The sequence below is a fragment of the Dermacentor albipictus genome, unplaced genomic scaffold (assembly GCF_038994185.2).
Source record: "Dermacentor albipictus isolate Rhodes 1998 colony unplaced genomic scaffold, USDA_Dalb.pri_finalv2 scaffold_23, whole genome shotgun sequence".
In the NCBI taxonomy this organism is placed as follows: domain Eukaryota; kingdom Metazoa; phylum Arthropoda; class Arachnida; order Ixodida; family Ixodidae; genus Dermacentor; species Dermacentor albipictus.
Window position 1 is genome coordinate 2,794,795 of NW_027225577.1, and position 220,206 is coordinate 3,015,000.

General features: G+C 43.9%; 4 protein-coding genes across 4 annotated transcripts in view; 3 read left to right on the forward strand and 1 right to left on the reverse strand.

Moving 5' to 3' along the window:
• Window positions 1-11,754: 11,754 nt before the first annotated feature.
• On the reverse strand, window positions 11,755-80,858 carry LOC135898885 (lysophospholipid acyltransferase 6-like). The gene is made up of 13 exons (XM_065428079.2): window positions 80,326-80,858; window positions 76,574-76,719; window positions 61,667-61,744; window positions 58,448-58,540; window positions 56,958-57,071; window positions 38,348-38,486; window positions 34,275-34,316; window positions 27,984-28,074; window positions 26,844-26,945; window positions 22,909-23,012; window positions 21,656-21,853; window positions 20,504-20,655; window positions 11,755-18,058 (listed from the first exon to the last, which is right to left on the reverse strand). Exons 1-13 carry the CDS (start codon window positions 80,410-80,412, stop codon window positions 17,665-17,667), a joined length of 1,740 nt encoding a protein of 579 aa, XP_065284151.1. The 5' UTR covers window positions 80,413-80,858; the 3' UTR covers window positions 11,755-17,664.
• Window positions 80,859-81,113: 255 nt separating this feature from the next.
• On the forward strand, window positions 81,114-199,799 carry LOC135898946 (zinc finger protein 436-like). The gene is made up of 4 exons (XM_070529579.1): window positions 81,114-81,842; window positions 84,836-85,760; window positions 145,439-145,912; window positions 199,099-199,799. The coding sequence occupies exons 2-4, from the start codon at window positions 85,631-85,633 to the stop codon at window positions 199,659-199,661; spliced, it is 1,167 nt and encodes a 388-aa protein (XP_070385680.1). The 5' UTR covers window positions 81,114-81,842; window positions 84,836-85,630; the 3' UTR covers window positions 199,662-199,799.
• On the forward strand, window positions 93,479-126,666 carry LOC139052449 (zinc finger protein 271-like). The gene is made up of 5 exons (XM_070529552.1): window positions 93,479-93,551; window positions 97,256-97,477; window positions 100,821-100,858; window positions 104,766-104,832; window positions 125,930-126,666. The coding sequence occupies exons 1-5, from the start codon at window positions 93,479-93,481 to the stop codon at window positions 126,499-126,501; spliced, it is 972 nt and encodes a 323-aa protein (XP_070385653.1). The 3' UTR covers window positions 126,502-126,666.
• Window positions 199,800-208,832: 9,033 nt separating the features above from the next.
• Window positions 208,833-220,206, forward strand: part of LOC139052460 (zinc finger protein 678-like) — a 69,464-nt gene continuing 58,090 nt past the window's right edge. Inside the window, exons 1-4 of the mRNA XM_070529580.1 lie at window positions 208,833-209,253; window positions 213,145-213,228; window positions 216,065-216,169; window positions 219,163-219,381. Of these exons, the coding sequence (XP_070385681.1) occupies window positions 208,833-209,253; window positions 213,145-213,228; window positions 216,065-216,169; window positions 219,163-219,381 (829 nt within the window). The remainder of the gene's footprint in view (window positions 209,254-213,144; window positions 213,229-216,064; window positions 216,170-219,162; window positions 219,382-220,206) is intronic.

Genomic DNA, 220,206 nt, shown 5'->3' on the forward strand with positions numbered 1-220,206 from the left:
TACTTGTTGTAATGCGGCCTTTGAGTCCGTAAGGACAACCACATTCTGCGGAGGCAAAGTCTTTAGTTTGCACAGAGCAGAAGCTATTGCTACGCCTTCCACAACTGTCGACGAGGTTATACATTCCAAACGGCCAGACCACGTATATGTCAGAGAGGGAATATAGAATGCAGCTGCGCAGTGGTCTTCGTCTGCCTTGACAGAGCCATCTGCGTATACTTGTAAGTGTGTCGGGTAAGTCGTGTTCAGGTGTTCCGAGACTAATGACTTGGCTTCTGCAGATGGAATGCAGCTCTTTGATTGCAATCGTGGTACACTTAAGTTGTATGTGATGTCCTCGAATGTCCAGGGTGGTTCTATCCTTTCCCTCTGTCTCGAGCAGCGCAATCCTAACACGCGAAGCGTGTTCAATGTTGCATAAAAATGTGAGCGTGGCATGTTACCTATACGTCGTAAGAGGGCTATACCGGGCGTAGACCCCCGCAGGGGCGTCTGCGTGAGCAGGCGTTTGGTGTGTTGCGACACCACGTACCCGAGCACACGAGGGTTGGACCCTCCCGCGCGTAGCCATGCGCGGCTTAGCCGTATCCGGGGAAAAGGGGATCCTGGGGGTTGAGCCAATGCCGGGTGTTTGGACCTTTACGGCCCCCCGGCGGCGGCAACACACCTCTTTGGCCTCGGCTTCACGTAGACGGCACCCCCGGACTGACCCACCCGGGGGAAATCGGTAGTTGCCTTTTCCTGTCTCTCTTTCCCTACAACCTTCGTCTTTTCCTTACTTTCCACCTTTCCTGTCTCTTTCTCATTTCTTTATTACTTCCAACCTTCCTGGCAGCAAGGGTTAACCTTGTGTGAGTAACCAACCTTGGTTATGTCATATTGTGTTATAGTGGCAACGTACAGCTGGAGTTTGCAGGCGCTGTTTTTCAGGCCCTGCAGCGTCCCCTTGTTGGACTCCATGGCGGGTGGCTAGCGTTGCTGCCGAAAACTACACGTCCACACATGGCTACTTCCTTCCCTCCACTGCCTGATCGCCCTTAGAAAAGAGGGCGCACTGATGAAGTCTTCCAGTTTTTTGGCAGCCAAAAGGAATCCTTTCCGCGTTTCCATGTGATCCACTCTGCAAAACCAGATAAATCAGTACGAACAATCTCACCCTTACTTGTTTCCAAGTCATTGACTGAAGTCTTTGGTCTTGGTTATAAGGCGTCGAGGATGGCAAGCGGTGATCTGCTCTTGGAGCTCCGAAATCAAAAACAATATGAAAAATTGTCAAAACTAGTGTCATTTGGGGAAACCAAAATAATTATAACCCCGCACCGCACGATGAACACCACCCGTGGTGTTGTCTCTGACGATGACTTGATAGAGCTCACTGAGGCTGAACTCTTGGAGGGCTTCAGTGATCAGAATGTTATCAATGTTAAACGAATTAAGATGAGGCGAGATGGAAAAGAGAGCAAGACGAAACATCTGATACTAACCTTCGGCTCAAGTGTCCTTCCCTAGACCATCGAGGCCGGTTATATCAAACTTCGTGTTCGGCCATACGTTCCCAATCCTCTCAGATGCTTTAAGTGCCAACATTTCGGCCGCAGTTGACAGAACTGTCGAGGCCGGCTGACTTGTGCCAAGTGCGGTGACAATGAACATTCCTCCGAAACGTGCCAGAACACTCCACATTGTGTTAATTGTGATGGCGAGCATGCCGCATACTCGCGGTCGTGCCCGTCTTGGAAAAGAGGAAAGGAAATCGTAACGGTTAAAGTAAAGGAATATATAAGTTTCAAGGAGGCACGCAGGCGGGTATCCTACCTGCCAAAGAAAACCTTTGCCGATGTGGCGCGTCAGGGGGCAGCGTCACAACGGCCTCCAGCGGCTGTCCGACCCACAAGCAGTGAGTCGGCAGTTACGCCATCTGCCCCCGCGGCGGTTGCAGCTAGCGCTGCTCCGTCAACTGAGGAGAAGGGACTATCCACCCCGAAGGTGGGCGCAGCCGAGGCTGCCCCACCCTCCATGGCCCCTTCCAGCGCTGGCAACAGCCGGCGCAGCCAAATCCCTCAGGGAGGCCCATCGTCCTCCGGGCTGGTGGGCGCAGGGGTTTTGCCTTACGAGGCAGGACTCTCACGGAAAACTTCTCGCTCGCAAGAGCATGTGTCCGGCGCCTCACAAGAGGCAATGGACACTACACCTGTCCTCACGGCGCGCCAAGCGCCTAAGGAGCGGCGAGGGTCCCTCGAACGCTCCAGAAAGGGCAAGACCCCGATTACAGGGCCTCGAAAGAGCTCTGTAATCTAAGCACTTCGGTTTCCGTACACACAGCACCTATTTACCTTTAACATGGATACACAAATCATTCAATGGAATGTCAGAGGTCTTCTTAGGAACCTTGATGATGTGCAAGAGGTTATCCACAAACACAATCCAAAAGTGCTGTGTCTACAAGAAACACACCTAAAATCACAACACACTAACTTTCTCCGACAGCATGTTACTTTTCGCAAAGATCGCGATGATTCAATCGCATCATCGGGCGGTGTTGCAATTGTAATTCAAGAAAGCATAGCCTGTCAACGTTTACAGCTAAGAACGCCCCTTGAAGCAGTGGCGGTTCGAGTTGTTTTGCTAAACAAGCTTATCACTATTTGCTCGCTTTATATACCCCCACGCTACAAACTAAGCAAACATGAATTTCAGTCCTTCGTAGATGAATTGCCAGAACCTTATGTTGTACTTAGGGATTTCAATGCGCACAACGGCCTGTGGGGCGACTCTCGTATAGATGGGCGAGGTCGTCTTGTTGAACATTTCCTTTTCTCTTCTGGTGCGTGCCTGCTGAATAAGAAGGCACCCACATATTATTCTCTCGCAAACATAACATTTTCTTCGATTGACCTCATCCTAGTTTCCCCGTGTATACTGCCTGAACTCGAATGGGAAGTTATGAACAATCCTTACGGCAGCGACCACTTCCCCATACTGTTGAGAACATATAAAGAAAACAAATATCTACCACAGGCTCCTAGGTGGAAGATCGATACAGCCGACTGCGAGAAGTTCCGAACTCTCACTAGTATATCATGGAATGACATGTCTTATTTAGGAACTGATGCTGCTGTACAGTATTTTACAGCCTTCATAATAGATGCCGCATCTAAATGTATATCGGAATTAAATGGCTTGACGTGTAAACGGCGCGTCCCGTGGTAGAACGACGATTGTAGGATCGCTTGAAAGGAACAAAACAAAGTGTGGGGGTTGCTACGCGCCTCCCCACTGCGGAGAATCTTATCAACCTTAAAGAAGTAAAATCACAAGGCAGGCGAACCCGCCGACAGGCCAGAAGAGACAGTTGGCAGAAATTTTTATCGGGTAGCAACTCGCATACAGATGAGGCCAAAGTCTGGAACAGGGTAAATAGCACAAGAGGGCGACAAACGTACTTCCTCCCTTTGGTAAACAGACAAGGCGATACCCTGCAAGACCAGGCTGATGCTCTCGGTGAACACTACGAGTGCGTGTCTAGTTCCACTCACTATTCGGAGAACTTCCTTAAATATAAAGCAATAGAAGAACTCAAGCCTCTGAAAGCCTCTGAACCGGTAGGTTAGTCAGCATATGATTACTGATAAGGTCAGGTCCCACCGCACAGCGACGTTGGAGGCTGCTCATAGCTAGTTCCAGCTCTCTGAGTGTGAAAGGAGCATCCATTAGAGACGACGATAGCGGCGGAGGCGGGTTGGTTGCGCCGGCTGACCTGCCGGAAGAGTAAATTTCAGCGAAGGCATTCGCAAGACAAGCGAGTGTCTTGCCTAACTTCAATGCTAGGGCTTCCAATGGCTTGTTTGTTCGAAAGTTTCCAGCAAGGTTATTAATGACCCACCATATCCTTAGAACTGGCGTTCATAGCGCTGACACTTGAAGCACCGAGGTGGTGTCTCAACGTAGTCAATGGTTTCGTGTCTTGTGAAGCCCAAGTTGATCTTCTCTGGACGGTCTGTATTTGGAGCGAACGTAAGAACCACGGAGCTGGTTCGCCTGGACTCCCACTCGGATTCGGAAATTTGAACGCGTCGCGTGACTCTCCTTGCGTGGTAAACACCTTGTGGCTTTAGGTATACCAACAGTTCCTCGTCAGTGTACCACTTCGCTACTCCTCTAATAATGCACGTGTTTTGCAGGTACGAATTGGGCACTCGTGCGGAGATTGCAGTGCCTGAGATTGACTTGCAGCTGAGAAGGGAATTCACATGCTCTTCTGTCTGTACATCTAGAAGCAGGGCTCCCTGAGCAGTAAATCGGCTCTTAACTGGCGATGCGCCAAGAATTTTTTCAATTTCTGTAGACAGAACAATGGCATTAACTTTTTTCAGGTCGGCTCCTTCTGTGGCAGGGGTAATAATCACTGGGATTCCGACGGTCCTCTTCTTGCGGTGACGCACAAGCCTGAAGCCTTCATCGTCCAGATCTGTGATGTCAGCTATGTCACAATCGTCAGTAAGCGTAGACTCGTCGTCTGTTTCTGTAGCCTTGTATCGCTTAAAGTCACGGTTGCTCTCAGGGTCAGTCGGTGGCCTCTGACCCGATGTCAGGTCAGGCGTAGTCATGACGGAGCTCTCGCCGCTACCATATCGGGCTCTTCTGCAGGCTCCTATCAAAGCGACGGGAGTCGAACCCCCCCCCCCCCCGGCCTCCGGTAGGGAAGGTACCTTGGCGAGTCGTCCGACCTCTTCGACAAAGCTATTTGACAAAACGTCGAAAAATTGCAAAAGCACTAGGGAGCGAGACAGCAGTGCGACTGTTCGGCTAAGTGCACAGAACGTATATGTCCGATTTGGTTTCACGCTTCACGTTTACGGGCGCCTCGCGCCCGTGTGTGCCGCGCTTCCGTGCCTGGCGTTTGAACGGACGGCGCACGTGCATGCAGGCTCTCGACGAAAGACGTCATGGCAAGGCAATGGTGCATACACTCTAAAACAAAATTACACCCTTTGGGTTGTATCTTGCCACACAACGATAAACGTCATCTGTTTTGTCCGCATTTCCTTTCTTTAACGCTGCGAGCCCGGTACTTCCCAGTAACGAACGGCATGCGCGTTATCAGCATGACATAGCATTCCCGATAGGAAAGTAGCGGGCGCGGCGTTTTCAAGAAAGGAAACGCAAGCAAGGCAGATGACGATTATCGTTGCGTGGCAGATATACACCCCAAAGGGTGCACATACCTTTGTCTGAGAGTGTAGGAGTAGCAAGCAAAGGAGCCACCACTTTGTTGGTGTCAACGCCCGTCCTGACTAATGTTCCATTCTCCTTTAAGGTGAAATCGTTACACACATTGCAGAAACGGTCAGAACCTGCCAGCCGTGCCAAGAACTACGGCAGCACGGCAAACGAAGCAAAATGGAAGCGCCCTCCAGTGCACTGACCATCACGAGCGAAACAGCTGAGCGCCGCGTTTGAAGCTTATCAAGTGGGTAACTTGGCCACACGAGAGTGAGGGTGAAGTTTGTGGTCACTCGGTGCACCCTCAAAGCAGGCCCCCGATGTAAAGCCCCTCAATGAGGGACTTTAGCCCGATGGACATAGCAGCGCCGCGGTGTGGGTTCGCAGCCGCTCTTGCACCCGGAGCCGTGGGCCGCGTATTTTTATCGTCCATAATAAAAGCTAAGCTACAGATATTGCTGGAATAACAGCGAACGTGCAAGACAGAATGATGCGCCTGTTCTCGATGCAGGCAGCGCGCTTGCAGGCGTTTTGGGTGCGAGGAGATTTCTTCGATCACACCAGTTAGAAAATTAGTGCCGTATTTACAAATTGGTTCTTACATTAGGAGGAAGCTTTAGCTCGGGCCCAACTCCGAAGCCGCCAACTCAAATACATACAAAACGCAAAAACATTTTTCTGAGATAACCCCTGGGCCGATTATAATGAAATTTGCATTTGAGAAAGAAAGTTAAATTCTAGTGACTGTTGAAAGCGGGATTTCGATATAGCTCCTGAATTTGTTACAAGAAGTTTCATAAATTTGAAAGTTTTAAGAAAATAGAAGCACGAAGTTTACAAATTCATAGCTCTGCATCAAGAACAGATATCGCGGTTCTGTAAACGGCATCCATTAGACCATTGAAAGCGGACAAATTCAGTTTGACATTTTATATCTTACGTGAAGTTGTTACGTTGTTTACAGGGGTTCTGCAAAAGCTGCATTTCCATACTAATCATTTTTTTAGATTCATGTGTAACATATCAATTTTGTCCGCTTTAGATGTCCTATTAGATACAATATACAGAATCGTATTATCATTTTTCGTTGCCGAGTTAGAGTTGTTAACTTGATAGTTTCGTTCTTTGAAAATTTTCTATTTTTGCCAATCTTTAATAAAAATTTGACTACCTTACTCACAAATTTGAAACCAACAGTCACTAGATTTTAAGTTTTTCTTTGCAACAAACCTCCTAAAATTTGGTGCAGTGGTTGCCGATAAAAACGAATTCTCCTTTTAGATGTATTTAGATAGGAGCACCCGCGGGCTAAAGTTTCCTCTCAAGATGGTTTGTAACAGCAACGGATATAATAATTCCTTCAAATAAAAGACCCGAGTGCGGAGCAGTGGGAGAGGGTGCTCTCCAGCAGCGACCCGAAAGTCCAGCATGGACTAGTAAGGCACGCTCGCCGAGTAGCCACCCTCAGTGGTGCCCTGGAATAGGGGCGTCGACCCTGCGCAGATGGGGAAGAAGACCATGAAGATGGCCGACCACATCTGCCACCGCTAATTTCTACACCATTAGAGCAAATAAAGTTTTTCCTCCTCCTCCTTGTAACAGCAAACGCCAGTCAGTTGAGATGTCCGACATATTATTACCGAAGGTGTCTGGCCTATGACAAACGAAAAGCTTTGCGAATTTGGCCCTATAGTCTTCGAACCCATGGTATGCCCAGAGACCTCAGGGTCATTTGACACGCAGCTGTGGTGACCGATCAAGCAAAATTTTGTTCCTTGAAGTGCGCAAGACTCGCTTCGGCGGTGGCGTCCCCCGTCGCTTGATAGAAGGTGCTCAAAAGTGCAAATTCGGTTGGCATAGGTGCCGACTGGAAATTTCGTTTGGTGTATTTGACTGGGCCTTTCTATAAAGATTTTTTTCCTGTGTTGTGATTCTCAAATAAACATTTTTTTCTCTTTTTTTCTTTTCGTCTGTGTTATACTAACAGGTGGAGCAGCAGGTTTTTGTCTATGATACATCCGTAATGGGAACACTATACGCAACAGAGGGTGGTGCCTTGGCTGATGTATGCAGACGATTAGCGGGACTTAGAGGGGCGTTCGAAGACGCACAGCAGTGAAGCGACATGCCTAGCCTTATTCTAGAACAGAAAAAATCGAGAATTGGGGTTTTTAACAAAGAGACGAGTAATGACGTCAATTCAACGGCAAGTTATACCCATAGTCAAGCATAATAAATACCTGGGGTATACCTAAACGAAGGAAGGACGTACTCGACCATCCATCAAGATAATCTGACGATGAAGGGGAAGTGGAATGCGGCAATAATGAAGCAGAGCTCTTTGGGGCTAGAATAAGTATGAGGTGGTGCGAATAATTTAGAACGGAGTAATAGTGGCAGCGCTTAAGTTCGCAAATATAAAGGGACACTAAAGACAAATATTAAGTCAAGCTAAAGTGATAGACCAGTGCTTGGGAATCTGTAAGGCGTCCATATCATCGCGAACAGGGACTTAGTGATCGAGAAGCTGAGGTAAATGCAGGGCACGATGAGAGACTCCCGCGGGCCATTCATGCACTTGCCCGATGACGAAAGCACTCCTCAATTAAATTCTGTCAGCAGTTCTCAACCACTAGTTGCAAAAAACATCATTGTATTGTATTAGAACATGAAATAAAATGTTGTCTAGTTCCATTTCATCTTCAGAAAAAAGAACTAATTGAATTTACTCTTGACGGCGACGCATGCGTTCGAAAGGTGTCGATTTCGCTCGACTCTGCACCGCCCACGCTTTCGCGTTTCAGCAGTTTCGTCATCGCGTAGTGCTGCGCTGGTTTTGCTGGCTCGCGAAACTTGCACAAACTGTAAATAGCAGAGAATTCAACTTCCATGTTATGCCGCGGGATCCCTGAACGGTCTAGGCCCACTTGACCAAAAAGCAGCTGCAGCGGCAAATCCTACGCTATGACTTGGCTCGGTGCCGCCGTCTGTTGGGCGCCGTTTTACTCACTGATGGCAGCAAAGGGCGGTGATGGCGTATGCAAAGTCACCACTCCCCCCCCCCCCCCTTTTCCGGTTTGGTGGCGGGAGATTTGAATTTTGAATTGAATTGAGTTTATTCCGCAACAAGAAAATGTTACGAGGAGGACAGGTAAAAGCTGTAAAAACAGCTTGAGGAGCCCTGACCCCTATCACACGGGGAAGCATAAAAGCGTGCGGCTAATGGAATACAACCTACTAAGAGGAAAACACTTACAGGAGTTATAAAACGTCACTGTAAAGAGGATTATACAGTAGTCAAATAGAAAATGATCGTATCACATCATTATACAAACATTAAACGCAGTTGTTTTGGTGATGTACTAGATATGTCAATCTTATTTTCTTTTATTATGTGGTTTAGAAGTGTAGGCAATCGAAATTTTAACATTTGATTTCCGTAATTGGTTCTACATTTGGCGACGTACCACACTTCAGGATGGCGCACATTATAAGCAAAAGGTATTCGAGCCCTTCTGATGCAATTTTCTCGTAATCTAAGTTCTTCCTTTGCAGCACGAAACAAGCATTGCGAGGTTTCTGTAACGGGATTTAAACAGTCCCCGTCGACTTCTTATTTGCCTTTAGCGTCCCTTTAAGCCTGTGCTCAATATTGGAGATCTTGTCGCGGCTGGAAGCTAACCAAAGGTCGGTGGTCCGACTGGCATTGAAGGCCCACGGTAAAGCCACGAATGAGGCGGTGCAGGGTGACATGGGTTGGGCCTCTTTTGCGCGCTGTAGGATTCAAAGCGGATGGAATGATTCAAAATAAGCAAGAGACGTTTAGAGTAATCAAAGAAAAAAAACAAGGAAAAGATTGGTGGAACCGGAGTCCTTACAGGCATAGGTAACCGTACAATATAGAGGTAGAGTTTTTAATTAAGAGAGAGAAGACAAAGGAGAGATAAGCAAAGTGATAGGCAGCAATGAAAGTAGTCAAACCTCTTTAGCTCAAGCAGGCTAGGTGACTATATGTCGGCACTCCGCGTAAACGAGGATGCCAGCAAATGTTATCGTTACTGCACCCTCTGTACCAGTCCGCGTGCCCGGATTCTGAAACAAAGAAAGTAGGGAAACTCCGCAGCAGGCACATTTCAGCAACGTCCCACATGAAAAAAAAATAATGTGTAACGAAGGACTTCTGGGCTCGTTTTTTCGCTTTTCTGCTGTAATAAACGTTGTATGATTGTATGATAACTGTGATTGATAGTGAAACATGCACGTATGCTCACTAGCCTGCCAAAGTCATTAAACATTCTCAATTAGTGTGTCAAAACGTTCAAGCTTATCTCTCAAGACAAAATGCTTTGAAGCTTGCGGGGATTTGTGGGATTCGACGCGCCATTGCGCGGGCGCATTTCACCTGTTTCTGCAATCCCTAAGCCACACGGTCTCCTAGCTCTGAACCAGTTTTCAGCGGTGGCGCTCCACTCGCGATGGTTTGCGGTAAGGGCGGGGCTATGACGTCACGAAGCGGCCCCTGGTGGCTACTGTCGGGACGGTAGCGTCTCTCTTTCTCCTTGGGACTGCACCGGGTACCGCACATGTTTCCTCTCGTCCGCCGACACTACTGTGACTAGGACTGAGCTCACGCACGGTGCCTTTGCTGCTTGTTGATCCTGTCCGGACGCTAAGCTGAAAAACGGGTGCCTAGTGCTTGCGCGAGGTCGTACCACGCCCAGCCGCACTCATCGGAGGCCCAAGCCGAAGGAGATTGCCTGAGCTCTCGCCAGTTGGCACATTGGTTATCGTGAGAGCAAGTAGCATAGCCGCCGGAACTTTTCCTAGCGGCGCGTCCCAGCTTGAGCCTGTGCTCTCGCAGCGGCGTGCTACAGGCACCCCTGACTGTTTTTTCCGCCCTTGGTGCGGGACCCCTTTGGTTCCCCGCCGCCCCCGGACCGGGCGTTCGTGCAGTGTCGGGTGCCGCCGGATACAATAAATGGTTTCCGCTAACTTAGGGCAATACTGTATTCTTGCGTGCGTCGCTCGGTAGCCTCTTGTGGCCTGAGCTCGCGCGAAGCGGCGCTAGAGGCTGACGGCTGATGCGGCCTTGTAGCTCGCTAAGCTCGAATCCACGGTGGTCGGTACTCCTATGAGACCTGAAGACCCCACAAGCTGTGGTGCACAGTAGAATGACTCATTAGTGACTTAGCTTTTGCCTGCAGGCTTCAGCCCTCGGGGACTTCTCCACAAAGTGATAATAACGATGATGGGCTCGCAAGAATGAAATGTCTTAAGGTTGCTTTATGCAATCCTGTGAACTATGCAAGACCTGTGAGCGTGCGTGTTTGTTGAGAGACATGGTTTGAGGTGATGCTCAATATAGGTGTGCTTATATACGCGTATATATATGAATGTGTGTGTTCTTTATCGTTTTCTTTTGCGTGCTCTTTTTGCCCTCTAGCGGAGCTGTGCATATTTTACTATACTGGACCGGCCACTAGCCACTTTAGTCTATCGTTCCAAATAATCTTTGTATACGTATTATTTGGTATTCTTGAAAAATAAGGATTGATTGATTGATTGATTGATTGATTGATTGATTGATTGATTGATTGATTGATTGATTGATTGATTGATTGATTGATTGATTGATTGATCTCTAAATTCAGTACTAGCCTAACTCAGCCGAGTCAGTATGTGGCCCATAATATACGCGCTATTATAGCACTCATAATGGCATATAAATATTTTGTATGCCACTTCTGTATGGTGCAATGTCAAATTCTGGAAGTCCTCAATACTACAAGCGCATTTCATCAGTGCTTTTTTTTTTTCATGCGCAGATGTAATAAAGAACGGGTGAGAATTTTGGGCTAAAGTAATGCCAGTGGTACACAACATTCTTTCTGTTGCTACGGAAGCAGTAGTAAGTGTGGAACCACGAGAAACGTTTCCAAAGGAAACGGGAAATTTCCCGGGAAATTTCAATGTTAACAAACGTGAAAAAAAAAAGATAAAGCCTCTCATAAGTTAACGCGAGGCTTTAGCGAGGGCCTGCTTTTCGTGCCTACCCGTAACCTCGTTGATCACGCGCTCAGCTTTTGTGGTGAGAGTATCAGGCTCAGCTTTTGCGGCGTTCGTGTTGTCTTTCTCCCCTCGCCCTTGTTCAATTGTGCGCTGGAACTATGTTTCACAATGCTAATCATAACCAACTAGCACAGCTGTCCATACTTAGAGAGATATACTTTAATTGAAAGAAGGCAGAGAGGTCGGCCTGAGCTAAGGCGCTCTACTGGTGCTATGGGCCTCTTGCTGTGAGCAGCGCTGAGGCTGCCTATGCGTGCTGAACATAGTCAATGGAGAGTCGGCAACCCGATGAGATGGAAGACCACCGTAACGCTACCATCAATCGCGAGGCGAAGTTCACTGATTAAAAGGAACATTAGCCAATTGACGACCCGTTTCGAACTATGAACGGTTCGTTCCAATCGTAGGAATAGCTTGCCACATAAAGCGCAGGCGGGAGCTGAAGAACGCCACAGACACACGGCCGTTGTTATAACAAATTTACTCCCGCTCTTCCAACAAAAAATACAAACATTTCAATAGAAAAGAAAGAAAACGAACAAGTACCACAGCCAACAAGCTCAGTTTCCACGACCACAAACATGCGTGTGTATACATATAAACTCTTGTGTATATTTATGCATTGCATTTACCCCATACAGCAGCGCGCACTCTGTCCCCTCCAAGGTTACCTCAAAAACAAACACTTCGCAACAGTCACGACAAAACATGCTCTCTTTCGCCGAGCCGGAGCAGACGCATGGTGTCACCTCCCCGCGCAGCAATCGCCGACCTCCGACATTCAACTATCGCTCGCTTGCGTGCACAACACGTAACAACTGCGAAACACCACATCCATTAAACCACACGGAGTCTACTATAGATAGTCGTGAGAACGTGCCCACGAATCCGTCTGTTGCGACGTGCCCTGCAAAGCAGTGAATACGAACAAGCATCACTCGCATAAAGCCGTGCGATCAGCCATGCAGGCTGCGCGCTGCGCACAGTCCCATTAGGAGCTTCCCGTTTCGATTGGTCAACCTTCGATTTGACCACCAAAGCAAATGAGTGCGAACAAACATTGCTAAAGTAAGCCATTAGTACAGCTGTACACACTCTAAACGCAGTAGCTCTCACAAAGGTGCGCATTTTCACATTTCTGGAGGATACCGAAAATAACTGCCAAGAGTAATGGCAACGTGCGCCAAGTAATGGTAACATGCCCCAAGTAATGATAACATTCCCCAAATAATGCAGATATGAGGCTTAAAATTTAACTCAGTCTGAGTAAAATTGACAAAATTTACAGGAGCCAGTAAGGTGTGACGTTACAGAATGTATGACATGGTACGCGACCCTGAAGTGCATATTTACACCTGCCAAACTAATAACGTTCGCGGTAGCTACCTTCAGGTCTAGCATCCATGCGCGCGCAGCTCGTGCTGTTATTTATGGCTGAGAGCCCTGCTTACTTATCGAATGCGAAAATGCGTACTTTTGGAAAGGTAGCGGGTTTAGAGCGCAGGGAATGCATCCTACTGATTCAGTGGGTACAACGTGCCTCCATCTGGAGCCCACCGTTGTCCCTCGTTAACCTCCATGCATTTCCTCACTCATCGCCCTTTACCCCATGCATGTGTGGATAGGTTCTGCAAAAGTTAACTTTGACAGCCACCTTTGGACCCCTTTCGAGCCCCGCTTCTTGTACTCTTATCAGTAAGTTCGACACGCTCGCAAGTTCCTCCTCTTATACCAAACAAAATCTCCGCCTCGTTCCTCATCCCACAGAACAGACACAGCTGCTGAACACAACTCCATATATGTTTGCAGAAAAATATTTCTACATCTTTTCGGACCACTCTGCATGCAGTAAAACGAGGAAATCCAGTCCCTTGTCTCTCACCTCTCGAACACTCGGAATCTCAAGGCTGGCGAGCTGATTTGCATGCTCCAGAACAAAGCAGGCCAACTGAGACAAAGGCGCAGCAAAGATGGCACCGAAGGAACGCTGACTGGCAAACGTTCGCGCTAATCTGGTGCGCGCACCGTACTGCCCGAACCTCCTCGTACACAGCCAAAAATTTCCGATGTTACTGTATTACTCTTGCGAGAATAATAGAGAACTAATATGAAATCCATGCTAATTATGTTGAACCATACGGGACACGCATAAAAAAGCCAACAGAAGACTTGGAGTGCGTACAGACACGCTTCTGTATAAAATATGCATGTTAACTGCATATTGTGCGAAGACAAAGCATGTAATGAACTCCCAGTTCCGGCGAACATGATGTGCATTCGATGCTAAGAGCTTCAAATAAAGACTCAGTCAACCGGTGGCTTCCGACGGAAACGCTGTTTATGCTAGTCGCACGGGAATGGTGCAAAGTCTTCATGAAATCTTTAACAGTAGCACAAGAGTGCTATGGAACCCTTAAAGAAATTCTATCCCTGCGTATGGAAATTTTCAGTACAGGTACAGGCTCCAGTTCGTTCTTTTCTGCATCTTCGCCGGTTTTCGTGGTTTCACACCATGGCGGAAACAATGGTGTTAATTGTCAAAGCACCTACCGAAGTGCTGCTGGTACACGACGAAAACGCATAAGCAACATGGCAGCGTGATAACGCGCAACAAAAATCAGCTGACGTGACCACCAAGAAAACAATGCTCCCTTTTCACATATCTGGAATTATAATGAAGCGTTTAAGCGCACCGAAGCAAACATCCACCTCAAAAGCAATCTCAACAACCATAACAAAGAGCAACAACAGGCAATCCAGAACTACGACACTGAAGATAACTTCAGGATTATAAACTCTTATTGGCAATATCGTCAACACTTGTGGCAAATGTGCATACATAAAGTCACCATCCTAAAATATTCTCGCTATATATATATGCTCTTGCTTTTCAAACGTACACCAACTGCGTAAATCGTGAACCACAAAATCGTGCTATCCATCGAAATTCGCTATACTCGCGACGCGTCCCAAATGTGCGCTACGTTTGTTCGATTAGTTTTGAACATTTCACCGGGGTGTAGGCTGATTGTACCCTTTCGCTCGTGAAGCAAAACTATACTTTCTGGTCCGGCTCGAACGCAACCCGAGCGCCGCTAAGTGGCCAAGACGTCGTGGTCGATTCGCCGATTTCCCGTAAACAGGAACGCACTTCGATTTCAAACGTTAAAACTGCGCCCCCGGTACTCTTCCCACTATGCAACCTGCACATATTTCTCTCGTTTACTTTTCTTTTTTTTCTGCCGCTTTGCTGCTTTCTTCAATTTACATAACCTGTTCTCATCTGCGTAAACTTTATTTTTAAATCTTCCATGTCGCTCGCGCCTTCGTACGCTGTTGGTGTGTCAATTCACATTTTTAGCAGTTTCAGTGCAGAGATCACACTTCGTGTGGTGGTGACCGCCACCGTTGGGACAAGATGCCGCTCCGTCACACATTAGCTCTGAAAAAGCAAAGGAGCAGAGGTGCGAACTCATTCCCACGCTTTTTCTCTTTCTTTTTTTTTCTTCTCCCTCCAGACACCGTTCATCAGTGCTTCTCAACAAACGTACTCGCACAAGCGAAAGGAAATGCAAATAGTTTGAAGCCTGGGCCTCGTATTGGAAGGGCGAACAGAAGAGCGCGTGAATACTATGTGGGAAGAGCACATTGGGACTTTAATAGGTACGAGGCTACTGAACTAGCCCGATCTTTGTAGGTGGTCCTTTGGTCGCGTAAGTTCACAAGTCTGTATATCTGCATAGGCGTCGCAATTATTTCGTCGGCAGCGAACACGTGACACGGCTTCCTGTGCCGCGTGCATGTGTGAGAGCGGGAAGACCGGTTAGTAAATTGGAGGCCACGATTATTTCGCAGATGGAAAAAAACGATAACGGCGAACACATCTTCATCCAAATCACACACTGCCGCGCGTAAAGTCAAACGAACAGTGTATACGGTCTTTTTCAACAATCAAGGCACAAAACTGTGTAGAATCTAGCAAACTTAAAGCTGGTAGACTTCCTGTAGTTATTTTTAGCTCGCGTTATGTAGTGTCTTTATCGATAAGCTTACGAGCCAATCAGGCACAACCAAGACGTGCAACACAGAGCGGTGCATATGCCTGCTAAAACTGAATGGTCCATTTGTCCGCGCGTTTTATGTAATAGGTCGCTGCACATTTATTTCACAACGATAACACTATGGAATACATCAACTTCCTCACAAGATATGCAACTCACGTAGTGACTACACCCAGGATGCGAACAGCATCAACTGACAGACATTGAAGCACGACAGAGTAAAGTGACGAACGCAATGGATCTGGTGACACCGGACGCTTCGTTTGTGCTACTCAATAGAGAGCGCAAAGGAGTCCGAGTTCGTGCGCCAGAGCTTTCTACGGGCAATAACTGTGCTAACAAGGAAGCGAAACTGTACCAAGCCGAGGAAATGCACATGCCCTGGTGTCGTAAGTACTTCGCCGTTGACCACCGCAGACAAGCCAGTGGACGGCCAGTCCAGACGTCACTATGTACAGTTTGCCTCGAGTCGTTAAGTTAGGCCAGAGTGAACCAACGGCCTATATACGTAAGCCTTTCGGCGCTAGGCGAAGCGGACGTAAAGACGTCTCGCGACCTTTGCGGCCGATTCGAACCACAGCGCCCGTGTTAGATTGGTTACTAAGGCAAATTTACACACAGGGATCGATGCTGACTCTGCCTGGTCACGGCACGGTAGTTCTGCCGAATTAAGGATTGAGAATGCTGCGCTGCTATCTCAAGTAAAAAAAAAAGTTACAATAACAAAACCCATATAAGCCCCGCACACCACGAAATGTCTCAAACGAAGGAAGTGGAGAGAAAGAAAAGGAATAAAAAACCCTACACCACGATCTTGGCACAAAAAGTGCGAATCAGCGAAACGAAAGGCCAGCAGTGCAATGACTAACACAAATCCAGGCATGCCACACAGTATAGGACAACGCCAGAAGCACTGTTTTTATCAGTTCAATTCGCCAGGTCAAAAAGTGACGCCTTCATCATGCAAGCCTTAAATCACATACGTGTGCTGTATCGTGATGAGCCCACTGCGGTCCAGCTCACGTAGAGGTATGCACAGAGGTCTCCCGCAAATATCCAGAGTTGTTCAACCACCCAGCAGGCACCTTTTCTAAAGGCGTTCTCAAAAGTTTTCGTTCAGTTTTACGAAGCACAACGAGCAGCCAATCTATTTGTTCGATGCATGCCGTACAATCCAGTGCCGCAGAGAGGTTGCAACGGCCGACTTTTTTTTTTTTTTTATAAATACAACGAACGTGAGACCAAGGTTTGTAAGCGGAAGCCTGCAGTACGCATCCGGGAATGGTTACAATGAAACAACACGAGCCCGTGGACCAAGTTTTCAGCGGTCGGCTCTGACTGACGCAGATCACGCGGTTCGGTTCTTTACGTGAGAACGTGGTCGTCACGGGGGCAGGGTCTATATACACGGCGAAAGACTCAACGACGGAACAGCACAGACGTGACTCCGCAGCTGCTGATAAACGGCGCATGACCAGCCAACACCTGGAACATCAGCTATAACAAAGTGAAAGAGACAACATTCACAGACGCGTTGCATCCAATGAAACATGCATGCCACGTAGGCTAACAATACCGCAGGCGCTGTCACCTTTTACGAAGGCCTTGCAGGAAAGAAAACAGTACGGCACTCAATACGCTATACACGTGGCGAGATGTATTAATAAATTGACTGATTGCATTGCGCGTACCTGGACATGGTGCGGTACATAGGAACTTGGTGATGCAGCCGCTAGGCAATTAATGTTGAGAAGACGCTTCGGCCCACCAAAAGCCCGTAATGAAACGAGCTCTCGGAAAGCGGCTCGCGGACTCGGTAGTGTCTGAATATGACGGCCGAGTACCCTCGGCCAACTAGCGTTACCACCGCGGCTTCGTCATTAATTCTAATTTGCGTTAATTAATATAACTAATTGCTAAGATAATGCTGTTGCGTCTAATTTCCTTTTCTATTTATAGCATATATCATTCTGCGTGGTATTGCCGACTCTTCAACGGCGGCCACGACGTACGCGCCCGTTACTCGGCACAGTTCCGGCAACCGCGCACCGTATACGCATCAATATAGGCCCAGACGAACATCGACACAACATCTCGGAAGCGGTAGCATCTCGCCCATACACGGCTACGAAGCCCGCGTTTGCCCTTACTAAGCGAAAGGCGTAAAACACGACACACTCGAGAAAGCAACAACGCCGCGTACGCGGGTAACACATCGGATGCCGCACTGCTCTCTTGCCTCAGTCTCTTTTCATTTCTTCACAGGGCATTCCTGGGGAAAAAAATGTCTATACAAGACTGCTTTTTTTTTCTACTGTGTCTTCTTATCACCAGGCGGCTGCTTCTCGGACGGGTCGCGATTGGTGGTGGTCGGCGCGGCCGGGTCGTTCTCCGCGACTTGCGACAGCTGAGAGTTCGACTTCTTGACGTCGGCCTCGAGCGCGGAGTCCGCCGAGGTCGTGTCGCCCGACTCCGAGTTATGTGGCTGCGCAGTTTCGTCCTCGTCCTCGTCCTCGTCCTTCAGCTGCGTCTCCTGCTCGTTCTGCAGGCTTAGGTCGGCGTTGCCCCGAGATTCCTCGACGGCCTTGCGCCGTGACATGGGCGACGCACAACACCGGGACGGCGATCGCGGTGGCGGCGGCAGCACCCGGGGTAGAACGCACATGGCCAGCAGGCACATCACGTGGCCCACGAATCCGAAGTGACTGCGCGCAGAACGTCACCGGAAGTAAGAGGAAGGGGGAGGTCAGGGGGAGGGGGAAGAGGCAAACAATAACTTAGATACATTAGATAGACCATAAAATAGCCAAACTTACTCACATTAGACTCGTAAGTCACGCTTTCAAAACTCTGTCTTACAAAAAAGTAGTTGATTATTACAGTAAAAATGAAAGCCAATCTCCAACTTTTTTTCTTTTTTTTTTTTTTTTTAGTTTCACGACGAAATCTCAGCGCCGGTATACGTCAGCGCGACGTCACGGACTTCAGAGGATTTCTTTTCAGTGGGACCGTCCTATAGCGCATGCAAAGTTCTCGAAACTTGCGTGGTTTAGTATTTCGTTAATGCAAGTCTGCATAGTCGCCGTTTATCACGGTAAACAACTCACTAGGCCAGAGTACTCGCTATGCCGACGAACTGATGCGGAAATTTTTCGGAAAGAGACATGCCCGATGTCTTTCGTGTTCGCTTCTTTTCTCACTTACCAAGCCCCCTCTAGCGGTAAAATTGGCGGCTCTTCTATCGTATAAGCGTTAACTTGCTAATGCAATTTCATACTCCTTTTCCATCATCATCATCACCCTATTTATATGTCCACTGCCGGACGAAGGCCTTTCCAAGCGACCCTTGTCTGGTGCTAGCTGATTCCAACTAGTGCCTGCTAATTTCTATAATGTAATCACGTACCCCACCTAATTTTCTTCCGTCCTCGACTGCGCTTCCCTTTCCTTGGCACACATACTGTAACTCTAATGGTACACCGGTTATCTGCCTTGCGCATCACATGGCATGCCCATCTCTATTTCTTTTCACTTAATGTCAACTAGAATATCGGCTATACCGGTTTGCTCTCTGATCCACGTCGCTTTCAAAAAACGTTACGCGTAACATTTTTGTTCAATCGCTCTTTGCACGGTCCTTAACTTGTTCTCGAGCTTCTTTGTCAACCTCCATATTTCTACCCGATGTGGTAGCACCAGAAGAATGCACTGATTGAACACCTTTCTTTTCAACGATAGTGGTAAGTTTCCGGTCAGGATCTGGCAATGTCTCCGGTATGCCACTCCAACCCATCTTTATTCTTTAAATTTCATTCCCATTATCAGGGTCCCCTGTGTGTAACGGGCCTAGATAAACGTACTCCTGCATAGACTTAAAAAGCTAAATTGGCGACCATTAATTCTTTTTAGTGACCCTTTAACAATAAGCTGAACCTCGGCAACTCTTGTCTGTTGTGGGATCGACGAAATCGATTTGTTCGTCATACGATCAGGTTATTTTGATGGGGCTTGTTGCATTTCAAGGAGGGAGTTAAAATATGCCGACTCTTTGGAACAGATTCCTTCATTTAAACCTTAAACTGCTGCATTCGTTTAGATTTTAAAAAATGCTTGACGCAAAGATTACGATAATAAAGCATCAAATATTCTTTTCCTTAAATATGGAATCAAAACATACATCAGAGTGCTGTAACTGCATAATTATGACGTCCAAAGCGGCTAAAACTGTCACGTTATGCGCCGCTACACGCCCAACTACACGTGCGCTTGCCGGCGCGTGAAAGCTCGCGCCCACGCGCTCCGCGCATGCGCAGATGGTGCTGGACAGATCGTACGCGTCGAAGCGCGCTGCGAGTCCAGATATCTTCTCCAGACAAGTGTCCGTACACTGCAGCTGCCTCACGAAAATAAGGAACGGTGTCTAGCAAGGCGACAGTAGTGAACCAAGGCGACGCGCGCTGACGCTTGCCTTGTAGGTTCAAACCGCCATCAATCGCGAGGCGCTGCAAACGCAAGGCGCATGGACGCGAGCGTTCGCGCGTCGGAACGCGTACGCGTATAGTTCGGCCTTAAGAAGTGTGCTACAGTAGCAAGTGAGTAAGACTTCTGTAAATCCCGCGTAAACAACGTGAAAGTGTCGCGGAAGCTGTAACGTAATGCCCTTGTTTCTATTAATTCTATGGACGAAGACATATATTTCTGTTCCAGTGCGCGTTAGTGCTTCGGATCAGGTTGCAAGAGATGCAGTTGAAAGCCTGTAGCGCGCAGTTGAAGTCGGCAGGACTGCAAGGATTATCGGAAATTCTGTCACGCATGAACACAACCTTGAGCAAGATAAGCTACAATATTATAGTCAGAGCGCAATAAAGTCTTCTCTTTTTTTCGCTACAGTAAGGTAAAAAAAAAACTCGAACACTTTTCGAATAAAACGATTCTTGGTGAGTTTCGTGCCAATCGCATAAATGAAACTGAGGATAAACGAAACACGTCTTTCTGTCTCCACGTGTTACCAGGGTCCTTCAATACTTATCCGATTAAAAGTATTGAAGGACTCTGATGCTACGTTTAAGCGGAGTCTACTGTAGTTCATTCGTCTGAACAGATCGCTCAAATAAAGTCCGATCAATTAGTAGTTCATTAGTAGTGCTTACCAGTAAACCCTGAAGCTGGAGTGGAAGTCTAGCAGCAGGAACGGAAACACCATGTAGGCGACAGCTACGCGGGTCGCTAGGCAGGTGATAACGTCGTACAGCCTTTGTTTCCGGCGGCTTCCTTGGAACAGGGGCCGCACGCTACGACGCACCTGCGAATCCACCAAACGGCATAAACACGCGTCATGCGACGACCACCTCAAACCTAAGTTCTCTAAATAAAGTACAGAAGCGTTCCTCTTTGTGTACGTGGCTTTGAAGGGGTGGAAGCCCAACGCACAGGCGCACCTACAGTAGCCCCAAGAAGTTCTCTGAAACGTGTAATGGCTTCTAAACTTTTAAAGAGGCCTGTACGTCTCTATTACACGTCACGCGAAACAGTCGCGACGCCAATCATGCCCGGCGCGCCGATTTATCTATAAGGCTGTCTATTTCAATCAATTTTTATTGCCTCAATGGTTACGACACGCGCCTGAATTGCGCTCTGTCACTTGAATTGGGAAAAGCAAGGCGTCTCGATCAGAAAGTAACCTTTTCCCAGTATTCTATTTCTTGCGCGACACGACTTTAGCGTTACGAACGACGAATGATCATAAGTTTCCCACATAAGCATGCGGTAAGCTGATAACGTCTTACAAGCTTCCTGATAAGAGTATATATTATTATTATTATTATTATTATTATTATTATTATTATTATTATTATTATTATTATTATTATTAAATAATGATATGGTTAAATTATTAAATAATAATTATTATTATAATATGATTAATAGACATGCACCAAGTTGCCCAACAGCAAGTGCTATACTATAGAGTGTATTACAAGCTCGCAAGCTCATCATGCGCCTAACTAAAGTGTCGCGATGAGCAAACGGCGTAGTTTGGTGCCACGCTTCGCTCGTAACAACGCTCTTTACGAGACCAACGCGACTGCGAAAAACACCCCAAAATAAATAAGACGCGAACACGTATGTGCATACTCTGACACTGCCCACAACTCTGCCACAACCAGGCAGGCGCCGAGACGCTGTCGCGGAAGGTATCGTATAATGAGGGTTCTCGCATTATCCGGCGAGCGCGGAGCAAAAGCTGACCACTGGCCAAGCTCGAGCCAGAGAGCGCGAAACAGCATGCACAAGTCGCTCACCGCTCGGGCGCCCAGCGTAAAGAGCGTTCCGGTGCCGAAGGTGAGGTAGTATCCCGGGTAGAAGCCGTGCCACATGGCCGACAGGATGAACGTCAGCTGGGTGCGGTGGCGGTGCATCCGCTCGTACGACACGGTGCGCAGCCAGGTCTGGGTCGACTTGTTCCACGCTATTATCAGCTCGCGTAGACTCGTCGAAGTCTGCGCGTGGTACGGGCAGATTAATGCACGGCCGGTTCGGATTCCACTCCTTTAAAGTATTTTGCTCGCCTTCATCCGCTACGGCGAACGTGATGTGCACTTCTTTGGCGCAACGAAAGACGAGAGATTACCGCCGAACGCGACAGCATCGAACGCTGACAGTCCGCAAGAAAGACGAAGCTTTAAACAAGCAGTGCGTTTGAGAAGTGGAATATACACTAGGTAAGCGTAAGAGCATACACAATGCGAAATTTACAAGAAAGGTGTCAGGAAGCTTTGCAGGATGATGTTGCAAGAAGATGTTAAAACTCCTCTGCCATACGACAAGTATTGTGCACTTCTCGTAACCTTTAATATATTATGCTTTCGGACAAGCGTTTCCGCACTTTGAATCTAAAGGTGTAGCGTGCTGCAGTTTTAGGACGGACGTCGCAAAGTAACCGAAAGAGCCTCATTTGCGCCCTTCAATACATGCAGTGCTGTCTGCTAATTCAAGCCTGGACAAGGCGAACTTACACAAGATACAAGCCAGATTTGCACATGCAAGCTTTATCACATTTAATAAAAATATAATTACAGATGTAATAACACAAGACAACATTATGCCCCTTGATATATTCGATTATGACGGTTACGTGCAGATGTTTGGAGTCACGGCCATTATCATTTATAAAAAGAACTAGATATAGCACAACACTATAACATCTGCCACGCAAGCATGCTCAGCTCCGCTAAACGAGCAACACTTCGGGCAAAATCACAATGATAAATCAGGCGGCCTCCGCGATATGAAATAATGGTCAAACAGGAGCACTTGCAGAACACAACTGCCTTTCAGGGCCTCAGTGGTGTTCCGCACCACTGAAGCCCCGAAACGTAGTTGTGTTCTACGACAACATGCACCACCACTGTTCCTTTTTAAACTGTCAAGACTGTTAGGACTGATTCAAGAGAAAAGGGGCTAAAGTGCCTACTCCTGTTTTCTTGTTCCTCAAGTATAGCTGAAGAAATAATCTGTCGCGAAGTTGTTTAAAAACTATATCGTTCGCGTATACCTCAATGGTGACGATGTCCACGTTGCTGATGAGGTTCCATCGCGCTCTGTTGTCACTTGTGTAGCCGTTGAAACCAAAGCCAGCAGCATTACAAATTGCTTCACCTGCGCACGTTGAACAAGAGAGACCCTTCCTTAATTTGCATACACCAGTACGGTGCAATACGAATGAAATAAGGTGCAACAGCGACTTTCCGGTAGCCGTGACAACGCGTCGGCCCAGGCGCGCACTCCCGAAGAGTTGAGCTGGATACGCCACACGGGCATCGAGCGGTGTCGGGATAACAAAAAACAGTGGTCGACCACCACAGTCGATCATCCCGTATTGTTATTCAGAACATACAGAGACGGCCTTATATGGCACTTTCAGACAACACATCGCGTGCGAGGGAACCACAATGCATACTTTACTCCTCAATCAACGCTTTTCATACTGTTAAAAGACAGGCGAAGAAAGACACGTTATTGCGATATCAATCATGCGGACACACGAGGCGCGTCCGCGCCCCTGGCGCCATCGAGCTGCCACGACATCGACGAGCATGCGCGGCCAGCGCGTGGAGGGTTACAAGGTCTCCAGGGACGTACAGTGAGTTTTACTGCAAAAGCGACGAAGCCAAGTGGACGCGTCGCTATACGCTCCGCTCAATCGGCTCTGCCGGAGCGTGGGCAGTGCTGGCACGGGCGTTGTGCGCGCACAAGCGTGAGCGTTTCTGCTGAGCAGCTATGCACACGCCGCACCGCACCATGGTGTATGGGCAGACCACCCCTGGTCTGAGCAGAACGAACAGTACATGCCAAGTTCAATCTATCTGACCCTTTCTTTTGGCGCTGACAGAAGTCGACGGTTTTCCGACCGTCTCATCTCACACACCATGGAGGTGTGACACCGGTAACGGCGCCTGCCGGCGTTCCTCACAGCTCTATAGCGTTGTGATAGGCCTAGTATCTGGGCATTGTTCCTGCTGCGTATCTCGCGTGCTGCGTCCGTGGCCGTCGGCATCGCCGTGAGGTTCCGTATAAAGTCCAAGGGCCATAAAATTGTCGCCATGTCCCGTATGCTCTGTGCGAATGAAAACGTGCGAGGGTCAGCCTGTGATCGCGGCTCAATCTCGCGCACGCAAGCGAGGAAAGCGGGGAGGAGAAAGAATGGATGGGGCGCATTCTACTCCGGGCGGCCCTGGCGGCCGCCCTGCTCAGCCAATCGGATAGCTCGCCCCACTGACGTCATATGGGTGATTTCGGTCATATGGGTAGGGGCGGCTTAAAATTCCGCCGAGCAGTGCGCTGCGGTCGGCAGCGATGTGCATTTTTAAAACCTTATAATAAATTGCACGCTTTACGCAGAGCACTTAGATGTGTCAATTAATGATCAGAAGGACCTACTCTTGAAAGCCATCTGGGACAAGGACAGAGTCCGCTTGTGCGCTGTATTTTCGCGGCTTGGTTCACGTTGACGCGAGACGCAGCGCAAAGATCAAGTCACTCGCTGCTGCTGCCGGGCTTCCTCACTCGAGCGTTTCTACAGCGAGTTTCCGCGGTCATCGAGTGAGATGTGTCCATGTTTGCTTGTGCGCGTGTGACACCATAAGGGTTGACATCCGGGCCAGTTGGTACATACTTGAAGGAAAAACCAGTAAAAAAAACGTGATAAACAACAATAAACAACAAAAAACAACAAGCATGTGGCACCATGCTTGTTGATTTAGTTAGTATGCCTGCGTTTACAAGTTTATACGACAGATAAAACTACTATTCTTACTTCGTAAAGCTGTCCACTAATTTGCTATCGCAATCGATGCTTCGACTCTCGGGCGAACCTGTCACTTTGTTTTTGCTATTTTTGGTCGGCTTGCTTGGGAGTAAAATTTGCAAGTCGTCCTGAGGTGAGCGACAGTGAGTCGTGTTCGGCGGTCGTCGAGTCGAGGTGAGTCAATCCATTTGCACAAGATAGGTTGACTCAGTCCGATCCGCTTGGCAACGTGCAAGTAAACGCATTCGCATCGGGTCGGTGGTGCACAGGCCGACTCCTAAAACTGGAAGATGGGTCCGCACGTTCTGTTGTCTAGTCTCGCCTCGACGGTGTGCGCACCTGCGATCTACAATCGCTAACGATCATCATCATCATCATCATTTATTTTTCCTCACGGACCCCTGTCGGGGTATTGCATAAAGGGGGGGGGGGGGGGGGGGGGGTTACATTTGACCATAAAGATAAGCAAACGCTGTCGGGTCTGCCTTACTAAACCCAAATTCTGACTTTACCCACTCGCTTCGGGCACGCGTAAATGGCTAAATGGAACATGCTTAAAACACAAGTCACCTAGCGTAAAACATGCATCGCTTATCGTCAACATACAACGTTTATCGACCTCCGCTATTTTGTCTCAGGCTGTGCTGACTGTTATACCAGCGAAACAGTGCCGAAATAAGTCCGCCAACAAAAGCTACACATCTAAGCACGCAAACCCACAACCACACACACAAAAAAAATATCGCGAATTTTATTTTTGTCACATGGAGCAACAGCAACAACAATATAAAGCTGCTGGCCAGATACCTTCAAGCTGCTGACGCAGCTTTTTTCCTCAAGACCTGTCCATATTCAAATGTATGTTGTATATGGGAAAAATTAAGCACTTACTCACTTACTTACTTACTAGGTCGCGGGATCGAATCCCGGCCACAGCGGCCGCATTTCGATGGGGGCCAAATGCGAAAACACGCGTATATTTAGATTTACGTTAACGTTAAAGAACCCCAGATAGTCCACATTTCCGGAGTCCCCCACTACGGCGTGCCTCATAATCAGATCGTGGTTTTGGCATACAAAACCCCATAATTTAATTCAAATGGTCTACGATCTCTTCGGCTGGAGCCAGAGACCATGAACCATGTGCTTTTGGGCGAACGAGTAACTACAACAGATAATCGTAGTACAAAGCCTGATAGCCTAACAACTTCTCATGGCACATAATGTTCGAATATTTTTGCGACCTCTCGAGTTCACCTACGCATACGTCTACAGAGGTTCAGCGATAAGATATCGAAAAATGTGCGCGTTCTTACAGCACCATCTCTTATCTTTATCTATGGTGTAGCGTCCGTGCACTGAACTTTGTAAACGTAATTCTTTTACTAGTACCCAAAGTGTTTTATAAAAATGCTTCAGCGATTAACAACAGAGTAATGCGGGATTCCCTGGTAGAACTGCATAAAGATTTGCTGGGGCGACGGAGTAGGGAAATTTGAGGTTGCGGGTGTGTGTTCAGTTCACGCGGTAGACAGATAACAAGGAGGCAGAAGAAAAACCCAACGGAAGATCACTTTTTTTTTTTACTTCTCGTGTTTCGTTTTTGTCGCACTACTAACATGTATACCTGCATGCATCTGCGAGTCTGTCTTTGTTCTGTAGTGGAACTAATTAGGCTGGTGATAATGGCTGGACTTGTACGCGATAATGGCTGGTGGTGGTGATGGCTAGTGGTTCCTCACCGTTATTACTGTTGAACTCATCAAGCTCATCTTATCGGAGTGATGGTCGGAGCCGACTGCAAGCCTGAAATGGTTACTGAGCTGGCAAATCAGTTCTGCGGAAGCCCGCAAATTGGAGCAAGTTTCATGAAAGGAATAAGTTGCCGTCCACTTGGACTGTAGCACGAAGCTACAAGTTCTTCTGAGTTCTCCGGAAAGCGTGGGCGTCCTTTATTTTGCGCTGCTGTCCTTACACGTGCACGGAGCCACTTCAGATTTGCAACCGTCAAAAGAGCCCAGCGACTTTCGAGAGCACACGCAGGACACTGGTTTAAGAGAGCAAAGTTCTGTGGCCACGGACACTAGATCGTATCAACTCGGTTCAATCGCGGAATCTAATCGGCGCACGACTACGATACCAGAGGCGCGCAATGAGTCGCTCTTGGAGAATCACCTGTGTACCTAGAGTCCAGGCGTGGTAGTACCGATGCCGGTGTAACGAAGTGGCCCAGATGATGTACAGCATTTGCCACAACCTGCTCCTATTGTAAAGGAAGTCATCCTCTGCGAGAAAAGCGTGCAAAAGGTCGGTGATTATGCACGTAAGCGATCCGACAATGCAAATCAATGCGCGCGCACACACACACACACAAACACACACAACTATATACATACATATATATATATATATATATATATATATATATATATATATATATATATATATATATATATATATATATATATATATATATATATGTATATATATATGAGCTCCTGCAAGGCAGAAACAAGCAGACGACACCTTCCGGTGACGTGGCAGGCTTGTGACCCAACCGCTCTGGGAAATGTCACGCGCGGATTAGGAAATTTTAAAGCCATGGTCTGATATCTTAGACGGTTCGGAAAAAGCAATTGGTACAAGTTGCAGACCATCTCGCCTTAGTAAACTGCTGCGTAAGCTCTAACGAATGTTATATGTTTGCGTGTCACTATAGCACACCCCACACAATTACTGGACCGACGTTAGCGCGCGCGGCTTTGTCAGCATGTAAAAAGAATAAAAAGCTCCTCGTTTTCAGCGACCATAAAGATAAAAGAAATAAAGAGATGTTAACCCTAAATAAACACACTGTGGTGTCGAATAGGCAACCCAGGGAACCCACCAAGTCGCATAGGAGAGCTTTGCAAGTGAAATAGATTATAACATTAACAGTAACAAAATAACAGTAACAGTAAGTGCAGCAGTTTATTTTATCACTACAGCTCTCGCACGTACACTTACGTCTGCATACTTAAACAATGAAAAAAATACGGCGTTTTACGTGTCAAAACCACGATCTGGTTATGAGGCACGCCGTAGTGGGGGGCTCCGGAAATTTGAACCACCTGGGGTTCTTTAACGTGCACCTAAATCTAAGTACACGGGTGTTTTCATATTTCGCCCCATCGAAATGCAGCCACCGTACTTAAACAATACAATAGCTGTACGTGCCTATACACATAAGTATGCATAATAAGAAAAATATTTTACAGCCGTGTGTTAGCTAAATTTGTAGATAAAAATGCCGATAGCAGCATAATCTGCTATTGTGTACTTACGCTTAATGTATTCGATAGGGTAGGCAGAAAGCAGGTAGACGATGCTCGCGGCGCTCATGAAGCTAACGGACAGCTTCTGCAGAGTCGCCCACTGCAAATGAAAAACAAAAGAAAGCGCTAAGCAAAATACCAAAGGACATTGCGGACCAATGTAGCCAAACATCTTACATGTTGAATAAAGATTGATTTGGTTCATTTGCTTTGAACTTAAATACGACAGGGAACATTTAGTCAATCTCCGGAAGCCACTATCATCTTTTCCATTGAGTCTAACAATAAATGGGCGCTTCAACAATCTCGTTCTCCCTTTCGTGCGTTTCAGCAGCTCACAAGTCGCGGTGACCCGTGCTTGAGGAATAATTGCTGCCCGAATGACAACGGGAATGTTCTTTGTACGCGCGTATACTCTGAAGGCGCGCGCTTTGATAATCGTTGGTAGAACGGTAAATTGGCGTCATTTTTAATAATTCTAGTAAAACATACAATTTTTCTCTTCTAAAAATCGTTACGAGATGCGGGTGTCGCACAAATTTATGATTATATGACGTCATAGAATACACTGCGCAGGAAACTGCTGCGCCGTACAAGCAAACACTGACGTGACCCCGTGCAACAATTACCTATCTCTCGCTTACGCTGTCACCTTGACTGAACTTGCACACACCGATGTGAGCAGTCTGTAATGAAACTTTTTCTTACACATGTTATATATTCAACGTCGAAGATGCGAACCGTACAAGAGTAGTAGATACGGTATCTAAAAACCGACAGCGCACTCTCACCCCTTCCCATGAGCCCAAGATATCACCACGCGCCGACGGAGCGCGGGAAGACTATGCCTTCTCATATAAAATACAACTCCACTACCCAAGTGTACTTTACTGCACATCGTAGCCTTTGCACGTGACTTTGGGAGTGACTTCTGCCCCCGCGAAGCGCATCTCTACAGCGCCCATACAATGTATCTTTCGGCAGTGTGGTTCAAACCTCCTAGCCGGCCTAACCCGCCAGGACGACGCAATGTTGCGAAGGCTCTGCGAGGACGGGGCTCTTGCCCTAGTGGTCTCAAGTGATTATATTTTCATGGCCTGTTTAATAGCACGCGTTCATATTACTCAACAATGTACTACGCAGTGTCACCGTTCAACATCACTTGGATAACGTCTTCACGGTCCTCACCATAGTGTCCTGATGCTGTGTGTCACAGAAACTGGGAGGCATCAGTGTATTTAACTATGCACTGCGTATACTGCACATAACTGCATACTGAAAAACTAAAACAGTGTTAATTAATTGACGATAAGACGCTTACCGTTGTAATGTGGCGCTTTCGTTTACGCGCACACATTAATACTTCCGACATGGAGGCTATACATTGATCTCCACTATGTTTTGCTGGGTACCGCTTTCCCACTCGGCGATCTGAGCGCTGGTGAAACCAGCGGAAGTGCGGCGTGATGCGGCCGCTTGTCCCGGAAATAGGGCGTACGCTGCGCTTACTAGAGCGTGCAGTCTTCCTACGTAACAATATTGTAGCCGTAACAACCTTTTTATTACTGGTTTGCCGCGTTTTGGGGGGTGTTGTCTCTTTTTGTCTGGTAAGTGTTTTTACGATAATCTGAACCCACATGCGATGTTATTTTTTTCTTACATTAAGCGTTTTCTCAATCACGTGTGTTTCCCGCGCGCGCCGCTCATGTTAGCGAGGCTGTGTGGCGATGGCAAATTCTGAGCGTATTTCCAGAACACTTCTCCTGCCCGCTTTAGCAGTTTACTGCACAATAGGCAGGTAAGGTAGGGGAAGAAAATAAGTGCCGAACTCCCATGCACGCGAAGTGAAGTGAAGCACCGACTTCCGGTATAGCAGTTTGCTTCCGGCGGCTTCAGTCAGAGGCGCTCGATGCGCTATCCAGTCACCTATAGTACAGATCACTGAGGCTATACTACGGGTACCTGGAAAGTAAATTCTGAAGTTGGCTTCTTCGCACACGACATCCCATTGTGAGAAAGCCCACTTTAATTATAGCAATTCTCCTGGGAACACGCACGTACGTTAGCACGCACAGCCAGCTTTTGAGACGCGCCTCAAGAACCGTACGCAGTTAGACGAAAACAAAATTATAGCTTCTCTCTCTTTCTTTTTATGGCGAAAGCCTTGGGTCTCTATGATGGTGGTGACCTTGGCGAAACTGCGCCGTGACGAACAATGGCCGACACCGCAGAGTAAAAACACGACAATGAATGCTCGGATTGCCGTCGGACATCTCACGGAGGTTCTTGTAAACAATACAAATTAGCGGCTTTGAAAAGAAAATTTGGTGCACAACGGTCTGGGTGGGAACTGAACAAGGGCCTCCGAGGTGCGAGACGAGCGCGGCTGCTCCACGGTTCCGGCTTACTAAAGGTGCGCCAAGTGCGGGCCTGATTGCACACCTCACGTCGCAGCCATGTCGCCGACTAGGGTGTGCTTCACTGGGCGGCGCACGTGACGGTGGGGAGGAGGTGGCGCCAAATCATGAGCATATAAGATGAGTGCGTTGATGACGTTACGAGGTCTACAAACAGTATGCTTTCGCATTCCCACACGTAAGCAGTCTTAAGCGTCTGCCGAATTTTAAGTTTAGAAATTTCTGTCGCGCCAGGTGTTGCTGCACAGAAAAGCGGGCGCGCCCACTCTGCGCATTGACGTCACAGTCGGAGCGGCGGCGGAGGCGGTTGTCGGCGGCGAGCGGTGGAGGAACGTGCACGCTCTTGAGGGTCGCGAGGACGGCCGCGCAAGTACGCCACCGAGGACGAGGCGCGTGCCGCTGCGCCTTCGTGAAGAGGTCGCCTTAGTGCCACATGTGTTCCCCATTGTGGCTCTTTATGACTTGCAAGAAGTCTAGCCCTGATTGCTTAACTTAATGCGTTACCAATATGTCTTACAAAGACGCCTAACCCTGATTGTATGACTTCATGTATTACCAAATGTGCCGCAGACTTCCTTCTGTTTCACTTCGCCTTCTGGTGTTACAAGAGTGTAACACCTCCCAAACTTGCGGCGCAGATGCTTTGACATTCTACACACGGTGAAGGGGACTTGAAGGGCAACCACACGCGTGCATGTGCTCACCCGTTTCAAAAGCGGACGCGCCTCGGCGCTGTGTGAAAATTGCGTCCTGCTAGACATTATATAGTGTGCCGACTGGTTCCTTTTTCAGTGGCATGCAGAGAGGCACGTGCATATGTTTACCGCCTAAGGGCAGGGGAAGAGGCAGTGGGAACCGAGTGTTCGTAACAGTGTGTCGAGGCGGCTTAATCCCCGGCTCGATGCCGGCTGTCCTCACGCGATACTCGACGTGACAAATGGACCTGGTGAAACAAAACGTGCACGCTTTTGGGATGCGCTTAAGTGCGGCACTAGGCGAATCCGCTATAGGAACCATTCCACGTCTGGAGTGAATTCTGGCGTGTTACGTGCCAAAAGCACAATTTGATTATGAGGCACGCCGTAGTGGAGATGGAGGAGGGGGGGCTGGGGAACTCCGGCTTAATTTATACCACCAAGGGATCTTTAACGTGCCCCCAATGCACGAAGCATGGATGGTGTTATTTTCTTTTTCGTTTTCGTTTCCTTTTCACTTAGACCCCATCGAAATGCGGCCGCTGCGGCCGGGATCTAATCCCGCGACCTCGTGCTTAACAGCGCAACACCATAGCCGCTAAGCCACCGCGGCGGGTCGTTCCACGTTTCTGTGTACCCTCGATCGAAAGGCGCCTATATATCAGGCGGCTTCCCCGTATTAGCGCTCCTGTTGGTAAGAGCCTCCAGCTCGTTATTAGGTAAAGGAGTCTCTTACCGGGGAAGTTGGTGCGTATAGTATAACGGCGCTGAACGAGCGAAAAGACGCAAAGCAAAAAGAGGACGTAACGTATGGGAGACAAAGGAGCGCGTGTCCTGCGCACGACTTCACCGTAAGTTACGCCTTTTCCGCGATTCCAGAAAAGTTACACTGCGTTTATTTGGTGGTATGAGCATGCAGCCACACTGCTGGCGGTCGTGGGGTCTGGCCGACTCGCGCGCGGTAATCCCAAAGCATCGGTTTCCCCTTCAGAGAGCGCTGGAATGGCGGCGTATACAAACCGCACGCCGCAGCAACAGAAGCGCAAGAAATGGCGGCGGCTTAAATCGCCAGGCAGCGCGACGTAGCTGCATTAACTGCACGGACGTGACCATAGCTCCGCCGAAATTATAGGAGGCGTCTAATCCGCTCTGAGCCCTTCTTGCGTCGTGCCGAGCTTCCGCTGTCCATCGGCAAACCGGGCACGGAGATTGGGCGCGCACGCAATCAATGCCCCGGAAGAACTTCCGTTTGGCCTAGTTGATGTTTACTGTATATCATATTGACCGCAAATAAAGACGGGTACAGCGGAAGAAAACTCTTGTTTGACCCGCCGTAGTTGCTCAGTGGCTATGGTGTTGGGCTGCTGAGCACGAAGTCGCGGGATCGAATCCTGGCCACGGCGGCTGCATTTCGATTAGGGCGAAATGCGAAAACACCCGTGTACTTAGATTTAGGTGCACGTTAAAGAACTCCAGGTGGTCCAAATTTCCGGAGTCCTCCACTACGACGAGCCTCATAATCAGAAAGTGGTCTTGGCACGTAAAACCCCATAATTTAACTTTGGTTTGCGTTCTGCGCATGTTGTATTTGCCTATATATGCCCACGGGTTGCCGTGAATAAACCAGTTACTGCCCGTGTTGGTTTTGTGTTCTCTTCCGCTGTCCCCTTCTTTATTTGCGGTCAATGTGATATGCAATCAAGGCCGTTGCGATTACGCGGTATACGCGTTCCCGACGTCTTATTTTTGTCGCGGCATCGCAACCACTGTTACGCGCCGCGCCATTGTCACAAACTGAGCATCAACGAGATCCGTACCTAACTTACAATCTATACGTCCCGACGGCAGTAGTTCGATGACACGTTTCATTTGTCGCTGCTTAAGAAACGTCAGATGCAGGAAAGCTGCGCGTCGTTTCGAAACACCTCGCATCTACGGAGCGCCCGAGATTTCTGACTGTGACGTCACCTAGGGCCAGGCCAACGGAACACTGAACACCCTGGCTTCGTAAACAATACGCATACTGTATGTTGGTTGACGTTTGAATATACGTGTTGATTTTGTAATTAAGCATGCCAGCCGCATATGCTTGGCTATTTGCGCCGAAATTTCCGATCCGCCCCTACCCGCGTGACACTTGTACTCTATAAATCCCTGGCGATAACCAAGCTCGAACATGTCAGTTCTCTCTGGGATCCATCCACTGCTACCTCGACGCGTGCTCTCGAAAGTGTCCGAAACCGTGCCGCCCGTTTTTGTTGTATCCAACTGCTCACGCGAAGCCAGTGTGTCTATCATAAAACCAATGCTTTCTCTTCCTATAGTCTCGAATCGCGCCGCATGCTCCCTCGTCTGCGTTTGTTTCATGAGATCTATTTTACTGACCCCTTCCTCAAAGAAGAGCTTCTTCTGCCTCCCACCTACGTTTATTCTCGCAGTGACAACGAATTCAAAGTAGGTGTTCCCACATGCCGTACCAATCTTCTTTTTAATTCCTTTATACCACGCACATACAACGAACGGAATCAACTACCCCCTCCCATTGCTGCACTTATTAATGCTACCGGTATCAAGAAAGCCACGTTTGAATATTTTTGTGTATAAAGAAGGTTTACACTCCTCTATGTAAAACCTTCGGCCCTTTAGAGTACTGAAATAAATAAATAAATAAATAAATAAATAAATAGAATGATTGCGTTGGGCGTCCCTCCCCTTTGGTGTTGCTTCTCGGCGCCGCGTAAGAAGCGTGTACGTGCACGACGTTAATGCGGTCTCCCGGCGCTTCGAGTTGCCAATGGCCCCTTACCTACTCCCTGAGAAATGTTTCGATAAGCAAATATAACCGACCCGTACAGCGGAACAAAGTTTTCCATCCGTCCCTTCTTATCTATGCCCCTTAATGCGTAGCTTTCTCCAAAAATAACCTTTCCTCCGTTATCGCTATCAGTCCACATGGACCAGCTTCTCATTAGACAAGGCACATTCAGAGTGGTTGGCGCTTTGGTGGGCACACGTCCGATGCGCGCTCTAGTGCTTTTCCCCAGCACTTTACTGGGTGCAACTATAGGCCGTTAGGGCCAGTTAGTTATATAGAGAATATATACGTGCCTGAAATTACCGTGCACACAGAACGCGCACGGCGACTCGGCAGGTATAGTCCTGGAAAAGGCGGAGAAGAGGTCACTTACAGTTGGTGACGGCTCCACCACAGCCGTCGGGTGTCCCCGCAGCTGCATCGGCAAAAGAAGACAGCAGCGTCGAATCAGTCACAAGTGCGGGAAAACCTAAACGCGTAGCGCGAGAGGCTGAACCATCGGAAGCACTTCCAGATACGGGCCAACTGGCTGAGCGTATTCATTACTGTCATAAAAACGCACACTAATAATTATAATAATAATAATAATAATGATGATGATGGTGGTGGTGGTGGTGGTGGTGGTGGTGGTGGTGGTGGTGGTGGTGGTGGTGGTGGTGGTGGTGGTGGTGGTGGTGGTGGTGGTGGTGGTGGTGGTGATGCTGAACACGTAAATGCGCAGAGCGAGCATTTGTGTCGTGCACATATAACTGTGTTCATTTATGCGCGATGTATGTTTATTCATTTTTTTATTCCTAATGACAACCATTAGGAGAGGCTGAAATGTCACTCGACATGCGACTAAACACGCATTACTGCGCTGTCTCAAAAATAAGATGGCGCCACTAAGTCGACGTTTGTTGACAGTACGGTGATGCGTATTCACTCTGAGCATGACAACAGGCATCGACAAGCTGCCATGACAAAGGGCACCCATGACAAAGGGCACCGGCCAGTCCGGTTGCCGTTCCAGCTCACACAGACATCTTGCGCGCAAAAAAAAAATTTAAAAATAAAAAAATAAATAAACAAACACGTCTCACGCCAACTGGCCGAAAGCAACCGAATTATGATCGCGTGCGGTAGAGCTGCCATAAATTCAAACACCTACGAGTGAGAATGTCACGAAGTGCCAAACGTTTCAGCCATCATTAACGTAAGCATACGGCCATACTATTTATAAAATAAAAATAAACATACAGTTCAAATTCACGAAGCTTTGGCGTCGTGTCAGCCACGTATTTAAATTTTTTATTATGTTTAAAACATTTGTGTTTGGACGATTACGTATACGCTCACACTGCTTCCTCCGCCTGAAGAGTCGCGCGAGGGAAAGGGAGGTACGAGTTAAATGAAAATTTCATTAGAACTGCCTCGCGGCCCTGTCTCGAACAACAAATAACAGTCCACCAAGTGGCGGACAGCCATATATACGTGACAGTACAAAAAATAAAAATAAACTTGCAAGGAGAAGGACCCCGCCGGGCGACCGTATATGTACCACCGTATTTGCACGAATATAACGCAATTATCATCTCATTCGTTTTAGATTTCTGGCCTCAGAACGAACCTCGCGTTATATTCGGGTTCGTGAAACGAATATGATGCGTTTTTTTTTTTTTCGCCTGCTCGTCGTGCTCTCCCGTGTCTGCTGCCACTTTGCGCAAAAGCAGCGAGCTGGGAGTTATTACCACTGTGCACTTCAAGCAGTCTTTCTTCTCCCGACTTACAACGCAGTTGATGCGGCGTACTAATCGCAACCTTGAGCAAAGACGAACGGCGGCTCTCTTGTGCAGGCACGTCAGGCGAGCGGCCTTCGAAGTCGCGCGGTCGTTCACTGCCCTATCCGTGGAAGGCTGTGCCAAGTTCGATTGAGTCGCGGCCATTATTGAAATGCTGCTTGTCCAGTAATCTTGGTGGTTGTCACAGCGGACGACGCCGTTCTCGACGACAGTGACAAATACGTCAGCACTCTTTTGTTCACTTTATTTTTTTGGTCCTCACTTTCTTTTTCTTTTTTTTTTCATTACTGCGAAGGCCACTTCGCAGGAACGATCAACAAAGCCCTGCGAGCACTCGCTTTGATGCGTCGTTTCTTGTTTCCTTGCGGCATCACTTCGCGTTATAACCATAATATTCTGTTGCTCTTATTCTGTGGGGATGCGCGACCCTCGCGCCTCCCCTGATGTTTTCCCCGCATGGCGCGTCTCCTGTAGTGCGGCTTCGCCGCACACGCGGCGGTCCGAGTGGTACAGGCGCAGTCCGAGAGATGGCGCTAGTGTTGCGCGGCTGCGGGGTTACCCTCGGCGGGAGAGACGAGGCGCGCTCTCTTGGGTTCGAGGCAGGGACCGGGACGGGCGTGCCGCACGTGAAGCGCGGCTTTCCCGGCGGGTCGACGCACGCGGGGACGTCTCCCGCGTGCGCGCCACCCATGCTTCTGCGAGACCGCCTCGCGTGGCCGCCTTCGAACGCGCCACGATTCGCGTGACTATTGGCGGCGAGGAGTTACGGAGTCGCCATCTATCGGAAGCGCCTCGCTGGCGTAGTATGAGGGATCACGTGGCGCGCTCCTCATAGGTTTTGCTCTCAGCGCTCACTGAAAACACCACGCGCGAGCTCTCCCGGACATTTCTGCAAGTACTTTCGAAACAAGAGAAGTTTCTTACTGTCTAAATAATAATCTTGGGCAAACTGAAAGCACACAACCGTTTACAGACGCTATCTCTATACCGAATACGTACAGTGAACGCCACTGCGCGCGGTCGCCGCGATGGAGTCTCCCAAACCGGCTTCTTGCGTGAAAGGTAGGTAAACGCTGAGAGCAAACTATGTGAAATATGTTCTTATAGCGTTTGTATAACTAAATGGAGCGTAATAGAACGAAGCCTCAATTCAGCGATCGCACAGATTCGCAGCGACCGACTGCGCGTCTGCATGCTTGTCCGCGCACTGTTTCGCTTTCTCCGCGCGCGCGTTTTCGCACCGTGCCATGAGCTTTAGGCGGCAGAATTTGAGCATTTGACAGTATACAAACAACCATTGTTGCGTGGGCGCTATCAGAGCGGTTCAAAAATAATTTCATTGTAGAGGCTACGACGCCTACGGGAACTGTGATGTGCCGTCGCGACGATTCAATGTTTTTTTCTTCTAAAATTTTGGACATTTAAATATTACTTCTCGAGTTGCGTCGCACTGTACGTTTATCGGTGTCCTCAGCATGTAATTTCCCGCTGCTCCTTTTTTGTAATCCAGTGCACTAATTGATAGCACAAACATGACCATATGCCATGCTTTCTTTAAATGTGCTTCTTACCGCTGCCTTTCCACTCCACTGAACTTGCCAGTATCTATAGCATCGACAAGTTCATAGACCAAACCGTCATGACATTAGTCGGGCAGCGGACCCGGGCGAGCGTCTCAGTGCGCGTTTTCAGAACATCGCAGACCGGGCGCCGTAGCAGAATTCTTCCTCGCGTCTGTGCTTGCTGCATACCCGAGTTGTAGCCGATGACTGTTTGCCGGTTTTATGTTTCGCGAGCCAAGTTTCACGCAGCTTCTTGTCCTGCGGCTACGTGTGAATAAGGCTGACAGCGGCCTCCGTTACGTGCGTCCGGCCCTGCGGCACCGAGCAGTAGCCTACCATGTTGCGCGCCTTCAAAGGCAGCCACTACCTATTGTAGTGATTTCAAGCGTTGTAAAGGAGACACTCGAAGTGGGAAAATATCGCCACTAAATGAGGATCGCAGCGTACGAGGGAATTTAAACTCGTTTTCAGCTCGCTTCGGCGCTCCCGAAGCAGCCGACGCGGCCGCTATGTCCACGTGATCCCTCCTAGCACGTCACACCGACGGTGGCGCCAGCTTTTCCAGTGGTGGAGCTCGGGGCCAATACACGCGGGCGACCAGGCGTTGGGATCCAGCATGGGGCGAACATATTCGCTCGCTTCCGGTCGCGGTAAGTCGGACTTCTAGATTTGTCGCGCGCCCATCGGCATGTTTTGTGGATAGCAGCCCGGCTAGCAGGCATTGATGTATGAAAGGTGCAATAAATGCCCTTGTGACTGTTTGCACTACTGTGTTGTCGTTCCTTTGTCCCAAGAGTACGGGTGTGAGATATCCCACATCAGACCCCACAATTCTGAGCGAACGAAACTCCCCCGTCGCGTTATATTCGTGGCCGCGTTATTTAAGTGCAAATACGGTAGTTACCGCCACATTAAAGATTCGTTTGAGAATTCGTATTTAGCGTCGTTGAGTAACAACGCCTTGTGTATGCTATTATTCGAGGCCCCATCAGCATCAACCACCAACAGACCCATTTCTGCCGCAGTGGTTGGTTCTTTGTGCTCAAGCTCCTTGCCAACCTGAGGGCAGAGTTTCGTGCGTGCGTCGTGCGCATAATACGTACGCAGGTGCGGACGCTGTGCCTCAAGAACTGCTTTCCCTTGATGAAGTCCATGTAGTCGTTGAAGAACACCAGCGGCCCGCACATCAGCGTGTGGTAGTGCAGGACGTAGCTGTAGAACTCCAGCGGGCTCGGCATCCGGCTGCGATGCGGAGAACGAAGTCAGACGCGCGCGAACGGAACCGACCAAACAATGCAAAGCATTTCGCTATGCCTCAGTGGAGTCACTCGCATCCTATGTATAAGCCGCGCTCATGGGAACCCGCCGCATGCCACCCACTCACACGCTTACGTTGCCTCTGACAGTGCAACACACGCTGTTTCACAATAACTCGGCACAGCAAAGAACGGGCTACACGTTTGGCGTCTGCGAAACCCGAGCGTGATCACGCGAATACAGGCGTCTGTATACGGAGAACATCCCACCGCGTCGCACCGCTCTGCCTGCTGTATCGAGCGCGAAAGGACGGATGGCATTCACTCCGCTGCCACGTTACTGCGAAACGTGGCACAGTTTTGCTCAACAGGGATGTTCATTTTAAACGCACCGCTGTCGGTACGCAGCAGTGCACCAACGTGCACCTAATTATCGCGCATTAGGTTTATTATTGCGATAGCAGTTATACAGACACTCCGGGCGCATTTCTGCATTCGGCGTCGCTGTGAGGTTCCCTCTAAAGTCCAAGGGCGAGAAAATTGTCGCCGCGCGCCGTGTGCTGTATGTGCGAGTGCAAGAGTGAGCCGGCGATGGCGACCCAATCTCGCTTACGCAAGTGAGGAAAGCGGGGAGTGATCGCGCCGTCTTCCGTCGCGCGCGAGGCCCCGGGGGCACGGTAGAGGGAGAGGAGGGAGCGCGTTCAACTCCGGGCCGCTGTATCTTGAAAGCCATCTGCGACGGGGACAGAGTCCGCCACGCTGTGCTTTTGCAGCTTAGTTCGCGTTGATGCGAGACACAGCACGAAGGTCAATTCGCTCGCTGCTGCTTCCGCGCTTCCTCACTCCAGCGTTTTGACAGCGAGTTTCCGCGGTCATCGAGTTAGATGTGTTCACGTTTGCTTGTGCGCGCGTGATACCGTGCTCGGTAATTTCGTTAGTATGTCTAGGCTTATAAGTTTTTACGGACGATAAAACTACTATCCTTGCTCCCTATCGCTAGTTGTCCACAAATTTGCTAACGCAATCAATGCTTCGCCTTTCGGGCGAAACTGCGACTCTTTTATGTCGCCTTTCCGCTGGCAATCTGATCGGAAGCACCGCACGTTTGGCAGCGCGCTTTCAATGTGAAATATCGATTAAATCTGCATGCCCAGTGCCATTAAATGAGGCGAAGAAGGCGGTGTAATGAAGCCGCGGGCGCGAATAGCGTAGCAGTATATCTATGCCAAAGAGTACCACGTATACAATGAGAACATTAACAAATTCAAACGGTCTAAGCTGTATTAAGTGCCATGCCAGCTCTTGGGGGAGGGAGACGACTGATAAATACAAGCAGGCCAATAACAATCAAAGCAATCGCGACAAACGGCGAACAGTGGCAAAAGCAAGACCAAAATCGCAGTGATGACCAAGCCGCAACTTTATCCAACGATGACTACAGTGCGTGTCGGGCTTTAACGATTATGTGCATCGCTAAAAGCACGAAGGAGCACCTGCGACTTGCATGCTTCCATTGTCTTTACGGTTTCCCCCGTGCGTTTCCGTTCACGATCCTGCAGGGAAACTAGTTTCATCGAACTGCACTATCTAGCCAAGCGTCGAGCCTTTCTAGCAGAGCATACTTACGTGCAAAGTACAAGTATTGTTGCGATACTACTACGCCGAAGCGCAACGGCGCAGAAATTGAGTCACATGTTATCCGCCGCTGTCACACCAAATAGCTGTACATGATAAACCTAACTGCGTTTCGCGCACAGTTCGATGTACGCGAACGTTTTGTGCACACTAAGCTCATGTTACCTTGTTACGTTCTTGCTTTGGCGTTTGCGTGAAAAGAAAAAAAAGAAAGAAAAAGAAGCCTTAGCAAGTAGAAGGAAGAACAGCTAGGCTAAAGTTTCTTCACTCAATGTACTTTCAAAAGATTCGAATTTCGCCAAGAACAACACATTGTCAAGGACACCAATTACAGCACCCCCTCACAAGAACACCGAAAGTACCAGGCTTGTTTTCGCACAGAAAAACCTGGCACAAGCATTGCATTTTGCTAGGCTGAATTTTCATACATGTCGCGGATTACCACTGTATCCATTGGAGTGGTCGTTCTGAACCACCGACCGGCTTGGTAAACTCGGCCGAAAAGGTGATCTTGTGGGCAGGAATACCGAAAGTTTTTCAGTTTCTTTCCTTCTTTAACCTTGTCACATTCCTCCACTATTTTCATTTGAAGACATTGGTGTCATAGGTACGGGGACATTCCGTGCTTTACTTCCAAGCGCTTCAAATCTCTGAGGCCGTTCCAGCAAATGCTGCAAAAGCATTCGTAAAAAAATTAAAAAATTGTGCTAGTATCTGCACCCATTATTTTTATCGCTTTATTGGCACCCTAAAATTATTTTGCTCATTATCTTTGTTTTTCTCGAAATAAGTCTCCCTGCACAAACTTAATCTGCCATAAGAAACTTAAGAGGTAAAGGCCAGAGATGCGTTATCATTACGTTGCACCTCTCTAAGGCCCTGGATCCGTGATATATAAACCGCGTTCACCACATTGCAAAGTGTTGTTCAGGAGCGCCCTCGACGCACGCCCTGCCTTTTAAAGGAGCGAAGTGCAACTGGCGGTGGTTTGCACTACACGTACACGCACACACGCACACGCATAACTACGTACGTACACCCGTGAGCAAAAGTATACGGACCAGGGATTGCGCGATAAAACTCATTTTCTGCTCTGTCAGTTAACAAAACTTGAAATTGGTGACTGCAGTCCAAACTTGGCATTACACATTTTCTAGCGCACTCATCAGTTTGCGTTTATGCATGTTAATTACGAAGAAATTCTTTTTTTTTTTCGGCAACCCTCTGGTCCGTATACTTTTGCTCACGGGTGTACACACATACACACACTCTAGACCTCCACCACGTGATCGGCTTCCCACACTTCACACACATACACTTTTGTTTTCCGCTGACACTCTATATATAATGCTGACGCATTAAAATTGTGACCCTCGAAGGGTTAGAAAATAGCTATGTATTCGTTCAAAAGACAAGGGGTCAAGTTCACAAAGCGTTTTGTCCGTATACGTGCCGTTTACTATTGGTCGGTCGCCTTCGCCAGTGACACATGTCGCATATTACCATTAGCTCTTACGAACAGTTACAGTGTAAGAACATCTTTGGGAATACGAGCCAAGGAGTATTCAGCGTCATTTCAAGGCACCAACTACTTCTATCGCTGCAAATTTATACGTATACGGGGGGAATCTTAAGAAAAAACTCACCTGTGGTAGATAGCACAATTGCAGTCCACTGAGCTGAATTACTCGAAGCGGCGAGCATTACTTGCACGAGAAATCAGCATGTCATATTAACAAAATTTAACTAACTTTTTTAATAATTTACTGCGCATATTGTTGAAAGGTATACATATATGAAAACCCGTGTGATCTTTAGAAGTCGTTTTATGTGGATGTATGCCTTGCAACGATATGTGCAGTAAATAATTGAAAGGTTAGGAAGGTTAGTTAAATTTTATTAATATGCACGTTGATTTGTCGTGCAAGCATATATATATATATATATATATATATATATATATATATATATATATATATATATATATATATATATATATATATATATATATATATATATATATATATATATATAAAGTTGCGGTAAAATGCACTACTGTTCCACTTTTTAACAAACCGCCATTTTATGCATTGCAACAAGAACGTAACTGCAACGCCCATGTATTTCACCGCACTTTTCGGGAATAAGTATTTCGAAGGTGTTGTCATCCTGAAAATTCGTTTCACGTGGACACGCCTTGAAAAGTAATCGGCTGCAATTCATAAACTGCAATACGGTTTGTGCCATAAGCTCATCAATAAAGAAGTATGTTAGTGATTTCATTAATTAGTCTATTATGCATTTCCCTTTCTCGTGCACGTTCGCCTTCTGTAGTATAGCCCAGCTAATTAAATGACTGGAATTTGCGCTACCTGCCACACGAGACCTATTTCAATATACCGTACGATCGTTCTCAAACATTATTTGAATAAAAACGCACGGTGTACACCTAGATGTATTCCTGTCTATATCTTAATTTATTACCGCATCGGCAAACACGTTAGCGCGCGAGCAAACGAAATCGACGAAGTCACCACCAATTCTCGCGTAAATACAGTTAGGTCACGCCTTGCTTCGTTTATTTCCTGTTCGCCTAGCGTGCCGAAACGGTCTGGCGACGTTTTGGTCGGGCCCCCGTCTTTCCGTAAACAAAATCTAGGGCACCCGCTACAGCTATCGATTCACTCGAAATAACCGCGCAGCATGTTATCGTGGAGGATACTAAGCTACGCCTTTTAGTATATACGATAATGTGCTACCCGGTTATATATGTATGTATGTATGTATGTATGTATGTATGTGTGTGTGTATGTGTGTATGTGTGTATGTATGTATGTATGTATGTATGTATGTGTGTATGTGTGTATGTGTGTGTGTGTGTGTGTGTGTGTGTGTGTGTGTGTGTGTGTGTGTGTGTGTGTGTGTGTGTGTGTGTGTGTGTGTGTGTGTGTGTGTGTGTGTGTGTGTGTGTGTGTGTGTGTGTGTGTGTGTGTGTGTGTGTGTGTGTGTGTGTGTGTGTGTGTGTGTGTGTGTGTGTGTGTGTGTGTGTGTGTGTGTGTGTGTGTGTGTGTGTGTGTGTGTGTGTGTGTGTGTGTGTGTGTGTGTGTGTGTGTGTGTGTGTGTGTGTGTGTGTGTGTGTGTGTGTGTGTGTGTGTGAGACGAAAGCGTATAGGCGCCCGCAAGTTCTTTTTCTTTGTTATAAGCGCCCCGCGGGTTTCCATAAAGCAATCCAACTTTCGCAACAGTGCGCAATAACGTCCAGCTGTTGCCATAATATTCAAGCGCGTTTTATCATTAGCATTAAAAATGCGGAACGGTTCCGTTTGAAACAACTCTGGCTAGGCTCGAGTAATGAGCGAGACGAGTTTCGCGAGACGGATAAACGATTCGCCGAAAGGAAAAGTCGGCACCGATCGTTAACTAGCACGCAAGGCATGTCTCGGCGATGCGAGCTTCTTCCGCTGACGCCCATTCGTAATCCAGCGTTCCCATCTTCGCGGCAAAATAAAATAGAATAAAATAAAATAAAATGCAATAAATGAAACACATCAGCGGACCGAAATACTGAGTGGCGCAAGTCTCTCCCGAAGGCGACGTTAGAGCGCGAACACTTGCCCGAGTCGCAGCTCCGAGCACGCGATCCCCCGAATTAATGAGGAGCACGTGCGGTGGCCAAGAACGGAGCGGAATATCCCGCGGGCGCGCAAAACACGCACTATCTCGCTCGATGCGTACTCTTAACTATAGTGTACTAGAATAATACTCTTAACCGTTCGAAAGAAGTAAAATAGCAATCAGCGGTCTGTGTTCCCGGGCGGCTTTCCCTCTCTATGTCTAACGGAGACCGGCGCAGAATCAATTTGGCAGTCTGACCAGAACTAGCGTTCTCAGCACGACATAGTTAATAGAGAAAAAATAGAAAGAAAAAGGAAAGGTTGTTTTATTAGGTGCAGCGCCTGGCAACACTTGTCCGAAACTCGGAGGCGATGCGTTTCGAGCTACGCCGTCGGCTGCGCACAGGAGCCGCCAGCCAGTTCAACACGCCTTCCTTCCTTGCACAACCACGCTTGTTCCTTACTTATCCGAGTTCGATCTGGAGCAGTCGTACTGTCTGAGCATGCGCTGCCGGAGGGTATACGCTGCGGCCGTCGCCCCGCCCCTTGCTGTGAGACGGAGTAGGTTAGTTACTATACGGTGGCGATAAGAAATACCCAACCTTAGCAGCCGGCTGATCGCTTGAACCACGTGGCCGGAAATATCTGCTTCGGGCGCCAATTATCTCTGTAGATTGAAGATGGAGCGTCGCCGCGCATCTTGCAGCACCTCACGAAAAGTGCATGCAGTTGCAGAATGGATTGAGAATCTTTTTTTTTTCAATTCTTTAGTGAGTTTTGTCAAGTCACAGAATGCAGACACCATGCGAGAAGCCTCCGCAAGAACGTCAAATATGAGATAGTCGACCCTTTCGTGTCCAGTGTATTGGGAAAGCACCTACACGGCCCATTGAAAAATATTCCCGACGTAAGACGCTGTGACAAACAATGAAAGAAGTTAATCCGCTACACGACACAGTGACACTGAAAGCAAACTGTAGGGGTTGAGGGACGGACGTCGGGTTGAAAACCCAAAACTTGGGAGTATTTATTTTACATTATGTACAGGCAGGTGAGCGACAAGTAACATTCGTACAGTCATTACGGGCCGGCAGCAACTCGGACGCTGCGGCCCGCGGCAAGAAGTTCGAGAGAGGTGAATCAGGGAATCAGGGAATGTCCCAGAATCTCTGGAAGGCTTCTTATAAGCCCTTCGAGCACTGTAAGTCACGTCATGTTTGACCAATGGGAGAGTCCACTCCGATGACGCCACTTTCAGCCAATGGTAGGCGCCCGTGTCGCGGTGTCACACCTGGCGGCTCTCTGCGGTCTTGCCTCGCAGACTGGCAATGCACTTCTAACGAGGAGAAGGGGAGGGCTGCTCATGCTCCATTGTCCGAGGCCCACCTGCTAATCCCGGCGGCGCACGAACTTGTTGGCACGTGAACTTGTTGCCTTAAACTTGTTTGCTCGGCCGCTCCTCTGGAATGTGCTTTCCTGCTTCGGCATTCCTCAATTAGCTGTGCTGCGACTCGAAGTGGTTTGGGGAACTCGAAGTAATCGCAGGAAACAGCTCCATATCTAACAGCTCGTCCTCGCCCCGGTTGTTCTGAATGGCCGGTGAACTCAATTCACTGGCCATGAGGAACGCTGAAAGAAGCTGCAGGGTACTGGGGTCGAGCCTCGTTTGACAACCCTCGGGATCCTGGGCCCTGGAGAACATACGTCAAACAAACCAAACAACACAGCGCTGCACCACGCGTAAGCGCAGGCTCTTCACCCCTGACTCGCCAGGCTATTACTGAGTCAAAATCAACCCTGATCATTTAGTTCCCCAATTTTGACAAAACAGTTGTAACCACCCTTCCAAACAGCCATCCATTTCTCCTCGAATGCCGACAAGACCAGAGTACTATTGTTGTTGCAAAACAAAAAGGTCGCCGACGATGCAAACAACAAATGAAAACAGCCGAACATAACTTAAGTGGCCTAACTACACGAACAGCATGTTTCCAATCTATCGCAGTGGCTTACTTATCGCACGTAATGGTGCCACTGAAGAATCTGGTCAACCTCACAAGTGCGTAATCACAAGCGCGCTAGCCTTGTGGTCACTATCCAGAACGCATACTTGTGTCGTAGGCAAACTCTTCATTATGCTTACTCACGTTTCTTCCTTTAGTCCCTCTAGGACACGTGACTTAAACGAACAATTAAACTCGCGGGACTTACACACTCCGCAGAACCCTTAAAATAATGCGTCTTTTAATAACTCGTCCCACGCATACTTATCAGAGAAGTCAGAATACGGCTGCCCTCCACACACACTAGCAACCCAGTCATAAAGTCTGCTTCCTTCCGTCCACACAGGACACGCGCTAATGGAACTAAGAACGCTTCTCCGTGCAAATCATGCACTCACTGAAAATCTACGCGCTTAACCTTAGAAAATTCAACACTTAAAAAGAAAGAAGGTTAAATAAAACACACGCGCGTTACGATAGGCCTCTCAACAATAACCTTGACCATCAGGTTACTCACACACACAAAAAAAAACCTATCTACTTATTAATGAGCATCTCGCGAGACTACACGTTTACTTAAAACGCATCTTTCAAATCTCGAGCTTCTCAAACGAAAACACAAACAAAGCTCATACCTTTACATATTGAAAGAAAACCTAGTCTCAAATCGCGAAATTTTCCGATGCTCAAAAATAAAAACAAAACAACACGTTTTCTTTGCTACGGAAGCTCTCTTGGCTTTCCGTTCCAAACGCTTATGTCTGACTCATACTCTGAGCCGTCCTCGGGGTGGGCGCGGCTTGAAAGCTACTCTGGCTGCCGAGAAACAACAAAAGGGCTGATTTACTATCAGCTCCCCCAAGACGTTACGGTCTCCTGGCAATTTGCGTCCTGGCGCCCCGCTTTCAACACAAACTCGATTGACCGCGTCGCTACTCCCCACCTGGTCTCGTCCTGCCACCTTGCGTTTCTTCGAACTGCACGCTGAGCTATGAAAAGAACTACGGAACGACGAGGAGTTTAACAGCCTCGTGCCCTTTGTCCGCGTCCGTGTAGAACATTCTTCGGGGTCCCCCTTTGACCGGTGGCTTGACCATTCTGGATGCGTCAACATCGTCCTTGACGACCGCACCTTTTTCCTCGCGCCCTGCCCTTTTGGGTTTCTGGCCATCTTTGGCGGCGCTACATTAATTACCGACTTTCGGTCTTTACCGCGCTTCTTTTTTACGGCGCTTTCTCTTTGCACTCGCCTTCATGTCGCCTTCTCGTACCTCGTGCTGGCCGGTACACATTTCGTCGGCCCGGATCGGTCTCTTACCCGCACAGTCTGAGTGATTCTCACTTAAATCAACACTCTCTCTGCCTTGACTGGCGGACAGCTCAACCGACTCTGGCACAATGCAGCAGGCTTTACTCGAGTTAGACAACTCGCACTCTTGCGAACTGCCCTCTGCTACATTGCCCAGCTCACGCTGTGCATCGGCACACAGCCCGTCGGTATCGATCGCTGTCTCACGCGCACAGTCCGAATGATTAATAACGGAATCATCCCTATCTAGGCTATCTAGACTGGCGGAGAGCCGCACCGATCCCTGAACAATGCAGTTGTTCTCTCGTGAGCTACGGAGCTCGCCCCCCCGAGAGCTATTCTCAACCGCATCGTCCAGCTCGCACTTCACTTCTGCACGCAGATCTGGCTCTACATGGGTGCTCGCGTCTGTCGCGTCAACAGTACCCTTTTCCTCGCTAGCAACCTCGCTAACCTTACCAGCGACGCACACACGCGGTAACTGTGCCAATTTGTTCGCAGCTGGCCTAGCTGTCTCCACAGTCATCTGTTGGCACAGCACCTCGTCGCTCTCACTCTGGCCTTTAACGGCCTCTGTTGCCACTAAGGCATCGTTAGCGGCTAGCCTTTTCCCTTCACTTATAAATCGGCAGCCAATCTCACAGGCACTATTCTTTTCGTCGGCTTCTGGCGAAAATCTGCTGGATGCTTCCTCATTCTTTCGCTCTGTACTACCTGCAGAATTCTCAGACAGCCGTTGTCTCTGTGCCAATAACTGATCACAATACTGTATCTCTTTGATCAGTGCTGCCTTCTTTCTCTCATACTTTTGCTCACGCTCATGCTTACGTTGATTCTCACGTTCGCGTTCATTCTCACGTCCGTGACGCTCACACCTAAGAGTAAGTTCTTGAAGCTTATGCTTCCGTTCATTCTCGCGTTCTTCACGCTGACGTTCACTCCTAAGCTCACGACGCTCTCGCAAACGTACACGACGCACACGCTCCCGTGGCTCCTGTATCACCTCCCAAGCAAGCTCAATGCTTTTGCCATCATTGCCACTATCGTTAATCGCCTTTATGATAGCTGGCGTCTCCATCCGTTCGTCCGCCTCAACTCCCAAATCGTCGCACACCAACAACAAGTCTAACCTCGTCAACCTTCTAAGATCCATGGCAGCTGCCCCGACAGGTGGTTAAAACTGTTTTCCTTAATTAATTTGTGCAAACACACAATGCACCAAACTCCCGATTCCCAGAACTATCAAAATGAACACACAACATTTGAGTCTGGCGAATAATAAGGAAAAAAACCACGCGCTCACTTACGGTTGCAGCACCCTGCCATCCGGTTCATTCGTCCGCTGTTCCCAGTTCCTCCGGACTCCCTGGGTCGAAGGCTCGCTCCTTCTTCGCTACTCCCAGTTTCTTCGGACCTCTTTCGACGAAGGCTCTCTCTTCTTCGCTCTTCCCGGTTCCTTAGGATCTCTCTCGACGAAGGTTGATCCGTAGCGCTGCCACCAGCTGATGCATTCGGAGGCGATCCCACCGCTGCCAACCAGATGTAGGGGTTGAAGGACGGACTCCGGGGATGAAAACCACAAACTTGGGAGGATTTATTCTACATTATATACAGGAAGGTGAGCGACAAGTACCAGTCGTACTGTCATTACGGGCCGGCAGCAACTCGGACGCTGCGGCCCGCGGCAAGAAGTTCGAGAGAGGTGAATCAGGGAATCAGGGAATGTCCCAGAATCTCTGGAAGGCTTCTTATAAGCCCTTCGAGCACTGTAAGTCACGTCATGTTTGACCAATGGGAGAGTCCACTCCGATGACGCCACTTTCAGCCAATGGTAGGCGCCCGTGTCGCGGTGTCACACCTGGCGGCTCTCTGCGGTCTTGCCTCGCAGACTGGCAATGCACTTCTAACGAGGAGAAGGGGAGGGCTGCTCATGCTCCATTGTCCGAGGCCCACCTGCTAATCCCGGCGGCGCACGAACTTGTTGGCACGTGAACTTGTTGCCTTAAACTTGTTTGCTCGGCCGCTCCTCTGGAATGTGCTTTCCTGCTTCGGCATTCCTCAATTAGCTGTGCTGCGAATTGAAGTGGTTTGGGGAACTCGAAGTAATCGCAGGAAACAGCTCCATATCTAACAAAACATAGAGTCGCCTATCTGCCAGTTCGCTTTGCGAAAACGCCTTAAGCATAATATTTATTAGTCAAACTTTCAGCACAGGTCCAGTCAGAAGTGTTTCAAATATGTATGCGACACGTTTTAAATATTGCTGTTTTCACCAGCAGTCTTGCTCTCCACGGCGACAGCGTTTCGATCGGGGTGAAATGTGGGAACCTCCGTGTACCATGCATTGGGTGCGCGTTAAGGAACCCCGGATGACCAAAGTAATCCCGAGTACCCCACTACGACGTGTCTCATAATCATATTGCTGTTCTGACATGTAAAACCCTACTTTTCTTTTTTTCAAGGGCTATCTTGCATGGCGTTTACAAGTGAGCGAGCAGCGCTTCAAGGGGTATGTAGAATCGCTTAGAACATAGGAGCAAACTTCAGTCATCCTTCACTCATCCGATAATTAAATTTTTGAAGGGGGGGGGGGGAGGTTCAGGTTCCAAGGCCACGATATGACTTATGAGGTGGGACTGAAAACTAATTTTGACCAACGGAAGCTGTTTAACGTGCACCGCAATATACATACACGAGCGCTTTCTTTTTTCTGCATTTCGCCTCCATAGAAATGCTGCCGCCGCGGCCTGAATAGAACACGTGACCATGTGCTTATCAGGGCAAAGCTACCGCGGCGGGTTGTCTGCACGCTCGACCATCTGTGGAGAACATGATTATCTATAAATTACGACGCTTTCTCGAGCCCAACAACAAAACGAAATCTAGGCACTGACGGTTAGCAAATCCAAATAAACGGTGTTTCCATTAAGCACCTTCCCTCTCCCACCTTTTCGTTATCAGCCAATTAGCCATTTTCGAGCCGTCTTTATAGCGGCCGACGAGATTCGTTTCGCCGCCTACGTGTGGCGCGTCAGTCGTAAGCAGCACTCTTCGGTCGGTTCGCGTTCGCCTCGAATTCCGTTCGCAGCCACAACGGCTAAAAAAATAAAAAAATAAAAAACGAGAGCTCGTTCAACGCACTGCTATAGATCCGCTGTCAGTGTACAAGCCAACGGCGGCGCCAGAGCACGTGAACTGCAGACCAGACGAAAACAGCAAATTATGAACGCGCGCTATTTACGGCACAAGGAAAGAGAGAGAGATAGAGAGACGCCACAAGCATGCGCGGCTGGGCCGTAAACATTTCAGGAACACGGCGGTCCGTCGAGCCTGCAATAGAAGTGCGTTTATCCCTCACACGGCACGCCCTATAGCTTAACCCAGACGTTCAGGAATCGGCTGGTAAAAATTATTATTATTATTATTATTATTATTATTATTATTATTATTATTATTATTATTATTATTATTATTATTATTATTATTATTTTGAGACCTCGGCAAAGCTTTTCACGTCGTCAGCCACTCACTGCTTCTGGTTAAGCTTACACACTTTGGTGCCTATTCTTCTGTCGTCCACCTCTTGCACGGCTATGTTCTTGATGTCATGTCATGGTAATGCCAAATGGCTAAACGTCATTTTTGTACAAGGCAATTAGCGGCGTCCCTCAAGGGTCAGTATTGAGACCACTCCTTCTCAGTATTTTTTTGTTTGCGACGTTTCTTCCGCCATTCTGCATTCCTCTTCCCTTCAATATGCCGACATCAAGATTTTTAAGGAAATCCACACTGTTGACGACTGTGGCAATCCTGAAGTCCGACCTGTCTCTCTTCTTTTTTTCTTTTTTCTGAATGGTTCAAAATAATGACCTCACCTTGAACGCCTTGAAAAGTGATGGCTTTCACTCACCAAAACAAGTATTCCGTTTTCTTATTCTGTGAATTCCATTTTGTTAAGTAAGGCCTTTGAGATCCGTGATCCTGGCGTACTCTTCAATGCAACTTTACACTTTTCTGCTCATACTAAACGTGTTGCAATGCGGGGTCTGCGTTCTTTCGGATTTGTTTGCAGACTTTCGAGAGAATTCAGTTCTCCTACACATTTCTTCGAGTTGTGCGTAGCAATATGTCTTTCTCATTTTAAATACGTACCGGCGGTCTGGAATGGCACTTCTGAATTCAACGGCAACATCGTACAACGGGTCCAAAAAAGAAAAAAAACAAAGGTTTCTAAGCATATATAGCCGCTTCCCTAATAATGGCACTGGGTCTTGTTCGAGACACTGTTGGATTAACGTCCCTGTCATCGCTTCGCTGCCGACGTAATCGTGCTGACCTGCTGTTCCTGTTCAAACTCCTTCATGGTATCTTCATTTGCCCTGAGCTCCTCAGTTGTATTTTATTTAGAATTACGGGACCATAGAATTTTGTACGTTCTCGATTGCCACATTCAACACTCAACTGTCCAAGGAATACAGTTTCCTTATAACAATTGTTTTGTTGATCTCTGACATTGCTCTTTCATTTCTTCTTCAACTTGGCATTGTTGCTTCACAGTAATTTTCACACACTGTTCAAGTCCTTTCCCCCCTTTTCTTTATTGAACTTACTTTTTTTGTTTTTGCAAGTTTTCTCCAATAACGCCCAGTTTCTGTCATTTTTTGTTTATCGTTTCCCTCTTTTTGTACTTGCATTATCTTGTAGTTCATTCCTTTTTACTGTATGCATGCGCCAGCACTCAGGCCTTAGGGCTGACCTTGGGAACGTTGATTGATTGATTGATTGATTGATTGATTGATTGATTGATTGATTGATTGATTGATTGATTGATTGATTGATTGATTGATTGATTGATTGATTGACATTGGCATGTTTCAAGTTCGCATCACCCGCCGTTGTTGCTTAGTGATTACGGTGTTGGGCTGCTAAGCACGATGTCGCGGCATCGAATCCCGGCCACGGCGGCCGCATTTCGATAAAGGCGAAATGCGAAAACGCCCGCATACTTAGATTTAGGTGCACGTTAAAGAACCCCAGGCGGTCCAAATTTACAGTCTCCCACTACAGCGTGCCTCATAATCAAATCGTGGTTTTGGCACGTAAAACCCCAGAATTAAATTTTAAAAATTAAAAGAACCCCAGGTGGTCCAATTTATTCCGGAAACCCCTACTACGGCGTGCCTCGTAACCAGATCGTGCTTGTGGCATGTAAAACCTCATAAGTTAATATTTAGGTACGTATCACAAAGTTCCATCGCGGGAACAATTAAAGAAAAACGTGCTCGTTTCCTTTGTGAATTCCCATGAAACAGCGAACAAAATCGTCAGCCTCCACTTGTCACGCAACAAACACAGCGGTAGCCGCTCGGTCACAAATACAGTGGGACAAAGTAACTCTGGGCACATACCGCACGCTTACAGCGCCGCCTAACGTTGCACCGCGCATGGGTCTAAAGGGGACCTTAATTTTTTTTTTAAAAAGTAAGACAAATTATACAGCATCCAAAATTAGGTACAGTTGAGAAACGCTACTGCACCAACTCCCATTGGTGGTCACCATGCATAGCCGTGATCGCTATTTTCCTCTGCGCAACAGAATACGTAACTGCCGCCATCGCCTTCCTTTCACTGCGCATCCAATAATATTTGGGGTTTTACGTGCCAAAACCACTTTCTGATTATGAGGCACGCCGTAGTGGAGGACTCCAGAAATTTTGACCACCTGGGGTTCTTTAACGTGCACCTAAATCTAAGCACACGGGTGTTTTCGCATTTCGCCCCCATCGAAATGCGGCTGCCGTGGCCGGGATTCGATCCCGCGACCTCGTGCTCAGCAGCCCAACACCATAGCCACTGAGCAACCACGGCGGGTCACTGCGCATCCAAAGCGGATATACTTCTTCCTCCTCCAGTCTATCGTGATAGCCGTATTACTGGCTACTACCGTGTCTAGCGGCAGGTTAATCGCCATCTCGCGCTAGCACTTCCGGAACGTCTCGTCGGGACATGTCCAACACGCGTCACACGTTTCGATGGCTGCAGATGTCTATCGAGGTGCATCTCAGCACCTAGATTATTCTAGTCGGTAAACGAGAAAAGATATTTCGTGCCATCGTCGATCAACTGTGGTCAGTGGCTGCGTGTCGATACCTTAGAACAGTGCTTTAGAGGCAGGAGAATTCGCGCTTTCTTTTGGGCGTCCAGCAAAGCGTGCGTAAAAAAAAGAGAGCGAAATGACGCGTCTGTCGGTACCACTCCTCACTTTTATAAAGCCGGGAAGAACCTGCGCATAACGGGGCGCTGGGTTTTACTGCACCTAACACAATTTGACACTGCCGTGTGACAACCATGTTGGAAGTCCACGGCTCACAAATCTCGCAATATTTGTTTATTATTTTCATTTTTTCGTGCGAATGAGTGTGTGTATGCGCCGCAGAAGCAGCCACCATGCTGGACGCACTAGTTAGATGCACGTGTTTGTCTTGCGGAGTATTGTGTTCATGCACGCGCAGAAAACTAACTTGTTCGGCGATTTAGTGCATATTCATGAATATGGAAAGTCGAGCCCGAAGTAGTTGGAAAACCGCATATACGACAGGGAGAGTTCTCGAGCACTCGTCCTGTCACCTATGTTCTTTTTTTTTCTGTATACTATATCGTGCTCGTCTTTTCGTTTAAAAGCAAAACTTTTATCTTCAGTTCTTTTGTTTGTTTTTTCATGCATCAAAGGAAGGCCTTGCAGCCTTGTGCAACGCTGCAAAATTACGACCCGAATTCCAGCTATGCAAAGTTCGAGAAACGCGGTTCCTGTGAAACCTTTCTTTTTTCTTTCGCAGTCATCGTGTACTCTTCTTCACCGCCTTCGAGCTTCAAGCTGAGTCACTGCTGCTGCGTCGCTATCGTTGAACGCAAGGCCACTTAGAGTTAACGCTCTAGGATTAACGCTACTGAACTTATAAAAGAATACTGAACTTAGAAAAAAGTATTTTCATGAAACAATCCTTAAGCGGAGAGTGCTTGTCGTATAGATGTCGAAGTTTCAAGCAGTAAGGTCGAGCCGTTTACTTAGAGCAACTATTCTAAAGTTTCGTTTGCAGCTCGAACGAGCCTTTTGAAAGCTCCGGCAGCACATCAAAAAGTTTCTACAGCACCATTACCGTACCTAAATATTTTGTTTAAGTTCTCTAGCATATGTCTCTAAACGCACAACTTATTCCTACGCATATCGGTGCCTATAGTGTATATATTCTTAGCAAACTAGTAGCCCCGCAATCTAGTAGTCCTTCAGCAAGCGTCAAGAAGATCAGCAGTTAGTCCTAAGCACTAATTAACTGTGGCGCTTTCAAACACCTTAAGATTTCTCCACCGTGTTCCTCCTAAAACACATTATATTCCTGCCAAGTTTAATCGTGGTCGCCCGACAGCTCTGAAACCACGCCCTCCTGAACACCCCATAGAATTACACAGCGCACATAATTATTACCCCATATTTTTTTTAATCTTGCCCACACATCACCTTTTCTAACAAACGGCGCCAAACTCAGTACCGAAAGAACGAGAAGATACAAGATTCGGCGCTGTTCTCATTATTTCTGAGTTCACCGTTTTTATGTTCTGAATAACGTATAACCTATAGTTGATACATAACTATAGGAACATATAGCTAACATCTAAGGTTGCGCTATTCCACACATCACTTTTAACCTGCCTTACAACTCGTTAAATTTTTATTGCGCTAGCTCCACTGGTTCTCTCAATAAATTTTCGCCGGCATTTGGAGTGGATGTTCGCAGCGACGTATTGGAGAGGACATTCTTCACCTCATTTGGTCGCAATACTGTTGCCGACAAATAAATAAAATAATAATGATCATGGTCATGATGATGTAACCAAGTTAGTTTCGCCAGACTTTGCGAGGTTTGTAATACCGGACACGACGACTGATATCGGCGAAGCTGAATTCAGCTTCACGACCGGAAAGGCTCAGCAATACCCTTGCTGAAGTTTAAATAGCGTCGCCCACAGTATCAATATCAAGGGACAGATACAAAGAGCAGCTCCCCTACTTGCCCATAACTGGCAGACAGGGTGAATTGGACATATGGCACAGGCTAAGTGACGACGGATATTAAGCTTCCAAAGAAACGAGAGGCGCCGTTGTGGAGGAATTCCAATTACTTTCGAACATATGCGTTTTTCTTTTTCATTTTCTTTTTTTACGCACACGTAATGATCTAAGCGTGCGAGCGCATCTGCAATCTGTACTCATCTCTATGCGGTCGCGGCAGCAGGAAAAAGATCCCGCAAGCTTGTATTCAGCAGTATAGCAGCAGCAGCACTTGCAATGCGAACCAGCATGCACGAAAGACGAAACCCGGATTCGTAGTGTCGTTAACCATAGCAGTATACTTCTTTTTTTCCTTAACACAACTGGTTTAAAGACATGACGAAATAACCTGGCGGTACTGCTACAGCATGCTGTCTGCTCTTTCCTTTCATCGTTCGAGTTCGCGCAATCGATATTTATTTCTTTTTTTTGCGCAGTCTTTTGCAACAAACGCAGAGATCCGGAGTGGTTGGCGGGTTTCAACGATCAAACGGCCGACCGCAACACCTGGGCTAAGTTAAACGCCGTAGTGAACGCCCATATGGATTAGATCTGGCCCATTGCATGACATTACCTGTAGCCACCATTTAGATATATAATTTCGCGGTCACTTTCATTTCGCGGCTCCATTAGAGCGCAGCAGCCGCGGCAGCGACTGTGCTATAATATAACCCGCGACCTTTGTACTATAGACCACTGAACCGCGGCTACACCTGGGAACGACCACATTGTCAAAAAAGGTGCGCCGTCACAACATTTCGCGTTGCACGCGCTCAAGCGCATCTTAAATATAAACTTATGTTTACATTCAGTGGTTAAAACAGCGTTAGTTAAACTTAGTTCTCACTTGTCTAAGATGTGAAGAACAAAAAAAAAAAACGAAAGTGATCGACTCCACACGGAACTTTGTCGTGCGCAGACTCCGTTACTTCACTATTAACAAAATATACGAATAAATTCATGGAGTGCTCGATCGAAGTGTCAGGTGTTCGTGGGTCACCGCTCGACTTTCTCCACGTCGATCTCGTGCATTCAACATGAGATTAAGGGTCGATAGCACTTGACTTGAGGCGACCGCTTAACGACACCGATTTAGCTCAAACACCGCGGGAGGCATCGATATGCTTTCCCTAGTTTTTAGGCCTGTACATAAACGCATGTCTGTCAACCTGCGAACATTAAAATTCCCTAAAGATCCTATGGACACAAAGGAAAGAGGGGAGGGTGATATCACGAGTTTTTCTTTCTTCTTTTTTTTTCCCCTGAGCACACAACTTTTATAGAGTACATACGCATTTTATTAACCATTATTTACCTCTTCATGCAGCACATAAGCAGCTGAAACAAATTCGTAACAGCAGTGACCGACAATGTGCGCGATGTTTTTAGATCACGCGATGACTTTATCAACGAGCGCAATGCAGCCGATTTGGCGGGCTTCAGGAACTTGGTCAGAATAAGCTTGTTCGAAGCACGTAGCCCTCTTAGCCCTCTAGTGCATATAATTTGGCACCTTGCGCTGCCAAGAGGGGGCCGGACGGCCGAGGATGCAATGCAATTGCTTTCTTGCACGTATTACCTTACCACCTTGCGCCAAGCCGTCTTCCAATCCCTTTAAAGTTTTTTTTTTTCTTTTGCCAAAAAACAAAACATGTTTCGTAAATCTTGACTCAACATTCGCGAGATCGTAGAACGATCCAAAATTCGTAAACTTTATTAAAAATTCGGGAGAGTTGGCAGATGTGCAAATTGATATGGGTTGCCCTGCATGCGTATATGCCAACCTCACCTTATAGTCTGCCTTCTCTGCTCGGGGTGCAGGAGGATGTCCTTTTTCTCTGTAAGACCGTCGTGCAGGTTGAAAGCTATGCTGGTCACCTTCTGCGTGGCCACCATAAGCGGACTGTGGGAGGGAAATTGCATGCCAAGAATACAAATGCAAATGAAGTCAATAATGCTGCGCTTTTAATGAAATCACACACACACACACACACACACACACACACACACACACACACACACACACACACACACACACACACACACACACACAAACACACAAACACACAAACACACTGTCTCTCTCTTTCTTTCTCTCTTTCTGTCAGGCCGAATGGCCTTTAGCTCTTGTTTCCTCTTTTTTCCTGTAATGAAGAAAGGAAATAAACTTCAAACTTCAAACTCTCTCTCTCGGTGCCGCGTTAGCTCACTTCACTATACTAACGAATTCTAACGACGCACGACTAATGCAACGTCTGTCTAGCTTTTATGTGTTTGCTAAGTGCGCTTATATACGTGCAAGTATCACCTTTAACGCATACACCGAACACATAGCTGAAGTAGATATGACTGTGACAATGGCAACCGTGCTGGTGGTCGGAAATACATAACGTACCCGTACCCAAATACCTTGCCGTCAGTGTCGCTTTTCATTTTTTTTTTCCCTTGCGTCTTTACTCTCATTTTTTTTTTTCGCTCACCTTTGTTGCCAAGCAACTTCTAAGTTCTCGTTCTCGTTACGTTAACAATACTAATCAAAAGATAAAGAAAAGAAATGAACGGTTAAGGAAAACATATACATCCGTCTCCGTCTGCAGCGCCCGTGACACGCCATAGTAAGCAAGACGCGCGCTCAATAACCGGAAGTACAAATAAAACACTAGCCCATCGATGTCTGGGATGTATTACTGCGCGCTTTATGGCGCTGCAAAAATTCATTCATTCATTCATTCATTCATTCATTCATTCATTCATTCATTCATTCATTCATTCATTATGACATCGACGCGGTATAGCAAGGACCGCGATTACGGGTAGTAGATGTAACGTGTCCCACGTAACTTGTGCCGAATTTTTAAAATACGCAAGTTCCACGTGACTGGACTGAACCGAGGTGCAAAAAGTCGTCGCGCCGAACTTTTTCATGTTTAGCGGGCTTTCTTTCAGGCTTGGGAAAGGAACCTTCATGTAGCAAGTATAGCGCAACAGACAGCTGGATCGGAAAATTTTCATGATGGTCTACAATTTTCTCCGACACTTTTGGTTTGACTATAATATTTGAGCAGCTGATTTAGTAATAATCATGTATTTATTAATCCTGCAGTTAGGCCAAACACAAGCAATCAGGCTGACTTACTCCGAGCGTCGGCAAATATCGTTACCTTGGTTCCATACAGACACGTGGCACTTGCACTTTTTTTTTGCATTTTGGGACAAGTTGCGCAGAACACGTAGCATATAACGGGGCTAAAGCGGAAGGCAAATAGTGTGCACGGTTACCCGGTCACGTCCAGGTGGTAGCCCCCGTAGTCGTAGATCTGCCGCATTATGTGGATAGCCGACAAGTAGCCCATGCCGACCGCCAGCGCAATCCTGGAAAACGAGGTCAAAGTGCGCGGAAGGGGATGGGAACGAGCTAGAACGGAGAAAGTTATGGCGAAGGCAACGAAACGAAGCAGCCCACACGCAAAGACAACTCGAACGCAAAGAAGTCTCTCTGAGCAAACAACAGAAAGAGACAGAAAAAAAAAACATGTTTCTCGCACGTCTCGTGCGGCTTATTTGGGTAAGTACACGCTAATCGGATATCCGAGCAATAGTTACACCGAAAATTAAGTGTTCGGCGATCACTTTCCGACACCAGCTGCAGCTTATATGTGGATGCTCCTTTCCTGTCCACAAAGGGAAAGTAAATGATCGATTGAATTGATAACCGAGATTTGCTATTGTTTACTCGAATGATTCTTTCTATTGATTTTTCCCAAAATTAGTCAAGGAAGAAAAAGCACTCTGTCTCACATCTCATAAAAGAAGAAAGAAGAAGGTATGCTTTCCTTAACTACAATCTCTTTTTGTAAATTTCCGTGGCTGTCACATTCACAAGCGTCATTCGCAACCATATTTTGCGAAATGCTACCTGTGAGCCTAATTTTAGGTTGTATTACGATGATATATGGATGGCAGTGCAAGAGCGCGGCACCCATGATAATTATGCGCACGGCCACATATAGAATCACGCCAGAAATTGCTTACAAAACAAATTCACATAAAGCATATACAGTAACTCTACGATCCGTAAAGTGTTGCGCGCGTCACGGCTGTGCGGCTTAGATCCTAGTCATCCAATGACGTCATGTATGGCACAGTAGATTCTCGTTAATTCGATCGTCTGGGAACCTCAATAGTTGGTCGAATTATCCAAAGAATCGAATGAGCAAACGGCGACAAAATTTACGAAGTGAAATCTATTTAGCCACAGCGGCCGCATTTCGATGGGGGCGAAATGCGAAAACACCCGTCTAATTAGATTTAGGTACACGTTAAAGAACCCCGGGTGGTCGAAATTTCCGGAGTCCTCCACTACGGCGGGCCTCATAATCAGAAAGTGGTTTTGGCACGTAGAACCCCATAATTTATTTTTTTTGAAATCTATTGTTTGAAGTAGTCTGTCGCTATCAACAGACCAGCTTCAACTCTGTATTACAATAGCTATGCACGTCATCGTCGGTCAGTGGCCCACGGAGATCAACACTGCTATCGGCGCAAACCAAATCCTGAAAAGAGACGTTGCCCAGGGCATAGGGCGAGTTCTAATGACCACTGCCACGTTACTGCCGTCATCATCGTTGCCTAAAAAACAAGTAGCGCCGTCAGCTAAATTTCTTGTGCTTCCGAACTTTTAGTAACCGCTGCGTATTCGAGGGGGCGCCGGTGGTAGTCGGATTAAGCAAATTGGCGTGCTTTCGCGTTCGAATTAAACCATCTTTTCGTCCATTGGTCGCCGGAGCCTTCAAGCACGTATGAATTAAGCGAAAAGTCGTATTAACCGAGATCGCATTAACGAAGGTCGACTGTACTCCCAATAAAATTACCCGACTCAGAGCCGTCTGTAACTATACAATAGGTTGGATTCGACATTTACTGTGCCTTGTCCCATTACCTGTTGTGGGCAAACTGCGGATTGAGCGTGACGTCACTACTGTTCGGCAGTCAGTGTCAGTGCAAGCTTTTCCGGCAAAAGAAATTGCTATCTCTCTTCAGTGACGTGTACAGACGAGGGTATACGTGCGGCGCAGCTAACGTGATCCCAAAAAGCTCCATATGCACAAGTCTTGTCAGAATGGCGAGATCAATACCCGTAATCTGGCTTTCAGAGCACCAATCAGCGAAGAAGAAAGCGGGCAATCAGCGAACATGCGCCTCCGGTTTCTGACTGCGGCCTAAATTAACGTTTACATTGCGATGGCAATTAAACGGACACATCCAGCCGCGTTCGCGGCGTCGGGGTCATGTTCCGGCTTCGGGTAGCGAAAGGAAGGGAATAGAAAAACAAAAACTCTCACGACGTGCCGCGAGACCTACACCTCCCATCACAGTTTCTCTACCCCGTGTTCTCACCCCCCAAAGCCTGTCTACAGCTTCCTTGAACACTGAACCCTAGCGCAAACGCCACAGAGGACAGTTGAAGCGTCGGAACGATAGCTGTCCTATATTTACTGTGTATGGGAGCCACACAGAGTAACTCTAAGCTGCCCGTGCAGTCAACGCCACAGCTCAACATCGACGGTGTCAAGAGGTGGCACTGCGAGCACATGAGGCAAAAAAAGAGAAAGGAAGCCAGTTTTCGATCGTGTACTATTCTACTACCTTGCCAGATTCTGGGGTTTTACGTGCTAAAACCACGATCTGGTTATGAGGCACGCCCTGATGGCGGACTTCGGATTAATTTTGACCGCCTAGCGTTCTTTAACGTCCGCCGAATGCGCGATACGCGAAATGGCTCGCTACAACAGTCAACGCTTCGGCCTCCGGGAAAAATCACGATATCTCGCAGTATATTTCATACGTAGCTTTATGAAAACAATATTTGAAAACACGAGGCGTTCTACAACGCGTAGTGTTTAAAAAACGACTCGACAGAGTTGTGGAAAATGGAGAGAGAAAGAGAATAAGACTGACGAGAATATTTTTTTTTTCTTTGATTCTTCACTACCCGCTGCTTCGGACAATAATCGCTATAGGAAAGCGCCTGAACATGTTATCGAGCTATGCATTATTATTATTATTATTATTATTATTATTATTATTATTATTATTATTATTTCGAGAATATTCACGCCACTATAGAGCTAGTCTAAATTATACGAATTATGGCAATAAACACATGCGCGCTCTTAACGAGAGAACACGGTTTCGTTTGCATACACCAAACCAATCCTGACTACAGCGCCGCCGAGTTTTCATGACGTCACGCTGTGCACCTCTCCAAGAATTCAATCGATGACGAACCGTTATACGTGCGACCGGCCCTGCGAATCCGTTAAACGATACATCGTGTGTAAACATAACTACATCTACACAAGAAATATCGCTAAAACGCTGCGGCAAACCCAAGTACTGCGGCTGTAGGATTTTAGAGACACAATACAACATCCCTCTTTGCTCTTCACGCGTAAGGCATGCCCGTCGTCTAATAAAGAACGAGAGTATTGTACTTACTTGTGCATACTTTCGGGACTCGCATAATTGATGATCATGTAAACAAGGGTGGCCTGTGCAACAAGGTGAAGAATTTGGCTGAAAATAGTAAAAGACACGCAGTGTATAAGACACGCGTATTCGAGAGTTGGTTCTTGCGCACGCTGCCACGTGAAGTATACTAGCGCTGCCAAAAAGAAAAGAAGGGAAAAAGGAAAGAGAAACAGACCGGGCGCGCTCACTTGCATTGCACGTACATACATACATACATACATACATACATACATACATACATACATACATACATACATACATACATACATACATACATACATACATACATACATACATACATACATAATACATACATACATACATACATACATACATACATACATACATACATACATACATACATACATACATACATACATACATGGCACTTCGTGTGTGCAATTATGTAAAACATGCAGTGCATAGGAGGAAGTGTTCACGACAGGCGTTGAAACAAGGCTCGCTCTCGCACAAACACTTTGCAATATATAAAGACACTTACAAAAAACGTAAATTTCTTAACAAAATTAAGCATGTATTCAAATGATTTTACCTGCGCATTACTAAGCATTCGTGCGTGTTTTATACATATATATATATATATATATATATATATATATATATATATATATATGGCTATGGTGTTAGGCTGCTGCGCACAAGGTCGCGGGATCGAATCCCGGCCACGGCGGCCGCATTTCGATGGGGGCGCAATGCGAAAACACCTGTGTCCTTAGATTTAGGTGCACGTTAAAGAACCCCAGGTGGTCGAAATTTCCGGAGTCCTCCACTACGGCATGCCTCATAATCAGAAAGTGGTTTTGGCACGTAAAACCCCATAATTTAATTTTTAATACCAACTTTCGCAGCAAGAAGTTCTTCATATATATATATATATATATATATATATATATATATATATATATATATATATATATATATATATATATATATATATATATATATGCCGCCATAGACAAGGGCAGGTTCATTGATGTCAGGAAACCACCATAAAGTTTATTTTTCATCACAAAAGACTCCTTTAAGAAAACGAAAAAGAAACGACGAGGACAACACAATAAGAACAGGCAGCATACCCCCACCACCTTTAAGAAAACAAAGAAGACGATAACGCTTTGACTATTAAATCGACTGCTTTCTTTGGCTCTTCTCCCCCACTTTGCGGTTTGTCAGTTAGCTTATGGTCGTTTATGGCCAGCTTGAGACAATATAGATGTCGCTATAGTTTCCACTAGAAATACAATAAAAAGAAGTCGCAGTTTCTCCCGAAAGGCGAAGCACCGATTGCGATAGCAAATTAGTGGACAGCTGCGAGAAGTAAGGATAGTAGTTTGAGCGGCCGTGTAAACAATGATAGAATATGTAAGCGTGACTGAACAAGGACGTAGAAAGAAACAGACACACAGAGACAGCGCTGTCTTTGCGTGTCTGCTTCTTTCTACGACCTTGTTCAGTTGCGCCTACACATTCTATCATGGATTCAAACCAACTAGCCCGTCAACGTGTTGTAATTCAATTAACAAGCACTGTGTCACGCGCGCACAGGTAAACATGAACACATCTCGCTCGATGAGCGCGGAAACTCGCTGTCAAAATGCTGGAGTAAGGAATCACAGCAGCAGAAAGGCGAATTCACCTTCGTGCATCTCTCGCTTCAACGTGAACGAAGCGTCGAAAGGACAGAGCATACGACGCTACCGGCACTACGCGCACTCTGCAAACATCGCGGATCGCTTTGAAGATGAGACCCGTGCGGGCGCGCACTTTGGCCACGTCGCCGGTCGCTTCCAAGCAACACGAGCGTCAACACGGAGGAAGGAAACTAAGGAGAGGCCCTACCCCCTCCGCGCGCTAGGAGAAAAGTGTGGCGGAAATGACGTAGTAGGTTCTCATTTTTTTGCTGCTTCTTATTTTTTTTTTTTTTGCTGAATGGTCACGCCTTTTGGGTTACAATGGCGGCATTGTTATGGTTTTGAGCGCTCACACGTGTTGCTCTGGTAGGCTTCGTGCCGTGGCAAAGGCGCTGTGTGGGCGGGTTTGCGTCAGTCACCGTGTCTTGTTGCGCTGTGTTACCTGCACCGTGCTCTACCGGATGTTGCGCGAGCGCGCGCGCTCCGCGCGCGATACCACGCGCAGCGCGGCGTGGTTTCGCGAAAGATGTAAACAAGAGAGGAGGGTGGCCCAAAAGGCGGAGCATCGCCATGAGCAACGCCAACTTCCGGCTTCACTTTTGCTTCACAAAGAGTGACGTCAGGGCCTCTCCTTAGTTTCCTTCCTCCGTGAGCGTCGACAACGCGTCCCTACGGCGTCCGCCATTCGCGCGCCCAATGCCGTAGTAGACACCGCGGTTGTCACCACTCTGCAGTATGGTGTGGCGAGCGAGAAGGACCCTAGCAGCCGCCGGAGAAGAACGCCCCGCCTTCCGGTCGGCGTTCCTCGCTCGCGCACGCGAGATTGAACCGCGTTCGCCGACTCGCCTTCGCACGCTTTCACTCGCACATGCAGCATACGGCGCGCGGCTGTATGGCCCGGAACAGGGCCGGAATGAAGAGGTATCAAAGGAAAACCACACGGAAGAAAGAAAAGAAGGTAGGGACATTTAATTATACCTATTGTGAAAAACAATAAAGATACACACATATAAGTGCGTAATACGTATACCGTGTTCTCTCTCTCTTTCTCTCTTTAACCATACGGATTTTTTTAAACGCCTGTAGACACTACTTTAGAAATATTCATTCTCAAAGTGCGCGACAAAATGCATGGGCGTTCGATTTATTTTTGTACTTCATTGCATAAAATGTTATAAAAGTGGAACAGTAGTGTACATTTACTGCTAGTTTCATGAAGCATATCCCAAAACTCGTACGATCCATATAATTCGTTCTAATTGGATATGTCTTGAAAACTGACCGGCTACAATTCGCAAATTGCATTATGTGCCGTGAAGTAAATAATTAAGTGTATTAGTTCAATGCTGTTAATTAGTCGATTGTGCATTTAGATTTATCGTGCGACTAATGTCCGCCGCTTCCAGTAATGCAGCTCGAGGACAACAATTACGCTATGTGCCACAATGATTTTTTTTTTATTCTCTATGGTCTAAAAGTATTTTTTAAAGAAAAACACCCCGCTTATACGTGCGTGCGTGTGCGTCACTGCATAACTTGATATGCTGAGGGTCCTTCACAAAGCTATCGCTTACAAAGATATCAACCCAAGGTTAGTTCTACACGGGCATTTTTCTAGGAATCGAGAACTTATCAAATGGTTCGTCAAACGTATCGGCAAGCTGCACGTGATCACGCTATCCGCCGCGTGGACGACACACCCGAAAGGGGGGAAGAGAAAATGCTCGCCCGACCATCTGCGACACAATGCACGCTAGGTACGCACGTACACATCGTCCTGCAAAAGGGCACGTGCGCCGTCCACCGAGGGCGAGCGCACCTGCGCGAATTCGATGACCCGTGAAACAAAGTAAAAAAGCTCCAGCTGCTCAAACTTTGAACCCCCGCTGCAGCTGCGGGAAAGCACTCTCCGTCGAGCGCTGCGGGCGAGATGGCCGCCGCTCCGACGAACGGATATAACGGGACTGAACGCGCAGTTAAACAAAAAAAATTAAATTATGGGGTTTTACGTGACAAGACCAACTTCTGATTATGAGGCCCGCCGCAATGGGGGATTCCGGAAATTTGGAGCAACAGAGGTTCCTTTAACGTGCACCTAAATTTAAGTACCACGGGTGTTTTCGCATTTCAGCCCCCATCGAAATACGGCCGCCGACGCCGAGATTCGATCCCGCGACCTCGTGCTTAGCAGCCCAACACCATAGCCACTAAGCAACCACGGCGGGTTCAACGCGCAGTTGTCGGGGTATAACGTTGGCTGTTGTTATTAGGGGCGCGCGAATATTCGAAACTGTCGAATAAATAACGAATCGAATACTCCGCTGGTCGATTCGGTCCTCGAATCGAATAGTCGCTATTCGAGAAACCCGAATATATATATATTTTTTTTCGTATGGTTTGCGAATGTCGTCGACTGCGCATAATCAAACGTGAAATTAAAGCACGAACACGATAGCACTTATCCCCTGCGCATCGGAGATACTGTACCAGAGCATACTTTCGCTCACGGAGCTGGGCTTTTTCCGCTAAAACCACAATCAATCAAATAAATTTTGTTTAGACATGGCATCAGGTAGTGGGTATGATTTGGATACTATATACATGTATAGTTGCAGCACATGTGTTCTCCCGTCGTATTCAATATGAAGGCGTTTCATTGCGACATACTCGATACAATAACATCATCTGCCGCGACTTTTTTCACGTGCCGCGACCGCCGCACGTGACCCGCATTCTTGTTTGAGCGCGAAGGCATACACCTTTATTTATGTATTGTCATACTCTCAAGGCCCAGGGGCATTACACAAATGTTATTTGGGCCGGAAGGCTCCGTTTCTGAGCTTATTGTAATAACGCATGACCTCGTATGCACGGAAGAGCACTGACAAACTTTTACAGCAAAGTTTTATGTGGCTAGCCGATTCGTCCGTCCGTCAATCCGTCTGTCGCCTGTACGCCGAAAACTCCTCCGGCGCGACCCCATGCGCATGCGCGAAAAAAGGAAGAGAAAGAGGGGCGCGCGACTGGCTGCGTCAGTAGTGACGTCGTTGCCTTCCGTCGCAGCCGAGCGCGCGCGCGCGCGCGCAGCAGTTTTTCTGCAGTTGCGAAATGGGTAGGCCACGTGTCATACGTACTGGCCCGAACCAAAGCCCCCCGCCTATTCAACCCGGGTTGAGGGGGGGGGGGAACCGGGGTCAATGTATCGAATGATGCTGGGTTGATGAGTACACGAAAGCTCATGGACGGGGCGCCTTCAAAGGTGCAAAGTCCTCTTCCTATCTGACAACGGTTCCTGAGGAGCAGGCAGCTTTCGATCAGCAACGTCGCGAGCAGAACCGGTAATGAACTTGTATACATACGCCATGCCAATGCTGCAGCCCGAGCACAAGAGCAGGATCGTGCAGCCTAGCGCAAGCAACAACCGCGTGCCGAGGATAAGGCAGCCATCGTTTATGAACCGTCGGGATTAACCCAGTGATAAACACCGGGGCCGCACGTTTCAGCTTCGCTGGTTAACCGTATGTGCGCAGTGCTTGGGAGGCGATTATTTTCCTGTACAAATATCTAAACATTCTCCCAGCCCATTTACTTTCTTCCGTATTCCTCGTTCTTCATAATTAATTTTGTGATGTGTGCCTTAAGTTAGACCATCGCTTAGCACTGATAGGGAATTTAACATACGATACATCATATCAGCTTCGGCCGTACTATATTTCACACAAATAAATGTTCCTACTAGAAAACACTAAACGCCATTCACCACAGCTATCCCCCTTTCCGCCAGTTCCGCTCTTCGGGACCGCGGTGTAAGTGGTGGCGTGCATCACAGGCAGGATAAAGCGTGGTAAATATGGGGCCAATAAACTAAAGTCACGTGATTAACGTTTCAGTTATTCCTAACGCTCCCTATGTGCTTTTAAAATACAACATGCTTTTTAACGTGCAGTGTAATGACAGTAAAGTACTAGTGTCGTGTCAATACCACGACGTGAAAATTGGTTGACGTTGCTGCTGAGAAGGCTGTATATTATTCGCAAACTATTAGAAAAATATTCGATGTTCGATTCGAATCGCTTCTGGCACCATTCTATTCGAATTCGATTTGGTCTAAAAAAGATACGTCCCACACACCCCTAGTCCTTGTTATTGCTGTCCGTTGCCCGACAGAAACGGCACGTACCCACGAGGGGAGACTGGCCAGAAACAAGTGTTGTTGTTGTTGTTTAGAGACTATCTTTTCTGTCGCCAATTTTTTTGTCTCTGCACCTGTTCATTTTTGCTATATATATATATATATATATATATATATATATATATATATATATATATATATATATATATATATATATATATATATATATATATATATATATGTGTGTGTGTGTGTGTGTGTGTGTGTGTGTGTGTGTGTGTTCCATCTGTCGAAAACACAATGGGTCGCATGTGCGAAATTATGTTAGTAGGCAGCGGAAAAGAGCGATAGTTTATATATATATATATATATATATATATATATATATATATATATATATATATATATATATATATATATATATATATATATATATATATATATATATATATATATATATATATATATAAACTACCGTTATTTTTCGCTGCCTACTAACATAATTTCGCACATGTGACCCATTGTGTTAGATTATATATATATATATAATCTAACACAATAGTAGGCAGCACACAGTAGGCAGCGGAAAAGAGCGGTAGTATTATATATATATATATATAATCTAACACAGTGGGTCACATGTGCGAAATTATGTTAGTAGGCAGCGGAAAAGAGCGGTAGTTTATATATATATATAAACTACCGCTCTTTTCCGCTGCCTACTGTGTGCTGCCTACTATTGTGTTAGATTATATATATATATATATATATATATATATATATATATATATATATATAATCTAACACAATGGGTCACATGTGCGAAATTATGTTAGTAGGCAGCGGAAAAGAGCGGTAGTTTATATGTATATATAAACTACCGCTCTTTTCCGCTGCCTACTGTGTGCTGCCTACTATTGTGTTAGATTATACATATATATAATCTAACACAATGGGTCACATGTGCGAAATTATGTTAGTAGGCAGCGGAAAAGAGCGGTAGTTTATATATATATATAAACTACCGCTCTTTTCCGCTGCCTACTGTGTGCTGCCTACCATTGTGTTAGATTATATATATATATATATATATATATATATATATATATATATATATATATATATATATATATATATATATATATATATATATAATCTAACACAATGGGTCACATGTGCGAAATTATGTTAGTAGGCAGCGGAAAAGAGCGGTAGTTTATATGTATATATAAACTACCGCTCTTTTCCGCTGCCTACTGTGTGCTGCCTACTATTGTGTTAGATTATACATATATATAATCTAACACAATGGGTCACATGTGCGAAATTATGTTAGTAGGCAGCGGAAAAGAGCGGTGGTTCATATATATATATAAACTACCGCTCTTTTCCGCTGCCTAATACAGCGGAAAATCTGGAGCGGTAGTTTATATATATATATATATAAACTACCGCTCTTTTCCGCTGCCTACTAACATAATTTCGCACATGTGACCCATTGTGTTAGATTATATATATATATATATATATATATATATATATATATATATATATATATATATATATATATATATATATATATATATATATATATATATATATATAATCTAACACAATAGTAGGCAGCACACAGTAGGCATCGGAAAAGAGCGGTACATGTGACCCAGTAGGCAGCGGAAAAGAGCGGTAGTTTATATATATATATAATCTACCGCTCCAGATTTTCCGCTGCCTACTAACATAATTTCGCACATGCGACCCATTGTGTTTTCGACAGATGGCATACTATTCATAATTGGAAAAAAAATGTACTTCTTCTGGTGTAGACAAAATAAACTCAAAGATTCTAATGAATACTAAGCATATATCCACGGCACGTTTCACTCTATTATTCTCGTAGTCATTGTCTACAGGTGCCTTACCATGTGATTAGAAAGCGGGAAAGGTCGTTCCAGTCTTCGAAGCAGGTAACAAAGACTACCCCTGAAACTACCGGCCCATTTCGTTAACTAGTGTCCCTTTCAGAATCGTGGAACATGTCATATCCCCGCATATCATGGACTTTTTAGACTCAGTAAAATTCTTTCATTCTTTTCAATTGAAACACAACCAGCTGTTTCTTCCTTCATGACCTGCACGTTAACCTTGATAAGAACGTTCAAACTGATAGCATCTTCTTAGACTACTCTAAAGCTTTTGATACAGTGCCTCACAGCGGCTTAATAATAAAAATTATCCCGATCGAACTTAGATCCTCACGTAGTGCAATGGACAAATTAATTCCTAACTAATCGTTCCTGGTTCATCCTTGTCGACCACTCGTCCAAACCCCTCCCTGTCACTTCAGGCGTCCCTCGAAGCTCAGTCTTGGGACCGCTTTTTTTCCCAGTATACATTAACGATATTCATCCGCATGTATCTAGTCTTATTCGCATGTTGGCTGACGATTGTGCGATTTATCGTACTGTGACTAACATCTCTGACCAAGCATCTCTCCAGAATGACCTCAACGTGCTAAGCTGGTGCAGCTGCTGGCAAATGGCCTTGAAACCTAACAAGTGCAAATTTATTTCAATTTCTCGCCACAGTAATCCCTATCTCTCTACTTACACATTTGCAAACGTCCCAGTGGAATCAGTTCTAGCGTATAAGTACCTATTCATAACCCTGTCCCACGACCTTTCCAGTAATGCGCATGCGACTAACGTAAATTCGTCAGCGAACAAGACCTGAGGGTTCATTAAGCGTCACCTTCGCCATGCTTCGCAGCAGGTCAAACTACTCGCGTACAAATCATTTGTCAGACCACAACTGGAATGTGCCGCCGCCATCTGGAACCCTCACGAAACATATATAGTCAATGCACTCGAATCAGTTCAGAATCGTGCGACTGTAGGTTCATCCATTCTTAATATTCATATAACATCAGCTTTCGCTCTTAAAGGCAGAATCTAGCCTGACGTATCTTGCTCTTCGTCGTCGTATCGCCACGCACGCTCTCTCTCTTTGTCACAAATTCTTTGACGGCTCACTAAGCCGCCCACCTTACATCCTGCCATCATATTCGCGCATGTCACAGCGCACCAGCCATCAACTATCAACTGCAAGCTGCTCGTCCTCGCACACGAACTGTCACATTGCAAGCCTCACTGTTTCCTCGGGCTGGAACAACCTACCTGCCATATCACACGTCAGTCAGAATTTATGGGAGCTGTTCAAACTTGTGTTTCACCGTAGCACCTGCCGTTTCTTGTGTTTATACAGTCGACCGATTCCACAACAGTACCGCGCGAGCGTCGACTGGCCAACCGGCCAGCGCCTTCTATAACGGCGCGAAGCGACGAGATCAGCAAAAGTAGCGCATGCGCACCAAGTTCACTCGAAGCGCAAGCGCTAGGCTCTTCGTATACCAGCGCGACGCAACCCCTGGCACGATTAATTCGGCGCAAGCTTCCCGTCTTATTGGAGATAGCAGGATCATGTGCCTCTGGCTTGCGTGTTTTTCATTTCCCGTGTGCTGCTCTAGTGATTTAAAAGGATATGAATGCGAGCTAGTTGGCAGAAATCCATGGCTGAAACACAGCGCAAAATAAACATGGACAAGGGAGGAACACAGTACGAGCGCGCATGCACATAAAAATTATGAACAAAAATTGGAGGTCGCTTAAGCTTCGCCTTCAAGAGTGGAACGCGACAGCGTTCCCGTCGACCCGTCAAGGGGTGTAAGACAATGGGCTACGGCGCAGCGACTACGCGCCCCGCATCGGACGCGGTGAGCGTCGAGCAACGCAGCGTTCGGCGCGGCAACGAAATGTGCGCCTGAGCAAGCGACGCACGCCTGAGCCTTAGAAACAGCTCGTTTCTAACGCAACACCGAATTCACTAGAGGCGCTTTTGTACCGCTTTGAAGCATCGACTTGTTTCATCAGCAAGTTGTATCACGTTTCATATTGATAAGGGACGAAAGAGACCCGTGTCTGTGTTGTTTTAACGCGACAGCGTTAAGGACCTCGTGTCGCAGAAAAGCCGGTGTCGTCGGCGTCGGTGGCATTGGCCGTGAGCGATAAATCCTAGCAGGCACTTCATGAATAAAAAACAACTTGCAAGATGGGCTGGGTGGGAATCGAACCAGGGTCTCCGGAGTGTGAGACGGAGACTCTACCACTCAGCCACGAGTTTTTTTTTTTTTTTTTATTGCACTCAGCCACGAGTTCGACGCTTCAAAGCGGTACAAAAGCGCCTCTAGTGAATGCGGTGTTGCCTTACAAACGAGCTGTTTCTAAGGCTCAGGCGTGCGTCGCTTGCTCAGGCGCACATTTCGTTGCCGCGCCGAACGCGGCGTTGCTCGACGCTCACCGCGTCCAATGCGGGGCGCGTAGTCGCTGCGCCGTAGCCCATTGTCTTACACCCCTTGGCGGGTCGACGGGAACGCTGTCGCGTTCCGCTCTTGAAGGCGAAGCTTAAGCGTCCTCCAATTTTTTTTCAAACCATGTTAACAGTTTCTATGCCTGATTTTTTTGTTTCTTCAGCCACTGGCCCTCACTACACAATTTCAAGGTTCTTGCGTGAAGTTGTAACGTCCTATCGTTTCCTTAGGGCGAGATTTTCCCTTGAGTACCTCTCCAATGTAAAAAGAAAGCGTCTTATGAAGGATCTCATTGAAAGTGTGTTCCCTGCTCCATTATATCGGTTAATTTTTCAACAATCGCCTGGGCAAGACGTACTTAAAGGGTTAAAAATTTGTGTATACCGGCGAACGTTAAAACATTCTTCAAGCTTCACACGGGAACCTTGCCTGTTAAAACGTGGCTAGAGGAAAGAGGGATTTATGTGCCATGGGGAAGCAGATGCTTTCTGTGCAACAAAGCTGAAACGATTGAACATGTTTTCATCGATTGTAATAATGCCATATTCTTTTGGGATATATTACAGAGAACGTTAAAGATAGGCCTACCCCTCAATCCACATGGCATTCGTTTTTTACCCCCTGAACGCGATTTTGAACAAATGGATGTTATCTTTTTACTTGGACTGCACGCAGTATGGCGTAGTCTGTTGGCATATAGACATTGCGATGTGAAAGGCCGAACTGTGCATGAATATTTTGTGGAAATGGTTGTGAAGGTGCGTGACGTGTACAAGATGAATGACTGCGATGAAGCTGTGGTGTCAATGCTTGATACTTTGACACATATAAAACGAGTGTGATCTATGATCACAAACACTTTTGAGGCTTCTAGCCAAGCTGGAAATAAAGAAAAAGAACTCGTGGCTCAGTGGTAGCGTCTCCGTCTCGCACTCCGGAGACCCTGGTTCGATTCCCACCCAGCCCATCTTGCAAGGTGTTTTTTATTCATGAAGTGCCTGCTGGGACTTATCGCTCACGGCCAACGCCGCCGACTTTTCTGCGACACGAGCTCGTTAACGCTGTCGCGTTAAAACAAGCAAAGCTGTTATGCAGCCGTATCATATCTTTTCTTTGCGCGCTTTGTTCTTTGTCTTACGGTGCATGCGGACTACAGCGTCATATGTTGTAAATAAAAGACGCGTTCGGTTTCACGCGCACTTGCTGTCTCCGATAAGCAGGGAAAGCTTCCACTGAGTTAATCGCGACAGGGGCGGTGACATGCATGCTGAAAGAGCCTAGCAAACGAAACCGGCGCTTCGAGTGAACTTTGAGTGCATGCGCTACTCCTGCTGATCGAGTCGCTTCGCGGCGTTAGAAGGCGCTGACTGGCCGGTGTTAAGAACGGCCAGCTGCAGTGCAAGTTTGCCAGCCATTTACGCCAGTGGTGGCAACCTCATCTTGGAATTCCGCCGCCAACCTTTAGCCACGGCGTGACTAAGTCGACTTTGTGTCATGAACAATACGCGCATCCTCCACTCTCCGTCCCTTCAGCTAGGATGCGTTCGACGAAGCAGCCTCGTCGCCGTTGTGACTGAAGGAGTTCGACGAAGCAGGCTTTGTGCGCAACAGCACAACGCCGACCTGATGTGCTACGGGTGGAGGAGTTGACGCGGGAACGCCGACGCAGGCTCCTTCCCACAGACCGACCAAGACGGAAGACAACGCGCTAGCCGGAACGGCTCCGAGTTCTACGAAGCCCCTCTGACGTCGGCTCCGGACCATCGCACCTGTGTGTATGCGTGTGTGTGTGTAACCCGTCCCGGTGAGAGGCGGCCTGTTTAAAATGACTGAACGAACGTTCGCGTCACCTTGTATCGGGAGAGGACCGAGTATTTAAAAAACCGCTGTTGTGCGGCTGCTCAGGGCACTCTCTCTCAAGCAGTCATGTTATACTGATGTACTTTCTCAAACAGTCATGTTAGACTGTTATAAATACTGTAAATAAACCTTTATTCCCCGTTCTCGATGAGAAGCAGTCCTTCCCTTCATCAACGTCCTCAGCGTGGATAAGTTGGACGACGGCATGGACCAGCTACCTTCTAATTCATGCCCGACAGCAGTGTCCATCAGCTTAACGAAGGCGAAACAGAAAGTTCACATCTTGCTTTGATTGAAAACAATTCTCACATCAACGGAAGGTTTACCCTTCCAGTGAAACATGTTCCCATATAAGATCCCATAAAAGCAGCGAAACGTTAGCTTTCCAGATGAAAATAAAGAAAGCATAATCGAACATCTGCAAAACAAAAGAACGCAAAAACGCTGAACCCTATAAAGCACCCGTGGGATGAACGAGCGACCCTATAGCCGCCGAGGCTGAAGGGTGGGCGCAAGCGCCGGGGAAATGAGATTGCATTCGGCGGCGTCTCGTTACCGCAGTGGTGGTGCACGGATCCGTGTTTCCCAGGACCGGCTGTGATGGCTGTCTACATAGCCGCCTGGAAAACTGACGCAGCCGCTTTCTCTACGAAAACAATGCGTAGCACGGCGCAGACAGCGGGTTTGGCAGTGACGCGGATACTGAATGAAGCAATGCAGGGGACACTGTAAAATGACGTATAGGGAATCTTAAGACCAACATTAGATAACGCTATATCGTGATTCAACGTCGGCCTTCAGTTTCCCTACATCATATTCCGGGCGCTCCTGTATTGCTTTACCCAGAATAAAGCACAACAGGACCCCCCGAAATATGATGTCGAGAAACTAAAGGCCAACGTACGTTAAATCAGGCTATAGCGAGATTTAACGCAGAGAGGGTAAAATTAATGTAAGGTGGTAAATTAGTTATCCCAAGAGGGTAATTCAAGTAACGTAGAGCTAAAAGAAAGGTGCATAGGTATAACGTAAGAGGATATGTAGCATATACCACGGTAGCGAAGTATTAGAGAACATTACGACCTACTTCGACAAAAGCAACAATCTTTCGAATAAAATTTTATACAGGGTGTTTCACGTAACTTGTGCCAATGATTTAAACAAAAAGTGGTTAACGGCGGCTGAATGAAGCCAACGGCATACGGTTTGCTGTCATGTGGCGCTCCTTAGAGTATTTTTTTTACATATTCCGCTGAATAACTAAGATGAATTATGCAAAACTTTAAATATTCACTTTAAGGCCAAGTGCGTTTCGTCGTGTTGTAGAGGGGGTTCAGAAACGAGCGATCCAATTTTTTGTGCCAACGTACATGCTACATGGCGGTCTTTTTCGGCGTTTCAAGAAAGTTGCACTTTCAAGAAATATTGCACTTTATGTTTCACAGCCGTTTTTTTTTTTTTTTTTTAACTGCTGGGCAAAACCAGCTTCAGCCTCAATAATTGAGTGAATATGGCCCGGGAAAAAGACCTGCATGTTACAATGAGCTAGGACATACCGATCTTGGGAAGAGGGAGGCGGGGTCCTTTTTTTTTTTTCAACTATAGCAGCTTGCATCACATTTTTTCCGACTGTGTGGCTCTCTATTTGCCTCCCTCTATGTGACGCCATAGGCGTATTGTAGTATAGCGGGATTGCATCATGGAAACTTGGTGCTCGGTGTTCATTGCCGTCGGGGATACTATAGGCGACGCGTACTTTGAGGCATCGCTACCGGTCTTGCTTTCTTTCGGTTTATCAGCAAGTTATTCCTTCTTGCAAAAAAGACATTGCCTCACTCGCTGTATCACAGGCACGCAAGTTCTGGCGAGTAGGATCTACTCCACCTCGTCTGAACTGCTATTCGCGAAAAATAACGTTTCTCCACCTGCTTGTTCCCCGTAGCCGTAAGAGGGCGCGGGCTATTCGCGTAAAATGCGGAAGGTAAAAATTGGATAAATTCAATGGGAAAGAAGCATAGTGTAGAACTATATCGATACTGGAAACAGCAGATCAGGAAGGAAGCGTTTTATGATAACTCAAGAGGCGGTGCCCTACTCTCTGAAGCTAGATCAGGATGCCTTAGAACGCGGAGCTATAAAAAGAAATTTAACGAAGAAGAAGACACATGTACTGTGTGTGGTAAATATGTAGAAACAATGGAACACCTCATACTAAAATGTGATGGTATCAATCCCGATGTCGATGCGGCCACAGTCACCCTTCCTGAGGCCCTATGGTTCAGAGATAATGATAGTCATGTAAATTAATGTGCGGTGGAAATTAGCAAAAGTTGATTGGAGGATTGGTGGCTCAGAAGCAGAGAGGTGACATAAGGTTAAAAGGGTAGGAAGACGTATTTAAAGAAAATCGAGAAATTCAATAACACACAACACAGATAAAAATAAAAGGCAAAATAAAAATCTGAGCATGGTGGCAACTGCCATCGCGCCGTTTCAAAGGGGACGCTCCTACCTTCCATCCATCCATCCAACCGAAATATATCTTCCCTAGGAATTTTAGAAAAAATGTTGTATTTTTGATCCGTGCACAATTTTTTTTAACAATTCTCGCGTGTAGCTTTTGCTTAGCTCTGCGGCACCTTCGAACACGAAAGTTCGGCGCCGACACCCGTCGACGCCTGCCTTCACCGCAGGCGGAATGGGTGCCAAGCCTGCCGACCACCGCCCACGCGTCTCTATAGCGCTTGCCACGCGCTCTTTCCGGCAGATACGTGGGCGCGCGCCGACGCTTTCAGGCGCGTGACTTGCGCGTGCATGCGGTCCCGCCGAGTGGCTGGCAGCCGACGACGTCACTGCATACTCACTATCCGAAGCAGAAATAACCGAAGGCGAGTCCAACGGTGAGGGCCACGATGTGCCTCGCCGTCGGAGACACCCGCGACGGATGCAGCAGCACGCGGTACGGGAACGAGAACAGCAGGAACGCAATTTGGCAGAACAGGAAGTTGAACTGCGAACACAAGGCGTACCACCACGTTTAAGTTTATGCGCTGTAGTATACGTTTAGCGTGGGAAAAAAAAAAAGGATAGCGTTTCTCTTTAGCAGCAAGGCTATAGGATACAGCACGTTGCACTAGAAAGGAAGGAAACAAACTACAAACTTGTATTTGCTTAGTAAACCGTATTGTAAGCCAGTACCACTGATAATTCGGCGCCGCAGCAGCACGTGACCATCAGGATAAATCTTCTAACGTTACTCATCCACTTATGCGAGCGTTAGCCTTAGGCTCCTGCATGGACAAACCTTAACGTATCGTCTGTATGGTATCGAACGAATTCAACGAGGTACACGTGCGGCTTGTGACAACAGCCAGGCTTGCGACGAAGTACTATGCAGGCACAGTTAGCACATTTCAAGGTTCACTTAGGCTGAAGGAATTGGGAACCATGACAGAAACTAGAGACAAATTAATAATTATTCGCCTCATTCAAGTAAGCTTCTCTGCAAGCGTACAATACTTGCAGTGAAGAAAGCTTCTAGTCACTGAGTCGTTGCGCTTGACAACCCAAAATTATGAACGAAATGTATGAACGGTCAGGCGCAGACGACGCCTTACCGCAGTCGAACTCGCTGCTACACCCTAGAATTAAATTAACCGCAGCCTATGCGGGCCGCAGTAAACCAGACTACCGCTTTTAAGTTCAAATTCTGTACAAAGCAGGACCCACGTAATGTCACGGAAAACAAAGCGCCTTCCGTGACACGCACTTTCCTGAAAAGAGAGAGATAAATAAAACGATGCATATGCGAATTCGAAGAACACTCAAAACAGACACCCTCATTATGCAAGCAGCTGTTTGCACAGAAACACTCCCGTGTCACACTGCACCGGAACTCGCAGGCAACTCGCAAACACAAGGTGTCGCGCGTGTTCTTTTGCATCAGCGCCGACAATTGGAGCGCTCCGTCTGTCTATACAATGAAGCTTCATTCGTCCAACACAGCAACTTGCAGAATTTATTCCCTTAATTACCAGTATGAAGCTGAAGATAGCCTGGCAGTCTGCACGAAAGTGGACAGAGGATAAGGTCGCGTTATTCATCTTTTCCCCTCATCCACGACCTTCGGTATGTAGCTTACCCCAATAAAATGTTCAATTTCAGTTTATACATTATTTTCTAACAATAGCTTACGATATTTGCGCGCTATTTAGAGGGCAACGTGCACTGACGCCCACATAGATGTAACTACACAATTACATGGTGTGCCCGTGTGAAACGAATGAATAAAGGAATTTCGTGGCAACCGCCTGTAAAAACCGGATTGACGCACTGCCACCGTTTAAAATAGGCACAATGAACGCTTGACTGTTATCTAACGTATGATTAAGTTGTTCTACGCACTATTACGCTGCTTGTCTATACGGTCAATATTTTGTGTTTTGTTTTCGTTCATTACCATAAACGGCGGTGCGCTGTGCATGAGAGCTTTCCCGAATGAAGATGCGGGCACATTCAGCCACGCAACACACAAAAACAATACCGTTGCTAAAAGAAAAGAAAACGAAAAAAAAAGCGTGCAATCTCAGTTTCGAGTGACTTGTTCCGGTAGACTTTTTCGCGGCGTGCAATTTAAGAACGCTTTACTTGTGCTAACTGAGTTTCATTGCTTACGACAACAGTTCTCATCTCGCATCTATAAACAGATAACCGCATTCAAGTAAAGGCACCGAGTGCTCAAGAACCCTCTGCACGATGGAGGTGGCGCACGTGGGAAATAAATTATAGGCGCTTCCCTTATCAGTTCGCTACTTGTATTCCTTTATAGCCTAATTTCTTTCTCTCGGGCAATACTCTGAGCGGTTGCTAGTCAGCACAGGTATCCGATTCTTACTCCTGTCCTGTCGCCAATCGAGTTTTTCTCTCTTTCTTCTTTTTTTTTTTTATTCCTCGCCTGAAACTTTAGCGAGCAACAAGTAGGGACAATACGGTAGCAATGGCGCTCAGGGAGGAAAATCCCTGATATTAGGACTTCTGTACGGTAATGTTTGTAACAGAGAAGAATATGTTTCCCTCGGCGTTAGTATAAATTTCATACAGGCCCGACGCAATAGTTTAGGTGGCATATGTACAACGACTTTTGAAAACTGTTACTCGGCAGCTGCACTACAAAAGCAGAAGAAGGTGGTGAACCAAACTTCGCAGAAGTTACAGTATAGCCTCGAATCTTGCTTCCTTTATTTATTTTCGAGTTCAGAAAACAAGACGTACTGCGATGGCGGGCAGCTACAGCGCGACACATCGGAACAACTTGAAGAAGCGGCGTACTACATTAAAACGCCGCTTGTAGAATCTTGGCCATACGACGTTCATTTCCAACTCCTTTAGACGACTTTTGGGAACAAGAGGTTGACGCATGGAAACATCTGTGAAACGCTCATATGAAGCACGACATTTTCGCCAGCTGCGTTTTATAGCCCTGTAGATGTACATGCTGATAGATGACCTCCAGACAATCGACACGTCTAAGCAGTACAAGTGCAGGAAAAAATGCTGTGCCGAGAAAACGTGCTAGCTAATTGCTTGTTTTCTAAAGATGGTCAGGTAGTTTGATAAAACTTCTGGCCTGTGTAAATGTTGGCAGCGTACACTGCATAAAGCTCCCGTCTCTCTCAAAATTCCATGCATTTACCTGCTGCGCTATGATTTAAGTGTTTAATCATAAAGCTGACCTTCAGTAGCCATGCTTTAAACAGTCGTCTGAACTCCACCCTATAGCACGAGATGGGCGCCATTTACACACCCATCTCAGCGATGTCGGCTTGAAGAAAACAATGGGAGGAAAGCAGCGCCGAGTCCGAGATGGCATCCATTATTCATGTCACGCATTATACAGGCAGTGAGGCTTTTCACGGAGGGCCGAACTACGGAATTGGCGCGCCACCGGGGACACTCGTGGTACTGATTCGTATTCCTTTTTAGATGTATAGTAATCGCGCAGAAACTAAACAAAATGCGCAAACTAAACTAGGGAAACATCACTATGATAATTGAGACGTGCCATACTTTATTTGGATGTAGTACCACTGTAAAGCTAAGAAAATTGCGCCGCAGTCCAGACTACAGGGCGTGAACTTTACGTCAAGCTTAGGTAAACTGTCGCGTGCTTTTTCTTCTTTTGTTAAAGCGCACATACGGAGAACCACATAGGTGCAGCTGTGGTGGGCGTGCGCCCGCGCACGATGACGGGCGCGCACGCGTTCATTACGCAAGTTGTTTTCCGTCACGTACGCGCGCCAAGGCTGGGTGCGGCTATATATTTGTACACACAAGTTCGAGCTTGCATAGACCATTCAATCGGGAGGGTGTGCGTGTATACAGGCAGCGTAACAAACGAACACGCGTGCAACACGATGCGCGTCTACAGTCGCACGTTTATCGTTTCGCGCACCTCGGAAGTAGTGACTTGAACACGGCACCGAACTATTCAAGACGACTAGCTCATAGCGACACCGAGACGCTGCTCCCCCCCAGCCGCGGTAACCAAGCGTGAACGAGGCCCGGTATCGCAAGGCTATAACGAATAAAAGAGACTCGTCGTTCACAGTTCGCCTACCTTGTCGATACTGAGTCCAAAGTATGCAGCGACGGGCGCGAGCGCCCGGCAGCCACCGTAAAAGTCCGACTCCGACTTAAGATCCATCGCCGCGGGTCAGGCAGCCGGCTTTCCGGGCGCATGGAGAGTTCAAAAATAGCCTTTAGGGCGCCTCTCCTCGGCCTGCGCTGCTGACGAGCGCATTGGCGACGCCGCTGCGATGATCCGTCGCCTCGGGAGGCGGCAACACATGGTTGCAGCCCCGCGCACAGCCGCGTTGTTGACAGCGGCGAGCAGTAGAGCTAGACAGCGCACCACTACAACCACAGGGTCACAAGCACGACGAGACACAGGGGCCGGGCACCGTCGTGTCGCCTCGTCGGCGCGCCAGCGTGGCCTCGGCGACGTCGTCGATCCTCTGCTGTCTCCGTCACCTCCTGCTTCCTGCGGCCACTGACGGCGGCACGCTCGAGCGCAATACTGGTTCCCAGCGGCACTTCGCGACGCGCTTCGGCGACGCCATTCTTGGCTACGATCTTGCTTGCACACCGCGCATCGGGCGCTCGCACACGCGCGACAGGAGTGCGCAAAATGTTTCGGTTTCGGTATTTACAAATGAGGCGTCTAAAATTATTTGTGGTTAAACAACTACTTTTTATAAGTGTTAAGCACTTTATTACAACAATTTTAATTGTACATAGCAGCGTCTATAACGAATAATTACGCTTGCGAGAATAGAAAATTAAAATTGACTGCATCGCATCGCAATCGACGCAATGATCACGTTGCAGAATGGCTGCCCGCACGAAGTTCGCGTTAACGTTTCAAAGCATGCTAGGGGTTCCGTGTCTCGTTTGATAAGATAAACCTTTATTGATAAGTAATGCCCTTAACATTAACGCACCTACCGCTCAGACGTTTGCGCGATGATCATTGCCTATTTGTACCTTTTTTTGTTTTGTTTTGTGAAATGGCGCACGAGTCGGGATAAAAGCCGTTTACCTTCGTCTTCTACCCACGGTTGAAAAGTGATGGAAATGTTCTACATTTTGCTCAGTTCTTGTAACAAGCGCCTATTTCTAATATTTTTCACTGCTACTGTTCTCGGGTGCCTAGGACATCACGTTGTCTTGTGTTTTGCTTCACCGCTGTGAAACGCGATGTGTTGTCCACATACGTGGACGATTTCATTTCTAAAACGTTGAATGTTTTCTCACGTGCTTTTTCATTTTCAGGTCGGGCCCTGGAAGTTGCTTGAAAGTTTAATGACACATGGCTTAGGTGTCACTCTTTCAGCTTACACCCTACCCAGGCACGCTAACCGCAGTTGAGACGCACTTCAATTCTGACGTTCATTTATATTCAACGTCACTATATGATAATATGCACGATTTGCTGGCGTTGTTACGTATACGTCATAATTGGTTGTACTATGTGTATTAAATTGTTGAAGTAGCACGGTTTTCATGGTCTATATACGCGGTTGCAGACAGTGGTGACGGAAGTGTGCGCATACTTTGAGTGTGCATGGTTGTGGGGTGAGTGGATTGGGGCGTGAGCTGGGAGAGTACGATGGAAAACAGACTACAAGATAAGTTTCACTGCAAGACAGCTGACTAGCATGATGGGACCCCCCCCCCCTCCCCCACTTTGCAACTTTACGCCAAGCTTTATTGCTAGTCTTGACATCCCGCATTGCTGGCCATGTTGCAGGTGAACTCCCGCCATTCTTCTTTAAAAAAAAAAAAATTATTTTTACTCGTACCAAGTATATATAAAATATGCACGAACACATTTTTATGCTTATAAGACCTAACTAACCTTGCTAAACATGCTAAAAAAAAAAAAATGGTATGGTGCCCCATATGGATAACGGGAAACGTGCAACGTAACATATTGGCTGTACAAAAGGCAGAAATCAGTCATGCAGTGCCCTGTGTAAATTGCCGACGGTACCGTGTGCGAGTAAACCTGCATATCAAGTGATAGGTGCTTTCTGGACCTTAATAATTTGAATATGCTTTCAAGATAAGGCAGTACTTTTCCCTAACAAAGTCTGTGCTCATGGGAACAATATATTCCACCAGTACTTGTGCATCATGCACTCACTATCATGTACTAGTATGTGCAAATGGCAGCAATACCGTTTCATTGAATGTTACATTGTTTGGGGAGACAGGTAAGGGCACTCTACCCAGCTAGACTGCTGATAGGCTTGAGCTCGAATAACCTCTCCAGAGGTAAAGCCAAGGTAGCATCAAGGGAGGAGGGTAGTTTCATTGCATGCTCTTTTGTCAGTGCAAAAGTAGTGGCATGAGAGGGATTGACGCTTCACTTGGCCTGGTAGTGAGGCAGAAATGGCATTTTGTTGTCGGTTTATGCTACATTTGGGCACAATACTAGCCTATTATTCAAGCATTAATCACAATTTTGCGATGCCTGTGATTGTGCCAGAGCTTTGCCCCTCTAGCATCAAATAGCAACCCCATTCCTTACACTGAAAAAAAGAAATTGCATTTTTGATCCAGTATTGCAGCACGGGGTGTACATGTCTAGTTGGTGCTGGACAAAATGGGCAAGTACTGCATGCACAGGCTGTGGTGGTTCATTGGTCGTGGCATTGTGCTGCTGAGCACGAGGTCACATGTTCAATTCCTGTCCGTGTCTGTGCATTTGACTTTTTCCAAAATGAACTTGGGTTTGGCTGTTATGAACCTGGAGTTCCCCGCTGTGGTGCCCCTCATAGCCTGTGTATTTCTTTGGGATGTAAAACCCACTGACTTAAATTATTTAATACAGGGTGTTAAAACCAACTGCTACATGCCGCCTGTGTGCATAGTTTAGGCGCAAACAAGCCAGTGGGCAAATCAAAGAAGCAGCATTACCTGTATCCCTGAGTAACATGACGTTTGGCATGTTGGCGATACTTTGCACTATAAACATTACTCTGACACAATGAATGCCTCTCATCTCACCTGTGTTTTCTTACACCATATGAAAAAGAAGTGGTGTGTCATTCTTGTAGCTTCTAAATGAGAATACAAATGTGTTTAAAATTGTGCCATCGTGCAGATGCTTTCAAGGATGCTGTCTTGTATATATGTTCTGTGACCAATGCACTAGTGAATATGGTAAGTGAAATGTGCAATCAATTGCACCATCTGTCTAGTAGTTCAGCCTTTGCAGATCAAGTTTTGCTCCACACATTGCGTACAAAATGCATGCATTTCAAGAAGAATGCTTGTTTTGTTTTATGTCACCCATGCATTAATACCTACAGTGTTCCATCGTTTAATATTGATTCATGTCAGCTGTGTTTAAACAACAGAGGATGTGCATCTCTTTTTATTATTACTATATGGTGTTTAGGAGATGTCGCCTTTAATTGGCACCAGCTACTTTTCATATAAGGATTTAAAAAAGAACGAATAATTCGTAACAAAAATAGTGAAATCATAACACTAATTCTGGCAACATAAATACACTAATGTCACACTATAACTGAAGGACAACTCCAAATCGTAAAAACACAAAGTCCAGTCACGTAAGTAGGTTAACGCTTCACTGGAACAAAAGGATTTGCATCTTGTTTTGTTCATATTCGACATAAACTACAATCTGTTGTGGGAAAATGGAGTGCCTGAAGTAGAGTTTGTGTATGTAATGTTTATTTTTATCTTACATTCTTTAAATGACTGCAGGATGGTCACATGTTTATTAAGTAGTAGTAAACCTACAGAAACAACTCAGACATTTCATTTTATGTTGCCAACTGAATTGAGTAGCAATTTAAATACTGCAAGGAGTACCAGAATTCTTTGTAATCATTTTTTGTAGCTTACACTGTGTCTTGTGTGCCATAACACCACTAGCATTCTCAGTGTCAAGCACTCTTCAGACACACTCTTATAATTGTTTTGCTGGTGACAGTCTTGCTCTGTGCTGTACCATGACCTACTTTTTCCTTTGTGCTCTTACTGTACAGGGATTATTCATGTGATGCACTGTACGCCATTTTGCTGTCCTATTCATTACTGCACTGCTGGAGGTGGACCAAGATAAAGTGAATTTTTCCACTGTGCTGTCAGTGAAACAATATAGTTACCTCTATGACATTGTTGCATACTCCATACATGCTTTGCACTATAACCACTATGTGGGGTCTTTTTCATATAAATATGTTCAGTTGGAATGTTGCCACTTCTGTAAAGCAAATTCTAACTTAAACTTCTGCAACAGAATACAGCACTGAAACTGTGTGCCACCATAGCATGTTGTAATATTTATATCGGTTTACTTGGTCCAGCACTATTCATAGCTTGCTTGTGTTTGGGCATTGCATTTCCTTGCTGTGTTTCATTCTGACAAGCTTAAAATTTGTTTTGTCTACCCATATGACTTTGTTATGCAAAGGCATTTTAAGTGAAGAAATATGCTTGACATTCTCTCTCATTCTTTCGTCTTTATGTAGATGCAGTCTTGCTTTGTAATTGGCGCTACTCTAGTGACCTTCCTCACATTTGTCATGCAGGACGACGTGGCCGGCCGGCAACTGTCAAGTATCGGGCATCGCTTCAGGGGCGCCTCTACCACTGCCACCAATGTGATTATGCAACCCACAAACCATCGAACCTTGTAGCACACAATCGCATTCACACAGGCGAGCGGCCATTTCACTGCCACTTATGCCCCCAGAGCTTCGCACACAAATGCCAGCTCACGGTACACGTGCGCCTGCACAAAGGTGAGCGACCGTACCAGTGCCCCATCTGCCCCTTGGCCTTTCTGCAGGCCAGTCAAATGAAATGTCACTTGAGGAGTCGTCACCCTGATGCTACATAGTGAGACAGTGCGTGTGTTATCGCTAGTTGGTGCTCCATGACTACGAGTGGCACAGTGCGATTTCGGACACAGCCGGAAGAAAGTACACGCACAAGGACCCTTCGAATGAAATTCGATAATGACGTAAGTGGAGTTTATGTACAAATTGGCACAAGGAAAGCCAATACCCAAACTTGTGTGAGCCCTTGGTAGTTGCAGTTCATGTGCAGCAATAGCTGGGGGACGCAGGTGCCTTTTCGAGATATTTAAAAGACATTAGCACTTTTAGCAGTGGTGTGTAGATCTTACAGAGATCCACCCAACGTGATGTGTGTTCCTGGTTTGAAAAGGTATTGAGATCTGGGTTTACTGGATTGCCTGACCAAACAAGATGCCGTGACCAGTTTCGCAAAGGTGCCCATGTTTCTCTCTGAAGATAAGATTCAGTATTCCAGAGGATATTCAAATCATCACCGATGCTCTACTGTTGTGTTGTGTGGTGAGCATGTGTTGTGTGGTAAGCATGTGTTATGTGATGAGCAGTTGTTTGGACCCTTGTGTGCTTCCCTGGAGAGGCACCACCCTGCATCAAGATTCACTGACACCACCTCGCCCCATGGGGTCATGCCACCAGAGTGAGTACATTCCTTGCATCTTATGCACTAGCATGGCTGTTCTGTGCCACGGTGCCATTTCTCTTACTTGCATTCCTTCCTGCTACATAACATAGTATGTTGCTATGTATATTGCACTGCACTTGAAATACTTGCTGATCCGAAGTGTGATATTACGCAGGCACGATCTTCACAAACTAGCTTGGAAGAACCGTAGTATAAAGCTGTCATCAATCTCGAACCACATAGCAGTAAAAGTATTGACTTCCAGCACACATCTTTTGCACTAAGAAAGAAAGTATTATACTTGGCAATTGTAGCAGTGTCTATTGTACTAGTCTATTATGTGCCCTTTTTCTCACTTTTAACCGAGTTCATACTGGGTCGCGGCCATACAGTGAAGTAGTCTGTAGACCACCGAGTGGTACATGTGGAAAGAACTGAAGATGAGCTTTAGATGCCAAAAGCAAAAGGTTAGATATGTTCAGCTTCAGCAAGAAGCTAAAATATAATTAAAACCTGCCTATGCTAGTCTGTTCACATGAAAGCTAAACGGAAAAATCTACATTGCGGAACATGTTCACAAACCAAAGCCATAGTCAATGAACACGCAGTTTTTGTTGATAATAACCGCACATTCTTCTAATGTTGTCTATTTTGTATACCTGACTCATTGAGCTTCTTTTCATTCTGTAATCTAAAATGCTTGCCAAAAATGTTATGACTTCACCCTCCTAAATATGCAATAATATTATATTACAAGGAACTCTGCCCATTATTTCTGTAAATATGGTAATGCTATGCTGAAGTGAATTTGTATGAGCTCATCCTTGTGGGTTTGACCAAAGATAATTAATTTGAATAATTTATTGTAACAAAGCAGCACAATAAAGTTCTTTTTGCTCTCTGATCGTATTTTGCAAAGTGGTTGCATGTTCAAAAGAAAGAAAAACGCGGACATGTAGGAGCTACTCAAAGAACGGATCTAAGATAAGGTGTAAAACACCGAGCAAAATGTTTACATACTGGAGTACTTAGTAAGCAAATTTCTAGGAGATTTGGATACAGTACAAGGTGCTAAGTACGTAGTCTCTTACTTTCAACATACTTTCAAGATGCAGGACATTGCATGAACAAAACAAAAGTCTGGGTCTTTGAAACGGACACTTAGTCTCCTCTATCGGTGGTGGAACAGGTGTGCTAATTGTGCCAAATTGCACCAAGAGCAGTCTTTTGTGCTATCCTGCCCCAAAACGGCACTTTAGCAAAAAAAAAAATGCACTGAGCCTCGGCCAAAGGAAGCGTAAAAAAGTCCATAAAACTTAGTTTTGTAATATTTATCCTGACTGCATTAAAAATGTGCATAAAGTTGTTCCAATAAATTTATTATAATTTCAGATAAAATTTAGACAATCTGGTATATAGATGTAAGTTCAACACTGCAGCAAAAGTACTTGTCGCTGCAGCAACTTAGCTTTTTGCTTGCGACAAGATCTACACCAAATGATGAAATGGCATTTCTACTACTGCCTTTCTCTTATTGCTGGTAATGGAGGTCTTTTGATTCTGTAGACTTCAAAAATGTATGAGCATGGCTGAATGAGTGCGAGTGTTGGCAGTTGTGTGCATTTGCAAAATGGCATTTTGTATCACGCACGTCTAAGGCACCTGCTTTTAAAGCCATAAGTTGAAAAGGTAAGGGTCAGCCTCTCATCTGGTACAGCCTCTTGATTCGAAACACTAGTTTTTAAGCAAGCAAAGAGCATTAATTACATTTTCTGTTTTAATTTGCCACACTCGTGAAGTTTTCAGCTACCAGGCATTCACATTGGAGGTTGATGTATAATTGTTTTGTCTTTGAATGATCTTTTTGTGCTAGTCATCACTGGACCAAGCTGTTGTCTTTCTTGTTTTATGTTTGATTGTTTCATATGATATAAGAAGAGTAGTACCATGTTGAATTAGGCTGGTTGGTTCATGTTGTAACTTGAAGGTAACGGTGCTAAAAACAGGACAAAGATAACAGTAGACATAGTGTAAACACAGTGCAGCATTTTCTATTCTCTGTTTTTAGTATTGTTAGCTTCAAGTTCTAATAAATGTAGCATATGGTGTCTTCTAATATGTTGTTGGACGTTTAGCAGACGCAGTCTATACCTATTTCAGAAATAGCCAAACTGTAGCTTGCAAACCACATGCACCTATTTTTATGTTTACTTGTAGCTTGCAGTTGGCTAATCATCCTGGAAATCCTGAAATTTCAGTCTTAGTGTATGTGCAAGATTGTGCTAACTTTTGGTTGAAGAGGGAACTTAAACTTGTGCCTCTGCTGTTTTCTGAAGCTGGATAAGTGTTTCTGAATCCAAACCAAGTAGTTAAAGGGCAGCCAATGGCGTTAAGATTTGAAATTTTCATGTTTCAATAAAGATCTTAAACAAAATTGGGTACTCTTTGAATGTCTTTCTGACCACCCCCGGTGTTCTCCAACTATCGTGCCAGCTATAAACATCCCCTCTTTTCAATCAGGCTTGGCACATTCATGGTTCCCAGCAGTTTAGTGCCTCATTCTTTCCAACAAGTATCAGTTGATGTTGGCAATTGCCATCTTGCTGTACATAACTATACCATACACTACATTTTTCACTAATCCTTTGCACAGCCAAATAATGTTGAATGTTCACAACTATAAGTTTGCCCACACTTGTGTGATTTCTGCTGCAAAGTGTGATTTCTACTGCAAAAGTAATTGTAGCCACTAATTACAAATTCTTGCTTCCCTTTATGACAGTCTTTGTCAGCAGTATGTAGGCTAGGTTGCTTGTGACCATCATATTGACTACAAGCTGTTTAAGAGTGTGTGTTAGGTGTGCTTTGAGTTCTAACAGCCACAGGAATGAAAAGAATTCCCGTACTTGCCTTCCAAATGTCTATATTGTCAGGAGTGCCCTGAAAAATATATATGGTGAAGCCACAGCGTAACCTTCATATTTTTGCAAAAGGCTGAACACTGGAGGTAATTAGTACTTCTTGTACTTGCAGCTTCATTTGACCTGAATCATAGGTTGTAGTCTGTTAACACTTCACATCTCTATGTTTCTTTAGAGCACCTGATTTTTTTTTAGAAAACTGATCTCATTTGTTGTAGCAGTTCATTTCATCAAATAAATTATTTTGTTTAGGTCTGTGTGTTTTGCTGAAATGATTTGAAAACAATTAAGTTATGTCTTGATAGTTTAGAATTGCTAGTTTTGAATCATGGTGATAATTCTACTGTGTAGAAAAACAAGGGAAAAGTTTTTGGCCATGAAATAGCAATACTGTGTCACCCTTTTATCAGACTTCAATCTCTTCTTTGTCTTATCAAGAATTATAATGGACCTTTAATACTTCATTACTCAGCAGACTCACGTGACAGCTACACTTACTGAATATTTGCACTTCTATATTGTTGTTGCAAGAGTCACAAAAAGTGGATTTGTTGATTTTTTCTGCATAATAGCCACATCCTTTATCCTGTGTGATTAAAAGAACTATCTTTTTATTAGTTTTTTAAGGAAGCAACAATTACAGCATGTAAAGTCTAGCAGTAGTCATAGTCATATGCCAGCTTGCTTTTTACCTTGCCAGTGTGTTAGCCATCTCAGCATTCTGTGCAGTAATTTCTAGTATAGTCGGTACAGGGTATTTATTATCTGAAATCAAATCAAACAGGTGCTTTGGTGGCAGCAAATCTTAAGAAAACTAGTGCAACTATGGCTTAGTCAATATGGTAGCTTCCTGAAGGTTACAACAAGAATCCCAAAAAAGATGTACAATGCTCAGCAACCTAAATGTGACGCTCGAGATTATGGTGGCTAGCACTTGTTGCGCCACCAGTGAGCACTCGAGGGCCAAACGCAGTCACCATGCATCACATCATGTATATCACAATGCATCAGCACGGTTTGCCTAGTGCCCACTGATTGTGCAACAAGTGCCGGCAGCCATGCATTCCAAATGTCGTGTTTGAATTGTGTGCACTGTACATCTCACCATGTTCATCCTGATTGAACTGCCACATGGGGAACTTCACTGCAGGTAACACCACATTCCTGCAAAGCATGTTTTTACTGTGTATGCACTCATTGAAGTGCTCAGTGACAGTTGCATTACTTCTTTTGGATTTATGGGCTTTAAACAATATATCTTCATTTGCTTCTCTTTCAGTTCTCGAAGATCTTCTTTCTGCATCCTACGTGTGATGGTTTGGCAATATCAATGACTCAGAGTTTGAATTAAAAATGAAACACATGTCTTTATATTAGCAGACCCAAAGACTTTACAGCAGCTTATTCATTTATTCACTTACCATGGCTATCGTCATGCCCCCACTAAATCCAATGGCCATTTCAGATGCTATTGCAAAGAATGGCAGATAACCCTCTTCAGTGCAATTTACATTATTATGTGCAGTGGGATGTGCCTTTCTCTTATTTAACAGCAATATTACATTCTATTCACATTCAGTGTTCAGTCAACTATGTACCAAGAGAATCTTAGAAATTGTCACTGACGTGAACAGAATAGTCGCTGACAAGAATGAACTTTAGAAGAGTTTGCTGTTGCACTAGTCTTTAGCATGCGAAGAATGCAGCCGCAGAAACACTTGGAGGGTGTGTGTGTACATGTGCCTGACAGTTGTCACTCACTAGTCCTCTTGTTGCACGTGTGCATGTGTGTTTGCATCCACCGATTACTTACAACCGAATGGCGGATCATTGCCGCTGCATAATGTATGTGTGTGTGTGTGTGCACCTTCACAACTACGTGCTATCTTACTTTAAAACTTTATACAAGCAGTATACATCACACTGCTGGATGAGGACCTCACCACTTTCAAAATGTTGTTTCCCCTACTGTGTTCTGCCAATGTGTTTTTGCATTTGTGTGGAACACTCGGTATTGAGCGCCTTCACTTTCCTGGCAGCATGTTTCTATTTACATTTCCTAGCTGATTCTATGTGGTGTTGCTGCAGTTTTGTTAGTTTCTATGCTGCCTGCTACAGCTCTTTTTAGCTGTTCATTGCCGACTGTTGTGGGATGGTTGTGCACTGGTGGGGAAGGCAATAGCTTCTCTCCATTTCTCTGTAAGGCCTGGGATAACTTTTTTTTATGAGTGCTGAAGGAAAGAGAGCGCACACAGGCACACCTTTGTGGGAGGAGCTTCTCTTGCCTTACTTTACTGTCACCAACTCTGTAATGCTTGCATTCATGTAAAAGCACTCGTCTTCAAATATAATAAAAGGTGCTAGTGGTATTTTTGTGCAGCCTTATGGAAATGAGGCAGCATCGTAAAAGATTACGAGATGGTGAGCTTGTCAGCAGAACACTGCAAGACATGGCATAGCAAACTGTCAGCTTGTAACTTGAAGCTGGTTGCAAAAGTGTTTTTCACAGCCTTTCAGTGTACCTTTCACTGATACAGAAGTGCCATGAGTTTGTTCTAATAGCAAGCAGAGGTTGGGGATCATGGACAAGATCCCTTGTTAGTTGCAGGGAAGAGAGCTGTATGCTTTGTCTCAGTAGTTCTGTGCAGCAGGGCCTAAGCTGTGTGGCCTGCAAATGCAGCTGCTTATCTGGAAAAAAATGTAGTTTGAATGTTAATGGCTATTTTCCTGGCTAAATTGATATTATAAGTAGCTCTGCTTTTGCAAGTTTGTGTAGAAGCCTTTCGTTCAACTTACAGATACACTTATACTTTTCAGTGAATTTTTCAACAATGTGCTACGATACACAAAATTTAGCTCCTCTATGAATCTAGCACAAGTGTGCAAATAACAAAAAGGATTGATTCAAAAATTTATGAATGTGCGTTGGTCAGGAGAACTCATAATATTGTTCTTAGAACCACCAAATTTATATATATATGGCCACATCACTACCAAGGGCAACTTTATGGGCAGCACTTCTCCTTTCATAAACATGGTGTCCACCAAGTTCGCTGTGCAATATGTATTGCCAGAAAGTGGTGGGTCACACGAAGTGGCTGAAGCCGCTGGCATTAGGCATGCTTGGTGCGATGCATAGAGAGTGTCGTAGCACTGCGAGCACAAACATTGTGGTCGAAAGGACTGCTGCACTCGCTACTATCACCACTATATAACCTTATACAAGTGGATGTCACAGCAAAAAAAATATGGCAAGGTGCTTTCTCCTAAGAATATGATAAAGTGCAGATGGATACCTTTAGGTGTGTTTGCCCTCCTGATTAATCGAAGTGCCCTAGCTTCCACAGTCCTGCATGGAACTGCTGAGATGGAGCATAGATTCAATGTTGCAGAGTTTTAGAAAAAGTTGGCAAAAATAATACACACACACACGCAAAAGCACACAAGGAGCGGTTAAGTGCAGCATTCGTAATGCAAAGACGTGGGATCGTTCCCCAACTACGGCAAGTTGTTTTTTCATACACTTTAATTGCCATTAATTTATAATTCCTTTAATTTAATAAGTACGAGTAATTTCCCCTCTGTTGTCCTTTTGTGTTGTTGGCTTCTTATGATATTATTAATAAAAATCAGGCCCCTCAGTTAACCCCTTTCTTCTCGTTCATTACATTGCTAGGGTCTTGAATCCGGCAACATTGACACCTTCAGGTAGCATGTGTAGGTTGATTGACCAGTTGCCTTCACCCAATGAGCTCACATACTCGTCATGCCTGTGGCAGAAAGGATGTTCCACATCCACCGCCAAGAATTGTGAGTGGTGGCATTGGCTAACACACCCAAGGTTAGTTCTAGTAGTAAAACATAAATACCCAAGAAGGTGGAGGGGAAACTGGCACCATGGTAGCTCAGTTGGTTAGAGCATCGCACACATAATGCAAAGACATGGAATCGTTCCCCATCTGTGGCAAGTTGTTTTTTTCATCCACTTTTATTGCCATAAATTTATAATTTCTTTAATTCAATTATTAAGTATGAGTAATTTCTCCTGTGTTGTTCATGGTGTCATTTTTTTATTTATTTATTTAGTTATACATACTGCAACCCTAAAAGGGTTATCGCAAGAGTGGGGGTACAAAATATAAGGGTACCACACACACAGCAAAAGGAGGTACACAAATCAAAGGTACAAAGCACACAGCAAAGCACTAGTGAACAAAATATGAAAAAAAAAATTGTCTCAATACATACATATATGCATATAAACATGGTATATAATACATGGTCCTAGCAATCATGGGCATGAACCAGTGATTGCCTTAACAAAATTATCAGGTGTCAGTTTACGTAGTTAGGGGGAAGCTGGTTCCACAATTCAATGGATCGGGGAAAAAAGCTATATTTGAATTTCTCAGTGCAGGTGTTCAAGGGTGTTATATTTAGAGGGTGAAAATTCTGAGGGTTAGGCGCTTTAGCAAGCTTAATGTATTCCAAGGATGAGCAATGTTGAGAGTTAACAGGGGTGTAAAACAGTTTAAGACTTTCTACATTACGCCTCTTTACTAGCGAAGAGTTCAAGTATGGAAGGTTAGAAGAGGGGGAGGAGTCCTTGTGATAATTTTATTTATTTATTTATTTATTTATTTATTTATTTATATTGCAGCGCAATTTGCGCTATAGCAGGAGTGGGTTAAGAAAAGGTACAGAAAATACATTGGAGTATACAGCGGTAGACACAAGTGAACACCTTTAAAGAGCACTGATGAAAGAAAATGAAAGAAAAATACACAAGAAGTTATACAAATTCTGCCAGACATGGGTGAGCACGATTATGCATCTGGGATAGCGGTTGCAAAAATTTGGGATGAGCATGAGCGAATGGACCCAGGTAATGAATTCCAGTCTTCGATTGAGCGGGGGGAAAAGCTGAATTTGAACATGTTAGTATGTGCGTAGTAGGGTATCAAGTTTAGGTCATGATGTCTTCTTGTTGATGATCCCGGCGCGAAGTTAATGTAATTATCATTTGAGAGCCTAACTATAAATTGACAATGCAATGCAAGAATTTTAATGATTCGACATGGCGACGAGAAGAGAGCGTGTTTAGGTTCAAGGAAGAAAGTGTGGAAGAAAGGAAGAAAGTCGCGATCGTAACGATGACATATAAATAGGTTGTTTGCCAGTATATAAATGGAATAGCTTCTTTTTTTTTTTTTCGACGGATTCGAGTTTTCTTATGTCGGATTTCAGGTATGGATTCCAAATGTCACACCCGTAATCCAAGATGAGCGGCACTAGGGTTTTATATGTGAGCAATTTTGTTTCTTTGTGGGCTCAGCGCAGAGAACACTTTAGGTAACCTAGACATGATAGAGGTTTAAAACAGGTTCCTTCAATATGTTCAGACCAGGATAAATGGTGTGGGAATAAAATGCCAAGATACTTATATTCAGAAACGTTTTCTAGAGGAATACCATAGAAACAATAAGGAAGGCGCAGTTGTGTGGTACGTGTCGAGAAGGACATAGAGACAATTTTGCAAAAATTTATGTTCATCTGCCACGTGTTACACCAAGTATAAAAGTTGGAAAAGGCTCTATTCAAAATGGCATGATCTTCATGACTGGTAATTGTGTGATAGATAACTCGGTCATTGGCGTAAAGACTGATTTTAGTTGGTAGCATGTTCTTTGGCTTTGGTAGCACATTGTTGGCTTCTTGTTAAACATATATACACAGAACACACAAGGAGAGGTTAAAGGGCCCCTCACCAGGCCCCATAGCAAATTTTGATTCTATGCTGGAAGTTGTTAGATGCCTTCTAGGGAGCATTCTACCGCAAAATTTTAAAAATCAGCTCATTAATAGCAGAGATATAAATATTTCAGTGTCATGAATCCATGATTTCAGAAGGTGAGCTTCGCCGCAGGCATAGACGCTCCCTCCACTTGCCCCGTCTAGCCTCCACAAGCGAAATTCCTTCCCTACGTTCTCCCATACCGGAGATCGAGGATCGCGTGACATATACGTCATGGGTCCCCCCTTCGTTTTTTTTTCTCCTTGCTTCTTTGTGGCGTGGTGCACTTCTGCTGATGGCGTCGCGCGCGAGCTCTTGTGATTGTATCGTGCAACGCACAATTTTGCGGGCTGTGCACGAGGACACTTGACTAGCGGTATAAGTCAGTGCTACACAAATACTGAGGCGAACACAAGCGGATCACAGAGCATGATCCCGTGATGGAACACGGTAGAAAATGACATAGTTTCAGTGTCTGTGCACACAACTGCACGATGTGGAAACAAGCAGACAAAACGGAAGTGCATATCTCTTTCTGCAGTGCGAAGTAAAACAAAAACATGCTGACATCCGGTTTGTGTGTTTTATTATTTATCAAAGCTTTAATTCCTCTATTCTAGCAACATATTACACAAATAACAGATGTTGGCTTGAATAATTTTTGAAGTCGCGTGTCACCACGAGCGATGTCACAGCGCGAACACGTGTATGTAGGCGCACTAGCACGTGTACATCATCCTTTGGCTTGGAGCACGGCGGCTGCAAGGAGAAAGGAAAACGACGTTCAGCTTGAAATTTCAGATCTTTCTGCAGCACGTAGCGATGTAATACTTTGCAGGCACGATCGTTATCACGCATTGTAAACTCTGCGCTTGTCAGCTCAAAATGGCCAGACCTGGTGAGGTGCCCTTTTAAGTGCAGCATGACATGTCAGAAGAGCACTGCTCTCACAGTGTATAATTTCAGATTCATCTGCTCTAGGAAAAGCGCAGAAAGGAGTTTCAGGGGCAGATTTTTTGTTGCTCGCTTATTTTCTTTTTCTTTCTTTTTTCATGTCATCAAAGTTCTTGCCATTGATGTTCACAAAAACTTCTTGTAGAAGTACATTTCCTTGCACTCAAAGTAACTTTTATTGGTCAGGTTTATTGACGTCCATCAAATGAAATACACTGAATCAATTTCAATACATCATCATCAGCATCAGCCTGCTTACGCCCACTGCAGGGCAAAGGCCTCTCCCATATTTCTCCAACAACCCCGGTCATGTACTAATTGTGGCCATGCCGTCCCTGCAAACTTCTTAATCTCATCCGCCCACCTAACTTTCTGCCGCCCCCTGCTACGCTTCCCTTCCCTTGGAATCCAGTCCGTAACCCTTAATGACCATCGGTTATCTTCCCTCCTCATTACATGTCCTGCCCATGCCCATTTCTTTTTCTTGATTTCAATTAAGATGTCATTAACTCGCGTTTGTTCCCTCACCCAATCTGCTCTTTTCTTATCTCTTAACGTTACACCTATCATTCTTCTTTCCATAGCTCGTTGCGTCATCCTCAATTTGAGTAGAACCCCTTTCGTAAGCCTCCAGGTTTCTGCCCCATAGGTGAGTACTGGTAAGACACAGCTATTATACACTTTTCTCTTGAGGGATAATGGCAACCTGCTGTTCATGATCTGAGAATGCCGGCCAAACGCACCCCAGCCCATTCTTATTCTCAATATTTCCGTCTCATGATCCGGATCCGCAGTGACTACCTGTCCTAAGTAGATGTATTCCCTTACGACTTCCAGTGCCTCGCTGCCTATCGTAAATTGCTGTTCTCTTCCGAGACTGTTAAACATTACTTTAGTTTTCTGTAGATTAATTTTTAGACCCAATCTTCTGCTTTGCCTCTCCAGGTCAGTGAGCATGCATTGCAGTTGGTCCCCTGAGTTACTAAGCAAGGCAATATCATCAGCGAATCGCAAGTTACTAAGGTATTCTCCATTAACATTTGTCCCCATTTCTTCCCAATCCAGGTCTCTGAATACCTCCTGTAAACACGCTGTGAATAGTATTGGAGAGATCGTATCTCCGTGCCTGACGCCTTTCTTTATTGGGATTTTGTTGCTTTCTTTATGGAGGACTACGGTGGCTGTGGAGCCGCTATAGATATCTTTCAGTATTTTTACATACGGCTCGTCTATACCAATTTCAATACAGAAAGCAACAAAAATGATGCTTTGGCAATGTCTCACCATGGTACACAGTTGTGCAGAGTCATGAATTATTGTCTAATGAATATGATGCATGTGATGTAGTGCTGCTTATTTTGACTATTTGGAAGTAAATTATTTTTGCCAGTGTCATGATTGTGCACTTTTTCTCTTTTTCTTGTTTAGTGAGGTTATGAATATATTACAGACTCTCTGAAAGAAGTTATAATGTAGCAGAACTAATAATTCCACTAAATATAACTATACAGCAACACCATGATTAAGGCTGTAGTGTGCAGTCATATGAAAGCAGGTTACTTCGCCTTGGCTTTATGCATGGTATTCTTTACTTCACCACGGTTAATTAGGAAAGGACCTGTATGACTGCAATGACCTTAACTTTGGTGCACATACACCTGGTGAGCTGAATTATGATTTCATACATGTCGTAGCAAGTTATTCGAAGAGTTTTTCAGTTTAAAGGAAAAGGGATAATGGCAAACAGGCTCGCCATAAAAAATGCTTCTCTTTATTCAGGGACCTACCTTTTCTCATTCAGGTGATGCCACAGTGATCCATGTCAATCTCTTCTTGTGCAGCAGGAAAAAGGACTCGGGACCGCACAATGCAAAAAAGGCATCAGCCATCACCTCCAGGGCCCCCCTACTACTGCCACCATTGTGATTATGTAGCTGACAGACCATCATCTCTAGTCAGGCACCGGGTCATCCACACAGGCGAACGACCATTCCAGTGCCACATCTGCACTCGGAGCTTCTCTCAGAAGGCCCACCTCAAGTCACACATGCGCACGCACACAGGCGAGCGACCTCTCCGCTGCTCTATGTGTTCCATGTCCTTCGTGCACTTTGTTCAACGGAGCAGACACATGAGAAAGCATCATCGTCAACAGGATACTGCACAGTGAAGTAGGCCATCGCCGTTTTTCAAGTGGATCTCAAAAAGGAACTTAATGACAGGCCTAAGTGTGCGTGAAAAGGTCAAGACTTCATCGTACACCAAGTAGGTGAAGTACCACCGCATGCTGTCTTTCATCATAATGCGAAGGCACCTCTCTGGACAATGAATTGATCAAGGTGTTTGGTCATGTTGAGATGTAGCATTTCTGCTACCAACAGATTTTGGGTATATTGGAGTATGATGGATGTTGTGTTTAAAAACATATTGACATCTGTAAGTCCAAGTCAGGTTGTATGCAAGTGAATACAGTGTCAGTATTCAGTAGAATGAGCCACATCCACTAATCACATTTATTTTCAAGCTGTCCTTGCAAGTTCATTGTTGTTAATAATCTTGGCCATCTTTATTTTGCAACAAGTGCCACTTGTAGTTGTTAAATCTTGTTTTATTTATCCGTACCATGCAGTGTTCCTTTAAGCCTTTGTGCAGCTAGGGTATATTGAGTGGTTGTCAGCATAAATTTGCCCACGCTTGTGTGATTGCTACTGTCAGAGCTGCTGTTGCCATGAATGACAAGGGACTCTTCTTTGCTTGAGACATCCCTTTAAGTTGAAGATTGTCCTTGCAACTTCCCCTCTTATTTTCCATAGTTTTCATATGGTTACTGCTTCACATGTTGGTGGTGTTTTTGCAGCAGCCTATCTTGTAAACGCAGACACTAGTTCCATTTCTCATGGCAATGCAATTCATTATATAACTATGTTTTGTACAGTACACTACCGGTAATTTGACTTCGGTTAATTATTTTTCGTTTTATTCAATCCTGACCAAAGCTTCATGCCGTTGCCTGTACATTTCTACGGGCCAAGACTGTCATTTCAACCACAAGATCAACCCTTACCAAATATTTAGACGAGCATGCTGACCCCAGTGGGGATTCCAGCTGTGATTTAAATGGCGTGAGCATGTGACTTTGCAGCTCTAGAGGAAGTGCATACGTCAAACACAAATTATCTTACAAAGAAAACACATATTTTTGGCCTGCCCTCAGCATATTTTCAAGTGAAATTGAGAGATAACAATTAATGGTTATGGTATTTATCCAATTCTAATGTGTACCTTTTTCCCAAGAAAATAGGTTTGAATGGGGCCCGTGTGTTACTTCGATATAAACATTAAACCGTGTTTGTGGCATTGACATTACCTTCCTGTCGGTGCCATTGTCATCCCCATGACATCACAAGATGATGATGGAGCAAGTTTTTGTGCACTTTGGCAACGATGACATGCTGCTTTCATTACAAAAGCTCATTCAAAAGAGAAGTTATTGTGCATGCTAACCTAATGGCAACAGAGCATGCTCTCGGCATGTCAGAGCCTTGCCTGTGTCAAAGGGTGAAGCTTTAAAATTTTTATTCGAGGTGGTAGCCAACTTCCCATTCATCATGGTTGCAATGACTATAAAGAAATGCAGAATATCAGATGCAGTGGGTGGCACGGAAGATGATGTCGGGGCCCATAGCAGTGTTAAAAGCTAGCTGTCTAAGAGTGACAGTGATGGACATTGTGGGTAAATAAATTTCCATTGTCTGAAGAAAAGTTTTGCAGGTTCCATCTTTTTCTGCTTGCCATAATTGCAGGCATGCCACATTTCTTATTGTGATAGCGATTATGTGGACACTCCAGGCAAATTTTCGCCGTCACCATCGCCATTGTGACACCTCCTCACGTGCATCTCCCCCTCTAGCCTTGCCGCACACTGCCGTGCCCTCTCTTGGAGATAATTTCTGGCAGGGCCAAAAGTTGGTGGCTGCATGTACGCTGTCTTTGCGTGCACCTAATGCTGGAGGTTATGTAATCTCAAGTTTTGGAGACAGTGAAGGGAGAGGCAGCAGAAGTATTCGCTCCCCTCAGTTCGCGTTCATCACGATAGCGTTATGATGGTGTGTGCGTGCAGTCATCGAATGAGATCAGTTCATGTTTGCTTGTATTTACATGACACTATGCTTGCTAATTTAATTAGTAAGTGAACCTTTACTGCAATTATATGGCTGATAAAACTATGGTGCTTACATTTTGCAGTTGTGTAATAGGCATTGTTATTGCAATGAATGCGTCACCCTTCAGGCAAAGTGCAGCATTTCTTGTTTTAAAATGGGCTGATTGTTGGATTTGGGTGCACATTGTGTTCCTTACATTGAAACCATAAAAATTTAATGCGTGCTAGGTTTGGGGGAGCAGTAGAATTGGGTAAATACTGCCAATAAAGTTGTGTTATGTTTTGATCTTATTTTTCTGCCTGTTTTAATTCAACCTGCCGGATATGATGAATGCTGTCAGTCACGTCGAGGTTAAATTAATGGAAGTTAACTGTATATCTGTAGCTGAAACCATGTAACATTTTAGCCATAATTATTTGTGGCTATTATGTTTTGAACTCAGATAATTACCCCTGTTGGACGCTAAGAAACATTGTAAAAGGGTAACATGCTAAGGTAATTGCGGCCATTTAATGAGCTTGCGATACCAAAGTAGCGACTAGAAGGGTGATAACAACTTGGTATAACAAACTTCAGTATAGCAAAATTCTCAATATAACGAAGTATTTAACTTTTCATTACTTCTTGTCTATAGAACAGCATGTATTTTGAACTCCTATATAGCAAAGTGTGTTTATACACAATTTCAACATTTACTGAGGCAGACGAGACGAAACATTCGCTCCCCAATGTCGTCGTTTTTCATGACAGTCTCCTTCCGCTTCGGATGACACTATCAGCCGTGGAGGTGGAAGGGATGCGAAAGCATGGCTTTGCTTCGTACCGCTGCTGTGAAGATATTGTCAACACAGCGTGAAACCATATCTTTCGTTGGCAACTCTCAAATGTAACAAAATTATTTTTTTCTCATTTGAATTTGCTTTTTTTCTATTACCCAATAATTCTACAAATTCTGCAGCTCCTTTCATCTAAGAAAAATATTCTGGTGACTGTACTTGTTTGCATGAAAAGTTGAACTTCAAGATAATGAAATTTTTATATAACAACGCAAATTGCTGATTTTACCGACTAGTTATGTCGAGGTTGCATAAATCTGCAGAGTCATGCTTGTGCTGGTTGAACTACATTTCCACATTTGCAACTGCACAGCATTTAGTTCAAGTTTTCCTTGTAACAACTGTTGTAAACTTGGGGTGAGATCGTGCAAGCCTCTCACTTTTCAGACGTTTGCTTGTGCTCTCAGGATTCGCCGGCACCACGTTTTCGTCAGTGGTCACCAGGGCAACGACGCGGGACTGTAAATTGAACACCGCCTACTCACTGACTTAGCAAGCGAACATTTGAAAAGCAAGATGCTTGCATGATCTCCCCTTTGGTTAGATGTTCATGAAGCCATGCAATACTATTTGCTCTTTTTTGTATTGATTCACTTTGTGCTAGCAGCAAGATGTGCGCCTCATTTCATTTTTTTTGCTTTCACTTTTTAGCATATTTTTCAATTCTACATGGGCTAATTCGCGGTGTAAAGGGGTCCACATTGTGAATTGAACACACATTCCTTGTGTTCAAAGCACGTGTGTTCAGTTCACAAGGTGGACCCCTTGACACTGCCATTCACAATACTTAGATTATACTTTCGCAAATTGCGCCCACATGAAGGAACATGCACCTGTCATTGCCATGCACTGGCTGTTCAGGTATTGCTAGGAAAAACTAAAGAACTTGCCTTATCATTGTTTAATTTTATTCTCACTGTGGCATATCTCATCCATCTCTTGTGTTGCGCAGCTATTCTAATGGCATGTTGAATATTACTTGTGTGTTAGGAGCAAGCTATGGACACCTTACCTTTCTGGAGTGAGCATTACCTTTTGTAATGTAAGCATTATCATATTTCTTAGTTAATAAGTTTGTGCTTAAAATAATTTAAATAAATAAAGTAATTTCATTTAGTGCTAAGGCACTAAATGAAATTTAACGTAGCAGAACAGCTTCAAGATAGAAAGCCACATAATAATGCTGAGGTACCATCACAGTGCTCATCATAGTTCAGCCTATCATCATCAATTATGTTTATCGAATTTAATTCACATGGTGAATCATCATTCCCCGTTTTGGCTCCCTGAGTTCACTATTAGCTTTGCCGCTATCATGATTTCGCACTCTCCATTCCTGAAGTTTCTGTATTTGTTATAAGCAATTTGGAGCACATTATTACCTGCAGTCAGCTTACAATGAAGCAAACTTAAATAATTGAGATCTTTGGTTAATTCAAAGAAATCTCAACATTTTAATTGACTTGCCAAAGGTTTAATGAATTTTCAAGCCACTTAATTCAAAACAAGTTCTGCAAAGATTTTGGTTGAATAAAACCTCTGGGCTTCTCAAGGCTGAGAGAGAGAGAGAGAGACAACTTCATGTAGTCGCCTGCAGAACGACACCACGACTAAATGGCGCCGTGACGCGGGCCCTGACGTCTTCTCAGCGGGTGGTCTCTACTCAACTCCAGCGCGTGTTACTCCCGCGGTTGGTCGCCCTGGGGGGCAACGTTTTCATGACATTTTCATGACAGAAATACAAGTTCAATATCTGAACATACAAGCAGAACAGACACCTTTATGCACCCTGTACGGCCATATACTAAACTAGGCATGGACATAGAGCCGATGGGTATTTGCGAAAGAGCGGAGAGGAAAGACAGAACCTCCTCACCAAATTTCCTCAATGCGCATACAGGATATCAGAACTGCAAGCATATGGCTAAATCGATGACGACTCAACGTACAAGGCAACCTGAATATCAAACATGATCAAGTTTTGACTGCTTGTATCTCATAAACTTCTAGTTGCTAGCTGTTTTTGACTGCTTCTCAAGGCTGAGAGAAGCAGTCAAAAACAGCTAGCAACTAGAAGTTTATGAGATACAAGCAGTCAAAACTTGATCATGTTTGATATTCAGGTTGCCTTGTACGTTGAGTCGTCATCGATTTAGCCATATGCTTGCAGTTCTGATATCCTGTATGCGCATTGAGGAAATTTGGTGAGGAGGTTCTGTCTTTCCTCTCCGCTCTTTCGCAAATACCCATCGGCTCTATGTCCATGCCTAGTTTAGTATATGGCCGTACAGGGTGCATAAAGGTGTCTGTTCTGCTTGTATGTTCAGATATTGAACTTGTATTTCTGTCATGAAAATCATTGAACTTCTGGCAATTCAAACTTTTAATAATTAATGTGATAAACTGCAAGTCCCTAGGAATTAATGTTAAGGCAAGCCAACTGTCATAGAAGAAATTGTGTTTGCAGCAGAAAGCGACAAAAATGTTAACACTAATAGCATCTCACTGTGATATGTTGCCATGCTGAAAGCAGCTTAGTTTATCTTGGCTTTCATAATTCACCTGTGTGACTGAGGAGAGAAGTTGTACAGCTACAGCATGCGTTTCTTTCAACTAACAGTGTGCAAATACAAAGAAGACCGAAGTTCGCAAGAAGATGGAAGCTTCATGTGACAAACAATGGTAGAAAACTGAATGCCACTTCTGCTTACTTAAATGAGCTACATCTGCAGAAAAATGTTGCTAAAGAAAGGAGCTGTTGGCTTGACAAAGACCAGTCCCCTTGTCAGAATGTTGGCTCCTGCATCACTCCTTGTTTACTGCTGTTTATCACTAACGGTGTGCAAGCATATTAAAATTCAAATTGTTCTTATTGCTCTATCTGTATCCGACGTCGGCAAACCTTGAAAGCTTACTTTAGGATATATGTGGTACTAGTGTTCATGTGTGTTTGTTTCTACAGTGGCATTTCAACCAGCTTGGGAATGATTGCAAGTAGAAGTACTGGCTTCCTTTGAATGGTGACTGGGCAATGGTGGCTGAGCACATGACATGGCCACGGCTACATAATTACTCTTTCTGGCAAAAAACTGCCAAAGCACAATACGAAAGCATTGGGTATTGTAGTTTCTCTCCCAAAATTTATCATATACATGTACATTCTGGGAAGCACTGCAGAGCGGCTGGGTAGTGAGCGCTTTTTAGTAAACACTTATCACGTGCACACAGAAGAAGGGCTTCTACTGACAGCAATGCAGCTATAAGAAGATGGGAAGTCAAGTGAGCAGAGGGGACTAAAGCTGATGGAACCAAGGAACTGTATGAATTGAATCCACAGTGTACAAGAACAAGTTCCAATCCAGAGCCTGCACTTTCCATCATTTCTGTAGTGGGCAAACATCCTTGTCACCAATTTTCTCTCAAATGAGTGTATGGAATTCTCTGTTTAGTTTGATATAAAAGATGTCGAAGTGTTTGTTGAGACTGAAGATGCAATTGAACTGCTGTTGTTGTAGCCTACAGGGAGAAAGAACTGTACAGATGGTAGGTTTTATACAGCTGTGAGAAATGTCTATGTTTTAACTCTTTCCCTACCATGAGGAAAATAGGTGTTTTTGCTACCTTTGGTACCTTCATTACATTCCAGACTGTTAAATGCTTGTGTGCTACCTGCTTTTTGTTTCATTCTGAATCACTGTTTTTTTGTGTGCGTGTCATCTAAGTGCACATCAGCCAGCCCACATGTGTAGTTTGTTGGTGTTGCCTGCATTCAGAAATATATAAATAACCTCTGTTTACCATACAGCATTTCTCTAACTCTTTTTCTTAAAGCAAGATACACTTAGCTCTATTTTGTATTCAAAGCCAGATTTTTTTCTTGTATCCTTATGCAATTCAATTACAAAATTTCAGCATTTAGGCACCCCTGTTTACCAACACTATCTTCTTTTGGCTAGCTACAGTTTAATCTGTGTTTTATAACATGTCTCAGTAAAGAGGAAGTTGCCACTTATCCAGCTCCTGCACCCCCTCCCCCTTCTTTATTTAATATTCTAGAGTAAACTTTTCTTTTTCTTTTGACACTCAAGCTAATTCGCCTATGCACATTCTCATGCAGAAGCAGGGAGTTTGGACTTCAGAATCAGCAAAGTACCAACAATCATTCCCAGGGCCCCACTTATTGTAGCTACTGATGTTATTACATGATCCACAAACCAGTGACTTGAGAGAGACGTAGCATCATCCCATCATGCAAACAGCTGCTTCAATGCCACTTCTACACTCGGTAAATGTCGCAGAAGAGTGACCGCTACATGCATTTGGTCACCCATACAGGCAAATGACCATTTCAGTCCAGGCTGTGTCCCCAGAGCTTCACCGTAAAGTGGAACTTCAAGTTGCATCTGTACATACACATAGGTAAGTGACCTATCCCCTGCACCATCTGTTGAATGTCCTTTGTACATCTCAATCAAATGAACAGACAACCGAGTTCTGTTGCACTGAAGTGCCACCCAGTAGTATGGATAGCCCTGTTGTGCAAATGGAGCTGTCACTTTTTTTAGGAGGCAATTGACAGGCATAGGTGTGCAAGTGGGCTCGGTATGTTTATGAGTAGACATATGGCAGACATACGTGTGTGAGGAAATGTCTAGCTCATGTGCACCAGAAGACCTGACACATAATATGCTATTATTCACCTCGCTGCAAAGGCACTTCATGGGATAATTAATCTTAATTTGGCAAGTTGTTCCATTGTGCTAAGGCTTACTCGTGTAAGGAGCGTGACAGAAAATTTCTCTTTGGTTACATTGCAGCTGATTAAAGAAATGATATGCCTGCATATTAGGATGCAACAGACATGGAAGCCAAAGCGTATAAGTGATGATACATTGCGAATGCAGGAATGCGCGAACATGCACACAATCGTGTACTTTTCACAGAGCAGCTGCTGAATGAGAGCAAACAATGAAACGGATGGGAAAGGGAAAAGTTTCTCGTGGTATAGCGAGGTAATAGAACAATAAGACAAAACACTGACGGCATGTAAACACAGATGACACGAATGCTCAGTATAAAGCAAATCATAGTAGAAATTGGCCTCCTTTTGCAGAAACAAGTTTTCAAAAATTCTTAAATGAGAAAAACAATGCCATGAGTGCTGCAGGGATGTCCATACTAGAATAAGTGTGATAAACTCATTTAATGAAAGTAAACAAGTAATGACAATGGTAATCCATCCAGAGATCAACAGTGCTGGAAAAAGGCAGAATAACTGAAGAGAGCTGCAGTGCAATATCAGTGACGCGACTGATCAATATTGTGGTGAACATAGATGCAAATTTATCTCCACCTTTAGAAATCTTCCTAACAGCATCTCATTTGAGTGTGGTATAGGTGGGTGAGTACTGCGAGGAAGCTGCTGCGGCGTGCGCCTACTGCCTCAATCACGGGTGCCTCGCGCCTTCTCTTGTTCACGTGGGATCTAGCGGCCACAGAACATATACAATCACAGTTCGTACTGAATGTTGGTGCCAAAAGATTGTGTTTCCAGGAACGTATCAACAGGTAAAAAAAAAAGCGTAACTGTATAGAGAACTTTTGTGTTCGCAGTCAAGAACATTAGTGCCGGGGAATCGTACGAAATGGTATCATATCAACAAGGTTCTACTGTAATTTTGTAGTAACTCGAACGGTAAACTCGTGACAGGAGGTGAAGAGCATAAAGGCTGCCGATAGTCTGGGCTGGTAGTACGTGCCAGCCCGTATTACCTGATCATCTGAGCTGGCAGCAACCATTGCCTCTCCACTCATAGCCATGTCATTGCTTGAATAAATGTGGTGGCAGTTGCCTCACCAGCAGTGCAGAGTTCTGCAGTGTGTTCGTTGTTCGCTTATGTAAAGACGTAGCTAGCTCAAATGAAGGTTGCCTTGAGGTTTGTTGCACAGAATTAGCAGTGTGTGTAGTACAGTGAAAATGTGCATGTGATGTTCCTTCATATGTACAGTTCTCGCACATCTATGGTTAATTGTCAGCCATAATGTATTACTCTCTTGCTGTTGCACATTTGAACATAGGATTGAGCTAAGGAATGTAATGTGTGTGCAAGAAGGGCTGATTACATGTAGGTTTCCTAAGGTAATAATTAGAGGCCAGAACTTTAGGCAAAATGCATATTTTTTCCTTACATCCTTATCGTGCCTGTTTAACATATAAGCATTAACTATGGGTCTCAAAACTTTTTAGTGGCACCTTTACTGTGCCTACAAATGCCTACTTCGTTGTTGCTGCCTAAAGTATAGGGTTTTCAGGGCCTTTAAAATGCCCTTTTCCATGTTTTTCGAAGCCTCATCTTGTTTATAATGTTTACAACTCACTGAGGAACTTGGCTGAAGGCAGTCAATTATTCTCAAACATTTTGTAGGTATAAAGCTGTTTTTATCATCTTTGTGGCAGACTAGATCATTCCTGTGAGAAGGGTTCAAACTTCTCTTTGTGATGCTACACTTGAAAGCAAGTTGGTGTACTTGTGCACTCACTTCATCTTTTTGGCCAACATCATCTAAAAACTTGAATGCTAGAGTGCAACTCTAACACTGAGTATTGGGCTCATTTTGGACGCTCAGGAAATGTTCGTCTCAACGTTTTTATAGGTACCCAAGGTTTTATAGATCCCCAATGGATCTATAAGTTGAGTTCTAAATTTCAGTCTGTCTCATTCAAAAAAAAATTCCTGAGTTTCTGGTATTGAATGAGCTGTCTAAAGGTTCTGATTGGCAAACCTTCTGCAATCTTGTAAGATATTAGATTATTTCGCGTCCGGAAGTGCAAGTATGTGCCGCTAACTACAGTGGATGTTGAGCATTCCTTTCCTCCTTACAAATACTCCGTGAAAAAAGGCACAACATAAAATCTGGAAACTTTGAGATTGTGCTTGTTTGTCACTGCTTTCACAACTTTTCCTGTGATGTCTAGTCACACTAGATTTCAGATAAATCTTTTAACCTGTGCTATCTGACTCATTCCAGTTTATTGAGAAATTTCACAAAACATGGAGTTCAATGGGCTATGCCCTTTCGAAAATCATAATTTATCCTCAGATGCACAGCTTAAGTGCTGATTAATTGAGCCTATACATGCTTAAAGGACAGTAATTGACACCTATATGTACCTCAGATGGCAGATTTAGAGCCTGTCAAAGTGCATAAAACAGCAATTTTTAATGCCTAAACATCCGTTCTCTTGTAATAATTACCAGAGTTTTGGGAGTGTTCTTTATGCAGACATATGGTAGCAATGTGGATAGCTGATTGTGTTGTGGCTATAAAATGTTTCCAAGCTGTCAAAAACAAGGAAGATAGATGCCTTCATACAACAAGCTAGTTCATTGTCTTACGCACAGCTTTCCCTTCTGCCTTGACCATCCTTTTGCTGCACTGTAATTTGGAATTTAGAACTGGCTCCATTTAGGTTTGAAAATGCATAGTAACATCCAGGGTTACTGTAGTGTTGTCGAACACTAAAAAATTTCAGTCCAAGGGGTGACAAGGGATGCATTAAAACATAATTGTAAGTGCAACCTAAGATTGACTGGCTCTCTAAAAAAATCTCAGTGAACTGGATTGTTTGATGCGGAAGTAAGTTAGAATTTTTGGCTCGTATTCACAAAGGCCTCGCATGCTACAATTGGTCATGTGAGAAAATTCTAGCCAATTTTGATGCTGGACACATTATTAGCGAAGACTTGTGACTGTAATGTGCTCATGCATTCAGCGTCTGCGTGCGATTGACGTGAAGACGATGAAGATGATAACGATGCCGAGAAAGTGCACGAGATTTCTGTGCTAACAAAACAACTAAACGAAGAGCCAATCAGGCAAGATCACGCTAAACTTCTAAAAAAGGTTCTCTCTCTCGGCTCTCTATCTCTCGTCCATAAAACATGATAAGGTAGCCAGCAACTGAGCCAGATCAATGCTGTTAGTTCAGTTAACAATAACAAACAAAGCAAACTCCTATCATGGACACAATCTATCAATCATCTTTGCGCTTTTTCATTAGGCTCATGCATCTGTTGCCGCTTTGTTGTACTCTTTTCCTGTTTGGAAATTCTTTTATTATTATATTGTATATGCCTCTTCATTGTCCTCTTGCACATAAGCATTCCTCTACAAGAATTGAGTACTTAATGTTGCTTATGAAATCAGTTCACACTGTGTGTCCAGAGCACTAAATAAATGACTGTGTTTAGTGAATGTGCATTGTTAATTATTGTCAATATTTATCGCTTGTACTAAAAAGCGTGTAATCTTAATTCTGTATCATTACTTTTTGTTGTGCTGAATGCTTTAGGAAAAGTTGTATGGTGGCACTTAGACCATTTATTGTTGTCATTGAATGCATTTGTTATGACAGGTATTCTTCAGCAATTTAAAATTTGGGCAGTGTTTTAATCTCTACTTGCTTATTGCATTCCTGTATTGGTTGAACTACTTTGTCGGCACGTCTGGATTCTAGTGGGACACATTTCTCTTGTAATATTTGTATTTAAATATAGATTTTGACTGAAGCCTGTCGTAGCATCTGTATTGTACAAAATGTTATTGTACAAGCAGTGAGAGAAGAGGCCAGTTTTGTATTTTGACAGTTTTAGTAAATGCTTATTGCTCCCCATTCCGCTTGCGTACACCCAATCCGTCCCAGTGGCTGAATGTAAGAAGAATCGCTTTTAGCTGATCGTTTGGTGCTTGTGGTGGCCGTGCAGTCGCTTACTGTCCTACTTGGTCGTAAAAGACATGACCACAGCAAAAAGTTTATAGCATATCAAGTTTGCTTAAATGATATTGCGCGACATAAAAAACGACACGGACGTGAAACAAGGCGACACACCAAGCGCAAACTTTCAACTAAGTTTATTGTGCCACTGCGTCATTTTATACATGGCATGCACGTAGATCGCGCATGCGCTTACACGGAAATGAAGTGCGAAATCATGTAACATGGTTACGTGTCGTGTGATGCCGCGTCCAAGTAACGTAGATGCGGGCCGAAGTCTCTCGGGCAGAAGTTTGCCATCCAAACCAAAAGGCCCCCCACAGAACTTCTGTCCTATGTTCGAGATGTCTCAAGGCTCGTCCCAGACCACGAGGTAGGCCGTATCGTATCGGAAGGTGTGGATGTACTACAAAGACACAAGCAACCGAAGGCGAGGATTTCGGTGAATCGGGTGGCCTCTTCTCTCGTGGACAGTGCGCTGTGTGTAATTCCTGCCGACAAAGAAGGCGGTTTTGCTGTGTTACCTGCTGAAGACTTTAACGCCAAAGCTCTAGAAGCCATCAGTGCCACGTTTAACTGTCATAGGGAGGTGTCGCTGGCCAAGGTAAAGGCTGTGGCAAAGCGCATGTGCAACAGACTTAACCTGCAAAAATTAACCAAGGCCTTTGAAAACAGCAAGCGAGATCACCTACAAGTTTTCTTCAGTGCCAAAACGCATAAACCCGGTGTTCCGTTACGGGTTATTGTGTCAGAAATTGATACTTGGCAAAAGCCGTTGGCAGTGTTTTTACAACAAAAGTTGGGCCTTCTGCCTGTCAGCGACCCTTTCCTCGTTAAGAGCTCAGAAACTGTGATTGAATTTTTGAAGTCACATTCTGACCGTGGTCTTCAGGCGTTTTCCATTGATGTAAAGGATCTTTATTATTCCTTGCCGCATAGAAGCGTACTGTCCTGTGTTGAGCAATGTATAGATAAGTATGGTGCTGTTTCCTTCCAGAATGAGGCCGGCATGTCTTGCAGTCAATTTTTAGAACTTTTACAGATTTATCTTAATTCCACCTTTATCACTTGGGATAACCAATGTTTTTTGCAGAAGAGCGGAGTTTGTATTGGCTCTTGCATTGCTCCCATTCTTAGTGACTTGTTTTTATCCTGTTTAGACCATGACATTTCTTTACAAGTGCAAGGCACTGCAGTTTTTAAAACATTTAGATACGTTGATGACTTTTTAATTTTCATTGACTGCTCTTCTGATGCCTTCATTCTGGAAGTTAAGAAAGCGTTAGAAACGTTTCAGAAGTGCTTAGCCCCCCTTCAAACTACTCATGAGATGCCGGCAGATAGGTCTCTTTGTTTTCTTGATCTTCGCCTGAATTTTCAGGACTGCCACACGTGTTGGTCGTACGAGCCGCGAGCCAACAAACCACTTCTGCCGTATACGTCCGCACATTCTAAGCTTGTTAAGCGGGCCATTGTCAGTTTGTGCTTCAAGAATGCCCTTAGCAAGTCTTGCTGCCATGTTGTGGACGTAAGCTTAGAAGCACAAACTTTACGGTTGTCCTTGGCTGGATATCCTAGGGTGGTGCTAGTGTCTGTCGCGGAACGCATCTTAAGAGAAGCGCGATCCAATACGCAAAAGTCAGTTGCCGATGCCCCTCCTGGCACACGCCCTAAAGTTAGTGTCATACCTTACATGCACGGGATTTCCCACAACTTGAAAAAGATTGCCCAAAGAGCGAATGTAAGAGTTGTTTTTTCTGCTCCCGACAAGCTCGGCAGGCTTTGCAGGCTGACGGATCCAAATGCCGTCCCTTCCGATAAGTGCAGAAAGCATCACCGAAAAAAGTTTGTCCAGTGTGTACACCGGGTGGTGTACAGCCTTCCGCTTTCATGTGGCAAGAAATATATAGGACAAACTGGGCGTTACCTCAATTATCGGCTCCGTGAGCACAGCAACAATGTTAAAAACGGCTCTGGCGGTTTCTTGGCGATCCACTGTTGCGATCATGGGTGCAAACCTCTTGAGGATCAATGTACGATTGTTTCCCGTGGCAGCACGCAGCTCATCCGTGAGATATCTGAAGCACAGATGATCGCAAAATAGGGTGATGCGTGTGTCAGCTACCCGTCTCTAGCTCTCACAGAAAAAGAATTACGTTACTTGGACGCGGCATCACACGACACGTAACCATGTTACATGATTTCGCACTTCATTTCCGTGTAAGCGCATGCGCGATCTACGTGCATGCCATGTATAAAATGACGCAGTGGCACAATAAACTTAGTTGAAAGTTTGCTCTTGGTGTGTCGTCTTCTTTCACGTCCGTGTCGTTTTTTTATGTCGCGCAATATCATTTAAGCAATGGATTACCAACTTGCCCGGAATGCTGCTCTCATATCAAGTTTATCACTGCCAGGCACTGAGTGTATTTGTTTCATTGTTGCAATTTTTTTAACAATTGACCTCGAAAATGACACTTTTTTTGTTGCTTCTAAACACGGTTGTGTTGTGACATGAAGCTGCGAGGCTGGCTATAGCTGATTTGAAGGTGCTTGACATGCCATTTGTGCACTCGTCAACAAATTGTTCCATTCACAACTGCACTTTTGGTGTCAAGTTTTTACCCTGATCTTGTTTCTTTAAGCACTGTATCAAGGATGCAAAGCATCTCCCGAGCAGATCAGTAGACCTATAGCAGCAGTGGCAGCACTTGCTCTTGGTCTCACTTGCCATAGCTTGCTGTGCTCGCACGCTGCACTCTGCGAGCTCTCTAGCAGAAAGGGGGTGCTCATACACTCACACGTGATGCATGCGAACTTGCGCACCCGCTTGCTCGCCGGCTGATTGAAGCAGGCCGCAGGGAACATTCTCCTTAAATTGTCTATTTTAGCTCTGAAAAAGATTTTTCATAAAATACCCTTAGAGAAGTGCCATGAACCACTTATATTAATGCACATTATTATGACATGTCCACATACTGAATCACGGAGATGGAAGCTTTTACAGAATCTCGATAACTTAAACATACCTTTACACTCCGCCCCAATACTGGCAGATGATCCGCTAGTGCCTTTCACTGACTTGTTGAACTTCTAGATGAAGCCGTCTTTTTGCACAGACTTTAAAGTAACGCAGCTTTTGCTGCTTTAACATATTATTTCTTAATATCTTGCGGCTGGCGCAGCATGGCCTTAGTCACTTTTGTGCCATTAAATTTGAATGAGCTAACTAACAAAATGCCCTCGTACCGCTCTTGGATAGGATAAACTCCTAAATAAGCTGAACTTTGCTCACTATGTTTATATCGAGCAGTGTAACCTGTTTTTATTAAATTAAACATTTGAGTAGGTTATCGCCCAGAAGCGCAGTGGCCCATTTGGTTACTTTAAAGAGCACTAGACAAAAATCTCACACGTGATATTTTTTTATGCCGGGCACTGCCTGATGTATTATAGGAGCGTTACTGTGGCACGAGCTTTCTCCATAATGGACTGAATGCACTGCTTGTATTGAGTTCAGATTAGATCTTGCGCTGCTAGCTAGACAACAAATTTGTTTTAGACGTTCCTCAAATTCAACATTGTATATCCCCTTCAGTTTATTTTATATATATATATATGCATTTATTACGGTTATCAACATATTTTATGCTTAGCAAAACAAATAGTAATTGACTGAAGGAGCACGCACAATGACAATAAAGAACAGTGCTGTAGCAACGTCTGTTAAAATTATTAGAATATTGTCTAAATATTTGAAATGACTTAAAACCTAATTAAGAAAAAACTCATCATTAGCATTAGCATCTATCTTATTTCATTGGCATTTCATAATTGTAGTTTGTCCTGCAAAAGAAAAGTGATGCTTTGGTGGCCTGTCTTATTTTTTTTGTGCTGACATAAGGCATTCTAGCTGTCCAGCAGCGGCCAAAAGTTCAAAGTAGAAGCAGGGACGCCTCTTTCACTGTTACTTCTACAGGTATGAGACTGCAAGGCTGTCTGATTTGAAAGTACATAACAGGGTTCACACAGGTGAACAACAGTTTGCATGTCACTTGTGCCCTCTGAGCGTCTCAGAGTTCCACGCTGAAGAAACAACTGCACATCCACTATGGCGGGTGACCATTTCTGTGCCCTTCATGCCCCTAGAGGTTCTCTGTGAAATCTACCCTCAAGGTTCACCTGTGCATCCATACTGGTGAACAATTCTTTCAGTGCCCTCATGCTCTCTAAACTTCTTGGTAAAATGCAGCCTAACGAATCACCTGCGCATACACACAGGCGAGCAACCGTACTGGTGAACTATCTGCTCCAAGTCCTTTGTTCAGGGCTCCCACTTGAGCAAACACAGGAAATCACGCCACCATGACTTCACTGACCAGTTCACCAACCACATAGGGGTACATTATGAATTAAGCTGTGTTTGTATTATGAATCTCCATATGTGTGCAGTATGCTGCATGGAAAGCACAAGTGTCACGATGTGGTCTTGTATCTTGAACTGACACGTGATTTCAGCGGATTTTCTATCATAATCTAATATGTTGCAGAAAAATTTTTCTGTGTGTGTGTGTGACAACATTCCATTGCATTGCCATGTTCTTGTTTATGTGATATTCCTTCGTGTAAAGGCATAACAAAGAAATGCTAATTTGTCAGCTGAGTCTTTAAAGGAGTTGCATGTGCCATGAAATGATCATGATAAATTCTAAATGTTGGTTCTCTCACTAGGACATGTTCTTCAAATATGTTCTGCTGCCTATTTAAGTGCTCCTCTGAGTTCGTGTATGTTTAACTGTGTAAAAAGAAAGCTAATCGCAAGCTGCATTTTTAGGGCGTCGATGCACTGTGTCGCAAGAAAGTTCCTTATGCTGAGGTATCAGAAGGCAAATAGGAACTCAAGCGCTTAGTTATTTTGGAATTCTTGATGCAGGAAAGCTGTCAAGAGTTATGTCTGGTCTTCACATTTCTGTCTGGCACTTTGAGCGATGCCAACACATCTCACATTCAGGTGCCATTTGTCATTCGGGCGCCATTGGTTACACAATGACTTTTTTTTTTTTAAGGTGATGCATTTTATATCACACCTTAATGCTTGCCTGAGCAATTCATTGTTGATAACACATTTGTTTTCTTTTTTTTTTCTACCCACATCTATGTCACTCACAGATGGAGAATGATATATTTTCATTCCTACTACATAGCATTTTTAGAATGTGCAATGTCAGCTTTTGTTTGTGACAGCATCTTTGTGAATTTTCCTGCATTTGTTTGACTGGTGCCTTTGTTACTTTCTTTCTTTTCCGTGCCATGAGATGCAATCTTTTTCTCTTCATCTCACATTTCTGTATCCTGTAGGATCTAGTACATATACTCCTTCTTGGAGTTTTCTTAAAATTAATATAACTAGCCTATTTCATTGTCTTCTTGCATATAAGCATTCTTTTACAGCAGTTGAAGTTTAATCTTCATTAGGAATTCAAATCACATTGTCTCCATTGTCTCCTTAAGAACTGTGTCTGGTGAATGTATTGTTTATCATTGTTTTATATTTCTTTGCTGGTGCCTATTGCACTAACTGTCTTTGTAATTGTTCTTAAATAAAGTTTATTATTGTGACAGCCGTTGATGATGATTGTCAATGCAAGCAAATTGTTAAATGCTTTTAGAAAACTGTTTGCTTTATTAAAGGAACAATACTCTTGATGGCACATATTTCTTTATTTTGAGCACACTTATTTGGCGCTTGTTTTATTATGTAATCCCTTAAAAAGCAGTTGTTAACCCGTACAACTGTAGCACTAGAATAAATGGCTTTACATACAAGCCAATTTGTCATCTGCATGTTGTCTCCACTCGTGCTGCTGTGGAAGGCGACTACCATCCACCTCTCCCACCATAGACCTTTCATGCAGGTACCATCACTGGAGAGTGTGGCGGGAGGAAAGGAGGGCTGTTATTGAGCTCTGCATTGCAGTGTCTAAACCTTCAGACACCATAAAGCTCACGTGCAACAGCAGGTGTGTCTCAAAAAGTTGGTTAACATTCAGCAACAAACGTGCCTCACAACTCAATTGCGCGACAGCAGGCTCCCTTTGCGTCGTTGCCTTTCCAGTGGCGGTGCAATTTCATCCACCGACTACCAGCCTCTGGCCACCAACCACTGACCACCACGAAAATGGCCAAAAGAGGCAAAGAAAGCCACTCGCTTAAAACAGAGGTTTTGTCTTGTATTGCCAATGCAGAGGGATGTTACATGTGTATATGTTTGTCGTGCGGATAACTGTGTGATTCACGATCCTATGCTTGTGCATCACAGTCTGTATTTTGGCATTCCACTTGGAGCACTTAAGGCTGTATATTTCCGCTGTTTTGATGATGGTACCTTCATTTACATTGCTATTGTTACTGGTGCATAGACTGTGGTTAATGGCACGAAACTGAATGAGAGTGTTGATGTTACTGCAGTGGGTAACTTGTAATGATGGCACTCAAATGTCTGTTTGAAGCTTGAAGTTTATTCTGGTAAAATGCATCTACAAAGGTCGCAAAACATGGAGAAGGCAGGAGATGGTAAATTCAGGACGACGAGCAAAACGAGAACAAGGTAAAAGTTGGAGCCAACGCTTCGACAAGTGGACTTCTCCTTTTCAAGGCGACATATGACAGTAAGACATATGAGAAAGATAAGTCCACTTGTAGAAACGTTGGCTCCCGCCTTTACCTTGTTCTCGTTTTGCTCATCTACAAAGGTCGGTATGATATCGTGCAGGATAAGGTTGCATATTAAAAACACAATTAAATCAGGTGAATAATAAATAATAGATTGTAACAATAGTTTGGGCTGCAATGTATTGCCTGTATAAATTTTATATTACAATTTCAATGATTATGTTGAAACTTTGCTGAATATATGGGCTGTGAAACTTTCCTGCAGTGGCAGTGCATGCAAAGGCCATGTTGCATTTTCTCTCTTACTATTTCTGATTTTTTGTTAAATTCACATAAATTTGTATCACAAATTATGCACAGATTTCATATAACCAGTTATTAAGCAGCAAGAAGAAAGGGGGTTAACCGAGGGGCCCGATTTTTATCAGTCATATCATAAGAAGCCAACAAACACTTGACACCAAGGACTACATAGGGGAAATTACTTGTGCTTAATAAATGAAATGAAGAACAGGCACATGTAAATATTAGAAGTGTGTGAATAGTTGAAACTTTTGAATAATGAATCGGACAGTCATCATTTACAAATGAGAATATTTTTAAAGGCTTTTTGAATATTTCAAGAGGTCAACTGTGGCCAATTAAACATATAATTGGAGCAAACGAGCAGTAAATTTTCGCCCCCCCGGCATAGTATAATGCATAAAACATGATAACTTGTCTTGTGGAGCTGGCTAACTTAGCGAAACCGCAGCCATACTTTACAGGCTATAGAGTGATTATTCGCACTCTCTGAAGAGTCTTGTGTATGCAAAAGAACTACTTGTTTGCTCCTTATGCTCCATTCGTGCTTTTAATAGACGCTTCATAATATGCTATGTAGTGACAGAAACTTGTTAGTATTAAGAATACTAGGATGTGAATGTTGTTTTATATTAATTCTGATAGTGGTTGTTTATTATTTGAAAACTATTCGAATAGTATTCAATGTTTCATTCGCTTCAATTTGCTTCTGGCACTATTCAATACTATAAGAACAAACACTATAAGAACATATTTCTCATAGTTTGCTCGCAGCGTTTACCTACCTTTCACGCAAGAAGCGGGTTTGGAAGACTCCATCGCGGCGACCGTGCGCAGTGGCGTTCACTGTACGTATTCGGTAAAGATATAGCATCTGTAAACGATTCTATGCTTTCAGTTTGCCCAAGATTATTATTTAGACAGTAAAAAACTTCTCTCGTTTCGAAAGTACTTACAGAAATGTATGGGAGAGCTCGCGCGTGGTGTTTTCAGTGAGCGCTGACAGCAAAACCTATGAGCGCGCCGCGTGATCCCTCATACTACGCAAGTGAGGTGCTTCCGATAGATGGCGACTCCGTAACTCCTCGCTGGCAATATTGTATTGCATGCATAGCAGGCAACCTTACAAATGGTTGCCTGCTATGTGAGAGACTTCTCTCACTGTTTGCATCTTCGACCACATAATATGTTACATATCAAAGGAAGATATAGACGCAGATCATGTATTTCTATGTAAAATTAAATCTCTTACATTTATGTCACAAAATGTGACATAGTCATGCATAGAAGGTGTTGGGGATCTGAACCTATTGACAAGCATAGTGATATGACTCTATATGATATGATGGTGATATGATGTACACACAGTGTTCCTCTAGCAGGCCCAACTCGGGCTCGGTCATAGAGGTTGGGACAGGCCTGGTCATGCAACAGCTACACTCTTAAGCAAAATTAATCCCTTTGGGTCGTATCTTGCCACACAACAATAATGATCATCTGTCTTGTCTGCATTTCCTTTCTTTAACGCTGCGAGCCCGGTACTACCAAGTCATGAATGGTATGCACATTATCAGCACGACAAAGCATTCTCGACAGGAAAGTAGCAAGCACAGCGTTTTCAAGAAAGGAAACGCAAGCACGACAGATGACGATTATTGTTGTGCGGCAAGATACGACCCAAAGAGTGTACATTTGTTTAATAAGAGAGTAGCTCAGGCGTAGCTTGTGCTTGAAGCGAAATGCCCGGGCTGAGCTGAGGTTTGAGATGGAGGGCCCGAGCCATGCCTAGGCTGCAAAATCGGGTTGAGCAGTGTTTTAGTACCCATGTTCATGTGCTGGAGCACTAGTATTCTTGTGCTGTTCTGTTCTTTAAGCGATGACAGTGGAGCAGGAGGCTGATATAACTTCTCATATTCAGTTGCCATGGTTAACACCGTGATTTTGTTTCTTTTGATAATAGTTATTTATATAGTCAGATGCCTTGATGTGACCTGAGAAGTTAATTTTTGACAGCACTTTTGTTCTCTTCTTCTTTACCTACATGTGCGTCACCAGTATATGAAGATTGTTACGATTTTATCCGTACTATGAAGCATTTTAGAATGTTTTGATGTTTTACCTTTTGTTAATGGCTGTACTTTGTTAATTTTTATGTATGTTGCTTGTGCCTCAAGTATCTTTCTCTTCAGGTGCAATACGGTGGGATCTTTCTTCTGTTTATCCCACATTTTTGTTACGTTTAGCATATCTGCCAACTTTCCAGGATATTTCTCCAAGTTTACGAAATTCTGCTCACTTGGTGATGTTACAAATGTTGATTTATCTTGTTTTCAGAAATGTCTTAAAGATGTAGGACTGGTTGGCACATGATTGCAAAAGATGCGTACACGAAAGAAATTAGGATAATATGTAACTTCTGTAGCAGTGCAAGACACTGTATACCAGGGCGTACTTGCTTCGAGCAAGTTTATTCAGAAATGTTCCTGAAGCCGGTGAAATCTACGACAAAAAAAAATGGTTGAGAAAGTCGTGAACTAAAAATTAGGTGTTGCTTATAAGTTTCTGCTGTTCCAATATTGCTGCTGCCGATGTGTTGCATCTAAAAGAAAATAATTGTTAATAAACTACACATGCATCCTACAAAAGCTGTATGCACAAGGCAAAATTTTTAAAAAATGCCATCCATCTCTTAAAGCATGCACCCGCATGAAGTACTTGAATGCATAAAATAGTAAATACTAGAACTGCAGCACCCTGTAGCATTCATAGCATGAAATAATTAATGGCAGTTTGTCATAAAGCATGAAGCGATCACGCATACAGTTGAATGAGTTCAGTTACCGGGCTCAATAAGCTCAGTAAATTCATGTATATGTGCTCTACTTTGCTTTTTCCAGCGCTGTACTCAACGACCTAGCATTTAGTTCACTTCACTGTAGGTTGACAGCTGTAAATTCAATATGTTTTTTATATTAAGACTTACAAAATGAAGATGACAGGGTCAAAGTGTAGTTTGGTGTAAGCAGACAAAGTCCAACAATTCTGTTTTGCCCTTTGCAACCAAACAGCAAGAGCATCTGTGGAGGGCAGCGGTCAACAAAACCAACAGGAGGTCAAAATAGTGATCTTTAAGTAATATTGCCACTCTTTTCAATTCTATGTTTTCGGTCTTGAGGAATGCAAGCAAAAAGAAGGTAATTGGCAATTAATACATAAAGAGCGCCATCAGCAAAGCAAACTAGACAAAAAGACTTTGATACAGCAACTGCAGGATATGTGAAAGCCTGGGATTATAGGAAAGCTTCTTTCCTGGCACTTGAGACTCTAAATAATGCAGTAGGTCCTTTTGCAATGCCTTTGAGGCTCACAGTGTCTAGCATCCATGTGTGACTTTTTTTCTCTCACTTGATCATTGACTACTCTTTCTTCTTTTTTTTCTTTTTTTCGACTGTTTAGTGTACAAACCATATCTGCTTTCCCAGAATACCGCACACTTGTCCCACTTTGTAAAGGCATTGAATTTTCAGGCACTGTGCCTGAATACGTAGTCCCCTGTTCCACCAAGGCTGATAGTTATGTTACTGGCTCACGAACAAACCGCATGGCACAGTTACCATTTGTGAACGTTGCGAATGGTACAGGCAGTTCTCCTGCCATTGACGTGACACTTTTCTTTAGCATAGAGTCCTTGCAGTTACTTAAAAACCCTTACAAAAATTGTGTTTTCAACACCTTGAAAGTCCTTTAATTTTAATGTTTACAAAAACAATCCTAAATTTTCATTTCTCGGGTACAGTTGCCAGTCTGAGCAAAACATTCTCTAAAAAAAATAAGTGGCTACCTTCATTCTTCATGTAACCAGAAAAACTTGCCAGTGCGTTGCTGTGCGCATCTACGCTTATGCATGACCAGTTAGCATTTTGGTGCCATCATCGAATCCGCATTAAAAGCGTTAGCAGAGGCAGCAGTTCATACTCCCAGTTCACACTTACAGCTCTCAACCACTTGACGAACTGCCTCTGTTTAGCCTGAGCAGCGAAAATTTGTAAAAGCAGGTGATAATAAAAAAACTGCCTGTGACCATTTACAATTTACAAATGCTTTTATAATATTTACGCAGGATAATTTCTATTTCAAAAAAAGGTTTTGCTTGTTGGTCTCGAAATGTTCAGAAGTCTTCTGATGGTTAAAGGACCCAGGGAAGGTAGTTGCTTCGACCAAGTTATACAGACACACACCTGAAGTAGGTGAAATTACCAACAGCATAGCATTTGATAAAAGTCACTGATGTCTAAAGAAAAGGCTATCAGCTTGTGTTGTTATAAATTTACTGGTGTTTGCATGCATTGTGTCTAATGGTAAACCATCATCAATAAAGTGTTTATATATCCCTTAAATTATGTGTGCTCAGGGCAAGTTTTAAAAACAATGTGTGCTATCACATCCCCCCCCCCCCATTCTCTTTTCTTTCAACGCTGTGTCTACAAGGTTTTACAAATTTTAATGTTTGCAAATGTGATGGGGATGGCAGCAGGTTCTGGGTGATGTTTGGTCAACACTTTGGCAGTCTTTAGAAAATTAAATTCTGTGTATAAAGCTACAGTTACAGTCTTGGTATAAAATTACTTAGCATTCAAAGCCAATGTTAGGAACCTTGTACAATCGTTGCCTGATGCCCTGAAAGAACCTAATGTTCCACATAGTTTACATTTTAAGAGAACAGGTGGCATCTTAAGGGGCATGTGCAGGTAAAGCTTCAGGAAAGTCAGTTAATTGCAGGTTTGCAAAATTTCCATAATCAATTGCTTGGAATCAATTGTCATTATACGCAATCTTTATGATTGTACTTGGAAGACTGTGCAGGCTCGTCTACTCCTCCCGACGGAACGCCTTATGTAACCTCCTACACAACTTACAAAGTGCATTTGGGTTACTTTCAATAAATATTCTTTCTCTTTCTTTGGGGGAAAATATGCAAGCATGCAGTGATACTCTGCAGCATGGTGCATGCAGCTGCTAAAAAAACTACTTTGCACAGATCCATTGAGAGCCTTAGGCGGGTCCTACCGCATGTTATCTGCTAGTTTGCCGGCACACACAACTAGCATGATGCTGTCACCACAGCTTTGCTTGCATTGTGGTGCATGAATGCCATTCATTTGTATCACCCTTCATAACTTGCTAAGAATTTTGCGGCACCTGGCAGTACTAACTGCTAAAATTTACTAACAAGTAGTCCAGTAATGTCCATTTTATTGATGGAGGTGTTGCTTGCTTAAATATCTCTCGGCATCCTGTAAGCTTGTTGTGTGCTTATGGGCCGCTCGTCCCAATTTACCTAATTAACTTGCAAAAATTGTCAGCACTGCTCAGTCCCAACTTTCCTGTCTGTAGTGCCCTGTATACAGTGAGAAGAAGCGACAGGGTTGATGACAGTTTTTATTTGTATAGTTGACAGCATGTGTATTCCATGTTAATGTCCACTGTGTCTGCACATTTCATCGTTTTGCCGTTGAACACAAATTCACTGGTCGTACATTAGAGTGGGGTGTTTGCATTTATATATCGGTGCACCATTGTGCATTTACTGTTTGTGATTGCACATAAAAGAGGCTCACTGAGTAGATATAACAGAGAAGACTGAGCGTTATCGGGCATTCAAGGAGTCACACAACACATTGTGTGAGAGGTTCATGCTGTATTTTGCGCCTCAGCTCCTCTGATTTTTTTAAGTGTCATAAACACGGTCACGAAAATTATGAGGAGTGCCTCATAAACACTGCCACATGTAAGAGATGCACGTATTCTCAGAACAGTTCTTTACCCTTTTGTCTATCTAGTTTCTCCTGGGACGGACATTAACTCCCATTGCTTTATGCACGATGGTATGAAAGGCCAATGTTCATTCATGGTACATCATGATGCAAGCAAAATTATGGTGCAGCGTCAGGCAAGGCTTTGTGAGTGCTGGCAGAGTAGTAGACAACGTGCTGCAGCTCCGATATTAGTTCTCACTGCACCTGCACAAAGTAATTCCCCGGCAGCTGCACATTCGCATGTTTTCTCTAAGAGTGGACATTTTGTTTGAATTCAGGGGCATAGTAGTGGTAGTGTGTGGTGAAGGGTTAAAGTTCAGCTCCTATTTATAAACATTGCAAATAATTGCTCAATTGTCGTTTTCTCTCTGTTTACAGGTATGATACAAAGACAATAAAATGTATCATTGCTGTCTTTGAAGAAACAAGAGTGGCACCAACCTAATATTCAATGTCAATGGGGGGCACGTTACATCTGTGCATGCAAAGTTTGCTGTCTGCATGTGTGTTTCTAGTACAACATTTTGCTAGCAATAAATCCATGTTTTCTAGGTCTGAGAGAAAATGACATTGAGTTTAAATTTGCCCAATATAGGTTCCCTATGATGACTCGTATGTGAGTAACATTTTAGAGTGTGTGGTTTAGAAATTATTAATGCAACTGCTCAAAAGAAACAGCATAACTGGAAATTGGGCTGCAATTATGCAAGGTTGCACAAGCCTGCTGTGTTTTTATTTTATTGCATTGGATGGACGCTAGTAGCACTGGCACCTTAATTGGGCCAGATTGTGCAGAATCGCAGAAGTATGGCATCTACAGTCTTTGTCAAAAGAAATGAGGCCAGTAGGAGCATGAGTGCTGCTGTGTTTAAAGTAATTCTAATTTTTTTGGAAACTTCAAGAAAGAATGACTGCTGCTCATATTTCTTTTACATATTTCTTTTACTTTTTAAATTTGTAACAGCAGAATATGCACAAAAGTGTCCCATAACTGCCTCATTTTAATGCATCAAAAATTACTACAAAGGACCCTGGGCTTGCAGAATGCATAGAGCTGCGTCGAAAATGCAAGTTTGAGGTGATATTATTTGAAAGCAGTTCAGACAACTTGGACCAATGTTTCTGTTACCTCTTGAAGAACAACACGTAACAACTGAGCTTTCATTGGTTCTTAATCATGAGCAGGCAAGTGTGAAAGGAGCATTCATTGCTACTCTATTTACTCGTGTAAGGCCGTACCCTCACTTCAGAGTTCAAAAATTTGGAGAAAAAGTTTCGCTAGCTGTCACATGCATGCTCGTGAGCTGGTTAACCTCTGCAAGCTGCTACCAGAAAGCTCTAGTTGTCCTTTCAACGATAGCATTATGATCATCACATCTCACATTCAGCACCAAACTGCAACTTCGATGGTTACCAACTCCAATGTTAGGCCTAGCGGGCAGATGTGACTGGCAAGCCATTGCAGCAAGTACACTCTTAAAATATTTGTACCATTTGACCAGATTGGCAATTCTACTTGAGCTTGCATGCATGGGCTAGACATGCAGCCACATGGATGAGGTTGGAGTTTGGGAAAATCAAGTCTGTGGGTGATCAGCTAGTAACTACTGTGAGCACCTACAGAAAGTGTGGGTGCTTGCTGGACAGAAAGCTCATGTGTCCTTATAAAGGCCATGAAATTACAAGCTGATTTTGCACATCACAACCTAAATTGACGTGATGTTAAGGTTGTGTGCATGGCATCTTCGAGTCATGAAAACCTGCAAAGCACATCATGTGTGTGGTAGGTGAATGTGAAATGTGCCCCCAAGCTCTGCCATCATGAAATTTTAAGTGAATTTATTTTAATAAAGCACAACACTGAAGAACTCTGTAAACAACTTTTACTCTGTGCTGGAATTCTAAGAAAAAATCAAATCTAACATCACAGTTAGATTTTTTGGACTGCCCCATTATTCTTACATTTTCATGGCATATTGTCCATGTCTGAAAAAACTACAAAAAATGTAAATGTGTGCATAATCAGCCGCCACTGGTGGCCTTATTCTGCACAGCAGTCTGAGTGCAGTTCAAGGCTTCAATGAGTAAACATACCTCCTTTAAGGCTCGCACCCTGTATAAAATCCGAAAAACATAGAAGTGCCAGTCTTACATGAGTTAGTATGCTGGGACATGTACTGCGGTCACGAAAGTTATTCATCAGTAACATAGCATGATGGTGCTATTTTTGGAACAAACTTAAGCAGGGTGTTTTGCAGAATAATGCTAATGATAGTAAAGTGAGATTAGTATTTAAGGCTAGTATTCACTCAGTTTGGCTATAGTAGGTATAAAGGGTCAAGTGGGCAGCATTATATAAACAACTGCAACAGAAGTAGCAAGATAGCAAGATTACGTTGACATGAATCCCTAATTGTTGACGCATATTTGTTGGTGTGTTACAAAGTAGCAATTCTTAAGTTGAAGAAGCAGAAGAAAAATGGAGATGCAAGTCACCTGGCATTAACACTGTTAATCACAACATTAGGGTGAACAGCCCAAGTTATTTGTAATACAGCTACCAATATATTTGTAATAGTTTACACATTCTAAGGTCCTGTTATTTATATAATATACGGCACTAAGAGACACGTGCACTTTGCATGTGTTCTATATTTGTCAGCCATACTTTTTAGAGTTTGAAATATTAGTGAGATCAATCTGCCAGTTTAGTTTATTATATTTTAATTCTTGAAAGATTGCACAGTCATCAACAATCATGTGAAGGTCATTAATGTATATGTGAAATAGTAGGGGACCTAGCACAGAACCTTGCAGTGCGTCTGCTGACATCGTGAGCTTCTCGAGGGCAGTTATGGCCATTAGCATTACCAAACAGAGCTATTACTCAAAAAACACTGAGTAGGTTTTAAGAGGTTAGGGTCAGTGTTAAGTCGGATTAGTTTGTTTTGCTAAATTTCTTTAATTATAGCCTGTGGTGAAGGTCGTGAAACTGTATCAAAGCATTGACGCTGTCGTAATGCATAGCACTTGTTAAGATGGCTTACAAAAATCTATTGTATGCAGTTTTCTACAGAAGTTCTAGCACTACTGTTTGTAGGAGCTCCAAGTAAGATGTTTCAACCAGCTTGGGAATGGTGAACAGTACATAGATTTACCTAAACTTCATCCTTCTGGGTTCAAATAATTTACGACCCTTCACATTGAACAGTTTCAAGAAAATATTGCTTCATATATACAGTAACTCTCAACGATTATACATATGTACTGAGACTTATTGCTGTGTGATGTTTAGAAAACATATTGCTGGAAAATTTAGATGTAGCATAAAGCATAGGTAATACAACAAAAACTTGTGAAGCCACAAGCCCAAACGTTAGACAAATCCGTGTTCTACTTGTAGTTCCCTTAGTATCTAATGACCGCAGTGCCGAAGTTCCCTCTAGTAAATATTGTAGGAAACTCTATGGTAGTTGGACCTAGTTTGATGTAAAATTAATAATCGGGCTGACAGTAACACAGATGTTTGTCTTGCAGTCTATGACATCTGTAGTTCTCAGATGAAATATATTGAGGACCTCGTCAAAACATTACTAATGGTATAGCTATCAGACTTGGCTCTAGTGGCAGCAAGAGATAGCACAACACTTCACTTCCTCTGACTTTAATTCTTACACAATTACATGTTTTTTATGTGAGAAAAATATGAGAATTTCCTAAACCCTGTCATTGTACGTGCATTTATGAAAATAACTGAATTAAAAACATCGGATCACCCTTGTATTACTCAATAGTATATGGAGTCACCATCAAAACCTATGTGAATGTAGAAAGCCCTCATCATTAGCACTATCATCTGCATTCTTTCATTTCATTGGTACTTCATGATGAGCATTGTTTTAAAATTAAAGATTACATTCGGGTAAACCGTTTTGTTTTCTGTGTGCAGCATTGAGGCATTCCACCTGTCCAGCAACTCTCGAGGGTGAAAAGTCGGCGCAGGGACGCCTCCACTGCTGCCAGTTCTGCGACTACGAGACTGAAAGACTGTCTGATCTGAAAGTACACAACATGGTCCACACAGGCGAGCGACCTTTTCAATGCCAGTTATGCTCTCAGAGCTTCTCGCGAAGCTTCCAGCTTAAAGAACATCAGCGTATCCACACAGGCGAGCGGCCATATCAATGCCCATCGTGCCATTACAGCTTCTCGCACAAGTCCACTCTGTCCAAACACCTGCGCACCCACACAGGGGAGAAGCCGTTTCAATGCCCCTCGTGCCCTCAGAGCTTCTCACGGACTACGAACCTACAGACACACCTGCGTGTACACACAGGCGAGCGGCCATTTCAGTGTCCCTCATGCTTTCAGAGCTTTTCCCAAATGGCCAACCTAAATGCTCACCTGCGCACTCATACAGGCGAGCGACCATACCACTGCACTGTTTGCTGCAAGTCATTTGGACGAAACCCCGACTTGACGAGACACATGAAAACACACCAGCGGGATTCCACAGATTAGGTTACCGTTTACTTTCAGTAGGAATTTGCATGATAAATTTTAGACTGCTGTATATGTAAATGTGTTCAGTGAATATATTGTTAGTTCTTGTATATATTTGGGTGCTTTCACTTGTAGCATGGGATCTTTGTAATTTTGTGTTAATAAACTTGATCTCTATCATTCCTTTTGTTGATGTTATTGGCATTGTATTCTTGCAAGACATGTTCAGTAATGCACTTGGAAGTTTCTTTGTTGTTGCCATTCGGTGGATTTCTTGTGATATTTATTCATTGGCAATATAAATTTTGGCCAAGGGTTAAGCTCCATTTGCTTATTTCACTACTACATTGGCTTAGCTGCAACTCTGGCAGTACTGCGGGCATTGGTGGGCTGTTTATCTCTCTCTAAAATATGTACACAATTTCATTTGGAGTAAAGCCTGCAATTATATCTGCACTGCAGAAAATTTTATTGCACAAGCAGCTAGGGAATCTGGTAATCTGGTTTTTCAGTTGTCAAAATAGTTATCGAATCGTACTTGTACCATTCTCCAATAGCAAACTTCCTGAAAAGCAAAATTAACCCTTTGTGGTCATGCACAATTACCCAATTTGTGGCTGTTCAAGTCGCAAGCCTTTTTGCACATTTACATGCTATACAGGAAAAGTGCTCAGGTAATGAACTGATGTACGTTAAGTGATTTATTTATGAAAATTTACTTTTCCTCGAGGCTCTCAACAGTACTTTAGCACTGCATGGTAGTGCTCGAACCACTGTCCTGGGTGGAGGCCAAGGTATGTAGGGTCCTCATAGTCAGCGTCTTCTAAAGTGCTCTCATTGAAGGACATTTGCTGGCCATCTGAAGGTGAAATAGATTCATAACAGCTCTACAATTATCTGATGATTCACTGAACTTATGTGAATTTCATCCATAAAATGCATGCACAGTAAGCACTATAATTCTGTCGGCGCTTCACACCATGAATCGTGCGAAATCCGTTCAAACATCAAGGAAAGGAAAAGCTTCCTGCCTTCGTCTTGAGACATTGTGAAGTGTACTTATTACTTGAATAAGTTATCGAAAGCTGGTCTTACCAACCCAAATAATCAAAGAATGCAAGCAAGCGAGTCGGGCGCTACCCGACATTTGACTGGAACGGATGTTTTCGCATTCCTGGTGGGACTTGGCACGTGACATGCCGACTCGTGTTTTGTGTTCGTAACCTCCAGGAACTAGATGTAGATTGCTCACTATCCTTGCGCCAGGGCAGTAATAAAGAAGTTTGTACAAAGTTGAACATCTAAACACTTGGAACACCGTTATCCCAGTGACTCATTTCAACATTGTAAAGGGAACTAAAATAGCATTTAGAACAGTGATGAATTGAGTTAGTTAGTGAGCATTCATTTTCCTAGTGCTATGTACTAGAGGATGCCAACAGGGACGAAACGAACGCTGGTTGCAAAGAGGAGTAACATAGGGGAGCACAAAACTACAGTTTGTGCTCTCCACAGCCAGTGTTCGTTTTGTCCCTGTTAGCATCTTCCAGTACATAGCACTAGGAAAATGAACTAAAATAACTTGCGAGTGATTTACTTTATGGTGTGCAATGTCATTCATTTCAATCTTTTCTATGGTAATAGGATTACTGCATTACGATGTTGCTTGCTTCTTTTCGTTAAGGGCTGAGTGCACTGCTTCTATACACAGTTAAGCCTCAATATAACAAAGTGGTAAAGTTTGGAATTTGCTTCGTTATGTCGAAATCTCATTGTATTTAAATTAGACCTTTTATGCAAATAAGTACAATTGCTGATTGATTTTTCTTACACAAGAAGGAGCCGCAGAATTTAACGAATTGTCGAGTAATCGAAAAAAAGCAAATTTGAATGAGAAAACAATTAATTTTGTTGAATTTGGGAGTCGGCCACGAATGATTCGGTTTCATGCCATGCCGATGGTATCTTCACATAGGCGGTACAAATTAAGTGAAGCCAGCCATGCTTTTGCGTGCACTCCGCCCCCGCGGCTGATAGCATCGCCCGCACTGGGACGACACTATCATGAAAAGTGCTGGCAGCAGGAAGCAAATGCTTCGTCTGCCTCTCGCTTCAACGGCTCACTGAAACTCGAGATTATGCAACCTTCAATACTAAACGCGTGGGAAGACAGCTTACATGATGCTACGCCGCCTCGGCACGCCCACTGTTCGCACGTACAGCCATGTGCAGCCACAGCCGAGGCGCGCGCCAGGAATCACAACGTACGTCAACTAACCCCCCTCCATTCCTCGCACACGCTTGACTGCTTGCTTGCTTTCCCACACCCTCTTTCCCTTTGCTCACTCAGGGAGGCGGCACTCATGCCTAAAGCCACCATCTTTCTTTCTCACCCTCGCGCATTTTCACTCGCACCTAAAGCACAAAGTGCTATGGGCGCGATAGGATCTTATCGATCTTATCGCACTTTGACTTTATACAGAACATGATGCAGCTGCACTTCGGCAGTGAGCGATTTGAGAGGTGCTTGTGATTGTAATTGTGAGCCGCTTGTGATTCAATCATTTGACCATCTGTGTCCATAGAAGTTTCCATTTATTGTCTCGGCATTCCTTAGCTGCGGAAGCGAAATGTCGTTATATTCAAATTGCGTGCAAACAAACTTCATTATATTGAGGTTCCAATTACACGGTGTTCTATGGACAAGAGGTTATGAAAAGTTAGATGCTTCGTTATATCAAGCATTTCGTTATATTAAAGCTTGCTATATCGAGTTTTAACTGTACTTAAACTAGCTCTGACACTGCAGGGCATCATATCTGAGCTAACTGCTTTGTGATGTAAGCATCACCTTTTTATTCATTGTGCACCATTCACCTAAGTATTGGTTCAGTTTTTCTACTTTGTTCATGCATACTGACATTTTGTGACTCAGTAAAACAGCTCAAAGGATGAAAGTGAGAACAGTGCTGTAGCGACAGTTGACCGCAGTTACTGGCCATGGAGAATTGCTTGGTGTTCTAGGTGCTATGCGCAAATGTCTATCATAAACTGTACAACCAACTTACTGACAGTGAGTTTGTAACAAGCTCAATCAGGGCTTGTATCTTGGCTGTGGTGGCGCTTTCTTTAACGTAGACCTCTTGTAACTCATACCTCACCTTTATCAAACATCCCATACAACATTTGGTCTCATGGTCAATTTTCAGTAGACTTCCATTAATTTGAGTCTGGTTAACGCAATCCTCGAAAGTCCCGGACAGTGCCCATGCATCTCTATGGGCCCCAAGTTTCATTACATCGATCCTAAATTGGCCTTCGCCAGATAATTCAGGTCTTGACCAGTCAGCACACATGCACCTGATCCCTATGGTGACCCCTTTACTGGTAGTGCCTGTTTTGGCAGAGCTCAGGGGACAGTGAATGCGTTGGACGCGCGTCACCTTGCTTTGAAAACGCCAATTGCCGGCCTGCTGTAGGAAGATTTTCAACCAATAACAGTAGCTCACAATGTCCGATTACAGTATTTACAAGATTCTGACGCGAGCAATTTTTTTTACCCCGAAAAAAAGCTGTGTGCGGTTTGTACTTTGTTTAGGAACATTAATGTTACCTCCACTTTAGTTTACACATTTGGACACATGAGAAGCAGGCATGTATTAATGTGGCGCCGCGTTATAATCTGAAAAATACTGACAAATTCATCCGGTGTGTTTAATGTTTTTTCTGCATTTTGTTTCATTTGACCCACCGCATAATTCGATCAATTTTGTTGGCCCCATCGGGGTTGAATTAATGGAAGTCGGCTGTACAATGTATTTACTTGTATTGGCCTCAAGCTCCACCACTGGAAAAGCTGGCACCACCGTCGGCGTGACGTGCTAGGAGGGATCACGTGGACACAGCAGCCGCGCCGGCTGCTTCGGGAGCGCCGAAGTGAGCTGAAAACGAGTTTAAATTCCCTCGTACGCTGCGGTCCTCATTTAGTGGCGAAATTTTCCCGTTTCGAATGTCTCCTTTACAAAGCTTGAAAGCACTACAATAGGTAGTGGCTGCCTTTGAAGGCGCGCAACATGGTAGGCTACTGCTCGGTGCCGCAGGGCCGGATGCACGTAACGGAGGCCGGTGTCAGCCTTATTCACACGTAGCCGCAGGACAAGAAGCTGCGTGAAGCTTGGCTCGCGAAACATAAAACCGGCAAACTGTCGTCGTCTACAACTCGGGTATGCAGCAAGCACAGACGCAAGGAAGATTTCTGCTACGGCGCCCGGTCTGCGATGTTCTGAAAACCCGCACTGAGACGCTCGCCCGAGTCTGCTGCCCGACTAAAGTCATGACTGTTTGGTCAATGAACTTGTCGATGCTATAGATACTGGCAAGTTCAGTGGAGTGGAAAGGCAGCGGTAAGAAGCACATTAAAAAAAAGGATGACATATGTTCATGTTTGTGTTATGAATTAATGCACTGGATTACAAAAAAGGAGCAGCGGGAAATTGCCCGCTGAGAACACCGATAAACATACAGTGCGACCCAACTCGAGAAATAATATTGAAAAGTCAAAGAATTTAAAAGAAAAAAAGATTGAGTCGTCGCAACGGCAAATCACAGTCCCTGTAGGCGTCGATGTCTCTACAATGAAATTATTTTTGAACAGCTCTGATAGCGCCCACGCAACAATGGTTGCTTGTATACTGTCAAATGGTCATATTCTGCGGCCTAAAGCTCATGGCATGGTGCGAAAACGTGCGCGCGGAGAAAGCGAAACAGTGCGTGGACAAGTATGCAGACGCGCAGTCGGTCTCTACGAATCTGCGCGATCGCTGCATTGAGGCTTCGTTCTATTACACTCCATTTAGTTATACAAGCACTATAAGAACATATTTCACATAGTTTGCTCGCAGCGTTTACCTACCTTTCACACAAGAAGCCAGTTCGGGAGACTCCATCGCGGCGACCGCGCGCAGTGGCGTTCACTGTACGTATTCGGTAAAGAGATAGCATCTGTAAACGATTGTGTGCTTTCAGTTTGCCCAAGATTATTATTTAGATAGTAAAAAGCTTCTCTCGTTTCGAAAGTACTTACAGAAATGTCCGGGAGAGCTCGCGCTTGGTGTTTTCAGTGAGCGCTGACAGCAAAACCTATGAGGAGCGCACCGCGTGATCCCTCATACTATGCCAGCGAGGCGCTTCCGATAGGTGGCGACTCCGTAACTCCTCGCCGCCAATAAGGCCTGCACTCCCACTTTCGAAGGCAAACATTTGGAAAAGAAAAGTTTCACTAATTGTCACGTACATATCCGCATGCTTTCTCATTTCTACAAGCCACTACTAGATGGGCCTAGTTATCCTGCTGACAATGGCATCATCACTGTATCTCACACTCGGCACCAAACCACAACTTTGGTTGCCGGCTCTGATGAAGTGGCTCTGGTTAGCTTATCCAGCGGTCAGCAAGCCATTGTAGAAAGATTGCCCTTGAAATGTTTGTGCTACCAATAGACCACACCGAGGACCGGGCATGTGATCATGTGCATGGGCTGGACTGACATGCACGCGCATGAAGCGGAGTTTGGGTCTGCGGGCAGTCAGCCGGCAACCTCGAACACCTAACAAGTTCATGTGTGCACATACTGGACAGAATGGCATATACTCGCATTTGGGCTTAACCGCTTTTGTTCCTTGGACTAGCAGGGTTCATCTGTACATTTCTGATAAAAATGGCCAGGAAAGCGCTCAGCTCATCAGCGGTACTTTGCATTTTCTAGCAATGCCATCGACAAGTCTAGTTTTTTGTCAGGGCTTAGTTGTTCCTTTGGTAGGTGGCAGCACATAATACATGGAACAGAACAAGCATAAGCAAATTTATTGTTTCCGAGCGCATAAAACTTATTGGCAACTGTGGTCTTCAAAGATAGCTTGGCCGGTTTCGGTTGGAACTTGGGTTAATAGCTACCATAAAAAAATCGAGACTGATTTCTTGCAGCACAGCCTAATCTGACCGTGGTGAGAAGCAAGATCATGTTTGCAGTATCTGCATTTTGTGACAACCTGCGACACACATCAGGCTGCGTGATGGGTGAACACAACAGGCACCTGCAACTTCAGCCATCACAAAATTTCAGGTGAAGTTTATTTTAGCGAAGCATAACATTGAGCAAAAGCCTGTAAACGAATTTTCTGCTGAACTGACAAAAAAAAGATAATAAAATCAATTTTACTGCCACAATTCAATTTTCAGACTGCCCGATTAATTCAAATGTTTTTGTGGCATTGTCCATGTCCAAAACATCAGTCGGTGACTGTTAATGTGTTCAAATGGGCCGCCAGTGGTTGCATTATCTTGTATAGTAGTCCGAGCTCAGTTCGAGGCTTCAGTGGCTTAGCAACAAAATCTTATGGATGGAAATTATATACATCATCAACTTAAAAGAAACTCGTGTTTCTCTTAACAGTGTCACAGCTAGCAGTCATGTTTGTGTTGCAGTGCGGCACAGTTTTCTCTTATTCATCATTGAGTGGTCCTTAACCCATTCCCTACTGAGGATGAGCCACGCTAGTCATTCAAATACGTACTGCTCCTTCCAAGGACAAGCTGGGCTCATCCATACTAAAACCTACCAACACAAGTTTGGTTTCACCACTCATAAGTTAGTTCGGGCATAAGTTATACAGGCATTTATCATAGCAATAGCACCATTCTATTTTATTGCAAAGAACATGCCTTCTCAGCGAGCCTTAGGGTTTTGAAGCTTAGAGTTTTGAATACTGGGGTTAAACGAACTCGCAGTTTGTTATTTCCTTTAGTAAGTTTTTTAAATCCATGTTCTGAAATAAAGATACTCAATCGTATTTCTTTTGCTCTTTCTTTGCATATACATTTGGTCAAACCAATAATAACACTCGGTATATTTGGGTCGTTCTTGCAGAAAGAGTTCAGTAGCAAAAGGCTTAGCACCGATATGGAATGGCTGTGGCTCATACGAACCCACAAGTTTGAATGTGCAAGAGTTCAGCAAAATGCAGAGTGAAAGTACAGCTCGCAAGGACATGACACTTGGTATTAGGCATCCTAAACTATATAAGTATGCTATCCCTAAAATAGTTTTTTGCACTTTTTTATTTATTGTCTTTGTATTCCTTCACAGCTGCAGTGAAATTTCATTATGCATTTAAACCTCAATATAACGAAGTTGGTAAAATCAGTACTTTAGTTTGTTATATAGAAAATTGACTTTTTGTGCAAATAGGCACAGTCGCTGATGTAATTTTCTTAAATGGAGAGGCCATAAAATTTTCAGAGTCATCATACAATCAGAAAAAATCAATTTTAATGAGAAAAATTATCATTTTGCTTAATTTGAGAGTCTGCAACCAAAGATACGGTTTTATTTAGTGTCGCTTATATGTTCACATCGACCGTAAGAAGCAAAGCCTACGACACTTTCACGTCTGCTTCATGTGTCACCGCTGTGGGATGCGCTCTCATGAAGAGTGCAGGCAAAAAGGAGTGAACACTTCATCTGCCTCTTGCTTCAACACATGTCTGAAACTTAAGGTTAAGCTACCTCCAGGACTAAATGCTTGAGAAGACAGAGCACATGAAGCCATGGCTATCTAGGCTCACCTAAGCTTTGCACCCACTGCAAATTACCTCCAAATTAGAATGGATGGGTCGCATGTGTACTGACACCCATGCACAGTGACGCCCAGGCTAGAGGGCACCTGCCTGTGGCAGAACTTTTTGCGGTCTTGATTCCTGTGCTTGATGATTCACCGGTAGGTCACTTTTCATAATTATCTGGTGCATTGTGACCCAGCAGTGAGTGTTCAGGGAGTTGTGCTCCTTTGAAACATCCTCAAGGTGCAGAGAGGTGGTGCCATGACACATCATATTGGAAGCAACAACAATTCTTTCTCTGCGTTAACTTCTAGCAAAGTTGTCACTTGCATGCTGCAGGAATGCCCTGCACAGCCACACAGGGAGAATAACTGCCATGACCCACCCTTGACCCACGCCACAGCGAATATGTTAACACGTTCAATGCAGCGAATGCATTTATGCGAGTGCAAAACAAAAGTATTCATCCATCTACCATGCCTGCAACAGACTTGTGTGCGCTGTGAAATTCTGGGTCATAATAAATTCTGACCATCAGATGTCTCACTAGGGCATGTTGGTATTTTTCAAATACACTGTTTCCTATTTGAACATTCTCACAGTTAAGAAAAGTGTAGGCGTTCACAATTAAAGCTGATGGCACATTGCTTTTCTAGCCTGTGAATGCCCTGAAAAGCAGAAAAGTTGTGTTTGTTAACTTACAGTGGGCATGGGGATGCCCTGTTGCGTTTGAGCTAGAGTATTTTAAACCCATTCACTACTGCCTGCCGCACATACGTGCGTGCGCTTTCCATATCACAAATCCTTTAACCAAAAGCAACAGTGTGCTACATATGCACTTTTTGTTCCTCCTTGAGTGCCTAGAACAAGCAGTTACTAGGAAAATTATGAAACATACTTTTATTTACTTTCTAAAATTTTTCAGATATCCCTCTACAGTTTTTCAAGCCATGAGCTCTTTGTGCAAAAAAAGAAGTTTTGGCGTTCCAGCATGTGTAGAGCCGCACCACACTTTCTTCAATTCCCATCAGCTCTTGCTCTCCTTCTTTTTAATTTTGCACACTTGGCATTGTCTTGAGGAGTTGCATTTCAAAAGATTTGGAGGCATCTGGTGGATTCCTTCACAGGAAACGAGCCCATTCTGCCAGCTCAAGGCACATTGGTGATGAACCAAAGTTGTGCGTACCTCATCTTTGGCACCCCAGAAATGCTGTCTCTTCAATTATTCCTTCTGCATTTGGGGCTTCCAGAGGTGAGCTCTTCACAGCTGGGACTGCACTAATTTATCTTTTCAATCCCAGCGACCCAGGAAATGAATTTCTGCTCACTTTTTCAGTAGCATCACCTGCATTCCATGTCCATTTATCCGTCTTCATTCTCTTTGGCGTGGGAACTCATGGGTCATCCTCTGGTGATTCTAAGTCAGAGCTGCCATCAGGTTCACTTTCGTCTTCAGATGAAGTCTCCAAGAAACTGCGGTTATACTACTGTCATCATGACACTTCTCATTGCTGTCGCTATGGAAGAAAATAGAGAGTTTTAGTTTAGGGGACGCAAGCGGCTTGCATACTCAAGAACTAGGGGCAACAGTACTGCGCAAACCCAGACGCAGGGGTCTGCGCATGCCCAGTACTGTGGCCCCTAGTCTTGCGTACGCAAGCTGCTTGCGTCCCCTAAACTAAAACTCTGTAGTGTCAAATATCTCATGCTCGGAAAGGCAGTGCTGGTCACTGGACGTGGCCATTTTTTCAACTAATCGCAACCTTCAAAAAACAAACAGTAAAAACATACAAAAGTCAGTTCAAGCAAGACATGTCATTATTTCCATATATCATTAACATATCTAGCCATACTGAAATGAACTGACAAGTGCTGCCATGTATGGATAGCTTTGCAAAGTGCAAAAAAAAACGGCTGCCTGGTAATGAAAAACAGCTGCCCGGCAGCTTCAGCAATATTACCACTGCAGATGCACCCGGTGATTCACCGTCTTTGGCACTGAATGAGTTAACTAGTCATGAACATGAATGGGGTAGGCTCATTCACTTTTATGAATGTCAGGCATGAGATTAACTTTTTACGTCTTAAGATGTGACTGTTTCTGCACTTGGTTCTGTTGCTTCTTTAAGTGCCTCTGTTCTTTAGAACGAGTGTACCCTAATTCATTTAGCTATTCTATCCTACTGTCTTCTTCTCTATTTTCTTTCTTGTGGTAAAACAGGTCAGAGCATAGTGGTAGCACGTAGAACTTTACTGGATTAAAGTATGCACAATTAGGTACAGTGCGCATGGCATTAGTTGAAAGGAACAAGGCCAGCAATAGCACACTCCGCAGGGGCGTCTGCAGTCTGCGGGCGTTTGGTGCATTGCGACACCACGTACCCGAGCACTTACAATCAAACCTTTCCATGCCTATATGTGCGTGGCTGAGCATTGTCCAAGGTAAAGGAATACTAATGGTTGAGTCAAAGCCTGTAGTCTTATTGTAGTTTTTTTTTTGTTGTTGTTAAGCGTATTAGTGTGGCAAATTGTTACTTCTTTTGCCACAATGATCTCATTGCTCTACTTGTATTGAGTTAGGCTACCTTTTATGCTCTGAGACGACACATCTGGAACGGATAGAAGCTGCACCACTTAGGCCAATCTGTGCAATTCTGTTAAAGTAGCTGCATCTATGCTACAAATTGCGTAATCTGTGCCCGTCAATGTCAAATGTGTGGTACCTACCAGCCTGTGCAAAGGAAGCTGTCTTTGCACCTTTTGCCATTCATAAGCTATAGAATCCCAAGTGAAATGTTTTTTAATGCACATCTGTCCACCCCGCTTTGTATTCGGTTGTTTATTTGTTACTGCAGTGATTATGGGGTCATATCATTTGTTGTTTATTATGCCTGCATCAGAATTTGCAGTTTTTTACTACTGCAGCTACCAACTGATCCTTAGAACATCCTATTTTTTGGACCTGAGAGATTGTTTAGTGCAACAGTGATATAAATTTCTAATGCTATAGGGTGTTTCACTGAAGATTTAGGACATAATTCGTACTTGTGACATTGCAAAAATGGCATTCGTGAACAAAGTTTGCACTATCCTTACCATCATTCTGGTGCAGCAATTTCTCATCCTTTCACATGCCATTTAGGTGCTGCAAATAGGTATTTATCAACTCAGCAACAAACCTTTTTTTTTTCACAGACTTCCCACGAGACAGCAGTGCTTAGGCATAGCAAAATGGGGGCCATCACAAAAATATACTGTCGGACATTGTGGTGCCAAGCGGCAAGGATTCGTGGGAAGCTGGTTGCTAATATATTTGCGCTAGCTGTTATTGACGGTGATTGGGGTTTAGATCAAGTTCACTGATGACAGCTTTCAGATCCAAGACTTGACCAGTCAGTAACCAGTCTGCCTTTGGACTTACTGGACAGAACAGCAAAAAGTTGTAAGCTATCCAGAAAGCTTCAAATTGAATTCGTGCACTTCTGGCAGGCTAAACTGCTAGATTCACACAGGTAATGCTAAATATGAGACCTCTGCATTCGCAACAATGTGTTGTGTACAACAGGCTGCCACCTAATGAGTGCAGCTACTCATATGGCTTACCTGCAGTCATCACACACACACGTCACAAGCACAAATGCACACAATGTATTTTCAACATGGTGCTAGATCACGGGCTACTGTCAAAATACATTGCATAACATCAATTCCCAAATGCACAGGATTTGCATAACTTTTTTTTCCAAACTGCCCGATTATTAGGACATTTTCACAGTGGCCATATGTGTCATAAATTATGCATGTCAGTTTTTTTATTCTGCATTTGTCTGCCTTTATCTTGATTTCCTTGCTTCCCCTAAAATAAGTGTATTCATGTACTTTCAGTCACAGTGTTGAAGAAGTTGGAGTTTTTGCGTTGGAGCATTTTTATTCTGATTTCTGTTCTGTTCTGTTCAGCGTTACATGTAATTTGGTATTGTGCTTGTTTTATCAGACTTTTATTGTTTTTAACAGTTGCTATGACGGCAAAATATTGTTCGATAACCAATTTACTTTTTGTATTACCTTTCGAGTGCTCAAGTTGCAATTGTGAGTTCTCGGCATGTGCTGGTGCAAGAGATGGTCAATGTGGCAAAATTTTTCTAATCTTATTTTGTTGTTGTTCTGTGTTTTTTTTTTGTGGTGATTTCATTTACTCTATGGTGGTTTGCTGCTCATCAAGAAGCATTTGGTACCTTCCCATTTTCACTTTAACATATCTCAGATATTAATCTAGCATTTATTCATTCTGGGCAGCATCTAATGTTTGTTTTTTATTATGCAGGTTGTTAAGGTTGCCCTATTAGTGGCAATTTAAAAGGTTGAAATTTGTAATTATGGTAGAATAGATGGCTCTTACTTCATAATCTTTTTTCGACCACCTGCTACAAAAGAGGAAGCAGCTGCTACAAATTGCCAGTTTTTCCGCTACAATATATGCTCTAAGACGCTTTTGGTCAGATCCACTATTCTATCTAGCTTGGCCCCTTCTCAAAGTTGCTGCTGTCTCTTTCTTCAGAGTGCACTATTTATCTATGTATTTGTTATACTTATCAACTTCTCTTATGCATGGCAAAAGAAATAATGATGCATGAAAACGGTTTAGAGGTAGATCTGCAATAATGCTGCAGTAGCATCTGACCACGGTGCATAGACACACTGACCATTCAACATTGCTGTGTTTTCTAGATTTGATGCTCAAATGTGTACCATCTACTGTAGTACATCAGGGTGCAAATAAAGCCCACTAAAGTTTTGCTTCACGGACTGTTATGCAGTAAATACCTGTGACCATAAATAAGCATCATAACGGCACAAAATATGTATTAATGTAGCATGCTCGATCAAAATTAGGCAGCCTCACTTCAAAACTGCATAATAGTACAAGCATGCTTCCTGTCACCTCGCATGTTGTAGGAGAAAAGGATTCATTCTTGTATGGTCCACGCAGAAGGGAGAGCTCATGTTTGTATGTCTATGGTACCAACGACTTTGTGATTAAGGGGCTTGAGCTTGTGCTCCAGAGTGCTTGTATTGATATTGTACTGGGAACACCACATATTTTGTGCCGATACTATTTAGATAATGTAAGCTGCACTTGTGTATTTTCATCACTGCTGGATAGGCTTCGCTGAAGGGCATGAAACTTAATGAAACTGTCAACAGGGTCAGAGTGGGTAACACTTTTTATAACGAGATACAAACGTTTGCTGTGCCAAATATTACAATGAAAAAAATCCTATTGAACTGACAGCAATATAACTTTTTTTCACTATGTTATATGTTTCTTCAAAATATTGAAGACTTCATAAAAACATTATTTGTTTGCAACATATACAAATGCTACAGTCAACATTCTCTCACTTTTGGATTTTTCTCAAATCAAAATTTTTGTCTTTGTGAAAGCATGTGTCAGTTTTACAAACTTTATCATTGAGCACTCATAGACGCCCCGCAACATGGGTTCTGAAAAGGGCCATTTGCAACACAACTGCTGACATTGCAGCCATATTACACAAGCAAGGCCAAACTGACATGATCTTTTTAGACTTTGAAAAAAGTTTTGACCACGTGTCCTATTCAAAACATTTAATTAAACATAATCCTACACTAAAAAACACTTTACTCAGGTAGATTAAAGCTTACATTTCCTTTCTAAAACAAAGGTTACTGTTGATGGTACTAGCTCTGATTCACAGTAAGTGAAGTCAGGCATCTCACAGGGATCAGTGACAGCGCCACTTTTTTTCGTAATTTTCATTAAGGACATTGCACTAAGCATTCCAGGAAACACAGGTCATTTACAGACAACTGCATCTTGCAGGTATATCGCAAATTTTATAGTCACTGTAACAAGGGCCTCTTAAATTTGGCATTATTAAAAATATGTCCCTGGTGCACAACAATGCGAATGAAAGTAAATTATGAAAAATCAATGGGCTTTGACTATAATGCGGAAATGGCTTCCCCTTCAATCTGTCTACGCATGACCATAAACTCTCTTTTATAATGTCTTTTAAGTATTTGGGTGCCATATTCAGCTCAGATTTTAAATAGAACAAACATGTCTCCTACGTTGAAAAGAAGGCCTTACTGCAATTGGGCTTCTTAAGAAGGTCTCTGAGAAGGTCCACACCAGAAATAGGGTTACCTTTATACAAAACATTTATTTACCACATCCTCGAATTACTTCAGTGGTTTGAGATTCCCATAGTCGAAGTAACGTTAGAAAACTTGAAAGCATCCAAAGAAAGGCAATTATGTTCGTGTACAATTTGCGTAGCTGTCACACTTTACTGAGCACTTATTTAAAACAGGCAAATATCGAGTTATTACAAACACGACGACGTAATGACAGAGTCAAATACATGTTTTTTATTTACCATGGGAAGCTAGGCATTGACAAAGGCACTTTTCATCAATCACACAGCGCTCCACATGCTCCCAGCATTCAAAGGAACTGAGGGAATACGCTAGTAAAAAGAATGCATTCAAAAACTCATTCTTCCCGGGCACTGTTACAGAATGGAATTGTCTGCCCGCAAAAACAATTGCGTGTATAGACGTGCAGTCATTCATATCCACACTTAGGGGGCAATCTTAACAGTGCTCATTTTCTTTTTTTGTACTATTATCTCGTTTCAGGCATTGGCCACTATTTTCAGCCAATACTGATAGACATTTTTCTTGCAGTTCACTGTTATTGCTCAAATGTACACACAGTTATTTTTATTATTACTTTTTTTAATTGTGTGTTTTTCCATTGTTTCAGATGTATAGGATCCACTGTTTTCTGTCCACTTGATGCACTCTTTCATGCCTTACTTTATATTAAGTGTATTGTTTTACATTATTTTTGTTTTCTCACTGTAATGTGTTTGGCGCTCTTTGGCCAGAGGTGGACCTTGCACCATAAAAACCCATTAATCAATCTCCTGCTTATGGCCCCATCGGGGCTAGCAGTACTTCTGAAATAAATGAATAAATAAATAAGTAGATAAATAAGTAAATAAATAAATAAACAAATAAATCAGATTATTGACCAAATGATAAAAGTAGGCCAGCCATGCTTTTATTTATTATCTTACCTGAAATCTTCCTCAAGACCACTTGAAAAAAAAATAAAGAAATAATCATTGGCATTATTATTTATGTTCCCTTATTTCTTTTGCATTTTGTCATTGTAGTTTGGTTTTTATTGTTTCATTGTGCAGGACCAAGTCATTATTCCTCTCCAACAACTGCCGAGGATGAGTAGTCACAGGAAGGACACCTCCACCACCGTGACTTCTTTGACTACGAAACTGAAAAATTGTTATGTCTGAAAGCACACAAAAGAGTCCCGACAGGCGAGAATCCATTTAAGTGTCATTTGTACCCTCAGAGCTTCTCACGAAGGTCTAAGCTCAAAGAACAGCTACACATTAAAAAAAAAAGAAAAAGCTAAGGAAGGTGGGGGGGGGGGGTTACGAGGCAAAACCATGATCTAATTATGAGGCACATCATAGCAGAGGACTCGGATTAATTTTAGCCATCTGGAGTTCTTTAACGTGCACCTAAATCTAAGTGCATGTGCATTCTTGCATTTCTCCCCCATCAAAATGCAGCCGAGGTGGCCCTGATTTGATCCCATGACCTCGTGCTTAGCAACACAACACCATAGCCACTAAGAAACCACAGCAGGCCACATCAACACAAGCGAGAACACATTTCAGGGCCCTTCATGCTTTCTGAGCTTCTTGCAAGAGTCTATCTTAAAATTCAAGATAATCTGGCTAAGATTACACCATCCCATAGAATATGAACTAGTGAAGCTGGACTGATATGAAACAATCATTGAATTTCTGGCCCTCAGTATGTTCCATGGTGCATGATATCTTTGATATCACCATGATGCACCATGATATCCATGGTGCAGTTATGATCTTTTTCTTGTAGGCTCATGTTTTCGTTGCATCTTGGTTTTTCTTTACTATATATTCTGTTTGAGGAATTTAATTGTTTTCTTACACATAGGTGTTTTGCAGCAGTTGAGTATTTAACTTTGACTAAGAATTCGAATGAGTTCTGCGGTTTTGCATGCAAAAACCACAATTTGATTATGAGGTGCACCATAGTGGGGTACTCCGGAATAATTTTGACCACAGGGGATCTTTAACGTGCCCCCAATGGACGGGACACAAGCATTTTTGCATTTTGCCCCTTGACTAAGAATTACATTCACACTGTGTTTCAGACAGCTAAATAAATTACCATCTGAAATAAAAATTTGATGGAATCTCGTCTGGTCGGGAAGTAATCGCATAATAGGCTTCCTTGTGGAACAGGGCTTCCTGAAGAAGGCTTCCGTGTGGAAGCCAAAGCGTTAAAAATTTTTTGGCAACCCCATTTTGGTTGGCGTTCTGTATTTTTTCCTATTATGAAATTACCGTGTTTACTGAACGTGCATTGTTAATTCTTCTTGATATGTTAATTCTCACTAACAGCATGTAATCATATTTTCATATCATTTCTGTTTGTTTTATTTTTATTTTATTTTTATTTTTTTACATTTTGTTGTGTTGGATGTTCCATGAGAGGTTAAGTAATGGCACTTGGAAGTACATTTATTTTTGCCATTGAATGCACTTGTTATTAGATATTCATCAGCAGACTTTTTGTGGAGTGTTACAATTCATGTTCTTATTTCATTTCTTCATTGGTTCAATTACACTCATGCTGTCACCAGCGTGGAACATTTCTCCACTTATATCTGCATGCGGTTGTATTTTGACTGAGCTATGCGGTGACATATACACTGTACACATTGCTATTGTACAAGAGGCAAGAGTATGTGCCAGTCTTTGATAGGAGTGTTTCTGAACACTAAAATCACTTCTCTTCATGTGTCTATACATTTACAAACTCCAAATATTAGCTGTGCCTTGCTCACTGTGGTTACGCAGTGCCAGTAATGTGCCATCTTAAATAAAATTAAACATATGAGCACATGAGCGCTATAATCTCAGTGGCCCATTTCAATATTGCATGGAGTAGTAGACGATGCCTCATACAATTTATTTTATGCTTTTCAATGGCTATTGTGTTGTATTCCTTTGTCTGGTAACAACAATGGTGTACTATGGCACATTGTTTTATTCTTAAGGCTGGATCTGGCCTAGGATTGCATTTATGGTGGGCATTGCATGTTCTGAGTTATGCTAGCTCTTGCACAGCGAGACAACATACTTGGCTTACCTTTTTGTGACATGTGCGTCATATTATTCTTCACTGTTCATTATTAACATATGTAGCGTTTTTTTTTTCCCCTTCCTGCTTAGCATTAAAAGGACTCAAATGATGGAAGTGAATGAACAATGCTGTAGCAGCATCTGGCGACACCATGCATGCATGCAGTCGAACCCATTTATAACATTTATAACAATATTCAAGCGCCAAGAAAATGGCATTGTTATAACTGATAATTGTTATAACCCGGTTGCACAAAAAAAAAAAGCAGAAGGGACAAACATCGACTTTTGTTAGGAAGAAGTACAGTCGAACCCACTTATAGCATTACAGGTTTTAACAATACTAAGATGTAACAATGAGAAGTGTTGGCACTGTGAACTTTGGTGTGTTCTATGGTATAACAAGCCACTTACTAGAATGTTCCCATGCTGCATTATGGGCTATAACAATAAAATCTGGTTACTGGGTGTCTCCATCAAAAAGAAAATGAATGTGAAATCCACGAAAAGAACAAAGAAGAGAAAAGCGAGCTGCTGTGTTTGCATGCTCCACACCTGCCTTTGTGCCGCACTACCCGCATGGCACGCCTGCATCAAGTTGCCAGCCTCGAGCATCTCTCACCTGTTTCTCCTCCGCCTTTCCAATGCACAAGTCGACATTGGAGGGCTGGAAAGGAGACAGGAGAGCAATGCAATGAAGGCGTGCCATGCGGGGTGTGCAGCACAGAGGTGGGTGTGGTGAAGCTGTGGGGCATTCCAGCAAATCTGGCGGCTTGCATCTTCTTTGTTTAAGGATATGGCATTTTTTTTTCTTTCAGTGTACACACCTAGTAGGCAGACTTAATTGTTATGACCGATAATGTGGCATGGGGGCATTGTAGTGAGCAGTTTATTCACCATAGGACACATACAAAAGCAGGGGGTACCACGACTGCTCAATGTTATAGTTGATATATTGATAAAACTGGTATTGTTATAAGCAGGTTTTACTGTACTGATTATTCATCATTGCTGTGTTCTAGATGTGAAGCACAGATTCCTGCATCTACTTTAAAACCCATTTGCAAAATATTAGTTTAGACCAAGTATTAATTACATCTGGAGCACATGTGTTGTGCAGAAAAAGTTATTTCACTGACTGTTTGCTGTAAATAGCCCAGATGATGAATCAGGCTGAAACCACAAAATGCTTGTAAGAATGAAGCATGCTTGACCAAGAGCATCCAGTCTCCATTCATGACCTAATTGTGCAAGTGTGCTTTTTGTTGCCTCAGGAACAGGATAGTGGTTCATCCCATAGAAAAAAGGGGGATTTCTTTTGTATGGTCAGTGTAAAAGGGAGACCTCACATTTATAAGTTTGCGTTGCTATCAACGTTGTGATTGAGGTGGTAGTGCTTGTCCAAGAAAGTGATTATTTTGGCATTCCAGTGGGAACACCAGATGCTAAGCACTTGTATTATTTTGATAGTGGCACATTCACTTATATAGCTTTCATTATATAAGCATTGGCTGTGTCTTAGGGCACAAAATTAAATGAGAAAGTTCACATTACAACAGTGGGTAACACATACTAATATTGTGTACGGTTGTGTGTGTATCAAGCTTGAAATTTGTGAAGTTGGAAAGAATGTATCCTAAATAGCTGAAAGTGACTTTAGTATTTTTTCCGCACTGTGGTATGCATATTGCTTTTATGCTAATGTTATTAAGCATATCACAAAAGCTTTTGCTGCACCATGACAGCTTAGCATGAAAACATTGTTGTTGTATTTGGCTGAAGAAGTGGCAGCACATGCTAGTGCCACAGTCCACCTCTCCCACTTTAATCAATATTGCAATACAAAACCTTTTTTTTTCTCTGAAAGTATGTTTAGATTTCACAAATGTGGTCATTACGTCATCACATAAATATTGAGCAAATGAGGAAAGTCAACAAGCTGTGCTTGTTTGATCTTTCTTGGGATCATCGTCAAGACCTATTGGACAAACAAAAGCTCATGATTAGCACTAGCATCCGTGCGTTTGGATTTCGGCATTTTGTGAGTGGTTTTCTTTTCATTGTGCAGGATCAAGTCATTCTTCCTCTCCAACAACTGCCGAGGATGACAAGTCGCAGCAAGGACGCTTCCACCACTGTGATTTCTGTGACTATGAAACTAAAAGACTGTTTGATCTGAAAAAACATAACAGGGTCCACACAGGGGAGCATCCCTTTAAATGCCATTTGTGCCCTCAGAGCTTCACACTGAATGCCAATCTGAAGACACACCTACGCACCCATACAGGCGAGAGGCCATATCACTGCCCTTCATGCCTTCGGAGCTTCTCGCGAAAAGACACCCTCAATTACCACCTGCGCATCCACACAGGTGAGAGGCCACATCACTGCCCTTCATGCCTTCGGAGCTTCTCGCGAAAAGACGCCCTCAATGACCACCTGCGCATCCACACAGGCGAGCAGCCATATCAGTGCCCTTCATGCTCTAAGACTTTTGTGAATAGCAGTGCGCTCAAGAAGCACACGCGGCGCACTCACACGGGCAAGCGACCATAACGCTTCACCGACTGTTTCAAGTTCTTTCTGCCTTTGACTTGAACAGATTAAAACACTCCACGATAACACCAGTGAGTAGGCTGCCAGCCTTGTAAGTGTGCACAGCATGTTAGCTACATTCTAAAAACAGTTACACCGTTTGGGGTGTATATGTGCCACACAACAATAATCGTCATCTGTGTTGCCCACATTTCCTTTATTTAGGGCTGCAAGCCCGGTACCTCCAAGTCACGAACGACATGCACATTATCAGCATGACAGAGCATTCTTGACAGGAAAGTAGCAAGCGCAGTGTTTTCAAGAAAGGAAATGCAAGCAAGACAGATGACGATTGTTGTTGTCTGGCAAATATACACCCCAAACAGTGCAACTGTCTTTAGAGTGTAGAGCCTGAATTATAAAACTATATATCTGCGCATTATGGCATTCTGGTGCCGTATTTCTCATGTGTTGCTATACATTCTTATATGTTGTCTTATATGTTGAACTGCCAAGTTACTACGCAGGATGTTTCAGCATAACCTAACAAATTACAAAGACATTTGTTGTAGCAACATTGCTATACATCGCATTAACCACGTTCATGTGGTATTCCTTCATGTGAAGGCACAAGAAAGCTTGAAGTGAGCAGCCAACATCAATGCCTTCAAAACATGTGTGTACAGTAAAATAGTCATAATAAATTCTGAATGTTAGCTTACTCATTGGGACTTGTTGGTGCTCTCCAAGTATACTGCTGCCTAATTGAACATTCTTGTGAGTTAAACTGCCCCTCAACAGGTTTGGGCATTACCAACAGACAAAGCAAGGTGCATAGGTCATGCGATGAAAATTATGTAAACAAAATATGGAATCATTCCACGGTGTGAAAACAGCTAAAGTTTGATATGAAAATCCATGCACCTTTCCTCTCGAGGGAGCCCCGCTTCTTGCCAGAAAATGAAGGTCACATGCCTCTATGTACAACACACCCTCCGCAGCATCCCCAATTATGACATATGACTTCAGTAAAGCATCTAATGCAGAATGCATTGCACCACCGCTGGAAGTGTGTCATTGTGTGAAAAATTAAGAAGAATAAGAAGGAGGGGAAGAAAAGAAGGCGGGGTTTCTGATGTATACATGACACAGTTTCTCTGCTTGGGTATCAAAGAAACCAGGGAAGGAACGTCACTTCAGGGTGCTAGTCGAGGTAAAGGGGATGTTTATGTTGGCAGTGACGCTCTCCTCCTGGCAGCATGGTAATACGACAATTTAATTCCTCCTATCTGCTTTAAATAATAATGAACCAATATGAAAAACTTTTGCAGTAAGATGCTCCCTAGGTGGCACTTGTGTATAGCCAAAATTTCTGATGAGGCCTCATGAGAGGTCCTTCAAGATGTTTACATACGCACCAGAAAAGCTAACTGCATACTGCTTTTCTGTTAATGCCCTCAGTTATAGGAAAGGCCTGTGGACTGAGGTTCAACTAGTACTATGTGTGTGCCCTGTTCTGGAGCCAAACGGTGTTTCCGTGTTGTCAAGAACTTAAGAAGTATAGCGGCAAGTAGAAGAACCTGTTTAATCGTCTTGTCGCAGCACTTTATTCTGCATTCACTCTTTCTTTGCTGCACACAATAATTTGAAAGTGAGAAGGAAACCACTAATCCTGTCTCATGTTTACATCAGTTCATGATTTATGAAACTTCTCAGTAAAAGCGCTCGTTCGTCGCTTCAGCTTGGCTATATTTGTGTTTTTTATTGGTCTGTTTCACCATGCCATAGGATTTAACCTAGTGAAGATGAACTGATATGAAAACATCGACTGAAATTGTGGTTCTCTGCATATGTACCACATGGCACTTTGTTTATTGCAATGCTTATTGCACACTTCTGTTTCGAATATCACCCATAGAATTGCTTCCATCCAATATTTATCGATACTATTGTAATTTCTTGAAACTCGAAAGGCCTTTTGTAGGCACCTATTTGCCGCCCTGCTTTTGGGCTAAGGTGAACTTCTTTACTGTATCACCTTCGCCATAAAGTTTCATACCGTAATTACTAAAGGAAACTCTTGTGCACGGTCGTTCAGCCATCATGGAAATGATGGGAAGTACATGGATTTGTCTAATCTTCGTGCTTGCAGATTCAGACGTTCTTGTGGCTTTATTTATTATGTTTTATCTGTCTTCTTTGTCCTAAATTTCAAAGTGATCTATAATTTTCAAAGTTTAGAAGACGCTGCAAACACGCACAAGCACTACTAATTGCAATGGTCCAGCTTGTCGAGGTGGACAAATCAAAACGCGCCAAGCGTCTCAAGGCACTGGCTTGCCCACAATAAATCCATAAGGGCATTATGTGTCACTTGTCAAGGCATTGGTTCATGGTGTAATGGTTTCAATATCGGGCTTGTCTGCTAGAGGCTCTGTGCTCAAATCCTGCCATCTGACAATTTTAATAATGTTTGTTTAATTATTCGTTACGGAGTACCTTGTTGAATATGACAAATTTACAAAGTTGCAGAGTCGTTTGAAGCCGGAAAGACGAAGTTTGGGCAAATCCATGTACTTCCCATAATTCCCATGCTGGCTGAACCACCCCTATTGCAGCTCCCATGAACACTAACGTCAGCATTTCCTCTAGTAATTACTGTAATAAACTCTATGGCTTTACTGCAGGTGCTTCTTTAAAATACACTGTTCTTCAGCTTGAGGATACATTAACCCATTTAGATATACTGTCATGCTATCTTGTGATTTTGTTTTATTAAGTATGAAATGCTTTTAGCTCCCATTGTTGGCGACCTTCAAGAGACCTTGAGCCAAAAGCCAGAGCTGTTATCCAGGCACTGAAGATGAGGACGGAGCGAGAATGAAACGAGAACACCCGGGCATCGTTGCAAGAACAAAACATGATCATCCGGGTAACCACTCAAAACTTAAGAAAATGCAGTCTTGTGCAGGACCACATTGTATACGCTAGTTACTGCCCAAACAAGTTACAAAAAAAAAATATTGCTTCCAATTTCTTCCTAATGTTTGTTCACAATATCACTCAAGCTGTAACTTCTATTACGCTGAAGTTTAATTTGTCATTTCTAATATCGACGTTAAAAAGGCAGATACGTGGCACCATACTCTTGATTGTGATCTTTTGGTGCTGAGACAAAGTTGCCTGTGCTCTTTTCAGCATCAGCGGTCCGTGAGTTTTGCAGCGCTGGTTTGGTGCTGTCTTGAAAGATGGCGCCATGCTGTGTGACCAAGCCAGCAGTGTTCGGCGCGTCATGGATAGTTGTTTGGCCGAGGCGCGACTTGCAATGAGGTTCAGTTCAAAACAGGTTCATTTTGGCTCAGTAAGCTCTCAGGCCTGCGTCGCATCATGGCTGCATTTGCTTCTCCATCATTCTTCATATCAATGAGGTTGCTGTCACAAATGCTTGCAGCAATGCAGCACAATGCAAGAAAAGTTAGTAAGCGTTTTTTTGGAAACCAATCGCTTAGCGAGTTGTACACCAGAGCAGAAGACTGCTCGACTGTGCTGACAATGCCAGGATTATGCAGCCGTTCATCATCACGCACCGCGGCCACCTACCTAAGGCTGCACATTTTCAGCCAACTACTTCGACGTGACAAGAAGAAAAAGTAGCGACAAGCGTTGAGTGCGTTGCACTGTTGGAAGAAGAAAAACGGTTAGAACGAGGCTGTTTGCTGTCACTTGCTGTGACGGGAAACAGTTGCATCCTTATGGACCACATGACAGGAAACAATTGCATCATATGAACCGAGTGACAGTAAACAATTGCATCCATATGGACCAGTGCAAAGTGTGATGTGGAGTGGTGTGGTGTGGTGGGGTGTGCCGTTGCGAACATGTACTACACCTATTTTTTAAGATTGTGGCTAGTATCATCTCCAACCAATCTGCTTTGCCGGTAGCCATTTCATGCTTACATTTACTCTCGATTATGGGAGAGCCAGCAATTCTTGCTGTGGAATATAGAAAGACATTGTGGTATCATGTATACCTCTATTGAGTCATGCTGTGCAAAGTTTCGTAAGGTATCTTATGTACAACCTTTGGTGAAAGAAGTGAAGCTAATAGGAGCACCAATGATGCTTTGTCATTGAAGAGCTCTCTATGCTGGAAAGCCGTGAAGCTCTGAAGAGTCAGTACTGGGGTTCATGTACCTCTCTGATGCTTTGAGTGACGCCAGTGCGGCAGGGGACAAACAAGACATTTTTTATTCACTTTCCGTCAATAACATAGCAACTCTGCTTCTTTTGACAACGGCTGTGCATTTAGTATTTTAGTGACCTGCGTGAAACAATTTACAAGGGTAAAGTCTTCTTTCACTGTTTTTATTCTTTATGTGACAAAAGTTCTTGTAAATAATTCAAAAAATAAATACCAAACTTTCTCTACTTAATTCCTCGTCGAAACCTCAGTTTCCGTGCATGTCACCTCACAACTAAAAAATTTTTAATCTCAGGTTTGATCCATTTTGGCTTTATATAAGTTGTCAAAACTTGCTGTTAGATTGAGCCTTTTGTTCCTTCGAAGTCTCCTCCTCCTGGTAAAAAAAGGATTTTTTGCCATTCATGATGCATAATTATTGTGCTAACAAAGCTTAGTCTAACTTTTTTTTTTGTACCTGTAAGAACAAAATTATCTGCTTAATGTAAAATCTATTTAATGAAGTTATGTGTCGCAACAAACATTTTTTTTTTATTTAGAAGTAGAAAACGTCATCAACGTCTTGCTCTAGAGCTGTGTGAATTCAAGTAGTGCAGTCAGACGGCCCACTATGGGAAGATGACTTTATCAAGGCTTACATTAAAATTGGAAGCCGAGCCAAACAGGGACCTTTTGTAGGCACTTTCGTTGTTAGAATGAGAATACAACCAAGCCAAGCCATTCCTTTGCGTACCGTTCCATGCGCAAATACATTTCAACACCCTTCTTGAGGGATCCCCACCTCCTGCCAGAGAATCAAGGTCACATGCATAAACGCCTCTGCATAAAACAAGCTCGATATAGCATGACGAGTTATGGCATTTACTCGAGTAAGCCATCAAATGCGGAATGCACTAAACCTATTTCTAGCATCAGAAGCTCACGACACAGGCTTGCACTTTATTTATTCTTTAAATTTTTAGGTAGTTCTCTGCTACAGGACCACCATGGGTCATGGTCATGTGGCTTCCACTCGCACCGCAATAATGTGAATAGACAATTCACTGCTGTTGTAAAAAAGAGAAAAGTTAAAGAAGTACTTTAAAACTGCAATCAGTTTGTTCAAAACTCTTCCAACAGCCATTACCACTATTGCTCGTGCGTATCCAAGGAGCATGATTGTGCGACCGATGACTCCGGTCAGGAGGTGTTCATGTTCATTTAGCAGTTTTACTTCACATTTCATTGGGGTAACACTCTCTAAGCACAAAGTTGCCATTTATCGTTGTTACAACAGCCACCTTAGCAGTACATGCATGCTCCCCTGCATCGTCAATGCCATCCCCACATTAGGCCAACGTCAAAGAGCCATAACAGTGAGAGTCTGCAGCCACGTCAGCCCGGGTAGCCAGTCCGTGACACCCTCGGCACTCCTTTTGTGCCAAGAATGAAGTAAAACATTCACTTAGGCGGCATCGAGCATGAGGGGCTCAATGGTGCACACAATGTGTGGTATTGCACGAGTCTCTACACTAGGTATTCGATTTGCGAATCGAATTATTCAAACGTCCACTATTCGATTCAATTCTGTGATATTCGATATTCTCACTCCCCTAATGTTGAGCGCTGGCAACGATGCATGACGTATATATGATAGTGCTGTTGGCAGATGTGGCAAAATTAGAGCAGTAAAAATTGTACCATTGTCACCATTTGCCCTGCCCATCCTACATGTTGTGACCCTTGTGACGAACAGCAATGGCTGTAAATGAATGCTCGCGCCTTTGGGCTAACTCTAATTGCTGTCGCTCTTGGACGACTCCGCTAACTTCTGCTGCGTGTTAACTAAGGTGGACGGCGTCGGCCGTGCACGCAGGAGCCTCGAGGGAAGGAACTTCACTCGTTGGGATCCGTTTCGAGACTGGTTTATTTACAAAAGATATTGAAGAAAGGAGAAGGGAAAGGGAGAAGAAACACAAAGTTCACGTTCTCTTTTGGCCGCGCCGAGGCCTTCGTCCTTGTCGGGGGGGCCCGCGCCTCGCACTGAGTGGGCGGTTCGCCGAAAAGGCGGTGGAACGGATCAGGTTGTTGGTAGCTGCGCCGGCTGGCACGTGCTGCAGTGGGGCGCCTCTCGTCCGTTCGCCGGCTCCCTCTTTCTCTTGTGTCGTCGGTCCCCCAACCACGGGTGCAACAATGTTTGCTGCTCGTTTGCGACTTTCAACATCCTCCCCCGCAATGAGCGCCGGCTCATTCCCGGCCACCATTGTTAGTACAGGCTGGCGCCTCACTGAGCTCGAGTAGGTACAAGGCTTGTACGGGTCGTCGCAGTTCGCTTTGGTTCGGGAGAAGGATCTTGCAAGCACGTATTCGGCCATCTCTTCCTGGAAAAGTCTGCAAAACACGACACATTTTCCACATCTGGCGTGGAAGGGAGGCGGAAGGGAGGCAAGCTCGTTAGCCTGCGACCGACTAGGAAATGTGCTGGAGTCAAGGGCATAAGCTCCCCCGCGTCCGAAGAGACGAAAGTCAACGGACGAGAATTTACGGTAGCCTCGACTTGGGTTAGAACCGTGGAGAGGCTGTCATGGTCAAGGCAGCTCCTTCCGAGCACTCTGCGAAGGGTGGCCTTCACGGTTCTCACCATTCGCTCCCAAAAGCCACCCCACCACGCCGCTCTCTCAACAATAAATTTCCAACTGATATTTTGTGCACTAAAAAAGGACTGGACCTCGCTTCCCTTTATGGCGTGGAACATCTGGTTCAGATCTTTAGATGCCCGTTTAAATGTCAATGCGTTGTCGAACAGAACCGTCTTGCAGATTCCCCTCCTTGACACAAATCTCTTAAACGCCATCAGAAATGACTTCGCCGAGAGGTCTCTAACAAGCTCCAGGTGAACGGCTCGTGTTGTCGCACAAGTAAACAAAGCAACATAAGCTTTGTGTTCGGACCCGCTATCATTGTAGAATATGGGCCCCGCAAAGTCTATACCCGTCGTCTCAAATGGCTCAGCCTGGGTCACTCTGTAGGGGGGAAGCGGGGCAGTGGGCTCTTGTGCAGCTCGGCAACTCTGCGTTGGTGTACTTTGATACCACAAAAAGCGGACAGCATCGCGTTCACTCTCTGCAAGCTCGATTTGAAGGAAAGCCTTTTCTATATCGGACATTATGGCCACATTATGAACTCGGAATCGAATCAGAATGTCCGCTAGGTTTGGATTTAGGTTAGGTCCTGCGAAGAGGACGTCGTTCAGTGACAGCTTTCTCACCGCTTTGGAGGAGGCATCGAATACGACTCTCAACTTAGTAGTTTCGCTACCAGGCCGGACAACACCTCGGTGTGGCATGTAGTAAATGGGCCCCAGCGGGGACTCACCCAGTTCGTTCGCTTCCTCGGCATGTCCAGCTTGCAGGTAGTTCCTGATTGCCTGATCGTAGTCTATAATGGTTTCTTCATGTCGCAGCAGCTTCGCCGTTAAGGAGTGAAGTCTGTGCGATGCTATGCTCTTGTTGTCTGTTAAGTCTGACGCGTTTTCTTTCCATGGGAGAGCTACTTGGTATCTACCATTCTTCTGGGTGATGGTTTCTTCAAAGGCCCGAAGAACGCTGTCGTCTTTGGTGGTCAGCTGTGCATCGTCGACGATCCCAAGGTGCTCCAGATCCCAGAATGACTTCAGTTGACGAGAAATTTCGTCGGGTGCTGTGGTCACACCTACCCGCATCACGTCCGGGTCACCACGGTGAGAAGCAGCGCGCCGTAGGTGCTCGACGACACTCCCAGCGCCTCTAGACTTCGGACTCCGGAGCGGATTTCGTCGTAGAGGGTCCTCAGCCTTTCGATGTCCCGCAGATCGTGCACTGGGCGGACGTCAAGCAAGCGCGACATGTGGTCCTCAATTATTACGTCCTCCTTCCCAAATCTCTCAATGAGGGTCTTCACTGCGATGTCATAATTTCTATCGCTGATCGGCAACCCCTCTATGGCAGCGGCGGCTTTTCCAGTTAAGTAACTTGTTAGGTACTGGAACTTGGCTATTGCAGGCAGGGTGCTGTTCTTGTGTATAGTCGATTCAAATTGGTTCCAAAATTTCTGCCACGAGCGCAGGTCCCCGCTGAATTTTGCAATTTCCAACTTGGGTAATTTGGTGGTTGCTGATAGTGGCTGGGATGTCGCAGGTGGGACGGAACCAATGTGGTATACTTCCTGCTCTGATGCGTCGCCTGTCACTGACGGAGTTGTTGACCGGCTCTCGTTGGCTGTCTGACTCCTGAGAGCTCTCTTGATCTTTGTTTTTATGGAGCAGATCTTCTCCGTGTATGCAGCGCAAGCTTCTAATTCTGCATCTAATTCTTGAAGATCTATCTTCTTTTCGATGCTCTCGTTAACAGATTTCAATTCATCTGCTTGTTCAAGGAGAAGGTCGAGGCGTTCCTCAAGCTCACCGACTTTGATGGTTGGCGATTGCAGTAGGTCGCTGGCCCCTGCGATGTTTTTCTCTATTGCTTGTCGCAGGGCAGCTTGCTTCTTCTGTAGTCGTTCCATAGCGCTTTCGATGTCAGCAGGTGAAGTATCCCCGGGTTTCGGCACCAAAAAAATGTAAATGAATGCTCGCGCCTTTGGGCTAACTCTAATTGCTGTCGCTCTTGGACGACTCCGCTAACTTCTGCTGCGTGTTAACTAAGGTGGACGGCGTCGGCCGTGCACGCAGGAGCCTCGAAGGAAGGAACTTCACTCGTTGGGATCCGTTTCGAGACTGGTTTATTTACAAAAGATATTGAAGAAAGGAGAAGGGAAAGGGAGAAGAAACACAAAGTTCACGTTCTCTTTTGGCCGCGCCGAGGCCTTCGTCCTTGTCGGGGGGGCCCGCGCCTCGCACTGAGTGGGCGGTTCGCCGAAAAGGCGGTGGAACGGATCAGGTTGTTGGTAGCTGCGCCGGCTGGCACGTGCTGCAGTGGGGCGCCTCTCGTCCGTTCGCCGGCTCCCTCTTTCTCTTGTGTCGTCGGTCCCCCAACCACGGGTGCAACAATGTTTGCTGCTCGTTTGCGACTTTCAACAATGGCTGTGAAATATGGACACTGTAGTTTCACTAGCGACATGCTTTTTTGTATAATACTTCAATAATGACCTGCTCATTCGGACAGAAATTGAGACAGAAGTTGTCCATTGAGTAAGTCACAATTTTTTTATTTGGTTCTCGAAATAAAATCTCTCATAAAAAGCCTGTGCACTTGAGAAGTCTTGTCGCAGGGACTGACAAGCAGAGAGCTGTCGTGTCGGTGCATGGAAATCCAAGCTGCGTCTCTATGCAGACATTTACTGCATCTCTGTGTGGGCAGTGGCTCAATTGAGGCTCAACAAAATTGTGAAAATGCACCTAGTGTTACACTGCTGCTTGCATCATGCCTCACTGCATAGCAGTTGTTGAAACTACTACAGCCATGTTCGTGGCAAACTAATTTAGGGGAGACGCAGCAGCAACAAGCTCTTGACAAAGCATAAACTCCACTTTAGTGATAAAATGTGGAACGATCTGGAGTGTGCAAGACATAGTGGAGGATATTCAGCACTGTGTACGAATCACACACCTCCGCGTTTTTTTTTTTTTTTTTTTTGATGATGTCACTATACTATTGACCAATTAGAGCCCATTAAGCAACCTGTGGTGTCTCTTGCAGCCACTGCTGCTGCTCGTCTTTGTTAGAAAAAGTGACTTGCAGTGACCTGTGGCCAGTTAAACAGGGATTTTTGTATTTAGGGGTTGAGAAACTAATAATTTGCTAAAACCTCACATTTTTCAAAAGGAGTTTGTTTCCTTTTAAGCCATATGGCTGCATTCACGGAACAGCCTATTTCAACATCTTGTTGGGACCTTTTTCTCTGCACTCACCATTCCTTTGCTGCATACAATAATTTGAAAGTGAAAGATAACCAGCAGTCCTGTCTCATGTTTAAGTAATTTTGCCATTTACATATTGTCTCAACAAAAGACACCTTGAAACACTCAGTTATCACTTCTGGCTTAACTGCGTACTTTTCTTTCTTCCCCTCTTGAAACACAGGGTAATCTATAAGATTGCGCCATGCCATAGTGTTCAACTTAGTGGCAATGGACTGATATGAAAGCAATTGAAATTGTGGTACTCGGCACCAGTACCATTTGGCTCCTTGTCCATAGCAATGCTTATTACATACTTAATTCCAGATAACACCTGTACTGTGGCTTCCACCCAATATTTATCTGTAGAATTTTATTGGCTTCTAACTCTGAAAGCTTATTGTGGGTACATATTCTCTGCATTACCTAGGGCTAAGGTGAACTTCTTTACTGTGTCACTTTTTCTGCAGGTGCTTCTATGAATCTGCTGTTCAGCTTGAGGGTACATTTATCCATTTAGATATACCATCATGCTACCTTGTCCTGTCACTTTTTTTTTTTTGCTGCTGATTCTATCAGTACATTGTGGTAGCATGTGGAACCTTATTGGGTCATATGAGTGGTGCTATGCAAAGTTTTATGAGGTATTGTATGTACAGCCTTGTCAAAAGAAGTGAAGCCAATAGGAGCACAAGCACTCCTTTGTCTTTGAGGAATTATTAGTTTTTTAAAGCTGTGATCAAAGGAAGTGAAGCCAATAGGAACACAAAGGTTCCTTCATCTTTGAGGAATTCTTAGTGCTGTAAAACTGTGAGGAGTAAGTACTCTCTGATGCTTTTACTGATGCCAACACAGCACGAGGCCAACAAGACATTTCGTATTCCACTGCCATCAATAACATGTTGATTCTGTTCCTTTCAGCAAAGGCTGTGTGCATAAGGCATTTTGCCTTGTGGCTGGCATGAGGAGTTCATTCTTGGCCATGCTGTTGTAGTCCACTTTCTCTACCCGCATGTGTATCACCAGTAGGTTAACAATGCTAAATTCACACTCCCACTATGTAGCAGTATTTAGAATGTGCGATGGCCTTTGTTCGTGGCTGTGTCTTTGTGAATTTTCCTTCATCACTGACTGTGGTTTCAGTACTTTTTCTGGGCATTTGATAATATGTGATCTTTTATTTTATTGCCCGTTACCTTTAAGATGTGTACTCTTTCTTGGTGCTTTGTTTCTTATTACTCTGTCTGAACCATGTCACATTATTCTTGGATGTAAGCATTTCTTTACAGTAATTGAATAATTTGTGTTTAATTAGAATTCATCTCACAGTCTTTTTTGGAGCATTACAAAATCAGTGTGCTTTGTGAATGCATTGTTAAACATTGTTTATATGTTATTTTTTTGCTTGCACCTATGGAAGTGATCTTTGCAATTGTCTGTTTATACACTTAATTTTTCGCTTTCTTACTTCCACTATCCTTAGCATTTTATGCTGTTGGATGCGCCAAGAGAATTTCAGTGCCGACACTAGGACGTTTAATTTGTTATTGCAATTAAAAACACTTGCTATGAGAGATGTATATCAGAAACTCAAATTGTATGCCATTTCTTAAGACCCGTCTGCTTTTTTGGTTCCTACATGTTCATGTAAGACATCGACAATTCTGAAGGCACTGGTGTTACATTTTTCTTTAGTGCAGAGTTCATACAGATCCTCAAAAGGCTCGAAGATTCTTTAAATTTAAAATCACATTTTCAATGCCTTCAATGGGCTGAAATATTTATGGGTCCTTAAAAAATTATTAAATTTTATTTTAACAGTTACAGTTGTTGAATAATGATGAGACTTGCAGAGGGTAACCAAAATTTCAAGAATCAGAAGTCCAAAAAACAATTAGATACTTTTATTTGGCAAGTTGGTAGAAAAAATATTCAGTGCATTATCATATGCACCTGCCCTAATGCGTGACACATCAGAATGTATTTTGCCCTATGTCAAGATAAAAATGCTTGCAGTTCCTAGCAGCAAATTCATAGTCAATGGCAGCATTTTAAGTGGCATGGCATGCTCACAGCTTGCATGTGATAGCTCTCAAACACTTTGTGGACAGTCTCCTCGTTGCCAGAGTGGAAAAATTTACAACCGCCGATGATACTCGGCAATCATTCATGACACTCTCACTATCCAACGCATTAAATGTGATCATCAAAGGAACCCTTGGAATAATGAATATGCAGAGTTCTTTTGAAAGTGCAAGTTCAAGGTGGAGTTGTTTGAAAAGACTTCAGTCAGCGTGGACTTTTGAAGAACAACACATCATGAACTGAGCTTCTTTTTTTATCCTTAGTAAAGAGCAAACATGCATGAGAGAACTGTTCAATGTCGAGCTCATATTGCTATAGAGAACTTGAAAAAGTGTGCTGTGTCTGCCACAGTCGAATATTTTGCCCAAATGCTAGCCTGAGAGGTTCATTGTTGATAACACCTTATTTATTTATTTTCATAATATTGTTGACATATGTCCAAGCAAGAAAGGTACAACATTGCCAACTCTCCCAAATCTTCAAATCTTTCGTAAACTTTATGAATTTGGGGTCATTTTAAGAATGTTGCGCCAATTTTTACAAAAATTGCTGTTTGCGAAAAAGTTTCTCTTGTCAGTTTCTGAATCTCTGGTTGGGAACTTTTCTATAATAAAAAAGTGCAAGATGGGTGCATGCTTCAATCAAGTACAGTAAAACCTTGTTGATATGATCCCATTAGTACGATTTGCCAGCACCAACGTTCACGATTAAGAACTCAAAAATGACCGAATACAGTTACCGTTATTATTTACCGTTTCATATGTTCCTGGAAAACACAATTTTGTGGCACCAACGTTCAGTAGATCGCCAAACTGCAATTGTATGATACGTCTTCCGGCTGCTAGATCCCATGTAAACAGGAAAAGTCGCAAGGCGCGTGTGATCGGGAATACTAAGTCACCCACTGCAGCAGCTTCTCTACTATACTTGCCCGCCCGTCTCATGTGAAAACGCTGGTGGGCACTAACCCCTGTATTCAAAAATACATCTTAACTTGAAGCCCATGCTCGACTTGATCTAAATGAAGCCTGTCGAGAACCAGGAAGGAAACGCAGTAAGCATGAAATACATCTTAGCTTGAAGCCTATGCTTGACTTAATTTAAATGACACCTGGTGTGGACATGCCCAAGACGCTCACCGAGTTTTTTTCTGGGTTCACGACAGGTGTCATTTAGATAAAGTCGAGCATGATCTTTAAGTTAGGATGCATTTCTGATTACGGTGGTAATTTTCTTATTACGCTATGAGCAAATCTCCTCCTGGGTCATCGCACACCACATTCACAGCTATCGCACCCAATCCTATTGCAATAAACATGTTCACTTATATGTCTCGCGGCACATAGGCCGTAGTGCCATCTGAAGCGTACTTTACACTTCTAGCAAGTAATACAGTGAAAGCTCGTTAATCCGAACTTCAATAATTTGAATTTATGGATAATTCGAACAGTGCGATTTGGTCCGGCCAAGCTCCACAGAAGTCTATGTATAAAAAAAGCCAGTTAATTTGAATGCGAGAAGGTTCCACCACGGATAATTCGAACTATGCGCCACTGTGCCGGCGGCTTGGCACCTGGCACATGGCCAGAGATACACGCCTACTGCCTACACACAAGGCTGCGTCGCCTCCGGAACAGAGAGAACAGCGAGAGAAGGCAAAATCGGGAAAAATCTAACCAGCGCGGGATCGGCCAGAAGGCAGCTGTGGCTGCCTCCTGTCCGTTCTATGTGACCTCCAAGACTTCTTGCCCATAGCGAATCTCGGAGCTGCTAATGTTGTGCGGCAGATGGCGCGGCAACCGCCAAAACACAGTGAATCAAGTGCGTCACAGGTGCGCTTGCAATCAAGAACCGATAAATCGGGGCCTTAGCCACCTTCACATGTTCAGCGTTTTTGTCTCGGCAGTCTTCATTGGTTGTGCATGTCTGTTTTCAGCTTAGGAGGTACCAGCCGTCGCGATTCTTTTTGATGGTGTTAAGCCTCGGCTAACGTTCGTTTTGGTAGACATCGGTGGTGTGGCACAGTCGGACCCAGAGCTGCGACTTGATGATGGCGTGTGCCCGCGGCACACGCTACAACTTTCTGACATGCCAAATTTCTGACATGCCCTACTGCTTCCAAATCGCAGCGTACTGTTGTTCTCCTTCACTTTCGTTGGTTTAAACTTTTGTTAAATCGAACTGCAGCGGCTTCCTCTTATGGTTTGAATTAACGAGCTTTTACTGTAATCCAAATACGCTGTGATTTCGGGCTGCATGTAGCACAAAGGGAGCATCACGTATCGCTCCGGCAGCATCATAGGCATCGTATTTCAATGTTGCCCACCAGCTCGATTTTGTTTACACTTCCAGTTGCACTCTCAAAACACTACGCTATAGGAAAACAACAGTGTGTGTCTCGGGTCGCTAGGTCCTACCAACTTGATGCCTGTCTGCATCTTGTGCCACAACGATTCACGCTGAGTGGGCAGGTTAAAACTTTCCACCAAAATGTCCTGCTCGAAGAAGCTGCTGATCCAGGATAAATTCGAGGAGTACATACTTAAGCTCACCAAAACCGCTTTAAAGAATTCACGTTTCGGGGCCACTCGAGCCCCACCAGTCTGGATTGCAATTTCGTCTGGTGTGCAACAATTCGTACAATGCTTCGCATTATGTAGATGTCAACTACAGTTGAGTCTGCCAATTTTTTAGTGACTTCCGGTTGTACGTTTCCACGATTAGTAAGTTGTTTTCTCACTTTTTTTTCTAAAATGTAAGAATGAGGTTCTGCTGTATATACAGACAAGTTTCTGAACCAGGCAATATCTGCAACAGCAAAGTTCCTGAAAGACTCACTGTCACAAAAAGACAATGTATGTCTTGTCACTTTCAGCTGTTCCAAGATTGCTGCCACTGCTGGTGGTGGTGGTGGAGGCAGGAAGTGGTTGCTCTTGGCCATTGTCTCTTATTTGGTTTCTCCATGTTCATCTGAGTGGCCTAGTCGATCTTTAAGGATTGCTGTGCAATCGAGGTATGCTTTCGGTTTCTTGTGACACTAGATCTTATCAATTTTAGCTATTATTTCTTGATGTACTTTTAAAATGTTCTTGGAATTTTTCTGTTACTGCACATCAAAGGGTGTGAAGACCTGCCACCAGTTATGGCACACTGCGTTCTAGCGCACTGATTTGTCTGTCCTGCCTTTTGAATCTCTGTGCGAGCATCTTCACTCCACATATCCTCCTCCAAGTTAGCGTCGCTGGTTGGCAACGGGTTTTGGCATGCTCCAGGAGTTCACACTACCATCGCTTGCATCGCATGTTGGTTCACTACTTGAGAGAGTGTTACTGTCGGTTGCGCATCTGTCCGGGACGACTGACTTTTTGCAAAACATTCTCTAAGCTCTCCATTTTCTGCTGCGAGCTGCTGTATTAAGGCTTATTTCATCTGTTTCTGAAATTGTTAGCTGCATTTGCTGTTTTCCTTGCAGTGGTGATTGCTGCTCGGGGTTGATATTCTGGTAGTGTGCATGGCAGGTGGTTGTTGAAAAGCTTTGCTGCCCAGCTCACCTGAGGTGTTCTCGTTCATGAGGCCTTCTGACTGTTCACTGGTAATGGTGGCCAGGAGTCCTGACTTGGGCCCATTTTGGGTGTTGATCATGACCACGATCTTGATGATAATCTGGATCTCAATCGCTTCCTTCCCGGGTTGGGTGTCCACCACACCCAGGATCTAGATCTCGAGTAGGCATGCTGTCCACGAATTCAGCTCCTTTTCCTGGATCTATGAGCCAATGCAGCCACACTCCTTGCTTACCATCAAGTGCGGACCACACAGCTGCCACATGGGTGTACAGGTGTGCTCTGATCTTGGGCCCCATTTGCCGTAGGCTTGGCGCACTGATTAGTCCAGGTTGGGAAAGATGTCCACGCAGTGCCCCATTTGGCCCCAAAGTATTAGATTTGTGCAAAGTGTCTGTAGGGCTTGCATCACATCTCTCCTGCTAGTATCCCGATGTGAAAATATATTTTTTTGCCTTCAAAAGTAGCAATTTCCGATTAAGACTTTCCCATGGTCCTCGCGTGTGGCCATCCAATGCTAAGATGCTCATGAGTCTTTTTCTCAGGGATGCCAGAGGGAACCTTGTGAACAACTCCTTTGACTGAGTTAGAGAGTGCCGAAAAGTACATGGTGACCTCGTATCTTCCCGCACCGAGTTGCAGGGATCTTTCGAAACTGCAGGGCTAAGTCTTCTTTTGTTGTGCTAGCGATGATGATGTTCTGTGACCGTTAGGAGCAGGTAATGACTGTTTTTCCAATGACTTCTCCCTTGAGGTTGCATGCTGCTGCAAGCTCTTGCACAATTTGCATGAAATATTATTTTCGAAATGCTCTCAGGAAGAGGTGGGGTCAGCACTTGAGTGGTTCGAGGTTTGACCTGGGTGGCAGCTTTGTTGAGTGCCAGCTTGGCAGCCTTACGGCATCTGTGGCATTGTGTTATGAGCCATTCATTCAGACAATCACTCTCGGACAATGAAAGATCTGATGGGTAGCCACATTCCATGCTTCCTTCTTTGTAGGTTCTATGGCTAGAAGGTGCCCATTCAAGCTGCCCAGCCCCTCGGGGAAGCCAACTGCCACCACACCTCAGCATGGATTAAGTACGACCAAAAATGACACAGGCCATCCTCCTGGTTGGCCTAGCTGGGCAGCCGCAGCTTTGCAACTTTCAGAATGAATAACTACGTGAAAGAAACACTCACGGACTGGCGGGTGGTCTCTTTAGCTGCGACGAATGATGTAAATTCTGTGGGATATTGAAGTGAAAATCAGCAGAAATTTGACATTGAAATGGGAGCCTATGTGGAGAATTTCCATTCCTGTCGGCTTCGTTGGCTTCGACCAGATATGAAATTACCTAGTTATTGGCCTGTAGAGATATTCTGAGAATTTTCATTTTAGGTGTTGTCTTGGAAAGGAAATAGCATCAACCTAACCGCCCCTCTTGGTCACTGAATTGCGCTCATGTGCTGTGAGTACTAACTATGTAGTTGTGGAGTACCCCCTCTAAAGCAGCTGTGTAGCACTAAGTATATTGTTTAATCTTAAGAAATCATTAAGTGACTAAGATATGTGCTCTAACACTTTGCAACAGCAACTGGTGAGTGATATTGGCCAGTAATTACTTACAGTCAAGGACTTCTTTTAAAAACTGAGGTTACTTGTACCAAGTGCCAGTCATTGGGGACACCGTACCTTAGTCTAAAGATTTAGTAAAAATAATAACCGTGAATCAAGGTACTACTTCTGAATATCTTTTAAGAAATGCCAAAGGAATGTTACCTGGCCCTGAGGCTTTGACCACGTCCTGCCACAAAGGAAGCTCAATCACACTTTCATCAGTTGCGCTGATTATATTTGTACTGCCAAATATGAAAAATTTTATATTTTCACTGCCACTACATACAACATTTTTACATTTCCAGATATTTTTGTTAGTGGCTTTCGCTTTGTAAATTTTCTTGCACCTACATGGATGGATGGATGCGAAACTTTAATATTGCACCTACATGACTTTTTTTTTTTCAGTGTTGTTTGGTGCATGACATCAGGTGATCTTTATGTGTTTCATGTATTTTTTTTACCTCTAGGTTCTAGTACTGGTGCTAATTCCTGAAGCTTTCTTGTTATTATTTTGCTATTTTGTATTATATTTAGTACTCGTATTGTACTGACGATTGCAGAACTGCCAAAGAAAATTGAGGAGCTAGAAGTAAAGATTAGTAACATGGCTGTAAGTACACGTGAACTTGTCTTTGGTAAGATCTTGCTGAGAATGATATTCTGGGATCGATATTGTACAGTTGAAGAAAGAGGTTGATTGTTTTGATTCAAGTGCTTTTCACTCGAATGAGCTTGTTGAAAAACTAAATAGCCAAAATGCTATGCTAATCACTGAAAACAAGCAACTGAAATCCCAGAACCACTCATTGACATGCAAGGATGAGGAGCTTCAACAGCACTCTCACCTTAGCAATGTCAAGATCAAAGAAAATCCCTGTTCTCAAAGCGAGGACTATGTTGCAATCATGAAAATAGTAGGGGAGAGAATTGGCTGTCTTGTATTGCCCAGCAAGCTCAACATTGCTAATCGTGTACTCACCAGATCGAATGACAAGAAAAACATCATTGCCCGGTTCTGTTCTAGAGCTAACAAAGCTGGCTTTGTTAGCAAAGCACATAAAGTCAAACTCCATTTTAGTGACATTGGATTCTCTTGCTGTTCCAATGCTCTCGTTTTTGTTAATGAGCATCTGTCCCCATGTAGCAAGGCTCATTTTTCCAAAGTACTTATGTTGAAGAAAGAAAAAAACTGAATGTTCCCTGTACTGACAACAGCCAAATTAAAGCTAGGAAGAGTCATAACAACAAAATTTTGCACATTTGAAACAAATCTGACTTAATGAGAGTAGACTAAACGGTTTTGTGTCACCACTTATGAATCATGGCTTCTCTACTGAAACCCAATCAAGTGAATTCCTTCTTAAGCAAATTAAGTTCGATTATTCATTTCAATGTGAGGAGCGATCATAAACACTTCAATGAAATTGATAATTTCCTCACATGGCTAACCAGTTTTGCTATAACTGAAACTTGGTTAACATATAACATAAATAATTTGTGTTTCTTCCCTAACTTTAAACCGGAATACTGCAATAGATTAACCAACAGTCACACTTATGCAGCCATATATATTTCTTCTAATCTTGCTTATCGAAGACATGACCTATGCTTAATCATTACTAATTGCAGATCTGTTCAGATTGAATTCAATAAAAGGTTCCTTCCTCAAGTTGACAGGAATTTCATATTTGGCTACATTTAGTATTCTCCTTCATTCTCAGTCAATGAATTCTGTACTAGTCCTGATCATATTTTACATACTGTATCACTAAAAAATAAAAAGGTTTATAATGGATGATATAAACATTAGTTTACTTGATGAAACATCTGTATTAACTATACTAGTTTATTTTATTCCTGCAGATATGATTGCTTAATTGACTTTCCCACACACTAAGTCTCTAATGGCACAAGTTCATGCTTTTTCTAACTTCCTTTTTGCCTCTGGTGAACAAAGCAAGTTAGAAAGTTAGAAACATTGACATCAGTGATCATTACCTCCTTCTCTTGCACATTCTATTAAGACCTTGCCCACCTTTGCATACTATGTTCTGGACAACAATGGCTTCATAACTGCTGTTGCTAATACAGACTTGTCAGAAATTAAATCACTAAACGATTCACAGAAAGCCATTTCCACATTTTTTTCTGAAGAGGAGGAGGATGTTATAAGCTGTAGGTGGGTCTAGCCATTGTTAGATACGGACCCTTTTCCTGGCATCACTCAAGTTCACCAGACCACATCGAATCGCCATCGCACCGAATTAAGGTGCGCAGAAGCACATCTAACACTTTCCCGGACCTCTCAGACAAGTGGGCGACCCCCACCTCATGCGCCGCATGTGAAGCTATTGTCCCACTGCTTGACTCTTCTCGAAAGTGCAATGGCAGCCTGGCACGGTTCCAGGTAGTTGATCCTGGTCCCGAGCAAAGCTGCTTTGCAGCTCTGAAAGCTCGTTCGAAAACAACCCGTCTCCTCCAGCTGAGCGCTTTCAGACGGGGATGCAACACCAAGGCAACGCAGGCTGTAAGTCACTGTGAAGCCCTCGGAGCCACACCGTCTGCCGATTGTGATGGCAGTTGCAGACCAGGAGGCAATACTGGTGGCAAGTCATCCCTCGAACAGTAGAGCCCTTGGAGCGACACCATTGGCCGAATGTGACGGCACTTGCACGGGCACCTACCATTGGAGGAAAATGACGACACCTGAGCGTGCTCGACGAATGGCCAAAAGTGACGTGACCCCGAGGCACCGAAAGGGTTAAAAGCAAGAGACAGGGAGCAGAGAAAGCATTCCTTGCCATGGGCCACAGCGTCCAATTTGCTGCCGGCCATCAATGACTTTATTACTATTAATTTCTTTGTGTTCTTACTGTAAATAATGTAAATAAACCTCCAGTTTCATCTGAAAATCCTCCTCAACGTCGGCCAACACCCACGCTCAATGGCAAGATCCAATACCATGCAAGGCATTTTAAAGCGAAAGCTTTACTGGCCACGAACTTGCGATTTCGTCGTGGCGGTGCTCCGAGGAGGCACATGACGTCACAATGCTCACCTCGCCGCAGATATTTCTCTCTCTCGCTCGCTCCCTAGTCTCTACTGCGCATGCACCACTAGTAGCATCGAGCCACAGGTGGTCCGCCGCTGCGCAGCGCGGCGCCTTTCTGCCGCTGCCGTTTGGTATGATGTCACACCGCGTTCCTTGTCGTTGCGCTCGCCTCCGCTCGCTTCGCCAGCTGCGTCGCATGCCTGATAACATGTCGGAGGACTGAAAAAGAGAGCTCGCGTGCGCCACAACCACAGTTGAGGCGGCAGTATGGATAGCGACAGTTCTGATAAGCAGGAGGAGGTCTGGAATCGACATCGGAACGAGATGAAGAGGAAACGAATCGCCCAGGAAACAGATGAACAGCGTGCCGAATGGCTGGCCAAACGCCGCAACATAGCTAGACAACCAGGCTAACCTGGACTTGCAATCAAGATTAACCAAGGCTAACCATGCTATGCCTTAGCTTTCGCTACTTATATCCTGGCATAGCCGTGCTAAGCCACTGCCAATTTTTTACACTAATAATTTCATACGAAAGTTCCTCCAAAAAGAATTGTAAACAAGCTGTGGCATTCTCTTGCAATCCATGGACCTCGCAGAAGTTGGCAACATTGGTAAAACGGGATAAGTTATATAGTGACACGTGTGCTTGTTTATCTTTCTCCTGTGACAGCTGTTCACTGGCTAACAAACATTAAACATTATCACTCAGTGCAATACGCGCCTGCATGATTTAGAACTTACATGAATGTTATCATTCATTCTATCTATTGTGTACGTCCTCGCCGAACCTTGTACTATCTGATTGCGTATGCGGTACGAATTATGTAATAGTTTCAGTAAACAACGTGGGCATGATTGCACTAGAACCTTCGACGAGTGATGTATAGAAGCCGACGCACCTGACCCGTTGATCAGATTTCGACGATCCCCAACTGTATTCGCCGCTATCGTTGTGCTTCAAGTGTAACTTGCTTTTGTGGGCACAGGTTCGCACAATGAAAAGTCACTTTCATCATTCACAGTTTTGCAACTGTTTTCTGCACCATCACTACCACGTGAAAATAAGAAAACTAAAAAGCACATGTTTAACATGAAGTTATATGCCCGATATAAAAGCTTCTGTAATACTCTGAACTGTCAGCTAAATTCAGCTAAACAATTGTATTTCAAGCAAGAAACTCTAAAGGCAGGTAATAACACTTTAAAAAATGGGAGATTGTCAACTCTTTTTAAACAGGATCACACGACAAGACCGAGTGTCCAGAATTTTAAATGATAGAGTTGAGTACAATTCTGCACCTGATATAGCTTAGGCTTTCAGTAGATTTTTTTTTTCTTTCATAACGATTTGCCTTCTCCTACACAGATTATTAAGATGAACTGTCTGCCCCATTCATTCTTCCTATTTCCGACAATGCTGGAAGAAATATTTAACATTATGTATAGCCTAAAAGTGACAAGCGCTGAAATTGATTAGGTCCACCCTGATAACATTAAATTAATTAATAAATCTTTATTAAGTATGAATTTAAGTTTAGAAAAGTCATCCTAGTTCTAAATAAAGGTGACAGCTCATTATTACATGACTACCAACCTATATGAATTCTACTGTTCTTTGTGAAAATTGTTGAGAAACTAATTGAAATATTTGGCTAACAAAATACCTTTCTAAATTTGTTATCCTCTCTTCATTCCAGTTTGGTTTTCATCATGGATATTCGACAGAGCTGGCCCTGATCCATCTTCATCATCATCGGCAGCAGCAGCCTGTTTTATGTCCACTGCAGGACGAAGGCTTACTGACCAAATAAAAATAATTAATTGACGAAGGATTTCTTACGGGCTCAGCTTTTATTGATCTAACACAGGCATTTGATAGCATAAATGATAATATCCTATTCGGCAAGCTTGAGGCAATTGGCATTTGTGGTCCGATCTTTTGCTGCTAAAAAGCTACATACATTTAAGAGTTCAAGTTGTTTCTATTTATAATGTTTACTGTCAACAGAAAAGTGTTAACATTGGGGTGCCTCAAGGCTCCATCTCAGGGCATCTCTCGTTTTTGGTTTACCTGACTGTCTTACTTCCACAAGATGCATTCTGTACGCTGATGATCCTACTAAATTTACCTTTCACAAAAGCATCTGATTTCTCGTTAATGAACTAAGTGCTGATTTAGAAAATGTACTAACGTGGTGTAATGCCAACATGTTGTATATTGAGGCCACCAAGACTAAAGTTGTATTCTCTTCACATCAGCGAAACTTAGCATCCATTCCACCTATCGTTTTTGGTTCCCACCATATTCCTCTAAGTTCATATTCATCTTTCCTTGGCATTCTACTTGACTGTAATCAGAAATATCAGAATTGTATTGCCCATGTAAAGAATAAAATAGCTGGTGGTATATACACGTTAGTTAAAACATGTCCTTACTTTACATGAGCCACCGTTACACTCACTTTACCACTCTTTTGTTTGCTCCCATATTACTTATGGTATAGTAAGTAATGAAACACCTATAACACTGATATTGCATCTCTACAGATAGTTCAGTGCTAAGCCTTAAGGATTATTACTTGCAGTTCGTGCTTCACTAATGCCAAATCCCTACAAGACGAGGATAACATCCTTACCCTTTCTGGACTTGCCGAATACAACTTAAGTATATTGTTCTACAGATTTGTGAATAATGAACTACTACCGGTAACATTTTCACCATCTAATTTGGTGATTTATAGTGCCACCAGATTCGTGTTAAATAGCAATTTTCTTTTACCAAGAGTTCACAATAACTCTGGTAAACAGACTGTACCATATCTATATCAAACACACTACCACTCATTATGAAAAATGCAAGATCCTTACACCAATTTAAAAGAGAACTAAAAATGCACTTATTATGGGCAGACTAACGAGAAGGTTTATTGTATCCATTTCCTTTTCTTTTAATGAGTGTTCTTTAACTATGCGAATAAACTCTTGTCTTTTTTATATCCATCCAGTTTTTCTGTTATGCTATGACTTGCCTTGCTACCATGAGATATGCTAAATCCTTGTTGTTCTTTGTAATCAATTCTGTATTTTCTTCTGGTAATGTTCTTTTTTATTTCCTGTGTACTACCTTATTGATGTGCGACTGCTCCTTTGAGATAACTATCCTAATTGTTTTTGTAGAGGACGTCCTGATACAGTCTTTGGCTATGAGCTCTCCTTCTGTGCAATAAATACCTACCTCTAACATGATCAAACTTTTAATAATAAATTATTATTTGAACGTTTTTATTGTCTCCTGGCACATAGGGGTTCCTTTGCAAGAATTGTATACTTATCCTTGATTAATAATTCAGTTAACACTGTGCTTCACAGTGTTCAATAAAGGGCTGTTTGGTGAATGTGCATTATTTCTTGCCATTTTAATGCTTGCACTAGTAGCAATTATCTTTTGGTATCGCTAACATTTTATTGTGCTGGATGCTCCAAAAAAAGTTGAGTGATAGCACTTGAAAGATGTTTCATAATTGGCGTTGAATGCATCTGTAATGACATATTCATGAGCAATTAAAATTTTGAGGTGACTGTTGTGATTGATGTTCTCATTGCGCTTCTCCATTGGTTCAACTACAGTACCGGCAGCCCTGCAGCCACTGGTGTGGCGTAATTATCCTCCAATTATATTTGTTTTAGGTAGGTCATATTTTGACTGAGCCACGATATGATAGATACTGTACACAATACCATTATTGTGCTAGTGGCTAGAGTATGTGCTATTCCTGTTTTTTTATCTCTCCGAAAGATTCTTCCAGGATCGCATTTGTGCCAGTCTCTGACAGCAGAGTTCCTCAATGCTAAGATCACTTCAGGGCGTGTGCTTCTATGTTCAATAATTCCAACAATTAGCTGTTCCTTGTTTACTATGTTTATACTGTGCAATAATGCGCCTGTTTGGGTAAACTAAACATGTGAACAGCACTACAATCTCAGCAGCCCATCTGTAGGTTGCATGGAGTATTAGACTGATACCCCTCACAATTTTTTGAGCTTTGCAATGCTTGTCGTGTTATATTCTTTTCTGTGGTAAAATCAATGGCATACTACGGCACTTTGTTTGTTCTATTCTCCACACCGGACATGACCATAGAGTGCATTGCTTGATCTGAGTTAAGCCAGCTCTTGCATTACGAAATGGCCTACCTGGTTTATCTTTTTGTAAAGTGTGCATCACCTTATCTTTCAGTGTTTATTATTGATCTAAGTACTTGTTAAGTTAATTGATGTCTTTCATGCTTAGCAGAACAAACAGTGACACATAAACAGGAGGAAATGCTGGAGTAGCATTTGGCCACACTATGCAGACATACTGATCATTGAACACAGTGGTGTGTTCTAGGTATTATGTCTTAGTCACATATGTTGTGCACAGAAGCTTTATTTCTCTGAGTGCTATGTATATTAAATAGCTCAGATAACAAATTATCAGCATAAAACCAGAAAATAATTGTAATAACAGTGTGTGCTCGATCAAGGGCATCTGGTCTCTGTTCAAGGCTTTATTGAACAAGCATGGTTCTTGTCACCTCAGGAGGTGAGCTTTACTGAAAAAAAACGGGGACTTGCTTTTGTATGGTCAATGGAAAAGGGGGTTACCTTAGGTTTGTAAGACTGTATTGTGAATAACTATGTGATTGAAGAGGTTATGCTTGTCCAGGAGAGTGCTTATTTTTGCATTCCACTGGGAACAGTACATTGGTCATGGCACCTTCACATTATTGCTGCTGTTACTGGTGCATAGGCTGTGGTGAAGGGCGCGGAACTCGGTAAGAATGTCGACATGGTCACAATGTGTAACACGTACCAAGATAGTGTACAAATTCCTCTGCACCAAGTTTGACATTTATACAGAAAATATCCTAAATCGCTGACAGCGAAAAATTTTTTTGAAGCTTTGTTGCATGTGAATTGTTTTTATGTGATTATTGTCTTGGATATCATGAAAACATCGCCATTTCATTTTGGCTGAGGTGGATGCACATGCAAGCGCTACACTCCACATCCTTTGCTTTTAATAAATTTTACAATACAACACTGCTTTCTTTTGTGCAAAAGTATGGTCACACTTTGCAAAACCTATATAACTTTTGGGCAAATCAGAAAGGTTGTCCAGCCCTTGACTTTCTTACAATTACTACAAAAAACTCTGGTGCTGCGATGGTTCAGCCACCATGGGAATGATGGGCAGTACATGAATTAGTCTGATATTTGTGCTTGGGGCTTCAGCCGTTCTTGTGGCTTCGTTTATTATGCTTTATCTGAGTCTAAGTTGAACTAAATATCAGAGTAATATATACTTTTTTTAGCGCAGGACGTAATAAGACTCTGCAAGCAGGCATAATCGCTACTAAGTGCAGTGGTTCCACTTGTCCGTGCATCCTTGGCATAATGGTTTCAATATCGGGCTTCCTTGCCAGAGGTTCTGAGCTCGAATCCTGCTGTTGGATAACTTTAACAACATTTATTTAATTATTTATAATGCAGTACTTTCTTAAAAATTATCACTTTGCAGTCTTGAAGCCATTTAAAGCCAGAAGGACGAAGTTTAGGCAAATCCATGTACTACCCATCATTTCCATGCTGGCTGAACTGGCCTGCTTGAATCTCCCATAAACACTAGCGCCACAGTTTCCTCTAGTAAATATATGAAACTGTGTGGTCCAGCTGTGCTATGTTTGATCATTTCTGAGATCACCCTCAAGGCCTATTGAAGGAACAAAAAAAAGGCTCATCATTAGCACAAGCATCTGTGTTCTCTGATTGTGGTACTCCGTAAACACAGTTTTGTTTTGTTTGCGCAGGATCAAGGCTTTCTGTCTCTCCAACAACTGTCAAGGATGAGAAGTCGCAGCAGTCACGCCTCCACCGTTGTAACTTCTGTGACTATGAAACTGGAAGACTCTTCCATCTGCAAGCACACATCAGGGTCCACACAGGGGAGCGTCCCTTTAAATGCCATTTGTGCCCTCAGAGCTTCACACTGAATGCCAATCTGAAGACACACCTACGCACCCATACAGGCGAGAGGCCATATCACTGCCCTTCATGCCTTCGGAGCTTCTCGCGAAAAGACACCCTCAATGACCACCTGCGCATCCACACAGGCGAGCGTCCATTTAAATGCTCTGTATGCGGGGAGACCTTTGCCGCAAAGTTCACCCTCAAGACTCATTTGTACGTCCACTCAGGCAAGCGGCCATATCAGTGCCCTTCATGCTCTAAGACTTTTGTGAATAGCAGTGCGCTCAAGAGGCACTTGCGCACTCACACGGGCAAGCGACCATAACGCTTCACCGACTGTTTCAAGTTCTTTCTGCCTTTGACTTGAACAGATGAAAACACTCCACGATAACACTAGTGAGTAGGCCGCCAGCCTTGTAGATGTGCACAGCATGTTAGCTACATTCTAAATACAGTTACACCCTTTGGGGTGTATATGTGCCACACAACAAGAATCGTCATCTGTGTTTCCCACATTTCCTTTATTTAGGGCTGCGAGCCCGGTACATCCAAGTCACGAACGACATGCACATTATCAGCATGACAGAGCATTCTTGACAGGAAAGTAGCAAGCGCAGTGTTTTCAAGAAAGGAAACGCAAGCAAGACAGATGACGATTGTTGTTGTGTGGCAAATATACATCCCAAAGAGTGCAACTGTCTTTAGAGTGTAGAGCCTGAATTATGAAACTATATATCTGCGCATTATGGCATTCTGGTGCCGTATTTCTCATGTGTTGCTATAAATTCTTATATGTTGTTTTATATGTTGAACTGCCAAGTTACTACGCAGGATGTTTCAGCATAACCTAACAAATTACAAAGACATTTGTTGTAGCAACATTGCTATACATTGCACTAACCACGTTCATGTGGTATTCTTTCATGTGAAGGCACAAAAAAGCTTGAAGTGAGCAGCCAATATCAGTGCCTTCAAAACACTTGTGTGTGCAGTAAAATAGTCGTAATAAATTCTGAATGTTAGCTTACTTAATGGGGCTTGTTGGTGCTCTCCAAATATACTGCTCCCTAAATGAACATTCTTGTGAGTTAAACTGCCCCTCAACAGGTTTGGGCATTACCAACAGACAAAGCAAGGTGCATAGGTAATGCGATGAAAATTATGTCAACAAAATATGGAATCATTCCAAGGTGTGAAAACAGCTAAAGTTTAATATGAAAACCTATGCACCTTTCCTCTCGACGGAGCCCCGCTTCTTGCCAGAAAATGAAGGTCACATGCCTCTATGTACAACATACTCTCCGCAGCATCCCCAATTATGACATATGACTTCAGTAAAGCATCTAATGCAAAATGCACTGCACCACCACTGGAAGTGTGTCATTGTGTGAAAAATGAAGAATAAGAAGGAGGGGAAGAAAAGAAGGCAGGGTTTCTGATGTATACATGACACAGTTTCTCTGCTTGGGTATAAAAGAAACCAGGGGAGGAACGTCACTTCAGGGTGCTAGTCGAGGTAAAGGAGATGTTTATGTTGGCAGTGAAGCTCTCTTCCTGGCAGCATAGTAACACGACAATTCAATTCCTCCTATCTGCTTTAAATAATAATGAACCAATATGAAAAACTTTTGCAGTAAGATGCTCCCTAGGTGACACTTTACAAGTTCCAGTGTATAGCCAAAATTTCTGATGAGGCCTCATGAGAGGTCCTTCAAGATGTTTACATACGCACCAGAAAAGCTAACTGCATACTGCTTTTCTGAAGTGTTAATGCCCTCAGTTATAGGAAAGGCCTGCGGACTGAGGTTCAACTAGTACTATGTGTGTGCCTTGTTCTGGAGCCAAACGCTGTTTCCATGTTGTCAAGAACTTAAGAAGTATAGCGGCAAGTAGAAGAACCTGTTTAATCGTCTTGTCGCAGCACTTTATTCTGCATTCACTCTTTCTTTGCTGCACACAATAATTTGAAAGTGAGAAGGAAACCACTAATCCTGTCTCATGTTTACATCAGTTCATGATTTATTAATTTTCTCAGTAAAAGCACTCGTTCGTCACTTCAGCTTGGCTATATTTGTGTTTTTTATTTGTCTGTTTCACCATGCCATAGGATTTAACCTAGTGAAGATGAACTGATATGAAAACATCGACTGAAATTGTGGTTCTCTGCATATATACCATGTGGCACTTTGTTTATTGCAATGCTTATTGCACACTTCTGTTTCGAATATCAACCGTAGAACTGCTTCCATCCAATATTTATCGATACTATTGTAATTTCTTGAAACTCGAAAGGCCTTTTGTAGGCACCTATTTGCCGCCCTGCTTTTGGGCTAAGGTGAACTTCTTTACTGTATCACCTTCGCCATAAAGTTTCATACCGTAATTACTAAAGGAAACTCTTGTGCACGGTCGTTCAGCCATCATGGAAATGATGGGAAGTACATGGATTTGTCTAATCTTCGTGCTTGCAGATTCAGACGTTCTTGTGGCTTTATTTATTATGTTTTATCTGTCTTCTTTGTCCTAAATTTCAAAGTGATCTATAATTTTCAAAGTTTAGAAGACGCTGCAAACACGCACAAGCACTACTAATTGCAATGGTCCAGCTTGTCGAGGTGGACAAATCAAAACGCGCCAAGCGTCTCAAGGCACTGGCTTGCCCACAATAAATCCATAAGGGCATTATGTGTCACTTGTCAAGGCATTGGTTCATGGTGTAATGGTTTCAATATCGGGCTTGTCTGCTAGAGGCTCTGTGCTCAAATCCTGCCATCTGACAATTTTAATAATGTTTGTTTAATTATTCGTTACGGAGTACCTTGTTGAGTATGACAAATTTACAAAGTTGCAGAGTCGTTTGAAGCCAGAAAGACGAAGTTTGGGCAAATCCATGTACTTCCCATAATTCCCATGCTGGCTGAACCACCCCTATTGCAGCTCCCATGAACACTAACGTCAGCATTTCCTTTAGTAATTACTGTAATAAACTCTATGGCTTTACTGCAGGTGCTTCTTTAAAATACACTGTTCTTCAGCTTGAGGATACATTAACCCATTTAGATATACTGTCATGCTATCTTGTGATTTTGTTTTATTAAGTATGAAATGCTTTTAGCTCCCATTGTTGGCGACCTTCAAGAGACCTTGAGCCAAAAGCCAGAGCTGTTATCCAGGCACTGAAGATGAGGACGGAGCGAGAATGAAACGAGAACACCCGGGCATCGTTGCAAGAACAAAACATGATCATCCGGGTAACCACTCAAAACTTAAGAAAATGCAGTCTTGTGCAGGACCACATTGTATATGCTAGTTACTGCCCAAACAAGTTTAAAGAAAAAATATTGCTTCCGATTTCTTCCTAATGTTTGTTCATAATATCACTCAAGCTGTAACTTCTATTACGCTGAAGTTTAATTTGTCATTTCTAATAGCGACGTTAAAAAGGCAGATATGTGGCACCATACTCTTCATTGTGATCTTTTGGTGCTGAGACAGAGTTGCCTGTGCTCTTTCCAGCATCAGCGGTCCATGAGTTTTGCAGCGCTAGTTTGGTGCTGTCTTAAAAGATGGCGCCATGCTGTGTGACCAAGCCGGCAGCGTTCGGCGCGTCATGGATAGTTGTTTGGCCGAGGCGCGACTTGCAATGAGGTTCAGTTCAAAACAGGTTCATTTTGGCTCAGTAAGCTCTCAGGCCTGCGTCGCATCATGGCTGCATTTGCTTCTCCATCATTCTTCATATCAGTGAGGTTGTTGTCACAAATGCTTGCAGCAATGCAGCACAATGCAAGAAAAGTTAGTAAGCGTTTCTGGAAACCAATCGCTTAGCGAGTTATACACCAGAGCAGAAGACTGCTCGACTGTGCCGACAGTGCCAGGATTATGCAGCCGTTCATCATCACGCACCGCAGCCACCTACCTAAGGCTGCACATTTTCAGCCGACTACTTCGACGTGACAAGAAGAAAAAGTAGCGACAAGCGTTGAGTGCGTTGCACTGTTGGAAGAAGAAAAACGGTTGGAACGAGGCTGTTTGCTGTCACTTTCTGTGACGGGAAACTGTTGCATCCTTATGGACCACATGACAGGAAACGATTGCATCCATATGAACCGAGTGACAGGAAACAATTGCATCCATATAGACCAGTGCAAAATGTGGTGTGGAGTGGTGTGGTGTGGTGTGGTGGGGTGTGCCGTTGCGAACATGTACTGCACCTATTTTAATATTGTGGTTAGTATCATCTCCAACCAAACTGCTTTGCCGGTAGCCATTTCATGCTTACATTTACTCTCGATAATGGGAGAGCCAGCAATTCTTGCTGTGGAATATAGAAAGACATTGTGGTATCATGTGGACCTTTATTGAGTCATACTGTGCAAAGTTTCGTAAGGTATCTTATGTACAACCTTTGGTGAAAGAAGTGAAGCCAATAGGAGCACAAATGATGCATTGTCATTGAAGAGCTCTCTATGCTGGAAAGCCGAGAAGCTCTGAAGAGTCAGTACTGGGGTTCATGTACCTCTCTGATGCTTCGAGTGACGCCAGTGCGGCAGGGGACAAACAAGACATTTTTTATTCACTTGCCGTCAATAACATAGCAACTCTGCTTCTTTTGACAACGGCTGTGCATATAGTATTTTAGTGACCTGCGTGAAACAATTTACAAGGGTAAAGTCTTCTTTCACTGTTTTTATTCATTATGTGACGAAAGTTCTTGTAAATAATTCAAGAAATAAATACCAAACATTCTCTTCTTAATTCCTCGTCGAAACCTCAGTTTCTGTGCATGTCACCTCACAACTAAATAATTTTGAATCTCAGGTTTGATCCATTTTGGCTTTAGATAAGTTGTCAAAACTTGCTGTTAGATTAAGCCTTTTGTTCCTTCGAAGTCTCCTCCTCATGGTAAAAAAAAGGATTTTTTGCCATTCATGATGCATAATTATTGTGCTAACAAAGCTTAGTCTAACTTTTTTTTTGTACCTGTAAGAACAAAATTATCTGCTTAATGTAAAATCTATTTAATAAAGTTATGTGTCACAACAAACATTTTTTTTTATTTATAAGTAGAAAACGTCATCAACGTCTTGCTCTAGAACTGTGTGAATTCAAGTAGTGCAGTCAGACGGCCCACTATGGGAAGATGACTTTATCAAGGCTTACATTAAAATTGCAAGCCGAGCCAAACAGGGACCTTTTGTAGCCACTTTTCTTGTTAGAATGAGAATACAACCAAGCCAAGCCATTCCTTTGCGTAGAACATCTACTGGCACAATAATTTTCTAAATATACAGGAGCGATGAGAGGTGTGCTTTTTGTGCCACTAAGATGAAAACTTGGATGGAAATACTATAGGATGGTGCACTTGCTTTATAGCCAAGAAAAACAAATGCACACTAGCTACTCAAAAAGGCTGTACAGAATTGCTAATCTTTTGGCTCACATGCTGTCTAGCACTAAGTTGACACAACAGCAAATTCTGTTATGCATACCAACTGAGACATCCATTGGCAGACTATGCAAAACATCCAAGATGCTTTCACAGAGGTTCCCTACTGAAAAAAAGATATTGAAATGCTGTCCTAAGGTTGTGCTCAAGCCGTAAAAGTGAACTTGATTGGTATGTTTTGACACTCATGCAGAGACGTCCTAAGGATGTCCTAACATACTCATGTACATCCCGAGGATTTCTTTAGGAGTTTATGGTGGTGTTCTGGATGGATCATTGTGAATAGGAGCATTATCAGGGTTGTCCTCCCTGTTGTTTTTCAACCGTAAAAGTCCGATCTAGTGCCTCATGATAAATGATGCACGTAGCAACAAATGATGGAGATACATCACACCACCATGATCAAATAATTCACACAAATTGGATGAAATAATATCTCACCTGAATATCTGTACTCGCAAAGTTACACCAACCTAAAATTCACATGATTTACATTAACGAACTCAATTTTGTTATGTAAATTTTAATCATTTGCTTTTTTTTCTGCTTTTTATGGCTGGGGAAGAAGAAGAGGAAAACTTTTTCCCAAGATTCTCTGTTATTATTAGTTTTTTTTTTCTTTTTTTTTCCAAGCCCTCACATTTTAACAGTGCCACTCAGTTCTAGGTGGCAGATGGCTTCCCAAAAAGAGTGCACCTAATAATTGGATGTAGTACAGAATCTCTGGTCATTGCAGCCTCAAGCACCCCAGCTGACAGCATATCAGGGTTGGCATTCTCAAGCACAAAGGCTTCCTGTATTCTTGGCTCACCAAGGAAAGTGATCCAGAGAGACACATACTCAGAATGTCAGCATTACCCAAACTGGCTCCCAGCCAGTAAGTCAACCTGTAGTTTTACCTGCTTAAGATCAACGTCCAACACAGCAAACTTGGCGAGCTTTGTGCGACAATTAAGAATTCATGTTCAAGCTGACCCAAGAACAGTTTGTAATATGTGAATATTTCAGACTGGGGAAACTTCATTACGCCAAACACCACAGCCAAGGCTTCTTTGTCCAACTGACTCTAGTTCTCAGCTTCTGTTAAGTGTCCTGATGCAAATCACACAAGCTTTCCTACCCCAGATTTAAGTCAGTGTGCCAGAACTGCTCCTATGCCATAAGGAGATGCATCACAGCGAAGCTACTATAGTGCCCAACTCGCTCAGGAAGACATTGTCTCTAATCAACTTCAACTAGACCTCGACTAGGCATAGACTACAACTAGACATTCAGCTAGAGCAGTGTTCTTTCTGTGCTGTCGCTCTCTATCCTTTTGTCTTTTTTATTTCTACTAAGTGCTGAAACTGTGGTCATAATATCACAAGGATGTCTGCACAAGTTAGCAACCTTTCGCTTTCCTGAAACCTAGCTTGTTTCTCTAGTCCTCAGTGCCACGGTGCCTTTCTTTAATAGCTGGTACAAGAGTTGTAGTACAGAAAACAAACTTTGCAAAAAGGTTCTATAGTAATTGAGCAGTTCCAGGAAACTCTGTAGCTCACATATAGTTTATGGCGTCGGGGCCTTGACAATTGCTCCACTCATTCAAGCACCGAGTTCATAATGCTCTTATCAATCACATAGCCCAGGTATTCTGCCCTATGTGCTCCAATAAATGCATTTCTTCAGTTTAAACTTCAAACCTATGTCACTCAGTCACTTCAGTACCTTCTCTAAATTGTGGCAGTAATCTTCATCTCATAGCCCAGCTACCATTACATCGCCAAAATAGACGACCACTCAGTGACAGCCTTGCAGCAGGTTTTTATTAGGGCTGGAAAATTGCCAGTGTTGACACCACCCCAAATGACAGACGACTGTACTTGAAGAGCCCTTGGAAAGTTTTAATTGTCGCATTTTTTTTAATGCATCATGAAGCTCTACCTGTTGATAAGTGTATCGAAGGTATAGCTTCGAGAACAGAGCACCTCCCCGCCAATTTTGCCCAAATGTCATCCATGTATGGTACTAGGTATGTCTCAATGTCTGCCACCTTGTTCACTGTCAGCTTGAAGTTACCACCTAGTCAGATGTTCACATCCTTTTTGAACACCGGCACTAGGAGTGCTGCCCATTCCGACATCTGCACCGGGTTCGAAGTGCCTTCACATTGGAGTCTGAATTTCCTGATCTTGAAGGTGCCAAAGGACAAGAGGTGCTGTCCTAGGCTGAAAAAATTTCACCTGCACGAGCCTCAGGCACTCTTATCTTGGCCTTGACGCCATGCCGTACACCTAGTTCATCCAAAAACAATTCAGGAAGCTTGATTTCCCAATCGTCACTCTGTCTGTGCAATGCGCATTCAAGAGGCTATGCAGTGCGGTATACCAAAAGCTCTTGCCCAGTTTCTTCCAAGCAAGGCACAAGAACTGTTTCTAATGACAAATAATGGCAGCTTGGCCTGCCTTCTCCTGAACTCAGCGAGTACAGTTACCTTACCATCGACGACTCACTGGTGGCTGAAGTATCCCTTCAACTGAATTTATGAGGTACCTTCGAATGGGCAACTTAAAGATATGCCTCAAGAATTCTGCTCTGTCCATCTAGTACAAGGCACTGGTGCCAGCTAGCCTTGCATCAGCACACATGCGTGAATGCTCGACTCCCATAACCTTTTATGGTCTTTTTGTATTGATGGTCCCATTCAGCAATCCCAGCTTCGCAGCTGCACGGCTGTTATTGTCTAGCGATTCAGTTTCACCGTCAGTACCATCCTTTTCATTCATTTCATTGCATTTCATTCATTGCCGACACAGTGCGTCAAGCCTGTGCTCTAGACAAATGTGCACTAGGCCTACGGATCGAACTGACCACCTTCCCCAGGTCATCCACTGGCACTGCAAGTACATACCATCTATCTGGAGCATCCAGATTTCTTGCCAGCTACCATGCAATTAGGTGCCTCTTTGCTACTCAGCCTTTTTTTTTTTCACACTAAAAACAACTGTTAAGCATTACGCATTCACTACATTACCCACTGCAGCAATGCCAGGAGCCTAGAACACCTACTTCTCATGGCAGCTGGTGCATATCCACCGGTGATGCATGGCTGGTCAGTTATCGTGCCCTTGGTGGTGGTGGCCTTCATGCCATGATGATTTCCATGGTCCGCTCCAAAGGAAGGCCTTCCTCTTCTAGTAAACGCCTCCTCATGGCATCATCTCAAATACTGTGGATGAGCCACTCTCTCAGATCCAGTTCTTGTCCAAACATGCATGGTTCCACCAGTTTATGCAGTTCAGCGACGAAGTCCTTTGCTGCTTCCCTCTCTCTTTGCACCCTGCAGTATAACCGATAGCACAGAACAATTACGAAAGTGTTTAGCACGTAGTATGTTGTCAGCAGCGGTAGGCTTTCTTTAAGTATGATGTCACCAGATGTCTTGGAGGCCAGTAGTCTCCATAGTAACAAGCATGTTGGCCATCCACATGGACTTTGGAACACTTGTCCTTTCTTGTCATCGGCAATGCTGTTGGCAATGAAGTATTATTCCAGGACTTCGACATATTCCTCCCACTCTTGGGATTCGCTAGAGAATGCTTCTAACTTCGCGATTACAGCTTTTGGCATGAGCTGCCGACAAAATTAGAACAAAATAACTTAACAAAACAAAGTTACTCCAGGTACCTTTATTAGCAATTGTTACTCGTTAATAAATATGTTTGTTAAAAAGTGGCCAGGCACATTGGCTGGCCAGAACCAAACTCTTGACATCGTGCCTGTGCTGCTTGATACAGGTGAGTCAACCATACACTTCCTGGTTGCTCTGCAGATGCAGCACCGCCTATGATCACTACACACTGTTTCTACAATTGCTTCCTTTTGTTTTTAAATGTCAATTTCATTAGATTGATAGTGAGTTAATCTATTTAGATATTCTACCGTACTAATCATGTTCTCTCTTTTCTTTCTTGCGGGCCAATGTTTATCGGTTTAAAGTGTGCACAGTTATGTTAGCTATGGTGTGTACAGCATTAGTCAAAAGAAACAAGGGCAGTGGTAGCACAGTTCGCAGGGGCTTGTGAAGTCTGCAGGGGTTCGGAGCGTTGAAATGGCGTGGACCCGAGCACTTGCTGTTGGACCCTTCCATGCCTAGCTGGTCTCGACTGAGCATTGTTCGAGGAAAAGGGAATCATAGTTGTTGAGTCAATGTGTAGTGTTTGGACCTTAAAAGAAGCAACTTGTCACTTGAGTTTCTTGTAGATAGCCCCCTCTGAGCTAACCCTACTGGGGCAGAACTGCAGTCGTGTAAAAGCTCAGTAAATATGAACAAAAATTTAAAAAAAAACAGGGAACCATGCGCAGGCACTTTTTTACCTACAGGCTGACAGACATGTATACGTTCAACACGAACAAGGATAATCTTGCTTTTTTGTGGATAATGAAATGGAAGGCTTACTGACACATGTGTCGCCAAATGTTGATATGTGACTAGCTTCTATTATCAAGTGTGCCATCTCACACTTGCTTCTACTCATGATGACTGTTTCTTTAAATCTGGGTTTTCATTTACATCTTTGGCAATGGATGGCAAGAAAGCCGTCAGCCGCCACATTGTTTACTTTGTTATTGTATTTTCGTAGCCTATCATTTATGCATCTACCTGTTTGACCAATGTAGGAATGTGGTATACCACACCTGCGATGCAATCAATTAGTTTGTTTTTATGTTCCTTTTCGCATGCGGTACCTGTGATTCTTTCTGGCCTTGTGTTTCTGCACAGGCTCACCAATTTATTAGGCGCCGAGAAACATTGTTGGTGGTGCTCCTTCCAGCAATCTTTTTTAATCTGTGGAAGAACCTATGTGTATAGGGGATGACAGCAACCTTTCTTTTGTTTGTTTATGTCAGTGCTTGTAGCATCCACCTGCTCTGAACTGCTTTCCTGTGCCTTCTTAAGCAATCCTTCTGCAAGTGACACGAGCATGTGGCTCGGGTAACCAGCGCCGCTTAAATGTGATGGTTGCCATCCGAAGCTATTGGGCATTAGGTGCTGGCATGACTTCTTCAGTGCTTCACTGAAACGCATCTTCGCGATTCCCCTCTCACTTTATTTCGTCATTCCCTTAGATGGCTGCTATTGGCCAATAGCTGAAATCAAGCTGCGATTGGCTACAAGGCGGAGATACCACGGCCACCGCAGGGTGCCACCACAGGTCCACTGGCCGAGGACACTGCGGCTTACTGAGGACAATCACGTTTGACTTGTGTTTAGCGCGTCGTAGGGTGCCTTCATTTCATTTTCATTGTCATGCCATTAGGTTTCTGTTTGATGTCCTTGCCCTACATATAGTACATTCGAGTTAGCAAATTATACTGTGTTCGTCACGTCACGCGATTGCTTTATTAGTTGTCAATGAGATTATGTTACAGTGCTTTCTTTTTCATGACATTAATGCACATGTAATTCTTCAGTCATGCTATTCATACTAAAGCCTGTAATTCTTCCACGTTAACGATTTGTTGAAACTGCTGTAATTTGTTTTATTACATTTACTTTGGAAAGGAGGTCCCATTGCACTCTTTGACTTCGGGACCTCCTGTATATTAACATCTTGTAATCTTTCTGATCATTTCAATAAAAACCGACTCTGATTCTGAGAGGTGGAAGCCACGGTGTCTATGTTAACATCCAAAATGAACTTTGAACTGTGCACAACGATGACATATAGAAGGCGGAGTGTTGTGGGCAGGCCCCACTGTGCTGTAACCCTCCCAGTGCAAGGCATTGAAGAAGGAATGGGAACACAACAGATGCCGTGTTTGATTGCCATTAACTCCACTTCGCTGAACTAATTGAAGTACTTCTTGTGGCAAAATATTTCTGAAATAGCCTATTTTCACTTCAAATGCCTTTCTCCACTTTGATAAAAAATGATTCAGGACCCCTTTAAAGAATGTCCCCTTACAAATCTCCTGTCATGCAAATTTTTGAAATCTTTCAAGTAAAGAGATATCACATTGTTCTCTCGGCGCAAGGCGGACACCCAGGCTGTGCCTCACGCCACCATGCCCCTGGAGGCTCTATGCCTGGAGGTACATACGTTTGTATAGGTGTTCTGTGGTACATATGTCACCCACACAGACCGATTGAAGCGCATGGTTGTCAGCAGCCAGATAGGGGCTTTACAGGCAGAGGATTTGTCGCGACACCTCGTGGTGGCCGCGCTATCTGCACTACTACAGTGAACTATTATACCTGCAATATTTTCTAGTGCACTGTATACATTACACAGGACACAAGTGCAATCTCTGAGGCGATGCGCAGCAGATGCAGCCATGCTGCGGTTGTATTTAGACTGAAAGTGCAAAGATGAAGCACTTTTTGGGTGATTTTGGGATGGCAGACCGTCGAAGTCGAACCCACTTGTAACGATCCCGCTTACTACAATGCCTCTATGCCGCATTATCAGTTATAACGATGAAGTCTTACTACTGGGTGTCTGTGCCGAAAGGTAATGGAATGCGGAATCCTTGAAAAGAAAAAAAAAGAAAGAAATTCGAGCCGCTGCACGCCGCCGGGCGGGATATCCCGCCTTCTCCGCTTCGCCAGCTTCGCGTGCCTCTCCCCCACGGAGGAAGGAAACTCTCCCCCGTCTCCCTTCTACCCTCCGAACACGAATGGGCTGCGCCCACAGCTTTACGCCGCGCCACCCTCCTAAACACGAATGGACTGCGCCCGCGCCAACTTCGCTGGCTGTTCAATGTTTATGCTAAGGCATATGACCGACAGTGCTAGGTTTGGGTGTGCGGCAGTTGCTGCACTTGCTGGCTCCTTATGCTTAGCGGTCATATGGCGCAGTTCTGCCTTTCTGGCCTCTATAGTTATGCCAGCGGATTAGACCATTCGTGCTCGTCTTTGTTGGTTGCGTCGAAGTCGTTCCTGGCCACATGGTCCTCAGCCTGCTTCGACACGCCGCCGAAACGGGAGATAGGTGATCCGCCCGCTGATCATCGGCAATGCGCGACGTTGCCGATGGAAAGAAAGCGCGCTGCTATAAACGAAGTGCTTTCGTCGCGAACGTGCTTGCATCGGATAGCGACGGCGGCAGCGATGACGCGGTAGGGCAGGCTGCCTCGACGTTTTCCTCGGAGAAGGCCCTGCGGATGATACAGTCCGCCCGAAGCTTCGTTTTCGCGAAGGACCTTCCGCTGCACTACGTGGAGCACCTGAGTGCCTTGGAGAAGGATGTCGGCAAGCGTCACGTAAAGCAAGCGAAGCTGGTGGACGTGGGGTTTTCTCGTGCGATACGTGTGAGAAATACGTGGCGAGGTGCTTGTGGCGATCTCGCCCCAGCGTTTCTTCTGGATTTCTCTAGCTGAAAGGCTGCCGCGGCAACCGTCTCGCATTTTTTTAAAAAGACCCCTTTTGAAGCCACCAAAGCGATGCCACGGCGCAGTTGACATGTCACTTGCCGCCCGTGACCCCGCTTTGCAGTTGTAGCAGTGCCATTCTTCAACGCCGACAGACGCTCCTTGTTGCACGAGATCGGAGCGCTCAGGAAGCAGAGTTCACAGTTAAGCGAGGCAACGCAATCAGCAGATAAAGGAAGGTGGTATGGAGGGGCAGTGGCCTCCTCGCCATTGTAGTTTTCTCACAACAGCTCTACCATCCCCCTATTTTGATTATTTTTTCATGCAACCCGGTTATAACAATGGAATTTTCGTGGCACTTGAATATTCTTAAGTGGGTTCTATTGTATTCTTATTTCACTCAATATTAGCAATAACAGTATTACTGAGAATGTTATCGCGATCTCGAAATCCGCCAATATCGGTTGGTTGGCTGCTTACGAATTAGCTGCTGATGACATTGCAAAGGAAAAAGCAAATAATTTCTGCTGGGCCTTTTTTTTTTTGGTACACAAGATTGTAAATGACCTGCTGCATGCACTGAAATAATATTTGTCAGGCATGTTTGCAGGAGCCTTCTTTACAGATGGCTAATGTTTTCTTACTGCATTCAAAAAGTGTTTTCGGGCCCCTTTAAGATTGACGCCAAGAAAAAGCCTCTAAATTCGTTTTTAAATTGAAACAATGCTTTTAATGTGAGGCAACAAGCAACTAGTTGCTTGTGAAAGCAACAGCGTATCAACTTCCCCATCCTTTGCCTGTGGCATCTAGGCCTTTGAGATGCTACATGACATTATACTAATCTCTGCATCAGCTTGGTCATAGCACAATAGCTTATAAATTAATCAAAGGTCATGCCATCGCTGTCATACTATTGTCATCACCCCTTAGCTGTCGTACACATCACAAAAACAATTCTCACATCGTGTTTGTGTCGTGGCATTACCAGATAGAACAAATGTTGGGCTATCTGAAAATGCTTTACGGAGTCTCCAATGGTGCTCGATACTGTGTAAAGGCAAAATGTTTTGTGTAACATTGGGTCCCACAGTGCAAGGAATCTGCGTAACCCTTTCTAAACATTCCGATTATTAGTACATTTTCACAGTGCCTATCCTGTCATAATTAATTGCTAGTCAGCTTTCCTATTACACGTTTGTCCGCCTATATCTTGCATTTTTTTACTGCTGTAAAGGAGGTGTGCCCTTGCTCTTTTATTCGTCCCTGTGTTACGAAAGTAAATATATGTACATTCGAGGCAGTTTTTATTCTTATTTCTGTTCTGTACAGCGCTGTGTGTATTTTGATATTCTACTTGTTTCATCAGATTCATATTGTTTTTAATGTTTCTGCCATGACAGCAAAGTAAAGTCTGTTAATCAGTTCATTTTTTATATATATCTTTATGGTGCTGGTGTTGCAATGGTGAGTTCTCTGCATGGGCTCATGCAATAGAGCCACATGTCTAACGGAACTGTTAAGAGAAACAGAATTTTTTTGGTGTGTGTGGCGTGGGGTATTTCGTGTAGTTATTTCTTTTTTCTTATGGCTGTTTGCTACTCACCAAAAAACATTTAGTACTGTCCTATTGTCATTTTAACACATCTCTAACATTACTACTTTCAATCTACTACTTTCTCATTCTAGTCAGCATTTAATGTTTTGTTTTTGCTATACAGATTGCTATGGTTACCCTTTCTGTAGCAATTTAGAAAGCTCAGATTTGTAATTGTGACGGAACAGTTTACATTTAGCTGATAATCTTTCGCGACTTTGTTGCGCTGAGTTTTTACACTGAAAAAAATAATGACTACAACAAGTAAGAATAAAGTGCAACTTGTAGTGGTCAATTTTCCCTGTGTGAAAACTCGGCACAACAATCGGGAAAGTGCGCCAGCTAGTCTCATTTATCATTTTACTAGTCATAATTTTTATTTCGCGATCTGTAACAAAAAAATCACCGACAGTTACTCCCTATTGTGAAATTTGAGCACAACTCTCTACATGTTTTCATTTCGTGATACATCAAGGCACTGCACCGATCACCAAACCGACTGGCAGAGCCACCACATGCGGCACTATACAAGATGTTTCCGCCACCTTCTGCCAGAGTTTAAAAATATGCCGATGCACTCTAAGACGACGCGACCTAATGCGTGTTGCTCACTTTTGTATGTAGTGTGTCGCGCTATATTTTGTATATTGCTTGATTAGATAATTAGTCAAGATTGATTAACCAACTTCTGAAGCAACAAAGTTACACAAAAGATTCCAGTTAGAAAGTTGCAGAGCAGTTTGCAAAACGTCCGAATAAACAATTTTAGTCTTTCTATCTAATAAGTATCAGTGTTTTTTAGCTTACTGCGGATGCCTGCGAAACACAAAAAAGACACCACGTGACATGCCCGCTTGCACGCTGTGATTGCACTGCTCCCAAGCGTTCCATGCACAAACGAACATGGCATTCAGCTGGATGTGCTGCCGCAGCATCTGCTTATCGCTGTCATGAACCGCCGCAAGGGAAGCACATCGCTGGCATAAATCGCACAGCCAACGCCTTCGTCACTGCCCTGTCGGTTTTTAAGCGCCAGCACGCCCTGCTAGATACTATGTTCGTTTAGGAGTGCTGTAGTCACGGTGCACAAGCGGGAAAGTCGCGTGGTATGTTTTTTGTATCTCACGGGCATCCGCAGTAAGGTGAAAAACACTAATAATTAACAGATAGATAGTTAGAAACAGTCTAATCGGTTGTTTTGCAAAATGTTCTACAAAGTTCTGATTTGAATTTTTTGCCGAACTTCGTTGCTTCAGAAGTTGGTTCATTAATCTCGACTAATCATCCAATTAAGCAAAATACAAAAAATAGCGTGACACTACATACACAAAGTGAGCAACATGCATTTGCTCGCGTCGTCTTGGAGTGCGTCGGCATGTTTTTAAACTCTGGCTGAAGTTAGCGGAAACACCCTGTATATAGACAGGCCACACAGTTGTCGCTTCCGAGCAACTACAGCAAACATTGTGTGCGAAGGCAAGCTCCCTGGTGAGCATCCACGCCGCAGATGGGTGGATGTTATGGGCGTCATCTTTGGAACGGGGCAGTGGGTTGTGCTACCAAGCTCTTGCTATTATACTGCCTAATGTCCTACCTAGGTTAAAATAGAAAAAAAAAAACTCAATGAATTCCCATAACCAAATTTTCTAACCCCCTCTTGTGAACTTTGTTTTCGTACGTCTCCGTTTTTTTTCATTTCCCTACTTTTCTTGCACCACTCTTCTAATCGCCTTTTACTCTCTATTTAGATATGTTTACTTTCCCCTTGCTCTCGCTGAACCCGAGGGCTTCAAGGAGTCCAGTGGTGCCTAAATCAATCGCTGGGCAGATATCTTCATATTCTAATAAAACATGCTCCCTTGTTTCCCTAGCTTTACTGTAGCAAGCACATGCTTCTTCTTGCTTATATCTTGCTTTATAGGTGCGTGTTCTAAGGCATCCTGATCTCGCTTCGAAAAGTAATGAGCTGCCCTTTGAGTTATCATAAATTGTTTCTTTCCTGATTTAGTTTTTTCCTGTTAAATGGTTACTCATGGCAGGTTTCATTTCCATTGTGCCACCTATGAGATTATTTCAGCCTCTTTGACTTTCCGCTTAATGTTCTTTGTTGCTGTGTTGCTTACCCTACAGGCCACATACTTGCTGGTAAGCTTCCTAGTTCTTTTCCTCTACTGTGAATCAATGTTTTTCCTGTACAGATACCTCAACACTCCCCCAGCCCATTTACTTTCTTCCACATTCCTCAGTCGTTCTTCATAATCAATTTTACTGTGAGCTTTCCTCACTTCAAAACTTATCCAGCTCATATCACCCTGCACAAGTTCATTTGTAGTCTTCTCGTGAGCGCCCAATGCAAGGCGTCCTACTGACCTTTGGTTGCCATCGAGCCCTGATTATGCCCCTTATTTCAAGCAAACAATCGCATTTCCAAAAGTAAGTCGTGGAACCATTACATCTTTCTACATACATGTATGGAGCACCTCGTACCTATTGTACCCCTATAGTGCTTTGTGCTTCATTATGGCTACATTTCTCTTCCCCTTTACTGTTATTGTTTTTTCCTCTGTTTCCACATATATATTGTCTTCGTTTATCCATAAGCCAAGATATTTATATTCTTTTGCCCGAAGTATTTCCTGACCCTGTGTTGCCACTGTCTGTTCACTGTTTTCATTGAATACCGTAACATCTGATTTTCTAATGATAAATTTCAAACCCAAATTCTTGTCTTCCTTTCCACAGATATTAGCCAGTCGTTGCAAATCAATTTGCTTGTTAGCTAGCAACATAATGTCGTCCACATAAAATACACCTAAGAGCTGCTGCTCTACTACTGTACCTGCCTGTTTGTATGAGAAGTTAAACCCGATATTACTTCCTTCTAGCGCCCTCACCATCCTCGCGATGTACATCATAAACAGCAGTAGGGATAAAGGGCACCCCTGCCTCAGTCCCTTGTTAACATGAACTTTCTCCTTGCTTCCCATTCCTTCCCATTCAACGCAAACGGTATTTTCTAGGTAAACCTCTCTCAGAAGCTGCCGACAATCGTTGCCAAAGCCTTCCCCTTCCAGAATATGCCACAGAATGTTGCGGTCTACGTTGTCATACAGTCCTGTAATGTCTAAAAAGGCCACATATAACGATCTGCTTTCTACTCTTGATATTTCAATACACTAAGTAATAACAAACAAGTTATCATTCAAATGCCTACCTATTCTGAAGCCATACCGAAATTCTTCCAAAATGCCATTATTCTCTGCCCATGCTTGCAGCTTTAATTTGATTGCCTGCATTGCTAACCTGTATATTACCGATGTAATGGTCAATGGTCTATACGAGTGAACTGTGTCTTTCTCCCCCTTACCTTTATAAATTAAATTCATTCCACTTTGGCGCCAACTGTCTGGTATTCTTCCGTCTTTCAAAGTTTTTTCCAAATGCTTTCACCAGAGCTTCCTTACTTTTGGTCCTAATTCATTAATCAGCCTAATGACAACCTCGTCTAGCCCTGTGGTTCTGTACTTAGGAATGTTCTCTTCGGCTTTCTTTGAGTTGAAATTTGTCAGCACCAGCTCTTTTTCCATCTGGTTCCCTTTCATGCTCTTTTTCTCTTCAAATACAACCTCGTCATTGCCTTGAAAAGATTCGGCTGTTATTTTTCGGATGTAATTTAATGCCGCTTCCCCTTCCAGTTTGTTTCCATCTTTTTCTAGGATATGTTCTATTGTTGTTGACTTCTTGCCTAATAATTTTATGTGGTTCCAAAATATTGTAGGCGCGGCCTTCTTTTTCTCACGTATTTCGGACAATCAACGTTCACTTTCACCTTTTATCTTTGCTTGCACCAGTATTTGAACCAGATACTTTTTCTCCCGGTATATTTCCCATTTACTGGCCACTTCATCCTGCGGCAACTGTGGCTTCTTTGCCAGCCTGTGCTCTCGGGATGCTTTCTGTCATTCGGCAATCACTTCTCGTATCTCCCTGTTCCACCAGCTTTTCGGTTTCTTTTTCCTTTCCAACGAACACCTTTCTCTTTCCGTATTTCTGTCGTTACTACACTTAGAAGCTCACTATATTCCCACTCTTTACCTGGCCATTTGCCAAGTTCTTCCTCGAATCTTGTGACTATATTTGTTACTTGTTCAGCGTTCAGATTTGAACTGGCCATTTTGCACTCCTTGCTCTCTTTCCCAACTACATGTCCCACATTCAAAATGATGCATTTATGGTCACTCCCTATGCTGCTATATCCTTCCTCATCAATGACCATTTCTTTCAACTTATCATGAATTCCTTCTCTCATCAGACTGTAATCAATGGACGATTGTCGGTTTCCCACTTCCCTCGCGATCTGCCCTTCACGCTTAGGCCCTGTATTCACGATAACGAGGCTATGTTGCTCACAAAGATCTAGCATTGACTTCCTGTTGTCGGTATAGCCATCTAGATTCTCTAAGTGGTCATTCATCTCGCCTTATAGGATAATTTCAGCATCATTCCCGAAACCCTTAATATCAGCACTTAAGCATTCCACTAACTCTTGATTCTTCTCTGTGCAATTATTTCCGATCCACAAATGCATTACACCCAGCCAAACTTTTTTTCTACTCATTGCACCTGATACCCAAAGATGCTCTTGACATTTTAAATTTACTCTTTTTCCATTTGGATCCCTCATGGATGAGCATTCCGACTTCCCCTCCCTTTCTTTCCGACTTAGTTCTGTTGCACCCTTCCCAAACATAATTCTCAATCGCTGGCGGCTCTTCTGAGTCTCTAAAGTGCGTTTCTGTAACCGCATACACCCCTATTCTCTATTTAACTGCTCCTCAATCTCTGCCCATTTTTCCTTTCTTCTGCCGCCTTGCATGTTGATATAGCCTATTGCATGGCTAGCTCTCTTTATTGTTTTCCTCCTTTTTCTGTTATTGACATCAATGCTATTCTGAGGTTCCCCTAGGGGACCTTCATTACTACCTACTCTGGCCTCCTGAGGGCTCATGGGCCCCTTAAAAAAGCAACAGAGTGACCAGCAAGTCGCGAGCCCACTTCTCATCTAAGCCTGTAATTGAAGTGGATCCCATTCCTTTCGAAACCACCACACCTCACTTTCCTGTTTACTTTGACTACCTCGAAACTTTCTCTCAGCTCATTTTCCATATCGCCTAATTAGCAGCCACTACGGCTCTTTGTATTTGTACATGACTGTCATGTACAGGCATCTCCGGCATCATGCACCTGAAGAGACAGCTTGTGCAAGTCATCTACCTCTTTCGCCAAGCGGCTAGTCCTGTCCCTCTCCTGTTTAGGACGTCATTTAGCCTGCCTGCTACTATAGCAAGGTTGCGCACATGGGCATTTTCTGCAAGCTTTGCTTTTGCTCGCTCCATGACAGAACCCAGTATCCACCCTGGAAATGTCCCTACTGCCACTCTTTTATCGCATTTCACCCTCTCCAGAATTGCCTCTTAGCACCTAGCCAAGTTTGATTCGCCAGCGATAATCACCATTTCACTCTGTCCTTCCTCTTCACGCTTCCCTTTGTCCTTTTTCGCATTATTCGGACTTGACAAAAGGCATTGACCCCAGTGCTCCTGCTTTTTTTTGTGGCGGCCACAAGGTAGGTGCCGCTCTTTCCAGCTACCCCCTCCCCATTGTTGCACGCATTCCACATGTTCTGCTGACACTAGCTCGCCTGTGACGTCGGGGGATTGCGTTCCATTGTCACGACCATTCTCGTTCACAATGGCGGCGTTGTCCAGCTTTTCGTCGGCTACTTGGTCTTTTTTTCCACTACCTTCCATGCATTGTGCTCCGTATTAAGCTAATTTTTGAGCTCTTTGACCTGTTTGACAAGCTCATCCTGGAAAGCTTAAATTTTCTTCAGCCTAGCATCGACATCACAGTGTGTGCCGGTTGAGTCGATTCCCTCTCCATTCTCATCCGTCCCCTTGTCTGCCTTGAGGGACCCCCCCTGTACACTGCATGCTTTTCCGGCTTTCTTGCCATGTATGGCACGGCTTTTTCTAATGCAAATACTATAATAATGCAGAGCACGTACCTTCTAGCAAAAACCAATACGCATGGAATCTAAATCCTTAAATTGCCGCAAAGTAATTTGCACCAACGTTTTAAAAGCAATCAATGCTGCACAGACTTAAGGTATGCCACGTTTTCGCACGTGTTCAACTATGTGGCTACACTCACTTTCCTGCCAAAGCAATATTACCGATACCAAAGCACACACAGTAAAACTAGTAAGACCATAAAGACTTAATGTCCCACCCAGTTGCACGTGTTGAAGCACATGGCGCGAAAGAACGCTCTGACTATCCTGCAAAGCCAAACATACACTTAACACGCACACGAAAAAAGAAAGAAAAAAGAAGGAAGCTACCCAACTATTATTTGATAGGCTAAATATATTAGCAAGTGAGAAACAAAAGCAAGCTTAAAGCATGCACAAAAACTTATGATTTTGTCACCGCCATGGAGCCCTGGAAAAACGCGTCCATCTGCCACAAAATCTCGCGCTCCCCCCAGGTGTGCAGACGTGAGCGCCATCTGGTGGTGCTTCCAGATGGCTTCTGTTTCCACCCTGCACTCTTTTCGCTGTTGCAGTCTTCTGCTGTTCTCCTCACCCTTTCACCACTCCTCCTCCGCTTTCCTCCTCGCACTCTCTTTGCTATCACCTACTTTCATACCCCACTGTGCTCCGCATTTGCTCTGTTACACCAAGGGAGGACATGGCACTTCAATGCTCAACGCAGGAATGGGTGCCCTAGAGCTGTGCTCTAAAACGGGAAGCAGCTGCTACAAAATACACCCCAGAATGCTTTTCTTCAGTCCCACCACTTAATCTAGTTTATCCCCTTTTCAAAATTACCAAGATCTCTTTCTTCATTGTGTGCTATTTATCCAATTGTTTGTTAAGCATATCATCCTCTACTATGCATGGTAAAACAAAAATGGTGCTTTTAAGTTATTCAATTAAAAAGATGGACAAAAACAATGCTTCAGCAGCATCCACCCATGGTATGTGGACATACTGATCATTGAGTATAGACGTGTTTTCTAGATTTGAAGCACGGATGTGTACCATCTATTGTTGTGTATCCCTGTTGTAGCAAATGAGCTTGTAACAGCTACCACACCAGGGTGCATATGGTGGCTGCTAAGGTTTTACTTTACGGAGTCTGGAGTACATACCTGACGCTATATATAAGCACCGTAAAAACCAAAAGCATGCAGTCTGAATTCAAAACCTAATTGTGCAAGCATACCTGCCATCACCTTGGAAACCGTGTGGGGTTGCATTTGGTGTAAGAAAAATTTGCCATCCGATGGTCTTTGCAAAGGGGACTCCTTATGTATATATCATTGGTGCCAACAGCTTTGTTTGTGATTCCAGGGCTTATATTTGTGCTGCAGAGTACTTGTCTTGGCATTACACTGTGAACACCAGATGTTTTATGCACTAACTATTTTGTTACGGCCACTTTAACCTGTATTACGGTTATTACTGCTATATAGGCTATGGTGAAGGGCATGAAACAGACTGAAACTGTCGGCATGATCGCCATTGCTAACACTTGAAAACACAAATGCAACATACACACACATAAATGATAACGCAAATGCATGTTGTACCAAATTTGACATTTAAAAAATCATGAGCCATACCACTCTGTGAAGGTGGGTGACCAGCAAAGCTGTTTAGTTCATGACACAGAGCTGACACAGAATCTTGAACAAAGGTAGGAACTCATTTATTGCCTTGATGGGTGGTCATTATTCATCTTCATCTGTGTGTCACTATTTTTTAATTGTGATGGTGGTAACGATGGCTTTGTGGTCGCTGTGGTACACACTGATCGACTTGGGTACAACATTTGACACGTTCTTAGTCTTAGTTCTTAGTCAAATCTATGTATGACTAATGGCTCATGCTCACAAGATGTGTTGCTCAGCAGCTGCTGGTTTTATTATTGTGCTCCAGTGTGAACTGCTACCACCACCTCGGGGAGCCGGAGGAAACTAGCTATGCACGTGATTGAAGCACTGCTGCCCCAAGGAGCAGGTGAAAAGGAGGCATCCAGGACATTTCAACGGCACCGCCTACAAGCACAAAGTAGACACGCAGTTTACCCATCACCCCACTACAGCAGAAGGAAACTAGGCAGGCATGGGCTTGGAACCACAACAAAGGGAGGGTGTGCTGAGTTTTTGCTCATGCGCATGAAAATTTCATGGCAGGCTAGCCATAGTGCGCTTTGCTGTAAAACAACAATTCAATACAGCTGACAGTAGTGTAAGCATTCTTTTGTTACAATGTTATATGTGTATCCAAAATATGGAAGACTTCACCAAAACATTAATTGGCTTCCATGCTTGTAAACGCTGTGGCCAACCTTCACTCAGTTTAGGATTTCTCACACACAAAAAAAAAGTTTACATTTTTTGGTAAAAAATATGTGCAGGTTTTACAAACCTTGTCATTGAGTAATTGCATATCAGATTACTTTTAGCATTTCAAAATAGTCTGGCAGCCACGCTGTCGTTGATCTTACCTGAAATCAACATCTAGACCTCCTGACAAAAAATAAAAATCTCATGGTTGGCATAATTATCCACGGTCTTTTACTTGTTTGGCATCTTGTAATTGCAGTTTTGCTTTCTTTGTGCAGCACCGAGGCATTCCAACTGCCCAGCTGAGGGTGAACTATCTCATCTTGGATGCCTTCACCGGTGTCATCTTTGCAACTATAAAATTGGAAGACTGATCTGAAAGTACACAGCAGGGTCCACACAGGCAAATGTCCACTTGACTACCATTTGTCTCCTAGAGCTTCAAGCGAATGTTCATGTTGAAGTAACAGTTGTGCACCCATGCAGATGAAAAGCTACTCAATGTCCTTCATGTCTTCTGAGCCTCTCACAAAGATCCACCCTGAAGAGTCACCTGCACATCCATGCAGGGAGGCGTCCATTTCAATGACCCTCGTGCCCTCGGACGTTTACACATGATAGTCACCTTGAGAGGCAACAGTGCTGTGATATGGGCAAGCAACCATACCGCTGCACAGTCTGCTCCTTGTCCTTTATGCATTTAACTCGGAAATACGGGCTTGTTGCTCATGCTAACTATCCTGCATTCCGGCAGCCCAATAGGACTAGACAAGGGACACAGACAAACAGAAAAGGCATTGACTTCAAGTCATGATTTATTGCAATATGGCACGGATGAGCTGGCACATAAAACAACTGATAGAGGAAAAAGGAGGGAGAAAAGTTTTGTTGAAGCAAACTAGTTATACATTTTTCCATATGCGTTACAATCCTCAATCCAGACATCTTAGTTCTTTTGATTATACCACTGAAAAAGCATTCACACATGTTATTTTCAGTGTTTTCGGAAAGGCCTCAAAATTTGTATTTGCTTGTTGATTAGAGAGCTTTAGCTTGTCTGGTATTTGGGTAAATTCAGACGGAGTAGGCGCTTAGGGATAGGGGTAGAGGTGTAAACGTGAGCGACCTGCATGGTGCAGCCAAATTGTGGCGCAGAGCTCAGACAGACAAAGCTAATATTGCAGTAACCAAGTGTATTCTACTTCGCCGCTGGTGTAAATTTTCTGGAGTGGCATAATCATGTTGCTGCCAAAATTTACACCCGCAGCAAAGTAGAATGCACTTGATTACTGCAATATCTGTTTAAGCTCTGTGCCAACAGGTGGCTGCACCATGCAGGCCGCTCTCATTTACACTTATTCTCCAACGGCCAGTCCACCTGCATTTACCCGAATGCCCTACAAGGCAAAACTTTCTATCAAAAGTGCACAAATCATGTACTTCATGTATTTCACTGATGTATTGGTACATATTCATGTTTCTGTCCCACCATGTCACTGATGTACCTATACGTTCTCCCCTTTCTCCAATCATATGTACACTGTAACACACTGTTAGCAAGCTCCAAGGTGTTTCCGTCATCTGTTGTACATTTCTAGAAGCATATTTTCTCCTTTTCCTGGGTTTGTTCAGTCTTAGGATTTTGTTAGCGGCTGCGGAATGTGCTGCTTCGTAGACATGGTTCTGCCACGCGCATCCCTGCAGATAAGAGGAATGACTTCCTGACTTTGTGCACTGCTATGGCAGCAATTTTCTATTCAGATATTCATGATATGTACAAAGCCACCACTCGTGCTTTTTTTTTTGCCCTCTGTCATATGCTTACAAAGTTCTTTTATGTCTTCGGCTACCTGCGCTATGGCACACCTCCTTTAGCAATATGGAATAGATTGCACCTTGCTATAGGATACAGACTAGGTAAGCTGGACTGGTATGAATATATGAATTGAAATTCCATTCCGCAGTACCTTCTATGGTGCATGATGAGATGTTATCTTTTTCTGTTAGGTCCACGCTTTGTTCCCTCTAGGTTACAGTGCTTCTGTTCCTTATGGAGCTATTTTTCTTGATTATACATTGTTTGAGCTTTTTTATTGTCTTCTAGCTCATAAATGCTCCTTTACAGCTTGACCTTGATTAAGAATTCAATGCACACAGTGTGTCTGAAAACTAAGTAAATTGCAGTTTTTGAAATCTGCGTTGTTAATTCTTGATATGGTAATGCATGCACTAATGGCATATGACATCTTTTGGTGTCATTAACATTGTATTATGTGGGATGCTAAAAACTAAGTTTAGGGATGGAGCTTGAAATCCTATTTATTTTTACTGTATAATGCACTGTTGTGAAATATTCATCAGGAATTCAAATTTTGAGCCTAGTGTTATGAGATACGTTCTTATTTAATTCTGCTTGACTCATTATATTTATACCGTGCAACAATGCACATGATTGGATAAAATTAAACATGTGAGCACATGAGAACTTGTAAGCTTAGTGGCCCATTTAGGTTTTGGATGGAGTACTAACGATTCATTACATAATTTATTTTTATGCTCTGCAACATTTGTTGTATTCTTTTGTGTGGTAAGAGCAGTGGTGTACTATGGCCCATTGTTAGTTGTATTGTCTACAATGGAGATGACCGTGGAGCGTGTTCATGGAGCGCATTTCTTGTTCCAACTTAAGCTAGTTATTGCATTGTGAAATGACATACTTTGTTCACTTTGTTGCGAAGTTTATGTCACCTTATTCTTGATAATGTGGAAGCTTGGGCGAGTTGGTGATTCAATATTGACATGTTTGCACTGCGCAAAAGATGAGGACTGAAGGAAGAACACAACACAGGTGCTACACAGGCGTGTTCACTATCGATCTATGTTTTTGTTTATGGGTTATTGATGTCTTGCATGCTTGGTAAACAAAGAGTGACTAATTAAAACAACTCGGACGATGAAAATAAACAAAAGGAAATGCCGAAGCAGAACCTGACCATACTATGCAGACACATTGATCATTGAGCATTGCTGGGTGTTCTAGGCATTATGTATGTAGTAAATAGCTTAGGTGACGAATTACCAGCATAAAACCACGAAAAACGTGTAATGACAGCGTGCTCGACCAAGGATATCTGGTCCCAATTCAACACATCGTGCAAGTGTGCTTCTTGTAGCCTCAGAAACTGTATGGTAATGAATTTTTTTGAAAAGGAAGAAGAAAAGAGGGGAGACTTGCATTTGTATGGTTAGTGCAAAGGGGTGACCTTTTTGAACAATTATGTGGTTGAGGAAATTGTACTTGCCCAGGAGAGTGGTTATTTTGGCATTTTGACAATGGCACCTTCAGTTGTATTGCACTTGTTACAGGTGTGGATATGTGCTAGTGAAGATGGTGCAGAAATGTCTGTGCGCCATGTCTGACATTTAGAAAGAAATTACCCTAAATAGCTGACAGTGGCATAAATTTTTCAGCAATAAGGGAAGGTATATGGACTTATTGGTATGGCATCTTCTTTGTTGCAGTGCAGACAGAATGAAAGGGACAAAACTACATTGGACAGCACGCAGTGCTATGCTCTGTCTAATTTACCTTTCCGTGTCCCTGTCAGTCTGTTTGCACTGTAGAATGTGTATTGTTTTTATTCGTTTGTTCTCAAAGATATCATGAAAGCATTTTGTTCACTATAATGATTTATCGTGAAAGCTTTAACTATAGCATGAAATATTTTGTTTGACTTAAGCAAAGGCACATGCAAACACTGCACTGTACCTTCTCTCACTTCAATAAATTTTAACGATGCAACCCCTCCCCCTTTTTTTAGGAAAGTATGTTCACATTTCACAAACTGGGTCCTTAAGCAATCACACATATAAGAATATTGAGCAAATCAGAAATGTCAACCAGATCAACCTAAAGAACTATTGCATGAACAAAAGGCTCATGATTAGCGCTAGCATTGTTTTGTTCTGATTTTTTCCTTTCCTAAGTGTAGTTTGTTTTCTTTGTGCAGGATCAGGGAGTGCTACCTCGCCAACAACTACCGAGCATGATAAGTCGCAGCAGAGATGTCGTCTCCGATGTGACTTCTGTGACTATGAAACTGGAGAACTGTTATGTCTGAAAGCACACGTCAGGCTCCACACAACTGCGGGTCCACTTCTATGCCATTTGTGCCCTCAGAGTTTCTCGCGACGAGACACACTCAGGAAACACCTACGCATCCACACAGGCGAGAAACCATTTCACTGCACTTCGTGCCCCCAGAGCTTCTCGCGAAAAGAATACCTGAAGGAACACCTACGCGTCCACACAGGCGAGCGGCCATTTCAGTGTCCTTCATGCCCTGTGAGATTCTCACATAGGTCCACTCTGAAGAATCACCTACACATGCACACGGGTGAGAGGCCATTTCAATGCAATTTGTGCCCTCAGAACTTCTTACAAAGGAGTAGCCTGAATGATCATTTGCGCATTCACTCAGGTGAGCGGCCATATCAGTGCTCCTTGTGCTCTCAGACTTTTGTGATTAGCCGCCACCTGAAGAAGCACTTGCGCACTCACACGGGCAAATGATGATGCCACTGCACCATCTGCTCCAAGTCTTTTGTGGGGGCCAGTCGCTTGAAAGAACATATGGAAACACAGAACCACAATGACATGGAGTAGGTCATCAGCCACATTGGTGTACTTCTTCTAATAAATGCAGTAGGAATTGACAATATGTAGTACATGTGCAATATGCTGTCTCGCATTCTGGTCATCAGGAAGTAAGTAACCGTCTTTGCAATTGTATGGTATTTACCTAATATGTTTCTTACTTTAACTGTTCTTGTCGTTATATTCTGTTGGATGCTCCAACAGAATTTCAGTGATGCCAGTAGGAAGAAGAAGAAGCTTTATTAAAGAATAGTCCGGCAGTTCTTGCTGTGGTGGCCTCGGGTGACGGCTCGAAGTCCTTGGACTCGAGCGGCATCTTTGGCTTGCCGGACAGCTATTGAATACATGCACGATAACACCTATTCATGAGCTTGAGTGGAAACAGCTAAATATAACAGGGCGTGAGAAACAGACAGACCGCGGTGCTCTTGTCTACATTAGATCATATGTCCGAATCGTACTTCCCTAGGACATATGTAAAAAGCCTGTGGATCATTCTTGGATCTCCATGGGCTCGTCCCATGCATACGAATTGACGTTCGTGGAAACGTTCCATGAACGTCATATTGGGATATTGGGGTGTCCAAGAGATGTTTAAATATGGCTTATTCTCATTGCATAATCCTGAGTACATCCTAAGGACATTTATTTCGGGATGTAGGATGCTTCTGAGACTTTTTGTGTTAGCAATTGTTCAAAGTATGTTTGTGGGATATTTGCTTGTGGATTCAAAACAGCCACAGTACATCCATATCGATTATAAATGAACATAATAGGGACGTTTTTTAGAATGGCCCAGCTGTGCAGCAGGCTTGCTGCATTTACCCATATTCCGCTAACAAATTAGCTTGGCCTGGTTTTGTGTTGGCTTGTGGGGCAGGATGAAAAGTAACTGCATGGCTCTTGAATATCCATCCCAACGCTTCAGTAAGGCGAGCAAAAATTTTTGTCATGCAAAAGTTGAAGTACTGGGAGAGAGTCCAGGAATGCAGCCCATCGCATCTAAAGAAGGCTGCACTTCAGCTAAGCACTGTGCACATAATTCCCTGCTACGGTAACCTAATACATCACATAGAGCTTGATAAAGATGCATCATATCAAAACATAAAATACAGTCTGCCAATTCTTTGACACGTCCGCATGAGCGTTGACTGGCCGGCTAGTTAGTGCCTTCTAACCATGCGAATTGACAAGATCAAGAGTAGCGCATGCGCACCATGTTCACTGGAAGTACAAGTTTCGTCTGCTAGGCTCTTTCCAACAGCACGACACAGCCCTTGGCACAATTAAGTCTATGCAAGCTCCCCGGCTTATGGAGATAACAGCTTCCAGTGAACTTGGTGTGCATGTGCTACTCTTGCTGATCTTGTCACTTCGCATGGTTAGAAGGCGCTGACCAGCTGGCCAGTCGCCGCTCGCACGGTACTGGTGAAGAATATTTTGAATGTATAAGCTATAATAAATCTGAACATGTAAGGTATACTTTTTTGTGCTAACACGAACGAAGCTGCAGAACTAAGTTCTGCAGGCTGCTGAGTCATTCGACAGCCTCTTTAGAAATAGAACATTTATTTAAATAAAACAGTGGCAGGAAAATTTCAAGTTCAACTTCTAAATGTACTCGACAGTTTTCAGTAAAGCATATTAATCAAAACTAATAAAACTAAATAATTTCGTCATACTACTAGCTCGGCCATTAGAAGTTATGGCACACCATGGCCAGTAAAAGAGTGAAGGAATTCAACTCTTTACAAATGCACTTTGGCTAGCAAGAAAAGTTGAGAACCCGCAGTGAGGCCACTATGGAAGTTGTCATGAGGCTTGCTGCGAGCTCACCTCTGTGACTGCAGGCACATCAATGTAAGATTTGCTGAAAAGCTCAGATATGTTGGCCACTATAAGTTACCTAGGCCTTCCTGTAGGCCATATTTAGTAGTTACATATACGAACACGAGTTATGCTAAAGATGTCGCAACTACATTAGGCATTAACGAAAGTACTTGAGACTAGTTCAGTGATCATAGATGCAAACAGCTGCTGTATGATCACATATTTATAGAGCAAATGCGCTCTGCATCCATAACATATTCTTGTAAAAGTCACCAGAGCAAACGATGACACTTTTGAGTACAGTAGTTACAAGATCATTTCAGTTGAGGTAAAATTTTGCACATGCACCTCGGCCATCTAAAAAACTTTAAAAGCCCTCTGTAAGGGTGGGAGGTACAAAGGAAGTTAGTAGGAGGTCTATACTGCAGGCTTGCTCACTTCAACAGTCGCAGGACCATAAATGCGAAATTTGCTGAGAAGTTCACAGATGTCTTAGATATCAAGCAAGCTACTTCAGATTTTCTGCAGGCTTGCTTCAGTGGTCGTACACACTAAAAGCACTAAAGATAGATACATTGGCCATTAATAAAAGTACTAAAGGGTCACTTAAGCAGTTGAAAACATGAACATTACTGGAGAGTTCACAGGTACAAAAACAGTTACAAGACACTTGCTTCAGCATAAAACCAACCTGAGTTCACAGGTACTAGAAGAAGAAGAACAAAACTTTACTCGTTGAAAGAACTTCGTTGCCCCTAAAACGGGGTAACGCCGTGTGGTCGGGTCCCTATTCCAAGGCACCGCTGGCCCTCGCCATCCTTTCTGCCCTGCGGACGAGCCTGAGCTGATCCCCAAGGGCGGAGCTAGATAGCAATGCCTCCCACCTCGCTCTCGTGTTATTATCTTCTTGTTCTTCTCTGTGAGCTGTGCACTCCCATGTGATGTGGTAGAGCGTTGGTGTGCTCCCACACCACGGACATATGTCCTTGTATGCTGTTGGGTAGTATATATGCAGTTTATGTAGGTTTATGTATGTGTCTGTTTGGAGCCTGCGTAACGTGGCTGAGTCCATGGCTGAAAGGTTCCTATGCGGGGCTGGGTAGAGCCTTCTGATTTCCCTGTAGTGTTGCAAGATCGCTTTAGAACTTGGATCGATGGGTGTCGGGTCCTCCACCATGTTGCCATGGGCAGCTCGGCAATTAGTAAAACCTCGAGCCACCTCATCTGCATGGAGGTTCCCAGTAACACCCTCGTGTCCCGGGGCCCATGTTATCGTTTGGGTATACCTGACGTCAAGGTCTCTGTTGATTTCGGTAAGTATCCGGTGTGCCCTCGCGCTGATCTGTCCCCTCTGATAGTTTCTACATGCGGCCTGAGAATCTGTGACTATTGTTAGTGGAGCATTGCGCTCTATGCCTTCTCGTATAGCTAAGGCGATGGCTATCTCTTCGGCTTCTAAAATGGTTGCTCGGGAAACCGAAGCACAGGCCGTGATTTTCCCTTTACGGTTTACGACAACTGCCACCATGTTCTTTGCGTTGGCCCGATATGGTGAAGCATCCGTGAATCGTGCAGTGTCCAAGTATTTTGTTGTTTTGTCAATGTATTCTGCTCGAGCTTTTCTCCTTTTTGCGTGTAATGTCGGATCCATGTTTTGTGGTATTGGTGATACCCCATACAAATCTCTAATCTGGCAGGGTAGACCTTTGGCATTTTGGTGTATTTGTATGCATCCTCCAAGGCCGACTCTTAGAAGAAGAGCTCTGTTGACTGTCGTTTGCGCCAATCGACTCCTCTGCGCTATGAGTTGGGCCTCAGCCAGCTCATGAAATGTATTGTGGAGGCCGAGGGCTAGAAGCTTCTCATTTGAAGTGTTGCATGGCAACCTCAGGGCTGTCTTATATGCCATCCGTATTATTGTATCAGCCTTTTCTTCTTCCTCCCTGTTCATGGTATGGTAAGGAAGGGAGTACATTAGTCTGCTGATGACCAGGCTTTTCACCAGTCTGAGGGTGTCTTGTTCCCCCATTCCTGTCCGATTATGAGCCACACGGGTTATCATCCGGTTAATTTGTTGCGTTGTTTTTCTGATCGTGTTTAAAGTGTGTAAACATCTGGCATTAGATTGCAGCCACATCCCCAACACTCTTACTATTGACCTCTCGGGAATAATTTTCCCATCCAGCCTGATCTCGAGTTTGAGTCTCGGGTCAGTTCTTTGTTTTTTTTGTTTTTGTGAGGCGAATGAGTTCTGACTTCTCCGCAGAGCACTGGAGTCCTCTTTGTTGCGTATAGTTTTCTATTATATTGGCTGCCCATTGGAGCTTTTCCTCCTTCTCTCCCAAGTTGCCCTTGGTTATCCATATCGTTATATCATCCGCGTATAGGGAATGGTGGACGTCGGGAATTTCTTGGAGTTTTTTAGCTAGTCCAATCATGGCTATGATGAAGAGTGTAGGCGAAATCACCGCACCCTGTGGCGTTCCTTTGTTGGGAGGATGGATGACTTCAGATTCATCGTTTCCTACTTTTATAACTGCTGTTCTCTGGTTGAGGAAGCTTCGGATGTACTGGTACGTCCTTTGACCACAGCTGGTCTCTGCAAGTCCATCCAGTATCCCTTTGTGACTTACGTTGTCGAAGGCCCCTTTTATGTCGACAGCCATGACAATGTGTTCTCCGGCCTTGGGGACGTTCGTTAAGACTTCCTCCTTTAAAAGCAGGAGTATGTCCTGTGTTGACAGATGTGGTCTGAAGCCAAACATGGTATCAGGCATTAAGTTGTTTTCTTCAAGGTGACGTTGGAGTCTAGTGTTTACTAATCTTTCGAACACGTTTCATAGACATGATTAGAAGTTACAAGATACTTGTTGTACTTGAGTGGTCACAGACACAAATTCACCGTAAGTGGTCCCAGGCTCGAAGGCCTCTAAGCAAGTAAGCAGAAGCTGAATGCAACCTTTCTTCCGTGGTCATAGTAAAATGTTGCTGAAGCCGTCACAGGTACCTTGGCGACTACACATTTGACTAAAGGCTTGCAGCTTGCTCGCTTCAGCGATCACTGACACAAAAATGCATTGTATGAGTTCACAGCAGGTTGCCATTATCCCTCAAGAGAAAAGTGTATAGCAGCTATGCCTTACCAGTACTCGCGTACATACGGGGCAGAAACCTGGAGGCTTACGAAAAGGGTTCTACTTAAATTGAGGACGACGTAAGAAGCTATGGAGAGAAGAATAATGGGTGTAACGTGAAGGGATAAGAAAAGAGCAGATTGGGTGAGGGAACAAACATGAGTTAATGACATCTTAGTTGAAATCAAGAGAAGGAAATGGGCAGGGCATGTAATAAGGAGGGAAAATAACTGATGGTCATTAAGGGTTATGGAGTGGATTCCGAGGGAAGGGAAGCATAGCAGGGGGTGGCAGAAAGTTAGGTGGGCAGATGAGATTAAGAAGTTTGCAGGGACAACATGGCCACAATTAGTACATGACCGGGGTAGTTGGATAAGTATGGGAGAGGCCTTTGCCCTGCAGTGGGTGCAACCAGGCTGATGATGATGATGATGAGTTTACCTGTACCAAAAGTTACCAGAGGATTTGTGTGGGCTTGCATCAGCGTTCACACACAAACTCAAGTTAACCCTAAAAATTAATGGGTATCAGACAGCCTCCATGTAAGTTACCAGAGGAAGAGTGTGGCCGTTCGTCCTTGGCAGCAGATACAAATACTTCTGAAAAGATCACAGGTATCTTGGCGACTAAGCAATTTACTAAGGCTCTCTGCAGGCTGGCTTAGTGGTCGCAGATAATCACATTGCAGTTCACAGGCACTAAAAAAGTGGGACATTTCTGTGGATTTGCTTCAACAGTTGCATAGACAAAAATTAACCCAGAGTTCACAGGTACATAGGCCCATAAGGAAGTTCCCATTTGTGTGGTGCAGCCTTTCATCCACAGTTGCAGATGCAGAAGAGATCACGGGTACGTTGGCGACTACGCAATTTACTAGTCATCCTGCAGGATCGTTCCAGTGGTCGCAGGCATGAAAATGCACTGTTCAGATGAGAGGTACTAAGAAAGTTAGCAGGCAGTTTCTCTGAGCTTGCTTTGGTACTGATCAGCAACAAAGAATGACGTCGGGCCCAACGTGACACCAGGCTGATGGCAGGCACACAGCATGGCTGTAAAGTTTGCAAGAAAAGTATGTTAGAAATATGTACAAAAATTACTATCCACCCTGTGGATGTTGACAACCTACACATTTAACAGCAGTCTGCTGGTTCTGACAGCAACTTTGCTTCCTTGTGGCTTTATAACAAACTTGATGAGCTAACAGTCACCAGAAAAGAAGTTGTAATAATTTCAATTCTGTGCAAAAATAAAAGGAATTTTCCGATTCTTTACATCAGCATAGTTTTGTCAAACGAGCTGATAACAGGCACCGTTCGCCCAAAAAACAGTGATTGTGACAACTAATTACCAAATAGCTATAAGTAAGTATTATCACAGCTGTATGTGTTATTGCCAGTGTAAACTATAGTAAAACTTCGCTTCCCTGTTAAATGAATAAACTTGGTGTTGTGCATAAAGCCAAACATGAACACATCTCACTTGAGGTAAGCTCGCTGTAGGAACGCTGGCGTGATGAAGCAAGGCAGCAGCGACCAGCGATCGCTTCTTGCTGCTTCCAACTAAAGTGCTTTTCCAGAGCTAAGCTTTGACACTCTAGCTGCACGGGAACAGCGCTCACGAAGCCACAACCCACTGCGGTGCACGTCCCTATCAGCAAAATTTCTTCAGGAGTGTCCCTACAATTTCTGTCGCAATAATAAAAATACCAGGCGAACGTCGAGTATATAGCTTCACTAAGAATACAATGACAATATGGGGATGCAAATCCCCATATCTCATGATCTTGTCCAGCACGTCGTGCACACATGTCAGAACATACGGTGACCCAAATGATAGCATATGTGAGAGGAAAAAAAACTGAAGCGGCATGGCTGATCAACCGCCCTGTGTGGGAGGTGCTGCCATTGAAATACAAATGCCTACAACAGTTCTGTTGTTCAGCCCTTCCGCGATTTTGCGGTTACTCTTGCAATCGTGGTTATGCAAAGAAAACTCATACGGCAGACAAAGCTTAAGAAATATGCTCGGTCACCGAAGTTGCATGACAAAAATTTAACTAACAGTCAACAGAGACAAATATTTCCCATGAATAAAAATATTATGACGTGCAAAGGAGCAATAGCCTAATAAGTAGCACAAACGTTTCGATTGATATGACCAGCTGAGAGGTAAGCTTGATATCGTCATACTGGCATGCACCCAACAATGTGCTAATAAACAGCAGTTTCACAAGAAGTTGCCCAAAAGTTTCGTTATTTCCAGAAATGCATGTGTACAGCATTGTTTGGCACTAGCATTATACCGGCCTAAAAGAAACGTGGAAATTCAGTAGCGCAGCCGGCCAGCCATCACGTGCAGCAAGTGCTTCGATCATGATACAAATGCCTGCAAAAGCTTAGTTATTCCAACCTTACGTTGTTTTACGATTGCTCTCGCAATCACTGTTACGCAAAGAAAAATTAAACGGCAGACGAAGCTTAAGCAACACTGTTAATCACTCAGGGCGGGCATGTGACACAAATTTAGCAGTCAACAGAGACAAACATTCCCCATTGCTGATACTAAACAACGCAACCTTTTGTAAACGAGCAATAGCCTAAATCGCATAAATGTTTTGATCGTTACAGGAAGCTGAGACCTAAGCTTGATCTTATTACCATCATACTAGCATGCATCCGACCACATGCAAATAGGCAGCAGCCTAAAAGTCACCCAAAGGTTTCGGTATTTCAAGAAGCATGCATGGCACTGTTTGGCACGAATATACCAGCCATAAATACAAGTGTGGTAAAGTTCAGCAGTGCGTCTGGCAAATTTGCCATCACGTGCAGCAAGTTCACCGATCGCAATACAAAGGCCAAACAAAAGTTGTGTTATTCCACATGTACACGGTTTTACGATTATTTTGGCAATCGTGGTTATGCAGACAAAACGCCAACTGCACACGTACAAAAGTTTAAGTGACACATTTATTAGAGCACTGCACGGGCCCGATTTTTCAGCCTGGGCCCGCCCTGCCCATACATGACCAAGCCCCGCCCGGCCCGGGCCCAGGCGTTCATTACTCTGCTTAGCCAGGGCCCGTGTGTGCATGACTAGGCCTGGCCTGTAAGTAAAATACATATATATACAGTCGACTCTACAACAGACCCTGATAATCCGACAGAAAACATCCGTTTTATCCGAAGCCTGTAATATCTGAAACTTTCGTCACCATGTCTGACAACTTTATTGCAAACAATGAGTGATGAACATCTAAAGTAAAGGGTTGCAGTTTCGCCTGAAAGGCAAAGTATGAATTGCGATAGCAATATAAGCAAGATAAGTGTGGCAGGGGCAGCAGGTGAACTGAACTTCGTGCTGTGTCTCACTTCAACACAAACTAAACATCGAAACCACAGCACATGCAAACCCTACCACCACTCGGCGCACTTTGTCCAAATTGCAGATCACTTTCAAGCTACGGCGCACCCATGGCCGCACCGTTAACAGCAGTCACCAGAGTAGAGCCCGCTCTTTCACTTGCCTCTACCCCTCTCCTCCGTGACTCGCACGTGAAAGACAGTGCGCTTCCACCGCACTTTCCTCCTTCCCTCACGTGCAAGGTATTTAGCCACAATCGTCAGCTAACTCTCGCAAATCAGTTGCCAGCCCTTGACGACACAGCAAAAGTCCATTTTATATGGCCAGTTTTGACAAAAATTGCTGCTAATTTCTTCCACTGTAGCCAATAGTCCGTTGTAGCGCGGTCCGTTCAAAGCGAACTTCATTGCATTAATAAAATAGGTAGAACAAACTAAGGCTGAAATATGGTCCGTTATATCCAAAAGTCTGTTGTACATGGGTCCATTTTAACGAGCGTAGACTGTATATATAGATTTTTTTACTACCAGATTGTACAGTATGTGTCTACCTTACCTTCTCGGGGTATAATCAGCTGCAGCCTGTACGCCATAAGGCTGACGGTGTCTTCCAACTTCAATCACTGGGGTATATGCTTAAGCTATTGTTGCTGGTGTGAACGCAGCATCGTCGTCATTCGAGCTCCGTCATGCGACTGTTGCCTCTGATTCTCGCATACTAGCTGCACCGAGCCAGGTGGCACGTGTAACAATATCAGGGCATGTCAGCTGTGAAATACTGGGTGGTGGTTGCCTCTGTACTAACAGCGATTCAAAAGCAAATTTTTTGCCCCCTGCACTCCAACTGGTTCCTGACGCTCACAAAGAAGCTCTTGAAAGACCACGACTTCATTGAAAAGTGCCTCAACACAGACATTGTGTTCCTCAGAGCTTTACTTGAGCAGCTGGAGGGTGGCGTACTACTGGGGTACTACTGGACGCAGAGGAAGGGGAACGTGTTCCCAATGATCGAGCAGCTAGGCAAGCCCATGTTGTTTCTGACCCTCAGCATGTCCATACCCCACAATCAGTGCTTGCTCGAAGTTGTCGAGAGAGTGAAAGAGCTGGTCAAGGTGCACCGCTGCAGGGTTGATGCTGTAGCCAGCTACCAGCAAAATGCTTCGCATAACTTCGATTCCCACAGTACGTGGGATCTGCTTAATTCTTATTTTGGTGCCAGTTTGCTGATCTGCTGGTTTAGTATTGCTGGTTTATGAGTCCGTAAACGAAATAAATGTATGTATACGGGAGAGCTATGCAAGTGAGCATCTCACAGTAACGCTCTAAATGATAGAAAATGTGACAGAAATAAATCAGTTTTTGCAACATTTGTACCTCGAAATTACATGCACAGAAATGCAAATAAAAAAGTGCACACGTGCGGGCAGGAAAAAGTGAACTGAAAGATCAGTCTTGCCAGAAGCTGAAGGGTGGCAGCACAATAAGAACTATTTCTATAAGCCGCGAAATGTTTCAGCAGCTCTGGAGCGGAACTTGGCTGCGCTTCGTTTTAAAAAGGAGCATTTTTTCAAATGTTCAGTCTCTACTGTACATATGTGGCCGTGACCACTTGGGATTTGTTTCTGTCACCGTACCAGTTCGGCAGTGACCCTCAAAGGGTTAACCTTGTTGAAATTGCATCATGCCATGGGATTCAGGCTTATGAAGCTAGACTGATGCAAAAGCATGAAAGCGAATGCTGATTTCCAGAATCAACATCATGTGCCACCTTGTTCATTACAATACTTACCTCACACTGCATCCTCAGAAAAACATTCTTACTAATGCTGTCATCGCGGTCTTTACCAGTAGAATTGTGATGGTTCGACAAGTTGCAGGTTATTTCACGGGCTTATTCTCTGCACTGATTTCAAGCTTACATGTGCCTTGAGCATGGTTCCTGTCACTTTCTGCAGATGCATCTCTGAATCTTCGGTCTTTCAGCTTAAGACTACCAAGGCTGTGTATGTAGTACAGTCAACTCTTATAAGCTGGACCTTGGCTAATTGACTTTTCGGTTAATTTGATTGCATAGGAAAGCCCTGGCGAGAAACCATGCATTGTAATGGAAGTAAGACTTGTTTAGTTCAACTATGGAGGCATTCCACTTCTGGTAACCTGTACCGGTGCACCCACATGTGTGCAGCAATTGCTAAAAGCTTGAAAACACAAGACACTAATGAGGCGGCACTGCTGCGTTTCTATATGTGAAGTGTGTTTGTTTCTATCTTTTAGTGGCCAGTGGTCCTTCCACCCAGAATCTGTCTTCACTTGTTTGGTGTCATTGCACACCCCCTTATTTAGCAGTCTGCTTTATCTGTTCAGCGTGGTGCCACCTGGGCTGTGCCATGTTGCGAGCTAGGCAGAAATCTCAAAACTGAATTTGTGCAATTCAAACAGTTAATGCTGCAAATGAGATCCCTGCATTCATGACAATACATGTCATAAATTGGTCTGTGCCAACTGATGAAAGCAACTGCTTGCATAGCTTAAAGTATTGCAAAACTTTAATTGGGTAATATTTCATTTAGAGGGACCTGAAACACTTTTCCAGCTAATAGAACGGCCTCACTATTAAAGTATGCTATCTCGGGAAACCTCCTGCTGCACAAATTTGTCAAATCCTTCAAGTGCAGTTAGAGGTAGTTATTGCATTGTTCTCTCGATGCAAGATGGGCGCTCCAGCTGCCTACATCACCATGCCTACAGGTACTTCACCCACACAGACCGATTGGAGCATGAGATTGTCACCAGCTGAAGAGTTGTCATGGCACCCCATGGTGGCCACAGTATCTACCCTACACAGTACACCAGTGCGATCGCAACAGGCCATTCGCAACAGATGCAGCTAAGCACAACTGTCGCATGTAGACTGGAAGTGCAAAGATGGAATGCTTTTTGGTCTTTTTGAGATGGCAGACATATATATTATTTATTTAACTCAATATTAGCAATAATAGTACTAACTACTGAGAATGTTCTCGTGATCATGAAATCCGCAAATACTGTTTTGTTGGCTGCTTGCGACATAGCTGCTGATGACATTGCAAAGAAAGAGAGCAAGTCAGTTTTTGACTTGCTCAAACAAGCAAGACAGTTTTTGTTTACTCAAGATTGTGAATTTCATGTTGCATGCAGTGAAATAATATTTTGCTCACAAGTTTGCAAGTGCCTCTTTTACAGATCGGTAATGTTTTCTTACTGTGTTCAAGAAGTGTTTTAGGCCCCTTTAAGATTGACACAAAGGAAAAGTCTGTAAATTCATTTTTAATGCATTTACAGACTACACACTGAATGCTCCGCTGTGCTCCGCGTTCGCTCTGTGACGCCAAGGATGAATGAGGCATGCCGACGCTCAATGCAGGAACGGGTGCCTAAAAGTTGCGATCTAAAAGTAGAAGCAGCTGCTAGAAATTGCTATTTCACCTGCTACAAAATATGCTCCAGAATGCTTCCAGTCAGTCCCATCACTCTATATAGTTCAGTCCCTTTGCAAAGTTACAAAGATCTCTTTCTTCATAGTGGACTATGTATACAATTATTTGTTAAGCATATCAGCTTCTCCTATGCATGGTAAAACAAAAACATAGTGCTTTAAAATTGGTTGAATTAATAAAACTGCACAAAAACAATCCTTCAGCAGCATCCAACCAGTGTGCAGGCATGTTGACCATTGAGCATAGCTGTGTTTTCTTGATTGGAAGCACGGATGCATACTATCTATTGTAGTAAGTGAGCTTGTAACATGTGCCACGTCAGGGTGCATAAGGTGGCCACTCAAGTTTTACTATACGGAGTCTAGAGCACATACCTGAAACAAAATATAAGCACCATAAAAACATAATATACCTAAGATAATGTATGATGCTTGGTCAAAAGTATGCAGTCTGAACTCAAAGCTGCATAATAGTGCAAGCATATACCACCCATCGCCTCGGAAACTGTGTGATGTTGCATTTGAAATAAGAAAAACAGTGTGCACTTCAATGGTTAATGCAAAGGGGACACCTTGTGCATATGTCAGTGGTGCCAACAGCTTTGTTTGTGATTCCAGGGCTTATATTTGTGCTGCAGAGTGCTTGTCTTGGCATTGCACTGTGAACACCAGATGTTTTATGCACCAACTATTTTGTTACAGGCACCTTCACCTGTATTACTATCATTACTGCTATATAGGGCTATGGTCAAGAGTATGAAACTGAATGAAAATGTCGGCATGATCATAATGGGTAACACTTGTTGAGGTCGCATACAAATGTACGCTGGACCAAATTTGACATTTAAAAACATTAATTAAATATAGCTGACAGTAACGTAAGCATTATTTCTTGTTACAATGTTATATGTGTATCCAAAATATAAGAGACTTCAAAACATTAATTGGCTTCCATGCATGCAAGCGCTACGGCTGTGTATCCAAAGTATGGAAGACTTCACCAAAACATTAATTGGCTTCCATGCATGTAAGCGCTGTGGCCAACCTTCACTCAGTTTAGGATTTCTCACACACAAAAAAAGTTTACATTTCTTGGTAAAAGATATGTCCAGGTTTTACAAATGTTGTCATTGAGTAATCGCATATCAGATTACTTTTAGCACATCAAAATAGTCTGGAAGCCACGCTGTCATTGATCTTACCTGATATTAACATCTAGACCTCCTGACAAAAAATAAAAATCTCATAGTTGGCATAATTATCTATGGTTTTTTATTTTTTTTGGCATGTTGTAATCGCAGTTTTGCTTTCTTTGTGCAGCGTCAAGGCATTCCAGCTGCCCAGCAATTGCTGAGGGTGAAAAAGCTCATCTTGGATGCCTTCACCGGTGTCATCTCTGCAACTATAAAATTGGAAGACTATCTGATCTGAAAGTACACAGGAGGGTCCACACAAGCGAATGTCCACTTGACTACCATTTGTTGATGTTGAAGCAGCACTTGTGCACCCATACAGATGAAAAGCCACCCAATGTCCTTCATGTCCTCTGAGCCTCTCACAAAGATCCACCCTGAAGAGTCACCTGCACATCCATGCAGGGAGGCATCCATCTGAATGTCCCTCGTGCCCTTGGGACTTCACATGTGACAGCCACCTTGAGAGGCAACAGTGCTGTGACATGGGCAAGCGACCATACTGCTACACAGTCTGCTCCTTGTCCTTTATGCATTTAACTCAGAATTACGGGCTTGTTGCTCATGCTAACTTTCCTGCATTCTGGCAGCCCAAAAGGACTAGACAAGGGACACAGACAAACAGAAAAGGCATTGACTTCAAGTCATGGTTTATTGCAATATGGCACGGATGAGCTGGCACATAAAACAACTGATAGGGGAAAAGGGAGGGAGAAAAGTTTTGTTGAAGTAAACTAGTTATACATTTTTCCATATGCATTACAATCCTCAATCCAGACATCTTAGTTCTTTTGATTATACCACTGAAGAGGCATTCGCACATGTTATTTTCAGTGTTTTCGGAAAGTCCTCAAAATTTGTTTTTGCTTGTTGATTAGAGAGCTTTAGCTTGTCTGGTATTCGGGTAAATTCAGACAGAGTAGGCGCTTAGGGGAAGGGGCAGAGGTGTAAACGTGAGCGACCTGCATTGTGCAGCCAAATTGTGGCGCAGAGCTCGGACAGACAAAAACAGCTAATATTTCAGTAACCAAGTGTATTCTACCTCGCTGCTAGTGTAAATTTTCTGGAGTGGCATAATCGTGTTGCTGCCAAAAATTTACACCCGCAGCAAAGTAGAATGCGTTTGATTACTGCAATATTATCTGTTTAAGCTCTGTGCCACCAGGTGGCTGAACCATGCTGGCCGCTCTCATTTACACTTATACCCCAACGGCCAGTCCACCTGCGTTTACCCGAATGCCTGACAAGCCAAACTTTCTATCAAAAGTGCACGAAACATGTACCTTATGTATTTCACTGATGTATTGGTACATTTTTATGTTTCTGTCCCACCATGTCACTGATGTACCTATACGTTCTCCCCGTTCTCCAATCATATGTACACTCTAACACACTCTTAGCAAACTCCAAGGTGGTTCTGTCATCTGTTGTACATTTCTAGAAGCACATTTTCTCCTTTGCCTGGGTTTGTTCAGTCTAGGATTTTGTTAGCGGCTGCGGAATGCGCTTTTTCATAGACATGGTTCCGCCACGCGCATCCCTGCAGATAAGAGGAATGACTCCCTGACTTTGTGCACCGCCATGGCAGCAATTTTCTATTCAGATATTCATGATATGTACAAAGCCACCACTCTTGCTTTTTTCTGCCCTCTGTCAAATGCTTACAAAGTTCTTTATGTCTTCGGCTACCTGAACTATGGCACGCCTCCTTTAGCAATGAGGGTGCCCCTTTCGTCAATGTGCTTTCTCCAGAATGGCTCTGTTGTATTTCTTGCATCTGTTGTTCTGTTTGCTTTGTCTGGCCGAGTTTGAATAAATGGAAGTGCTCTTTTCTAAACTCCTTCCTTTCTAACTAAAGTGGCACCTGTCCTGACTCTCAATATAAGCCAAGTTCAGACTCGAAAGGTGACCGCTTGTCATTCCAGGAAGAGGCAACTTCCACCACATTGTATTCTGGTGAAAAAACCGAGGACGATGGTGTTTTTGAGTCTGCTGGGCATATTATTTTTGTCAGCTAGGAATCTGAGCACTATAATAAGTGAACATTTGCCATTATTATGTTATTTCTCCCCTATCGTGTAAACAAAATTGACCTGTGTTTGTTTTATAACATCTGAGGGGGAAAAAATTCTACAGGTTTGTCACCTAAAAATAACTTAAAGGGTTAAAATGCTCTTCTAACTCTTCAGATTTATTCCAGATTTGGTTTTTGTATCTATCTTGAAATGGGATAATATGGAATAGATTGCACCTTGCTATAGGATACGGACTGGGTAAGTTAGACTGGTATGAATATCTGAATTGAAATTCCATTCCGCAGTAACTTCTATCGTGCATGATGGGATGTTATCTTCTTCTGTTAGGTCTGCGCTTTGTTCCCTCTGGGTTCCAGTGCTTCTGTTCCTTATGGAGCTATTTTTCTTGATTATATATTGTTTGAGCTTTTTATTGTCTTCTAGCTCATAAATGTTTCTTTACAGCTTGACCTTGATTAAGAATTCAATGCACACGGTGTCTCTGAAAACTAATTAAATTGCAGTTTTGGAAATCTGCATTGCTAATTTTTGTTGATATGTTAATTCATTCACTAATGGCATATGATCATCTTTTGGTGTCATTAACATTTTATTGTGTTGGATGATAAAAGCTTAGTTTAGGGATGGAGATTGATGTCCTCTTTATTTTTGCTGTATAATGCACTGTTGTGAAATATTAATCAGGAATTTAAATTTTGAGCCTAATGTTATGAGATATGTTCTTGTTTCATTCTGCTTGACTCATTATATTTGCAGAAGGGTTGAAATCTGGGCCAGTTGGTACATACTTGAACGAAAAAACCAGTCAAAAACACAAAGGACAAGAGGAGAGGTTCACACCACAACAACTGGACTATCAACTGAGGTTTATTAGAATCGGTGTAGTCCCAGCAAGGCCAGCAGAGCATGCGCAACTGCATCATCGCTAATCACATAGCATTAAAAGACAAGAAACGTTTCTATCGGGACCGACTTAGAAATTCAAATTCTTTTTCATGCAAGTGCACCGAGGTTGTACTAACGCAGTCATCACCTAATAAACTGATGTAGTACGCTTCCAAGATTTCTCGCTCTTCTTTGCCCTTGCCCCTACCAAGAATCGTCACATTGCTAAACAAAGGATAACAACTGAATCACAGAGACAGGTTCATGGCAGAAGTTAGTAAGTCAGTTTCTTCAGCGACAGTTGACGGCCCTCCCAGTGCAGGATCCATTCAGTGTGGCTAGCTCGGCAGTGGTGGTAGAGGTCCTTAATAGTGGGATCCCTAGTGCCAACATGGCCTTTTCAGTTGACATTGAAGACCTCTTCTACAGCATTCCCCATGATGAACTCTTTGTAGCTGTGCGTAAACTTATTGATCACTGCAGTGCTGTAAACTTCCAGAATGCATGTGGTATGTCGGTGGATGCCTTTCTAGAGCTCCTATCCTTTTATCTGTCATCCACTGTTGTTGAATTCAAAGGATCCTTGTTCCTTCAGAAAAAAGGAATATGTATTGGCTCTAGCGTTGCCCCAGTGCTTTCCCAGATATTTTTAGCAAAATTTGACAGGAAACTTCAAGGCTTCCTTCTAAACAAGCGTGTGTGCAAAGTTTTTAGGTATGTGGACGATTTTTTAGTACTTTTAGAGCTTTTACCAAATGACACTCTGCCTGCAGCAGTAGACGATGTATTGACTGCTTTTAAAGCTTCTTCACGCACTATTAATTTCACTCATGAACTTCCTAGCAATCATTCCATCAGGTTCCTAGAACTGCAACTAACATTCTTTGACGACGAGCATTTGTGCTGGATGTGTTCACCTAGGGGCAAGAAAGCTCTTTTACCATTTGTATCTGCACATTCAAAGATTGTAAAAAGAGGGATTGCAATGAATTGTTTCCGCAATGAACTTGAAAGAAGCTGTCATCACGCCATTAAAAGTAGCTTTGACGCACAATCCCAACGTTTAGAAGCCGCAGGGTTCCCTCCGCCTCTTTTGAAAGCGGTGGCTGAATCGCTGCTTCAGAGGCTAAAGAAGGAACGTACGAAGCGGGTAGATGGTGGGGCTATTGAACGTAGGAAACTTGAAGTTATGCCGTATGTGCATAAAGTGAGCCACAGTATCAAGAAAGTTGCCGCCAAGCAGGGAGTAAGTGTTGTGTTTTCTGCCCCTTGTAAGCTTTCGGGTCTGTGTTGGCGCATTTCTCGAGGCAGGGCAAGGAACCATGTTTGCACAACGCAGCATGAAAACCGTTTCACGGCATGTGCTGCAGGGGTTGTTTATAAGTTCCCTCTCATGTGCGAAAGATCTTACATAGGCCAAACCGGTCGATGTATTAATGACCGCCTGCGTGAGCACCACTCCTCCCTGGGGTCAGATAACGGTACAAACTTGCCTCGCCATTGCAATGAGTGTGGTTGTTATCCTTTGTTTAGCAATGTGACGATTCTTGGTAGGGGCAAGGGCAAAGAAGAGCGAGAAATCTTGGAAGCGTACTACATCAGTTTATTAGGTGATGACTGCGTTAGTACAACCTCAGTGCACTTACATGAAAAAGAATTTGAATTTCTAAGTCGGTCCCGATAGAAACGTTTCTTGTCTTTTCATGCTATGTGATTAGCGATGATGCAGTTGCGCATGCTCTGCTGGCCTTGCTGGGACTACACCGATTCTAATAAACCTCAGTTGATAGTCCAGTCGTTGTGGTGTGAACCTCTCCTCTTGTCCTTTGTGTTTTTGACTGGTTTTTTCGTTCATTATATTTATACTGTGAAACAATGCAAATGATTGGATAAAATAAACATGTGAGCACATGAGAACTTGTAAGCTTAGTGGCCCATTTAGGTTTTGGATGGAGTACTAGACTATTCATTACATAATTTATTTTTATGCTCTGCAACATATGTTGTAATCTTTTATGTAGTAAGAGCAATGGTGTACTATGGCCCATTGTTAGTTGTGTTGTCTACAATGGAGATGACCGTGAAGCGCATTCATGGAGCGCATTTCTTGTTCCAAATTAAGCTAGTTATTGCATTGTGAAATGACATACTTTGTTTATTTTGTTTGAGAACACACTTTGTTTGAGAAGTTTATGTCATCTTATTCTTGATAATGTGGAAGCTTGGGCGAGTTGGTGATTCAATATCGACATGTTTGCACTGCACAAAAGACGAAAACTTGAAGGAAGAATACAACACAGGTGCTACACAGGCATGTTCTCTATTGATCTATGTTTTTGTTTATGGGTTATTGACGTCTTGCATGCTTGGTAAACAAAGAGTGACTAATTAAAACAACTCACATGATGAAAATAAGCAAAAGAAAATGCCGAAGCAGAACCTGACCGTACTATGCAGGCACATTGATCATTGAGCACTGCTGGGTGTTCTAGGCATTATGGATGTAATAAATAGCTTAGGTCATGAATTACCAGCATAAAACCACGAAAAACATGTAATGACTTAGCATGCTCGACCAAGGACATCTGGTCTCAATTCAGCACATTGTGCAAGTGTGCTTCTTGTAGCCTCAGAAACTGTATGGTAACGAATTTGAAAAGGAAGAAAAAAAAGAGTGGAGGGGAAGACTTGTGATTGTATCGTTAGTGCAAAGGGGTGACCTTTTTGAACAATTATGTGGTTGAGGAGATTGTACTCGTCCAGGAGAGTGGTTATTTTGGCATTCCACTGAGAACACCAGACGGTTTGTTGTTCTACTGTTTTGACAGTGGCACCTTCAATTATATTGCACTTGTTACTGGTGTAGATAGGTACTGGTGAAGATGGTGTAGAAACGTCTGTGCACCATGTCTGACATTTAGAAAAAAAAATACCCTAAATAACTGACAGTGGCATACATTTTTCAGCAATAAGGGAAGGTATATGGGCTTATTGGTATGGTATCTTTGTTGCAGTGCAGACAGAATGACAACGACAAAGATACATTGGACAGCACACAGTGCTATGCTCTGTCTAATTTATCTTTCCGTGTCCCTGTCAGTCCGTTTGCACTGTATAATGTGTATTGTTTTTATTTGATTGTTATCAAAGATATCGTGAAAGCATTTTGTTCACTATAGTGATTTATCGTAAAATCTTTAAATATAGCATGAAATATTTTGTTTGACTGAAGCAAAGGCACATGCAAACACTGTACTCTACCTTCTCTCGTTTCAATAAATTTTAATGGTGCAACCCCTCCCCCTTTTTTTAGGAAAGTATGTTCACATTTCACAAACTTCGTCCTTAAGCATTCACACATATAAGAATATTGAGCAAATCAGAAAGGTCAACCAGATCAACCTATAGAACTGCTGCATGAACAAAAGGCTCATGATTAGCACTAGCATCGTTTTATTCTGATTTTTGCCTTTCCTAAGTGTAGCTTGTTTTCTTTGTGCAGGATCAGGCAGTTCTACCTCGCGAACAACTGCCGAGCATGACAAGTCACAGCAGAGATGCCGTCTCCGATGTGACTTCTGTGACTACGAAACTGGAGAACTGTTATGTCTGAAAGAACACGTCAGGCTGCACACCATTGCAGGTCCACTTCTGTGCCACTTGTGCCCTCAGAGTTTCTCGCGACGAGACACACTCAAGAAACACCTACGCATCCACACAGGCGAGAAACCATTTCACTGCACTTCATGCCCTCAGAGCTTCTCGCGAAAGGAATCCCTTAAGGAACACCTACGCATACACACAGGCGAGCGGCCATTTAAGTGCCCTTCATGCCCTCTGAGATTCTCACGTAGGTTCACTCTGAAGAAGCACCTGCGCTTGCACACAGGTGAAAGGCCATTTCCATGCCATTCGTAACATCAGAACTTCTCAAAAGGAGGTAGCCTGAATGATCATTTATGCATTGACTAAGGTGAGTAGCCATATCAGTGCTCCTTGTGCTCTCAGACTTTTTTACTAGCCATTAAGTCGAGATGTACTTGGACAGTCACATGGGCAAGTTATTATACCACTGCCGCTCTAAGTCCTTTGTGTGTGCCACTCACTTGAGCGAACACATGGAAACACAGCACCACAATGCCATGGTGTTGGTCATCTGCTATGTTGGTGTATTTCCTGTAGTAAATGTAGTAAATTGCGTCACTCCACTGAATGCACCAGAATGTATTTTACCCAATGCCAAAGTGAAAGTATTTGCAGTGCCCAGCACCATGCCACATTTGATGGTTGTGTAGTAAGTGGTGTGTGTGATGTTCATAATTCACATGTGATGGCTCTCAAACACTTGGGAAGCAGCATCCTTGTAGCCAGAGTGACAGAAATTTATAGCAGTAGACGATACTCGGAAATCTCCTGTGACACCTTTGCTATGTTTCTTTATTTATTTTATATATAATGCAGACCAACACTTTGGTCCAAGTAGAAGGGGAAAATGAAACAATTAATCAATCAAAACATAAAAACAGTGTGGTACCTTTAAAACATC

Excerpts from the sequence above, each read along its gene's own strand:
- LOC139052449 (XM_070529552.1), top strand. The coding sequence starts at position 93,479 with ATGGGTGAGCACGATTATGCATCTGGGATAGCGGTTGCAAAAATTTGG. Across the intron at positions 93,552-97,255 it reads GCATGAGCGAATGGACCCAG|CAGGAAAAAGGACTCGGGAC; the intron begins GTAATGAATTCC and ends CTTCTTGTGCAG. Across the intron at positions 104,833-125,929 it reads GCATCTGTACATACACATAG|CATTGAGGCATTCCACCTGT; the intron begins GTAAGTGACCTA and ends TTCTGTGTGCAG.
- LOC135898885 (XM_065428079.2), bottom strand. The coding sequence starts at position 80,412 with ATGGATCTTAAGTCGGAGTCGGACTTTTACGGTGGCTGCCGGGCGCTC. Across the intron at positions 34,317-38,347 it reads GGCACAGCGTCCGCACCTGC|CTGCGGGGACACCCGACGGC; the intron begins GTACGTATTATG and ends TTGCCGATGCAG. Across the intron at positions 26,946-27,983 it reads CCCTATCGAATACATTAAGC|AGGATGACTTCCTTTACAAT; the intron begins GTAAGTACACAA and ends CTTTTCTCGCAG.
- LOC135898946 (XM_070529579.1), top strand. The coding sequence starts at position 85,631 with ATGTGTTGTGTGGTAAGCATGTGTTATGTGATGAGCAGTTGTTTGGAC. Across the intron at positions 85,761-145,438 it reads CATGGGGTCATGCCACCAGA|GATCAAGTCATTCTTCCTCT; the intron begins GTGAGTACATTC and ends TTCATTGTGCAG. Across the intron at positions 145,913-199,098 it reads CACGCGGCGCACTCACACGG|GATCAGGGAGTGCTACCTCG; the intron begins GCAAGCGACCAT and ends TTCTTTGTGCAG.